Source organism: Mustela putorius, unplaced genomic scaffold (genome assembly GCF_011764305.1).
Source record: "Mustela putorius furo isolate JIRA1106 unplaced genomic scaffold, ASM1176430v1.1 tig00001075_pilon_pilon_pilon, whole genome shotgun sequence".
Classification (NCBI taxonomy): Eukaryota; Metazoa; Chordata; class Mammalia; order Carnivora; family Mustelidae; genus Mustela; species Mustela putorius.
In genome coordinates this window covers 1,603,393-1,891,750 of record NW_025421560.1, presented here as the reverse complement: position 1 = coordinate 1,891,750, position 288,358 = coordinate 1,603,393, and the positions used below count along the sequence as shown (strand labels likewise).

The 288,358-nt window shown below is 46.5% G+C and overlaps 1 protein-coding gene across 8 annotated transcripts; it reads left to right on the top strand.

Moving 5' to 3' along the window:
* Nucleotides 1–49,749: 49,749 nt before the first annotated feature.
* SIPA1L2 (signal induced proliferation associated 1 like 2) lies at nucleotides 49,750–265,675 on the top strand. Of its 8 annotated transcripts, none has more exons than XM_013047578.2 (24): nucleotides 49,750–49,845; nucleotides 99,264–99,313; nucleotides 121,985–122,058; nucleotides 159,566–161,308; nucleotides 178,122–178,255; nucleotides 179,948–180,136; nucleotides 186,397–186,571; nucleotides 190,985–191,088; nucleotides 200,200–200,357; nucleotides 205,350–205,926; nucleotides 209,462–209,736; nucleotides 221,774–222,031; nucleotides 223,949–224,044; nucleotides 225,563–225,663; nucleotides 226,030–226,133; nucleotides 228,036–228,424; nucleotides 234,811–235,035; nucleotides 237,898–238,048; nucleotides 239,722–239,941; nucleotides 249,609–249,740; nucleotides 260,299–260,352; nucleotides 260,918–261,041; nucleotides 262,184–262,265; nucleotides 264,339–265,675. In XM_013047578.2, exons 4-24 carry the CDS (start codon nucleotides 159,832–159,834, stop codon nucleotides 264,483–264,485), a joined length of 5,172 nt encoding a protein of 1,723 aa, XP_012903032.1. In that variant the 5' UTR covers nucleotides 49,750–49,845; nucleotides 99,264–99,313; nucleotides 121,985–122,058; nucleotides 159,566–159,831; the 3' UTR covers nucleotides 264,486–265,675. The 8 variants fall into 8 exon arrangements, with proteins under 8 accessions (XP_012903032.1, XP_012903031.1, XP_044943185.1 ...); XM_013047577.2 differs by lacking the exon at nucleotides 49,750–49,845 and adding an exon at nucleotides 50,604–50,925; XM_045087250.1 differs by lacking the exon at nucleotides 49,750–49,845 and adding an exon at nucleotides 51,239–51,481.
* Nucleotides 265,676–288,358: the final 22,683 nt, after the last annotated feature.

Sequence of the window (288,358 nt, the reverse complement as noted above, 5' to 3'; positions counted from 1 at the left end):
CACACGCACGCTAAAATAAATAAATAAATCTTTATTTTTATTTTTTTTTTTTAAGGGCATTATCCTCAAGATACTTCTAAGGTGCTGGGCTGTCAACACAGTCCAACGGCATAGTGGAGAGGCAGGGAGGTTTCCAGAAGAAGCAAGGTGTTCTCTGTGGTCTGTGGCTCCCGTCTTCATACTTCGTCTCAACCACAACAGCACAGTAAAGAGGGTCCTGGCATTTTCCGCCCGCCCGACTCCACTCCCACTTCCAGCTCATGAAACAAATATCACTGGAAGTCTCCAAAAGAAACTCTGGATCTTCAAAGAACTGAACAATTCGGTTTCCTGCAAGAGTGCTCCTAGCTGAGCCACAAATTTGATAAACAGGGAGCCTGGGCTCTAATGCCTTCTTCTCTGGTCTGCTTCTGGGAAGAATTCATTTATTTTCCATTTCCCCCAAACGTTAAAAGCACAAGTACAATAAAACTCTTTAAGTGACATGTGTGGGTTCAGCTCTGAGTAATGGAGTAGGGAGAACGGGAATCCCAGAAACTTAGAGAGAAGAAGAGGCAACTGACACAGACCTTGACTCGGAACTTCCTGGCAGCCAAGAGAAAGAGAGGAAAGAGGAGGCTTTTTAAATGGAATTTTTTAAGAGGAGTTTTTTTTTTTTTTAAATCAACTAATTTTTTAAATGTTTATTGTGATGAAAGCATTCAACATGAGTTCTACCCTCCAAGTAAAGTTTAAGTGCACCTTCGTATTGGCTGCAGGCACCATGTTTCACCACAGACCCCTGGAGCTCATTCATCTTTATGCCTTCATTTCCCCTTCCTTCCAGCTCCTGACCGCCACCATTCCCCTCTTGAATTCCATGAGGCTGACTACTTAAATACATCATGTAAGCGGAATCATGAGGTATTGGTTGTTCTGAGGCTGCTTTATTTCTCTTAGCATGGTGTCCCCAAGCTTCCTCCGTGTGTGGCAGCTTCTCTGTTATGGCCGAATGATAGTCCCTTGTAGATGTTTACCACATTTTCTCTATCTATTCATGTGTCGGAGAACAATGGGACGGTCTCCACATCTTGGCTCAAGGGGAGTAGTGCTGCAATGAACACGGGAATCTCTTGGAGATCCTGATTTTGATTCTTTCGGATAAACCTCCAGAGGTGACTTTGCTGGGCCATATGGTAGATCTGTTTCTACTATTTGTGAAATAATACTGAGAGTCCTCAAAATAGTAGAAGCACTACTTTGCTTTCCCACCAACTGTGCATGAGGGTTTCGATTTTCTCACATTTACCAGTATTATCTCACCAGTATTTAGTGTCTTTTCTTCTGTTCAGCCCCTTCTGACAAGTGTGAGGTAATAGCTCATTGTGGTTGATTTTGATTTGCAGTTCCCTAATGATTAGTAATGTTGAGCATTTTTTTTCCGTCTACCTGTTGGCCATTTGTATGTCTTCAATAAAGAAATGTCTATTCAAGTCCTTAGCTCATTTTTAAAAAATTTTTTAAAAGATTTTATTCATTTATTTGACAGACAGAGATCACAAGTAGGCAGAGAGGTAGGCAGTGAGAGAGGGGGAAGCAGGCTCCCCACTGAGCAGAGAGCCCGATATGGGGCTCGATCCCAGGACCCTGAGATCATGACATGAGCCGAAGGCAGAGGCTTAACCCACCCAGCCACCCAGGTGCCCCCTTAGCTCATTTTTAATCAGCTTATTAGATTTCTTTTTCCTATTGAGTTGTAGAACCTCTTTATACATTTTGTATATTAACTCTTTATCAAATATACAGTTCGCAAATATTTTTCCCCAGTCCTCAGGTTGTCTCTTCACTCCTTGATCATTTCCTTGGTTGTGCAGAAGCTCTTCAGTTTGATGGAGCCCCACTCGTTTATTTTTATTTTTGTTGCCTGTGTTTTTGGCATCTTACCGTGAAATCGTTGCCAGGACCAGTGTCATAAAGATTTTTCCTTGTTTTTCTCTGGAAGCCTTACACTTGCTGGTCTCACCCTGAAGTTTTTACTCCATATTGAGTTGATATCTGTGCCTGGCATAAGGTAAAGGTCCAATTTCTTTCTTTTGAGGTTGGTTTTCCAGTTTTCCTAGTTGGAAGTAAATCTTACAATCACTGGAGGCAAACTGTGTCCCAGCTCTGATTCTGAGAGCACCCCATCCCCTTCCCTGGGTTTCACACTGTCTGAAGGTGATTCCCATCACATACCATGAGCCTCTCGAAGATAAGGACTGTCTCTAGTCATCTCTTTCTCCAGATGCCAGCCCATAACAGACATTTGATGAATATTCCTTAAGGAATAGCTGAACCAACATATTTTCATGTGATTTTTTATCTCTTAATGGCAAATAAGAAGGAACTTAAGGTAAAAACTTTGAAAATTATGGATGTTATCATTTTGGCCACATCAGATGTTGATTCTCACTGGACATCTGGGCTATGACATTAACTCCTGGGTCTTTAGTTCCTTTCACTGAAGTCACTAAATGGGGTTTGCAGTCTAACGAGTTATGTAGGTCCCAGAAGAGCTACTTTTTCCAATTATTTTAAAGATCTGAGTGGTTTTCTCCACACCTAATTCAGTGCTTACCCTCATTTAAAAAAAAAAATGGAGATGCATAAAATGTAGTACCATATCTATAGCCCATCCTGAATAAATTGAATGAATGAATGAGGGGATAAATGAATAAATAAATATATTTCCTTCTGACTTCGCTGGGCCTTTAAAAAGAAACAATTATAGCTTCTGAAGTAAAGTTGTGTTGCCTTTGAGGCCTGGCCCACCAGATGTATGCCTGCAGAACATACTTTCTCTATGTCCATACAGTCTCCTTGCTACAGCCATTCAGTAATCCCTTTCACACAACCAGCCCTGCCCATATTTCATTCTATAATAAATATTTATTAAACATTGCCTATGTGCCCAGTCCTGTTTTAGATACGTGGACTCTGTTCAATGAGAAAAACATGGACCTTATCTTCTGGTCTTTCCAAATACTTCTACATGCATGAGACAAACACCCAGAAGTCACATCCTTCTTTGTAAAGCGGTTGTGGGTTCAGAATGTTAAATCTGAAAGTTAACACTGTATTTTAGCAATTTCCCAGAATGTGTAAGAGGGAGAAGGGACAGAAATGTCAGGTCATCTAGGGTGGGATAAATCGACAGGGGCTTCAAAACCATAGGTGACCTTTAGTGGACTCAAAGATTTCTAGGTGAGCAGTGACATGATCCAACTCTGTGAAAGATTGTTCTGGTAGCTGTGTGTATAATGGGTCGGGAAAACTGGAAAGCAGCAGACATGTTGGGGGTCATGCCAAGAGTCAACAGAGAGGCAACAAGGGCCTGAAACATGGGAACTGTAAGGAAGGAGCAGGTGCCAGAGCCTCCTGGGTGATTCTATTGGGACTTTTGGGGACTTTTCCTCTGCAAGTACTTTCAGGGTACAATGAGGACTCCACCAGAGAAAAGTTCAACTTAGTTCCTCTATGGACAGCACTCAGCACTTCCCGTATTCACCAAACTACATTCTATATAATACTTTAGACCATACACACAATTGTGCATGACCATATCACCCGGAGGGTTTTCAACCTGATCTTTGCCTGAAAGCTGAGCACAACTTGGTCTGGTCCATGGTTGGGTGGAGAACTCCAAGGCACCCCAGCCACCCAGGACTGCTGCAGAGCAATATGATGTGACCCCGGGTGCAGTGATCCAAAGCCCTGAGCTCCAGCCCAGTCTTTCAGCAACTTATAAATTTGGTCCAATCTAATGGAAGGACCTCTATGGCCCTTGGTTGGATTGAATAAGTCCTTTTTAACTGAGAGCTTCATGGTCTCTGTAAAATTCTATAGGATGCTTTTCCTGGGCATGTTTATCATAGACTAAGATTACTAAGTGAAGGGAGAACGGAAAGGAATTTAGGCTGGCTTGAGTGGGCTTACACTGAAAATGGCAAAGGGTTACAGTGGAAGAAAATGGAATAGAGCCAAAAGGGGTATGGGGGGAGGGTAAGAAGCAAAGTCAGTGCTCCTCAGATGGGTTGAGAGAGAGACTCTGGGGCCGGACTTTGAGAGAGGAAGGAGAGCTTTCAGTTGCCATGACCATCTATGGGAGATACAGAAGGAGAAATGGCAGAAGGAGATTATCAGGTGTTTTTCTAAGTAAAATGACCTCACCAATAATCCCACCTTCGAAAGTTGGGCAGCTCTGCTTCTGTATCCACTAACGAGATGGATCTACAGCTCACCCCTATTCTCAAGCCCAAATAAAGTCTCAGGCAAGTGGGTCTGATTTGCAAAGCCTGGGTCTCACACCTATACCTTAGTTTCAAAGAAGTAGCAAAAGATGAATGCTCTATGTTTTTCCTTGCAAATGCAGGATGTATAGGTACTTTATTTACCAAATAAAGCCCACAGATGCCCACAGATGCCAGGACCCACCAGGCTAGCTGATCACTGAAGTCTTCCATGGAAATAGTACACCAGGCAGAGGTCACCGATGCCTACATTAGACCCATAGTTGGTGAGGGGCCCTTATGGCCGTGTCTGGGCTGACAGGGCACTGACCAAAAACAGTGTGTGACTTGCCACAAGAGGAGAAAGGGTAACTCTTCTCAGCCCAGCCACTGACCCCCAAAGGTACACCTGAGATAAATTCTTCAAGGGTAGAGCTGGAAGGTCAAAAGAAAGCAGAAGGAAAGAAGGCTCTGGGGGAGGAGGGCTGGTCTCTATCAGGGTTGCAGATTGTTAGGTGTTTTCCTGAGTAAAACACATGGAATTTCCTCTACTATTTTATGATAAACTTTAGTAATGAATTAAATTGATTTATGAAATCTTGGTTGAACTTTCCTCCAGCATGACAGCAGCTTCCTACCCACACTGAGTCTTGATTCTCTAGGTGTCTTTGGCATTGATACATGTCCCTAGTACTGTAGAAATGATTTTCATCATGGTATCCACCTGCTATCCTTTGTTAGAGCTATTCCCACCACTTAAAATAAAGGGAAAAAAAGATTTACCTTCCTTGTTTTCTTTCCAACTATTTTCTTCCCATCCCCACGTGGCCAAGAATATCATTTGTGTTTTGCAAAACTCACTCCCTTGAAGAAAAAGAAAAAGAGGGACACCTGGGTGGCTCAGTTGGTTAAGTGGCTGCCTTTGCCTCGGGTCATGATCCCAGCGTCCTGGGATCGGGTCCCACATCAGGATCCTTGCTCGGCAGGGAGCCTGCTTCTCCCTCTGCCTCCATCTGCCTGTGCTTGCTCTCTCTCTCTCTCTCTGATAAATAAATAAATAAAATCTTTTAAAAAAAAAAGAAAGAAAAAGAAAAAGAAATTATTGTCAACATTCAAAGCATTTTTCAAAGGGAAACTCTTTCATAAAAAATACTCTGATGACTCCAGCCAGAAGGAATTGTCAACTTCCTGCTCTGCCATCTTTTTAAACTTTGATCACAGCACATTCCAGCCCTGACCGGTGTCTCAGCATCTCCTGCTGTAACTCAGGTGTCCCCATGCCATATGGCGACCGTGTGAACCCGGTGTGACCCACCTCTGCTACATGGCATGTCTTTAACCTATAGTCAGAGTCTAACTTATTTAGGAATGGTCAAAAGAAGGTGACATTCGTTTTACTGTCCATTCCATATGAGGAGTTTCCAATTATGTTTTTTAAAAGGCCAGCATTTTGAAATTAACTGGAGAATTCCTGATGGTAACCCTTTGGTAAGACCCACAATTTATCTGAATATAGACGTTTTGGATGTGTTTGTCTGAAAAGAAGTCCTCACACCTAAGGTCCTGTCTTTGGGCTCCATCCAACTGAAAGCAGGATGGAGCCCAAACATTGTCTTTCCTCCCCAGCCCGTCCCTTCCACACTCCCCATCAGACCCCAGGGGGCTCCAGCCTTCCCAACTTCCTGTGTCAAACCTGCTCCAAAGGGACAGTGTGAACTGGCCAGGTGGGTTGAAGATTTATCTACTTGGGGTGCTCCAAGTGCTAAACTGCCCTTGCTTGCGGTGAAGGGGCAGACAACATTCATATCTGTTTCTGCTTTCTTCAGAGATAAAAAGTGTCTCAGAGAGGATTTGCACTGGGCTGAGAATACCACTGAGATGCATTTAGACGGTGGTGCTTATTAACTCCATTTTCAGGAAATTGGGACAAGTCTTGCCAACTGTTTTGAGATTGTTGGTTCCGTTTTAGTCATTTGGAGTGTATGGCGAGTAAATGAACATGTCTCCAGCTAAAAATTTTTACTCAGGGAAAAGAAGGTTCTTCCTGTCTCCCATTAATGAATGCTGAACGTCAATGTTAAGAATATCCAGCTCCATGGGTTCCTGGATGTCTTAGTCTGTTAAGTGTCTGCCTTTGACTCAGGTCATGATCCCAAGTCTCACATCAGGCTCCCTGTTCATTGGGGAGCCTGCTTCTCCCTCTGCCGCTCTCTCATGAATAAGTAAATAAAATCTTAAAAAAAAAAAAAAAAAAAAGATCAGGCTCCGAAACTACATGTCCTGACAAGAGTCTCAGCACGCCCACATCCCGTCATCCACAGCCAGGGGCCAGGACAGCTCACGCATGCCCGTTGGAAACACCACCTCTGATGGGGTTGCAGAGCTCACCTCTATCCCACTGTGCTATTTTGTCACCTACTTAAAGCCTGTGGACCTGCATGTCTATGAACCTCTCCCCACCACCACCATGTCCCTGCTGTGACCTACTCATTCCTATCTCATCTGCTATCATGCTTGTGTATACATTTGCCTGCTTTTGCCTGTCTATAGCGCCCTTAAGGACAGAGACCATTTATTACTTTTCTTTGTACCCCCTGAGAGCTAGCACAAGGCTATAAACATAGTAGACACAAATATGGGTGTGCTGAGGAAAACTATCAGTGGATGGGCCAGTTATATGGACCAGACCCTTGGCCTGCCTATGCCTGTGGCTTCTGTCAAACCCAGCTGCATATTAGTATTTCTGGTTCTTGCTCCAAAGACTTGCTCCTACAACCGCCTTGTCTGATAGGTTGTAGATTGCTTGTTGATTGCTGGCTACACCCTGGAGAAACATACAGTCTTTAAACAAAGGAAGTGGTAGGATCTCAGTCATCCCTTCAAGGTGGGGAAGATTTAGATGGGAAGGGAAGGGGAGGAGGGAAGGAAAGCAGGGGAAACTCTCCAGGGTTCCCTGTTGGGCCTTCCACGGATCTACTCTTCCCTTTGCTTTGAATATACTTTATAACATTATCCCCCTCCCCACTCCTCTGTCCAAAGCAACATTACTGGATTTCAAAGCTTTTATCAAAGCACAAACCTTTCACTAAACCTTCCCTGATGTCCCAGCCAAACGTGTTACTAACCTTCTCACTTGGCAGTCTTGGTACCTTTTCCAAACATTTGATTCTAGCACGTTCTAGCACTTACCCCAGGGTCTCAGTTGTTTGTATTCATGTCTCACTCCACATCAGCGTCCCTGCAAACGAGTCATTTTTTTTTCATCTTTTTATTCCCATAAGTGCCTAGCCCAGTTGGTGTTCAATAAATACGTATTGCATTGAATTATAAGCACAAAGCCTTCCAGAGTGACTACTTTCAAGGACAACCCTTGACCGAACCTTAATTCGTGTGACGTTTGTTTAAAACCGTCCTCATCTGTGTACGGTGAGTGCTGACTCATTAGTCACTTCCAGCTTCTAGGGATCCCATGCCTATTTCCAAGACTCTGAAGTATTTCAATGATTTTTGCTTATGGAATTCAACTTACAAATGAAGTGACTTCTTTTGAAATATCAAAATGAGGGGTGGCTGGTGGAGCTGGGAACCCAGGAAGCCAGGAGCCCTGACAGAGCATCCCAAGTGCTCCCCAACCCTGACAGCCACAGCTATAATCAGACCGCCCTCCCCTTAGACGCTACCTTTCCCCATAGGCCTTTCCCCGAGTTTCTATAAACAGTAATTAATGCAGTTCAGATGTTAGACTCAACTGTTTACCCTGGCTCTCAATTAATTAGTTAATTGCCAAGCTAGGAAGACACGGTTTGCATATACTTTTCTCGCCCTCATCCCGGTGACTCAAATTTGCAGATCTGCTCTCTTGTGAAGCACAAGATACACACAGGCTGTGGCGACAGAAACAACACAGCAGCCAGCAAAGCCTCACTGGCCTCGAGAGACAGGCGCTGCTTATATCCTCCTACGTCGCGGTGGGTGGAATGACTCACCCGAAGGCCAAACAGCTTTTCCAAGGTGTGAGGAGACCTTGCTCTAACTTTGTTTAAAAACCATTCTGTTTGTCCAAATGTGTTTGACAGCGTTGGGAGGAAAGGGCTGGTCCTCTTAAACACAGCTGGTGTTAATAGAAACCTGAACCATCCTGTCCCTGCTCAGCTTTACGGGGAGGGGGGAGGACTGATAAAGGAGGGGGAGGGGGGGGCTTCCGGGCTTACCCCTTGTTACTGCATCCCCGCTGAGATGTACCAGTCTGGGGAGAGGGGGTGGGGTGCCACCCCCCACCCCCTCATCCCCCCCGACCCCGAGGATGTCAGGGAGGAAAGAGCGAGCTCCGAGGAGGCCCTTCTGCTCTACTCTGGATAGAAGCAAACCGAGAGTGCCTGATGGGTGGGGTGAGCTGGGTTCAAATCTTAGCAGGGCACCTGGCCACTTATAGCCATTTGTAACTTCACTCACTAGGTCTATAGAAACTGATTTTTTTTTTCAAAGATTTTATTTATTTACTTAGAGAGTGAGAGAGAGCGAGCGCAGAGGGAGAGGGAGGAGCAGACCCTCGCTGAGCAGGGAGCCCACCACAGAGCTCGATCCCAGGACCCGGAGATCATGACCTGGGCTGAAGGCACACGCTTAACCGACTGAGCCCTCCAGGGCCCCAGAAACTGAATTTTTATATATTTCATATTAAGTGTTTAATGCTAACCATGATGAGAAACAGACCATACATATATTATGTGTGTACATACATGTAGGATGTATATGAGATCTAAGTGATACCCATATAATGAGGGGAGATTATGAATGGTCTAATATTTGACTAAGTTCTCAATGATTGTCTCTAGCTCTCAATAGCATTCTGCCTGTGTTCTCACTCAATTTTATTCTATTTTATTTTTTGTAACCAGGCAGCGAGAGACCTTCCCAGCTCCTTATTCTTTTGGCTCTTACTTCCAAACTGGTGGGAGGACAGCGTTAGGATAAGAACACACTATTTGATAAATGTTGAACAAACCATCTGCTTAATAACCTGCTGTGTCATTCTCTGAGCTCTTTTCACAGCTTTGGGCAAGCTTGGCTGTGCTTCACGGTAACACCTCAACAGCCTTGGAGGGAGGAACACTGAGGAAGAAAGGACCAGGGTTCCACCACGATCGCAGGGTCGGGTCATCCGTGGAACTGGCCGCCCAGGTGGCCCGTCCGATCTGTAGGACCTAGAGGGACACGGGCATGGCGGCTGGAACTTCCGGCCGTTCACATTAGTGGATGCATCCAGGAGACACCAGCTAAAGAAGTTCAGTGCTCCATCCCGGGCAGGCAACAATTTTAAGTTTCTGAGCGAGGACCTCGGCCAGTGGCTGTGGGTTCAGGGAACAGAATTAAGCCTCTGGAGAAGGGAGACCAGCTAGAGTCCCACAGACTAGAAGAGTCTTAGCCAAACAGTTTACAAATTTCGGTGGGGTTCCATGGGCGTGGGGACAAGGAAAGAACCAACCAGGAACCAGAAAAGTGGGTAAAGATGCCGGTTAGATGACACCCAGGTGCCCCGGATTCAGGGACTCAACTCACTTGTGGGACCCTGGTTGGAACTGGTGAGGAACAGGGAGGGCTGAGGGGCAGGGACCTTGGGACCTGGGCACAGGGGCACGTGGGGCTGGGGCAGGTGCCGTGTTCACTGGGCATCGAAATGCTCCATCCTTTGGCCACCTTGGGAGTCAAAACAATACGCACCTGGCTCCAGACTGATTCTAAACTATCTATTTCTTTAAGGGTTGTTACTGAAACAAAGGCAGCAATTAGTGTTTCGTTAAAATTATGTTGTGATCTTAATGAGGGGTTATATTTTCAGAGAGAAAGTGCAGCCGTTGAAGCGGGAGGCCTATTGCCTGTCTCAGCGAAGCTCGCAGGAAGGGGACAGATGTGCCCGTGGCAGGATCCATTCGCAGCCCCCACTGGCTGCTCGCTGCGGGGAGATGCTGGGCTGCTTGGGTGCCGGACCTCAGAATCGAGCCTGTTCAGAGACTGAGGGTCTGAGTGCTCCACAAGCCCTTCCCCCTGTCTGCTCCCTTTGTTCACTCCTAACTTCCTGACATCCTTTCTTCCCCAGCTGCCTGCGCCCCCTTCCTCCTTCTTCTCTCTCCTTTCATTCCTTCAGTGCCCCCCACTGCCAGACTGTTGGGGCCCAGGGACAGTGACCTGCCTGGAAGAGCTGTCAGAGGCCGCCCCAGGGAAGTTGAATCCTCCCAGGGTGTAGGATTGGGTCAGGTGGAGAAGGGCATTCTAAGTAGAGGGCATCACAAACGTGGAGATGTCAAGGTCTGGGACAAACCACAGGGACAGGGAGCTGCACGGGGCCTGCGCTTGGGGTCCAGATGGTTTTAAAACCAGGGACTTCCTCTCCTCTTTACGGTCTCTGAGAATAAGCCTTGATGATAAGGAACACCTTTTCCATGTCACGTTTATTCACGAAAGATGTCATAAAAACCTTTCAGGGTGGAAAGTAACATTTCTCACATCCGAGTTTTTTTATTTGAATGGAGAGCTCTTTGATGGACTTGGCATTGACCTTGAAGGTGATTAGGGCCCAGTGAGATCGTGGCTCCTGTTCCACACGTGCTCTGTAGCATTCGGGTGACCCGACTCATTCTTTTTTACTTTGCTGTGTGGATGTCAGGCATCGGGGAGGGATAAGGATGACCCGGAGAACATACTCCGCTCCCAGGGGTCAGGAATTCCGCGCAGTCTCAGCACCTTTGGTCCCAGCATATGGTTCTGCATCTCTAGATGCCAATGGCTGGAGAAAAGAGAGAAGACAGTGAGAACACCAGAGGGGAGCCCCCAAAATGAATGTCTAAGTCCCCCTCCTTCAATTCTTGGTAGTGGCCCCCACTCTCTCACTGAGTATGAGACGTACCACGGAGGAAGAATGGGGGAGCATGGCAGGAACGATTCTCACGTGGGCGAGGATTCATCTATCACATCTGTGTCAAAGGTTCCATTCTTCACATGGGCTGAGCTGTCACCGTGCCTGCTCTTCCCTTAGTCCCTGGCTCAACAGGAAGATCAAACTTAAGGTTCTCTTAGTCTCCCCTGTGTTATCCGCAAGGCAATAGAGGTCAGGACCACTGATCAGGAGGGAGGTTGGTACCAGTACAGAAGGTTTTTGGAGCAAGGGTCGGTGTGGGAAAGCGACAGGAGGTACACGGGAGACACAGGCAAGGACCAGACTGCGAAGATGGGATCCAGAATTATTTATTTATTTATTTAGGTCTTTCTTTCATATCATCAAAATTTCAGAATCACAAAAATGGGCATTTGGGATCAAGGTGAAGAGGCTGTTTGCTGGGATAATTATCTTCCAGAGACAAGGAGGAAAGAACAGTTACTGGGATTCGTTAACACTAACAGCCCATCACTCTTCTTCCAATTATTATGCTAATGTGCTTCTCAAAAAACAACGGGAAACAAACAACAACAACAAAACCTGTAGGTTTGGGCTTATATTGTATTTAAGGAGCAAGAATGTCTTAAAAACAACTATTTTACCACCGGTCATCATTACATTTTCTATCCATTTTTAGAGAAAAGTGAAAAGAACGCTATGAGGTCATTCAATCTTTCAATCTTTTCCTCATCCATTGGCTCTGATACCAAGAAAGGGGTGGGTGTCAATTTTTTTTTTCATGCTAATACAGATCCTGAATTTTAATGCCATTGCAAAAGCCAGGATTGGCAAGAACAGACTTCTGATTCCAGGTAACAATCAGGAGTGGCGTAAAACAGGGCTACGTTCCACTGCCTTCTATTTTACTTCCTTTTATTTTTTTAAATTTTACTTATTTATTTGACACAGAGAGAGAGATCACAAGTAGGCAGAGGGCAGGCAGAGTGGGAGAGGGGGAAGCAGGCTCCCCGCTGAGCAGAGAGCCCAATGTGGGGCTGGATCCCAGGACCCTGGGATCATGACCTGAGCCGAAGGCAGAGGCTTAACCCACTGAGCCCCTGAGGGGCCCCTACATCCTTTTAAATCATGGGAAATCACCCTCAGGTGAGTGAGACACATCCTCAGGGCCATGGAGATGTAGGAGCGATATCCTCTTCTATGCTCAGATTAACCTAACCATATCTGAAAAGACATCTGATTCTGGTAAGCAACTTTGTCATCAAGATGACTTGAAACTAACTATCCTTTTAAAAGATGTTGATTCAGGAGATATTTTGAGAATGCTGTTAGTTTTAATCAGATAACTTCCTGCCATTGTTACTTGTGACATGCTAGGTATGAGATGTACGACCCATGCTGATGGAGTTACAAGGAAGCCATTTTGCTTGGCAGACAGCTCCCAGAAGCATTGGAAAGATTTTCCCCTGGTGCTGGTGGAGACAGATGATTAAAGCCTGCTTGAACATTTTCAAGCCGACGTGCCCTGAGCCTTGTTTTATGCTGTAGCACTTCAGGGACACAATCGAGTTCTTATTCGTTTGCTGAAACGGACCCACGGCCTCCTGGGGGAGAATTAGGGCTCTATCTGCAGGGAGAAAGAGTAAAGACGTTTGGGGCAGAAAACCAAAAGGTCGGAATAGATCATGCACACCATGGCTGATAAAAAGTTTAAAGAAATTAGAATTTGAGGATGCATTTCTCAAAGCAGGAGGTTACTAATCCGTGTGGATCTAACACCTAGGAAGTTCATCGGTCACGGGTGGTACTGACTGGCATTCTTGGGGTGGATGAGATCACCGGGAGCAGGGACAGGCTACTTCATTTGCGGGATCCAGTGCAAAATGAGAAGGCGGGGGTCTCTGTTTAAAAATGAGGCATTTCAAGATGATGACAGCATGGCATTGATTCAAAGGCAGGGTTACCAAGTTCCGAACATCTGACTTTTGCAACTGCCCAGGTCACGTGCCCACGAAGTGTCTATAGGAAAGGGAGATGGTGAAAACAAGTGTTAATTACTTAATTCCAGGGGAAAACCAACCTTTAAACAGAGGGTGAAAGAAAAGTCAGCAGGGGCACCTGGGTGGCTCAGTCTGCTAAGTATCCGACTCCTGATTTCTGCTCAGGTCATGATCTCAGAGTCCTGGGATGGAACCCCTTGTCCTGCTCCCCATTGAACGGGGGGTCTACTTATCTCCTTCTCCATGTGCCACCCCCATCCTGCACTGTCTCTTTCGCTCTCAAAAATTAAATCTCTTTTTTTTTTTTTTTAAAGAGAAGTCAGTAGACACGGAGATGGGGAGAGCAGAAAGGCAGAAAAAGAGGGGCAAGTCATATCTTAGAAGCCAAGAGAAGACATACTTTTAAATAGAAACCACATAAACCTTCTTTCTTTTCTTTTCTTTTCTTTTTTTTTTAAACTGGGCTCCACCCCCAGCGTGGATCCCCAAATGGGGCTTCAACTCAAGAGCTGAGATCAAGAGTTGGGTACTTAGCATGGAGGACAAGGGGAGATGGAGAGAAGAAGGGAGTTGAGGGAAATTGGAAGGGGAGGTGAACCACTAGAGACTATGGACTCTGAAAAACAATCTGAGGGTTTTGAAGGGGCGGGGGCTGGGAGGTTGGAGGAGCCAGATGGTGGGTATTGGAGAGGGCACGGATTGCATGGAGCACTGGGTGTGGTGCAAAAATAATGAATACTGTTACTCTGAAAAAATAAAAAATTAAAAAAAAAAAAAAGAGTTGGGTGCTTAACCAACTGAGCCACCCAGGCACCACTAAGTGAGCATTATATGTCCTTTTACTTCCAGTATGCTGGCAGAGAATCTGCATTCAGGAACTGCATGGTGTCGTCACCTGTCTCGTGTAATCAAAGGCAAGGGAAGGGAAGGACTTCAAAATATTCTTGGCATTTTATAGCCAAGAGACCATCCTTGACCTGATTAAAAAAAAAAAAAAAGTTTCATTAACAAAAGAGGAACAGCGAGATCGTGCTGAGAACGGACAGGGAGACAAGTGCAGACATGTCCAAAGCCCTCCATGCTGAGTGTGGGAAGAAGTGTCCATAAAAGGGCAGGCAGTTCCTGGAGGGAGAGGTGGAGCCGTGAGAGGTGATAGTGGGTGGGGGTGCATCTTGTGTTTATGGAAGGAGAGGCGTAAGTAGGTGCACAAGAAAAGGAGGCAGTAGCACAGAGTGAAAAGTTGGACAAGTAGAAGGGAAAAAGAAGAAGAGACAGAGGACAAGAGATTAGAGGAGGAAAAAGAAAAAAGAAAAGAGAGATTAGAGGAGAACATTCTTCTAATGTACGGGATGGAGAGCCTGGGGACGCTAGTCACTTGGGAAAAAAAGGCAAAGTGCATATCGAGGACAAAAAGTAAGAATGGGGGTGAATGGTGGTTGTGGATACGTTCTCCAGAACATGCTTCCATTTTGGAGGAAGGTACTTGAAGGTAGGAATCGAAGTATTTCGTGTCCTTATTCTTTATCTTCTGTATGAAGTGGGAGAGGGGGTCATTTGCTAAGGATTGATACTGAAATTTCTTGCCTCCTCATAAAAAGCTTACTTTGATTTATACAGTTCCTTCCCTACGGACACTTCAAAGTCCTTCGCCAACTGCTACTCTCAAGCAACCTATTCTGGTATTTTGATAGACCCTTTCATTGTGGTATTAATTTCTTTTCCAACTAATTATTTCTTTATATCAAAGAAAAACTTGGAAGCTTGAAGTATTTCTACAAAGATTTAACCTTTATCAGAAATAGGTTTTCTTTCTATAGCATTTTATAGGGCAATCATTTCAGAACACGTCAAATTCAAAATCAGAACATGATGTCTGGAAGGACCCGACTGTTAAGGCAAGCCCCTTGCAATGCTAGCTACACTGGGAAAGAATATTCTGTTTGGCATATAGCTGTCGGTGGGGAGACTTCTGTAAATTCTGCTTCCAGGTTGCGATGGTTTCTGTTTCTTTTCTGCAGAAGAAAAACATTTCACCCCCAATGGAAGCCCATCCACTACGGTTTAATGTGCCTGACTCAGTAAAAATCCCAACCTACCCTGGGCTGCACTGGCGAGATTTCACAGAGATGTTATTATTCTTATTACTATTATCCAAGGGATGTCTCACTCATTCATTCAGCCCTCCCAAACCCTAGTTTATGCTGTTTTATCGACCAATCACCTTTTAGCTTTTGCGGAGTTTCTCTATTTTGTTATTCTCTATTTTGTTCTCTATTGCTATGTTTCATCTATCTGTTTCCACTAGAATGTAATTGTTGTGAGAAGAGGAATTAAGGTCTGTGTCCTCGACATCTACAACCATTTCTGACTATAATAGGTACTCAGCGGAATATTTGTTCAAGGAATAAATAAAAATACATGTGGGATATTTTCTATTTCAGTGTATCACATTAACTTGTGTATGGAGATGCTGGATTATTTTCCACCCTGATCCCACTTCTCTTTGCAGAAATCTATGATAGCCAACCTTTTTTTTTTCCTTGTGAATAAATATTTTAATTATGTTTATTATCCAGTCTAAAATCATTCAATCCTAATACCCTTGTGGCATTTTATTTTCATTTCTGGAGGTCATTCATTCCAATTTTACAATCTGATTTTTTTTAACATCTTAATTTATTTAATTTTTTTCAGTGTTCCAAGTTTCATTGTTTATGCACCACACCCAATGCTCACTGCAATACGTGCCCTCCATGATACCCACCACCAGGCTCACCCCTCCCACCACTCCCCTCCCCTCCAAAACCCTCAGTTGGTTTCTCAGAGACCACAGTCTCTCATGGTTTGTCCCGCACCCCCCCCAATTTCCCCCAGCTCCCTTCTCCTCTCCATCTCCCAATGTCCTCCGTGTTCTTCCTTATGCTCCACAAATAAGTGAAACCATATGATAATCAGTTTCTCTGCTTGACTTATTTCAATCAGCATAATCTCCTCTAGTCCCTCCCATGTTGATACAAAAGTTGGATGTTCATCCTTTGACAGCCAGCTTTTTAAAAAATTTTGTGCTTAGGTGTGGGCTCAGAGGGAGTTACCTCAACTGACTTGCCCGCCTGCCAATCACAAATGGTGGAATGGATGTTCTTCTACTTGGAAATGTGCTGGGGTTTTACATTTAAACTATTTTGGGGGGTGCCTGGGTGGTTCAGTGGGTTAAGCCTCTGCTTTCAGCTTGGGTCATGATCCCAGGGTCCTGGTATCGAGCCCCGCAACAGCTCTCTGCTCAGCAGGGAGCCTGCTTCTCCCTCTCTGCCTGCCTCTCTGCCGACTTGTGATCTCTATGTCGAATAAATAAGTAAAATCTTAATAAATAAATAAATAAATATATTTTTTTTTGCCTGAAAATAACTTTATGGGGTCATAATTATTTCCATCCTCTAAAGGTAGAAACTGAGGCACCAAAAGGCCAAGTTGCCCAAAGTTAGCCAAAAAGCAAAAAGCAGGAATTTGAGCACAAACTCATTCCCCAACAAGAGCTCTTCCTGAAACCGCCTGAGAATTATACAGTGCATGTTGTGTTGAGAAAGAAATAAACAGAGCAAAACGAGATGTGTTTCACCTTTAAAAAGGAAAGAGGGGAGGGGGGAACTTATGCCTGCAGTTTTCATCAGTAATTCTGACATGGAAAACAAATCTATTTTCAATTTGGCAAAACATCTAACTCTCTTAGACGATTGATATCTTGGCTGGGGTCTGAGAAACCGTATAAATGTAATTCAAAAATTATGAGCAACGGAGAAATAATTTCTAGATCCAAAAGAGGCCAAGGCAACTTTCCATTTCTCCTCGCTACAACGAAGGTCACTCCTGTTTGTTCAGGGCTAAGTTTCAAAATCGATGATCCCTTTAATCCCACGTTCCCAGTGTGAATCATACGGTGTGATCACCACTGACTCTGAGGAGGTAGAGCACGGGAGTGGGTAGCTCCGTTCTAATCCCTCTCTGCTTTTTTATCCTTTTTTTTTTTTTTTCCTTTTTGGCTTTTATTTATAAACCACCAAAACATCTGGCCAGTTTACTAAATATCCAGATGTTTTGATCTAATTTGTATCGCTTTTTATTTTTAATATGGAATGTGTTGGCTTTATGGGTAAATATACGCCAGGTGAAGTGCATGGAGGTTGCCAGCTGATGGAAAATGGAACCAACCGGTAATCAACAATCCACATCTGCTCCTCGTTTCTCCATGGCTTCCTGGCTCAATCAAAAATAATGTGCCTAATATTTGAAGACATTCCTAAAGGAGTAAAAAATCACTTGACAATCTTTACCTTATCAGTCTCATAACCATAAAGAAGCTTGAAATGGCCGGAGGCAAATACCAGATCCGTATTGGGGATGTGGCCTGAATCCCACATTGCGCCATGGGGATCAAATTAAGATAAGAATTTAGATCCCAAATCTCCAAAACCATTTGTCAGACCCTGCCCACCATGTATGTTTTCTTCCCGACTTAGCTCAGCCTGCTCAGGATACACTTCCTGGATACCTTGGGGAAATGCCTTTTTGGGGGAACCACAGACAAAGGCTTCTCACTCCTCTTGAACTTCGAACCAAAGCATCAGTGTTTCAGAAGCCACATTGTAATGACAGTCTAGTCCTGTTCTGTGATGACATTGGTCTTCAACGGTACAGCCCAGCCCAATCAGATAGCATGCTAGCTGAACCAGAGGTATGGAGATCTAGACTAAATCATACTTCAGGCCCCTCCATACAATCTAAAGGTACAAACCAGAACAAAATACACGTGACCATTCCTATCAAGCTCAAGATAAGTCATTTCTGGTAGATGGGTCACAAGCCAAAACTTATTTCCTAGATGTGCAATGTTATCATCGTAGTTCTGTTTTTTAAGACACAGCACAAATACACCAAACTTGATTACGAAGGGTCAGGAAGAGAAAATACAAATATATATTTTTATAGCTATGTATTAATAATGTAGAACAGAGAACTTTTATTCATCTATGTACTTTTTCTAAATTTTGTAAATACAGCAAACAGGCAGGAAAGTGTAAAAAATTATACATTTATAGCTTGGATTATCATAATTTCGTATGCCTGGGTATCTACCAGCCAGGTCAAGAAACAGAACATCACCCCTCAGAAGGCCCTGTGCTGGGACACCTGGCGGGTTCAGTAGGTTGAGCATCTGCCTTTGACTCAAGTCACGGTCTTGGGGTCCTGGGATTGAGCCCCACATTGGGCTCCCTGCTCAGCGGGGAATCTGCTTCTCTCTCTTCCTCTTCCCCTCCCCTCCACTTGTGTTCTCTCCTCTCTCTCAAATAAATAAAATCTGAAGGAAAAAAAAAAAAAGAAAACCTCTATGTCCCTTATGCACATAGTATATTTCTGCATTTGTTCAGTTCTTATTTAATTTCTCTCAAAAAGTTTTACGGTTTTCATGGAAAGGGCTTACACATCTTTCTTCATATAAATTACTAAGTGTTTAGTGGTTTTATTTTTTTTTAAGATTTTATTTTTCTTGTTTGACAGAGAAAGCAAGAGAACACAAGCAGGCAGAGCAGCAGAGGGAGAGGGAGAAGCACGCTCCCCATCAAGCAGGGAGCCTGACGCAGGGCTCAACCCCAGGACCCGGGGCCCACAACCCAGCTGAAGGCAGTCGCCCAAGCAACTGAGCCACCCAGGCGCCTTGTATTTGGTGGGTTTTGATGCAAATATAGATGGTATCATTTTACAAATTTTATTTTCTGCTCATTGTTGATATATGAAAAACAATTTTTAGCAGTGAATTTAATTAAGACCTTTGATAAATTCATTATTGAGTCCAAGATTTTATCTGTAGGTCCTTTTGGATTTTCTATATAACAGTCTTGTTACCAGCGAACAGTTAAGTCTCATTTTTTCTTTTTCAGTTCCTATGTTTTTCTCTCCTCATCTTATTTCTCTGGCTAGAACTTTTGGGAACAAATTGAATAAAAGTGCTGATAGTGGACATCTTTGTCTCTTTCTTGATCTCTGGGGAAGAGCTTTTAATATTTTAATATTAAGGAAGATGTTTGCTCTTGGGCTTTTTATATACACTTGATATCATGGTTATATACCTTGGTATAGAATGGTCTCATTAAAATATATGGAAAAACTCCCTCTCTTTCTATTCTTGAGGGGGATTTCTATGCAGTAGGGATTACTTTTCTGTGGATATTTGAATATTTCACTAGTGAAGTCATTTGAGTAGGTAGTTTTTGTTTTGAGAAGGGTTTTTTTTTTGAGATTTTTTAACAATTTATTTTCTTTTTGCATCAGTTTCAATAGGCTGTATTTTTCTAAGAATATGTCCAATTTCACTAACTTGTTAAACACATTAACATATGTCTATTCATTTTATTCTTTTATGATGATTTTATTGTCTGTAGAATAGGTGGTTTTGTCTGTATTGGTTATTTGTGTCATCTTTATTCTCTTACCTGTATTTTGACTGGGATTTATTCCATTTTGCTGTTCTTTCCAAAGGACCAAACTTTAACTTGCTGATCCTATTTTGTGTTCTTTTCTTCTCTTTTGTAAAATTTCTCCTTATCTTTTAAATTTTCTTTCTTATACATTGTTTGAGTTTCTCTAACTTCTTGAGATCAATGACTAAATTGTTTTTAGTCTTTCTTTTTTTCTCATATTAGGCCATAGATTTCCTTTTAAGCATGGATTAGTTGCATGCTACATGGGTTGTCATGTAATAATCATTTTATCATTTGATTTAAAATATTTTCTAATTTCCATTGTAATTCCTTAGTTTGTCAATGTCAGTGCACTGCTTAGAGGCTGCTGCTTAAGTTTCAAGTATATAGAGATTTTCTAATTTGTTCTTGATATTTTACAGTGGTGAGAGGACATAATCTGTATGCTGTTACAGTATCATTTGTTGAGACTGCTTTTTGTCCAAACAAATAGTCACTTCTGGGAAGTGCACCACGTAAACTTGAAAAGGAAGTATATTTTTCAGTCATGGGGATCGGCACTCTACACATGCTGTGAGGTCAAGTCTGTTAATCACATTGTACAGATTTTCTATACCTTAGAGGCTTTTGTATGTGCATTCTATTGGTAACTGAGAAAGAAGTGTTAAAAGCTTTTTAAATCTTCCACTATTTCAAATTTGAAAAATTTCAAATTTTTCTGTTTCTACTTTTACTTCCATCAATTCTTGCTTTATGTATTTTTTATATATAGTTATATATATTGTTATTATATATAATTAGGTTACTATATATAAATACATATTTATATATGTTATTATGTCATAATATGTTATATATATGTTATGTGTTATATATATATATTTATATATTTTATTAGGTAGATACAAATGTAAACTTTTATATTTTCCACATCTGTCTTTATCCTTATCTTTAGCAATACTTCTTGCCCAAAGCCCATTACATATATTAATAAAATAGTTACTCCACTTTTCTCTTGCTTGGAGTTTGCAAGTTTTCTTCCTCTATCCTTTTACTTTCAACATTCTCAGGTCTTCAGATTTGAGATGTGTCTCTTGGAAGTAGATTATATATATATATATTTTTTTATCCCACCTGAATACTTCTGTCTTTTTTTTTAAGAACATGCGTATTCATTTGATACCAAAATTCCAAATGAGGGCTCCAAATTTTGGAGAATACTTCTGTCTTTTTTTTTTTTAATTTTATTTATTTATTTGACAGACAGAGATCACAGGCAGGCAGAGAGGAAGCCAGAGAGAGGAAGGGAAGCAGGCTCCCCGCTGAGCAGAGAGCCCGATGCGGGGCTCGATCCCAGGACCCTGGGATCATGACCTGAGCCGAAGGCAGAGGCTTTAACCCACTGAGCCACCCAGGCGCCCATTACTTCTGTCTTTTAATTGAGACAGGTAATCCATTAAAATTTAATGTAATTACTATTTGTTTTTTTTTATTTGTCCCACCTTTTTTCTTTTCTTATTTTCTTCTTCCTTATGTACTTTTGGATCAATTATTTTTATTAAATCTGTTCCGCATCACCTTGTTGTTCTGTCCTCACGCGGTGGTTATCTAAAGATTAGAACTTCCCTCCTTGACTTATTACATCAAAGTCAGTACATTTCCTAGTTCCTGGGCAATGCAAGGGTCTTAGCATTCTTTAGCATCTTTTACCCCATTTAATCTTATATACTATTGTTTTCAAATTCTCCATATACTTTATTTTATTTTTTTCAATTTTTATTTATTTATTTGACAGATCACAAGTAGGCAGAGAGGCAGGCAGAGAGAGAGAGGAGGAAGCAGGGTCCCTGCTGAGCCAAGAGCCCAATGTGGGGCTTGATCCCAGGACCCTGGGATCATGACCAGAGCTGAAGGCAGAGGCTTTAACCCACTGAGCCACCCAGGCGCCCCAAATTCTCCATATATTTTAAACCATAAAACATTATTATTGTTGATTTTTGCAGTCAAAAGTCCTTCTGATTTATCCATACATTTACCATTTCTATTGCTCTTAGTTATTCTCTAATATCCGAGCTGACACATGGAATCATTTCCCTCGTCCCAGAATTGCTTCCTTTCGTGTTTATTTTACTATGGATAAATTTGGATTTATTTTATTATGGTGATGAATTCCTTCACTTTTTTGTTTATCTGAAAATATACCCTTACCTTAATTTTTGAGGCCTTTTCACTGGATATTTTCTTTCAGCCCTTTGAAAATACAGTCATTTTCTTGAGTAAACAACTGATCAAAAGAAATGTTGAATGAATCAATCAATAAATAAAGTAGTGGAGAGATGGGTTATATAGGTGACAATGAGTAATCCCATTTGACTGGATTATAGGAATTCAGAAGATGGAAAGAGGCCAAAACATGTGGACACCCAGATGGGAGAGCGAGGTCACATATTCAATGCATTCATCAATAAGTGTTCATTCATTTATTAAATAATTCATATTTGTGATTAGAATCTTACTATACTAGATTGTCTATATAAAGGTGCAAAACATTCCTTTAATTGTTCTTGGGGAGAACAGGTAGATGTAATCTAGTAGAGAAGTATATATTTGCTTATATATATGTGCTTACTTAAATGTGCTTTACTTAAAAGGTAACTTCATGATTCTTGGAGAACCAATGCTTTAATGCCTTTTTGTTTATTTGTTTAAAGATCTTATTTATTTACTAGAGAGAGAGAGCACAAGCGGCAGGGAAGAGGCAGAGGGAGAGGGAGAAGCAGACACCCCAGGGGAGCCTGATGTGGGACTCGATCCCAAGACCCTGGGATCATGACCTGAACCAAAGGCAGATGCTTAACTGACTGAGCCACTGAGTGCCTCCCCTTTAATGACTTTTGAAGAAAAGTCATCATATATGTTCCTATAGACCCACACAACAGATCTATAGACTAAAGCAGAATAAATATTCACTTTACTGTGGGAGGAAAAAGGAAAGAAATTCAGTACAGAGCTTACCTGAAAAAGTCTGATGCTTGGAAAAACAATAATAATTTTTTTTTCAATAATAAGTTTTAAAAGCATGAGCCAAGTATAACCAGAGAATGAAATGAAACACTTTTCAGAAATAAAAAAGCAATGAGCTCCTGTTTAGTTTTCATTTTACTGTGCTTTTATTGAGAGTAACAGTTTTTACAAAAGCTTATCTCTGGGTCAAGGTAAGGCAATAAGGAAAAGCTAGAGTATGTGTGCTAAGAATATCAGTAGCTAATTCGGGCTTGCTCAGATAAACTTTGGGTTGGACTAAATGGAAGGGAGCTGGTGAGAAAAGCATTCCTAGAGAGAATGTCTGTCTGGGAGAGAAGCACTCTCCAAACTAGCAGAAGAAGGAGAGAATTCCAAATAGAGTGTTTCTTCCAGCTCGGTGTCTTTCCATGACTGCACCCCCTGGATGACTTGTTGCTAAGAGCAATAATGACCAATCTCAAGCATCGTTCAACTGTTTCCTCCATTCTCCTGTGTTTAACCCCCGGAACCTTGTCTTGGTTCTCCAAGCTCCAACCACTTGACCTTGTGTTCTCTCCTCCCCAAACCAAACCAGTTCTTGCTTCTCTGAGTCTCAGTTGTGGGCCGTGCTCCAGCTCAGGTCGCTGGCGTTCTGTCTTGGATATGAATTGGTATCTGTTTCCAGACTCCATGCCCCGTGGCTGCAACTGAAGATACATGCCTGCTTTCCCCCCTAAGCACACATGCTTCATGGGAAGATGGATTGGAAGGTGGCGATATGTGTATGCAGAAAATTTTCAATACCTCTCTAGCTTGGATATGGGAAAATTAACACTCGTCCATCTTTCACTTACGTTTTTCAAGTCTGTGAAATTAACATTCTATTTCTGGGCCCTGCTATCAAAAAGTACATATGTTAGGCTGTGATAATTTAATTATAAAATATATAAAAACATTGAGTACAAAAAGTTCACTCAAATAAAAAAGGCTTGGGTGAGAGAGGTGTATTTTTTTATAACTAAAAAATCATATGAAGGAGATATAACAATCTTTAAAATCAACCACCACTGTTCACTTGTACCCTCTGTTTAGGTTTCAGTGAGCTCCTTCAAAAATGAAGGATAAAAATCTGTAAGTCCTACCTCATGTTGTTAATAGCCTGGATTCATCTGTTTCCTCTTCTCCATGGTTTTATGGCTCTCCCCAGGCCCATAAATTACATGGTAGTAATAGACTCTTCCAGAAGAAAGGAACTAAATGAGATAATTGACATCTCCCCCAATCCTAAAGCACTTGGGTTCCATTATTCTTTTCTTTAATGGACCTTCCCCCTGAATCTCTTTCCCCCTAACATAAATCATATGCTATATGCATTTCCAATTAGCTGTAGGAGGTCAGCTTCTGGATTTAAATGAGAGCAAGCAGCAAGAGAGGGGATTCCTAGACTGCTACTCACAGCAGACCTCTGGCAGTCATCTAACAACTTGCTGTGTCCACCATCCTCACGTCAGATGTGCTTTTGTTCCGCGCACATGTCCCCCAGACAGACAGCTCAGCACCTTTGGTATGAGTCCTTGATTATCTCGCCAAGCACTGGGGACAATGGCACTCACAGGTATAAAAGATTTTCCTTCCTAAAAACTCCAGTCAATTGCATTTGGTGTTGCAGCCCAGGGATAACCATTCTCCAAGTGGCTTGCTAATTCCACGTCGACTATTTCAAAGCTCGGGTTTCTCTTCTGAGTGTTTTATACTCTAGGGGGAAAAGAAACCACTTGTCTATTGTTATTAATGTGATATGACTTGGCTTGTGCCTGAGTTTAGGAAAGTAAATATCTCTAACCTGAGGTCATTCATATATTAGATGGTTCTGTCCATTATAATGAATTATAGCTGTTGGCCAGGCAGCAGTTTGGTTATGTAGAATATTCTTAGACTCAATAGTTTCTGTACCACAGAAACCCCTTAGGATACTTGAGGGCAGGCCGAGTCAGGTAGACAATCCCTTTACGACCCACTTACTCTTAAGTTCATACCAGTGTAACGGGCCGGGGGATAATGGTTTACAGGCTGATTCATCACTCATTGCTGAACCACATATGTTAGCCTGAGATCTCAGGCTAACATATGTCACCATAAAAGAGTGGGACTACTCAAAGCAAAAGCTGCAAAATCACAGAATGGTAGTTCATGCTTAAAATCAAAAGATTTCACATGAAGTTTTTCTTATAGCTTCTCTTGAAGCATGGGAAATTCTGGTGGCATTAGGCAGAATGGTCTCCCTCAAGTCAAGGAGAGAAGACATCACCTCCTACAGACAGGCGCGGGCTCTTGGGTCACATGTCTTGCTTTCCTGACAGCTGAGGCTGTGACTCCCACAGCTCCCTTTGCAAAAGTCCGGTTAGTACGTATGATCTTGGCTGCATGGAATCAGGAGTCCCCAAAGCATTTAGGAATGGACAGAGAGGAAATTTCATCTAAGACCAGGAATAGTTGAACTTTGTATCAGGCTCTGGTATATTGCAATTTGTTCATTTCATTGGAATTACAGAAGCAAGGAGATCTATCCCTTGGTGGGCTGTAACAAGCAACTTCTCCTTATGTTTAACATCACTTTCATTCTCTGCTAGTGAATTAGGTTCTGTGACATTGTCTTCTTTTTCTTATTATTTCTGCATGCAGTCTTCCCACCTTCAACATAAATGCAAGCCCAGGACAGAAGGAGATGTATCATATAGCTTTTTGGTTTTTTTTTTAGATTTTATTTATTGATTTGACAGAGAGAGAACACAAGTAGTCAGAGAGAGAGGGGGATGCAGACTCCCTGCTGAGCAGACAGCGCGATGTGGGGCTCGATCCCAGGACCCTGAGATCATGACCCGAGCCGAAGGCAGAGACTTAACCCACTGAGCCACCCAGATGCCCGTCATATAGCTTTTTGTAGTTCCCATATTACATAGTACATATTAAGTGTTCACTAGTTATCGAATGGATTGAACTTAAGACAAGTTACTCTTCACAACTCAGTGTCTCGGATGTACTCGCTCACAGAAGAGAATGTTCCTTCTCAGCCTCCTGAATCACGTTTATCTCATTGAACCTGTGAGGGACACAGCAAGAGATCACTTTATAGAAATTGCTTCTTCACTGAGAGCTGCTTCATACATGTAATGCATTGTATTTAAAATGCAGTCCTGGTACATTTCAGCAGAAGCTCTGTTCTCCACACTATACAATGCTCTGTGGGTTCAAATGAACCTTGATTATGAAGGGAAGGGAAAATGTGATTTTTGTGTTCATTTTGAAAAAGAGTCAGTCAGCCTGGAGGAAGTAAATTGTAATAACGGGGGAAAGTGCCTCTCTAGATATGTGGATGGCTTTAAAGTAGGCTGCAAGAAGCTTTTTTGAGGGCAAGAATAAATGAAATAAAAGAGTCACCAAAATTTGGTGAAGCGAGGCTTTCAGGGACCTCCCTTTCCAAGCCTCAAATCTTTCTGCAACTTAGCTTGGATGGTGACTGTAAACTTCAGTGCGGGGGTTCTAATGTCTTTTCTGAATTTCAAAGCATGAGGTCGAGGCCTGAGTGGGAAATCTCAGGTCATGAGGTAGTTCTCTCCAAATAACCTTCAGCGTGACTCTGCTATGATGGTCAAGTCCATTTGGAGGTCTGCAAAAGGCATCAGTTACCACTGTGGAAAGCTGACTTACTGAGCCAGCAGCTGTTTCAAAATGTTTCCCCTGTGCTAACTAAAGTCATTTTTCTTCATTTCATTCAGAGCATGTGGTTTTCACTAAATTAATAAGTCAAAGTTGATTTCATCTGTTAACAAGACTGTAGCAGCTAGAGCTTGGGGAGGAAATGGAGAAAGGATGCTTTTCTCGGGCTCTCATCACAGGAGACAGCGGCTGCCAGCCCACCGCTGCAAGGCACCACTTCTCGGGGGATTCTAATTTCTGCCCAAGTCACTCTCTTTTCTCTCTGAAAGTGAGCAAAGGACCAGCTCAAAGCAAAACGTTCCAAGTCCTTAAGAGTCCATGTTGAATCTGTTCTGCTCAGGAAATATTAACTATTTGACTTCTATCCCAGAAGGGCTCACTTTCAAAGAGCCTTGAAGAAGACCAAAGTGCTGGCTGGCCACCCACACAGCTTTAGGAAGTCCGAACTCGGTTGGGCCCATCGAGTTTTCTTCTCTGACCAAAATCAGCCAGGGGTACCCAGGGAAGGCCACAGGCATCTTAGCTTCATTCAGACCGTTATTCCGGACTATGTGCTAGACTGCGCTCCTGGGACTCCATGAGCTAAGTTGCATAGCTAATACGTGACTACACAGACCGTGAGAAATCGATGCACAAAGGGGATATTTTCCAAATAGCATCACCAACTTAAAATTGCACAATGACTCTGGTTCCAGGGTGTCGGTTCCAGACCTGGCACTGCGTAACCCTCGGATGATGGAGCGAGAGCAATCTTCATTAATTTAACAGTTAACACTACGTTGGGTGGGACGGAGCCCTTGGCATATGGGTATTATAGGGACCTAATGTGTGTTTGGTGAATTGCCAGCTTGAACCAACAAAATTGCATCAAGCAGAGAGAACAACGCATGACTACCAGGCAAAACAATGGCATGGATGCATGGCAGGGGAAGATTGAGAGCTTGCAGCAGGTAAAGGACTGATGCTCCGTTGGTTGTGTAAGAAGGCTGAGTAGGTTGCCTGTGGGAACCAAGAGGTACTGCACCCGGGTGAGACCAGAATTCATCGCTGCAGAATGCTGGGCCCAGGAGAAAATGAGCCGGAGAGATCGGAGGTAGTGTAGATCTACAGGCACGATTTTTAAAAAATGGTTGATGTTTTGGTAGGATTCTGTCTTTAAAAGAAATAGTTAAGGAACGACTTCAGGCTTCATGAAATCAAAGGGCATTAATTAATTATGTGGTAACATTTCCATCTCTCCTGAGGCAAGAAGAAAGGAATAGAGGAAGAAGAAAGGAATAGAAATTAGGCTGCATGCAGGGTTTGGATCTCACATACTGGGAATGTCACCAAGGACTTACCGCTGTAGCTCCTGCTCTGAACTTGCTTAATTCAGTCCGTGTGAACTGAGGGGTGATTCTGCTGGGAACTGTATAGGACTGCCTACAGTGGTTTTCCATGGCCCCTTCCAGATCAATATTTGCATAGACTTTAGGACTTTTACCTCTAAGGGTGTCTCCATTATGTTGGGTTCATTGCTTCCTGTTTACCGATGGGGATACCAAGTCTCAAAGAGTTGAAGTTTGTTATCTGGCCTTGAACTCAAGTTTACTGGTTATGGTTCTCATGCATTTTCAGCCGTGTCATGTTGCCTACAATATGTGAAAATATACATGTCCTTTCCTTTTTTTGTAAGTGCCTGTAAAGCGTAAATAAACTGTGATGTATTTCAAGAGAGACATTGTTCCCTGGGGCGCCTCTCTCTAAGGTAGGGACTGAGACGGCAGAAGCAAGTAGCTAGCCCTCTGGTTTAGGGGAAGTGGCAGGTGGACTGTGGGCTTTGGGGAATATTCTAGTTCATTTCTATTTGTTGGCTTGTTCTATGGCACAATCTTTTCCTGGACCAATCACAGTCTCTATTTATGGAGACATAGTGCCTGCATCTTCCTGAGGGATGTCCTCACCTTCTCAATTTATGCTGCTTTTCTTTAGTTTCTTTCATGTCTAAAATTTCGTTAGCCAGGTTTTGCCTTCCTCTGTGACCTAGAGACGCTAAGTTTGGCCAGCATGTCACATTGGGCAAATGGCAACGTGTTCTAACCACGCACTTGAGAGTTGATGTCAAGATACTCTCACGGTTTTTTAATGGTCTCCACAATTATTTCATGTAGAATTCCAAGTTTCTATTATCCCTTTTGGAGAAATGTGAGTTTAAAAAGGAGGTTTTCAATTCTGGCAGAGGAAGAGGAACAACTGCGAATACAGTCCCATCACACTTCTGGAGAGAGTCTCTGGGGGTCATTTCCTGATCTGCAAAACGTAGGGGAGTTAATGTCCTTGTACAGCTTTCCTGTCTAATATACATACTGTGAATCTTCTACGTCAAAAATAGATTCTTCTCTTAAAACCATATCTTGTATCATTCCTACTCATACGGAATCTCTTTGGGATGTTTATGCTTTACTGCGAGCTGCCTTCTTATTTTATTTTTAGGATTTGGTTTCTCACTAATACGTATAGCCCTTGAGCAATGCCGTAGTTCCTTTGCTGGGAGGAAGCCGGTTCAGTAACACCATCATGTGTGGTTTTGTGGGGAAGTAGAGATTGATAAAGGCCTTTCCAGCCTTGTGACCAGAATGATGGTTTTCTTTCCTGCGCTATTGCTTATTAAATGCTTCTTTGTGAACAATGCTGCCCTCAGTTTGTTGTTGTTGTTTTTTTCAATCTTATTTATTTATTTGACAGACAGAGATCACAAGTAGGCAGAAAAGCAGGCAGAGAGAGAAAAAGGGAAGCAGGCTCCCCGCTGAGCAGAGAACCCTATGCTGGGCTCGATCCCAGGACCCTGAGATCATGACCTGAGCTGAAAGCAGAGGCTTAACCCACTGAGCCACCCAGGCGCCCCTGTCCTCAGTCTTGAATGTGTTTGAATAAGAGGACTGGGGGCACCTGGGTGGCTCACATAGTTAAGTGTCTGCCTTAAGCTCAGGGCATGACCTCAGCCCTGCATTGGGCTCCCCGCATTGGGCTCCCTGCCTCTCCGTCCCCCACTCCCCGCTGCATATGTTCCCTCTACCCCTGTGTCTCTTTCTGTCAAATAAATAAATAAAATCTTAAAAAAAAAAAAAAAAGGACTGTGCGTGGGCCCCCGTGTAGTAATATCACCATGAAACTTTGGGTTTTATTAAATGTGTTTAAAATTAAAGAAGATATGCCCATGTAAAACATTTGATCAGTTACTCTCATGTTTCAAGATCACCTTGAAGCACAAACACAATGTAATAGGGATCTTTATATCCTTTGGAAAGGTACCAAATGTAATTAGAAACATTCAAGCTTTTCTAAAGTCATCATGAAAAGGCAGAGAGATGCTAAATGGACAAGATTGAGCTGAAGTGTATCTCACTTCATTGGGCCAACCATCCTGTAGTCCATGTCCATTGGATTCACTTGGTAGAGCCATTTCTCCAACAAGCACAAGGGAGAGAACTGCATTTTCACCGAATGCTGGAGAAGGAATGGCATGGAGGTAGCAAGTCTTCAGTGCGAAGGTTAGACGGTCTAGAGATGATCCCAGACAGAGGAACCAGGACCTTGCATAAATCACCAGCCTGGGTCTGTCAGCCTTCGAGAACTAGACAGAGAAATTCCGGAACTGAAACGTTTCCTGAATGGGCTCTGGGTTCTTTCCCACGAATCAACTCGAGAGTTTGGCGTGGGAAAACCGACGTGTGTGAGGCTAGTTCTCATCAGGTGCTATTGATTTTTCCACCAACGTGTGGCTTCTCCCAGGCAGGTGTGCTCGGCCCGAAGACTTGTGTCCTCTGCTTCCTTTTGCGGGCTCTTGGGAGAAAGGAAGGAGCTTGTGACGTTGTCCTTGCTGGGACGGTAAGGATGGACGAACGTCTTGGAAACCGCCTGACGTCCTGAAGGGTTCACTTCCTCTCCTGCGGCGATGTGGTTTAGAAGTTCCATGAAGTCATTAACACGACGTGGCATACGGTCAGACCTCAAAGTCAGAAGTCAGGGGTTTGCGGTGTTTACGCACTGTCTGGGCGCCGGGGCGGAAGGGAAGGAAGGGAGGAGGTGAAAGTTCTACATGGATGATCTCGTTAGTCACTTCCATCCCACGTGGAGGCAGGTCCCCCTGGTTCTAAGGTTGTCCTTCTCTGGGGACAGCTTTCCTAGCGGCAGGGACGTGTCCAGCTTATCCTCGCTTCCCTGTGGAGGTGGAGCGGGGCTCCCTCCGGGGTTGTCCGCTTGTTTGCGTGAGCGTCTCCCGCAGGTTCTCCTAGGTACCTTTGTTGCTATGGCTCCTCCTGAGCTCACAGGAGATGCTAAAAATAAATTCCAAATGAAACTTTCCAGCTGCCTGGGCAAAGAGAGTTTTCTGTTCTCTTTGTACTTATATCCAATTGGCTCAGAGCTGATGTGCTCTGAGAAGCTGGATCTGATACAGATGCCATGCCCAGAATTAGCAGATGGGCTGCGGGTGGAGGGAAATTTTATAGGTTAACGACTGCCAGGGGAGGCAAGAACCTAGGGTCCATGACCTTGCCTGACGGTGCGCCTGTGAGCCAATTTGTAATTTCCCTGGGTCTCAGTTTCTTCAAATGGAAAATGCAAAGAGCGTCTAAGGGGCATTCTAATTTTAAGAGTGCACTCATGCTTTCTGATTTTGAGTTTAAAACATTTTTGTGTGCTAGATATAACTCCTGTGTCAGCGGTGTCAGCTTTGGCCGCTGATCGTCAATGCCTCAAATTATTAGCCAATGGAACTTAAAAATTATGCTTCATGGGACCTGATGTTAGAATTCGTGTGACAAAAATTACACATGGGTATTTTGGGTTTTACTTTTATTCTTTCACTCCTTCCTTCATTCAACAAATCATGACTCAGGTTTTTACCGGGCATTAGGCCTTTATGGAGCAGACACTGAATTGCATGCTGTTAAAAAGATAAGTGCTGCGGTGCCTGGGTGGCTCAGAGAGTTAAGCCTCTGCCTTCAGTTCAGGTCATGATCTCAGGGTCCTGGGATGGAGCCCTGCATCAGACTCTCTGCTCAGCAGGGAGCCTGCTTCTCTCTCTGTCTCTGCCTACTTGCGATCTGTGTCTGCCAAATAAATAAATAAAATCTTTTAAAAAAGAAAAGTAAGTGCTGGTGAGCCCTAGGTATCAAGGGATATAGACTTAGGAAGGAAAGGATATTAACAGAACAAGCAGAAAACAGAACCATAAAATATTTACATGTCTTCTAATAATAAAAGATGTCTCTGTTAACTCTTAAATTAATTGGGAAATCTCTAAAGTTAACATTATTTGATTTTCCACTAATGGTAGCTCTGACATTATATCACTTAGTTTCTGAGTTAGAGTAATTATTTTAACCTGCATTCTAAGAAGAAAGATGGGGTATGGATAACAGAAAATATGTTCATGAAGGAGACAGAAGGCTTACAGAGACTATGTTATATATGGCTGATTAGTACCATTCGTGTTTCATACACACTAAATGTGGAGGGTTCAATGGCTCACCTAAAATCCATTTTGGAATCTTCAGCCGTGCCTCTCAGGGCAGTAGCTACAGAATTCTCTAGCTACAGAAAAGGAACAGAGGCAGAAGAAGGTTAAGGAAGGGGCTATCATCAGAAATGTTGGTGCCGTCTTCCATTTTCACAGACTCTGTATCCTGATCTGGAGGGGTGAACGCCATCTTTATAGAAAGCAAGGGATGGTCTTTTGCTACTAGGTGTACTTAAGTCATTTTAACACAGTAAGCTTCTGGCCTTCATGTTCCAAAATTAACTCCCTTGGGCTTGGAAGCCCTTTCTAAATCATGAGACCCTGAGATAGTACAGGGATAAAGGCAGGGCAGGATTCGGGACATGGGGTAGTGTCATCACAGACTGGAGGAAGGATGGGGCTTGGGGACCTCACGGGTTTGCAAGCAAATTTAGAAATAGAGGATTCCTTAAGAACTTTGAAAAATATTCAAATGGAAGGTGCTTTGCCATAGGGAGAGACCAGAGTCTTCTGCTAGCTGCAGATATAAGGTAGAGAAACTGCAGAAAAGAATGAATGTTAGCATTCACTCTATCTCATAGCCACAAATCAGCCTATGCTTCCAGTTGGCGGAGCTGAAAACCAGACAGAAACAAGCTGGCTTAATTTTGCAGGTGCATCCCCCTGAGTAACTGGCTGGTGAATCTGCCTCAGGCACTGAACAGGTCAGGGACGGCCAAGACGTCTCTTCGCTGAGAGCCCCATGATTCAGGTCCTGCCTGTAGTAAACCTCCCCTTATGCTTGACTTCTGTTGTGGTGGTAGGTACCAGAAGAGGTGCTGGAGACCTCATCTGCCTACAGCTACATTTGTGGATGCACATGGGGGTGGGGAAAGGAACACAGGAATGGCCCGTGTGTGGTTGGTGGGTAGTTTAAGTCAGTACCATTGTTATAAACTCTAATGCAGGATAAACATGGGTATACAGAGTGGCTATACAGAGTGGCAGGTGACAGCATCACAAACTACAGGGGACAATTAATTAACCAGGCAATCACTGAAAATGTCTTCTAAATTAGAGCCTATCTATCTGGAAAATAACCAGTAGGCGAAGGACATCCAATTTATTTTTTTTCCTTTCAACAAACATTCATTGGGTACCAAATGTGTCCAAGACATTAGGATAAAATCCATACTATAAAGAGGAAGAAGTCCTTTATTCCCTTACGGATTAAATAAATGACATTGCACTTTTTCTTTTTTGATCGGGATTTCGTTAAGAGGGAAGAACATGGGTCAAGCAGAGTGAACAGCCAACGAAAGGCAGCTGGCTGGAAAGCTGGGGTACACCATGCTGGAGATGGGGGGACACCTGGAGAACAGGGAGAGGTGGGTGTGGATGGTCAGACCTTCACCCGTTGTGGAGGCGAAGCACAAAGCAGGTGTCGTTCCAGATATGCGAGCAAAGAAGTCCAAGACCAGGGCTGTGCTCGGACCTGATCTGGATCTGGATCTGGATCTGGTAAAGCCTCGTGTCACACTGAGCTGCTCCAGCTGCTCAGATGGATAAGTCTGGAAGGGAAAGCGGGTGCAGAGCCTTCCGTGTGCTCACAGTCAGGAGGAGACATAGAAGTTACTGGATGCTGCAACTGGCAAGTGCACTTCTGGACAAGATGCCCGCCCCCACGCCCTTCACTAATTTGATAGAAGAAGATTTAGAAGAAAGTCACACACAGGCCTTCAGTCTTTTGTGTGAACAATTGTGTTATCCGTACATGTTAGCTACAAGAGAATTTCCTTTCTTATGCGCCTGGAGGTTGCGGAGGTATTTCATTTGTAAGATTTACTCTGCCTCTCCGCATCCTATGTCTTGGAGGTATTAAAGCTGAGCCTCCTGTTCTTCCCTTAGGCCCTGGTCCAAGACCTGTTGATGAGTAAATGATGTGTTTATTTACAAAAGGGCAGGCAATACTGCCGGAGAAACTGCTCATGTAGCCTAGGAAATTACAAAACTATATCAAACCATATAAAAGTCATTCCTAATATCCCAACCGAGCATAGGATGGATGAGAAGGACAAGAAAGCGGAGATGAAAAAAAGCCAGGAAGAGTTTATTGCCCTGTTTCTGGAGAAAGTTAGTAGGACCCGAAACCAAGATGGCGACAGAGAGAAGGAAAAAGCAGAGGTGGCTTGTGATGGGAGAAGGACAAGAAATTGGGGGACAGGGAGAGAGGTGTAAAAGTTGACTGAATTCCAGTCATAGTAGAGGAGTTGACGGGGGACTGGCTAAGGGGGTGGGGACGGGACTGGTGGGGTGCAGTGGAGGCCGTCCGGCTCGAGACGGTGGCCAGCATGGGACTGGAATTCAGGGACAGGCTGGGCGGCACAGAGGACTTTGAGACATAACGACCCGAAGATGTCTCGAGAACTGGAGGAAACACCTGCGTTAGTCACACATGCGGGTATGGAGTTGTGTCACCCTTTGAAAATATTAAATAGTTGACATCAAAATCTAAGTTTTGGGGGCGCCTTCATGGCATCTGCCTTCAGCTCAGGTCATGAACCCAGGGTCTTGGGATCCAGTGTCTGCCTTTGGCTCAGGTCATGAACCCAGGGTCTTGGGATCAAGCCCTGCATCAGGCTCCCAGCTCAGCAGAGAGCCTGCTTCTCTCTCTCCCTCTGCCTGACGGTCTGTCTACTTGTGCTCTCTCTGTATCTCTCTGTAACAATCTTTTAAAAAAATGTTAAAAAAATCTATTTTATTTTTCTTGACTGGTAAAACTGTCCTGGCTTCTATTCATTTCTTTTAGTTGTTTCTGGAAACTTCCTGCAGCCCACTCAGAAGCTCTTCATCTCATGCAGGGACCGCTTGTAAAGTCCTGTGGCAAACACTGTGTCTGGCTGTCCCAGAGCCCCACCCGGTCCCCTTCCTTGTCACCCCTCACCGAAATGCGTGTAAAGACACTATTCCTGCCTCTCTTCCGGCCTGGTGAGCCTGGAATCCACAGGCTAGGAGAAGTTGAGGATCGGATTAAAGAAGCAAACAGGTCTGACTGGGCCTGGAGCCAGGAGAGCCATCCTGTTTCACTGAGGCAACAAGCATGAGGGAAAGAACAGGAGAACTTCAGAGGCCATTGCCAATGCCTTGTTTCCCTGCTCCATGAGCAAACCTCAAAGTCAGGTTTTCTGTTATTTCTAGCCAGACATACTCGGCCAAAACTTTTTAGGGATTCCCCAAAGAGAATGTTGCAGCCTTCTACTGCCATGTCAAAAACCACCTTAAAGCATTGCGGCTTAAAGAGCTACCATTTATTTTGCTCACAAACCCATAATTTGGACAGGACCCAGTGGGGATGGTTTGTCTGTGTTCCAAGTGGTGTCGGCCAGAGGAGCTGAAGAAGAGAAAACTCAAGAATGTGTTTCTAGATGGTTCACTCACACAGCTTGTTGATCGAGGCTGTGACTGGGCCAAAGTGGGGTTTGGGGCCAGAGGCCTCTATTTCCCTCCACGTGGGCCTCGGTAGCTGCCTGGGCTTCCTCACAGAATGGAGGCTGGATCGCCGGATGGAGGTTAGCAAGACAATGAGTTACAGTGTGTGGCACTGTTATGATCTAGGCTAAGGATGTCCCTGAGTACCATTTCCACCGTACTCCCTTGGTGGAGGCAGTCCACCAAGTCCCTGGCCCAGCTTCAAGGGGAGTGGACATAAACACCACTCTGTAATAGGAGAGTAGCGAGTCCTAGAGCTTGTGTGAGGAAGATGTTTCTACCACCGTCTTTGGAAAACACCATCTGCTAGAAGGTAGCCTGTGATACCAGCTGGCCACTGATTACTGTTACATTTATTGTTGCACTTTGGAGATTACTTGTGGTCGCTTAGAGAGAAGAGGAATAAATCAAAATCACAGCATTGATTTATTGCAAAAATCTTGCCGAAGTATCCAAGTAAGAGAGATCACGATGGACTCACAGGTTACCCGCCTCCTCTGTGAGGCCTCAGCCGGTCTCCCAAGACTTGTCCTGGTGATCAAACAGTTTCCGAAGTCACAGGCCTTATTTGAGTACACGTAGCCTCTCCAGGCCATCGCTGTAGAAGGGCCGAGGTATGTGTTGGGGGCACTTTGGGGAGCAGGAATGTTGGAATATAGCATAGAGCGACCTCACAAGGGAGCAAAACCAATACCCTTTGGTCCCAGAAAGAGGTCCCTTTACCATTAAATCGCTCTCTTTAGATAAAATCCCCTTGCATCGTTTCTCTGGCTAGAGTAGGAAATCTAAAAGGATACCACACCGACCAGTCGCCAGTCTGCTCTCAGACCCATCCTTACCTTTGTCCTGCTCTGCTGTAGCCCACAAAGCTGCGTGTCCAAGACTCTCCCGACAGTGGGGGCCCGAGTAGAAGATGAGAGTGTGAGGGAGAAGGAGAGGCCCGGGTCATTCTCCCCTCACCTTATCTGCTGCTTCCTTTGCGGATTTGCAATGCCCGTGTCTCCCTGGGTAGTGGACAGCTCCTACAGTGGCCACCAAGGATCCCACCTTCCTAACCTTCACGCTCCTGTGTGGCCCCTTCCCCTGGATGATGGCTGGGTGTTGTCTAATGCACAGAACATGGCAACAAAGACAGGACATCACTTCTGAGAATAGCTTTAAAAAGACTGTGGCTTCTGTCTTGTTCATATTCTTGCCCACTCCCCTGTTGGCTCTGATGATGTCCACTGCTCTGCTGCGAGCTTCTCTGTATGACAAGGGAGGAGGCGTCTGGCCACCAGCTCTGGGGATGGAGACCTGCCAGCAGTCAGCTCTCTCCAGCCAGCAGATGAATGCATCTCTGGCCAGCAGCTGGATGACAGCCTTGAGAGTGCCCAAACCAGGGCACCCCACTAGGTCATGCCGGGACTCCTCATGCCCAGAAACCATGAGATAACACAGATTGTCTGAAGCCATAATGTTTGCCGTGATTTATGACGAAAGCCGCAAGAAGCTAATCCGTGCAGATACAGTATCCCAGGCTGTTACCTGCAGGTCGGACTGGGCCTGGCTGTGGTGGTTTACCCGCTGTCACTCAGCCCTCCATGCAAGCAGATGTCGGCTCTCGCTGATTGTCACGTCGCCTGACCATCCTCTGTTCCAGTTTCCAGATCCCTTATCACCTGTGTAATACCCGCCTTAAAGAGTTCTTGTTTCGCAAGAGGAACCCTGACTGAAGAGGCCAGAGCTCACCCATTTGGCAAAACACCTCTTGCTTTCTGTGTCCATGAGGATTTTTTCTTCCTTTCCATAGAAGTCAGAGGCTTGAAGGTCCAGGCCAGGGTTGTGTCCCAGCAGGAGTGGGTCCGACAGCGTCCGGCTCAGACATCTTTAGGGAGTGGCAGAGAAGCAAGGTACACGTTCATACCTAATTTTTATTTGTGCTTTTGCAATCTTTCGCTCAAAGGGAACACTCATGTTTATTTAAGCTTCGTTTCCCATAAACCTGGGTCTGCCCCCTAATTCACACACACCGGTTACCAAAACCACTGAAGGCCGCCACACATCCCTTTAATCCAATTAAAACAGAATTTTAATTAGAAAAACAATCTGGAATAAATATTTCACTGACCTTTGCCAAAATCTTTTGATCATTTTTATTTTCCTCTTATCGCCAAGGTTTTCAATTTATATTCTCATTTGAGGTGGTCTGAAAGAGAAGGAGGTAACAACGTAACCATCTATTGGATTAGCCTGTGCTGCCATGAATGAATGAACTCTTGGAGCTGTTTTCCTTGGACAACCAAACCCATAGGCATGTGCTCCAAGGAACAAGCCCATGAATCTTTCTTCTTCTTTTTTTAACTTGTCATATAAGGAGTTTAATTCTTCATTAAAGTCTCTTTTCTTTAGGGAGCGGCTGGTAACGAATAAAAGGAGTGAGAGTTAGATCTACCCCTGGAGGAAAGTAGCAGTTGCTATAAAAGAGATTTGTATGGGACAATCTTTTTGTTTGTGAGGGGCAAGGCAAGGAGAAGCTAAGATCTTCAGAGTGTGGTCCCTTTAGAGAAGAGATTCCTTCTTGGGCGCAGGTCAGTGAGAGATTAACACAGATCAATACTAAGGCACAAATAGTGAAAATACACAAGACCGCCACACTATAATCCTTAAAGGAAAATAATAGTTTAAAGAACTAAAAAAGAAAACAAAAACAAAAAACCCTGATAAAAAATAACTGCAACAACAAAGTTTCGCGTCATTCTTGGCTTATAGCAGAAGAGACCAGGAAGCCCGTGTCGTTTCCGTTTCTACTTTCAGATTCTGCAGTCTATAACACCATTGCTCAGAAAGTTTCGACTCCACTCGACCAGCAGCCAGTCTCAAGGAGTCAAGCTTGACTCTTCTGAGTCATTGGTTTTTAAAAGAAATACTCCTCTTCCATAACCGAGCAGGATGCTCCTCGACTAGCAGGTGTCTGCTGACCTTGAACCATGGCATCCGTCCATCCCTTCATTACAGACTCCTACAAGGGAAGAGCCAGGAGAGACTTAGAGATTATTAATTCCCTCTCCATGCTTGGCCACCAAACCACCTGAGGTGCTTAGTGATTGAGTGGAGTCCCTAAATCCCATAACTGGTCTGGGGCACAGCCGGGCTAGACCTCAGACCACCTGGCTTCCCGGTCAACAGGTGAAGCAATTGCATTGCCTGGCAAATATGGCGGTTACTGGTAAGATTGACTTAATGGCTTTATCCTCCCAAATTCAGGACTCCACAGAGGAAAGTCTCAGTTGTCAGGTTTTTGGTAGTAAGACCTGTCTTACCTGAATGATGAACCCTCTGTCGTGCAGAGCAACAATCATGGGAATGGAAAATGGTCAGAGATGAATCACTAGATTGCAACAAAGATGAATAATATTACCCTATTCTCTGTGTTCAGACTATTCCCAAGCCGGAAGCCAATGTGTGGTTTCTTGCCTTCATGCTTTATTGTCCTCATAATTATCCTTAACTATTTTCCGACTTATAAATGGAATTAACTTTTTTTTTTCCACAGTAGCCATGAAGAGGAATATAGTATTATGTTTTGATTGTCTTACTTCCTTTGGAAAGAGCCAAACAGTTTTGCTTCGCCAAGATTTATGTTCTGAAGGAGGGTGGAAAAGCAGGTTAATATTCTGTAGGTAGACAGTAGTAGAACTCGCTCATGACGGTAGAAATAAAATCTCTGTTCTCTCAAGTTAAAATAGCATTTCCCCATAAAGTTCAATCACTTCCTTAGTACAAATGTTAACTGGAAATTTCAAGAACAAGAGGTTATGCTAAGGTTGTATTTTTTAAAATAAATACGTGACAACACTCCTTCAGACTGAAATCACTGAATGGATGAGATGGTATTTAAGAATTTAAGGGGGATTGAAAACCATACTCACGCTACATGGATAGGCTTATGTAGTATTCAGAGTCTTTAACTTTTATGTTTCCTCCTATCTGTCAGTTAAATTGGTTTTTCTCCCTTACCTTTGCAGTCACAATGTAAAAAAATACACACAGTGATAAAGATAAGACAAAGAAAAAGATGTCACCTTAGAAAAACAACAATTTTCATACAGAAAGGGTGGCCTAAAATCTTAAGTTAGTAAATGTTAATTTAGACTCAGGAGATTTCATCTTAAAGACTGAAAAAAATCCTTTTTACGTTACCTCTAAACTAATTCACTGTAAACTATTTCTTTATTTCTAAAACATTTCACAGGATTTGGCTCAAAAGTAACCTTGATATGCTGTGACCTTGAGGTGTGGTCAGTGGAAACATTAAAATCCAGGAAAACAGTATCTTTATCAGAGGTCAGCAGAGAACAGATGAGGGAAAGGTGAAAAATCAGAGAAAAACGGCAGCTAAAGGAGAAGTGGGAAAGATGTCTTACTCCAAAAAAGGATGCTTCCCCACTGGTTAATCTCTGGCATTCTTTGGGTTTGACTTAGTCCTTCCTGACTGCTGGAGCAGATTCAAGTCTTAGGGTCTATCGTCTTATTTTTTTTAAGATTTTATTTTTTCGTTTGAAAAAGAGAGCGAGCGGGGGGGAGGAGAGAGAGGAGCAGAAGCAGACTCTGCTCTGAGTGTGGAGCCCCACGTGGGGCTCGATCTCACAACCCTGAGATCACGACCTGAGCCAAAACCAAGAGTCGGATGCTTAACCGACTGAGCCACCCAGGTGCCCCAATTCTATTAATTATTTTTCTTAAGAATGCTTCATCTACTTATTGTTTTTTCTATTAATGATTGGGTTCTAGTCCTATGCCACAATTCTTGCCACACCATAGCATGCAAAGTATGTTTGATGGATAGAAGCATGGATGGGTAGATGAATGGAAAAATGGCATCTCTTCTAGAGTTGTTTTACATCCTTGTCTCACACCCTAGACTCTTTGAGGGTTTTGTAGTCCTGAACTAGATATAAACCAGTTTCATCTATGAGATGCCCCTATGGTGTTGCACCCCCCCCGCCAAGAGAGTTCCCAGCATACAGTAAGAGTTCAACGTGTTCACGTTTGTTAAGTGACAAGGCTAGAAAGTTCTCTGATCTCCAAAGAGCATGTACAAAACCAAGATTACTGATATTCATTTACGGAATGTTTGGAGTGAACAAGCTTAGTGCTTAAACTGTGTGTTATAATCGATACAGATCACTTTTCTCTCCCCCCCCTGTACAGTGACCACCCCTAAGACCCTACCAGATCCTCTCTTTATAGCCATGAATTTGGCCTAAAGTGCGAGCAAATTTGATTTTATTGTTCCACATGAATACCAGTCAATTTTCCAAGTGGGAATACTAAAGATGATAATTTACGTTGTCTAATCTTGTCTGGATAGGTCCCCTCCAGGGCGTTCTGCTGGTAAACCACTGAAAGCATGAACAGATCAGAGCAAGAGCAAATGAAATGTAATGCGGTATATTCTTTGAATTAATGGGAACCTCCTGGTTCAAGGGCATCACTAATTTGTATATGGATACACAGATAGGCCTAGACATAGTTATAATATTCTTCCTTTCAGGCAGGCTTTACTCTGGGAGTGTATTGAGTCACAGTCAATGGAAGGCATGGTAATACATGGTCAGACTGAGCATTTGGGGCACTTGACTAATTATCCTAGCCATTGGATGTTGTATGATGCCTGGGCCTCAGGTGTCACTTCTGTTCCCTTCCTGCTAAGCACCAGCTACCAGAGCTGGTCCTTGGTGGGTCATTACTAGTCAATCAGAAGCAGTCTTGAGTAGCACACTAATATAAAAACTCTTGCCCGAGACTCTGTTGCTCTGTGCGTAGTTCATACAACTTGTCTTTGGGGAGGAAACCAATCATACTCTATTACTGATGACTCGTGCTATTGCATGGAGTAGAGGTGTGGTTAATGACCATAATAGGTGACCCTAAAGCAATTGCTTTTCATTACTAGAACATAGTTGGAGAGATCACTTTATCATAGTTTCTTGCCCACATACACCGTCAATGCTCACCCCTCACACCCTTCTTCAATTTCCTGTGGGAAATAGTTGCATAGGTAATGGGGAGCATACACATAATAGAGAAACGACCCTGCTGAAAATACAGCAAGATCAGGAGGACACTGGAGTCCTGGCCCTAGACACTCAAGGGACAAAAAGCCCACTTGCATTTCCCAGGTTTTACACCCCCAGCAGGGCAAAAATTTATGAATATTGCCTCCACCTGAGCTTGACTCTCTAAACAATACCATACGCTCAGAGCATTCCTCAAACGTCCTTGAACAGTGGCCAAGTTGCTCAGACAGATTTATCTCCATCACTTATCAAATGTGGTTAGAGAGACAAGACATAGATTGTACCTATTACAATGATAATGGAGAGTTTGAGATAATATCTATAAAGCCCAGTGACACATACACTCAATTTGGATGTGGCCAAAAATTCCCTAGGCCGGCTTTCAAGTCCAGAAGGGGCCACGTTCAGAGTAACCACTGCTCTTTTTTGGCTCTCCCATCTGTCTGCTAATACAGAGTTGCTCCTCTCTACAAAATCATTGGCTGGCTCCCACACTTGTGGGCATCTTTGGAATGCCCTTGATGAACACACTTGGTGAGCCCCCAAGTACACATGGCTGCTTCTGCCGTAGCTCTGCGGCCTCCGCCATGTGCTCCTGGGCCACACGGCACCTGCTAGGAGCTTCCGGTTCCTTTGCTTGCTGGAGGAGAACTGCTCCTGCTGGACCCCACCACCTCTCGGATCCTCTTCCATCCTCTAGCTCCCTCCGGTCCCCTATTACTGTTCCCGCCGCCTCCTGCAGGGCACTCCTACCAGTGTCCCAATGCCACCTGACTCCTGAGACAATCTCGCTGCACGGAATCACTGTGTGAAAGAAGGAAGCAAATGCAACTTGCTTGTGTCCTCATGCTTTCCCTTGATAATTTTAAAGGCTAATCCTCTATCTCCCTAGAATAGAGCCACGGGTGCATGGAGGGAGGGTTCAAGGTGAATTGAGATGTGTGATAGACGTCATTTTGTCCTGAGAATCAGTCCTCCCCTCCAACTCCAAGGTTCTCTAAGTGGTCATATGTGTCCTTTTTCTTGGGGTGAATTGGTTCCGTGCAGGCACATTTGATCACCTGCAGAGACAATGAACCACCAGTGGACCCATCTCCCCCTTCACCAGATACACCAGCAGAGGCCTGTCTGGGGCTAAGGTTGGCATCTTTGCAAAGGCTGTTAGGAGTTCAGTTGCAGATCAGGCTTTAAGGAGGAGATAGTTAAGGCTGCGACACAATTCTGGCTTCACAGAGTGTCTGTTCTGGTAGGAAAGACAGAGGCTAAGGAAAGAAGACGGGGGTGGATGACGGGAAGCTTCTGGGGCCACAAGATGTATGTGTGCCCTAACCTAGTACAGGGATCGAAGATGATCTTCTGAGGAAGGGCTCCTTGAGCCGGAAGGATGAATAGGAGTTTGCTGGACTGAAGCGGGAAGAGAGCGGAGTTATTGGCAGAGAAAAGTCTGCGTTGGAGGCTCAGAGCTGAAGTGTGAGGACAGAACCGAATGAAAGGTGTCTGGGTTGTTGGGGGCTGGAGAGGGCGGTGGTGACCAGACTAAGGAGTTACCGTTTTACCTGGGGGACTCTGGGAAGCCTCTGAAGGTATTGAAGCAAGTGAGGAAGATTGTCCAATTGTGTGTACTAAAGGCTGAAGGGGGGCAGATGCATTAGAAAGAGCTGGGCAGGAAACAGAAGACAGGCTGTGTAGGAAGCTGTTCCTTTTGTCTTGGCCAAATGGATAGCGTAGGAAGGATGGGGAAAAGGAGCTACAGACAAGACATATGCATAGAGTCTAGGTCCATGTTTGGACGAGTGCATGAGACAGAAGGAGGAGTTCAGGAGGAGCCCTAGATTTCTGACACGACAAATCAGTGGGTGTAATACCATTACTGAAATGGGGATTCCAGGAAAGGGCATTTGGGAAGTCACATCATGGTCAAATTTGGGGATGTGCTGTGACTGAGGTTGACTGAGCGTGAGCTACCACTGGGGCATCAGGTAGAGATGTATATCAGTTCAGGGCTGACTATCACAAGAACAGTAATTGTAAACACTGGAAAGAATGAGATCTTCCAGGGAAAGAAGAGTAGAATGTAATCCTGGGGGGCATCAAAGATGAAGGTGGTGGAGAAGGAAAGGAGTGTCACAGGAAGTGCGGAGTGGGCAGGCCGGAAGTCAGAGGGAATCCAGGAGAAGGTCACAGATGGGACCTGGGAAAGTGAATGTTCCAAGAAGGAGAAGTAGTCTGTGGTGGCCCATATTCCTGAGGGATCCAGGAAGCTCATTTTGGAGCAAGACTGTGGAGACTAACCAAATGTTAGGAAGGTGAGGAGAACCCGGATGTTGTCCAGGAGCACCAGGAAGCTCAGGGAAGACTTTGAACTGGAAGTCAATGGCTCTGAAGTAGTGTAAATCCACTGGTTTGGAGGTTGAGGGGCAGGAAACAAACAGCTCATTTAAGAGAGCTGTCCACACTTGAGGAGAAAAGCACCGAAGGAGAATGGTGACCCAGGTGATCCAGGGGTGACCTAGGGGAAGGAGACTCGTGTGGGATACCCCTGGGGGAAACCTAAGTGGTTTCATGTTGGATCATGGAAGGCAGAGAAAGAGAGGAAACTAAGGAGGCCTTGCTGGGTCTAGTATTTACAGATGACAGCAGCATTCGACGTCAGGGTTAGCGAGAGGAGCCAGCTTTTGTGGAAAATTTGGCTTCCCATCTGTTGAGATGTAGATAACGTTGTGAAATAATGATGGAGGTTTTTTTTTGTTTGTTTTGGTTTTTTTTAAGATTTTATTTATTTACTTTAGAAAGAGTGACCATGTGTTTAAGAGGAGGGACAGAGGGGAAGGGGGAACTGAAACAGACTCCCCACTGAGCTCAGAGACCACACAGGGGCTCGGCGCTTCCTCTCATGACCCTGAGATCATGACCTGAGCAGAAACCAAGAGTGGGTTGCTTAACTCACTGAGCCACACAAGCGCCCCGATGGAGACCTCCTTTTGTAGGTGGATGAAAATGGTGCTTGTCACAGGCTCTCTGCTCAGCTACTCCTCCGTGTATCTAGAAATAAGGAAGTAAAATAGCACAGGGGTCAGAGTTCATCTTTGCAACCTCCACACCTGATTTTTCAGTTTCCAGAAACAATGGAATTAGGAGTCCGGAGGTGTTTTGATTTTGTTTTATGACAAAAGCATGAAACAATTTTCTCCTTGCTTATCCTTTCAACCTTAAAATATGGCGTTGGTCTGTCCACATCAAAGACTGAATATTCAGATTTTGTTGAAAGAATGTACATTGCTCCCCTATGGCCATTCTTTCTCCATTTCTGTCTGATTGCCGCCTCAACAAAATCTTCCCTCTCTTCCTCCCTTCCCTCTCCTTAGGTCTCTCCCCAAGAAGCTCAAATGCAACTTTTTTTTTTTTTTTTAAGATTTTATTTGTTTATTAGAGAAAGACAGAGAGAGCAGGAGCAGAGGAAAAGGGATAAGCAGACACCCCAGGTGCCCCTCAAGTTCAGCTTTTCTAGCCTAAATGCACAGACAACCAAATGTCGGTATGAAGAAATGTGGTCTTATGAATCCACCTGAAGACTGGAGAGCAGAAACGCTCTAGTCATGATGGCACTTTCTTGATCTCTATTTCTCCCTTATATGTCCTGATAATCTCTTAGAAGCGTCCATACCCTCTAACGATTGACATGTCGCCCTGTGAACATCTGTCTCTTACAGTCGGAACATTTTCCTTCCTGGGTTAGCAAGCACATCCTCGAAGTAAACCGTCTTCATCCTCGTGGCTTCAGGACCTTGCAAGGTGCTAGCGGTCCCTGGCGCCCCACCCCCATCGCCTACTTAATGAGTGACTAAGGCCTGCAGAAACTTCTGTCTGCCCCTTCCTTTTTTCCCAAATCTTTTCAACTTCTTTCTTCTCAGAGGGTGAGTTTTTCCATCAACTTTGCCTCAAGATGGAAGAGCAGTCACCAGGTGCCGTGAGACGTCTTGAACGTGGATGCTGCTTAGAGTTTAATTAACAACTAAAAATGTAGTTGCAGGAGACTGTTAAAATTAGGAAAGCAAGGGTTTGCCAAGCTGTAGACAGCTTTGGATTCATAACTGATATTAAAGAGAAATCATGTGTAAAATAACCACCGCGAATGTAACTAGGGGAGACTTCAAATTAGGAAAGCAAGGGTTTGCCAAACTGTAGACAGCTTTAGATTCATAGCCAATATTAAGAAGAAATAATATGCAAAAGGTAAATATATGTATGCGTGACTATGTACACACACACACGCACACACACGCGCGCCTTTTCTGTATTAGAATTATTACCTCGTCGACTCTGGTGCTGTTCAGGGTTTTTAAGGATAGACGCCATCTAGTGGCAGAGAACAGCAGCTGCTCGCAGATCCATTCAACATGCATGGTTACTGTGATTGCTTGGTTATTTCTAAAAAGTAGAACCCTAAACCCTGGTGAATGAATACTGCAAGTCCCAAGTAGGGATGCAATTTGGAGGATTAAGATACAAACTTTACATCTCCGATGGCAGAAAATAGGAAAACAAATCCAGGACTTTACCTTTCCGTGTGATGACCCTCCCAGTCCCCTATCCACCCACTAGCTACCCACCAGGCCTCTCCCCTTTGCCGGGTCCTGAGTGAGGGGCTGAAGTAAAAGGCCAGTCTCTATCTTGAGGGGCACCAGGAGGTGGTAAACACTGGTGATGCGGTGTGTTTTCGATAGTCCCTGCGTGCAACCACTGTGCCAAGCACTTTATACGCCAAATCATATGCAATCATCACCACCGCTCTCTGATGTATGGTTTCCCTCCTTTTCTTATGAGGAAAATGGGACTTTGAGACGTCCCTTATCTATGGTCTTATATCTAAGGAGCTTCCCAACCGGCTTCAGAGCCAGCGATGCCTAATGCCGAAGGGTGTGGGCTCCTAAAACATCTACGATCTGGGTTTCCACCAAAGCAAGAGCAAAGGTGGAAGATGTTTTTGGATTATATGCAGACGAGGCCTTTTTCTTTCTGGGTTTTTTGTTGTTGTTGTTTGTTTGTTTGTTTGTTGAAGTGAGAGGTGAGGTGGGGCGGCAGAAGACAGCTGTCACAGTGATAAAATTTGTACGACTTGCTTAGCTGTGTGTCCGTCCGGGCTGGGAAAGTAAAGGGAAGACGATGCGTGTAGCTGTGGACAAGAGCTTAGGTCTTCAGAAGAGAAATAATCCACGTGTCTTGGAGGATTCTTGCAGAAACATTGGATTGGGAACATCACAGCAAAGAACAATATAGAAGATTTCTTATTTGTGAAGCAGATGTTAAGAAAACAGGAAACCCTTCCCTTCTGAGAGGATTGGTCACTGATCTTGGACCTGTTTTTGCATACTGCCTCTCCACATCTTCATGCACACCTCTCTATAACATGCAATTCTTAATGTATTGACTGCACTGTTCTTAGAAATTTCCTGTGTAAACATCCCAGCTTAGCCGTGTCGTACGTTTTTGAGGATGAGCTGGTTACTTGTACTTAAGAATCTGCTGCATTCCCCAGAGCAGAAGTGAGTACACAGTAGGCCTCCAGATATCCTTGCAAGATTTTTATTTTTTATTAGAAAAGATTTTTCCTCTGGCTCCTATGGGTAATATGTGATATTTAGCACATCATTTAATAACTCGTACCTTATTCTTTTGAGCTCCACTTGAACAGGAATAGGTGTTTTCCTTTTATCAGAACTTCTGGAACACTCACAACCAGAGCCAGTAGCCCAGCTTCCTGAGGAAAAAACAACAACAACAACAACAAAACCCCCAAACCAAAAACAAATCCCCTTTTTTTTTTTTAAAAAATTGTACAAGAAGTTAGCAGTTAGCACTTCTCCTTCTTCCTTTTTCTTTTCTTTCTTTTTTTTTTTTTTTTTTTTTTTCCTTTTACTTTGTAAGACCACAGCCTAACAAGTTTCTGTTGGGAGAGCTTGCTGTTTTGAAAGGAAGGTGAAGCAATGCTTGTCTGCTTGGGATGATTTCCCTTCTAAGAAGAAAACTGAGTCTCCGGCGGACAAAGCACTAGGTAAGTATATGTTACATAAATGAGTAAGCCTGTGCACGGCCAAAGGGCACAGCTGTTTCCTAAGCAAGCCTCGCACTGTTCATTCCTGTGTCTTTGCCCATTGAGTTGCTTCTTGCTGGTAGTGTTCCCTTCTCTCCTTCTTGTCTGGCAGGTTTGGTATCTTTGATGAACCTTTCCCCCTGTGGCTCAAGCTTTGCCTGCAGGCGGTTGGCCGCCCCGCTTTCCCTATAGGCACCACTCATCAGTGGTCCCAAGCACCTGCTCCTTACTCTGAAATTCACAAACCCTGGTGTTCAGCCCTTTGGGTCCTTCTAGTCTATCAGAATGCCCTGAAGGTAGTATGAAATCAATACACAGTTGTTGCAATTTATGAATATTCATTTGGCTTAAAAGAGGGCTGATAGTAGAAAAGGGGAAGAGGAAGTGAGAGCGGGAATCAAAAACCTTATTAGCTCAGCCATTCGGGCTTATTACAGTGCATACATGTGGTTTGCAGGGAGAAACTTGGTGTAATGGGTTAAGAAAATAAGACTCCTGTTTTGCTAAATTCAAAGGTACATAGATACAAGTACTAGCCAAGGTCAGCCAACAAGCTTAGAATCTTGGAACGATGCAGACAGCTGGTATGTCTTTGAACTCTGCGCCTTTTTACACCATTTGCAGAAAAACAGGTAAGACTGATGTTGGAATTATTTCAGAATGAGTGGATGTGCTGATTCAGAATTGTAAAGATGATGAATCCCTTGAGTTTGTTTCTTTAGGAACCCTTTAGAGCAGGGTGAAATGCACAGGAGCAAAGAGACTTGAGAGGCAGAAAGTGAACGAGGCGGGAGGAAGCCTGGACCTGAGGGAAGGGGACAGTGACTAGATGAACACATGACCCTTTACTCTAGCTTTTGGGCAAATAGAGTGTCACACTTCATACTTGATATATTTATCTAGAACTTCAGCAAAATTTGTAGCCTTAATAGAAAAAGATTTTTTTTTTTTTTCCTGGTAAGATATCCTAAGGACAAAATACTGCATTGATATCTTAACAGGGAGGTAATGTCAGTTTCTGTCCTTCCCCAAAAAGGCATGAAACAAGAGGGTTGATGCGAACACTGGTGAGGAGACACATAAGCATTAAATCTAAAAGTATTTCTAGAGTATGTTTTCGGGGAAGAAGATGCAGACTCATTCCTGAGCTTTGTCCCTTGAAGATCTCACAGTGTGTGGCAACGTGGACACCTTGTGGGGCTGGCCCTGGACCTCACTGCCACTGTCGAGCATTGGCCAGACACGGCAAAGGAGCTCAGTATATGTCTGCTGAAGCCGCAGACATGGCGACAAGGAAGGGCTGCATGTGACCTGGAGCCCAGGGAAATCAGAAACTCCCGCGGGCTTTCATAAACGCAGACAGCGGATTACTCTGCGCTGTCCCTTACAAGCACTTATTAAAATGCCACCAACTTTGGTAGTGGCCCAAAGGGCCCAAGGTATTTCGGTTTTAGTTCATCAAACACAAGGAGAAAGATGGTAATGTGGGAGAGGAAGAGAATTATGACTGACATCATCGTGGGTCCGGGCAGACCTCCTTATAAGATCACTCCATACTAAACATTAAGGAACACACCTGGGTATGGGCCACCTCAGGGCCAACCCACTGACAGGCAGTCTGGGCCATCGGAGTCCAATCACAGGGGAACCACAGTTCTGTTCCTCAAGGCCCTTCCAGAATAGTGGGAAAGACAGTGAAACAAGCAACGATGTGAAACCTGAGAAGTACTGTGATAATGTGTTATGAAGGGAAATATGTCCTTCCTAGGCTCCCATAGGAAATGTCTGTCTGCCCATGCCTGCTCCTGTGGGATTTTGTTCATACCTCTAGTAGAGCATCTGTGGTGCTCAAGGATCGCCGCCTGTGAGATGGTGAGCTCCTAAGAGCAGGGCCCATGTCCTCTGTGTTCTTAGATGCCCCGTTCTTAGCATCTTCTGGAACATCACAGTGGCTCCATATAGTGTTTGTTAAATGAATAAATGACAGTCTTGTAAGTGCTGATAATGCAATGACAGTTGGGAAGCCAAGCAAACCTGGAGAGCTCAGAAGTTTTGTCGAGTCATCATAACACTCCCTGACCTGTTTTATTACACCCACTGCTATATATTATACCCCTATTTTACAAAGGGATGTAAAAGATTGTACGAGGTGTACACACTGTAGATAACAGAGAAATACAGCATGGGAGGAAGGGCCTCTAATTTTTCTCAGGGTTATATTCTAGGGAGTGTTTGTGATGGGGAAGTACAGACAGCTTTATCTCTCCAGGAAGAATTCTGCTTCTAGAAGGAGGAACTGAAAGCCTTGAATCCAGTCTCAGGAAACCGCGGGGCCAGCTCTAAGGCCACCAAAAAGCCAGCTCAGGAAATGCTACTGTGGCGCTGAGAGGTAAGTTAGAGATGACCTAAACCTGTCTCCCCCTACTTACACGTTGTGACTCCCACTGTCCTGGTTAGGCAGAGACAATTCTACCGAAGCTTAAAGAAAGCCTTCTCTTAAAAGACTTCCTTGAATTTTTCAGCAACCAATTCAAGCGTTGAACAATTTACATCAGTAGTTTCAGGTAATGCTCCCCCCTGGGTGATCAACGTTACCTAGGAGAGTAGAAAAAAATTGGGTGTAGAAAGTTCATTTCCTCCTCCTCCAGATAAAGATCCAAAAGCATTCCTGCTCTGGGCTGAGGATTGCCTGGGGGCAGGGTCGGGGGTCGGGGCTCCCGGCTGGGCCTAGGGAACCTGGACTTCTTGCCTCTCCCAGCAACCCCACCGCCGCCCCCTCCCCACCCTCCCCCGCCACCTGCCGCGAAGCTCCCAAGTTTTCATCCCCGCTGCGTTCCTGCGCGGGCACCCACTTGACCTCATCTTAACGTTCTATTTATTTACATGTTTCTCCGTGCCACCTCCTACCCCATTCCCGGGGGCAGGGACTCTCTGCCAGGGTCGTCCCGAGGCGCCCTCCCGGGGCCGAACACAGTAGGGGCACCGTCTGGGCGGTCCTGGGACGCCCCCATCCCAGGCCGGCACACAGTGGGGCACCGCCTGGGTGGACCCGGGCGACCTCCGGGGTCCGCACGCAGCTGGGGAGCGGCCTGGGCGGTCCGGGAGCGCCCTCCCAGGCCGCACGCAGCCGGATCTCGCCCCTCCCGCCGTCCCCTTCTGGACACGGCAAGGCGGCCGCTTGGGCTGACGCCGGCCTCGGCGGCGATTCTGCCGCGTCTTGGGGCAGGTGCCCGCGCAGCGCCCGCGGCTGGCTGTGTCCTCTCGGCTGGCGACACTCGGGCTCCGGCGGCGCGGGGACCCGTGCGCCAAGCGGCGCGTCTCTCTCTGCTCCGGAGGCTGGAGGGCCGGGCAGGGTCGCGACGGCGCGAGGGGGCGGCTCGGAGCCGGACTCCGGGTTTTAACTTGTCGCAGCCGGAGGGGACACGAGTCCGCGGAGGGTGGCGCCGGCCCTCCCGGGGCGCGGGACCAGGTAGGCGGCACCTCCGTCGAGGTCGCCGGGCCGCTGCCCCGCGCTCCGCAGCCCGGGCAAAGGCGCCCGAAGCCCTCCGGGACGCGACACTCTCGCGCGCCGCGGGGCCTGGGAACCGCGCACCGGCTGAGCCGGAGCCCCGCGGGGCGGCGGGACGGACGGCGCCCGCGCCCAATGGCGGGGCGGGGCTGAGGGGGCCTGCAGGCGGCGGCCAATGGGAGGCCGCGGAGCGGGCGGGGGGCGGTGCCGCCGGGCGGGCGGGCGGCGGCGTCGGGAGCCGGCGCGGCAGACCGGGAGCCCGGGAGGAGCCGGCGGAGCGGGAGGAGGACGACGGAGGAGGAGGAGCGGCGCCGCGCCCCCGCCCGCCCGCCCGAGCACAGGCCGACCGCTCTAGCCGCAGCCGGCGGGTGCGGGCCGCCTCCCGCCGGAGCCCGGCGCCGGCACAGTCCGGGCCGATGGGCAGCCCCGGGCAGCGGCGGGCGGCGAGGCGGCGGCCCCGGTAAGCGCCGCGGCGCGCTCGCGGGCTTAGCAGGTCCCGGCGGACTGCGTCTCCGAGGTGCGTGGCGGGCGGGCGGCCGGGGAGCCTGGGGGTCCGCTCGGGAGCCTGCGGGTGGTGTCCGGGCACGGCCTGCGCGAGGACGGTCCCGGGGTGAAGGGGCTGCCCCGGGGGACGCCTCGGGAGCTGACGGCCGGGCCGGGGGCAGCGCCGGCGCGCGGGGCGGGGGTCCGGCGGGCAGAGGCGCCCGCGCTCCGGGGCCCGGGGTGGGAGAGGAGCCGTCGCCGCTCTTCCCTCAAAGTTATCGATCCGCGGAAAGGTTATTGCCGTCTTGGTGACACGAGCACCCCGAGGACCTCCTCTGGGTGCGCAGCAACTGCTCCGTGACTAACCGAAGAGCGAGAGAAAGGCTGCCGGACGCGGCGCAGCGGCGCGCCGGGCGGGGCGACTTGCTGAACTTGCGGCGGGGTGCCGGGGACCCCCGGGAAGGCGTGCGCCCCCAGCGCGCGCCCTCGCCGGCGTCCCTCTTTGTAAGACCCCGAGCCCGGGCGAGCGCCCTTCCAACTCGGCGCGACCTCCCTTCGGGGTCCCGAGGGCTCCGCCGTCTCCCCGGGTTTCGTGCCGCTCTCCATCCTCCGGGCCGGGCCTTGCCGGGTCCCCCTGTGTTACTGAAGGTAGTTTGACCGCGTCCTGGGAGTATCCCCACGAGCACCTACAGATTAATTTTCAACCGTGCCGCAAACCCAGAGAATCAATTTCGGTTCATCATCTACAAGCGAGGAGCCGATGCTTCTGGGGAAGAGAAAACAACTTGGCATTACCCCTCTGGGACATATTTGTCATCATTAACCTGCTTCAGTTAAATTAATTCAGCCCAAGATGACTCCAGTGTGAGTATTGGAAAAATCAAGTGCATTGGTCACGGAAGTGCGGTCACCAAAACATGATTTTGTGTCAAAATAAAATTCTGTATGTTTTGGATTTTTGTCGGTTAGAGTTGGTTGTCATAAGGATGGCCTTTTTTTTTTTTTTTTTTTAAACAAAGAATCTTGACGATTCTCATACGTTTCTCTTAGTAAGTTCAAAATAGTCACTAAGATTTTTCTTTTCTTTGCCTCTTTTGTCTGCAGTTTTCATTTCTAAATGTTAACACTAGATGGCTTTCTTATGACAGGCATTTAGGAAACTAGGCTTTTTGAGTTGCCTGTCTGCAATCCGGGCCACAATTTTTCCAGTTTTGCAATTAGTAATGGGAGAAAAAAATCTCCAGAACTGTTGCTTTCTTTGAAATATAGGATTTCCACATAAAACAAACGTCTAGATTTCAAAGGTGCTAAATATTTTTTCTGGCATTCCTAGAGATGAATTTCAAGAGACAACTTGGTCACCACTATTGTCACAAATTTAAGGATGTCTGTTTAATGTTTTGATTTATTTGAGGAATACATTTGGGGAATGTATTTAGACAGCATTTTCACTTCCTATGTTTACTGCTTAATTTAGTAGTTCACTGCTTGATTCAGAGGTGGATAAAACAATATTACACACGGGAAAGTGCGGTCTTTCTGGAGTTTTGGGTGCAGAGACAGCATGGATCCTTCCTAAGATTCCGGTGATGGAGGTAGTTGGAATCCGTATGCACGATTCATCCCAAGGATTGTGTTAAGGCATATTTCTTTCTTTCTCTCTAGTTGGTACTTGGTTTTTCACTTCTAAGCACAACCCCTTATATGAGAAACACAGTAGCCTGTAGTTGGTCTTTGTAGCAGAAGCAGGTTCTCAGGTATACGTTTTTAGCCTTTTCTTTCTAAAGCAAGACCATGCCAGCCTGTCCAAATCTTGCCTAGGTAGGCAAACTTGTTCATGAGCTGGAGAGATATCTGGACTTATTTTCTGGCTGTCCTTTATTGTGTGTCTTGCCCAGCTTAAAATATGACATGTTAAATTTGTTTGTTCTAAATTAGAGAGTATTCATAAATAGCTGAAAGGGGGAAAAAAAAACCTCTAGCAAACATCTGGGAAGTAGGAAATGAAATCAGAAGCAGCTTTTATCAGTACCCACATGCTACCTATAGATGGGGTGAAATGAACTTGGGTGAGAAGCAGTGTAAGCATTTGGTCTGGAAAATAAGAGCTAAATTGCAGGTATGTAAGTACATTGGGGTACAGGCTGCAGATTTTCCCCAGCTGATTTAAGTGTATATTTTTCATCAGATGCTTATGTTTTTAAGTCTCAACCTTTCTTAAACAGCTTTAATTATGGAATGTGATAGGGGAATTATCAGAGGACCACGATTTGGCTTTTATGATTTTTACTGTAGTTAAAGCTGTGTACTGGGGGTTTATAAATTGTTTCCCCTCACCCCCTTGGGAGTGGAATGGTATTTTAAGGGCTTTCTTGATACCTGAGCTCAGTAAACACCTGTCTGCCTGGGGATCTTTTCACCTGAGGCAGAAGAAGTAATGGGTTATTCATTTTGATAATCTATCTATTGAAAGGGAGGAAATATTAGTGAGCTCCTTGAAAGGAGGAAAGCTCCTTGTCAGGTAATTGGAACTGGTCTGAAAGTGTTTGGTCCTCAAAGCTAATTTAAAAGAGGTTGTGTTCACTGCATACTTTGCAAAGAACTATGTGTTTAAATGAATACTGCCCCTCTCCAAATCCCAGCCATTATTGGTAAATTCAGGGTGTTTTGGTGGTTGGTTTTTTTTGTTTGTTTGTTTGTTTGTTTTTAGATCGAGGAATGCATGGAGTCTTTGCATTTATGATCTCCTTGTCCTAGCAGTTTAGGGTTACAGATCCTTTCAGAGACATGCTGAGTTTGAAGAAAATTTAGATTGCTGTTGTTACTGAAAAGCAGAGCAGTTTTTGCTCTGTTTTGAACTTGAATGAAATACGACGTACAGTTCTAAAGAATACAAGGAACTGTGTTCCAGATTTTTCTAGCCCTATGAATGTGCCTCATTCCCTTGCAGAGTGATAGGATGGGGAGAGTGTTAGGCGGGAGGGACAGGAACAGCTAGTTTCCTGCCTCTACGGCCTGGCACAGGAGAGTCTGGATGAAGAATTTCCACGATCCCTTTTAGCACCAACACTTTAGATTTCTTTCACATTTGAAATAAAGGTATTGGAGTGATGCACATGACTGATGGTGATAGTTGACATTTTTAATGATTTTGTCTTTTCTTTCATTGCCTTCTCGTGTGTTTACATATGAGCATTGGTTTGATGAACTTGGTTTACCTCAGCATCAGTGATTCAGAAATCGCTTTTCTGTTCCAGTCGCGTTTAGCTGTGACCCCTTCAAAGGAGAGAGAACAATACAACGGGACTTTCAATGGTTCATAACTTCGGAGCTAAATTATTTTGGTCCTTCCTGGACTTGATTCATAAACTTTGGTTCCCAGGAGTGGGAACTTAAGTGAGCCAGAGCTGACCCACGGTAGAGGTTCTCTGTCTTGAGAAATTTCATATGTAGTGTAACCCGATGCCGTGATGCTTTCTCTCCCCCTCGTATTGGCCAGTTGGGTGAAAGAAGGAAAGAGGCAATAAGTTGAGTCTAGTTGTTGTAGCATCTCTGTACTACAAAGGTCCTTAAGGCTACCCCTTCCTTGCTGTGTGGTTGCTGTATTTTTTTGTTTTCATCCATTTGCAAAATGAAAGAAACAGAAACAGAAGCAGATCCTAGGGATCGTCACATTTGTCAGTAGGTGATGCTGCCACACAGACGTTGAGAATGAAGGACAACAGTTACTCTCTGTGTTCAGTGCGTTTCATCAAGATGCACTGAAACATGTAGACCACCGGAAGCTGTTTGTTACCTGTAGCACTGAAATCTCTTTCTATCTGTTGATTTGCTTTCTAACCCCCTTGGTGGCCTGTAAAACAGATCTTTCTAGAGATGCACTGCAGTGACTCACGGAGCAACACCTGTCGCAGCTGGACCCAGAACTGAAGTCTTCCCGCTCCGCTTGACCTGCGTAGAGTAGGAATGCCCTTCCTTCCGCTTTGCATGTCCTGTCTGCAGTGATGGAGTCCAAGTGCGCATTCACTTTTTTGGTGGCCACGCCCCTCAGACTCTGTGAGTTTCCTGTTCGCTAAAACTCCTGAGTCCTTAATCACACGCTGCCATTAGCCACATCTTGCTTTCCTGGACAAGTGTCATTGCAAGACCTAACATGCATTGTGTTTTGTTTTGCTTTGTTTTAGCTGGTTCTACCCCTGGGGCTTCTTGGAATTTGACTCTGTTATTTAGCATCTTTGTCTGCTCTCTGAAAGAAAGGTCGTCTGCAGTGTCTCTGGAAGCTTCCAGGTTTACTGGAGTCACTCTTGGTTCTAGTTAGGTTACTCATGCACCTAATTTCTTACTAACGGGCCAGTGTCTCTGCCTTTTCCACACAGGTGGCCTGGGAGAGCATGTCAAACTTCCTTTGCTGCTTCTACAACCCAAGTTACCCTAAGACAGAAATGAGTTCCACTTTAGTGTGTCCCTAGTAATTGGAACCTCCTTTGCATGGTTGGTGATTACGAAATATTCATTTAATGAGTGACTGACTGAATGACTTAGAAAATAGGGCCCCATGTGACCTCTGACCCCTGGACGTCTTAAGCACTAAAAAGACTGTGGGAAAGAGCAGAATGTGTTGGGCTCTCTGCACTTATTTTGTTGCTGCGTGTTATTTTATTTTGCACAGCTTTCAGGTAGCAGAGAAGAGAACCATGATCTTTTCCCATTTTCCCTGTGTTTTGATTATCAATTAGTAGATACTCTTCCCTTCCAACTTCCCAAATATATTTAGTCCTGAGGGGCTTTTTGAGCTCTGCCCATTGGATTACTCCATATTTTTCACTTTTGCGTATTTGCTAAATCTGGAAGATGCTCCCGGTTAGTGGAGCTGTTGAGGCAATCAGAGTCGTCCAAAGTAGGCAGTTTAGTTGTGCGTTCAGTTACTCAGAAGTAAAAAAAAAATCTAGGTAGCGAGCCAATGTTAAAAATTGTTACTGTGGAAAGTCAGAACTCTTGGATAAATTAAAAAAAAAAAAATTATGTCTGCTGAGATGAACTATTTGTGTCGACTTAAAAAAGCATTTCTGATGGCAGAGCTTAGGGCGTAGGAGCCTGGGTAGTGAGCCTGGTGACTGCTGTCCCTGTCTTCTCTGGCGTTTGGTGGCACATTTGGCTCCTGGTTCAACAGTGCGTATTTGCACGGCTCAGGGATCACTCGGGGATATAGTCTCCTTTGTACTGAAGTTTCTAATAAGTAAATTTTTAGGAATTACAGTTTTCATTTTTCATAAAGGACAAAAGCTGTTGTTGAGTGTTGAATACCTCATTCCAGAGCAGCGATTTCTTTGTAGTAGTTTTTCTACATTTTTTTTCAACATGCATGCCCCTTCTGTACAAAATCACTTTTTTAAAAAAAGATTTTATTTATATATTTGACAGACAGAGATCACGAGTAGGCAGAGAGGCAGGCAGAGAGAGAGGGAGAAGCAGGCTCCCCGCCGAGCAGAGAGCCTGATGCGGGGCTCGATCCCAAGACCCTGAGATCAAGACCTGAGCTGAAGGCAGAGGCTTAACCCACTGAGCTACCCGGGTGCCCCCCAAATCACTTTTCTAAGTAGATGTCTGAATGTGTGTGCATCTGCATATATACAGGTTTGTGTATGTGTGTTTATGTGTACGTATGTGTACACATGTACGTGTGTAAGTGGACCATACTAAGATACAGAAGTTAAAAGACATAAAAATAGACATTTTAAGAAGGGTGGTATTAAAAATAAATAGAAGTGGAGTATTTCCTTTTGCATTTAAAGGGCTCTTCTGTTGCCCTTTGAAATGTGGGGCCCCAGTCTGGAGACCCTTACTCTCTGCCCTTGTGGATTAGAGTTTATAACCCTTTGGAAGCAGTTTCTGTGGGGCTTGTCAGCATCTAACGAGGGAAGTTTAAGACAGACCCTACCCTGGGCACCTGCGTGGCTCAGTCAGTTGAGTGTCTGCCTTCGGCTCAGGTCGTGATCCCAGGGTCCTGCTATCCAGTCCCACATTGGGCTCCTTGCTCAGCGGGGAGCCTGCTTCTCCCTCTGCCTCTGCTGCTTCCCCTGCTTGTGCTCTCTCTCTCACAAATAAATAAGTAAAAATCTTAAAAAATATATTGTTTAAAAGACAGACCTGATCCTTATGGGGCCCTCTGTTTACTATATTTCTATATTTGTTCTTTTTCAGAAGACTTTTTTTTCTTTTTTTAAACTTGGGGCTGTTCTCTTCTAGAATTGCTTATGGTTTACTTAGAAGTTTCATTGTGGGGGAGGGGGTGGGAGAATGTATTGGGGGATACCGTTCTCCTTGGACCCTTTCTGACTGAACTCAGCTGTTGAAGAAGCATCCTACTATGGCACAAAGCCCACACCAGCCCCCCGCTCAGGGGAGAGGGATGTAACTAGTCATTTGCTCATCTGGAAACTTCTGAAGAGTAAGAACAGTTTTTTTAAAGTGGTCTCCACACCCAGCATGGAGCCCTACACAGGTCTTGAACTCACGCCCCTGAGATCAAGACCTGAGCTGAGATCAAGAGTCGGTTGCTTAACCAACTGAGCCACCCAGGCACCCCTGCAGAGTAAGAACGTAATTAGAAGTACAGATTAACAGTACAGTCCTGCCTCTGTGTGTCATTGGCTAGAACTGTGGCACACACCAGCCCCTCCTGCAGGAGAGTTAGGGAGCCTAGCCCCCCAGCCTCTCTAGAGCCCCTGGCTGCCCTCTGAACTAGCACCTCCCACCTCACCCTCCCTGCTTTGTACTTTCTGCTCCCTTGTACTCTGCTTGACTTTAATCTGTAGCACTTAGGATTGCCTGACATTTAATTGCGTGTGTGTGTGTGTGTGTGTGTGTGTGTGTGTGTGTGTGTGTGTCAGTTAGGCTCCACACCCAATGTGGGGCTTGAACCCACGACCCTGAAATCAAGAGTCACATGTCCTACCGATTTTCATTGTTCTATGATTATCTTCTGTTTCACCTCAATAGGACATAGGAGCCACACGGGAGGGCCATTTCTGTTTCACTCCTGTCTTGCCTGTACTTCCAGGGATTTTGCCACATAATATGCTCCTAGCAAACAAATATTTGTTAAAGGAATGATGGAGAGCCATGGCTTTTAACATGAACCAAGTGTCTGTCTTGGCTTTTGTTGAGCTAAGTAGTGTTGCCACAAACATTCTGTTTATTTCTTCTATAAATGGCCTAACAACCTTTTATATTTCATTTTAAATCTTTTTTAAGGCATTTGAGATGACCTGTGATTGGACTTTGATACCAAACTAGTGAAAGTGGAGAAGTATTTCTTTTTTTTTTTTTTTTTTTAGATTTTATTAATTTATTCAACAGAGAGAGAGAGATCACAAGTAGGCAGTGAGGCAGGCAGAGAGAGAGGGAGAAGCAGGCTCCCTGCTGAGCAGAGAGCCTGGTGCAGGACTTGATCCCAGGACCCTAGGATCATGACCTGAGCCAAAGGCAGAGGCTTAAACCACTGAGCCACCCAGGTGCCCCAAAAAGTAGTTCTTGAAGGGAGTGATAGTGGAGATCCGTCTCTTCCTTGAGGACCTTGGTTATCCTGCTCAGAGGGCATGCTCCGGGATCTGGGGCACCCTAGGGATGGCCTTCTTTTCATGAGAGAGTGGTCTGCACCTTTCCCAGGTTTCAGAGTCTCAAGTGCACAGTCCTGTTCAAATCCAATGAGGCCGCAGTTCACTTAACCCTGGTTTGGGCGCATTAAGAAAGATGACTGGGAAGACATGATTTCCGAATTGCATGTGGTCACCTGTGGTCTTTCACCTGTCAGTCCGTTAGCCACGATCATCTCTAGAGAAGACAGTGATTCTGGAACCTTATCAGCAGGTTACTGTGTACCTCATGTTGACTTAGCACTTCTGAGGATTTCAAGTACATGAGAGTTACTTAGGCCTTAGATTAGTAGGTGTTCAGGAAGCATGAAAGTCTCTTATCTTGAGTATTCTGAAACGGTATTAATTCCGGCATTCGGGGGTTCAGGGCGCTGTCATTCTAGCTCCTGTTTGTGTCAATCTGTGTTACGATGTGCCATGAGGAAATTGGAGGCATGATTGAGCAGCTCAGCTGAGTAATAGTAAAACCACCACATTGACCAATCGGTTTTGCTTACTTCAGAGCTGTTGGAAGTCCTTTGTTGGAAACGATGCATCTATTTTCATGTGATCGTAAGAGTGAGTGATGGAGACCAGCGTTTTTGACTTAGGAATGGAATAAAGAACTGGGGAGGGGTATTCTTCAAAAGAAATGCAAAAACCATTGTTCTAGAACTTTCATTGGTGTTCTCTCACATACTTAAACCAAGAACCTTGTAAATCGATGGGATGACCCCCTTTCATGGACACAAAAATGAAGGCTTAAGGAGAGAACACGTGCTTTTCTTAGTCTTCGACTTTAAACCCTGTCTCTTTGCTCCAAGGACAGGTCCCTTTCCTCTCTTCCCAGCTGCCCGATAAGGTGTGGTTGGTTCCCACAGATCTCGGAAGGTGCGAACGCAGGGAGGGAGGAAGTAAGGAAGCTGTGTGTGCTCAGGAGAATGGCGGGATCCAACCGGCTGCCCCTGAAAAGGGGCGAAGGGGTTGCCCAGGGTTGGGCTGAGTAGTCTGACCTGTTCCTTCAGCCAGAGGATCATCTGTTATTAATTAGAAATGTTGTAATTTGTGGTGGGGTAGCCCATTGAGTGTGGTTATCTGTCCTTTGTTGGACAGCAAGTGGAACATTTCTTGAACTCCTGCGTCTTTGCCAAGATTAAAAGAAGTATAAGAGGAAAACAGTTTTTGTTTTGCATTTATACTTTGGCAGATTTGCATAATCTCTGTTTGAGTCAGTTGAATGTGAAGCCCTAAATAAATTTCAGGCATTTAAATATTTAAAAGGATTCATCCACAGCCCTTTACTCACCCAAAGAATGAGAGCTTTGCAACAAAGAGCAGAACCCCCTTGCAGATGTAGCCCATACAGACTTTGTTCACCTTGTCGTTGAATTATGAAACATTAATAGCAAAGCTAGAATTGGAACATCCGCTGAAATGCTCGGCTGGCTCTCTTCCAAAATATTGTTTCCCTGGTAGAGAAAGCAGGACGGTCTGTTGAAAGCTGGCAGTTAGCCAGGCCGAGGGGCTCTGACGCAATCACCGCAGTCCCTACTTTGCTAATTTTAGGGCAGTTAAATCTGGGTGATGTCTGATGACTGCTGTCGCCGCGCGTCTGGTGGCGTGGAGCTTTCCAAACCCATCCTCCGAGCCTGGCATCACCGTCCGCGCTCGGCTCCCTCCGAAGTGAGCCGAGGAGCAGGGGCGATGTTGGGCTGGCACAGGAGATGGAGTGCTGGGGAGCCGGGCCCTCACGAGGCTGCAGGAGACACCGCCTCAGATCTCACTATTTGCTTTGTCACCCCGTCAACAAATCCCTCTCTGAGTACACTTGGCCGTGGGAGGTGTCGGGGATGGAGGCAAGTGTAAATAGAGGCTCCCGGCTTCCCGCCTTCCCAGGGCAGCCCGAGGACAACATTCTCGTGTTTTTCTTGCTCTGCCTGCAAGCGCTGGCTGGTTTCACGCCGGGCTGCTGCTTCCTGCCTTCTCCTTTTTGGGAAAAGGGAAAACGGAGCAGGAAGATGGTAATTTTTGGAAAGCCATTCAGAGCCCTGTATGGAGGGTCCCCCGGGTAGAATTTTCTGGCTCTTGCAGGAGAAGGAGGTGGAGGCGAGGAGGGCTTTCTTGGCTGTGTCCACCCCACTGAGCTCCCTGGACGGTGAGTGGAATCCCGTCAGAAAATAAGGACGTGAGCCACACAACCTCCAGGTCTGATTAAACGCTGGCCTCCTGTGGCTTCCCAGTGGGGTGTGAGACCTGCAAGGCCAGGGGCCTGTGACTTCATCCCTCCCCCCCTTACATGCACCCCAGATGAGCAGCCGGCACAGCTAGCACAGTCACTGACTCACTGCCTTTCTGGCCTCAGAGGGGCCCTTGCACTTGTCCTCAAATCAGACTTCTTCCTGTGACTGATTCAGACACTGAAGAGACTGCTTGAACAGCAAGGCCCCATGTGCAAGGCCGCGGGCCACCTTGTAGGGCGGTAAGCTGCTCACCCCTTCCCCTGTCCGCGTTCTGGCCACGTGTCAGGAGGTGAGGATCGTGTCCGCGGAAGACACCCTGGGATGGATGGACAGACGCTGTAGCTTCTTTCAGCCCAAGGCTCCCCGGGCTGCGGAGAGTGTGGGGGGTTTTGCTTAGTCAGGAGAATGCTCGAGAAGACAGGACCCGAGCTACACTTTGGAACACGGATAGGATTTGAATTTTCCATGAGGGGCCCTTGTGTGCAGTGACACTCGAGGCTCTGCAGGGACGAGCAAATGCAAATAAAACCAACACTTAGTCGTTCATGGGACCCTGGTGTTGTCCACAACCCACTCTGCCTGAGATGAAACCCACCTCCTTGCCTGGTTTAGGTTTTGCAACTCCCAAAGTGGGTTTTTATCATGAAAGCAACATCACGGAGAAGTGACGGATGGTATTCTTGACGTGGTAGTTGACTTGTCTGTCGTGGAGATAGTCAGTCTGATGTCCCCCCATGGGAATTTGTTAAAGGCTCTGGAGTGTGTCATAAACCTGAAGGAAAAATATAGAAAGTAAATGATAAGCTTTTTAAAAAAAATATTGACATAATAGATAACATTGTATTAGTTTCAGGTATACATAAAAACTGACATTTCTGTGCATGGTAAAATGATCACCACAATAAGTCTAGTTACAAAATTGTTTTTTTTGGTGATGAGAACTTTGAAGATCTACTGTCTTTGCAACTTCAAACATACTATACAGTGTTATTTACCGTAACACAGTACATTACATCCCCAGGACTTACTTAGTTTTTAACTGGAAGTCTGTGCCATTTTGACCATGGTGTTTTGGTATAAAATTACTGACTCTGTTTCAATTGTTTGTCCAGAAAATATACACACAGTATTACAGTTGCAATTCAAGGTCACATGTTTTAAGACTTTAGGAATTTATAACTTTTGGTAATTGATTTACCAAAGTGATTTATTTGAAAATTATTCTGAGTAATCAAAATATTCAACCAAGACAGCAGGCTTGGGAAGCATGGCTGTGGACAGTGAGCCCTTACCCTGGGGAGCACTCATCCCCCACTGGGGTCTCTCCGGAATGTGTGTTAAGTTTCTCTCCAGGCTCTGTTGCGTGAGCTCACCTTCCCTTTTAAGTGCCAGGAAGATGTAGTAAGTGCTGGGTAAGATGTGCATTCTTCCTTAAACTCTAGAACAAGAGAGCTCAATGTAATCACTGGGTACTTGCTCTCAGGTTGTTATCATACAGATTTGCAAACATGCAGATAAGTTGTAAGGATTATGTAGTACACCGGACATCATATACCCACCTCCTAGGTTGTAGAAAGTGTTAACATTTTTCTCTATTTGCTGTATGCATATCTATCCATCATTCCACTTTTGGGGTGTGTATTTTAAAATAAGTGGCATACATCAGTGTACTTCTGCTAAACACATCAGTGTATGTATCATAAATAGTTTAAAACTTGATTTCTTTTTTGAGTTAAAATTTATAAAATGAAATGCGTACATTTTAAGTGTATCGCTATGAGTGTGGTATAAATGCATCCACCCCTTTAACTAATGCCTCTATTAGGATCTACCTACCACCCCAGATTTTTTTCCTGCCCCTTCCCCATCAGCTTATCTCCGCCTCCCTGCCAACCCCCATCCCGTTGTATTTTTTTCTTTGCCATAGATAAGTTTTGCCTGTGTTCAAACATCCCATAAATGGAATCGCGCAGTATATACTCTTTTGTGTAAAACTTCTTTCTCTCAGCATATTGTTTCCCTACTTTGTCGTATGCTTTTAAATATATTACAGTGGTCGGCTGGCCTTAGCTTCGCCTCGGTCACGGGTCCTTTTGAAAGGTCATATTGTCAAGTGATTTTAGGAGAAATTTCTTTAGGGCATTTCTATATTTTTCTTAAGTCCCATCCTCCCCATTGTGAACAAGGGTGTGTTTTACACTTAATTTGGCCATTTTCTACCTGGGTCTCTTCTTGCATACCACCTGTATGTTCGGGAAATCAGTCCGCAGACACTTGCCGCAGGGTGGGCTCAGGCTGGCGGGAAGCTTTCAGCGGAGCCCTCTTGCTTCTGAAGAGTGGATCGACGCATGGACCATTTACTTGTGTGTGCTACTTGGAAGATTTTAGGTAAAAGAAAATCCATATATTTATTCTTGCAAAGTCTGCTCTCTTACCTTTGTGATTAACTTCTAAGAGAGGTTTGACATAAACTAGATTTTGTAAGGCATCTCCGAGGGATAATTTCTAGTTCAAATGCAATAAATTATTAAAGCTAAAATTTCCCGAGTTCAGATTTATGCACTATATGGGGGAGACTGACCAATGAATCCTAGAAAAATTAGGAGATTTTTAAATTACCTATGGTGAGGAGGTACTCGGTAGTGAAATAAAATACTAGCTGACTTAGGAAAGTACACGCTAGATCTAACTGACCCTGCCCTTGGCTTTGCCCACTGTTACTGAAGCTCTGAGTTGCTGAACCTCTAGCTAGAAACAGACTATAAGTTTTCATCAATAGTACTCGCTTATTGCTTTTTTGTTTTTGTTTTTGTTTTGTTGTTTTGTTGGTATTTTTAAAAGTATGGGCTGTCTGGGTTAGGAGGTAGTATCTGCTATAGAAGAGACTCCATAACGTGGGTCTAGACAAGAGATAAACTGGCTTCTTTCCACCACCTGTGTAGATGGGCTGCACAACTCCACCTGACATGCATGGGCCCAGGTTCTTTCCATCTTGTTTCTCCACCTCAGGGCCTTGGCTGCATGGTGGGTGGGGGGTGGGGTGGGGTGTGTCTGTACTCAGCCTTGCCGAAAAGGGACGGAGGACCTAGACGACTGCACCTAACTTCAGGGGGTGCGGGGGAACGAAGACGGTATTGTGACCGTGCTCCCACTTCTGTTCCAGGTCCATGGCATTGGCCCTGCCCGTAGTGCTGAGGGGGCTCAGACATCTTGCTTCATTTGTCCCATACTTACACGTGTTCTTTTGTGCTGTTCTAGGGAGGGACTCGGGTTACAGCGGTGAGTAGGCAGACACGGGGGTTGCTCTTACAGCACTCGCATTCTGGAAATATAGTAGATCTTCTAATAATACTCCTCTTAGCAGATTTTTTTCCCCCTAATGGGAGGCAGTACTGCCTTAAAGTGCAGTTGAGTTCTGGGTGGAGGGAGGGAGGGTGAAATATCCTAATAATGGGATTGCAGCAGATTCTGCGACTCTGAAAGAAATGTTTCTGGGGACATGGATTAGGGGATGTAATAAAGGACCTCGTCCCCTGTTTAAAATGCAGACTCATAATAGAGGGTTTAAGAGACACTTGATGAATGGAATAATGGAGATCATTTATTCTGGAGCCAGGGGGTTCCTTGGGAGCAGAAACCTTTTGAATGACTGTAGGGTGCTTTGGGCTGCCTGCCATTCAGGAAGAAGTTCCACTGGCATCCAAGAAGGCCAAGGGCCATCTCCCACTTGGAGAGGCACTGTGATGGGGTCACGGAGCAATTTGTCAGGAAACGGTTGTGCATGTGATTTCCTCTCCTACCTGGTGAGCTCGTGTTATTATACTGCTTTGGCCCCCAAAGAACCTGGAACAGGCTATCTGCCAGCACCTTGAAAGGCTCTTGATGTGACAGCTGATGGGTCCAAGTGGCTGATTCAGAGACCATGTGGAGCAGATCGTGAGTCTGTCTGGGCTCGGGGGGCCAAGGTCATGGGTGCCGAGCATGCGGAGCTGGAGAGTGGTCGCCGCATCTGGGCTCTCTAGAATTATCTGGCAAGCTCCCAAGCCTGGGTAGACTAATTCTGGGGTTACCAAACAAAGTAAGTTCCTTCCAGAGGGCTGCCTCAGGACACCCAGAGTGTTCTCTGAGCATGAGTCTGTTTCCCTCACAATGTTGGACAGAAAAGATTTCTTTCCACTGCCCACTTTCTCCCTGTTGAGGGGACCACATCCAGCTTGGGATCCGAGCTTTTTCCCTGGAGGCCAGGAGTGCTCATGGTCTCGAGTGAAGGTCTGCAAAAGAGCGGAGATGTTGTGAGTCCCTTGGCATTTGTCATTTTTGCGCTAACAGATTAAAGGGGGGAGGTGGGAATCTCTCGGTTGGCATAAATGACACGTAACATTTTTTTAAGGATGGGAAGGCTGAATGGTTTTTCTTTTTCATAGGAGCATCCTGGCATTTTGGATAATTCATTTCCTCCCAATGGCTCTCTGCTCAGGATATGTTACAGATGGGTTATGCTGATTTTGCTAATTTTTGCCAATAACTTAAGCACGGAAGGAGTCGGGGAACCTCCCGAGCGATAAGAACACAGCTGCTAAGGATAACTTTGAGGGAAGAGGAGCATTTCTTGAGCCTTTCAGATGATTTGGGGGCAGGAGCCACGCTAAGCTGCTGCAGATGGTGTGTTTTCAACTTACACTGGCAGTTTGGAAGGTTTCTTTTCTTTTTTCTTTTTTTGTTCCTAGTGAACAAAAGAGCAGTGTGGAGCTTGATCAGCTGGATCAAGTGTGTATAAATTCTAAGGACGATGTCTCTATCTTAGCTGAAATATTAATCGTACATGGAAGGGAGGGAAACGGGGCCCGGTGATGTATTGGCATCTGATTAAACCCCGTATCCAGCAGCCTCTAGAATGTGTGTGCTTTGACTTTCCCTCAGTGGATAAACATTTACATTGGCCTTTGCCCTTATAAATTCACTGTTCCATCCACCAACCCAAACCAGAAGAACACTTCTGCTCTCGCTGTCCGGTGAAGTATTCCGCAGCCCACATAGGGAGCATGGGCCTGCCTTTCACGCGTGAAGTTCGTTTTTTAGTTGGAAGGAAAAAGGGAACTTTCCAAAGGAGGTTTCTCAGGGCTCATGCCTTCATGGGGACAGGGGAGGAGACACCAAAGAAATTGCAAATATTCTAATAATCCTCCTCTACGTAGTTTTCACGCAGCGCCCTCCCACTGTGCTCTGTTATCCTTGGACCCAGAGCAGAGATCTGCGGGCCCTGGCCTCTTCTCCCTCTAGGTGATTCTTAGACTGTGTGTTCCGAACTGTCTTGGCCTTCCTGTGGCTCAGATGCTGGGCGTGTTCTGGGGGTTAGAAAAAGCACGTAGCTCCTGCGAGATGGTATTCTGTGCTCCCTAAACCGAGACCAGCTAGTCTGACCTACCTCAAGACATTTTACTTTGTTTTTATTTTTTTTTGGCACTCTTATCTTTTTTGTTCTTGGATTGCAGAACTTAACTGGAGGTTGCCAGAAGTCTGAGCCTCCTGCTCTTGTCTTTAGAGTAGGGTCTCTATTGCCTCAGTTTACTGTTGTCGTTTTAGTTACTGAGGCACCAGAATGCGTTCTGGACCGTCACCAAGTGGAATCAGGGTCTTAGCGGGCCCTGAGATGCAGTTTGCTTTTGGTGTGTCCCTAATGCCTGTGGGCTCCTGCCTGGGACCCAAGGCCAGGTCCTCCTGAGAGCTCAGCCCTCCCTGTCGACAAGGGTTGAATCCTTGTTGCACTCTTCAGAACGTTTCAACTCTCAAGTAATTTGCAGCTCCTCCTTTCACACCTGGGGATACACCTCTTGACTTCATAACGAACGTGAGAGATTGCTAGAGAACATCTATAACTTTGCTTTTGACTTCTTGTCTGGGACTTCTGCAGCCTTTACCATTAGGATACCTTCTTTTTTTTTTTTTTTTTCTTTTTTTAACATAATATTAAAAGTCTTTTAGGCATAGTAACATGGTCAGTAATACCTTTGGAGTACCGGCATGGGGAAATGCACTTACAGGACGGCGTTCCTGCTTAGCAGCTCCTCTGATTAAGGAGCATAAGGTCCCAGAGCAACCATGGCCCTCTGTGTTTTGGGCCCATTGTTAGACCATATAGATTTTTAAAAAAATATTTTATTTATTTACCTGACAGAGAGAGAGATCACAAGTAGGCAGAGAGGCAGGCAGAGAGAGCGGGAAGCAGGCTTCCTGCCGAGCAGAGAGCCTGATGCAGGGCTTGATGGCAGGACTCCAGGATCATGACCTGAGCCGCAGGCAGAGGCTTTAACCCACGGGGCCACCCAGGTGCCCCTGGATTTTTTTTTTTTTTTAATTTTTTTAACTTGTAGAAATGTAGGTTAAAGTTACTGTCTGGATAGAGGGGATCCCCCCAACCCATCCACTCCTTGCCCTGTGGTATTGCCTTATTCTGTCTCACATTATGTATTCACTTAATTCTCCTTTTATCAGGCCCCTCCCCGGGCATTCTGATGAATTCAGAATGCATGAATTCAGAGATGGTTCATCCTCTCTGCCCTGAGGACTGATCTCTGAGCTAGTCCAGCGGCCTGGTGTTGGGTGTAGGTGCCAGCGTTTATGGTGACCTGTGTGGTATGTGCAGTTTCGTTCATTTGTTTCGACTTGGGGACAGGTAGCCGCGAGCTTACAAAGATTGTACTGTTTATCAAAATCTCTTAGTATAATTTCTTAAATATTTGATTAAACAAAAACTACACTAATAACCAAGGATGTGACCTCCCTGACATCTTTGATGACCCTGAGTGTACTCTCTCCCCTGACATAGGTACTACCAGAGTTAAAGATACACACAGTGGAAGAGCCTAAGCTTTTATTATGAGACTTCTCATGGAAAATTACATTCCTATACATGCGATCGCAATAAAACATAGGAAGGAAGAAAAGCATTTAAAGAATCGTGCCTTTTGCCCACTGGAATTATGACTACGGGACATGAATGAGTCACAGTTACATGCATGACTTTGTTCTATGATTGTAACTGACTAACATTTATGAGTAAAAAAGCAGTTCCTCATACTAAATGCTCATAATACATTTTGAACAAATACCATGGGTATCAGTACAGTTGACCCCTGAATAATATGGGGTTAGGGGTGCTGACCCCCTGCCCGGTTGAAAATCTGCATGTAACTTTTGACTCCCCCAAAACTGAACTGCTTATATCTCAGAAGCGTTACCGATACCAATGATCACTGACCTTGTATGTTATGTGTGTTAAATACTATATTCTTACAGTAAAGTGAGCTAGAGAAAAGAAAATGAAATCAAGAAAATCATAAGGAAGAGAAGGCACATTTACAGTACTGTACCATGTCAAGAAATAAGTGGGCCCACGCAGTTCAAACTTGTGCTGTTCAAGGGTCAACTATTTTTAGAGATTGTAATGTGATAAGTGTGCTTGCTTGCTTCTTGCTTATTAATTAATCAGGGTCAGATTAATGACATGCTATTTCCGGGGGATAATAGGTACTAAATAGTTTCTGTGTTCTGCTTTAATAATACTCATTGGAGGGAGACCCTCTGCCATGAGGCACTCGGATGGACATGGAAGAAGAGATTTTAAAGCACTTTTAGCCAGTTCAGTTTATGTAGCATTTTAAACTTTTATCTAAAAATAAACAGGTGATGTATTTCAGAATCAATCTTTGATCTGTCATTGGTGGCCAATCCAAAAACTGCTTCTGTCAAGTAATAGACTATTTGTGTTTTAAAGAACAAAAGGGATTTTGTGTGCTTTTGTGTTATATTTGACAACAGACTATGTGGTATCCCATTGTAATACCTTCCTAATGATCACGACCAGTCACGTGACTTACTTACTGTACCCATTCAACAGCTTCTAACCTGGTTTCCAGGTCGTTTGATGTGGGTGGCTATCCTGAGTTAGCTTTCAGAGAAGCAAGATTAAAATTGTGGAATACAAACCATTGGAAAAGAGGTTCCTTTTTTTTAACAGTTGCCTCTTCTAAAGTGGGGTGGGGTTGTGGATTAGTGTTAGATAATGTATTTGATGTCCTGAAGACTGATGCATAGTAAGGGGGTAGCTAGATAGGGAAGTTTTTACAAGATTTATTTTTGTGCTGGGAATTTAAGTCAGTGCAATAGAATGTTATACTCCCTTGGGCCAGGTTGGCCTGCCTAGAACAGGGGAGTATTATTTCTGGCTCCCAGGTCTTTCTACTTGTAGTGCTGGTCAGCTTTCCCCTGTACACAGACCACCTCGTGTGTGCAGAATTGCACGGTGTACAGCATATATGGGTGCACTGCATATAGAGGAAAAGCTGTGCTAATTTGAGTGGCCCAATAATCCCCCAAATACAAATATGTACATTCATATATACATATATTTACATACATACATAAACACACATATAGATACATGTATATATGTATAATTTTTTTAATAAGAGGAGGGCCATATAAATGGCTAAGGGATAGGTGAAGGGATGATATTAGAAACTAGACACAATCCTGTGGATTCCAGCCCACATTTTATTTCTGTTATTTGGAGTTATTGGTACCTGTGGCAGGTGATCTGTCTTCTGCAGTAGTCCCACACTGGCCATCTCTCCCCTGGTGAGAAGCTATATCTAAGGTTCTCTGTCGGTTTCCCTTAGAGGTGAAAGACGGATGGAGTATGGGTAGGAGAGGAACATTGCCGGGTAACCTTGCACCTGTGCCCGAAGACTTCCAGCGAATTAGCTCTTCCGTGGTACTGGGTGGAACATGAAAGGGGAAGAAGAAAAGAAGGCACAGGGAAGTTTTCCTTGATGCTCTGCATGGTGAGCCTGGCTTCCCACGACTTCTAGGTTAAGCTCTGTGCACCTTTTAATAATGTAGAGGCTAATAATTGCATGGGGATTTGGGGTGGGGAAATTAGCCCAATGACCTCATCACAATTGGCCCAAAGACACGTGTTTAAGGATGCTCAAAGCAGTATTAGTTATGATGTGAAGAACTGGAAAAATATTGGCGGTAAGGCATGAAATGATCGTTCTCCATATGATCAAGTAATTTAAACCAATTAAAAATCTTGTTTTATGGGGCCACTTAATGACATGGGAAAATGTGCACAGAATATTAAATGAAAAAATTTCTTGCTAAGCAGTATATATATAATAGATCCCAATTTTGCAGGAAAATTAAATATGCATATGCATTCTCAGAATAAGGATACATTAAAGAATTTACCGTGGTTATTACTTATGGTTATATGTAATTATCATCTTCTGTTTGCACTTGTTTTCCAGTTTTTCTAAAATGAACATATTAATTTTGTAAGAAGAAAAAACATGGTATTAAAGTATTTGAATTATATGACTCAGTTATGTGTCCCCTGTTAAGTGTACCCTTAAAAAAATAGCGTGTTTCAGTATGGTTTCCTGGTTGAAGAGAGTCTGGGTTTATTTTATTTTAATGTGTAGTCTTCCTGATTTTTTATTTTTTGAGTATATTTAACAGAAGTATTTAAGGTCAGTATTTAGCAAACATTCATTAGATACTTACTATGTCTATAAATATGTTTTTGGTATTTGTTCTTTACCATGAAGGCGTTTGTAATCTGAGTTTAGTATCATGTAGGTCGACTCTCTGAAAAGTCACTTGCTGTTACTGTATGTTTAGAGGTTAAGCATTATATTTGTTTCGCCTTTGACTATCTTCTGCCCTTTAAACTTGTTACACAGGAAGTAATATGTATTTGTATAACTTAAGGGCATTAAATTAATTTAGTTTCAGGAGATTCCTTCTTTCTAGTAATATCATTTATTGGTAAGGCATTGAATGCTTTTATATATCTGTTCTGTGTCATGCCCATAGCCACTATTCCTTGACAACCAGGACATCTTTCTTAGTTGTAGAAGAATGAAGTCAGAGACTTTGGCATTTACTTTCAAAATACTGTTGTTGCTCTTTACTTATTGTCGAGAGCAGAGGCACCTTGACTCCCGAGAACATCCGTGTGTTTTTGGCAGTCTAATTGCCAGCCCTTTGATACTGTGCTTTTTGACATTTACGTTAAAAATAAAAATTAGCTAATTTGTAAGTTATAAGGTCTCAAAAAGTAGTTCATTCTTCTTTCACGGCTGTTAATGCTTCTATTAAAATTCTGAAATGGCTTATTAAATTAAGTGCAGTGTCAAAGGCTAATTGTCTCTCTGTGAATTATCTACACGACTTACGAAAGCATGATTTAAGAATTATGTTTGAATAGCAACTCTGAAGCCAGGTTTCAGTATGTATCAACTTGTAATGATTGTGGATGAAGAGTATTAAGAGATGACTGAGTCCACGCGTGTGCTTCACAAGACATCCCTAAAATATACTCAGTGTTAATGGCCTTGAAGCCGCATGCCCTCCTTGGCAACACACGTTTGGGGGACATGCATGTAGTTTGACTGTCCCATGCGGCACAGCCTGACGGATCCAAAAGCAGTGGCCATCTTTGGCTGTAGTGGCAGCTAGTGGACTTACTGTGGCCCAGGTACAGTGATGAACTGCTTTGACCCTGACTGAGCTCCGTACTTAGGCAAGTCATACCTTGATTTGCACAACTCACCATGGGGATTTGATCCCTATTGTGGACAGCGGTCGTGTGCCCCCCAGTGGTGTTTATAAAAGTGCTTTGCAAAAAAAAAAAGAAAAGGAAAAGTGCTTCGCTTGCTATTGGCACACAGTAGGCCCTCAGTGACTGCTGATTTCTGTTCCTCCTCTGCGTTACTGAGCGCCTAGCCTGTGAGCTGGGTGTCCACTCCCTTATGGATGTGCAGGGAGGACAGGCGTCTGGAAAAGACATGAAGAGGCTGCCCCTGGGAGCTGAGTGAGTGTTTAGTGAATCCAGCTTTTTTGAAAGTCAGAACGTTAAGTCAGATGTAAAGTTTGAAGTCAAGGGTTAATATTCCTCTCATTAGTGATAATGAGAGTCAGAAGCAAAGTCGATTTGAAAATGTTGCCTTGGATTCCTGCAGGGGAGGTTCCCTCCTGCTTGATAACCTGGAGGAATCCTTTGGAGGGAAGAGTCGGGATGTGCTGGGTCCTTCTGCCTGCGCTGATTTACCCCTGTGGTGGGATCAGCGCTATTTGTTGGAGAAGTGCCCCCGACTGGTACAGAAGGGGATGGTTGTAGGTGACAGGTAGGTGTAGAATGAAAAAAAAGAGGCTTTTTAAAGTGGATTGTGGCTTCTTTTTGTCTACTGTCCATTCCTGTTAAACTTCCTGATCCTAAATTTAGATTTTGAAAGGCGTTTTTCCCAGGAAAGCCTTTATTTCATAGTCTCATGCAGGTAACTTGATGAACCTTTCTGATAGTTTCTGTAGGGGCCTCGGGAAAGAAATCATCTTGATAAGACTTGCAGTGGATGTAGTCTTGTAGTGTTGGAGCAGGGCCTAGAGTAGGATCCATATGCATCCTGTTGTCACTGTGACTGTCCATCGTGTCACTGAGTGAGAGGTGAGTGCCTGATTCTTGCTCCCATCCCAAATCACTCTCTGGTTCCTGGTCTTGTGAATCTTCCCACTGGCCCTGGGGCCCTGTCCTTTGGGACTAGCCTACTTTTGACCTTGTTGAGTACTAGTGCCCTGCTCCCTGGTGGGTACCCTGCCTTCTCTCCCATTTCCCATTCTCTGACTACCTTTGGTCATTTCTTCTCTGCCCTGGCTGGTCTTTCCTTGCAGAATACCTGTGAAGAGTTGGACTTCCTTCTCCTTTCTCTTCCTCTGGGTGATCCTGCCTTCCTAAGTGGCAGTTTTTTTTCACTAACTCTTAAGGGTGACCTCTAAGTCTTTACCTGTCTGACCTTTTCCCACCCACCTTCTAGCCATCTTCCGGGGAAAGTAAATGAGGCCATTTGGGATCTATTATCTGCCCCGCAGATGTCTTCTGCCTTCTGCCCTGCTCTGTACTGTGCTGTCCCACGGACCTCGTCTGCAGGTTGGACAAAGCGTGGTGATCCTGAGCACCACATCCGTCCAGTTGGTCATTCGGCGTCTACCAGCTGTGGTCCAGCAGTCCCTCTTGAATCGTTTCCCCACTGTTCTGCCGTGCACCTGGTCATACCAGCCTGTAAAACTCAGAAATCGCTCTCTAGCTTCTGTGCCCAGTGTGGCCGCCCCTAGCCACACATGGCGAAGCAAATTTAAATGAATTCAAATTAAATCCAAATAAAAGTTCTCGTGAGCTACATTTCAGGTGTCCGGTGGCCTCACTGATGGAATGGATGGGACATTATCATCACTCCAGAAGGTTCTGTTGGACATCCCTGTCTACCCAATCCCGCTGATACCAGCTCCTCGTTCTCTCCCTCTCATCCTTTGTGTGGCCGCCAGCGTTTTCTCCATGGAGGCAGTGTTTTGGTAAAAACCTTCCATTGGGTGTTTGGGTAAAAGCTGAGCCCTGCAGCAGGGCACGTGGTCCTCCAGTGCCCTAGTCCTCCCCACCCCCTCCCCTCCACACTCCTACCTGCCGGGCTAGAATCTTCTGCCTCTACCCCCTTGCACACATGTTGGGGCTCTGTTGCTCTGCATGGCTCCTTTCTGCTTGGCATGCCCTCCTTTTCCTCCTCCTCGTCCTCTTCAGACTTTCCCACACGTCTTCTGTCTCCAGGAGTGACATTCCTCATGACCTTGCGATGTGTGCTTTCTGGTCTGGCCTCCACTTGAAGGGGGTCTCGGGCGTGGTCCAAGTTTTCATCTTGGTGCCTTTTGAAAGAACTCTTTAGGAACTCGGTACTCTCTCACATGTTTTTAAGTTGGAGCCCAACATTTTTAGCACAAGCTCAAATCCTTTGTTTTTGCTGGTAGGAAGTAGAAAATACTAAGTATCAATTGTAATAGAGCAAACTTAACAGGAGGACTGACTCAGTTGAAGTCCATTTTTGACGGTCTAATTTTTGAGAGAATCGATTTTAACTTCCTGGGTGAAGAATACAGAATTCAAGTGAATTTGCTCTATCCTGAGGGCTTTCCCTCACTTGCACATTGTGGCATTTGGGGAAAAATTTCCAGGTTACATTGAAGAGAATCCATAGCACTAATCTACATTTTTTTCATTTTTTTTTTCTGGGCCCAAAGGGTCAGGTTTTCCCCTTAGCAGGAATATGTGTAAGATACTTAAAGACAAGAAGCCTTATCAATTCAGGGCGGTCACGATTAATGACGAAAGAGGTCTTCCCCGATAAGCGCATCTTGTTTGGTGCCCTAAGGGTTGGTTTTTGAACTTGGGGACCACGCACTGAGGTAAGATTTTAGGAGAGAGCAGCTGGTGAGAAAACTGATGTGTCACCCACCCTTCACCCGGTGACTCTTCCTGGGAGAGCCTTGGGGCCCTCGGCGCTGCGGGCGTCAGTTGGAAGACTGCAGCCAGGGGACAGGTGGCCTTTACTGTCTGTCCCGGCATCCAGCCTGGGCTGGCCACAGCCTGGTATTGCACATGGGCCCAGTGAGTAAACCTGTCTCCTGGGCTTGACTCCCTCCTTCCCTTCCCTTAACAGGTGCAGTGCGGGGCTGCCAGGAAAACCCTCTCTTTTCCTGCAGGTTGTTCTGGGCCACACCTGGTCCCAGGAAGCAGCTTACGTATGTTATGCCTTGGAGAGGGCTGGAAGTAGTTTTGTCTTGGAACTCAGAGCAGCGTTTCTGACGGCTGCATGATTTTATCAGGCCTTCTCTCACCAGCCTTCTCGGATGGCAGAGATGATTGTCTTCCCTTGCACTGCCTGATGGTAGTGCATGTCCCGAGGCTTCCATTCCTTCCCACGGTGACCACCGGCCTCCTGCCCCGGAACAGGAGTCCTGTGTCTGCAGGGCTCCCCCAGAGATAGACCTCTCATGTCATCCAAAAGGCATGCTCCTTCATCTAGGCTCCCTTTTTGGATGTTATATAAACAGACACCCTCTGGCAGAAAGAAAAAGCCAGTCTCAGACAGCAACACTCTGGCTCTCCGACCCCCAGAGCAGCCCACTGTCATCCCTCATCCCCTTGTGCTCCTGACTCCCACTCTGCAGGGGGGAGGGCGTTGGCCCAGATCGGGGATCTTGCCCTGAGGAGCTGAAAGCAACCCAAATAAGTGAGAAATGCTCGATTGCAAATAAAAGGGAGTGTTGATTTGGGCGGTAGGTTATAAGGGAGAGTAACTGGGAAAAAAAAATTGATGTCATTTTTTTTTTCAGACTGTGCTTCTGATTCGGCTTCATATAGCCCAGCAAAGATAAGCAAAGAAATTATTATTTCTTTCTCGTTAACTCAGTCGTCAGATTGCTCCTTCATCTGCAAACTTCAAGTGGCTATCATGTTTGCCACTCCTGCCAGAGCTGAGCTTAAACTTCTCCAGCCTCCCTGGCAAGCCCCCAGCGAAGCCCAGGTCTGGCTTTCAGAGCTGGTTTAGGGCCAAGGGCGCCCCTCGGAAGGTGGTAAACCCCGGCATGGACTCTTGCCTGTGATTCACCGGGAGCCCGGTGTGTGGGCAAGTGAAGCCCACGTGCTTGCTTTCTCATCATTAGTATATCGGTTGCTAGTTTTCCGTCTGACAAGTCTGAGAAGCACCCATTCAGGAAGGCGTTTCTTATTTCGGATGGGCGATGCCCAGGTAGGGAGGTCATTAATGGACGGTTTGTGGGGAACATTTGGGCCTTGCGTTTGTGTCGCCTGCTAGGGTTGCATCGTAGTCTTCCGCCTGCCTGGCGGTGTGTGCTTCTAGTCCTGCTTGGTGGGCGCTCCGGCCTCCCCAGATCTGCTGTACCCGGCTCTGCTCCTAGCCGCAGAGCTCCCAGGGACACCCGGGAGGAGGACCGTCTCCAACCTTGGAGGAAGGAGTTCTGCGGTGAGCGGCTCCCATCACTAAGCCCTGGGGGCCAATGCCGCTGTTTCCTGGTGCAGAGTCATGCCGGGTGGGCACACACATGTGGGCACACAACATGGACTTGTGGGTGTCCCCAGAGTGGGCAATAGTTTTGATCCGACAGCGGACAGAAGCTGATGCAACTTCCTGCAACAGGTAGGCATTGCCCTTGGCCAGAATTCTTCCTGGCAGACCTTTGCTGAAAAGCTGTCAGCTCTCTGTTATCCCGAGTCCACCTGCCAAACGGTGCAGTTAGTGGGGGATAGAAGGTGTCGGGAAGCAGCCATTGGACGAGGTCCACCGTAGGACTCGGTGAGCTACTCCTGGTTTCGCACAGTAGGTGCCCTGTTCCAGATGGGCCGCTGCAGCTTTGCTGTTAATTTTTTTAAAAAGCAGTATGTAAAATAAATCCGGGACCCTCGCGCCTGTCCTGGTTCTAAAGCACGCGGCTAGCTGCTCCCTACCCAGTGGCTGCTCCTTACTTGCTCAGGGAAGTCACGTTAACCGAGTCTGATGGAGCCCAGGCCCTCGAGGAAATGGCTTATGGGGCAGCTGTTGAATTGCACGTCCACAACGAGGCGAAAAATCCCCAGGTTCACCAAGTCTTTCATTTTGTGTGGCAAACACTGCCGGGGCCAGCTTGCAGAGTCAGAGTGAGCCAGTCCCAGGGAAGCTGCCTCCCTGATGGCCTTGGTCCCATGAGGCCGGGGCAGGTTTCGGAGTTGTGTGGCATCTGGGTCTCCTTTGTCTCGGTTTGTCTCTGCGTGGCTGTCCAGTCTCGACACCTTACGCCTGTACCGTATTTCTCATGCTTATGGATGAACCAAAGGATAGCAGGTGTCTCTGAGCTGGGCACACGCTGTCCTATAGAGGAGCATTGACCCAACAGCAAGCTGGGCTCCGGGAGCCAGAGAAGGAGAAGCAAGAGCTCAGAGCGGCCATAAGGGTGAAGGAGCCGCGGCGGACGAGCTCTGTTTGCCTTGGAGCTGCCTGGAGTTCATGTGCAGGTGTACCTTGCTTTTAAGAACATTGAGCCGTAAATGTCACGATGCAGGAACCAGAAATTTTTTTTAATGAGCTGTTTATTTGCATTTCTTTCTTTCTTTTTTTTAAGATTTTATTTATTTATTTGACAGACAGAGATCACAAGTAGGCAGAGAGGCAGGCAGAGAGAGAGTGAGGAGGAAGCAGGCTCTCCGCGGAGCAGACAGTCCGATGCGGGTCTCGATCCCAGGACCCCGGGATCATGACCTGAGCCGAAGGCAGAGGCTTTAACCCACTGAGCCACCCAGGTGCCCCTTTATTTGCATTTCTAAAGTGTTGTGTCACATACCTCAAGCTCAGCCTTGTCCAAAGGGATTCATGTTTGGGGTTCTGAGCCTACCTTTGAAATTTCTCGTCTCCACTGTCACTATAAGGAACCGTAGTCTGAGGGATTGGACTCTAGACACATCCCATCAGTTCTGTACATTGGAGTCCAGGCCCACAGCGCCACCAGCAAGGGAGCCCATGGCCTGGCTTCTGCTGCACCCACTGTCCCCACCTCGTGCCTCCTTCCCCAGACCTGGTCCTGCCGTGTTTCTTCCTGGGGGCGGCCACCCTGCCCCCTCTCCTCTGGGCCTTGCTTCAAGCTTGCCTGGCCAGCTCTGCTCACATTACCTTTCTCAACTCCAACACCAGTGCTGAGAACGCTTTCCTGACCCCCTGTCCCCAGCTGGGGACTCAGCCCTGTCCTCCCTGAGCATCTATGTCTTCTCCACCAGGCTCACTGTCCCCCCCTGGGGGGACCACATGCTTCCTGTCAGTCCACATGCTTTGAGGTGGGGAGGGGGAGACACCAATGACTGTCTTACCACCGGTGCCTCATTTTCCAGCACATTCCTGGACATGCTGGGCAGTCAGCACATTTCTGTGGACTGAATAAGGGTAAGAGTAGGTCTTCCTTTTTTTTTTTTTTTTTTACTTTATTTATTTATTTTTAAAGACAGAGAAAGATGGGACACCTGGGTAACTCAGTGGGTTAAGCCTCTGCTTTCAGTTCAGGTCATGATCTCAGGGTCCTGGGGTTGAGTCCAGCATTGGGCTCTGTCCTCAGCAGGGAGCCTGCTTCTCTTCCTCTCCCTCTGCCTGCCTCTCTGCCTACTTGTGATCTCTCTCTTGGTCAAATAAATAAAGTATTTTAAAAAAATAAAAGAGTGAGTGAGTGAGCGAGCACCAGCTGGGGAGGGGCAGAGGGAGAGGGAGAGAGAGGATGGGAAGCAGGTTCCATGCTCAGTGTGGAGACTGAGGCGGGCTCAACCTCACAACCCTGAGCTCACGACCTGGGCTGAAACCAAGGGTTGGATGCACAACCGACTGAGCCACCCACGTGCCCCGAGGGCATGTCTTTTAAGTTGCAAGTGTTTCTAATATATTTTAGGAGCTGACATTCAGATAAACCAACCATGCAGCAAACCCTGGTACCCTAGTTGCATGTGTGTTGGGGGAGGGGCGTCAGTATAGATGCCACCTTTTAATGTGAGCTGCATTCCCAAACTCAGCACTATCATGTTGCCGTATCCTTCTGGGAAGTGAAATTCTCACTAACAGCAGACTTCTTATATTCTTCCTACTTTTCTCTCTAGTGCTCATTTTAATATCAAAACCGTAAACTGTTGCCTCTCCAGAGAGAGAGACCATGCTTTTATAGGTGATTTATGGAAATCAAGTAATGGAGTACCCTACCCTTCCTCCATAGGAGCGTGGATATTTTAGAATATATTAGTTGACCAAAAAAAAGAAAAAAAAAAAGGATTAAGCCAGGAATGGTTTTTATTTTTCTGGAACAAACTAAATTTTTTTCATATTAGCATCAGCAATTTCAGTGACCAGAGAATCGTGTTAGGATCCTTCCTTGTCCGTCATTCGGGGCCCCGTTGTGCTATGCTTCGATTGAGCCTGCACTGTGAGGTTCTGGTGTCATTGTTAGTTTGGAGTTTGTGTCGCCTGTGGGACACGGGGGTGTGGGGAGGCTCTTCCGGGGCAGTGCTGTTCGCCTTGGGTGGCCTCCTGAGGGAAGGAGGGTGAAAGCGCTGTTAGGGACAGCGAGGGAAGCCGCTTGCTTCTGTGCTAGGCATGGAACTTTCCAGATGATTGTTAGCCGTCCTGGAAGACAGGATTAATATTTATTCTCACCTAGTTCACATTTGGTTTGCCACTATTAGTGGACCCTGTTTATCCTCTAAGCTAGCACTGAATGATGATTTCATAATGAAAGTGGGATTTTTTTTTTTTTGCCTTTGAAATTCTTAAAGAGATAAAACTCGAATTTCAAATGTCTCAAAAAATCAGTTTTTCCTTTTTCTTTTAAAGAGCATATGGATTGGAAGAAAATGGTCATTTCGCCACAGAGACTCTAATTCTAAGGCTACCTGGATGTTGACCCATAGTGTCCCCCCAAGGCTGACTTCATGAAAAGTTAATTTAGACAGTTTATATGAAAGTCAGGCCTCTGAAAACCCCTATTGTTGGAGGGAGCACAAAAGATGACTTGCGGACCTCAAGCCCAGTTTGAGCTGGATGGAATGCGATTAGTGCGCTGGGAGAAAGTGTCCAGGCCCCAGGCCTGCTGTCCTTTGTGAGGAAGGTGACAGCTGAAAAGAGATCAGATCCACCAGGTGACAGCAGTGGCTGTGTGGCACAGAGCGGTGGGCACTGACCTTGACCTCGGCCTGTCCTTGCTCCTCCTTCCCTTCCCAGGGGCTGGGAGGGAGAGGGGCTGGAGGGAGCTCACATAGGGTTGAAACTTTTTGCTAGACTTTAACTACAGTTAGGGGCTTATACATTTACATTTTCCTCCTTTAAAGGTTTTTGTGTTTGTGTTTGTGTGTTTTTAAAAAAATTTTTAAATTTATTTTCAGCGTAACAGTATTCATTGTTTTTGCACCACACCCAGTGCTCCGTGCAATCCGTCCCCTCCTTAATACCCAACACCTGGTACCCCAACCTATCCCCCCCACCCCGCCCCTTCTTGCTAGTTGAGTAGAGTGAGACCTAATGGCCTAGAAATTACATAAGATGAGAGTCAGTTTTAAGGAAAAGTTGACAAGACAGACCTGGAGGCCCAGCCCAGTCTCCCTCACTAGCAGGCCAATGAGTCTCACGGGCCCCATCAGGGCAGCTGAAGGTTGTAAATGAGGTGATGCCTGCAAAGGGTGGTGTAATTGCTTAGGAGGTACGAGCTCCGACCACATTAGCTCTCCCTCATCTCCACGATGAGAGCCTTCACTAGAGTTCCGTAAGTGTCTCTGATTTGTCTGCACCTTAGAATCCTGGAGGGGATATTTGAAAAATGATGCATGCCCTTCCCCACCCCGAGGTTCTGATCTAATCGGAGTGGAGGGAGCTGGGCACCTGGACTCCCCAAAGCTCTTCAGGTGATTCGAACTCGAAGCCTTGGCCAAGACCATCTGTACCTGTTCTGGGTTGGAGCCCTCACCTAGAATCAGGACAGCCCTGGGGAGCTCAGGGACGCTGCTCTTCCCCTTTGAGCTCTTAGGATTATTAGCACTCTTTCTGATTTCTGGGACTTAGAATTTTTAGACAAGTGAAATGGTTTTAGAATCAGGAGAGATTCTGACCAGATCTAGAAAAAAGCCTATTAGATTTGGGAGACTCAGGCCAGTTAGTGTGGTTGGCTGGGAGAAGTTTAGTGAACACTGGAGCTTACTGATGTTCCTAGACCTTAAAGGGAGTGCTTACAAGGAGACTGGAGAAAGAGCTGAACAGCTCCCTTTAGTACTGGGCCAAGGTGTTTCTCCCAGAGAATGAAGATGGAACTTTCCAGAACAAAATTATACAGGCGCAGTTGCTCCAGACGGAGCTATTGGAATGGATGATTAGGACCGTATGGTGAGGGTATGGGGACAATCCCTGCCTGGGGCTCCTCTGGGTGTTAGCCAGTGTCTCCCTTGATGTTTCCTCTTTGGCACCAGCCTCTCTGACTCAACTTCTCCTTGTGTTTTTACTCTCTTCCCAGGACCAGCTGCTCACTTTCATTCACTAGCCCCCTCCCGCCATCACGGGCCTTAACCACTTTGGAGCTCTACCTACATGTTCCTTTTCCCTCTCCTTCAGTTCGTGTTGTATATTCGTGTTTTCTGTTATCAGGTGGGATCGGAGTCATGCCCTTCAAGTCTCTTTTAGCCAGGAGGGGTGATGGAGAGAGATTGGAGGGGAGAGGGGCTTTTAAGAAGTATGGGGGTCTGCGACCAGTCTCCTGGGAGACAGGAGGCTAGAAGGTCAGAGCTCCGAGCCATGGGAACAGTGAGGTGGAGCTGTGTGAGGGGTCTGAGCTTGCCTTTGTGACCACCCAGAAGAGCTAGGCAGGGTCTCTGCCCTTGGTGTGTCCACAGAGAATCAGCATCCCTTAGGGCAGGCGTTCCGGCTGCTGGCCTGCCGCAAGTCGGCTTTCCTAAACATCATCATAGCTATGTGAATATTGCTTATTTCACACGAGGATTTTTTTTTTTTTAAATGGGTTATCTTTATTTTGTTCTCTGTGTTGCTGAGAATTTCTATCTTTTCATCTTATTTTGACAACTTGTTGGAAAATTCTTGCCCATTTTGCTAATTTTTAAGATGCCTAGCAACATTTTATGATATTTTGAAACGTCTCTCTCTAATCATTTTAGTGAAACCATAATAGATCATTTTATGAAAGGCACCCTAGAGATGGTAAATCTTTCCCGAGAGTTGTTTCAGAATGCCTTATTCTACAGAGCTACATATATATGTATATATATTTTTTAGAATTTTTATGTAATGTAGTCTTTATGTCGGGTCTTAAAAGGAACACCTCTAGTTAATAGCCCACTTACGTTCAGGAATGTCTGGAAAAGTGGGCTGGTGTTGGGGCACCAGGCTGATGACAGGCAGCCTGTGGGGCCGGTGGGGCTGACTTGGGGCTGGCTCCTGTCTTCAGCCCGTCTCAGGCCGCAGCAAGGGCAAGGACGCTGTCAACAGGGCCCACCAAGCAAATGACTGTTTCTTGACTGTTAGGCGGGAGTTTGGCCAGATAACATTTTAAAGTCATGTTGGTGGGGGAGAAGAGTATTTGACTTAGGATTCTCAGAGAAAATATCTTCTTGTTTTTCTCGCAAGTGTTGTTGTTGTTTGGTTTTTGTTTTTTTTCTGTTTGTTAAGTGATGTAATAATTCATGTAGCCCCTGAAAAGATGTTGGATTCATTTTGCAGCTGGTGTCTGTCTCTTAGAGAATTTGGATCCACCTGCCTGTGTCCAAGCCCTCAGTGGGGCTCCTGTCTGATGAGAATCTCTTATGGGAAAGGAGCTGCCCTTCTTCATTTACTTCATTTACTTCATTTACTGCCTCTTCTATTTTTTCAGTTACGCAACAGGAAAGAACGTGATATAGGATTTAAGGAGCGAAAGCCTTTTTCGCTCCAGACTTCTTTCTTGTGTGGTAAACATATAGAAGGACACCCTGAAGTTTGAAGTACTAAGGTTCCTTTCTATTTGACAGTAAGAAATCAGTCTTGTTGTTAGTTTCCTAAGGTCTTTATGGATAGGTTCTGAAAAATAACTTTTTTTTTTTTTTTTACTTCTAGAAAATGTACCTGTTTACCAAGTTTTTGGTTAACAGTAAACATGCCTTTCTTAGATGATTCAGGAAATCTTTCTCAGTCCTTCAAAAGCCTTTGGGCCAGCACCGGAAAGACAGCATAAGAAATCAGCTCTTGTTTAATGTTCATATATAAACCAGAAGCTATTTTGGTTCAGTACCAGCAGTCATAATTTATAATGGAACATGACTCTTTTTTTTTTCTTTTGCCCGACGTAAACATTTTAGGTGGCCACAAGCGTAGCTCGAAATGAAGAACATTTAAAAAAACAAGTGGCAGGTGGTCCCATTCAGCCTTCCCAGGTTAGATGTGTTTATCTCTCGAGATGGAGCGAGAGTAATTGTATCTGGCAGATAGCAGAGTAAAATTGTCGTCACTGCTAATTATTCAGTGACTCCTATCTCTGCTGCTTCCCATTTTAATTCAGACAGTAAGTGTCTGCAAATGTCTGTGCTAAATATTCCTCTTGCTATCAGACAGCCTGTAAGAGCGCGCGCGCGCGCGTGTGTGTGTGTGTGTGTGTGTGTCTAAGAATTGATAATTTTGCATTCTTCTTTTCTTTTCCTTTCTCTGGTGGTTTATTTTCGGTGGCAGATTTGTGGAAATAGGTAATGCAGCCATCTTTCCCCTGGTCTTGGCCGCCCCTGTCGCTGGCGGGAAGGAAGGGACGGGCTCGGTGCATGGAGTCACGAGGAACCCGGTCCCACAAGAGGCGCTGGTGGGTGTGGCTCTGGTGGCAAGTGGTGCCATTTCCACTGGATTTTTCACTTTCTTACAGTGAGAGGCTTAGCATATTCCAGGAAATTAAAGATTGAAACGAGAGAAGTGACTTTAGTTCCTCCTGTGCAAGGATCAGTGAGATGTGTGGCCCTCTCCCTCAGCTGTTCAAGGAGAAAGGAGGCCTGTCCCCCAGCCGCATGGTGAGGGTTGTTTGGCCCAAGGCCCCTCATGTCCAGAAGGTTCCCTGTCTTTATGACTCTCCTAGCCTCTGTTTCACTGTGGTCTCACAAGGGAGGCCAGAAAGCCATGTCAGTGGGTAAATGGCATCAGGGGGCCAACACAGAAAGCTTGAAGATGAAAACAAAACCAGAGGCAAAGGTGCTAGACAGTCAAGCAGTTACGGGTTAAAGGTTAAGCCAGGCTCTGCCTGAAGACACAACTGGCCACAGCCCAGCCCCATGCATCCCAGCATCCTGGCCAGGGGCAGCTGGCCTGGGAGGGTTTGCCTGGCAGGCTTCCTGCGCCCCCCATGCTGTCCTGTCTGGTCCACTCAGAGTGCTGGGCACCACCCCCCACTCGGCCCCCACCTGGCCCGGCTGCTTCCCTGCACCCTGGGCAGACGAGGGGGAACAGCATGTACAGCCCTGCTCATAGTCCACATGTTACAGGATTGATTCCAGTCCCCTGCTGACCCATGTGGAACATTTCCATACTCATTTTTTTTAACCCCCCTCCCTGAAATATAAACAGTTGACTTATTTTCCAGTCTGGTAAGGGAAGTGGAGAATCACAAGTGAAACATTTGTATAATAGACAGAGTTACTCACTTCTGTTTCAGTAAGTCTTTCCTTTCACATACACTTGACTGTGTTCTCACGATTCCCACTAGGGCTGATGCCTCCACACGGGGGGCCGGACACACCGGGAACAGATGCTGAGCACTCTGCCCTTCTCTCTGGAACCCCAGCCCACACCTCTAAACGGACTGCATTCCCACTTTTACAGCCTTTCCTCTAAACAGATCTTAACTTGCTCAAGGTTTAGTACCTTTTGTTCATTCCATACTGTGTGGATGAAAGTCTGACAAAGCACAGACCTTCCTGTTGGTGTTATCTGTGTTTTCAGTTGATAAATTTCAGTTCTCTCCTTAAAGGATTGCTTCTGTATCCAGTTCCCTCTGTCTTGTGCACATTAATGAATTTGTGGTTTGATGCGGTGGCTCTGGTCTGATGTTGGTTGGAAGCTCTCACTCTCTTTCAGCCCAGGACCAGTTTTTCCATTTTGTGCAGGTGCAGGTGTAGGAGGAAGACGTGGTTGATACCCCCTTCCTGGCAGGTCCTGTGAGTGGGGATCCCATGCTCTGTGCTCTAGGCTCTCTTTCAGGAAGGGGGTGAGGCTGGGGCCCAAAGTCACATCTGATACCAAGTCCACTGTGTTTTTTCTCTATACCTTCCCTCTTTCCAGAAAAGAATGTGTATAAATTCAAGATTTCTTTCTTCCTCCAGCAGCCTTGTTAATGTCAGTGTGATGGCTGAATTACATTTCTTTCTTCTTTCTCCTTCTTCAGTATTTACACTTGGGCTAATCTGTTTGCTTTCTCGAGACTTAAGTTGTGCCTGAAAGTAGAGCCTTCTTGAATCTCCCTGCTCAAATCAGTGACACCCGCATTTTAGAGCAACCCAGAAGACTCACAATGGATATTCTCAAGATGAATTCTGGAGGCTTTAAATAGTCTGGCTGGGGTAGCCTCCCCTTTCCTGCCTGACCCCTGAGACAGAGGGGAGAGTGTGTGGGAACAGGGACATGAGGATGAGGTCCTGTCCCATGCCTGGTCTCCTGAGGCATTTAGGTCTTGTTTCCTTGGTGGGTAAGGGGATGGAAGAGATGGAATCCAAGCCAGGGGATGGGGTTGCATGTGTGTTCAGGTAGGCTTTGGAGGGCCAACAGAGGACGCCTCTGCTTGAGACAGAGATGAGCTCCCTGTTTTGCTGTGGCATCTAAGTCCTAGAGTGGGTAAGGTAGGAGCTGCTGGGTTTCCTTTCAGCCGTGCACCTATTATTTTGTGAATTAGACCTTTTTTCCCCTTCTTTTAGATTCCCATGCTTTCCCATAGAAAATGAGAATTTTTTGTTTTTTTATTTCTCTTTGTACGGTCAAGCATGCCGCTTTTATGAATGAGAGTATAGACATGAATGTGTTTTTGAGGCTCCGGCTGGGTTCAGCACAACTGATCTATTCTAAGATTCATATAGTGAAGTTGTTGAATTGACAGAGAATTGAGGGAAGATCTAAGTGAAAAGCATCAGAGCCTGTTACCCAGTGAGGAATAGGTCTTTGTCCATTTAAGTGTCTGACAACTGGGGTGTTTGTAAGTTATGCCAGGAATATTTTTAGAATTCAGCATCTCATCTTAACACTTCCAATTACTTTGATTCCCCCATAGATTCTAAAGGGTGCAAGAACAGAGAGATGGGAAAAGGAGAGAAGTTCTGTGGAGATAAGCCCCACTGAGTCTCACTGTGGTAGTTAATTGGCAGAAAATCAATAATTCAGTGAGAAGTCTCTCAGCCAGTGGTGGCAGAAGACAATGCAGTGGATGTCAGTGAATTGGGGAGAATGTACAAGTGTCAGTGAGCTAATTGGGTGAATTTACATACAGTGTCACTGTAGTGTCACACAAGACTAGTCATTTGGGAAATTTATAGGAGATGAGTGGAGAGACCCACATGTTTAAATACTTTAACCATTTATCCTTAAAGAGAAGCCCCGATGAAGGTCTGCTTGGTTGAATGAATTAAGATGGACCTACTTTTTGCACTGTCATCTGACGATTAAGAAATGTTAGCTGAGGGGCACCGGGGTGGCTCAGTGGGTTAAAGCCTCTGCCTTCGGCTCAGGTCATCATCCCAGGGTCCTGGGATTGAGCCCTGCATCAGGCTCTCTGCTCAGCAGGAGCCTGCTTCCCCCTCTCTCTCTGCCTGCCTCTCCGCCTACTTGTGATCTCTCTGTCAAATAAATAAATAAAATCTTAAAAAAAAAAAAGAAATGTTAGCTTACTTGATTTATTTCTTAAATTTATTTCCCTGTGGGAGTTACCATCTAAATGTTCCTTTTTAAGGGAGTGATTCTCAAATGTTTTGGTCTCGGGACTTTTGTAACATTCTTAAACATTATGGAGGACTCCAGACAGTTTTGTTTATTTGGTTACATCTATCTATGTCTATCATACTAAAAACAAAAGCTAAGAGATTTTTTAAAAATTATTAAATTAAAGATGATGAGCTCATGTTAATGTAAATACCATTTTTTAATCAAAAGTTGCCATTTTCCAAACCCAGAGAAACCATATTAAGAAGTATTTTGGTGGGTGTTTTTGTTTTGTTTTTAAACCTATTATGTATTTATTTGAGAGAGAAAGAGAGGAAGAGAGAAAGAGAGTGCTCGTGCACCGGGGTAGGGTGTGGGGGGGGCGAGGGAGAGCGAGAAGCACATCCCCCACTGTGCACCAGCCCAAAGTGGCGAAGAGGGATCATGGCCTGAGCCAGAAGCTGACTTTTTACCAGTTGAGCCACCCAGGTGCCCCTAAGAAGTGTTTTGTAATTTTTTAGACCTTCATATAAAACTGCCTTTAATATCTGGCATAATGAAAGACAGCTAGGTTCTTATCTTTATATCTACATCCATTTCTGATGTGACATATTGTTCTGGTTGCCATGTATGATGAAAATTCAGCCTCCCACATACATGTGGTTAGGAAGAGGGTGGGGATGGGAGTGTTTTTATTCGTTGTTAGCTATTTACGGATCTTCTTTGATACCATACTAAATGAGCAGTGGTTTCTTAAAGGCTGGTTGAGATGAGGATTCTGAAATCATATATATGAACTTTTAAAACTTTGTTCTGTGTATGGTTTTGAACATGCTGTACTGGTCATTTGGAAAATCTCTCCACGGGTTGTTACATTTTATCTTGCCATTAAAAAAAAAATTATGTCATCATTTAGAAGAACCTTTAAATGTAGGGGATTTTTCACCTTCCCCATGCACATGGATATACCCGTTGTCAAAAAAAAAAAAAAAAAAAAAAAAAAATCTATGTTTTGGGCGCTTGGGTGGCTCAGCTGGTTAAGTGACAGCCCTTGGCTCCGGTCATGATCCTGGAGTCCCGGGATCAAATCCCACTTCGGGCTCCCCGCTCAGCTTGGCGTCTGCTTCTCCCTTTCTCCTTCCCCCTTCTCATGCTCTCTCTCTCAAATAAATACATTTTTTTTTTTTAAAGTCTACATTTTGCACAGAAGCTGGGCTCTCATCCTTGTGTCGGCTGTTTTCCTTGAAAGCAGGTCCGTGGAGTCCCTGTCCCGGAAAGTGTCTAGCACGTAGCCATGTCCTGAGAGCCAGAGTGTGGATGCCACTCTCTGAGGGACAAGGTCGTGTTGCGTGAATAAAGCGGCTCACGCACCCCCTGCTCTGTCTTAGGGATGCTTGCCCCTGCCACACATGCAGCAGCCCTGTGGGCTCCCCGTTCTGTCCCACAGACTCGGAGAGTACGTGTTTGAGGCCCCAGATTTAATACGATTCATTCCTTTTGCTTCTTCATCCAGGACATTACCTGAGATCATCCTATCTGTCCATCTAACTATCTATCTTTAGTTTTTATTATCTCATTTATCTACTTATGTAACTGCAGTGTGGCGTGATTCCTAGTACAGTCAGGGGCACTAAGGGGCACGTTGTTACACATTCATTGTTGCGCATTGTTACGTTTGTACCCCAGACTCGGTATAACAGGCAGATGGGATCTTGGAATTGTTAGGAAAGTAGTCAGACCTCCCAGATGCGGTTGAAGAGCCTCAGGGACTAGAGGGGCTCCACGGTTCACACATTTGAGAACCCCTGCTTTCAGACGGGTGGGGAAAGTGCTCAGGGGAGCAGGCGCTACACATGATTTATGTGGATGGCACGAAAACAGACCCCAGACATGGGACAGGCCCAGAGGTCAAGTGAGTTACCGGAGTGCAGAACTTTCCTTGGGGAGTGCCAGCTCATGTGTCCTGAATGTCTAAATTGGTACCTGGGATGAGATACAAGAAATACGTGTTGTAGTTTGAATACATAGACCAAGAGTCATGAGATTTTAAATTCAGTGGGTTCTTTAAAAGTCACGTTCGTCAAGTTTCCCTTGTGTTAAAAAGGTAATTAAAAAGTTGTGGAATGTGGCTGTACAGCCCCTCCCCTCCCATGCCGAGCTGCGGCCGCCGTGGCTGCTGTTCTCGTCCTTGCTTCCCTGGCCCTTGTAGGTCTGTGTCCTCCTCCGTGGAGGTCCCCGTGCCCTGCTCTGCAGAACACGCCAGCAATCAACACAGCAAGTCAGGGTTAGCTGAAGAAAACCCATGTTTTCCACGATAACATGTGCCCAGAGACAAGGGCAGTGCAGAGTCGGTTGTGAAATTGATTCAGCTGTTGATGAGAAAGTGTTATTCACTCCTGTTGTCCTTGTGCTTTGCGTCGTGACGGGGCTGTTTGGCAGTTGGTTTTGTTGGTGCGTGTGAAGCATCCCACTTAGTTCTTCGGGCGGCTCCAAAAGAGAAAGGTTTTTGTGCCTAGAGGGATACCTTGTCATTTCTGCCAGTGCTTTTCTTTCTTCTTGCTAAACAGAAATTTATCTGTGGGATAGTGAGGACAGATTTGTACTTTGTGGGTGAGAACGGCTGCCTTCGCTTTTGTTTTTGCTTTTAGAAATTAAGTCGTTCGGGTTAGTTGGTCACTTGTGCATGGATATTTTGCCCCATTTTGTTTCTCAATTGAGTTTTCTGCTTTTGTGGGATGGGACGAGGGGCTCTGCGGCGAGTGTGGACTACCCGGCTGGGGTGAGTCCCGTAGACGGACTACCCGGCTGGGGTGGGTGAGTCCCGTAGACGGACTACCCGGCTGGGGTGGGTGAGTCCCGTAGACGGACTACCCGGCTGGGGTGGGTGAGTCCCGTAGACGGACTACCCGGCTGGGGTGGGTGAGTCCCGTAGACGGACTACCCGGCTGGGGTGAGTCACGAAGACGGGCTCCCCGGCTGGGGTGAGTCCCGTAGATGGGCTCCCCGGCTGGGGTGAGTCCCGTAGACGGGCTACCCGGCTGGGGTGAGTCCCGTAGAGCCTGTTGAGAGCCCTTGAGGTTTCCTTCAACTGGTCTTTGCATTAGGAATCCCCAGTTGTAGAGGCCTTGTGGAGACGATGTGCTGGTCTGGGCAAAATGAAAACGTCTGATAAAATATTAATGAACACCTTATTGGATGTCTGCTCCTGAAGATGTAGATGAGAGGGGCCTGTTTTATGGCTGTGTTTTAATTGACTTCGCTATGATCAGAGAAACCGATGGGATCCTTGAGAAGATATCAAAGGGCAGTGTGGGCGGAGCTGTGGCAACCCCCAAAGTCCCAGTCCCAGCGCCGCCCCCGCGTGCCGCAAACACACGAGGTCTTCAGGAGGAGCCCAGCCTGGGTGTATGGCTTTCATGTGGGATTTTTCTGGAACAGCCTATGAAGCCAAGCTAAGTAAATATTATCTTCTTTGCACATTGGCCTTTTGTTTTGAAACAGCATTCCACCTCTGTTCTCTAGCTTTCTTTTTAGTGCCGGTCTCTGTTTTACCGATGAGGGCTAACACCTTTTCCGGTCCTGCTCGTCACACTTTCCTTACTCTGGAGCCCGTGAAACCTTTCATTCAGTTCAGCAGGCATTTGTGGAGTGCTTATGAGTCGGGAGCGGTATTACGACCAACCTGCGTCTTTGCTTTTCCTTGAATCTAGAAGCCCTGCGATCGGCATGTTCAGGACCAGCGTGCCTTTGCTGCCTCTTCACTCTGCTTTCCCGACCCCTGTTCAGTTGTTCAGATTAAGAGAACTTTGTGATGGAGAAAGACTTTACCAGGCTGCCTTTCTTCCTCCTGTGGCCTCTTGGTGTTGTTTCACTGCTGCCCTTCACTCTCCTGTGTGTGCCCATGGGTGCAGGTGTTAAACCGTGGGCCCCTGCTTGGGGGCGGGAAGACTTCTGGGGGGCAAGAGAGATCGAAGGAAGGGGGAGGAAGAGAGGACATTAGAGGGGATTCCTCTTCTTTGGTCAATTTCCATTTTTTCAAAGTTCCTAACCTTTGGCCTGTCTCATTCTCACCCCCCTGACCTAGAGACTGTACCTCTTCATCTGTGCTGTATAAAGAGGCCCATGTTTCTCTGCAGTGGCCGGGTGACCTCTTCCAGAGATGAGGTTGTAAAATATCTTCTTTCACTGGTAGGAAGAGGGGGACTCAGCTAGAAAATAAGTAGTAGCCTCTAGACTAGGATACTGACTTTATTTTTAGAACTGTCACCTCTAGGTCTGTTATACTGGTACTGAGAAAAGTGATGGAACCTGTGTTTTCTTGAACACAGCTGATAACCTAAACGGGTGGGTAAAGGTTGTTCTCCTATTATACTTCAGGTGGCCTCCTTGTATTTTTTCCCCACATCCTGTGTCAGCTATAGAAATTAGTTTTGCCATTCTACATTTTGATATACAAAACAAAGATCTACCTCTCAGTTGAGTTGACACATAATCGTTCAAAATCTGAAGGAAGTGAAATAATGGGCCATAAATGAAATGTGCCCTTACTTCTCAGTAAGAGGTTGGTGCGTATCATCTGGGAGAGTCCCCCCTCTCCCCACTCCAAAGGTGACAGCATAGTTACTATGTAACTTGGCATGGTCAGATTTCTTCCTTCTCTTCTGGATATGGTCAGGCCTACAGTAGACAAATCTATCTCAATCTATTTTCCCTTTCTCATTTTTCTTCTGTCTGGCTTACCCAGCCTGTCCTAGATTTTCATGTTGCAGTTTGTGTAAGTGATATTTAAGGATGACTCGAGAAATGCATCTGGTTATGGGCTCAGTCCCCTTCCATGTCAGAAAACAGAGGCAGCACTACCAGCAAGGTTCTTAGGGCATTTTACCTTTTATGGACACCAGTAGGCATTTTTGTGAATTTACACTTCTGAAGTTTATTATGGTTACTATTAGCAGCTACTCCTAAAATAGGGGATCTACTTACATTTCTGAAGCGTGTTTTAAACTTTCCTTTCTTGACTAACTTAATGAACACGATTTCAGGCAGATAGTAGAAGATCCCTCAGTCTTAAAATGGCCTCATGATGTCATTATGGTAGAACTTCGTTCAACCTGTAGAGAGTGTAGGACCCCATGGGTTTCTGAGTGCACGCCCATCAGATCATGGGTGCTCCTAAGGTTGGATCAGCCTTCAGCTCTTACGATAACAAACCACCACATTAAGGAATGATGCTTTCTTATTCGTTAAGATTTGCTTGTCTCCATGCAGATAATTAAAGCGAACTAATGAATGGAGGAACGTGGATCGACTGCATGGGCCAAGTTCCACCTCCTATTTTATTCCCCTGGGAGAGGTGTGCTTGTGGTCATGCTTGAGAATCCGCCATGCTCATCTTTCTGCTAATAAAAATGTTCCTGGTTCTCATGCTAAAATTCTATCATTATTCATCCTGTGTTACACAGTGGGTAGAGGAGGGATGTTCACCAAACAATATCATGAATTTTACTGCTTCACCTTCCACTGCAGCATCTGAAAGCCACTGTTGGGGTGTGGGAGCGAGCATGGCAGGGCAGGGCGCTGGAAGGAGGCGACCGGACAGACCGCCGATGCTTGGTTGTCTTGGTTGCGAGTTTGGATTCTGTGGTCATTGAGGAGTCGTTAAAGCTTTCTAGCTCAATTTAGCAAGTACTGGTTCCCAGGAGTCCTCCACATTTATCTTGTTTGTGGGAAAAACTGAAAGAGCCCAAGTGTTTCCTATGCCACATGGAGGCCATCTCAACAGTCATGGAAACTTAGTTACTCTTGGAAGTTCGAAGCAAAAATAACGTAATACATTGATGGAAAGGGACTGCAGACCTGGAATGAATTGTGACATCATCACCGGCCGTTGTTTTGGGGTACGGGAAGCTTCCCTGCTGAGGGTGATGCCTTTCACCAACTGTGTATTGATTGCCTATTAAGCCTCAGGCCTCCGCTCATGAAGAATTCCTGCTCGAAGGTGGCAGACATCTATAAATAAATCATCATCCTTGAGACTGACTGAAAAATGTCAGAACAAAAGGCGTGAGGATTGGTCTCTGGGGGTAGCAGAGAGCAGGAGACGCTGTCTGTCTAGGAAGTTTTACTTTAAAACATTTTTCGTCTGGAAATGTCTGAGAAAGTTCTGTTGGCTATGGATGACAGAAATCTGACTTTGAGCAAAAAAGGAAAGGTAATGCTCCATAACCGAGGCATCTTGAAGTAGCCTGCTTTGGACATTGCTGGGTCCAGGGGCTCTAACGTGGCCACAGAGACCCTTCCTCGGTCCCTTGACTCCGCTCTGCTGAGTCCTTCGCGTTCAGCCCTCCCTGTGTGACCGACAAGGTGGCAGCCAGGAGTCCGATCTCACCACCTCCGGGCTCGGCACTCATAGATGAAACAGAACTCCTTCCCTGGACCCCGGCGCCATCCAGGGACGATGTGGATGACTGTGCATTGCTTCTGGACACTGAACGAGGCTTCTGGACACTGAACGAGGCACCTGCGAGGGTGAGGGGATGCCGGGCCGAGGGGCCAGGGAAGATTCCTCAGAGGAGCCAGAAGGAGGGAGTGTGGGCAGACAGACGCTGCCGCTGTCCCGGGTCACGGCAGCAGAAGAGGACTCGTGCAGGGAGAACAGAACCGGCAGCTGAGGTACAGAGCAGGGGTCGAGGGGGAGGTCCGGCAGGAAGGATGGGAGCTCAGCTCCTTGTACATTGAGTGAGAGCTGCTGGTGGGACCCTATGGGGCAGCTAGCCGTTTGGGCCCGAGAGAATCAGTAAAGCCGGCATGGTACCGAAGTAAGGGGTGGGTAATGGAGATAGGCATGGGATGAGCGAGGAGAGGCCTGGAATGAGCATCGCCAAGCTCCGTGAGAGGAGCATATGTTAGGCTGAATCACATGACATTACTGCTTTCGTGGGTCAAAAATGGCAGCACAGTGTCAGTTTCATATGGCTCAGCCTCTTCCTGGGAATTCCCTTACAGATGCCTGGGTTCTTTCTTCCCACAGATGCATACTGTGTGCTCTGCCCTGTGCCAGCCTCTCCTGGTCTCATTCTCTGTGGCTCTCAAGTCTCTACACAGAACCATTCTTTTCTCCTTCCTCTTTCCTCGCTTCCTCCTTCTCCCCCTTTCCTTTTATCCCCCTCTTCCTCTTTCCTACTTTGGGAGATCTCGGTGGACCGATCTGAAGTGCTGAGTGCTGGATATTTAGTGTGGACTTTGTGCCCGCCCTCCTGGGTTCTAGAGTCTTGATATGAAAGTAGCATTGGAGGCCCGATGGGGTGCTCTGCGAGGTGTGGTGCTGGAGGCCAATGAACACTCTTCTTTTTCTTTTTCTTTTTTTTTTTTTTTTAAGATTTTATTTATTTATTTGTCAGAGAGAGAGAGGAGCGAGAGCGAGCACAGGCAGACAGAGTGGCAGGCAGAGGCAGAGGGAGAAGCAGGCCCCCTGCCGAGGAAGGACCCCGATATGGGACTGGATCCCATGGTGCTGGGATCATGACCTGAGCTGGAGGCAGCCACTTAACCAACTGAGCCACTCAGGTGTCCCGCCAATGAACACTCCTAAAAGGTACTGGTGTTGTAGGGCTCATGGGATGCTGGCTGTGGTATGGTGTTAGAGGGGCTGATGGAATGTTCTGGAAGCTACGAGGAGGCATCAGGTCCTAGATTCTTCTCGAATCACCCAGGGCCAGGGTGGGGGAGGGGAGGCCTGCCAAAAAGTTGAACAGGTGTGTGCCATGCTGTTAGGTGTGAGAGCATGGGGCTCTCCCTGCTACTCCTCAACCCTTCGCCATTGTTCAGCTATTCCAGTGTTACCTGCTGGAGAAAACCTTTTATTACCCGTCTCTCTCTTCCCAGGTAAAATTTCTCCTCCCCTTCCCTGGTGTCCCAACAATACCCTGTTAGAGGTTTCAACCGTTGCGTCCCATTGATGCTGTGTTCCACTTTCCTATATTAAGGCAGGCTCCCTCCATTCAGCAGGAAGTTTTAGGTGACAACTGTCTTACTACAGACAGTGCTTAATAAAGTGTTTGGGTGCTAGAGGTGCTAAGTAAATATTTGGTGAGTGTTGAAATAACTTTGAAGGGATTCTGTTGGCAGAGCCCTTCCAATTTCCACCTGACTTAAAAAGAATGCCGAGAGTATACATAAGGAATATTATTCAGCCTTAAACAAGAAGGAAATCCTACCCATATGTGATGAGGCTGAAGATGCAGGACATTTTACTAAGTGAAATAAACTAGCCACAGTAGGACAGATGCCACGTGATTCAACTTACATGAGGTATCTGAAAATAAGCAGACCCATGGGACCCACAGGAACAGAGAGTGGAGTGGCCATTGCCAGGGTCTGGGCAGGGGGCAAATGGGGAGTTGCTGTTCAGTAAGTAGGTTTAAAGTTGTTACTATGTGCAATGGATAAATTCTAGAGATCTGTGCAACGTTGTGTCTGTTAAGTTAATAATACTGTATCGTGAGGTTAGGTCTCCTTAAAATAAATTTAAAAAAATAAATATAGCAGCTATCAACCTCTATCCCCTGCCCCTCCAAAAAACCCACCTGAATGACATTGTGCGTCACGCCGTTCTGCAGTCACAAAGGAAATGTCTGCAGTGAAATTACGTGAGCACCCATGTTGGGAGTTCTACCTGACCTGACTCACGGTGCAGACAGACTCTTGAGAGTGGGTCCGTCATTTGCTTGAGGCTCGAGCTGACCTCTTGTCTGTGATTCAGATGCCTGTACAAAAATAGACCTTTAAATGGACGGAAAGCAGTTAACAGAGATCCCTCAGTGTCTGGGTGTCTGTGTGCATCTGGTGGAGATAGGAAAGTACGAGGACGAGGGCTGCTGAGGGGTCAGTGCTGTTGAACGCTGTGCGTGACAGGTGCACTTCCTGGAGCAGATGGCCTTCGTCTACGGAATCCTCCATGATCCCCAACTCTCTCGAGTTGACTGGCTGTTTGAATCTGGTACCGATTCCATATTCAGCCATACAGTTCTAGGGGAACGGTCTCCTGAAATGTAGTGTCCTTTTGGAGCGGGTGAGGTGTGGGTTAGGATTCTCGCTGTGCACCCTGGGGCTAATGATGACAGTTAGGATTGGCTGTGGTTCATAGACTGGGTACAGCAACGGTGGCTGGCCTGGTGGCCCACATTGGGGAGGGAGTAGGGGGTGGACAGGCAGGTATTTCTAGCACACCTTGCAGAAGTTCACAGGTGCTTAGCACTTTGCCTCTTGGAAACATGTCATCATGTAGAAAGGAATTTTCATTTAAAAAAAAAAAAATTAGCCTTTCTCTGGTGCTTTTCCTGAATACTGGTGAGCCTGTCCTAACATTGGAGGGATAATGACTTTGAGCTGGGTGGGATATTTTTATTCTACTCAGTGGAAAGTAAATATTTGCCTTCATTTTCTCAGAACCCTGTGTCACTGGGAAAGCAGCTGAAGAACCCGCTGCTAAGAACAAAGGGCCAGGCCTCTCTTTGCCTGCAAATCTGGTTTTCTGGCAGAGCTCCCTGTTGAAGTGTGCGTGGCCTCCTCTCAGCACTGGACCAGGGGACGAGAGAGCATTTTGCCGTTCCCTGGCCCTCCCTCTGTGAGACAGCCCGCAGCCCCAACTTCTGCTGTTTGAGAGGACGAGGCTCTGCTGAAAGGCTCATAATTTTCTTCTCCAAAGTGACAAGGAGGCAAAAGACAATAGCCAGTTGCCTCGTATAACCCACCTGCTTTGAAGGAAATGAAGCGAACACAGGAGCCCCCTGTGCCACTTGGAGGATTTGTCGTTTCCTTTCCTGTCGGTAAACAAAGGCAGTCCACTAAAAGAGTGGGGCAAGGATTGTTTACAGGATGTTTGCTGTATCAGAGGAAGGAAAAGTGCCTTTTACAGAGCTGTGTTCATTGTGTGGGGGATATTACAACATCGTTTAAAGGGTACTCTGCTGGCGAAAAGAAATTAACCACAAAATAGTCCATCATGAAACACCAACTGTTTAATCAATCAGTAGGACTTACTTCATAAATTGAAGTTGAGGGTCTTATAATGTATCAGCAGTAAAAAAAAAAAAAAATGCCAGAAAACCTCTTTAGAGACAAAATAATAGGTTCCTAAAACTTTGGAAAAATAACGATACTTTAGAGGACTCATTTTTTTTTTTTTTTAATTGTACGGGTTCATGCTTCGTGTGCAAGAAACAGTTATCATTTATAGTATGGCTTTGTCTCCCATGTAGACCTTTCTGGATGGCCCTTTAGGACATCCAGTGCTGTGTCTGGGTGCCTGGTGTCCTGGCTTTGTCCGGACACTCTTTTTCAAGCCTTCCTAGCACAGGAAGGAGCTGGTAACTGAGGGTGCTGTGAACGTGACCGAGGGAATCAATGCTTGGTTGGACTTAATAAACTGGTGACGGCTGAAACAATGACACAAGATGCCCAGTCACATAACTCTCCTTCTAATTGATGCTGGGAAATCTTTTGATATATACGTGGGTGTCATGTGTGTGTCTGCATGTAGGCGGCACACAATTTTGAAGTGTGCGTTTCAGTGGCATTAGGTGTAGGCTTCCTGTTGTCCGGTCATCTGTCTCTCGAGATTTTTCATCTTCCCAAACTGAGATTTTGTACTCATTAATCACTGACCCCCCACTCCCCTTGCCCCCGTCGCTGGCAACCGTCACTCTCCTTCCTGTCTCTACAAAGTGCATCATTGTGGGTGCTTCATGGAAGTGGGGTCCCGTAGTGTTTGTGCTTCAGTGACTGGTTTATTTCACTAAGCATCATGCTTCCAGGGTTCATCCATGCTGTAAGCTGTGTTATAATTCCCTAACTTTTAAAGCCGAGCAATATTCCGTTGTATAGATTCACAACATTGTATTTATCCATCCATTGGTTGATGGACACGGGTTTCTTCCACCTTCTACTATTGTGAATAAGGCTACTATGAAGGTGGGTGTACAGATATCTTTTCAAAACCCTGCTTTTGGGGTGCCTGGGTGGCTCAGAACATTAAGCGTCTGCCTTTGGCCCAGGTCATGATCCTGGGGTCTTGAGATAGAGCCCCGCATCAGGGTCCCCACTCAGTGGGGAGTCTGCTCTCCTTCTCCCTCTGCCTGCTGCTCCCCCTGCTTGGGTGCTCTCTCCCCCCCCCCAAATAAATAAATAAATAAATACATCTTCAAAACTCTGCTTTCAGTTCCTTTGGATATATATCCAGAAGTGGCATTATTAGAACCTATGGTAATTCTTTGTTTAAGTTTTTTAAGGGGTTCTCCATACTATTCTTAAATTTTTAAGCTTGAAATTGGCTATATGGATCCCTAAGTTAGGTCAGTGAGAATTTCCTTCCCCTCCATTGCCAGTGTACATGATCTTAAGTTCATTTACAGTTGAGGGACTCATATGAGTAGCGTTTCATCAACTCTTTCAATGCTTCATAAAAATGGAGACGGACTGGGAAAGGTGGGCTTTCTAAAGCCAAGGCCAGTTGTCGCCTTGCTGGTAGGTGGACCTGGAACTGATCAGTGCTCAGTGTGAGAGGGCACTGTTAACACGGTGCCGGGACCAGAGGCACAGACCCTGCTATCCCAGCACACCCCGCCTATGGGGGTCTGGGGAGCAGAGTGCAGGACCTGACAGGGTTCAGAGAAGCCGCGTTGATGCCATTTCATCTGGGCGTCTCACGTTCTTGATGTCAGGAGGGAGTGCGGGCCATAGTGCACCTGGCTCTGGTTCGGTTTGTGGAAATTCTCATATTGATGGTTTTTAGAAATGATGTAGCAAAAGATAGTACTTTGGGAGCCAAGCCGACTTGAGTTCACACCCCATCGTGTGTGATTCACTTTGGGCAAACGGTCAATGTCACAGAGTACCAGTCTCCTCATCCGGGAAGCAAAAAAGGCCAATTTTGTTTCTAAGTGATTGTGGGCTTGGAAATCACATGGAAAGGAGCTAGTGGAGCACCTGGTACTTAGTGCCGCATGCCCAGTATTGTACGCTCTGTTAGGAAAAGCAGAGGCCGCTTAACCGAAGTTAGTACCAGAAACAGACACCTAGATTAGCAGTTGTCACAACTGTGGTCTTAGACCCTCCCCCTTGACATCTGTAAAACTTATGGAGGATCCCAGAGAACTTTATATTATGTCGCTTATCTCTACTGATGTTTATGATACTAGCATTAAAACTGAAGAGTTTAGAAATAATTATTAATTAAAAATGACAGCAAACCCTTTGCCTTTTATTAGAAACAGCGTGTTTTATGAAAATCACTCTTTTCTGAAACAATGACAAGAAATTAATGAGCAGAATGGCGTTGTTTTACAATTTTGCAAATCTCTGCGGTGTTTGCCTTTAGAGAATGTGGCTAGGCTGTCAAGCCTTCTGCACTGTGATGTGTTATTTAACCTCTAGAAGGCTCCACCGGGTCCTGGTGAGAGGAGTGTGGAGAAGAGAAGTGAAGTGTGTTGCTCTGAGAGTGGTTTGACCCTGGAGACCCCTGGAGGGGCCTTGGGAACCCCTGGGTGCCCTCAGACCACACTTTAAAAATGGCTGACCTAGAGTTTTTCTGTGAGTCTGACTTCGGTCTCTTTCTTCTCTTGTAGGTTCTTGCTCCTGGTCGAGTGAGCTGGAGCCTCCCTTTCTCCCTGCTGAGGTGAGCGCACCCCCCATCTGTACCCCAAACCACTGCTTAGGGTTTTAAGTTTGGGCTTCTGTGCCTCATGAACGCTGTTCGTGTTTTGGTTTTCTTTTGTTTGTTTGTTTGTTTGTTTGTTTTGAAATTGTTTCTGTTCCCCTTGGCTTCGGGATCGAATGTTCTGATTTTTTCACCCCTCCAGCACATGCATAGGGGAGCATTGCCTTAAGAAGCCGTTTAAACTTGGGGATTGTCTAAATGGGTGGCTTCAGAAGGAGTGACTGGCAGGCTTCAACGGACATCTCGTAATGTGTTTGAAAGGCTGTGGATCTTAAAGTTAGTTTGTATCTCTCTGCATGGAGTGTCCCTTAGATTCTGGGACAAAGTGGGAGCACAGTGGGGGACGCAGGCCTACACTGAGGGACCTTTGGGAGGAAAGAGATGGAGATGGGGTAGAGGAGGGCCAGGGCTCCCCGAATGGGGCCCAAGCGTCTTCCTGGGGCCTTTGCGTCACGGGGGACACCTACCTCCCATGTAGAGTAAAGGCAGAGCTCGCTGCTCCCCTCCTTGTGTTGTATTTTCTGTAACAGCATGAAATCGACGGGTTTGTGAGGAGCTGTCAGGAGTAACGATCCCCGCGCACGTCTGGTTTCTGGTGCTTCGCCGTCCCCGTTCTTCAGTGTGTATTTCCTAAAAACAGAGCTGTTCACTTAGTTAACGATGTTAACCAACTAGTGAGGAGCCCAGGAGAACTTCGCGTGGATGCGTTACTTACACCCCATCTCTTCTTGGTCTTCCAGCATTGCCAGCTGGCCCACGGTGTCGTCTAGAGTGCCGTCCCCTCCCTCCGGGGTCCACGGTGGGGTCAAGTCCCGCACTTAGTGGTCAGGTCTGTGGATTGTCGTTGTTCCCACAGCCTCTGTCGCTCTGTGTGTTGGTGCATTTTGAAGTCTGTGGCCTGAGAGCCTGCGCTTCGAAATGTCGTTACGTGCATGAGCGTGTTAACGGTGGCAGGGCGCCGCCGGAGGAGGGAGTAGACACCACCACGGGTTTTCTCTGTGCCAGGTAGAAACTCTGCAAACACGCGTGGGTGGTGAGACGTCGAAACTACTTGCTGGAGAGCGGAGAGGGGGAAGGAAGGCGGCCGTAGCAGGGGATCAACATGAAAAGACCACGTTCCTACTTGTGCAGGACTCGGGGGCATGGCTGAAGGGCCAATGATCTTGCTGCAGCTTGAGTTTTTCTAACATGGAAATAAAGAGCGGTGTCGTTAACCTATCAACACAGGGAAAGGGAAGAATTACGTGAGTTGGTTTAAAGGAAAGACTCCCTCACCCTGCTCAGCTGTGTTTGTCCCTCCTTGGTCCCTGCTGCCGCCTGGTGAGGAGTTGCTCTGTAACTGGCCTTGGCCCCTGAGGGGCCCAGGCTGCCTGGACATGGCTCTGCCCTGCTTTTGTCCCTTACTGAGCTTGCCAGCACCGTGGGACCTGGCTCCGGCCAGGAATGAACACTCCCTGGGGGGTCGTGACCAGGTGTGTACAGCAGCTGGCCTAGAGGGTCCCGTCTCCGCGCTAGTGTCTTTGTGGCTAATTTGGATGAGTGACGTTATATTGGTTTTCTACACTATGTGACCCTTACAGACATTTGTGATGCAGGCTCGCCATTTCAAGCGTACTGCATTTTGACACAAGTTACATTCTTTAGTTTTAAAATGTGTAGGTGTGTTCAGTTTCCAAAAACACAGAAATAAATACACTAGAGCTTAAATCCCCCCCATAATCTCACTCCCCAAAGGCATCCACTGCTGGTAGACCTTCTTTTAAATCTGCATGCACATGCAAAACAAAACAGAGGTGGGATTATTCATTTCATACTGGTTTTCCAGTTGCTTTTTTTCTTACCAGTACATTGTAGCTATCTTTTTGCTGTCAATATTTAGGTAGCCCCTACTTACTCTTTTTAATGAAGAGTAGGCTTTCCTGTGTAGCTGTACTCTAATTTCCCTAATCCTTGTGGAAGGACATTTAGGTGCTTGTCAGTGCTTGGCTCTTATTAACAAAATGCTAGTGTGTATATAGCTATATTAAAGTTGTATAAGTATGTATATAAATGTAATATATGTAATATACTCCATATATTAGACATATAATACATATATAATAAAATAAAATAATAAAATAAAAAATAAATATAAGTATATATATAATAGTTGTATTTCTTTAGGGTAAGTTCCTAAGAGTGGAATTCCTGGATGAAAGAGCTCTCACGCTTAAACTTTTGGCGGATACTGTTCGGCTGACCTTCAGATGGGTTGTGCCTTTAGGATTCCGTCCCGGGCTCCGGAGTGAGATTCTAGCCAGCACCAGCTGTGAATAATCTCAGTACTTTTGTTTCTGATTCTGACAGAAAAACTCTCATTGTTTTAATATTTATGTTCTTTTTTAAGGAAAAAATTAATCCTGAAGTTAGGCACCTTTATTGGCTACTTGTCAATTTTTGGGGGAAACTTCTTCATTCTGGATATTCATCCTTGGTGACATGATACAAGTATTTTTGCAAATTCTTAGTTACTATCTTTTTTTTTTTTTTTAACCATTTGAGTTGCTTATGGTGTGAATGCGGATGAACTCTTTAAGAGTGTAGCATGGAATAAGGCTAGTCTTTTTTCCGAGTTGAAAACCCCTTTCAGATTCTGGCGTGACACGGGTTATGATTACAGGCCATCATGGATCTGTCTGTTGTTAGGACTGTCAGGTTATGATTATGGCCAGGTTATTGCCAGGCCATCAGGAATCTATCTGTTGTTTTAAGGTATGAGTGAAGTTCATTTGCTTTCGTTCTTCTCTTTTCTCTTGTGTAAGGACCATTGTTCTCGCACTCATTTATATGTAAGGAGCACACTGCTTGAAATCTATACATTTTGTCACAGCATCAGAACGGAAGAGATGTTCCACTGGTTTAATTGCTGACTTGTTGCATAATCTTAAAGGGATGGTTTCACCAGTTGGCCTCCCCATTTTCCCATTGATGAAATCAGGACTCACTTAGCCTTCATGGGGGCTTAGCAGCCTGTTTATCAGAGGATCAGGAGACGTGTTCAGTGGGAGAAATCAATTATTATCATTAGAGGATTAGTAAGAAAAATTGGGGCTGAGCTCCAAATTCTAGTCCTTAACAAAGATGAATAGGATTTTGCAGGATAGCTGGTACCCTTCTGGTCTCATGGTGTATATTTCAGCCTTCAGATTCCTGATAGGAATGAACTCCTCAGGCGTCTTCTTATTAGAAAGAAGTATCTTGTTCCTCCCTCCGCTCTTAGCTTTACCTTCATCCTTGCACCTTCTTGGGATCAAAATAAGTATTGGCCAGGGGTAGTGGGCTTCCTTTTGATCCTGTCCTTTTTTCTTTTTGGCCAACTTTTTAAGGCCAGGGAGGTTCTGAGGCTCTGGCGGACCCCAGGAGGGGCTTCAGTTTCTCTCCATTGACGCAGAGTGTACTTAGGTAAATTTCTCAGTGTCCTTCCTAGGTTTCTGCAGAAATATCATACTCACTTGGATGTCTGTACTTAGGGGAACAGCATCGGGTTGGAAGCCATCTGCTGGCTTCCGGTAAGCAGTGTGCCAGCTCTCCCCAGGATCTGGATGTCAAGATGATGTCTGAACTGTGATGGTGCGAGATCTTTTACTCAGGCGCTTGGACATTGGGAAATGCACTGGCTTATAAGCAGAATGTTTGGGTGATCTCACACCTTGTCCTGAATTTCATTTTTCACTGCTCATAATCATGGTGTAATACAGACCTGTTCTGGATTATCTTTTAAAACGTTCCATTTCATATCTCACTATCAGCCAGGTTAAAAAGGGTTAGCCACCTCAGGGAAAGGATTTTAAAATCTGAAGACCTCATGGGAGGGAGGCCATGGAGTCTCCCATTCCAAGCATCCTGGAGATGATTTAGTTCACTGAACATTTATTGGGTAATTTCTGTTGGTGGAGCACTCTGTTAGGAGCCAAGGGAAACAAGATGATTAAAATGGGGTCCTTCCCTTTGAGAGTTTGTAATCTAACAGGGAAGAAAGAAGCATGTACAAATAGCTCTCATAAGAGGTTTGATTGCTGTAATCATCAAATAGAAGGGAAATGCTGGTGAGCTGAGTCGACCATGGATCTCTGCGCCCACCAGGTAGGCTGGCCTGTCGTAGGCACTAAATACACGTCTGAATTCACGAGTGGATACATTTAGACACAGACATTTTGGTGTGCTTTATAGCAGAAAAGAGGTGTAGAAACAGATGATTGGATGGATTTGTGTTATGATCGCATAGGGTATGCGAATTTGGTAAGGTCATCAAGGGCATAGGGCAGGCGGAGCAAGACCCCTTGTGGACCCATCCTTCCTCCTACACTGGGGGCAGCTGGGGGCAGTCCTGCTGGTTGCTTCTCCTCCAAAGGCTGGGAGGACTCTCCTGAGCCCACCCCTTGAACAAAATAGGGTTTGGTCCTTCATGTGAAAGATCTGTTGCTCTGGTTTCTTGTGGACTGATTCCTGCCAGTCAGTTAAAACTGCTTTGTACTTGGATTCCCTGCCTCCCTCCTCTCCTTTCCTTCCTTCCTTCTTTTCCTTTTTTTGGGGGGGGGGGGTCATTAGTCATTTCATTTTTTTTAATAAACCTTTCATTTATTATGTTAGGGTTTTTTTTTTTCTTAATTCACAACGTAAAATGCACTTTTCTTGATAACCAGTGATTTCTTTGCCTTCTCTTCTAATTCCTTTTCTTACCGTTGGGTTCTCTCTAGTCAAGTAAATGACAATGTGCTTTGTAGCCATTATATAATAAACAGTTTTCCCCAAAATGTAACCCCAATCAATGGAATCACCTGGCAGGGACTTCCTGATGGAGGGAGGCAGACAGTCTCATCAGCAGTGTGTCTGCAGGCCATTCTGTCCTCTTCTCCGTAATTGCTCGAGCACACTCTTGCTGCTGTATTTGCTAGCTGTTACTACCGTATAGTAGATGATATTTTAGTACTTCAGCTATCCCATTTGATCTCCCAGCAGTTCTTTGAAGTAGGTGTTATTATCCACATTTTAAAGATGAGGAAGCTGAGGCCCAGGGAAGTCAAATGGTGTGCTTGAGGCTGCCCAGCGAATCAGTTAGGGAACCAGGAGGAGCCAGGCTCTCAGACTTCGTTCCTTGACAGTGCTCCCAGGGCAGGTCATCTTCTGGAGAAGCCCAAGTCTTCTCTTTCTTCTTATCCTACGGAGATTTCAAGACGTGGTCTTGTGTTCTGAGAAGAACCAGCCAGAAGAATTGGTGCAATTACACCGATCCCGTCCGTACATCCATATGTCGATCATTCACAAACACAAATGTGATGGGTGAGAGGATCCTAGCAAAACCTGAATGTGCACAAGAATGAGACGAGACAATCATGGTACCTTCTGATACTCCAATGAATATTGGGTGAATGGCCTGTCCATGACCCCAACACCCGCTTAGAATAGGAAGCCTCTTAAAACATTCTTGCCCCTGAGCATCATGAAAGCTGGACCTCTCTCTGGTTGGTTGACTCTTCACCTCAGGTGTCTTCTCGGTTGTGGATGACCTCTGAGAGGTGAATGGGACGGATAGTCAAGTCAGTATATTAGGAATTCCATTACAAAATGTTTACAGGGCAACATCCAACTTTGTGTAAGTCTTCTGGAGAGTTCTTGTTTGGAAAACATTGCAGTATGCTCTTAAAAGACATACTCTGACCATTCCCTTACTGAAAAGCTGCAGATACAGACCTTAGTTCATGCACCTGAATGCCAGCAGGGCGCTCCCACAGAACACATTGTAACTTTGTGAGTTACATCTCAGCATGGTGTGTTTTCTTTTCCTTTGTTTGTTATTAAACATTTCGCTGGAGGAAATATGGGTGGAAGATTTCATAAAGGAAGCATTCAGGGAGAACAATGGATAGTGTTAAGACTTTGATTCTGAAGTAAAATAACTGTTTTTCCTTGAGAGAAGCAATTCAGTGGTAATTAGCCATGTGTCTGATAGAGGTGGTGTCATCCCAAACTCAAGACAGCCCTCGTGCCTCCCGCTTCTGTAGTCTGGGACGTTGTAGCATCCGAGATCTTTTGGTCCCCTTCACACCTGAGGCACAACTGACATAAAGTCATGACAGTCATTGCTTCTATAAGATTGTTTATTTATAGAGTCTGCACGTGCAGCGAAACACACTAAGTTTTTACGTTTAATTACCTAACAACTGTGAACTCGTTTCTAAGATCGGATTCTTTGATTTTTCTGTTATACTCAGTATAGTGATAATAGTAGCCAGTATTTGTGTGCACTTTTCCGTTCTGAGGCTTCTTTTAAGCCCTTGGCAGATACACTTTCCTTAAATGCAAACGGCTCCTGTGACTGTCTTCCGTGCCCTGATGCAGGGACCCGGAGGACAGAGACACCCAGGGCTCTTGTACACAAGCACTTGGCCCTTAGCCAGAGTCCATGCCGGGTCCCATGGATTTGCACAAAAACATCTGGCAAACGGGCTTGGTGCAAATAGTGTAGGTTGGTGACAAGAATACAAAAGAATCTTATTTTAAATTTGGACAGCGACAGGGTCTGCCGCTTGAGTTGTCACATTATTAGCTTAATATAACCTGGGCAGTTTCCTTAATCTTTGATGGGCCCCAGTTTTGATATTGGCCAAAGAGGTATAATAATCTATTGTAAGATTTTCATCCAAATTCAGTGAGACAGTGCTTGTTACAACTGATCTGTCACTCTGTTTATCTCCCTTTGATTTTATCTGAAAAATCAACTGAAATCTATTTTTTTAATTAAAAAAATTTTTTTTAAAGATTTTATTTATTTGTCAGTGAGAGAGAGAACAAAGCAGGGCAACGGTAGAGAGACGGAGAAGCAGACTCCTGGTTGAGCAGGGAAGCCAGTGCGGGGCTCGATCCCAGGACCCTGGGATGAAGACATGACCTGAGCTGAAGGCAGACACTGGGCCACCCAGGCACCCCTGAAGTCTGTTTGTAAGACACTGTAATTTATTCTCCCATCTCGGCTTTGTCCTCTCTCCACCCTAAAAATCCATGGTGAAGTCTCTTGTTTGTAGATATATTGAGAGAAGGAAGAGCGAGCGCTAAGTTAGAAGGGAATGAAGGAGTACTAAACTGAGGTTACAAGTTTCTCTCTGTTGCGATCTTATCTATTTCATAGCTGCCTATTGTGAGTGGAGTTTTATCCTGTCCAGGAGTGGTGTCTTGAAATATAACGCTGGTGGCGTCTTGGTCACCTGTCCTTTGCAGGCTGAGTGCCTGACAGTCGCCCCTGCCCCCCCCATCCAACGGTCTGTTGCCCGCCTATCACCCGGGCGGTGGCCCTGACTCAGCCTAAAAGCCTTCATTGTTCTAAGCATGGTTTTTGCCTTTCACTGCCCATCCGAATCACCCAGGAAACTTTTAAAAAAACCAATGCCTGATTTCTAAAACTGATACTTAGAAAACTGAATTGTGACCGAATTTCCAACGCCTGTATTTTTTTTTTTAAACTTCCCCAGCTGATTCTGATAGGCAGGGGAGGTGGAAAACTCTGCATTAGTGTAGGGGAGACCCGGAAGGGCCATATTCCTTGTTACTGTCATGTCATTATCACTGTCCTGTCTGTTCCAGTGACAGATGGAGTCTCTCGGACGTGGCCATGAGTACTGCACAGTCCAGAATCGTGTAGAGTGTACAGTGCCCCCTTGCCCCTGTCCATTCCTCTCCCATCCAGGAGGGCACAGCTCAGTGGGTTCCGAGTGTTCAGACAAACTCAGGAGCCCAGAGGGATCCACGGAGGCACAACTGCAGGGGCTTAGAACCGCCTGCCAGTACATTTTGTGTTCTTTGCCGTTCCTTTGTTGTTCGGCAGTGAGTGTGTAGGAATTACTCCTCGGTGTGATCTGCTTGCGGAGCCACACTATTTTTAGGCACTAACCCACACAATAGGTTTATAAAGAGGCTATTGAACCTTTGGAGGCTCTGCTGGATTTGGTCTGACAAGGGCTGAGTTACAAGTAGGCTCTCCCGCCTCACGGTTCAGGCATGTAGGATTTTTTTGTTTTGTTTTGTTTTTTTTTTATAAAGAGTCTGAATAGCCTAAAAATACAGAGGTTTGGCGGTCTGTCAGGTGCGGTCTCCTCGGTGTCCCGGCTTTCCAGGCACATCGCTTTGCAGGTGTTTCTCACATGCTAGTTTTTATTTGCTCTTCCTTTCCTTTTAGCATGCGCTAAATGTGCCTAGTGCATAGTGCTGAGGGGGACATGAACACGGGAAGCATTTTCTTGTTCTTGGGAGTTGCGTTTTCCTCCATTGGGGAGCTGTGCTTGTCTGGGTCTGATTACCAAATGGAATTTAAACAAATAGAACTAGCACTAAATGTTGGTTTAAACTTCTTTTTAAAATGGCCATTGGAACTTGGGGGTTCTAATCCACTGTCAGACATAAGTAACACTCCGTTAGGATGCAGAAACATGAGTTTCCTAGTAGCTGTAATGGAAAAACGGTCTCTCATTGTTTAATAATGAGATGCCCTTAAAAGTGTCCTCATAATAGATTGGATATTATTTATGATTCTTTTCTTCCTTTAATGTATCTGCTGCCATTAAAATGCCATAACAAGCAGTGTACTGGAATCACCACTCTATAGCTTTGGCTTTCCAGAGTTACTCGTCTCCGTAAAGATCATACCCACACTAATTCGCAACGAGGCAATTAGCCAAGTAAAGATTTTCTTTGGCAGTGCTTAGCGAGGGGATAGACTCTGAGCTATCTTGGATGACTTTGAGGATTAATACTGATGATTTTTTAACTCCTTTATGTGGTTACAAATTTATGGTTCCTCTTGCTCTTGGGATCTGTGTTACTCTAAAGGACGGGCCTGGCCTGACTTGTCAAGGGAAACATTTTGGTTTTCCTAACTACATTTGAACTGTTTTCCCCACTTCTCCTCTTCATTAGTTCTGTTGAGTCCCACGCCCTCCAAACCCCATGGGCATTTGTTGCTGATCTGGGGAGCTCATCTGTGCTCATGGGGTCGTTACTCTCTTCCGGCATCAGCGGGGAGCTGGAGCAGTGGGGACACTCCAGGTGCCTGGCTCAGCCTTCCCTTCGCCTCCAGCCCTCACGGGGCTTGTCATTTCCAAACCTGCATATCAAGAGCCACCGGAGGCCTCTGTCAAGTTATCCGTTCCCAGGCCCACTCCTCATGCTGCCTTGTGCTCCCTTCTCTCCTGCCCCTGGACTCAGGTTCGGTAGGTTAAAGGTTGAGGCTAGTAAGTGGGATTTTCATTAAGATCATTCTGATGCTGCTGTCTCTGTGGCCTGTTGAATCTTTGGGGATCACCCATGTGCCTCCAAGCCTCCTTGTGCAGATGAGACCTTTAGAGCCCAGCAACAATGAGGAACCTCACCAAGGTCACACCGGAAGATATGCCATCAAACACAGAACACAGGGATCTTCTACTTTTGTAGGGTGAATGCAGACGGGGCAGAAATGACCAGAACGTTAATGGGGCTCTTTGCCCGGGATGCATGTTAGTTCTCCATTTCCTATTATTGGGGACTCTGTGTGTGGTGTCTCTGTGACCTAGGGGAGCGGAGGGTGACTAGGTGGTCTGTGTACTTACCTAATCTAGGACAACGGTAAATAAAAGATGAGTATAAGATCCAGTTTGAATTCTTGTATACTGAAGGAATTGTTAGTGTATTGTTTTGCCATTGTTTTGGGCCCCATGTTTGTTGAGTGGATGTTCCGGTTAGCTCTGCCTGCTGATAAGAAGAGAAGCGAGCTTCCCTGGACACAGCAGGTATGTAACCAGGGCTCTGCAGAGTCTGGCAAGGAAATGCCTAAAACATACAGTCCTTATTCCGATCACATGGTGACAGATACATATTTGCACAGCCACTTAAAATAAACAAAGCCAACTTCTTGAAATTTATCTGATTCTCTTTTACGCTGGTAGACAACTATTTGGAGCTGGGAAGATAGCCCGTGAGGATGGGAGGTCATCGATGGCATTTATCGCAAAGGCCCAGGAATTCATTTTATCTGGCTGACTTTATCTTATGGACCTGGGGATCGTGGTCTACCTCCCAGGGAGCTAACTGGGCCACGTAGGGAGTGACTTTTGTACGTGTGCACAAGTGTGTAATGATCAGGATGTGTCTGACAGGTGGTAGGTACTTAATAAATATTTGGTGATAAACCATAATGCTTCAAAAAAGACTTCTTTTATATCTCTCAACAGTCTAGCTTGGGATGCTGCCGTGTTCTGGTTTACTTTTTTTCCCTCCTCGTAAATATCTGGGCTCTACCAGGCAGCATCTTTAATGGAATAATTTACATTTCTTATAGCCCAACTTTTGATTTTGGTATTTTTCCAGTCGTGGTGCCTCTCATGATTCTGTTTCCTTCAAGGAAAGTATATCCACTTAGAAACTTCCGTTTCTGGCTGGTTTTAGAACTTAACACCAGCACAGCCTGGGTCCAAGGCCTGCTGGGGGGAAGAAGTGTTACATCAAGATCCGGGGCCTCATGTGATCTCCCTGATATGAGGAAGTGGTGATGCAACATGGGGGCTTAAGTGGGTAGGAGAAGAATAAATGAAACAAGATGGGATTGGGAGGGAGACAAACCATAAGTGACTCTTAATCTCACAAGACAAACTGAGGGTTGCTGGGGGGAGGAGGGTTGGGAGAAGGGGGGTGTGGTTATGGACATTTGGGAGGGTACGTGCTTTGGTGAGTGCTGTGAAGTGTGTAAACCTGGCGATTCACAGACCTATACCCCTGGGGATAAAAATACATTAAATGTTTATAAAAAAATAAAAAATTTTTTAAAAATGATGGAAAAAAAACAAAAGAAAAAAAAGATCCCGGGCTTTCATCCACGAGCCTCCTAAAGGCTGGAGGCCTCACCCTGCCCCTGGCTTGGGCCTTCGTCCCCCGCAGAGCCGCCCCTCCTCTGCCAGGTGGTAGAGAGCTGGAGCTTCTTCCTGCTGACCATGTTGACCAAGAAGCAGTGATGTCCTTTCTGTGAGGGCCAAGCTATCCCGGGGAAACCTTCCCATGTCTGGGGGATTATGCACTTTTACCGGGAGCTGTGAGGACTCCCTAGCCCGATAGGCAGAAGATCCGAAAAAGAAGACTCCAGACTAAATTTTGTGTTTCCAAGGGTTTGATTAAAGGCCACTGAGCTGCAGGATGGGCTACAAGATGGAAAGTTCTTCTGACGGAAGAACAGCTTCTTCCAAAGGTCGTCGTTTGGCCATAAAGTACGGATGACTGGGTTACGATGTCTTACTAAGAAGGATGTGACTTGGGCTCACGGCGGCCAAGTGACTGCGTCCGGACAATTGAGTGGGACAGCAAAATGGGATTGCTGGCTGCCCGCAGGCCCTGAGCATCCCTAGAACTCTTAGTTTTAAACTCAAACTAAGTTTCTTTGTTGGCAACACAGGAATCATTCTGTTCTGAGCTAATGCTTTTGTGGGCCCTGAAAGGCCAAGGATCAGATAAAGGGGTGGCCGGGGATTAAAAATCATGACCGAATTAGGGCGAGTCCACAGGAAGGAAATTTCTTTCCAGATGGACTTGCTGGCGTGTGGGTGTTACCCTCCATGGATCGCGAAACTCTGTTCCCCTGATGAACAGATGGGGTCAACTTCGATCCGATCCATTGCTGCTCACTCTGACAGTCCAGCAATTTCCTGATTTAAAGTAGTAGGCAGAGGTCTCACTTACTGATAAAGTGGGGATATTTATATTTGTATCTAAAGCCATCTTTGCTCCGTAGGGGTATCAAAAGTAATATGTATCCTGTGTGTCGTATCTGGATAGAAAGAAGGAAATAAAATCACCCCAAGTACCAAAACCATGAAAACTGATGATACCATCTTTTTTGTATGAATTAAGTATGTCTGGATCTGCTTGTGGTTGTACTATATGGTTGTGACCATCCTATATATATTCTTTCATATATATTTATATATATTATAATATACTTAATTATATATATATTTAAGTAGATATTAAAGCATTGTATATATATTAAAGCATTCTAACATTGCACATCTCAATACCTCATGGTCTTTATAAACAGTGTTTTTATGCCAGAACGTTTAATGTGTTTATTTGACTGAAGCTGACATAGTTCTTTTTAAGAACACAGACCCATGGGCGCCTGGGTGGCTCAGTCGGTTAAGCCTCTACCTTCAGCTCAGTTCCTGATTCCCAGGGTCCTGGGATCGAGCCCCACTTAGGGCTCCCTGCGCAGTAGGGAGACTGCTTATGTCTCTCTCCCTCTGCTTCTTTCCCAGCTTGTGCACACGCGCTCACTCTCTCTCTTGCTCACTCTCTCTCAAACAAATAAAATCGTAGAACGCAGATCTGGGCAAAAAGGGGCTTACTTTTCGCTCCCGTAGTTCCCGGGCTTGGTGCCCTTGGCTGTGGAACCAAAGGTACCTGGTACCAGGTAGATCTAACTGGAGATGATTGAATTTATGTTGTCATTTGCCCATATTGAAAGCAAACATTACCCATCCTGTAGGAGCATGTGAAAGGAAGAATAGATTAAATGAGATGCCAGTGCCCAGTGATAGAGCTCTGCATAATAAGAATAATGCACTTAGCCTGGCTGACTTTTGTCACAATCCCTGCTTTTCCATCGGCAGGCAGGAGGGTCGGAATGGGCCCTGGCTCCCCACGGGCATGCAGGGCTGGCGTCTGAGGTTGCTTGGACTCTCCCCTACTCCACATCCTCGAGATCACCCACCCTCCAGTGGGATGAGGACTCTAAAGTGTGAAATTAACACATTAAGTGAATTTATATCAGCGTAGCCTTGGGCTGGTGTTTGCAAATTAAATTTTGCAGAAATTAGCCCCATCCCTGCCAAGGCAGCATTAACTTAGTATGGGTAAAGCCAAACTATTTCTGGGGCGTTTCTATGCCTAGAGATAAGAGTTGAGTTTTACACTAGGACAGTGAGTCTTGCTGAGTAAACTGTGGTCTGTCTGGTAAGACAAAACAAGCTAACAAACAAAACAACCAAAACTGTTGATCGGAAGTAATGCCCCTCAGTAAAACATGATTCATGTAGTGTTGAGCTTTGAAGGAAAGAGGTATGACTACGTAAGATTGTACATCAGCCAGCAGAGATGTCAGCCAACTCTTCCAAGACTCTTAGGGGTGATACTTATTATTTGGCATTCAGAGAAAAAAATTTTTTTTCCATCACACCGAGGTGGGATCCGTCTCTCAGACCCGTAATCACATTAACCAAGCTCACTCTTGTTATGTAATGAGAGTGCACATGTAGGAACCAACAGAAATGAATACCGTCATGGGGACGTCTTCTGAGTCCCTGCCTTCTCTGCCACCAGGTAGGCAGAGATCTGGAGGTTGCTTGGAATATTTGTGATGAGAACGGGGCCGACGGATGAACGAACAGTCACTGAACTCAGGCAAGGATGTCATGAGAGAATATTCTTTGTCCGATGGCTAAAGTTCCTTGGCCCCTGGATGCCAACAGTTGCGCCGGGATTCTCCCTTTTCTACATTCCAAATGTCTGACCCAAATTCTGTTTTCAAATTATATTTGGCCATTGATTAGGATACATATAGTCAGATCTTACAGCCCTTGGGTCTTCTAACTCCTTACAGTTTAAATCTTGAAAGGAGATCATCCGTTCTTTCCCAGCTCTCCAGGGAAGTCTTACTGTCCGAGATGAAAGCCCACGGGTACTGACTTTCCAGGCTCCGTTCTGTTTGAACAATACCCTTAGGGCTTGCCACTTTGTCCAATAAAGGCTGTTTCTTTGCTGTAGCTTACTCTCTATCCCAACATTGCTTTGTTGATACGGATGTAATAATTTGTATAAAAGTATGCCACCTAAATGTTCTCATGACTTATCTATTGACAGGTCATGTAACAAGGTCATGCCGGTCCTGGGTGTTTGGTACAATTCAGTTCCGCACTGGCTGGCAATATTGCCATTAGCTGACTTTTTTTCTTTGTTTTGTTTTTGTTTTTGTATCTTCATGGAGCCTGGCACCTTGTTAGGCAGGGTGAGAGGATAGAAGATTGAGTAGAGTTCTCTGATTTCTAGGTTCTCGGTCTAATGGGAGAGACAAGCATGTAGATAAGTTATGGTAGGGGCACCTGGGTGGCTTAGTCGGTTAAGCATTTGCCTTAGGCTCAGGTCCTGATCTCAGGGTCCTGGGATCGAGTCCCCATCGGGCTCCCTGCGCAGCGGGGAGTCTGCTTCTCCTCCTCCTTCTGCCTGGCTCACCCGCTTGTGCTTCCCCCCACTATAAATAAATAAACAAACAAATAAAGAAAGATAAGTAATGGTAATATTGGGTCCAGTCTGCCATAACATGGGAGTGGGCAAGCATTATGGCTTCCCTGAGGCAATGAGAACACAGGCAGGACACAGTAGCCGGAGAAAAAATGTTGGCGGGGGACGCCTCGGTGGCTCAGTTGGTTAAGCAGCTGCCTTCGGCTCAGGTCATGATCCCAGTGTCCTGGGATCGAGTCCCACATCAGGCTCCTTGCTCAGCAGGGAGCCTGCTTCTCCCTCAGCCTCTGCCTACCATTCTGTCTGCCTGTGCTCGCTCTCTCTCCCTCTCTCTCTGAAGAATAAATAAAATCTTAAAAAAAAAAAAAATGTTGGAGGGAATGATCTAGACGTCCATAGTGCCTTGGAGTTTTGGTTAACAAAACCCTAGTGGCAGGAAATGGAGAGACGGGTTGAAGTCACCCTTTGGGAGGACCTGGTGTTCTGTGTGGCTGGGAGAAAAAACATGTGCATGAAGAATCGTGTAGCTCTTTGACCAGAATCCAGCACCCACTGCCTGTGGCTTCCAGGACTGAACAGCTCCCTCCTCTGTTGGGGCCCCCCTTGTGTACCCATCTAATGGGGGGATTGGCAACCGAATCCTCCAGTGCCACGTGTAAAATAGAATGCCTTCCTCGTGGGACGGGCGTTCGGCGTGATTATATACTCCCATTCATCCTGATTGTGGGAGATGGAAAGGAGACCAGGTACACAGACTTCTCCACCAGCATCTGCCATGGATTTGACAGGCACTGGGCTGTGCCAGCCTCCCAACCCCCACCCCCCACTATTTTATTGAGCTGCCCTCTTTAGCATCTGCTAATCTTCTTTGGCTGTTGGAGCACAGGTGAACATTGATGTTGGCTGGGTGTAGGATTTTCTCTCCATTCTTGACTGCTGTCCCAGGGCAGTGGTACGTGCTGGCTTGTGTCTCTTTTGGCCTCTCCAATTTCCTCCTTTGTCCCCTTCTATTGAGATTTTGGTGTCTGGGTCTAAAACATTAAGTGACATGAACCTCTCTCTCTCTCTCTCTCTTTTTAAGAGTGTAGTTTAACTTTTTCTGGGTAAACCATCTTCTCCATTTTTTGTGCAGACCTAGTCTGACCCTGATATTCATTAACTTGGAGGCCTTCAGTTTGTTTTTTCAAGCGTCTGTGGCAGAAAGGGTAGATAAGATGCCCCGTTTGACAAAGCAAAAGTTCAAACTTTCTCAAGTGCCATTTAAAACGGCCCCTGACGACCCAGGATTCTTCAGATGTTATCTTGTTTCTGTCTCTGTTGCTTTATCCTGGTCTGTAGACTTACCTGTCTGGTTTCCCATGCCCCTGAGAGCTGCCCGACTGCAGCATTCCAACCCCTCCAGGTCTGCAGCATCAGACCTTGCTAACAGAATCAATTTTCATCTTGGTTTGTCCAACCTCACGCGACGCTGCCTTGTCCCTGAAGGGGAGGATGAAGAGAAGTTTGGGAGTTCGATCTTTAAAAAAAAAAAAAAAAACATAATGTGATGAATTATTTGGGTCTCTTGGCTTAAGCGACAGCAGGACCACCACCAGAAAGCCTGGGGCCCCAAGAGGTAATGTAGATGTTTGGGGGTCTTGGTGATAAGAGAGGCTTGTGGAGTTCACTTCCTTCCTCTGTTAGTTTTCAGAACAGGCCGGGATAGCGGCTCTAATGACAGTGCACACACTGCGCTCTTGATCCGCAGGGTCCTCAGTTCTCGCGACCAACAGTGCAGACTGGACACTCTTGCTGTCTTTGGCTGGAATGTCATCTCAGGGGAATCCCATGTTAGCTGTTCAGGGCTCTCACCAAACTGAGGTGATCTTTGAGCCTTTGACTGTCTTCTGGGTTAACTCCTGGGTCCTTCCAGGACATTCTAGCAGGATCTGGATTGCTGGGGAAGCGACTTCTCAGTTAATACTCTGGTGCATTACCACCCTTGTGCTGAATGGCTTTCCCCACACCCTACTCTGTACTTTTTCTCTAACAGAGAATTCCCAGAACGGTTTGGTTTAGAAATTTTTTTTTGCATGCTCTCTCCCACCGCTGTGTCCTTTTCATCTCTTCATTTATCTGGGCTTTCCAAAGACCGAGTGGACTCCTTGGGTGTTTGAATCTGCTGATTTTTCCGTGAACCTGATGTCATAGTCTAGACCTTTATCCTTACATATGCAAATTATTAGATTACATTTAGCAGCTGGGAGCTGTGGCACTGTCTGCCTCCTCTTGGACTTGGCAAGAGCCTATGTAGGGCAGAGCAATTTTAGGTCCTGAGGTGTGTGGCATTGGGGTGGGGCCTGTCTTCGGGAGTCCTGAGGAGCAGGAAACTTGTCCTTTGCTCGCCCACCTGGAGGTGTCCCAGGTCCCACTGGGGTTCTGCTGTTCCAGGGTGGTACTGGCTAGACAAAGAATGTCATTGCAGGTCAAATTACCTGCCTTTCCTCCACAAGCACCTGCTTTCCCACTCTGGCCTGAATTACCTTGGAGATAGATTGTTGAGTCCGAAAGACTTCTCTGTTTAATTTTGGGTGCGGGGCTTATACCGCTGCAAGATAAACATGTCTCGCTGGGTGATCTCGGTGGTTTGATACGAGTGTGGCTGGTTTCCTCAGTACTGCTGAGATGAGTGAGCGGATGTAAAAAGCCTAGAAGCTTTTTAGATGTTTGTGTTGCATCTGATTTTAAAGTCAAAGCCTCTGCCAGCGTGGGCTAATTAAGGTACATAAATGTGTAAACTCCAATTTCTAGTTTAACTTACTTGCTTTTATTATGAGGTGAGCCACACGCTTTGTGCAGAGAAAGAGGGGACTTTGGAGTTTGCTCACCACAGGCAGGAAGCTGTGGGGGTGCGGACTCTCGCACTCAGATGCTCCTTGTTAGGAATTATTTCCTTGTTGTTATTTTAATATCTAATAAAAATAATTGAACGTTCTTTTAGCCTGTTTGATAAAATCAAACGGACGGGGCGCCTGGGTGGCTCAGTGGGTTAAAGCCTCTGCCTTCAGCTCCGGTCATGATTGGTCATGATTGAGCCCCATGTGCATCTGGCTCTTTGATCAGCAGGGAGCCTGCTCCACTCCCCACCCCCACCCCACCCCCCCCCGCCTGCCTCTCTGCCTATTTGTGATCTCTGTCAAATAAATAAATAAAATCTTAAAAAAAAAAAAAAATCAAACGGACAAGCCCTATGGAATGCCTGGGAACACTGTCCGATCGCCAACGATGGCTGTAGGACCGGGGTGCCCACAGCAAACACGGGCGAGATGCAGGTCACATTTCTGGAGAGAAAACGTCCCCCACATGTGTCATAGCATTGAGATGTGTGCATACAACACACACTCTGCTCTCGTTAACACGAGGAATGGTATTCCTTGTCCACTAGACTGGCGTTTTTGCAAAAGCAACCCTAAGGGAAATCCACACATAATTTTGAGAAAGAAAAAAGGGGCTATTTTGAGGGAAGCATTGCAGGAAAGAGATTTCCTAATGAAGGCCTGGGTATTTGAGAGGTTGGAGTAGAGGGAGTTTGTTTAGAAATAGAACTTTAAGCGTAAATATTTTTATTTCTCTGATATGATATTGTTATTTTAGTGCAGCTGTGTCCCCGTCTCTGGGGGACGTCCCCTTTCCTCTGTGTCATGGACATCTTGTCCTCGTGCTCAAGTCCCCCCAGACAGTGTTGTTGCTGATGTGCCCTGTCACATATCTGACTCCTAGGTCTTTCCTACTTCTTTTCTCATTGTCTCTCAGGCTGCATGTAAAGCACCATGGCCCTTGTTAACGTAGGTTTCTCAGGGGCACAGACTAGAGATCAAGACAGAACTTTAGGTTGTATCCATTTTGGTCTTTAATAGTGATTATGTTGGAAAAATAAATACTGTCTTAGAGGTGAGATTGAAATGTTGCATTGCAATGTTGTGAGAAGGTTTGTATGTCTGTGTTGCCTTCTGGGGGAGATGAGAACCTTCCCAAAGGCAGGGCCCATGCTTTGTGTACCTTTCCTCATGCACCGGGAGCCTCGCGGAGAAGTAAATGCTTAGTGGGTACTTAAATGAAAGAATGAAGACGGTACCAGAAGGTGGATTTTGTCGATGCTTTATTTGTGGTTAATTGGAAAGTTTTGATTGATCACTCCCTGATGGCTTCAGCTCTGTACTGAGTATACACGTGGATTTATAGTCTAGGAACTAATAGTCTGACGGTGAAGACAGGAAATACAAACTCCAGAGAATGTCTGTTTTTTTTTAAGATATTTTATTTATTTATTTGACAGAGAGAGATCACAAGTAGGCAGAGAGGCAGGCAGAGAGAGAGAGGAGGAAGCAGGCTCCCTGCCGAGCAGAGAGCCCGATGCGGGACTCGATCCCATCAAAATAAATTTGATCGTAGAAGAAGGCTGAGACATATATTTTCTTTTTTTTTAATTTTTTTAAAATTTCTTTTCAGTGTTCCGGAATTCATTGTTATGCACACACCCAGTGCTCCATGAAATTCGTGCCCTCCATAATACCCACCACCAGGCTCTCCGAGGCCCTCACCACTCTCCCCTTGAAAATCCTCAGTCTGCCCCTTAGAGTCCACAGTATCTCTTGGTTCATCTCCCCTTCCAGTTTCCCCCGACTCACTTCTCTCCGTCTCCCAGTGTTCTCCATGTTATTCCTTATGTTCCACAATTAAGTGAAACCATAGGATAATTGACTCTCTCTGCTTGACTTATTTCACTCAGCATAATCTCCTCCAGTCCTGTCCATGTTGCTACAAAAGTTGGGTATTCATTTTTTCTGATGGAGGCATAATACTCCATTGTATATATGAACCATATCTTCTTTATCCATTTGTCAGTTGAAGGGCGTCTTGCCTCTTTCCACAGTTTGGCGACTGTGGCCATAGCTTTTGTGAATGTTAGGGTACAGATGTCCCTTCTTTTCACTACATCTGTATCTTTGGGATAAATACTCAGTAGTGCAATTTCAGGGTCATAGGGTAGCTCTTTATTTAATTTCTTAAGGAATCTCCTCACTGTTTTCCAAAGTGGCTGCACCAACTTGCATTCCCACCAACAGTGTAATAGGATTCCCCTTTCTCCACATCCCCTCCAACACACGTTGTTTACTATCTTGTTGATTTTGGCCATTCTAACTGGTGTAAGGTGGTATCTCAATATGGTTTTGATTTGAATCTCCCTGATGGCTAGGGATGATGAGCGTTTTTTCATGTGTCTGTTAGCCATTTGTATGTCTTCTTTGGAGAATCCATTCATATCCATTTTTTGACGTGATTATCTGTTTTGTATGTGTAGAGTTTGAGGAGTTCTTTATAGATGTTGGGATCAGCCTTTTGTCTGGAGTGGCATTTGCGAATATATTCTCCCATTCCGTGGGTTGTCTCTTTGTTTTTTTGACTGTTTCCTTTGCTGCGCAGAAGCTTTTGATCTTGATGAAGTCCCAAAAGTTCATTGTCGGTTTTATTTCCTTTGCCTTTGGAGACAGATCTTAAAAGAAGTTGGTGTGGCCGATGTCGAAGAGGTTACTGCCTATGTTCTCCTCTAGGATTCTGAGAGATTCCTGCCTCATGTTGAGGTCTTTTATCCATTTCGAGTTTATCTTTGTGTATGGTGTATGAGAATGGTTATATTTCATTTTTCTACATATAGCTGTCCAGTGTTCCCAGCACCAATTCTTGAAGAGCCTGTCTTTTTCCCACTGTATATTTTTTCCTGCTTTGTCGAAGATTATTTGAACATAGAGTTGAGGTTTGTAGAGGGCTGAGACATACATTTTCTAAGGGGATGAAAATGTTCATTAGAGGCCAAGAGGGGGAAGAGGAAGCAGACCCTCAAACAACGCAGGTTTGAACTGTACGTAGAATTATTTTATATGTACAGTTCTGTAAATGTATTTTCTCTTTCTTAGGATTTTCTTGATAATATTTTCTTTTGTCTAGCTTACTTCATTGTAAAATGACTTAGAGAATACATATAATGTACAAAACACGTGTTAATCAGCCGTGCGTGTTATCAGTAAGACCTCTGGTCAACAGTCGGCTGTTGGCAGTTAAGTTTTGGAGGAGTCAGAGGGGACATGGAGATTTTTGACTGTGCGGGGGTCAGCCCCTGTAACCCCCAGTGTTGTTCAGGGGCTAACTGCATAAATACAGGAGGTGGCGGGGCTGCTCCTCTGTCGAAATCCCAGGGGGGCTGCTTCTCCTTGGTGTCTGGACGCCTCCCGCGAGTGGCTGGACCTGAGACGGGGTCCCGCAGGGTCTTGTCCGTGTGAGTGTGTGGCGCACAGTCCTCTGCTCTCATCTCCCAGGCCCGCCCTCTTCCCTTCTCGTTCTCCTCTTTTCTTCCCTAACGCTGGGTCTGCCGTGATAATCTACTCCCTTAAGCATTCTTTTATTCAGCCAGTCCCCATTGCTCACCTGTTCTGAGTCAGAATCCAATTTTGTTCATTAACGAGAGTCACCATCGCCTGGCTCCAGCTCTGGTCCTAAAGAGGCCAAGAAGAACACGATGCTTTCTCAGTGCCCCATAGACATGTGTCATCCTCAGCACTAATAAAGCTCACATTTACTCACTGCTCACCCCTTGTTGGGCACTGGCTAAATACAGTTTTTACCCAAGTACTCTAAATTGATTTTTTAAAAAAAGATATAAATTTACTTCATCTAAATGAAGCCTCTCTCTCTGACTTCAAAACCTGTCATTTCCCAGACAAAGTTAAAATGTCCCTGCCTGGCTTTTTAAGGCTCCACACTTAAGCTAAATAACTAGTCTTTCTGGCTTTTGCTCTCAATGTTCTCCATGAATCATTTGCTCCCACCACACCCACTTATTCATCAGCCTCCGTGGGCTCTGCACAGCCCGGAGCGTGCTGCCCTTTCTTTGAAGATGGAGCGGAACTGTCCCCTAGGCCCTGCCCACATCTCTCCCCTCCCACTGGGACCTCTTCCCTCCTGGTGAATCCCTAAGGCTCAGGCTGTGAGTCCTCCTTGTTTGTGGGTTTCCGTTTGCAGTTACTTTCCACAGGCTCCCGGCGCATCCTCAAGTAGTTGGCTTCCTGCCCCCAGCACAGCAGGGAGCGGTAAACCCGCTGGGGCCCACGCACACCCTGGGCTCCTTCCAGTCCTTGGCTGTGAAAGTCGTCGGGGGCCTTCAGTTATGTGGTGGTGCAGATCGAACCTTTTCATCTTTGAGATGGAGCGAGAACTGGATCTGGGTCATAGATTAAAAACAGAACTTCTCCCAGGGAAAAATGAGAAAAGGCAGTGGTTTTGTGTTTTTGCTTTTGGAATACCCAAATCCCAGACACGAGCCCCGTATTATCTCACTTAACCTTCCTGCCGATCCGAATGGTTGCTGTAGAATCCCGCCTCTTTTATCATCCCTGTGCAGATGAGAAAGCCGCCCAGGGATGCGTGCAGGTCTGTCCAGGGCCGCCAGCTGGGAAGTCCAGGGGTTCACGGTCACGGTTGCTGTTCCCACTCATCTTTGCCTGTCTCCCAGTGTACGAGTTTGTTTCGTTCTACTACTGCACTCAGCACTTTATTTCACTCAGTACTTTATTTTTTAAAAGACTTTATTCATTTGAGGAAGAGAGAGAGCGAGAGCGAGAGCACAAGCCCGGGGAGCAGCAGAGGGAGAGGAGAAGCAGGCTCTCCACCAAGCAGGGAGCCAGATGTGGGGCTCGATCCCGGGACCCTGGGATCATGACCTGAACTGCTTAATGGACTGAGCCACCCAGGCACCCCGGCACTTAGTACCTTGAAACTGGTACCTAGTACACAGATTTGGCAGTACCTCTCTCCCATCTCGCCTTTTTTTATCCCCATATTTAAACTAGAATCAATGTATTTGTATTTGTGTTTAATTTGCAACCCTTTGAAAGCAGTTTTTTCTTTAGTGTTTGTCTGCATCAACCCATGCACTAGTCCTGATTGCCGGTGGTGTCTCCTTCCCTGGTGACGAGGAGTTCGCCCGCCCGGGGCTTGGCCCTCAGCATAGTGAAGCCGGTTGAGAGGTTTTCTGCCCCGACGCGGGGTCGGGGGAGCCGCTGTTGCTCTGATCGGATTGTGATTGTAATAGCAGCCACATCAGCCGCAATTATTAATGCTCAGAAAGGCAGAATCAGCTGTTTTCCCCCAAATGTCTTTCTGATTCGTGTTTAACTGCTTTTCTGCTTGAAAATGCTGCTGCCGTCAGGACTTTTTCCTCGCCTAAATGAAGGTGCTGCACAGACGGTTGTGATCGGCAGTGCTGTCTGCATAAGTTAAACCCCTCCTCGTGTTGTCTTTTCTGTGCAGGTTTGGAAATTGAGAAGGTACAGATACCGAAAGCACGGCGTCATGATGAAGCCCGACTTGTGGCGGATGGCTGGGTAAGACCGTTCCTATTTCAAATCTGAGAGATGTAAATATTTGACTTGCTATAATGTGACCATACATTCTTTACTACTGATTATTTAAACCTTCTGTTGAGCTCTTAGACAGATGGTCTTTTGAGTAATGAACTCCTTTGAATACAGCAAGATGCCATGTGGTAAACTGATGAAGTCGCATTATTAATAAATATTTTAAGCAACAACAAAAAAAATCCAAAGTGAGAGTGGGTAGCTGCAGATTAGAAAAATCTAAACTCCATCTTCTAGAAGGCTAGGGGCATAATGCCTTTCTGGGCATTTTCAGAGGCTCTTCTCCAGTGCTGCAGAGCAGTGAGAAAAAAAGGGGATCCCTGTCATGGTTTCCGTCCTCAAACCGAATTTACTAAGACTCTTTCTGCCTGTGTGTGTGGCCGGCCTTCAGGATGTCTGAGAGCGCTCCTGCCTCCTTGCCTGGTCACTGTCATGTGAGGCAGCACTGCTGCAGGGAGTTAGCAGGATGTAGAGGAACAAGATAAAAGTGGTCAGAAATGACCTGGGTGGCTCAGTCGGTTAAGCGTCCAACACTTTTTTTTTTTTTTAAGATTTTATTTATTTATTTGACAGAGATCACAAGCAGGAAGAGAGGCAGGCAGAGAGAGAGAGAGGAAGCAGGCTCCCCACTGAGCAGAGAACCTGACGTGGGGCTGGATCCCAGGACCCTGAGATCATGACCCGAGCCGAAGGCAGAGGCTTTAACCCACTGAGCCACCCAGGTGCCCCAAGCGTCCAACTCTTGACTCTGGCTCAGATCATGATCTTGGGGTCATGAGATCGAGCCCCGTGTAGGCTCTATGCTAGATGGGAAGTCTGCTTGGGATTCCCTCCACCACCTCCCCTCTTGCTCTCTTGTCCTCTCTCTCCAAAATAAATAAGTAAAATGTTAAAAAAAAAATAAGAGAAATAATATTAACCATTATTTTTGTGTGTTTCACCTTGAAATGTAAATTGGATATAATTTTCAGTTTAAAAAAAAAAAAAGGCTGAGTTTTTCCTGCTGTATTTTTGCCTCAAGCCCCCTGGAATTCTAGGCCCATTGACAGTACTGTGCTGACTTGTAATCAGGAGGAAAAAAGTGGTCCCACTTAAATGAACTTTCCCGATCATGGACGTTCTCGTCAAAGACTCTGCCCACCTGGTCACCTAGCGTAGATGTTTGGCGACGTCTGAGGCCTCTCACATCCCCCCTGGCTTCCTCGGTCGTTCTCAGTAACCCTTCTCGTGAACCGCTTACACTCAAACGTAGTCCGCTTTAATTCTGGATACTTTTCCAGAGACGTGAGGAGTTTGCTTTCAAATCTCTCCGTTCGGGAAGAATTAGAAAAAGGCCGTGGCAAGAGTGGAACAGCGGTTATAGAGGATGGGGCTGTGAGACTGGAAGTCTTTGCAGTGGAGCCTTCAGAGAAAGAGGGGGCATCAGGGCAGTGCCCCGGGTCAGGTGGGAGCGAGCGAGACGTGAGACGTGTGAGGCAGGCTGGACGTGGGAGGACAGCAGGGAGGGGATTTTACTGGCTACTCTTGACATGTGTGCCTGCGTGACCGGGGGTAGCATCACAGCCGTGTCTCGGGGAACAATCACGTGCCGTGGGGAGGGAAGGGTGCTGGTCGCACAGGCCCAGCGCCATCCACCTCAGAAGAACCAACCCATTTCCGTTTGGCCCACAAATCCTGGCCCATGTTCAAAAATGTCTTCTGTGTCCCATACTCTTTCTTGAAACCCTTTGGTTTTTTTCAAGCATCTTCTACTTCTACTCTTTGTTGCTCTGGCCATATATATAGGCCACTTGGTGTTTGCAGACGATCGTGTTCCGTGATAAGGCAGACGTGTCTTTGCACTCCACACGTGTTCTTCCCAGCTCCTTTGCAGACCTAGACCTTCCTGCTTTTGTGCCTTTGCATACACTGCTTACAGTCACGCCTTTCCCATCAGCCTGGGGGTCGTGGCTCGCCTGCCAGGAGTTGGCTGGAATTCCATCCCATCGTGATGGGTTCTGTCCAAACACTGAGCCTTTGCTGTCCCTGTTTGGGGGAGCTGGAGTCCTGTGGGATTTTGTGTTACATTATGACCACACTGTCTGTCGGGACGCCTGGGTCCCTCTCCTTGGGGTTCTCCTGAGGCTACGTACCTGTTACCTGCCTTTCAGTAGGTTCGTGGTCAATGTTTGTTGAAATAATAAATGAATGAAGTATATTTATGGGGCTCGTCATTGTTTGGGGTTAGAAAACCAATGTTTTGCCTGTCAGTCTTAATGATGTGGAAAGGTAAACAGCAAACAATATGGATATTCTGCATTTCATGCTAATTATGGGCTGAAGAAAGGGTATGCAGGGGTAGGAAGCAGATTGAGGTGATGAATGAATGAGCTGCGTTGTGGTCTCTGAGATGTTTCCCTTGGGAGGAGGATGGCTGAAGAGATATTTGCTTATCATCCCGGACCTTAATCTTGTGAGCCTGCTAATAAGGCAATCACCAAGCTGCGGAAGGAATCCGTCCAATTCTCAACTCTGTGGTTTGAAGAATTCATGAGACCCCTTGTGATTTGGGCTCTGCCTTCCGCACTTGTCCGATTACTATAGTCACATTCATACTAATATTTATTTTCCTTTTGCTTGAGCGATTACTCTGTTGAAAAGCTTGTCTGTAAAAAGTGGATTATGTAATTACTTCTCTAGAAAATTGGCTTTCTGCTTACTCTTAGGATTAGCGTTTGGGCAGAATGGGAATCGCGTTTTGGGACCACCAGGAGCACGTCAGGCCCTGCGGGGCTGTTCTGTATGGCCTTAGCCCGGCTCAGGTGGTCAGACAGTTGCCAGGAGCATAGTTGCTTGTGACCCTGCCACGGGATCCACGGTCGGCCGTGGTTCTGCAGGGGAGGGTGTCTCTTCCAGATCTTTGTATTTCAGGGAAAACTGCGTGAAGACTGAAGAATTTGGAAACAAAATATGTATCTGGGTCAGATAACTTTGGCTCATCACTGATGCACAAGAATTGCTTCAGTGAACACTGGAGAGGGCCTCTGTGAGTGGCGTGGGTTCTGGAGGACGGTGACGCTGGTGCTCCTTTCCCAGAGCGGCTGTCTTCCCAGTTTGCATTTTTGATCGCCCGGGCTCTGCCCGCTTCCTGCCAAAGTGATCCTCAGGACATGTTTTGAACACCAGCAAAATGATGGTTCCAGAAACACGCATGACTACAGTGAGACCCGTGGTTCTGCCCCGAGGGACTGCCTGGTTGTCTCATAGTGACCGCCTCGCATCACGCATCCCGCAATCACCTACACATGAATTGCTTGCTCTGGCTGTGATCCCCTGTCTGCTGTTTATTCTAGCTGTGTGTCCTCTTAGAAAAATCTGCTTTTCTGGTGTGTGTGTGTTGGGGGCGGGAGGTGGGGCAAAAGTTTGCTTTATTTATTATTTATTTATAATTTTATTTATTTGGAGGAATGTATTCATGTGGCCCAGCAGTGTATTTGGTGGAATGTTTACCCCCGACCCTCTGCCTGCTGGCCACGTCCCCTCCTCACAGCCTCTTGTGCTGTGGACGCCTTGGGAATCATGCCAGAGACGTGTTCCGCATTTTCAAGCAGATACTGATCGTCTCCGCTTCTGGTCCTAAACAAGTAGCATACATAGGATACTTTGCATCTCTAAGTATACTGTGAATGTTTCTTAACTTCTTGAGCTTTCCATGAAAAAGAAGCTGATTTGGAAAAAGGTATTTGTTGACCTTCTACTTACAGAATTGACGAGACCAGGACGGATTTTTTTTTTTTTTTAAAGATTTTATTTATTTGTCAGAGAGAGCGAGCGAGAGCAAGCACAGGCAGACAGAGTGGAAGGCAGAGTCAGACGGTGAAGCAGGCTCCCTGCGGAGCAAGGAGCCCAATATGGGACTCGATCCCAGGACGCTGGGATCATGACCTGAGCCGAAGGCAGCTGCTTAACCAACTGAGCCACCCAGGCGTCCCCAGGACGGATTTTTTTGTTAGGCAGGACACCCCGCTCTCCTCAGAAGGGTAAGCTGGTCTTGATGTCTGGACCCTCCATCTGTGGCTCCTTCCGTGAGCAAACTGATGGCCTGTGGCTCCCGGTCACCACCCCACCCCCACCAAAACCAACCATCCAAATGATAACAAAAAATAAGCAAAAGAACAAAACCCCCTCAAGTCCAGAAAACCTTTCTTGACTAACCAGAATTCTAACTCTCTTTTTCTCCATTTCCTCAGAAAGTATATGATTCTCTGACAAACTTCCAGAAAGTTTTTTTTTTTTTTCCCCCTCATTGCCCCTGATTCCAGGGGCATTGGAGAATGGCTCCCACTTTGCAGGTACTTATCTCTGTGCTGGCTGCTCTCTTCCCCAACTATGCCAGTCTGTTGGCTAAAACATAACCGTTTAATTTTGTATGGTCTTGTATTGTTCTATAACTCGCTGCAACCAGATGGTGAGCTTGAGGACAGGGACCTCCTTTTATACACTTGTACACCCCATATTTTAAGGTAGGGTGATTTTAGTGAGAGGTAGTTCTCACTAAGCTTTGCTGAATGAGAGTTATGCGAATCTAGTCTCCCATCTATAACTTCCTAGACATGACTCTTCCTCGGGTTCCTTGTTTAATATCTCCAGACCCAACTTCATAATCCCTTCTAGGCACGGCTCTCATTCCTTCTGCTGAGGGGCTCGGGTTGCTCGCTCTTCCTGTTTCCTCATGTCGGGCATCACATTTGCTTACTTTTCAGCGAACAGTACAGAAACCTGTGATGGTTAGTAACAACTCAGCTGGGCTGTAAGCACTCAATTACCTAGTCAAACATACTGATCTAAGTGGGAAAGTATTTTGCAGCTATGATTTCCACAATCAGTTGATTTTAAATAAAGGAGACACCTGAGTGGGCCTCATCTAATCAGTTGACTCAAAGGAGACTGTCTGGGTGGGCCTCACCCAATCAGTTGAAAGGCTTTAAGAGCGAACCTGAGGGGGAATAAAATGTGTGGACTGCAGCCTCAGCTCTTGTCTGAGAGTTTCTAGGCTATTCTAGGCCCCACAGTTGAGTAAACCAGTTCCTTACCTCTCTCCCTCCTCCTCTTCCCCACTGCTCCCCACTACTCCCTGTACACATGTATATAAACACACACAACTGGATCTGTTTCTTTGGTAGAATCCTGACTTATCTGATGACACCACTAGTGACAATATTTTAGGAAATAGCCACTCTCGGTATTTTTGTGACTGGCAGTTGACATTGACTCCCCATTGCCTGCAAAAGCTCACAGCATGAAGATGAAACACAGAGTCCTACACCTCTGGCTTGAAGCTCCCTTTCCATCCTCAATCACGTCTGTCTCTTGAGAACCCTGGTCCTCTATGTTACAGCAGTCCTAAACCCTGCCACTTCCCTGTGCTCTCTTGTGCCTTCATTTGACCACTGCTTCTTCTACCTGGGGTCTCCTTCCCTTTCCCCTTTGCCTGGCAAGCCTCCTGCTCCTTCTTCAGGGTCTGACTTAGGTACCATTCCTTTTGAGAAGCACCCCCACCAGCCGCACCTCAGACAGTGAGCTGTTTTCTCGGCGATTCCATAGCATTATGCAGTTCTGTCTTTCATCCTGTCAGCGTCAATGTATTTTAATTATTTGCACGTCTCCTTCCCCCAGAGCTGAGTTTTTGTCCTCCACAATGCCCAGTGCCTCACACAATGTGAGTGCCTCAGTGGGTGAGTGGAATGAACTGTGCTGGTTGGTGCACTAGTTGGTGTAATTTGGGCGGGCTGCATTCGTTTTCCCACACCAAGTGGGTTAAAAGCATGTCTGTGATCACACCGACACCTCCTCGGGTAGTCAGGTGCTGTGTGGTCTGGTATCTGGTGGCTCCACTTGGTGTCCTTGGTGGCCGGCCTCGCCTGTTAAATCTCATACCAGGAGTGGGAAGCTCGTCCGGTGTATTGACTCTTACGAAGGAGGCGTGGGCCATAAAAGGCCTTCCTAAAATGTAGACGAGAAATGGTAAGTCCACAAAAGTGGGCATTTCTCAATTTATGGTGGCCTTTCCGTGTTTTCCTTCCCCTCTCAGGGTCGTAGAGAAGTCTTTTACGAAGAGCGTAGGTATTTTTTCAGGTGAGAGGGACATCCTTATTTGCAAAAGTAAGGTTATCCAGGCACCGGCTGGCTGCCAATCCCCCGGGGGGTACAGAATGCATGTTTTCTATCTAGCCTTTCCATCAGTCCACTGCGTCATTTTGTATCTAAGTCTCTCCAGCTTCTTTTAGCCTCGAGATGGAGGCAGGGCTCTGGGTCGGCTGGGAGATAAAAATGGCATTTTGATTTTTGTGATCTAAGTATTCCTTCCAGAGTTTGAGGTATAATGGCAACATGGTTGCTGATGGTGCTCTTATCAGTACTGCCAGAAGGAGGAGGAGAAGCAGAACTTCTGCTCGGTTTGTAAAAAGTTTACGGGACTGAAATGTTGCCTGGTGATTTTGTGTTGTAACTTTGGCTCTTAAAGGAAGTCAGCAATGACTTACTAAAGCAGCAATATAGATCTGTCCTGACACAGAAAGAAGTAATTGATATTGTAATTGGAAAAAAGAAAAAAAAAAGAAGCTATAGAATAATACTATAGCTAGAATATGGTGTAAATTCCACTAAATGCTTAGATAATCATACGAGGATTAGAAAACTGGAAGGCACCTGCAGCTCTCTCTTTATATGTATATATAAGTGTGGTAAATATAGCTAATTATTAAGTTGTTATTATTAAACTCTTAATAATAAGAAAGTTTTTTTTTTCCTCGACAGTTCAAATTTTTTAAAAACAATTATCCTTTCAGTTTTTTGGCAAAAAAAAAAACAAAAAAACAAACTATCCAAGGACAAGTTCAGAACAAGTAGGTGTAAATCACAGCTTCCATTAAGGGTGGTGATATTATGTACGAATGACTTATTTTTCTGCCTTTCCCCATCTTTGTGCAGGTAAGTAGATTGCTTTTCTAGGTAAATACAGACGAAGCCAGCTATGGTTCTCCCAGGGCCCTGGGATTCCCACACAGAGCCATTTAGATATGTGAGTCAGGGGCTTTGACGTTTCTAAATCACATACGAAAATAAGAAATGTAGAAAAAAAATAAGAAATGTGTACGATAAAAAGTTAGAAATCCCTCACCACATGTATGCTGTTTGTGGAACAAATTTATGTTCCTGGGCAAGTTGCCTTTCAGCGTTCAGTGTTACAGGGCAAGGAGCATTGTCATGATTTATGCCTGACGAAATGCCTGCCCGGTAGGCGGGTCCAAATCATTAGGTTTCAAAGTGTCTTGTCAGGTCCCTTGTAATTTTCAGGCATTCTTGAAAATGGAAATACCTCATTTTAACCTGGGCTTGGCTGCTCTGGTGGCTTCTGCAGCCCTCCGCTGGGCTGATTTTTTATTTTTTTCTTGGGAAGCAAAGGTATAAAAAGGAGCAGACAGCCTTGGGTCTGTCCTGTTCACAGAAGGGGAAACCCTGAGAACACCTTTCAGAAGAATTCACGTGTTAACGTCACAGTGTAGGGGGCTTTACCCCAGAATGCAGGGAGTTCCTGCCTCAGCAGAAATGGGGCAGGGAGGAAGAGGGGTAGATGGTCTGTGTTGGGAGCTGTTCTGATTGAGAGAGAAACATAAGGGAAACACTTAGACACTTGGGAGCTCAATTTTTTCTTTTTCCTGTGAGAAGACTTGGTCCTGTCACTCAGGCGTGTTAGGTGCCTTTTATTTGATAGTGAAATAGGGGACCCAGGGACCGAGAGTGCAGACTGACTTACTGTTTTCTTTCTTTCTACCATTACATTCCTACACTACTTTGACCAAACTTGTCTTGATTACAGCAGATACTCTTTCTGAGAGATAAGGATTGTTACTGTCATTTAAGCACGTTTATATTTGAAAGTCTTTATAACCATTCGGTCATGTCACACATTCCCTATGCCCCAGGGTGTCCCAGAGCATGGAAATATTTCAGTGCCTAGTCCCTGTATAGGAGCATAAAACCTTCATTTTTGTATCAGGGGAAAAAAAAAAAAAGATTTGTGTTGGGAGGGAGAGGTTTACCTAAGTACATGCATACGCTTTTCTGTATACTTACATGCATAAGCCCGTATCTAAAGCATTTGTTCTGATAATATTAATGGTGACGCCATAAACTCCAATCTTAGTTCTTTTAGATCACGACCAGAAAAATCTTTTAATAAATCACTCAGTTTATGTTTGTGTGCAATACACTCTTCTACCACTAATTAGACCATGGGTAAAAATACAGGTGATTATGGCTTTGCTCTGTGTTGCTCTGCCCCACAGCCTCTGGACCACAGGCTTCCCTTTGGTTGACTCGTGCTGGACAGATCCCATGCAGGGACAGACAGTGCAGAGTAGGCCTTCTGGAGGAGCACAAATTTACAAAATTCGCTTAAAATAACATCTTGAAGATTCTTAGACAGCTTAGCTGTTTCACTGTGGCTGAAGGAATTAGTAGGTGGCAGTGCCTGATTTTTGTCATGTGCAAATACCAGTGTACAAACAAGGCCTGCTCCAAAGAAGGCAGCCCCAGGCTATTTGCATACACTAGGGTGGCAGATCCATGCACACATGCAATGGACAGTTCCTCTTGGGGCTCTGAGGGCTTCCTGGCTTCCCAGAGGTGGGCAGACCCAGCCTGCCCAGCGCTTGCATGGTCATTCACTAGTTATGCGATCTTGGCTACTTGGTATTGACTCTGAGCACAGTGAAGTGTTGTAAGAATTAAATGAGATAATGTAAATGCAAACACCTAGCCGGTGCCTAGTCCACAAATGACCTGAGGTCATTGTATTTTCCTTTTTCTGTCTCTCTGTGGGGTTTAGCCCAAGGTCTTTGAGTTTCGTCTCTGGCTTCCTGGACGGTGAGAAATGAGGTGGGTTGGGGTCACGTTGTGAAGGGGTCCTAAGGAGAAATCTGCGTCTTATTCTTCATCTGAGGGAAATGGCTCAAGGTTTTTTTTTTTTTTTTTTTTTGGCATGATTTTATTTTATTTATTTATTTTTTAAAGAGCACAAGTAGGCAGAGAGGCAGGCAGAGAGAAAGAGGAGGAAGCAGGCTCCCTGCTGAGCAGAGAGCCCGATGCGGGGCTCGATCCCAGGACCCTAGGATCATGACCTGGGCTGAAGGCAGCGGCTTAACCCACTGAGCCATCCAGGCGCCCCTGGCTCAAGGTTTTTGAAGGTCCGACCAGATATGCTTTAGGAAGGTCATTGCGGTAGCGTGTTTGAGGTTCGAGTCGGATGCATATTAGAAACTTTGTGACAAAATAACTTCACACACTGTGTAAGGGAGCACTTGGCATACATTGAATCATCATATGATCGGCCCAGAGGGAAACAAATAATCCCTTATAGATGAAATGCCCGCATTTCCACATATGCCGTAGATGCACCTCGGCCTGTAGGCAGGAGACTGAATTACATTACTGCAGTATCTCTGTTTATGTTGGGTGTCTCTGAAATGATTTTATTGCAGATTAACTATGAAATGAAATTTGCCTTTTTCAGGCAGTAGAGAAATTACTCAAGAGCCCGGAGAGACTTTTCCCAAGGTTACGCAAGTAGGTGGGAGCAGGCCGGTGCTATTTATACCGCTCATGATAAGTTTAGATTATTACATCCTTAACTACAAATGCCAACTATGCCGAGGACATTTTTGTCTATCAGATGCGTTGTAATAAGAAAGGAATGAAACTGTTTTGTCTCTTCCTGTCGGGGTCTGGGTAGGTATTTTTATTTTTATATATTTATTTATTTAAAAGATTTTATTTCTTTATTTGACAGACAGAGATCACAAGTAGGCAGAGAGGAAGGCAGAGAGAGAGAGAGAGAGAGGAGGACGCAGCCTCCCAAATAAGCAGAGAGTCCTGATCCCAGGACTCTGGGATCACGACCTGAGCTGAGGGCAGAGGCTTAACCCACTGAGCCACCCAGGCGCCCCCTGGGTAGGTATTTTTAAATAAAGGACAGAGAAAGGAATTGGAGACTCAGCTGAAGGCACCACATTCCTTCCTGCCTCGTTCGTTTTCTGTGTATCTGTAGGATCAAGGCTACCCCTGCCTCTGGGTCACGCACCAGGGCTCTGCTTTCAAAGAGAACCTTGTTCCCTGAGAAAGCCTGTTTGTGCAACTATGCCAAAAACTACCATCTGGTTAGTGCTGGTGTGATTTTCTTTCACAGGTTCTTTCTTTTTATTAAAATAAGTCAGTAAAAAGCATCAGACCAGCAGATGAAGTCGATGGGAGCTCAGGTCCAAGTTTAACTGAACACTTTCATTATGTAAGCATCATTACATTGTGTTGACTTACTGTCTTAACTCACAGGTGCAAATATGGCAAGAAAGTAATTTAGGATTTGTTCAGTGTCGATAAACCTGAGGTTTTAGGAGAAAAAAAAATCACTGTTCGGTCTCATTTGTTAAAGACAACCTGGGTGGCACGTGGACCTTGGAATGCAGGACGCACATAGATCACAGGGTTACAGGTTTTGTGTTTTCTTCCTCCATCCCTCTCTCCCTTCCTTCCTTTTTGAAGATTTATTTATTTGAGAGAAGGAGAGCACACGTGCATGTATGCAACCGTGAGCAAGGGCAGGGGACAGAGGGAGCGCGAGTCTTAAGCAGACTCCATGCTGAGCATGGGGCCTGACTCGGGGCATGATGCCACAACCCTGAGATCATGACCTGAGCCTAAACCAGGAGTCAGACATTCAACCAACAGAGCCATCCAGGAGTCCTCGGGTTTTGTGTCTTCATATCATCAAAGGTATTTCTGTTCAGTATGTCCCTGGGGCTCTTGTGGAAATTAATAAACTGTTAGCAAGTGGCAAGCCTGGAGATGAACTTTCAAGAACTCGGTGTCATGTCGAGCGCACCGTGGGTGCTTGGGGGCGTGAAGGTGCCCTAGGAAAGCAACAGATGTTGCTGATAATATTTAGGTCAGGTTTTAAATTTTATTGGCCTGCTACACCAAATACACCCCATCCCTCTTCCCCTGCCCTCCACACCGCCCCGCCTTTGTAATTCCTTCCCCTGTTTCTCTGCACAGTTTCCCTCCTGCGTTTCCCCCCCCCCCAGTTGCTCGTTTGCTTCCTTTCCTTTGTTCCTTCCTCCCCTTTCTCTGCCCTCTCCACTCTGAAGTGTCTGTAGACTGCCAGAGACCCCCGCTGGCCTTCACCCTCCTCCTCCTCTCCTGCCTGACCTTTCCTTCCTGAAAGATGCAGGAGTGGGCATCTCCCCGCAGGCCTTCCCCATCCATGTAAACGTGTCTTTCAGGGCTCAGCTGCACTCCCAAGTTAGCAATCCTTGGCCTCTTGCTTCTTCTGTAAAATGGAGAAGTTTTTGCATATTCTGGCCTGACCTTTGACTGGGTCCTAAACCTTGAGACTTCTCCCGCTTGGAAAGACTTCTTCACTTGAACTCCTCGGCGCCTTGCCTAAGGACCCAGCGAGTCACCAGGGTCAGAGAAGACTCCCAGGCAGGACCCTAGCCCACGGAGCTTCCTGTGCCAGATTACCCTCAGGGACTGAGCTGCTTTACTAATAGAGAACTTGGTGGAGGGCTGGAGACCGCAGATCAATGAAATTCCCGTTGCTTGACAGAGGACACCTCAAGGAGAGGCCTTCTCATTCTAGGGTACCATAAACAGATCCCATGTGACCAGTAGGCCTCTGGCATCAGCCATCAAAACAGTTTTAGGATGCACTGAAAACAAGGTAGACAGAACTTGTGTCTCTGGAATTTTCGTCAGCTGGACAGAGGAGCTAACAAAAATAGGAAAAAGAACATGGTATTATATATCCTTGTAGATTGAGATGCCAAGGTCACATTTTGCTTTTCCTCCTGACTGGTGAGTCAGCTGGCCCTCTGTGGCTTTCTTGGATGAGTAAACTGTAATTCAGGAGAGCATCTGAGATCTCTACTAGAAATTCAGGTAACAGCCGTGTACCTTCTTATGGCCACGGAGAGCAAGACATAGTTTTTCTTACCTCCTCAGTTATGTGTGTGAGAGGGTGTGTGCATGTGTGTGTCAGTGTGCACGTGTGTGTGCATTTTTTTCTTTTTAGCATGTGTAGATAAAACACTAACCATAGTTTCAAGATCACACGAAGTAGGAATGAGCAAAATAAAAGCTCTTAAAGATGACACCATTCTCTGTAGGGATTCTCTTCGTCTGGATAACTTGCAAACAGCAAGATTAGGAACTAAATTTTAGGTGATGCTATTTGATGCCAGTGGTGAAAAGGTTTTCATGGAAAACGGTTGTGGCCTTTCTGGAAAGGGAGTCACATGGCATCACATAGGACACGGCTTTGAAAGAAACAGATCTTGCTAGGACACCAGTCATTCTTTTACTCAGGGTTATTCTTGGGGTATAAGCCCTTACTGAGGGCCCCTCACTGCCTTCTGCCATGTCGGAGAAGGGAAGGGGGTGGTCGCAAGGATTGGAGTCCTTGTAGGATGCTCTCGCCTCTCGCCTGGGCTGTGTTAGAAATATCCCAGTCTGATGGAGTCCTTCGTGTTCTTGCCCTCCACAGAGCTGAATGCTGAGCGCAGTGTCCGCAGAAGCCCTCATCTGCTTGACCAGTGATTGGCCAGTGGGAGAACAGAAATCCTTGAGCTTTGTGCTCCTGCCCTTGATGTTACTGAGCCTTTTGTTGTTGTTGTTTATACAGTTGAACCTTGAACAATGGGGGACTGAGGGGGCCAACCTCCTATGCAGTGGAAAATCCCCGTGTAACTTTTGACTCCTTCCAGAACTTAATACTAATAGCCTGTTGTTGAGTAGAAGCCTTACCGATAAACAGTTGATAGATACATTTTGTATGTTATATGCATTACAGCCTGTTTCTGAAAAGAAAACATTAAGCACATAGCAAATCGTAAGAGAAAATACATTTACTGGACTGTATTTATTGAAATCTGCCTGTATGTGGACCCACACAGTTCTAACCTGTGTGGTTCAAGAGTCAGTTGTATTTAGCAAATGTTAACGAGGGCTGACACCCAGCCTTCGGCCCCTGACAGCTATAGACTTTCTGTAGAAGACCGTCACAGATAACGTCAATGACATTTATTGCCAAAAGCGTTCTACCCAGAATATTTTTGTCCTTCGGGATGACTTTAGCAAATGAGTAATGGATGAACCTTAAATATCTTCATGAGAGGTAGAAACGTTGCGTGCAGTGCAGGGATCACGAGGAACACGGTCACAGTCACTGTGAACTCACGGCGCGGTGGGAGCACTGTTGAAGCTTTCCCTGTGCTACCGCGGTTAGTCCTGTGAGTCCAGTCCTGTTGTTCTTTCCATTCTACAGATGGGAAAACCAAGGCTCCCAAAGCTCGAGTCTCTTGGCCAAGTCACAGGGTGAGTGTGCATGGAGCCATGATTCTGAGCCCCGTGTCCGAGTCTGCAGTGCCCTGTGATTCCCCGAGGGTCAGAGGAGGGCTGAAGTTACAGTTCGGAATTTTTTTAAGTTCCTAAAGTTGAAATAATCCTGGTTGCTTCCTGTTGTGGATCTGGGAATTTTAATATGCATTTACTACAGGATCTGTAAAATCAAGACGAGTTGCTCCTTTTGGTCTTTTTAAGCAACTCTTGTGTTTTGCTGTTACACTTCCGGTTCAGTTACAGACTTGTACACATAGGAACGTTTCTTAATTCTGTTGATCCCAATAGGATCTATTCCAGGACCTATAGGACATACTATAATTACAGATTGTTTGATACCTGAAATTAATACAAAGTTAATTAAAGCACATTCTCTGGAACATAAACATCTTAAGCCATTACACTTTGCAAGTATTTGGACACAAGAGAACTTGGTTTGTAACATTTCAATCTGTGTCACCTGAACCGTTCTCCTGTCGGCCAGTCATCTTAAATTTCTGTAGGCAGATGATCTTTTTATTTATTTCCTTTAAAGTGAAGTCACTCATAGAGGTATTGCAGTTAGGAGAGAAGAAGACACATAGAGACTTAAAACCTCTAGGGTTTTTTTAAATTTGTTTTTTGAGAAATCCTTCTCAGTAGCCTGCTTGCAGCTACTCATTGGTGCTGTGGACTAACTTTTATTTCAAACAGCTCAATTATTTTGTAGCCTGATTCTTAAGTTTGACTTCTTCGAGTGCCTGGGCTCTCATGCCTGGAGTCAGATACCACTGAAGCAGAATGAGAGGAGACTGGTTCTCCCCAGGCAGGGACAGAAAAGGCAAGGAGATTCGTTTGGGTCACTTAGAACTAGAAGATGGCCTTGAATGTCTGTGAGTTGCTGAGTATTGAATTCCCTCCAATTTTCCTTAAAGAGCCTTGTGTATGTGAAAGCCAGCTCCGTACTTGAGACACTGATAAGAATGTTCTACTCCAGGATTGCCACGACAAAGTCGTGTTGTCAGTGGAAGAAGGGTTGGGGGGGTGATTGCTAACGTGGGGTAAATGATTCTTAGGGAACACTGCATTGGTTTTATCCTTTTCTTCCTAGCATCTCTCAGATCTCAGACCTGTCCTTTTCTTCTGACAGAACTCCTTTCACCAGGTTCCTCCAAAGGTTCTCCGCAGCTCTGCCCAGGCAGCCCATGCATGGCCTTGGCCTTGGCTGCTGTCAGACACTCACATGTAAGTGTCAAGGAATTCTATCCTACTTTAGCTACAGAATGCGTCCCTAAGGACAAAGTCACTTGAGACGCCAACATTTATAACCTTGATTGGACATTAAACCTTTTTTATGTGGAGTGCACCTCGCTTGTTTTCTGTTCTGTGTGTAAACTTTGAGGAGCCCCGATAAAAGTGATGAATAGAATTTTTGTTGTTGCTTTTTGACATTTAGAGGTATACATCACAGAGCAACTCGTGGAAAGGAACATCATGATGACATGGCCCAGAATTCCTTACTACCAGGTGTATGCTTCATGCAAACGTAATGATTGGCATTCGACAGCATTCGGACAGAATTTTATGGTGCATATCCACATTCAGGAGGTAGTTAAATGTGGTACTTTGGGTGGGCAAAAATTAACATTAGTGAAAAAAAAAACAACCTAGCAAACATGTTTTTGTTTGTTTGTTTCTTCTTAAGAACCTGTGAGGAAATTTATGACTAAAGAATTTTTTTTCTACAAAACTGTATTTCTTGTCTCGCTGAAATAATCTCTCGACATTTGGCTTGCAGAAAACCGCGAGTTGGGTTTTGCAGTAAAACCATGTTGCTGATGAAAAGCATTAACATTTAGGCTTCTGCTTGTGTCATATTTCAGACGAAAGACATTCTACAATCAAACCAGGAAAATGTGAAAATAGAGATTTATAATGGAAATGTTGATTCAATTTGAGCTGCAGCCAAACATTCATGAGGGAAAATTAGATTAAACAGTAAGATGTTTAGAAAGACTTTAAATTATGACAGCTTTAAAAAAACATATGTTGTGGATGTTTCCCAGGCTTTGAGCGTACTCTCTCTGGCAGACTTGTAACCCAGCTCCTTGATGTTTCAGCCATTTATTAAATTCCCTTTTATCTTACTTTGGACCAGTGGACTCAGAACGTACAGCCTGGAGTCTGGAGATTGGGAACTGTATCTTCCACATTACTCTAGGATCAAAACCTGATGTTGTCAGTGGAAGTAATTCTGCCCTGTCATACCCTATTATATTTATGAGCGTAAATTGCCATTTTAAATTGGGAATAGAAAGCTACCAGTTATAACTGATTTATTCCATTTGTCAAAGTTCAACAGATACTCTGTGCAGCTAATTTATTTTCGTATACTACTCAAGGAGCAGGGGGTGTGCTTCAGGGTGTAAGGAACCGGAATCTTGAGCTGGGGGACATGGTAACAGGAGGATTCACGGAGTACTGGGTGTAAATGCTAGCGCAGTGATTCTTCTGAACAGCCCAGTGGCACAGCACTCTGGCTGCGTCTAGCAGGACTTACCTAGGGTGGTGACGTTGGAACGTAAGACAGTTCAAGGTCAGGGCTCAGTGGGGCTGCCCTGTGCTGTTGGAGCTCCCCCTTCTCAGATAGGTGATTTGTAAATACTCTCTCCCATGCCGCCGGTTGCCTTTTCACGTCACTGTTGACAGTGTCCTGTGATACACAAAAGGTTTTGATTTTGATGAAGTCCAACTTAATCTAGTTTTGCTTTGGTTGTCTATCCTTTTGATGTCCTATCCAAGAAATCACTGGCGAGTCTAGTGCTGAGAAACCTCTGCCCCGTGTTTTTGTTCAACGGATTTTATAGTTTCAGCTCTTTCGTGGAGGTCTTTGATCTGTTTTGAGCTTATTCTGTATCTGGTGTACAATAAGGGACCAGCTTCGTTCCTTTTGCATGGTCCAGTCGCCCCAGAACCATTCGTTGAGAAGATTGGCCTTACCCTCTTGAATAGTCTTGGCAACCCTGTCGAAGATCATTTAACCCCATCCACAGGGATTTTTGTCCAGGCTCTCTTCCTTTTGGTCTATATATCTGTCTTTATACCTTACCACACTATTTTTGAGCCCTGTCGCTCTGTAGGAAGTTTTGAAATTGGAATATATCGGAGACCTCCAGCTTTGTTCTTCTTTTTCAGGATCCTTTGGTCTATTCAAGTTCCCTTGAGGTTCCATATAAATTTTAGGGTGTTTTTTTTTTTTCTATTTTCGCAACTCATGTCTCTGGGGGTCTGGTAGGATTGCATTCTATCTGTAGATCGCTTCAGGTAGGGAATTGACATCTTAACGATACTGAGTCTTCTGATCTGTGCACTTGGGATTTCTTTCCATGTGTTGGGTCCAATGCTTTTTAATAAATATTTTTTGACGGCAAAGGTTTGGAGTCTGGACAGACTCGCCGTTGGATCTTGCTCTGCCACAGAGCGCGTTGTGCACCTTTAGTTCGATGAGTCCGCTAAGTGTCTCTGAGCTGTGCTTGTCTTTAAATGCAACTTGCGTGAATGTTAAATATTGTGTATCTAGCAGCGTGTGTGTGTGTGTGTGAGACACACATCTTTCCCTTCCCTCGTGCCTTCCTGCTTACCTTGGACGTCTGGATGTGCGCCGGTTTTGTCCTCTGTGAGTCCACCTATGCTTGGCTGGTTGCCGCTCACCTTTTTAGACTGAACGCTTACCCCTCGATGCCCACTGCGACTTAAATCCCTTTCTCTGCTTTCTCCCTCAGTTTCCCCATTGCGGTGTCCACCTCCAGCTTCGGGCCAGCGGTAATACCACCCCACTCCTGTAGGGATCAGATTTGCCTGGCCAAGCTCTTCGGTCTGTGTGTCTGGACCACCTGAGACCCAGAACATGGAGAAGTATGGACGTAGATCAGTCGAGTCTACAGGGCCAAAGGGAAGGGGTTGTGGGGGATGGCAGTGACTTTGAAGGGTGACCACTAGCTCTGCTTTTGAATTAATGGCTTAATTACACCGTGTGCGTGTATAATGTTCTCTACTTTCCAAAGTACTTTCCTACCCCATGGATCCCAAAGATGAGTCAATAGCAGAAACGCTTGAGGAACTTGGTAAAAACAGTCTGGGTGGGGGAACCCCCCAGCTCATGAATCAGAATTCCTAGGAGGATGGCTAAGGAAGTAGTGTTTTTTAACACACTCTTCTCAACCGATTTCTGGCATCTGGCACCGCTCCACTCTCAGACCTTGGGGAAGCCCTGGCCCCGTCCCCTTTGCTGGTTCTGGAATCTCCTCCCAGGCCATGCCTGGGCAAGGCTGACGGTGAATCTGCGCGCCGCACCCCAGCAGGCACGATTTCTTGACCCCAGCCTTGTGTCCTGTTGTCCTGTTTTCTCCTTCACGGACATCCCCAAGTCCTCTTTACGTTTCTCCTAAAGCCAAAAGAGCCAGTGCCGTTGCCCCCTTCTGCCTCTGAGGTTTTCACGCAGATTCAAAGTCTGGGTTTGGTTCTGCTCTGTTCCTCTTCCTGCAGGGGCTCTGGGTCTTTGTTTGGCCTGGGTCACAGAGCAGCTAAGCCTCCGTACATCTCCCGTAGCTAGAAACTCCAGCTCCCCAGACACGGTGGCTCATTCTAGCAGGGATGATACGGCGGAGGCTCTGCTGCCCACCAGAACCAGGTCCACAGTACTGGGAGCTCAGTTTACTTCTCACCATCCCCCCACCCCCATGAAAACTGTGCAGAACTGCCAGGCAGGTCCGTATTTCTCATGTGCCCAGGTGAGCACAGGATGGGTTTCCAGCAAGGGGTGATGAGCGTGCGCTGCGAGGGTCATGGTTGCACCTGGAGTGATGCTGATTCCAGACGTCACTGTTGGTGTTGACGAGTCCTTGCAGTGTTTCAGACGTGCACTGAGCATTTTTCATGCATCCTCGCATTTGGCCACATAACACCCCCCCTCCGTAGTCTTCCTCAGCTTGGTGGGGATGACGTCATCGTTCCCATGAATTAGGCCGCGGGTCCTGGAGTCATCCTTGACTCCACCCGTGCTCTCATCCTGCCCAGCCTGTCACCAGAGGCTGTCCGTTCTGCCCTTCTCACCCAGATCCAGGTTCTAACAGCCGTTACCTGCCTCCTCTCACCACCCGGCTCACGCGCCCCTCACACCCTCACCTGCCTCCACTGCCGCAGGGACCTTGCCATTCGGCCTCTTTCACCTTTGCCCTCCAGAGCCTGTTCCTGTTGCGCAGACAAGGTGACCGGAAACCTGAGTCAGGTGTCCTCACTGCTCCTCTGGCCCAGAACCTTCCAGAATAAAAACCCTCCTTGTGCTGGCCCCTGCTACCTTTCCAGCCCGTTTCCCGGTATCCTCGCTGGTCTCTGAGTGCTCCAGGCTGGCTCCCAAATCCAGGCCTTTGTTTTCCCTCACAGGAGCTCCTCGCCCACCCCTCCTCCTGGCCACCTGTGTGACTCGTGCTCTCATCCCCCCTCCCCGTTGTCCGGTTACCCACCTTACCCTTCTGCCATAACCACACCCACGCCCAGACGTCCCCAATCTTTTTCATCTTGTCCCTTTATGACACTCGTCTTTGTAGGTTAACTATTAACTTGGGCCTCTGTATTCTGACTTCCATCGCAATTTAAACTCAGGGCTTTTCCTAGTTTGCGCATCACCATATCCCCCATCCTGGAATGATTCTTGGAACTGTAGGAGGCACCGGCAAGCACCATTGAATGTGCACGTTGAAACCTCTCGTATAGTTAATGAAACTGAGATCCTAGGGGCAGAAGAAATTTGCCCGGGGAAGCACAATGAGTCCATGATGAAGCCAGGCTTTACAGTTCAGTCTAACACCAATGTCTGTGTTCTTACTGTCCCAGAGGGGTTGGAGTTGTGGAGTGGAAGGGACAGTTCTGGGGAAGGAGCTCGAAGTAGAGTCAGAGGTGGGAATGGATCTGGTGACTGGGGAGATAGCAAGAATTTAAGGGTGTTCTTGTAGAATGAAACTAAATTTGGGAAGGACCTTAAGTGCTGTATGGTAGGGCTTGAGAGGTTTTGCTTAAGTTGAAGATACTAGGGTCACCTGGGTGGCCCAGTTGGGTCAGCAGCTGACATTTTGTTTCAGCTCAGGTCACGATCTCAGGGTCAGAGTCATGCGGGCTCTGTGCTCCGTGCGGGGTCTGCTGGCGATTCTGTCCCACCTCTCCCACCTTCTGCTTGTGCTTTCTCTCTCTCTCTCTCTCAAACAAATTAGTTAACTTTAAAACATAAAAATGAATAAATTAAAGGTAATAATAACTCCTACTCCACAGAGTTATTGGAATTAATATTTGGGAAGTCATTAGAAAATGCTTAACACATAGACAGCGCTCAGAAGTGTTGCAGTGGAAGGTGCTTCTTGCTGACAGAGCAAACCCAGGCTACCGTCACCAGAGTAGAAACTTCTTGCATTTTGGACTCATGTAAATAGTTTCCAGAGGAGTCCCCATTTCAGATTTCATTTGTTTTCCTCAAAACTAACTAACAAATGTGACTAAGTAAATTGCTTGGCATTCAGCTGTGAAATCTGGGTGGAAGCTATTTCGGTAGTTGAGAAGGGAAAATAGGGAGATTTTGGAATCCTGCACTGAACTGCAGTTTATATCCTCGAGAATCGCGTGGAATGCTCATGGTGTGTGAAAACCACCTCTTGAAAGCCGTGGATTCCAGGGCTCCTGCCAGACCCTGAACCGGAATCCTGGGACTAGAGCCCAGGAATCCAGCTAGAAATAACTCAGGTAGTCTTGAAAATTGGGAACCACTGGGCAGAACAACCCCCAGCTGTTAACTTTTTTCTTGGAGAGAAGGGATCCTTGCCTTTTTGCTCAGAGATCGGTTCCTAAGTTTCGAGAAACCCTTCTAGTCGCCGTGTGTTTCCGGAGGGACTCAGCCCCATGTTAGGATGAGATCTGTGGCTAAAATATGAAGGGACCTGTCCTGCAAGTAGAGGAAAGGGCAAGGCTTTCTTCCTCTAGACTGGAAGAGCGTTCTGGTTACACCGGAGAGAATTCGGGAAAAACAGGTCGGTTCACCTGCGGTGAGCGAAGGGTCAGTGGGCGTTGTGCTTTAATCACCAGACGACTCAAGACTCACGCTCAAGTCTGGGAACCAGCCCTTCTCTCCCCATTCCCCGGGGCTGGTGGTGAGACGAGGCTTTGTGTGGCTCACAACATGCTGCGATGACCGGCAGGGAGGTTAGCACAGACCTCCTGTGGCTCGCCCGTGCCTGCTGTTGGCCAAAGACGGCAGCACCTGTTTATCTCCCCACGGGAAAGAAAAGTCAGACTTGCGGTCTTCTTCCTCTCGTGGCTGAGCAGAGAGAGAAGGCGTGTGTGAGGTCTCATTCCCCATTCTGTAGTCATGTCCCTTGCTGCTCTCTGTTTACAGGTGTGTAGGTTTTTAGTGTTGGCAGCTAGTGTGGAGGGGAAGACGCACAACTCTCAACATGACTGTAGCTAATGGGAGTGACGGTCAACAGCGGGAAATCCTCCACGGGACATCCTCTTGGCTGAGCTGCATTCAGGCACCCTGAGCCCACACTCGTGCCCCGTGCTTTACCTGGAAAGGAAGCTCTTACTGGTCTCCTCCAAGCCGAGAACCATCCATGTCTTGCCCATCCTTCTGTGCCCAGCTTGGCACTTAGCAGGTAGAGGGGTTGGTGTTGGCTGCGCGGGCAAGTACAATGTAGACAATCCTATAACAAAGGAACCGAACAGTCCTTTCAGGGTAAATGAGTGAGCTGGAGAGGGGAAGAGTCGTAGAAGGTGGCTTTGACTGCATTCGATTTTGTCACTTCTGATGGAGGTGGAGACACTTTCCAAGCCAGGGGCATTGGCTTAGCAGAAGCTGGCAGGTGGGAGGGCTCTTTCCAGTCATAGTGAGATACTTGTGAACCCAAATGGCACATTTTCCTAATACTGTATTCAAATAATAAAGGAGGAAGGGCAGTGACTAACTGGGGATTTGGGGACCCCGGGAGGACATCTGTTTTGCTCCCTGAGTAAATCACTTAACATCTGGGTTTATGACAAGAGCTTGCATTGGAATTATGAGTCTAGAGCAGAGATGGAGGCTCAAAGCCCTAGACAGGGCTCTCTGCACAAGGGGGCAAAATGCCATCGTTAGTAGCATTGTGCAAATTTTTATGTAATTATTCGGTTGTGTTGTGTTTGGGATTATGTCCAGCCTATTGCTCTGCCGGGCAAGGGCTTGAGAGTCCCTTGAGACGTTCAGGTAACTAGTAGAAGCCACCAGGGACCAGAATATACCAGCCAGGGAGCGCAGCCTGTGACTAAGAGATGCTGGGATGTGGGTCTGCCGCCTTCCTCAAGGCCCAGAACCTGCCCTTCAGACGGGTTCTAACACCGGCAAACGGGAGGACTGAGGGAGGTGGGAGCCTGCTGAGATGTGCCACCCCTGGGGGTCCCAGTTCCTTCATGCTCAGTGACCCCCCCCCCCCACGTCCAGTGCTGACCCTTCCGGCTGACCTCCGCCTGCAGGGCACAGCCAGCCTTAAAGCACCCCTTTCCTGAAGCCCTCCTTCCTCCCACCATGTGCCCACCTTCTGCGCCCCTCCACCCTGTTCCCCCCATCAAGCCTCAAAGCAGTGCACATCGTACTTCCCTTTTCGCTTCAAGTTCGCACGTTTGGGTACGTTTGGCTTCTTCTGGACAAAGTCAGTTATTCTGTTCTGTTTTTCTTCCTCAGTTTTCTGGGCCATATGTAGATTGGTTAAGCTGCTAGTTACCGTAGAAAGGATGAAGCAGCCTAGATTCGGCTCTGAGTCTCTTGACTCATGGTCATTTGATTGTAGGCAAATTGCTTATTTAATTGCCCCAAGGTTTCCTTCCTCATCTGTTAATTGGGGAGAGAAGTCGCTCTCTCTTGTGTCTCCAGAGGCTTCCCTGGGATCGGATGGACGTAAAAGAGTTTGGAAATGGCAAATCCCTAAATAAGTGGAATACACGTACATGAACATTTTATGAGAAAGGACAGATTATTAGTCCAACAGATTCCTTAGGTCGGCCTGTCATTTTCATGGTGATAAAGAGGAAGTATTTACTTGCTTAGTGACATGAGATCACTTTTCCCTGTTTGATACTCTGTATCTCAGGACTGATACTCATCATAATCACAGTCTCTGGGTATGTCTCTTATTCATTCACCTAGGAATTCAAAGAAGGTAGTGACCTCCAAATCAAATTCAGGGTATTTTGTGTTACTTTTATCTTAATAAGATCTTATATATCCCCTTAGGTGGTCATTCTCTTACTTTTTTCTTCATGGCAAGATCTTGGAGTTAGGGACTTTAAAAAAAATGCCAACCCAAATTAATGAGCGTGCATCTGTAATTCAAGATGGTTTAACTCTCCCTTCTTACACAGCATTGGGTTCAGACTTTCAGAATTCCAAGTCAAGCCTGTTGAAGACGAGTTTCCACCTCAGAGCCCTGGAATTCATTCTCTGTGCATAGTGAGTTGAAAATGTGTCCTTCTTGAAGCAAATGGCCTTATTAACAAAGGACATGATGGGACGAACGTTCCTTCAGGATTCATTCCACCATAACCCCTGGACCCGAGTTTCCAAGGAACTTTGTGTTCAGGAGTCCTGAGTGAGCTTGCCCTGCCGCTGTTCAGCCGCACTAGGACACTTAGGGGTAAAATCAGCCTCTGGAAGCAGAAATGCATCCCCCCGGTCTCTCTGCTCTTTTGCTGACCTCTGTATCTGTGCTGCACATTTCCTGTTTTCTGTGAGGATGCGTTTATTGCTGGATAGGGATGCAGACTTTGGGCTGCACACGGTGGGAGCTGTGAAATCACGTCTTTCTAATGTCATCTTCTCCCATCAGATCAGTGCTTCATTGGTGGCCCAGCCTTCTGGGAAGCGAGATGGCTTTCTGCAGTGACTGTCCCCGCCTCCCTGAGCCTCCCTCTGTGTCTGTCCACCCTGAGAAGCAGGCCCTGCAGGGGACTGGAGCAGGCGGCCAGCGTGGGGCTCCCTGGAGGGGACGTCACTGTCCTCATGGCCGGGTCTGTAGCAAGTTCCTGGCGGCGGGCTTGCGGCCACAGGCTCAGCTGGAGGGTGTAAAGCCCACTCGTGGCTTCTGTTCCTCGAAGGCGGCGCGAGGGCAGGTGGAGCCTGCCATGTCCTCCTCTTAGAGATCCAGTGTTTGGATTGTCAGCTCAGGGCAAGGTGTGCTGCCAGTGCCGGTCCACAGATTCTGGCCCTGGAAGAAGTCCCGAGCTGGGGCTCATGGCAGCCCATCAGGAACACCAGCTCCCGTGCAGCACGCTGGTGAGGTCTCACACTCGGGAATCCTGGGTCCTGGGTCCCTGGTGAGGATGGAGAGCGCAGGAACGAGGCTGGGGAGGCCAGGTCTGTGCTCTTTTGCAGCAGAGTCCCCTTGGGCTGGCTCTCAGGAGGGGATGCCCGAGGGGGCAGAGGTGCAGTGGACCTTCTTCAAGGGTGACAAGTGGGTGATTAGAGTCTGGAGCTCGGTGGAAATGTCTTCCATAGGCATGTTCAGTAATACTTTCTCAGAGTTTCGCCAGCAGCTGGGTCTTTCACTTCCGGCTTCCCCTTGCTCTCTTGGCTCCTAGGCCTCGTCTTTTTTTTTTTTTTTTTAAGATTTTACTTATTTCTTGACAGATAGCCAGAGAGAAAACACAAGCAGGGGGGGCGGGGGAGGGAGAAGCAGGCTTCCCGCTGAGCAGGGAGCCCGATGTGGGATCATGACCTTGAGCAGACATCAAGGACTGAGCTTGCCAGGCGCCGGTCCCTATCCTCAGACTTAAGTGGGAACAAGTTTCGTTCCTCAGTGAAGGGGAAAGAACATCAACGGGGTACTGTAGAGACAGACAGGAACAAATCACTTAACCCATACTTACACATGCTTTCTTGTTTGGTCCCACAAGACCTGGCAGAGCTGTGCCCGGCAGACACAGAGGCCATGGTGCAGAGGGAACTGAGTCAGGGAGCACATGCGTGGCTCAAGGGCCCACAGGGAATCATGTCCTTAGGGGAAGATACAACCTTCCCCATTGCAGACTTTTCCAGGCCCTGCTGCCCTGCAGATTCATCGCGGGTATAGGACGTATGAAAACACATGGCAGTGCAAGGTATTACCGTTCTAGCCATGGTGTCACTCCAGCATGTGGGAATAAGAGGCAGTACTTTTGTGAGTACCCACTATAAAAAAACCACGCACTCTAGTGAATGAATCAGCAGTTCCCTGTCAGCTGACAAAGCCGCTTCCATGCTTACGTGTCTGACTGTGGGACTTCGAGCAAGGGAGGACACTAATGGTCACCTTGTCGTTCGTGAGTAACGGGAGCTGAGTAATGTGACATCCCTTGGTTTTATAGATGACTTAAAAAGTCTCCTATTTATTGAATTTAAAGTTCATATGTACGCAGATCTACATGTTCCTCATATATAATTTGGACACTGTAGAAAAATACAAAGAAGAGCGAGAAGCATGCGTGTGCCCATCCGTAATAAGTAATCACTCTCGTTAGGTAAGGGGGCTTCTTTGCAGTACTTTTATGTATATATTTTTTGAAGATTTTATTTATTTATTTGACAGAGAGTACAGGCGGGGGGAACAGCAGAGGGAGAGGGAAAGGGAGAGGGAGAAGCCAGCCCCACGCGGAGCAGGGATCCGAGCCAAAGGCTGGTGCTTAACCGACTGAGCCACCCAGGGGCCCTTGTGTATATAGTTTTAACATCAGGCTTTGTATTTGGCTCTTTTCACACTATTCTGTGTTGTAAATTCCAACATCATGCATATTTGAAGAACCTTTTCTGGACTGTGTGTCATATTCCATCGTATCCTATTTGCTATATGAGGCATAGCACCCCTGGCCCCTGGCTTTTGTGACTGCCCCAGACTTCTTGTTCCTGTAGTTCTGGGGCAAATATCCGTCCTTCCGAGTTTTCCCCCACATCTTTTAGTTCTTGGGTAGATTTTTGAGATGTAGAAGTATGGAGTCAAACGACTGACTTTATTGGGGTTCAGAGGGAGGTGCTGTCTGCGGCCCAGGGAGATCTCCATAGCACCCCAGTCCTCACCAGCACGGAGTGCAAGGCGTGTGCGCACGCATGTGGCTAACTTTTATAACACACCGGTCCAAAGTGCTGTCCTATCCTTTTAGCTCTTTTCTGCTATTACTCATTATGCATGTGAGAATCTTACTCTGCTCTGCTTCTTGAGGATTAGCAAGCTCTGTCATTCATCCTGCAGCTCCCCAGGAGCCCCCCAGCAGCCCCCCAGCATGCAGTACAGTGCCTGGGAGAACTGAATGTGTTTATTTACTGGAGCAACAAAGGCTTTTTTGTATTAGATAATAAACCTCCTAACGCTGTTCAGTGAAGCTCAGTGTCCTATAATTCAAATAAACATGAGAACGATGGGAAGGTGGCGCCCAGTGTGTGATTAGTGAATGGCGTTTGTTGTGTATTTCCTGCTAAAACTGCTATTCTTTAACAGTCAAATTCTAGACTCTTGTATGGATCCATGGGGTTTTCTTTTTATGCCCTTCATGCTCCGTCGAAAGGAAGCATCTTCAGGGTTTGATGGCTCTTTGGTTTACTTGTTGCATTTTTACAAAGAACCCTTTGAAGGTAGCCTCCTTGTGTGTTTCAATTCCGTTTTCTATAGTATTGATCGGAGTTTTCGGGAGCAAGGTGAGACAGACCTTCACTCTGGAAGAGTTTTCCCTGAGATTCGGTGGAAAATAACAGAAGAGAGTGAGAGGATTGGTTCTCTCTGAGGAACGCCACAGGAAGGATCGCGAATAGTATTTTCTCCAGGCTCTCGCCTACCAGGTTTTTCTTATAAAATGCTCTGGTTCCCTTCTTGGCCACCCAGCATCACTAAACCTTTATTTAAAGAATAGCACAGATAGATTATTTTCTGTGATTTTTATATGAAAATAGCAGAAGGACAGTCTAAATCAGTGGGCACCAGATTGGAATTCTTTATTTCTTTCCTTGTGTTCTCCTAAGACACAAATGACTCAGCTTAAATTATTAATTGGAATGCCTGATTTCCTACTGTGTCATCTGTAATTCGGGGGCCACATCACTGAAAAAATGTATTAACTAATAACCTCCTGAGGGAAGGAGGTGCAGGGCTATCTCTTTTGATCTCTTTCTGATTTAAAAGATTTAATGGAAAACAGTCAATACACACAGCTGTTCTTCTGTCTCCTTGAAAAAATAAACCCCATGATCACAATATTCCACTTAACGAAATGGCTCTTCATGTATTCTCTTTTGGACATTAGCTGGCTGGCTGGGTAGGGACAGCAGCTTACTACCCAGACTTGATTCCTGTTTTTTACTGACATACCGAAAGTCAGAAAGTTCCAATAATCTCATTATCATTTAATAGAGCCCCTAAAATAATTTTAAATTCAAGTTATAGCCAGAAAGAGGGTCCTGTCTGACTGGAGATTGTTTTGGGAGAACTTTCCTTCACCTTCAGAAGGCTTCTGTTCACTTTTTGGAGAAGCAGCTGTTACAGATCCCCTAATGCTTTGTGGTCCTGTTCTTCTGTGTATAGAAAGCAGCAGTAACCCCTTGTTTTGTAAACAAGGCTGTACTCCTTGGGGAAAGCTATGTATCTTACTCACGTTAATTGCTTGATTTTACGCCAGTTCATTAACATAGATATTTATTCATATATAAACCAATTTTGTCAGCTAATATTTTTAGAACTTACCATATAAGAAACGCATCTACATTTCATTGAATCTTCCTTTGAAATAAATACAGCCATCCCCATTTTACAGATAGGAAATTGTGGCTCAGAGAAACAACTGTAAATCTGCCATAAGCTTAGCTACCACGTGGTAGATCCTGGATATTTGCCGAGTTCCTGGGTACAGAGACATGTCCGTGCCTTCACAGTGCCTAGAGTTTAGAGGAGGTTTGTGACAAGCACAGAGGCTAGGATACATAGATTTGGTACAGTGGATGGTAAGGAAGAAGGTGAGGGATGCTATTGGAGCCCAAATGAAGATAAGGTAGAACCAATATAAAGATTCGAGAAGGCTTCCAACGAACCCAGCATAGGAGCTAAGGTCTGACTACTAACACTTACTAGCGAGGTAGAAGGGAAGAGTCTTAAAGAGTCTTTGGGTAGGAAGAGAAGCCTGTGCAGAGGCCTTTGCTAAGAAAATTCAGGACAGGGGCACCTGGGTGGCTGCTGCATCTGACTCTTGAATTTGGCTCAGGTCATGACCTTAGGGTTGTGAGGCTGAGCCCTGTGTCAGGCTCCATGCCAGAGCCTGCTTAAGATTCTCTCTCCCTCTCAAAAAGAAAAGAAAAAGAAAAAATGCACTGGGGGACATGGTGTGTGGAGTTTTAGCAGCTGAAGAAAGGGCCAGGCAGCTACGTGTAGACCGGATCACAAGCAACCTGTGTGTCCTCCCCTAAGGCATTCAGGCTTTATTGTGGCAGAAATGGGGTTGAAGGGATTTACAATAATCTAGGAAAAATAAGGAAGTCGTTGCAGCTGCATTGGGGACAGTTGAAATAGCAATTTGTGCATGGAATTGGAAACGTTCAGTAGGTAGAACTGACTGGCCTCGGTTTAGATGTGGACTGTCAGGGAAGGCAGGATGAGCACACTGGGCTGCGGTGGCAGGTGCATGGTGGGGCCACTCCTGAGCTGGGCGGAGGAGGGGCAGAAGGACAAAAGCTGTCCTGACTCAACCTGGCGGTGCTGTGTAGGAGATGTCTTTGGCTTGTGGAGAGGTTTCATAGTCATCCGCATAGAGATGGCGTAGGAAACTCCTTGAACTGCACAAGGAAATGTATGGAATTAAGAAAAGGCAGCCTAGAATAAACTGTGTATCGTCGGCATTTAAAGAAGACCAGAGGAGGACCAGGCACGGAAACCAAATGGAGAGAATCAAGAATCACTGTGTTCCATGAATGTGCCGTGATGACACATCGACTCAGTCCTTTGGTTTGCAACCATTTCAGTTCAGACGTCTGGATGCAAGTCAATCGTGAATGCCAGCTGGTGCCAAGCATGACTCTAGAGGCTGGAAGTATAACCGTGAATAGGGTAGATGGGACCCTTACAATGAATGGAGCTTACAACTGCTTCACTTAGAAAGTCTCGCGAGAGCACATGAAATCTTGGATTTGGCCCTTTTATCCACCTTGGATTACAGTTCAGTATAGACACCTAATACAGGGTTGTAGTGGAGACTGAATCCTTTAGTTTTTTTACCGGGGTCCCTGCTTTTCTCTGATGAAAAAAAAAATCCTTAACTATAACCAAGGGGATCTGCTTTTCTGGGCACATCCCTTGAGAGATTCTCCAAGTGGCAACATGCTGTACTTCAAAAAATTAATTGTCAACACCAGTGTGAACATTCCACTAAGAAAAGATTTTATACTCCTCCCAAGTCTTGGGTTACGCCTTATGCTACAAAATCCCAAAGAGGAGATTTTGCTCTTTTTCATATTCTCATGTCCCAGAATATTTATCTTCAGAACCGTCCCATTTTTTAGTTCTCGATGAATACTGAAGAGCTAATGTTTAAGTCCAGATCTTCCAGAAACTTAGCGGTCAAAATGGGACTATTGAACTTGTGTACTTACGACCATTAATCCTTAATAATAGCCCACTTACAAGATTGTCTCATTTCCTTGATTTTACTGGTCTCCTATGATAAGAATTTGAGTTAATGGGTTGTTTTATAGCCCTTTAGCCTTAACTTCACTTAATAGCAGGCCAAATGTACCTGAACGTGGTGATTTTATGGTGAATGCATTTCGGGTGATCAGACGTCAGTGCGAGCACACATCGGCCCCTTCCCTGCCTTCCTGGTCACAGAGAGGGTAAAAGTGGGGATGGTTGGTTCCTCCTTTTATCCCCTGCCCAATTATACATGTTAATATTAGAGCCGATGGAATACGAGTACGAGAAAGAGGCATTTTTACAGTAGTTAGCTTTTATTATAAGTCTGCCATATAATTTTAACCATTTTTTGCCTTGAAAGAGGCTCATAATTTGTGTATTTTGTGTTTTTTCAATCCATTTGCTACAGCTGCAATCCTGATAAGTGGCTCAATTATAACTGTAATATTGGTCTTAAAGACGCACTGATGTCTCATGGAAAACTTGGAAAAACATTCTATCGAAAGACAATTACGCTTAAATACCACATTTTCTCCATTTCTCTGTTCTCTCCTTTACAAATTATTGCCAGGACCATTAGCATGAGAACAGACTATTCACTCAAGCTCTAAATTCTTGAATTTCTCAGGGTGCAGGTTGCCATCTTCCCCAAGCTAGCCCTGGCCTTCCCAGAGATCACCCCAGCACCCAGGGGGACACATGGGTTCACACGGAGAGTTTTTTCAAGTGCCTACAGAGTGCAGGTGACAAACTTCCCATTTTTACTAGGGAGCAAGAGTCAGAGGATTGGATGAAAGGTAAGAATCATTGGACTCTGTGGGGGGAGGGGCAATGCCTTTGACATCCAAAATGAGCTCAGAGAAAGGAAGAGAGCAGTAGAAACATGTTAGAGGCCCATTTTAATTAATGATCATTTTATTTATTTTTTTTAAAGATTTTATATATTTATTTATTTGTCAGAGAGAGAAAGCACAAGCAGGCAGAGGCAGAGAGAGAAGCAGGCTCCCCGCTGAGCAAGGAACCCCATATGGGACTCCATCCTAGGATTCTGGGATCATGACCTGAGCTGAAGGCAGCTGCTTAACCAACTGAGCCACCCAGGTGTCCCTTAATGATCATTTTAAAGTGAGCTCTGTATCTCTTCCTTTCTTGGCAAATGATCTATATCTAGGTTTGGGGAATTACCTCAGGAAGGGGTTATTTGTGCTGCTGATTAGGCCTGCCTACAAATTATTAGTCTTTATTAAGTCTCTTTATTAAGGCCCAAAGAAGGAATTAAATGACTTCCTTTTTATTTTTTCGATGTTTAATTTTTTTTAACCATACCAAGTTGGCAGTGTGACTTCAGTTAGCCATGAAGTTAGGAGAGTAGGATGTTTTAAGGTACCGTGAAGTGGTATCTTCATTAATTAAGGCAGGAGGGGGCAAGTGGTCAGGGAGGTGCCCATAATATGAACATACTGGGGTCTGTTTTATTTTACTCCGTAATATTTGATGAAATAACACTTCTGTCAGAGAAACACCATGGGCTTTTTGTTGGAGAACACTGTGAAACTCTCCTAACCCATGCTTTGCCATCGGTTAGAAGGATGAAATAAGGGAGAACCCCAGAGAGGATACAGCTTCGTCTCTGACCCGGACACGAGGCCCCAAGGCCCATCGGACCAGGCCGTCCTATCGGACGGTTTCCCTTTGCCATCCTTTGTGGAGCGGTACAGCTCGTGGGCATATATCCAGGGCCCCAGGATGCTGGCACCACGCCACCTTCAGAAAAATGAAACCCTGCAAACAATCCGCCGCTTTGCCGAGCTCCGAGCAGGACAGAGACGGATGGTGGGATTGGCTGTTTGCATCTCCTCATTTCTCATTGTGTCTGGGCTGCGCCGTCAGCCCAACAGATGCCGCTGCTAAGATGGTTCTAAGATGAAGTAGGGCACGCTTTCCTTCCGTACCATTAGAAGGCATGTCTGGAACCACCTCCTTTGGCTGGGACAGCAGTGGGGGTGGAGAGGCTCCTTCCAGAGTGGCCTTGCTCTTGACTTTTACGGGCAAGGTAACTTGTTCTTGTGAGGATCTGGGCATGCCTTGGCACAAACACCATCCGGCAAACAGCAACCAGCCATCCATGTTTATCTGAGTTTCCGTAATGAACATGTTTCTGCAGAATTGTGCCATTTTGATGGTGGCAGTGGGTTCTGTAACTATAAGAACTTTCCATTGAAATATCAAATATTGTTCTTCTAATGACTACTGCCTAACATGTGTGATTAACTGTTTGTTCACTGATTGAATCGTATTTACTGAACATCTACCACACAAGAAACCATGCCCAGTGTGGCAGGTAAGGGGTGAACAGGACAGACACAGCCCTGGGCCTTGGGACATGAAGGCGTAGCAGGGGGGTGTTTGGAAAAGAGAGGGCCCCAGAGGAGCGTGCTGCAGGGACACCCAGTTGGCGATGACAGTGATGAGGGCGAAGGCTTGTCAGCTCAGCCCAGGCAGCGTCAGCTCTGTTTCTAGGGACAGCTCAGACGCAGGCGCAGAGAGTAGGCTGCTTGAAGACTGGAAAGGCACTCAGCAGGTCTGGGCTGCAGTACAGAGGAGAGGGAAGGGGGACCCCAAGACATGAGGCTGCAGACTGAGCAGAACAGAATGCAAGAGATTTGTAAGACGGTTTGAATTTTTATCTTAACAAAGATGGCAAGTCTTGGGGTGCCTGGGTGGCTTAGCCAGTTAAACAGCTGACTTTTCATTTTGGCTCAGGTTACAATCTGAGGGTGGTGGGATCGAGCCCCGAGTCAGGCTCCGTGCTGGGCATAGAACCGGCTTAAGATGCTCCCTCTCCTCTCCCTCTGCCCTGTCCTCCCAGTGGATTGTCAGCCGAGAATGAACATGGGGGGCGGGTTCAGAAGTGGGAAGTTTTTTAAGTGATGACAAAAGACCACTGAAATGTTACTGACTTTATTTTCCCCCTGAGAAGTAAGAAGCTGCTGCAATGTTTGCTGAGATGTTGGGGCAGGAAGTGTGACGAGATCAAGTTCTTTCAAACTTGGCTGCCGTGGAGGTGGGTGGGGAGACAGAGGGATGGGGCCTGAGCTGGATAGTTGGCCCAGGCTCTTTCATACTAGCCTCACACACTCACCAGAAACCCTAAAAGACTTCATTTAAACACAGTTCTGTGCTATGGAGGATTGCATTTTCTCCTGTTCTGGAGTGATGCACACATGTAATTATTGTGAGCTCTCTGCTTTGTCTGGGGGCCGGTCACAGTCTCCTGATTCCTCTGGGCTCTTCTCCAAGATGCCACCCCTTTTCTGTCTTCTGTGAGTCTGGTATCCAGCAACACCAGCCGGCCTGCGAGGTGTGCACCCTGCACTTGAGATCCATAGGAGACTTGAGCCCAGAGCATGTATAAATACCTGGTCAGTAGAAAGAAGAAATTTGGAGACAGATATCTGCAAAATGCTTCCTAGATTATACCTTCATTACAATCAGGTACATGCAACTGAGAGTGCAAATTACAGTCTTTCAGAAACTTTGCAGGTGGCGGGGGTGCCCCGGTGGCTCAGTTAGTTAAGCTTCCGACTTTTGACTTCAACTCAGGTCATGATCTCAGGATCGTGAGATCGAGCCCCACATCGGGCTCTGCACACAGCATGGAGACTGCTTGAGAGTCTCTCTCCCTCTCCTTCTGCACTGCCTGACAAGCCCCCCCCCCAGCTCCCTCTCTCTCTCTCTCTCTAAGAAAATAAAACGAAACAAGAACAACAAACTTTCTCTTCTGAGTGTTGCATAGTAACAGACAAAGGTAGAAAGTTAGGATTTGTGAGAAAAGTAAATATATGAGAGATGCACATGTGCCAGGTGCCTGTAATGTGGGCATGTTGCCCCAGATCCGCAGCTCTCCATCAGCACCTCTGCAGGACAGATGTGGTTCAATTCAGTGAGGTAGCGGTGTGTGTGCATATGCACGTCTCTGTCTCCCTCTTGTCCAGAGCCCCACCCCCAGGTTCTGGATTATTTCACAGGTCGTTCCAGCTCATGCTTTAGTTTTCATTCCTCCAAGGCTTTGCTTTCTGCATTCCTCTGTGTTTACCTGTGCCATTCCTTCATACTATCTGCCTTCAAAGATGCTGATTTCAATTCTTCCGTGTGAGCTCTATTATTTTTTTAAATTGCATGATCTTAATATTTCTAATTTATCTTATTTGAAAACAATGGCTATAATTGTTTTGAGGTTTTTTTTTTTTTTTCCTACTGTCCTATCTAATGTATTTAGGAATATTTTTAAAAGGAAGGTGCTCTCTATAATACTTTGTATTTAGAAATATTTAGTAGTACTTTTAAAAGGAAGGTGCCATATATTCTGTCAAGAGGGAGATTGACTTTGGGAAGGTATGGCAGCTGGAAAATACTGATTAGAGGATAACTGGCAGGAGGGGGTCTGTTTGCAACTTTATTAATCTAGCTACTGTTACCAGAAATTTTTTAGCTTTGAGTACTTTGAATCGTTAGCCTTTGAATCGTTAGCAGCACACATGAAATATGTTAAGAGTGTGTATTACAGTATTTGAGCAGGGACCTTGCCCAAGAAGCTCTGGTTTTGATATTGGATTCAAGTGCCAGAACTATAATTTCAGTTCATTTATTCATGGACCAGGTAGTCTGCAACATAGTACAAAGTAGTTTGGTCATTGAATTTACACTCTTTGGTCTTTAACCAAAGTACATGTGGTCTCTTAGAACATTTAAAATTGGGGGCACCTGGGTGGCTCAATGGGTTCAACCTCTGCCTTCAGCTCAGGTCATAATCTCAGGGTCCTGGGTGAGCCCCACATCGGGCTCTCTGCTCGGCGGGTAGCCTGCTCCCCCCACCCCCCCCACTCCGCCTCTCTGCCTGCTTGTGGTGTCTGTCTGTTTAATAAATAAATCTTTAAAAAATATTAAAATTGATCTACACTATACAGAAGTCCACTGAATAAACCAAAAAGGGTAATTAATTGGCTCAAGCAATTGAAAAATCCCAGGGGTAGTGTGGGTTTCAGGTCCAGCTGGAGTCATGAGCTCTGACTGGGATTCCTTCTTTCCCTCCTGAGGCTCAGCATCCATGCTTCTGTTCCGACTCTTAACCACGTGGGCAAGGGGAGCTCTCAAGCTCCAGGTCTCTGTTCTACTGCCTGAGCACTGGGGAGAATCAGAGCACAGGGCTGGGGGTGGGCGTGGTGGGGCAGGGGCTCCCTGGCAAGGTTGTCATTGGCCTGGCTGGTTCTTGCGTTCATTCCTGGACCAATCACTGTAGCTGGGAGATGCTGCACTTTCATTGGTCAAACCTGGGTCACATGTTAGGGGGTGGAGTTAGTCCCACATGAATTAAAATCTTTTAGAGGTAAGATTTCCTCAAAGGGATTCAGGAGAAGAAAGGGGTCAGATCCTAGACAGGAGTAATCAGTCGCTGCCTGCTACATCTAATGTTACCACACACCACAAACTTAAAAATCATAATTGAAGAAATACTCTGATTTCTTTGGGGAAGGGTTTTGTATGCTGTGAGTTTGCCCTTGTTTCTGTGCTTTTTGTCAACCGTGATAATAAAATTCAGCGCAGATTCATCTGTTTTTGATTGTTTCTATTACTTATGTTTAAAAATAATAACTTTTTTTGGACAAGTCTTCCATTTCTATGGGTGATCTGTGGAGTAAAGATTTTGTATTTTTAATACTGTCTGTTATAAACAATTATCATGTTGGAGATGTAAGGGATGTGAATGCTCCGAATATTGATTCTCAAATAGAGTGCTGGTAATATTCTGGTTGGTTTTTCCGGAAGAAATTACTCAGTGCATGTGTTGTCCTCGGTAATCTGGCTCGAAGGTTTCCCATCATACACATCTCCTGACAGGTGGCTTAACCTCAGAGCTGCCCCCAGAGTGTGGTGTGGTGAGTGCCTTACCCAGTGGGGAGGTACTGGTTTGCTGCTCAGCTTGAAGAGGGGTGGGGTTGGGCCAGGTGTGGCCGTGGAGGAAAAAGGACTTTCAAAGTCACGGTTAAGATGGCTCATTGCATTTCATCTATACATTGGCCATATTTTTACATAGGGATTCATTCTGTTTCTGCTGTCTTCAGTGATCATCAGTCTAAATTTTCCATTCTTAAAAAAAAAAATTTTTTTTTCCATTCTTGGATCAGTTTTGGGAATTTGTGACTTGGTAGGAAATCATTCGTTTCCTTTGTGTTTTCAAATTTGTTGCTGTACAGTTGCTTGTGGTATAAATTCTTTTATACTTAATGTTTACTTTAATCTCCTATATTTATAGTCATGTCTCCTTTCTCATTTCCAAACTTGTATAATACTATTCTTTCTCTCTTTTCCTTTTTCATGAGTGGGAATGAGTAGATCTTTCCCCTTGCTTTAAAAAAAAATAAAAACTAAATTTTGGATTTGTCCATCCTTTTTCTACCCTGCTTTTCCCTTATTCCATTAGTTTCAACTTTTATCTTTATTCATTCCTTCTTTCTTAATTTCTTTGGGGCATTTTGTTCTAATATCTTAAGGTGGTAAGTACTTAGTTGCTGATTATATTTTTTGAAAATACACAGTTTGATGGTATCAGTGGGCGTGGTTCTTCCTTCTGTAACAGGATACTTACAAATTAGTAGTATCTATCTGAGAACGAATGTTCTCTTAATGCTTGCTGAGAACTCACAGCCATCAGAATTCATTTGTAAGCTTTCAAATTTTGTTGTGTTCTATAAGCAGCAGAATTATCAATAGAATTTATAAATTAAAATTGTTTTCTTTCATATATCAGTTGTTAGCTTTGGTTCCCTGGAAAGGATTCGATAATAGCCTACACTGTAGAGGAAATAACTATAATTCAGAATCATCTGTGGTCCTTTTAAACACAACGATTCCAAGTGACATAGATAAGATCCAGTCATCTCTCTAAGAACCATGCACAGACACTGGTCTGGTGCGTTGAAGCATCTGACTGTGCTTCCCTTCTTTGTTTACCACATCCTAGAATATCATTCTATTTCCTCAGTTATAAAGTTGCCCTGGTAACAGACAGCATCTTATCATGCCCAGACTGAACTTTTCCCAGGAAGGGAGAACCAAGCTGCCATGATAAGAAAATATCAGTTATTCTGAGAAATGACTACGTGTTCATCTAAAAGACATTAAGAACCCATTGGAGGGGCGCCTGGCTGGCTCAGTCCATGGAGCCGGCAATTCTCGATCCTGGGGTCATGAGTTTGAGCCCCATGTTGGCTGCAGAGATTACTCAAAAAAAAAAAAAACCCAGCTTGTCAGAATGTTAATATTTCCTAACCAAATTGCAGTTGTTTTTATGCTTTGTTAAGGGCAGAGGGAAATCAGCTATGTTATACCTTTATTACCATCATTATTTTCAGAAGAATTAGAGTCATTCATTCATTCTTATGCCAACAAGGGGTCAGTTTCCCATAAGTTGTGAAGATACGACATACTTGGAAAATATTTTTGTCTAATTAAAGATAGAATAAATTGAAAAGGTTATTTGTAATTAAAGAAAAAATTTAAACGTCAAGTTTCTACAGACCACAAAGGTAAATTGTGCTTTTATTTTGCCCTGCACATCTGTCAAATTGCTAGTGCCTTGATGAACTAGAAAGTTACACTGTTCAGATTCCAGATTCTTCAAGGCTCCTTCCCACGTTAACGGGGATCTCTGCAAGTTCTTACTTGATTAAGAGACCACATTCTAGAAACTCATTTGCTAGTGCCTGTTATTGACCCTTTTGTTGCTCAAGATTTTGAATTTAAATATTTTGAAAGAAAGTATAATAATCCTCAAAAAAAATAATATGACTATTGTGTTACTCTGTAACTCATTGAAATGTTGCTTATTTCTTGTAAGCCAGGCCATATTAATAGATAATGTTAGTACAAAGATGAAAGGCATGTTATGTTCCTGGCTTAGAGGAACTTGAAGTTAGTAGTGGAGGAGACTGTTCAATAAAGCAGCCAGTAAGAGTATAAGGAGATCTGCCAGCATAAGTGTAGATGTGGGTGCCGTAGGAACACAAAAGAGGCATTCTGCTTAGATGTGGGCTAAGGAAAGGTTTCTTGGAGAGGGTAATGCTTGACTTGGGTATAAATTCTAGCCAGCCAAGTAGAGCGAGAAGGCAGAATGTTCCAGAGAGAAGGAGCAGTATGAACAAGAGACATGAAACATCATGACAATTTGTTGGGGGGGGGGGCAGGTTGGAGGTGGGCAGAAGTTGGAGAAGACAGGTGAGAAACCATAGGTAAGATGTATTGAACTTGAGGTACAAAATTGTTAATGGTTTATTTTGTGTGTTTTAATTCAGGTGAAGGAACTACTCAAGGCCAGATGTTTTAAGAAATGCTCTTGAAAAGGACGGAGGTGTACAGAGTTATTTCAGCAACTGAGAAGCAAGCTGGTTTTGGAGAAACCATACGCTGAGGATGTTGTTTGCTTTTGGTTGAAAAGAGAACGTACAACTATAGAGGAAGCCTTTGTGCGTCTGGATTTAGGATCGCACTGTAAATAGCAATGTAATTAGATTCACCTCAGTCCTGCCGGTGGGCCTTGGAGCTTCTTGGCTCAGCAGACATGAGTGACCCCAGGCAGTCGCAAGAAGAGAAGCACAAGCTTGGCAGAGCCTCTTCGAAGTTCAAGGATCCTCCCAGAATCATGCAGTCTGATGAGTATTTTGCTCGAAAATTTAAAGCCATTAATGGCAACATGGGCCCCCCCACTTCTTTAAATGCCTCAAATTCCGCAGAGAGTGGAGGTCCTGCTAACGGTACCCCAGCTGTGCCCAAGATGGGTGTGAGAGCAAGAGTGTGTGAGTGGCCTCCCAAGAAGGACTGCTCCAAGGAGCTAGCCTGCAAGGCGCTGTGGGAAAGCCGGTCTCAGGCCAGTTACGAAAGCGTCCCGTCCATCACGCACAATGGGCAGAATGACCAGAGCGATGGTCAGCGAGAGGAGCAGCTCGATCTAGACTTTGTGGAGGCGAAGTACACCATTGGAGACATCTTTGTTCACTCTCCTCAAAGAGGACTGCACCCCATAAGACAGAGAAGCAATAGCGATGTCACCATTAGTGACATCGACGCTGAAGACGTCTTAGACCAAAACGCAGTGAACCCCAACACCGGGGCCGCCCTCCACCGAGAGTATGGAAGCACGTCTTCCATTGACCGGCAGGGCTTATCTGGTGAGAACTTCTTCGCAATGCTCAGAGGGTACCGTGTAGATAATTACGACCACAAAGCAATGGCCCCCTTTGGGTTCCCTGAGTTTTTCCCCTGCGATCCTGCAATCTCTCCCAGCCTCCATGCGGCAGCGCAGATTTCTAGAGGAGAATTTGTCCGCATCTCAGGATTAGACTACATGGACAGTGCCCTTCTCATGGGCAGAGACAGGGACAAACCTTTCAAACGGAGGTTGAAGTCAGAATCGGTAGAGACATCCCTCTTCCGGAAGCTGCGGACTGTTAAAAGCGAACACGAAACTTTCAAGTTCACGTGCGATCCAGAAGATGGCCGTCTGGAGCGGGGCGTCCGCCCTTGGAATTGCCAGCGGTGTTTTGCACATTACGATGTCCAGAGCATTTTGTTCAATATCAACGAAGCCATGGCGACGAGAGCCAACATGGGGAAGCGGAAAAACATCACCACCGGAGCCTCAGCGGCATCCCAGACCCAGATGCCAGCAGGCCAGACGGGCAACTGTGAGTCCCCTTTGGGGAGCAAGGAGGACCTCAACTCCAAGGAGAACCTGGATGCTGATGAGGGTGACGGGAAAAGCAACGAGCTCGTCCTGAGCTGCCCGTACTTCCGGAACGAGACCGGCGGGGAAGGCGACAGGAGGATCGCCCTCTCCCGGGCCAGCTCATCGTCATCCAGCTCTGGGGAAGGCTGCTCCTTCGAGTCCTCTCTGAGCTCCCACTGCACCAACGCAGGCGTCTCTGTCCTGGAAGTGCCCAGAGAAAGCCAGCCCGTTCACAGGGAGAAGGTGAAGCGCTACATCATAGAGCACATTGACCTCGGGGCCTACTATTACCGCAAGTTCTTCTACGGGAAAGGTAAGGCAGAGCCTCCGACGTGTGCTGCGTCTCGGGCTGCTTGTGCTGTGCTTCTCTGGGCTGGGCACCTTCACTGGGCGGTCAGGGCCGTTGTCCCCTGGGCTTTCGTGGACCCTCCGTTGCTGCCAGACTAACCCCTTCTTCAGAAATCCTGTTTTTCTGCCCCTGCTGACGTCTCATCCCCGGCGTGGAATCCCTACGTCTCTCTCTTCGCCACTGTAAGAGCAGCGCGGATGTCCGGATTGCCTCTCGATTTACCTCTTCTCCCTGGTTAAATTTCATTCCTCTTTCTCCCTCTGATTAATCTCTCCTGCTGTTACAGTGGATCATTCTGCCAGGAGTCCCACCCCGCCAGGCTTTTCTGTACTTTTTTCCTGCATCTTTGCCTCACCTTTTCACTTCTGTCTTCACAGCTCTTAGTGCCGTGTTGTGTTAGGTCAATCTTTGCCATGAATGTGTGAATTAGCGTGATCGACAAATCGTTTTCCTACCGTTCTTTAGATGGCCTTAAAGTCCGAGGTCCAGATAACCCTTTGGCATTGCGGTCTGAGAAATCCTCTAGTCCTATGCGCGGTACTGGCTACTTTATTTAGATTTTTCAGGCTTAAAGGATGCCTTTCTCAGAAGTCATGCAGTTGAATCCTCAGCCCTTTTAAAGAGTGTCCCTAGTCATTCCAGGGACACGAATCTGCTCTCTTGGGGACTCCTGCAGAGAAGTGGGTCCCACACGCCTGTCAGCCACACAGACTTCGTAAAGACACTCAGAGCAGCCTGTTGCCTTCTTACCAGGTGCAGCTTGTAGCTTAGCCCCTTCCTTGTAGGACTGCATACTTTCCAAGGCTGTCTTTTTTCTGTTTTCCGTGTCACTGGCCACCCTCCTCGCATTCCCAGGTGTCACCTCTCAGAGCACCTTAGGAGGTAGAGGTGGGCCCAGCCAGTCTGGTGAATAAACGGTTCTTTTTTTCTTTTTTTTTTTTTTTAAGATTTTATTTCTTCATTTGCCAGAGAGAGCACAAGCTGGGGGAGATGCAGGGGAGAGGGAGAAGCAGGCTCTCCACCAAGCAGAGAGCCTGACATGGGCTCCATCCCAGGACCTGGGATCATGACCTGAGCCAAAGGCAGATGCTTAACTGACCAAGCCCCCCAGGCGTCCTGAATAAACCTTTCTGCCATGGGTGTGGATTGCTGTGAGCCGTACTTGAATTTAATGCAGTATTGGTTTCTGTCTTCAGAATGTTTGCATGTCACTTTGACTCCATGGTTCTTTTGGGTGATGGCTTGGGTATAACTCAGACCTCAGGAGATTACTCCATCCACTTCTGTCTCTGGAGCCCCAGTAAAACTTCTCTCTATGGACGTCAGGCTCAAAAGAATTTGCTTGCCAGAGAGATTGCAGTTGTCGTTGTTATACTGCAAGTTTTTTCCTCATTTTCTGCATGAATTCAGATTTAACCCATCACCCATAATCCTAATATTATGAAACCATAGAAATGGGTAGAACATTTATAATGCTGGATGCGCAGTTTAGCTAAATCAGCACTCTCATCACAACCGGTCATATATTTGAGTTATGTTTCCCTTTCCATACCAACAGCATGAGGGGACTGAAACAATTCTGCTGGTGGGTCTTGGTCCCCCCGGTGTGTCCCTGTGCTCTCCTCTCAATGCGGCGCCCCCCCCCCCCGCCTCCCCGTGGAGCTCAGAGAAACTTGGATGTCCCTGTGAGTCTGTGCTGGGAAACCACGAGCAGCCCTCGTGATTGTGTTCACGTTGCACGATACTGTTCCGAGATTGTGTCTCGGTGGAGGTCAGTTATGTTTGGAAACAGGCTTCCCGATTAAGATTCCTTTAACTGCTGTGGCTGTCCACACCAACAATAAAATAGTGTCTTGGAATTACTATGCCCTGAAATCCTCTGGCATTTAGTCATTTGGCTGGCTGAGTTTTGCCAGTAGTTTGTGGATTGCCCTGTAAAATACCAGGACATGAAAGTTACATATGTGTGTGTGAATGCGTGCGTGTGTGTTCACGCTGACGCTTCCCACATCTCGACCCTCCTCTGGTGTGCGTGAAGCACGCGTACACAGATGCTCCTGCAGCCAAGGTCACCGCCACTAACGTTCTCAGGGTTTGTTGCTAGAGATGGTTTTGGGTGCTGGATTCTGTTAGTTCTCTTGACTGACTTCTGTAGGTTTTTTTCTGGAACTGTCAACTGTCACTTCCTGGTAGTTGTAAAGAGTGCCTGTGAGTGGTGTATTTCTTCCACTCTGCCTAATTTGCTGCTAAGGATTTTCCAGGGCATGGGCAGTTCCATCCGCAAACTCGTTAACTTTGAATGAGAAATTCAAAATAAAGCCTAGAGAAGAAGTCGAGGGCAAACACCTTGCGGGGGAGTTGTGTGTGGATGCAGACATAAGGGTTGGGAGCACCCTGGGTTGGGCTCACTCTGGTTCTGGGCTTTGTTGTTTTTGGTTTTTTTGGAAAACATTTTTTATTTATGTATTTGATGGAGGTGGGGAGAGAGAAGGAGAGAGAGAGCAGAAGCAGGGGGAGCATCAGGCAGAGGGAGAAGCAGGTTCCCCGCTGAGCAAGGAGCCCTACGTGGGGCTTGGTCCCCAGACCCTGAGATCATGACCTGAGCCGAAGGCAGACGCTTAACCCACGGAGCCCCCCAGGTGCCCCTGGTTCTGGGCTGTGCCGTGGATCTGTGAAGGCGCCAAGCAGGTGAATTCTAGGATCCTCTGCCAAGCCTGAGGAATGAGGGCTTGAGGTGGTGATCCCTGAGCTCACTTTGGCCTCAGGGCTCTGTAGTGCCAGGCTGTGCTGCCACGGCTGCTGGTGGGTCCACGGAGAGGAGAGGACCTGAGCCTGTCCCTCTGCATTCACCCTGCAGCCATGAACTCTGCCTTCTTCCTCCTATTTTTAGCTCTTCCCCGGTAGACCTGTGTGTCTCAGAATGAAACTGGCAGCATCCGCCACTGCCACCACAGCTTGTCCCTCTGCAGAGCCATGAAGGGCTGGAGGCAGGGGCAGCAGCCAGATCCCCAGCAGTCAGTACCCCCTCCCCACCCCCACTGCCGCCACCACCTCTGCCATGGTATGGGAACAGAGACAGGCAGCCGGCTCGTACCCGGCCATCAGCCTCCCGACCCTTATCTGCAAACACACCCCCAGTTACAGGAACATCATGGCACAACCTAAAAACAGAAGCCCTTGGGCCGCCTGACCCAGATCGGGTGTGTTTGTGGGGAGCTTTGTTCTTTTCCCTTTTTCTCTCTTCCCTTCACTCATTTTTTTTTTTTTTCTCTCTGGAAGCAGGCGGTTCAGGGATCTTTTGATATTGCCCAGAATGACTTTTCTTTTTCTCCATGCTCCACCATCCTGTGTGAAATTTCATTTTCAAAAGAAGTAAGTGGCTCCCTATCGCTGGGAGGGCTTGAGCGCTTGGAGCCTGTCTGATGCGGCTGACTACGCACTGGGTGGTTTGCGAGGGATGGCTGTGGATTTCCCCGAGGTGCGCTCCCGTGACACAGGGTGCTGAGTGGTTGGGGAGAACTCCGCAGAGGGATGTGTGCCAGGGGGGTGGTGAGCTGATGGATGTGTGCAGGGCAGTGGTGAGCAGACAGATGTGTGCAGGGGAGTGGCGAGCGGCAGTCAACCCTGTAGCTTCGTCACTTGTGCACACAAATCCATCTGTAGCCTTCCATGAGAGCAGCTTTTGAAGGGAGAGCGGCGGGGGATGGGAGCAAGCATGGGGAATGCCGGAGAAGGTTGTTGTTGCCGGCGATGCTCGTGAAGAACATGGGATGCTGCCTGCCCTGCACCTGTCTCTCTCGTGGAAATCCCAGTGAAGTTGCCGTTTCCAAACTCTTCTGTGAGTTTCCCATTTGTGAAACACAAAGAAGAGATTCTGGTTCTGAGAGTCTGTGGGAGACCCTTGAGCTCCCTTCATGGCACAGTGGCCGACTTCGCCTCCTTCTGGACTCCCGGCTCTGGCCAGCCATGACTTGTCCCCAGGAGGGCCAGAGTGAAGCTGCAGGGCAGCAGCATGCTGTTCCCTGCATGCCCATCAGGGCTTCCTCTATTTAGGAAATTGTGCACCTGCCGTTACTCGGGACTTCTGAAACTGTCCTCTGCCTGCCTTCTGGTCGCATGGACCAGAACAGCCGTAGACAAGAATAGCTCGAGATGGCAGACTGTACCCTTTTAGGGTAAAGAAAGGTCAGAGTAGGGAAGAGGATAAGGTGGGTCTCTTGGATGACGTTGGAGTGGAGCATGGCTAAATCTTGGAACCACTGGAACATTGTTTTATGTGGTTACAGGAACATTTGGGGAAAATCCAAAGATTGGCAACACACATAATCTAGACATTCTTTCAGTCTAGAATTATTACACGGTGTCGAAGTATTATATGATCATTATAGGAAAAGGAAGTAAAGAAGCAAAAGAAATAAAATCACCCCAGTCCCTGAGAGATAATCCCCCTGAACAGTTTCCTCTTTATCCTTGTAGGCTTTTTCTGATGCAAATAAATGCATGTAAATGAGTCCTTCTACTGCTGTGTCTGTGGGACTTGGTTGGAGGATCATTCTTCTGTGTTATTATGTGTAGAGCTGTGTCAGCATTTTACAAGCCATTATCAATTATCATTATATGCCTTGGGTGCATGGGGAGATGCCAGGTATCTGCCAATCGTGATCTGGGCAGAAGCAGTATTCGCTCTATTTCAGAGAAAAACCCATCAGCTTGATAGAAGCGCAGTGATAAAGGGACGCGTCTTTCTTACTCTCTTGGATGTAGTGTACCCACAAAACAACTCCTGTCAAATACTGTGATGCTCATTTTAACCAACAAATCTTTACTTAAAAAAGTAAATGATTATAAAAGATGTTTTAATTTCATAAAGTTTTGAAAGATGATGACAGTTGTCCTTCTCCACTGGAATGTGGATTATGTGTAGAGACTCCCTTCCAAGGGCTAGGGCATGGAGAACAGAAGGTTGCAGGGGAGAAGTCTGGAAAGCACCGCCCCAGCTGGGTCATCAAGGTCAGCATCAGGATGGATAGGTCCTGTGGCTCATTTCTATCCCTGACATGCTGGGAATGGCATTTCTGGGGTCTTTCTCCAAACCCATACCCTCAGTCTGGTGAGGGAACTACATTTCACAGATCCCTGCCCACTGCTCCTCAAAACTCTCAAGGTCATCCAGAACGAGGAAAGTCTGAGAAACTCACAGTCTACAAGAGCCTGTAAGAGCCATGACAAGGAACTGTACTGGGGTGTCCTGGATGGCTTCCGGAAGAGAAAGGACATTGATAAAGCAGAAACCTGAATAAAGGATGGACTTGATCATATCAGTGTCAGTATTGGCTCCTAACGGAATGAACGTACCGAAGAAATGTAAGACCTTAACAACAAAGAAAGTGAGCCAGGAGCCTGAGGGAACTCCACTGTCTTTGCAGCTTTTCTGCAAATCAAAACCAGCTTAAAAAGACTTTGTTTCAAATTTTAAAAAAAATATAAGTCATAATTCTGATGATAGATTTAACAAGAGCATCCTTGATATTACAACAAAAAGAGCTTCCAGGCAGTTCTTTCTGTTTTTTTTTTTTAAAGATTTTATTTATTTATTTGACAGAGAAAAATCACAAGTAGTCAGAGAGGCAGGCAGAGAGAGAGAGGGAAGCAGGCTCCCTGCTGAGCAGAGAGCCCAATGCGGGACTCCATCCCAGGACCCTTTGATCATGACCTGAGCCGAAGGCAGCGGCTTAACCCACTGAGCCACCCAGGCGCCCCTAGGCAGTTCTTAAAAGTAACAAACCTACAGGTTTGTGTTACTTTCTTAAAGTCTGTAGGATTCCTGTGAGCAACAGAGGCCACTGTGTGTTTCCAGGAAAGTGAAATTGACAAAATGTCAGTTTCCCACAGCCCTCTCTATACACATCTGGGGAAGGTCAGGAATAATTTTCTCAAGTTTACCTAGAAGAGCAGGGGAATTGTTAGGCTTTAGAATTTACACTTTTTTTGGTCTTTATTGAAATGCACAGACTTTCCCCTTGAGTTTCCCCTGAAATCTGCATGCTGAGTTCCAGGGGGCTGTTTGGGATGCACTGGGTTCTCTGGGTCCCCAAACTCAGCTGAACTAACCCTGAAGAAAGCTTTATGCTCAACTCATTTTTCCCCCCTTGGGATTTTCTATCACGAATCCAAGCAAAGAAATAAGTATCTTTTAGAAATCCTCTGTAAAGGAGCTGAATTGGTTTGACAGGCAGGTTTTGTAGCATAGATGAAAAGCTTATCTTGGTTTGACCGATTAGTCTCTCTTCTGTCTGGTGCTTTCAGGGTTTCTGGTTCCATCATTCGCCTGTGATTTCCTTTCTTCTGTGTTTCTTATAAAAGGAATATGCCAGAGAGAACTTTGATTTCTCCTTCCCATCCTAGCTTTACGAGACTAGTGGGGTATGCGCAGATTAGAATTCTTTTGGGAAAGATTGGAACTTTCCAGAGAAGAGTTTTTAGCTGCTTCCAGGTGGACTGGGACTCCAGCAAAAGCCATATCCTCCCCACAGTGCAGGGTCCATTTCTTCCCCAAGATGCCAGCCTTAAGCTTTGAAGGCCCCTTGCTTTGTCTGTGCCCATGGGTACCACCTGGGAATGAACTCCTCTATCGGATCTGCAGCACTTCCGAGACTTCTTTCTAGAGACTCTTTTCCCTAAAAATCTTCACGTTCACATTTTTATTAACTACCTTTGGCCAGCTATATGTAAGCTCACCTCTTTCTCCAGTGGTCATTTTTGTCATTAGTATTTTAACAAATGGATGATATTTGTACATACACCAGCTAAATGAACAAGTAGAGAGTAAGGATTGTTCTAGAATGTGTGTAGTAATCTTCCCACCTGTCTCGATACCAAATTACTGTTTGGGGATTGGAGGTTTACCTTTTTGCCAGAGGGGGAAAGTGCCCCTGCGTTCTAATTATGGTTGGAGGCCTGGGAGGGAAGAAGGGGCAGGACCGCGCAAACTAAGGAGAAGAGCCCTGATTGTGTGAAGCCAGCCTCTGGGGTCACGTCCCATCTCAGTTTTAGCAAGTCCCTCAACTCCTTTGTGCCTCAGTTAATCATCTCTAAAGTGGGCTCATAATAAAAACATCTCCTTGGAAGGGATTCGAACCAGAACGTGTCACAAAGCATGCTTCCTCCTCCCCCACGTGCTTCTTAAATAGATGTGTAGTCTTTTCCCTCTAGAAAGAAACCATTGTCCACACCATGGGTACAGACTTTAAAGGGGCAGTACTTTATTTTAATGGTTAAAAGATAAAAAGGGGAAAACTAGAGAGAACCATGTGGCAGGGGTGGGGGGGGGGGCATGGCGTCTGGTGAAGTCTGCCCCCCCATTCCAAACCCATTCACTTAAATTTCACAAATGCGACTGTTGTGGGCAGGCGTGTACCTTTACATATCAAATGGACCCCATTGCTGTGTAATGCATGGCTGCATTTGCTCTGAATTTCATGCCTGGTGGCTTCTTTTCCCTCCCACTTCTGGTGGTATACAGTCACTGAAGAAAATTAATAGGGAGCTGGACACTGTTAAATTCATATGGGTGAACTGCGGACCGCCTAACAACAGGGCTATTCTGGGACCCACAGTCCTCCTGGAGCGGACATAATCGACTCCGCTCTTCACCTCTCTGCCCGGCTAGCATGGCCTCTGCGAACAGAGCTCCCATTGAGGTCCAGCCAGCTCAGGGAGGGGAGGAGCTGCCCAGCTGCACGGGACACTCAGCCCTGTGGATTATCGTGGTATACTTTCCATGAGGCCGGCGGCAGTGGGAAACTCTGCAGCAGCAGGGAGGTCACGGCTCCCGCCCTTTGCTGAGTTTTAGGAACTTGGAGAGGACCTCGTGCCCTTTCCTCCTGTGGTCACATTGGCCTCAGAGTCTTTTTCAGTTATCCAGGAAGAAGAACTTACTTTCTGCTCATTTCCCTAGGAGTAGAGGGATTGATACTGTTACAGTTCTGTGCCTAGCTGGGGGAAATTCCTTGCATCTTGCTTTCGGTCCAGAAAATTGCAAGTTCAAAGGCTTTGCAACATAAGGTCTCAGAGCACCTGGAAACTTAGTAAAATCTACCTACCTTGTATTTGTTCCAAGATTTCTTTCACTCTTTGCTCCACTTAAATAAAATGAAAAAAGTGAGCTACCTGCCCCTTTCCCACCTTTTATGCAGTGAATTGTTTCTTGCTTCTCCTGTGTTCTCCTCCTTCCCTCTCCTGTAGCAAATAACACTCAAAATCAAAGGAAGCCTTTGACAGCTGCCTTTTTTCTCCAGTGTTTCCCTTTTTCTTCAAGGTTTTCCTAAAACGAGATTCTACTTATGTTCAGGACAGATTTGTTGGCTCATCTGTAAACTGTGTTCATTTCACCCCACACGCATAATTGATTTCCGGTATTCAGACTTTCCATGACTCTCACCCTTTGCACGAGTGAGTCCGAGAAATAGTCTACCTAGCATGTGTTTCCTCCCTTGTCACCCCTGACTGTGACCTCAAGCAAGTCATCTAGCCCCTCAGCTTCAGGAATATTATTTGGAAGATGGGGATACCTCCTCGAAAGTAGAGAGGAGAAAATGAGTTCATTTATGTCAGGTGTATTAAATCTTGTTATTTTCACTATAATGCCTCAGGTTTTCAAGCTTACCTAATACTTTGGTTACATTTTGATCAAAGGAGCCTTCATGTAGCAAAATGCATTCTTTTCTGCATCATGGTAAATTCAGTCATTTAATCCCTGATACATGAGCAGGGAGTTTGAGATTTCTTGAAGTTATCTAATCAGTCTTCATACTATTATCTGAGCAAGCAGACCCCATTGTTCTGTTCACACTTCCCTCCCTCCCTCCCTCCATCCATCGCCCCTTGTTGACTTTTTCTCTGGAAGTCTCGGAGAGCTCGGAACAGGGGAGCTAATCTAAGATGCAGACACACAGTTGTTTGCAGGGAAAGGTAAGAGAAGATACATCATAGGTGGGCATATAGACAGCAGGCCCCTCTAGCCATGGATGTAACCCAGGTAGGCTGTGAGCCAGCAGTTAAGGGATCAGCTTGCTGTTGAAAAAACGAAGAAATGTTAAACTCCATTTTGTGGGAAAAGAGCAAGGAAGCTTTTGCTGTGCACGGGTAACGGAATGAAGGGCGGCAGGGCCCAGATGCACGGCCTCTCGTGGCTTTGGAGGACTTGTTAATGGTGCCGCGGGCCATGCAGGCCTAATCCCCATGAAATTGTAAGACTGAGTTGTGGGTGCTGCTTTTATGTACCTGACCTTAGGAGGCCCCACAGAGTTGGGATCCTCACCTGGTCAATGCATTAGTGACCCAGCTGATCAGTGCCCCTTCCAAGACACTGCAGTACCTGGAAGCAGTCTTTGGGCCGGGGTCACAGGGGGCCCCTGCCACTCCCCCCTTTTTTTTAGCTCTCCTGAGTTAGAGTTCTTTTCCCTTTACTGACTAGCCAAAGCACCCTACAAGAGATAAATGCCCTGAATCTTGTTTCCTACACTGCAGTCTTGTTAACCAAATTTTTTTGATCTTGCCCTGTTATATTTGCATAATAGATGGATTTTCATTCAGCTTTTCCAGTCTTTCCCCAGCTTCCAAGGAAGGATTTTATTCGACGCACTCTTAAAGCAATTTTATGGAAATCATGTGCTTGGGATAAGGACAGGCTCCTGTGGGTGAGGGGGACTCATTCCTTGTCCTCTGCACACAGCTGGGAAGGCTCCCGTGGGGCAGATGAGGGCGCTGAGCGATCCCAGAGGGGCGGGGCACAGGGTGTCACTTGAGAGGGTTGACTTGGCTTCCTCCGGGAGACTCTGAGGTCTACCCTGTTCTTCCTGGTACATGGAAGCTGTGCTGTGAAGCAGAAGACTGTGATTTCTTTCAAGACACGTCCAGGTCGCCGGCTCTATTCCCCGGCTAACGGGAAGCATGAAAAGACCCCTTAGATAAGAACAGCTTGGGGGCCTGGAGCTGGCATATCCAATGCACATGGTGATTGTAAGTGGCAGGGACGTCCTCTCTCGGCTTGCATTCAGAGAGTTTGTCTGAGTAAAATGGGGAGGGAAAAATGGAAAACGAGTTTGGGGAGGCAGAAAAGAGATAAAAGGTCCTTTGGCTAATGTGCCTGCCATCTTCATGAAAAAGGGAATATGCAAATTTTGGATTCTCCAATTCAAAAGCAAAAAGCAAAAACAAAACAAAAAATAGGATAGTTCATGATAGAAATCATTCAGTAAAATCTGTGCCACCGCATTCTTTAAATGACTACCTTGAATGGGATATAGCCCCTCCAGGTGAGTAGAGATCGGCATTTTGAGATTCGAAGTGTGAATCATCTTCACGCTGACCCTGGAACTTTGTAGGACTGTCGGGCTCCAAGTCAAAACACACCATGGTGCTGTTTGTTTTATGTGCAGTCCTTTTTTGTCTGTGGTGTATGTCTTTGTTGATAATATTCATGTGTTCAGTTATAAGGCCTCTCTGAGGTTAAGGATGATAAGTGTGATGCACATATGGGGGTCGGGGGGACAGGGAACTGGCCCTGAGCTTAAGAAGGGTTATGTAATTCACCCAAGGTTCAACAGCTGCTAAGTTAGCACAGCCCAGATTCAGAGACCAGCAACCAGGCTTATTAGAATTGTAGGTATTTAAGAGTACATGAGTTTGGGACTCCTACTTCAGCGTGACAAATTGGAGACACATGTTATCGCTCCCTCTTCCAAAACACCACTAAAAATGATAGTGAAGGAATAACAAAGGGAATAAAGCCACAAAGGAAAAAAAGAAATAGAGAGAAGCAGCAGTAGACAAGATACGCCAAAGCCGACGGAAGAGCCAGACCAGTTTTGCAGATGGGAAAATGGCACCCCTCCAGCCCTGGGTGTGTGTGCGTGCACGCACGTGTGTGTGTGTTGGCAGGGACAGACCATCAGGAAGCCATTCCACACCCTGCAGAACCAGGTACCTCAGGAAAAGAGCTGGTAGTGGGGGCGAGTGCAGGAGACCAGTTCAATATGTTTAAAAAGCTGGGTTTTCTGTTCTCTCCCTTGTAGTCCATTTACTACTCAGCCCTACCCAGGGGGGAAACTGAAGATTCATTCTGGAGAAATTGAACGTCTGCACGGCTAAGGGCAGGACTAAGGCACTTCACTGGAGAGTAGGGATTAAGTGAAAGTCAAGCCAGTGAGAAGTCCACCCCACGCCCGTCTCTGGGCTAAATGCATCCAGGCAGGAGAATGGGAAACCCTTCCCCGGAGCCGTGGACAGGTTCAAGAGCCAGAGACCTCTCTCCTGATAGCTGGGGCTCCCTGACACGACAGTCGCCACCTGATTAGTGTAATACGAAATGGATGGTAAAGCAAGATCGGTCCCTATAGATGAACAGAGGCATTTCATAATGATAAAAGGGTCAGTTCTGAGCACCAAAATCAGAGCTTCAGAATATGTAGGCGGGGAAACACACACACACACAAAACCTGGTCAAACAAAATGGAAAATAATCCAATCTCCGATCCGAATTATCCGTATGCTAGAAACATACAAACAGAAATAGGATATTTTTGAAAAATACTATTTCCATTATCCTAAAATATCAGGGACCTTGGACTAAATTCAAAGAAAGCCATGAATGAATGACAGAGAACTACAAAACATCACCAAAACCAAGGACAGCCCTTAGTAAGTAGAGGGGACACATTGTGATTGTGGGTTAGAGTACTCTGTATGTAAAAGAATTCGAGGAGTTGTTTTGTGGGAACAGAATTAAGAGTGAGGAAAGGTGGAGCAGAGCGAGGAGAACGGCTTTGAAGAACTATGTCCTATGGATATGTTAAAGTAGGGTAGACGGGCTCTGTGCCTTGTGCTTTGACTGCGTCCGTGGATTCCAGATTGTTGGTTCTCAAGTGGATATTAGTGGGGTTTCTTTGGTACTTCGTGCTTCGTCCTACCACAGAACTTGGAATGCACAACTCTCATCTGTTTCCAATAGCATTAGCCCCACAGGACTAAAATTTTGTGAGGCAGGCACCGTGTCCGGCTCGACGTGGTATCCCTCTTATGTATCAGTGTATGGCACATGGCTGAGATCTAGCCCCTGCTGGACATTTGAATGAATGAATTCAGATGCACGCAGTGTGTGTGGTGGGCTGAGTGTAGGCCCCCAGAGATATCCAGGCTCCAATCGCTGGAAGCTGTGTATATTACCTTATCAGGCAAATACAGCCTTCCAGATGTGATAAAGTGGAGGATCTTGGGACGAGCAGACCATGCTGGGTTCTCCGGGTGCAACCTGAGTGCCATCCCAAGTGTCTGTGTGGGACGTAGACAGGGAGGGTCCTGACAGGGAATGCCTTACGGGCACTGAAGCAGGTGTGGGTCTGAAGAGAGGAGAAGGGAACCCAAGATCCAGGGAAGTCAAGAAATACAGCCCTAGAAGCTGGAAGAGGCAAGGGAACGGATTGCTCTCTAGGGCTTCCTGAGGAAATGCAGTCCAGATGCCATTTTGATTGTGGCCCATTGGCACAGACTGTGGACTTCTGACCTCCAGAGCTGTGAGACCGTAAATGAGTGTTTCGAATCCCCAAACTTGTGGCAGTTTGTTACAGCAGCACTAGGACTGTTCTAATAGGTGTTTCGGTGCTCAGTTTTATAAATATTTCAAGAAACCATATCACCCCTTTCATGGAGGCAGCACCTGCTACATTTCTGGTCCCAGGACATTGCACACTGCCTTTTCCACTCGCGAGTGTGCAAGGAGCTGCCTCCTTGTTTTTATTTTGATGCTCTTGGTTGAGGTTCAGGAAAACCATTCCTTTTGTGCAGTACCCGGGGAGCCTACTTGAGTTCCTTAATTCAAGTACAATTTGTTAAGCCCTTATAATTTATTAGGTCCTATCAAATCAGGCCCTGAGGATATAAAAGTTAAAGGATTCCACCTCATCTGGAGGTGAGGCAGATAGTGTCAGTGGAAGCAATGTCTGTGTGGAGCCTAGAAGGATGTGTTAGAACGTCAAGCTCAGAAGAGCAAGGGACATGCCAGGTGGGGGCCAATGTGTGAGTTAGGGGAGTTTGGGGAGAGGAGTGTGCAGAGATTTTGGGGTGATGTCACTGAGGAACTTCCAGGAGAAGATGGGTGGGTGGATGGAAGGACAGACAGACAAACGTTCAGATAGATTGGAAGACAAGAGTCTGAATAGACAGCCATGGGCTGATGGCGGAGCCTTGGGACACATCCAGGTTATGAGGGGAGGCCAGAGGGGCAGCCCCAAAGCAGATGCCAAAGGAGAACCCTGAGGTGGCTCACTGGGAAAAGACACTCCCGGAAGTCGACAGTGCCCTGCATGGCAGACAGGCCTGCCAAACCAGAGTCAGAGTGTGGGGTGGAGGTCGGATAAGGAAATGGGGGAACCAGTAGTGGAGGGGCAGCTGTTCTCCTCACCGAGGGGCAGCGGGGGTGGAGGGATGGTCCACGGGGCTGGGGGCAGTGCTCATGGCTCCTGTCTTGCCAGAGACCCATCTACTTGCCAGGCCCACTGGGTCTTTCTCTCGTTGACCTTTTCTTCCTCAATTTTTTTTTAAAAATGAAGGTACACTTCACCTATAGTGAGATTCCCCCTTTTTAAAGTGTCAAGTTCTAAGAGTTCTGACAGATGAACACGGTGTGTAACCACTAGCACCGTCAAGATGCGGGGTAGCTCCCTCAGCATGGAAAATTCCCATGTGTTCCCCTGTGACCAGCCCCAGCTGCCCCCGGTCCGCTGTGCGTGCAGCACGTGCTGATGCGGGGAGAGCACACACTTGTTTGAGCACGTCACGTGTTCAGATTAGCAATTCGAGGGGCACCTGGGTGGCTCAGTGGGTTAAGCCTCTGCCTTCGGCTCAGGTCATGATCTCAGGGTCCTGGGATCAAGACCCGAGTCAGGCTCTCTGCTCAGCGGGGAGCCTGCTTCCCCCTCTCTCTGCCTGCCTCTCTGCCTACTTGTGATCTCTCTGTCAAATAAATAAATAAAATCTTAAAAACAATAAATTAGGGATGCCTGGGTGACTCAGTTAGTTGGACGACTGCCTTCGACTCAGGTCATGATCCCGGAATCCCGGGATCGAGTCCCGCATCAGGCTCCCAGCTCCATGGGGAGTCTGCTTCTCCCTCTGCCCTTCTCCTCGCTCATGCTCTCTCTCACTGTCTCTCTCTCAAATAAATAAATAAAATCTAAAAAAAAAAAAAAAAAATTAGCAATTCAATGCCCTGAATCTGGACTCTCTGTTTCACCACAAGAAAGCGTTTTGTTGACTTGGTCACTGTTTTCCTCCCTAAAATAATTTGAGGCTCATTGCATTCATGTCAGTAGAAGTCATCAGACGCCTACCAGAGAATTGATTTAGCATTATTGCAGGTAACTTGTCCAGATGGGGTCTGAGGAGGAAGCTTTTGCCTGTGGAAGACTGGTTGTGCTTTTGTGAACTTGCTGAATGTTTTTCTTAATGCATCGGCCTTAGGAGAAAAGAGATAAAGAGGAAAGTTCTTGTCAGGACAGATTGTAACTAAGGAAATTCTGAACTGATTTAAGTTTTAAGATGTATTTTCCACAGGATCTGGTATAATGCTGTGGGTCTAATAGTCACTAACACCAACTTTAATAAAATGATAATCTGCCTAGTAGTCTAAAGTAGACAACTTATAGTCTCTGTTTTCATTGAATTTTTAAAAAAATTTTATTTATTTATTTGACAGAGAGAGCTCACAAGTAGGCCGGGAGGCAGGCAGAGAGAGAGGAAGACAGAGAGAGAGGGAGGAAGCAGGCTCCCTGCTGAGCAGAGAGCCTGATGCGGGACTCGATCCCAAGACCCCGGGACCATGACCTGAGCCGAAGGCAGAGGCTCAACCCACTGAGCCACCCAGGTGCCCTTCATTGATTATTTTTAAGCTGTTGATTAAAATCCAAATAACAGCTTCTGGGCCAGCTTTCCTCAACCTGCAACATTTTCTACGATGTGTGCTTGGTTTCACTAGAGTTGTTCTTGTCTGTATCAGTTAACCTGGCTGTTAATTAGCATGTAATTTACCCAGGGGACGAGTTACCCATCCAAAACCAAGACTTGTTTCCTACCCTGTAAGCTCAGGACTATAGTAAGTCAGTCATTCACCCATCAGCCCCTAAAATAGTGCACCTGCTACTTGTAGTCTCAACTGTAAAGAGAAGCAATGACAGTATTAATCTCATTTGGTCACAAGAGTTAAGAAGTAAATTATTGGAAAGTAAAGAAGAGAAGGAGTAAATGGCTTTTTGAGATCTAGCGAATAGTTACCATTGGCTTTGGGTAATGTTTGTCCTGGCTGATGGCAGATCCTGTTTTCACCCTGATTTCTTCTTTCTAAATAACATTTGTTATTCCTTCCAGAATAATGTGGCCAGAATTAATATGGTGGAAAATATTAGCATAACCAAAGCATTTCAGAGTGCCTGCAGTTTTCTTCAAGCTTATAAATATCTGATTCATTTTATTTCTTTTTAACTAAAAATGAAGAGTTGGGAAAGATGGACCCAGACCTTTTAAGGTGACAGTCAAAGGGGATGAGTCTGGTTCTGCATAGAAGGTGAAAAAAGCTCATTTTTATGAGTATATACCTTCAGGACCTGACCTGGTAGGAGTTCATTAAGAAATAAACGAATGCCCCTTGGGAGGTTGGATTTCCCACCTGCTCCGCGTGGATCGTTGATACGAAGGGGCTGCTAAAAATAGGTAAGCTGCGTGAATAAGCACTGGGGCCATTGACCCCTCTATTTTGTGTGTGTTCACAGCACATCTGAGTGTTAAGTTTGGGTCCTTTCAGAAGACGACACTTAAAGTTTGGTTGGAGGAGAGCGTTTTGACTTCTTTCAGCAGACGGAGGAGCTTTGGGTCCCACAGTCCAGAAGGGATTGCTCCCAAAGCAGTAAGCTTCCTGTCATTGGCAGAGTTCAGGCTCGCCTATTAGCTTCATGAACGGGAATTTGTCCTGGGTTGTGACCCTGCTGCAAAACGGTGTTGTTGAATGTGTAATGAGACTCCTGACCGTCCCTCAGAGCCGTGTGCTCAGGGATTCCTGTGCTAGATGGACGAGAGGGCCCCCAAAACCTCTTCCTGCAGTGAGACCGCGTGGGTTGGAGCCTTGCAGGGCCAGCGATTTAATGTGAAATTCATGATTAGCTGAGAACAGAGTAAACCAAGTTACAGAATCAGTAGATACAGTTCGACCTCAGCAACTAATGACCTTTTCTGTCTGTTGTAAAATTTTGTGTTAGATGGCTAGGTACATTAGTGACGTCATGATGAAGGAGTGAGCTTTACCTGGCTAGTCCGAGTGCCCACATTCGGTCAGAGAAGGTGACCTTCCCAGCTGGAGGGAAGCCATTCAGTAACGGTCTTTAAGGAGCTAGGTTTTTCTCTTGACAGTTTTTGGGAATGGCAGCACATTCTTTCCGGGGATGCTCTTTAGTGATGCGGGGACAGCAAGGGCAGGTAGGGATGGGGTGGGGGGCAGGGGCAAAAGAGCTCTTCCAGCTCATAAGCTGTGGATGAGCAGAATGAGAGTAACGGAAGATGAGATGTGTAAGTACATCCGATTTGGAAACAAAACACTTTGACCAAACACAGTTGGGGAATTGTGTACCCAGACCCACGTGGTATTTTTTTCAGAGATGGGACAAGACGCCAAAAGACACCCATCCGGTCCTTTGTTCCTTTCTTTTGATGCCACCACTGTCTCCTGTTACAGAGCACCAGAACTACTTTGGAATAGATGAAAACCTTGGCCCGGTGGCTGTCAGCATCCGGAGGGAGAAGGTAGAAGACGCCAAGGAGAAAGAGGGGTCCCAGTTCAACTACCGGGTGGCCTTCAGGACAAGTGAGGTAATGGCTGCCTTGTGTCCTTGCTGTCCTGGGCTGAAGCCTCTGACTTTACTGCACTAGCTTGTTTCAGAGAAGGTATAATATTAATGACTACAGCATTTAAGATCGTTGAAAGAACCTACAGTATTTTATTCCCAATAAAAATTTGAAACCCTGTCACAGATGTTAAGAGGCAATGGCTTTACTTCCCCCTCACATGACAGAAAGGATACAATGGTAAGACCAGAAGGTTTGGGGGCTCAGAGAGAACATGTATGAACTGGCCTGTTCACGCCGGAGCTGACAAACAGCTTCGAGATCTAAAGCAGGAAATCAGCTGATCCGCAGTGGGGGAGCGTGGCCGGCTGTCTGTGCACGCCGCATTATTTCGAGGTCCCAGCTTAGTGCCGCTCTTGCCTTGGTTAGAGTAAAAACTGGGAGTGTTGTACAAACGGAACAATATAGGTAGAGACGCTGATTACAAAGAAGGCCCGTGTTTCGGGTTTTATTCTCTTGACCTGTTGTAATGTCGGGGCGGGGCGTATTTGGCAAGCATTCCAGCACGCATGTGTTGGTTGGCTCCTTCCAGATCAGCGAGAGGAAAGGGAGCTCTTCGCTCACCCCTTGTGTGTGCGTGAGCCTGTGTCCCGCGGCGTGGCTGGCCAGGTGCTCCTGTGATGGGGCTCTATGCTGGGTACATGGGAGATAAAGCCCCTGACTTGTCGCAAGTTACAGGCCTGGGCTGTCCAATTTAGTGGCCGCTAGCCACTTGTGACTATTTGAAGTAATTAAATGAAATTCAAAATACAGTTCCTCAGGCCTGCTGGTCATGTGTCAAGTGCCCAGTAACCACACAGAGCCTGTGGCTCCCGTGTCAGCCAGTGCGGCTGCTGAGAGAATGTTCTCCTCATTGCACAGGCCTCTGCGGGGTGGTGGTGTTCTCGAACGTGGTGCACACAGCACACGTCGTTGCCACATGCCTTACCCCGACTCTCTTGTCCGCTAACAGTTCTCTTCCCAGAGTCGGGGTGGGGGGTCAGAGCTGGGTCCCCTGATTTGCAGTGCTGCAATGGTTTCCTCTCCGGAGCGAGTATCAGAATGGCGCTCCTATGCCGTCCTCACGCGTTTGAGGACATATCACTTTTTTTTAGGGTATGTGCTGCCGAAGTGAGCACGAGGACTTATCACACTTACGAGGCAACATTCGGTAGTAAATGATCTTCTGAGGCCTGAATCCCCGTGCCTGTGGGGGTTACTGGATATCCCCATCCAGCTGCAGGACCCGTCAGCAGTGGAAAGTGAAGTAGGAGAAGAGAAAGGAAAGGACAGAAGTTGGTGCAGAACACAGGGCAACAGGAACAGAGTTGGGAGCGGTGGGAGGAAGATACAGGGAGGGCAGTGCGGGGATCCAGCCCAGCCCGGGGATCTCCAGCCTCTCCGCAGCATCACAGGCACACTCCCTGACTCTCTCAACCCCTCCCAGCTTATCCCTGAGCCCCGGGCCCTTTTGTTGTTTAAAGGCTCTGGGAGTATTGATTTTGCTTCTACCCATGGAAAGCTGTAGTCACTTTTGCCCACTCAGAAAAGAGACTGACCTTTCCCCCTCTTGGAAGACAACTAAAAAATCTAGCTTTCAGGAAGTAACCAGGAGTAAACAAGAACTCTTCTGTGATGTTCTGGAATCTTCTGTTTTTCCCCCCTCACCCCCCATAGCTAACAACCCTGCGAGGAGCAATTCTAGAAGACGCCATACCTTCTACCGCCAGGCATGGGACCGCGCGGGGACTACCTCTCAAAGAGGTTCTGGAGTACGTCATCCCGGAGCTGAGCATCCAGTGCCTGAGACAGGCTCCGAATTCACCCAAGGTCTCGGAGCAGCTGCTCAAGCTGGATGAACAAGGGGTGTGTACAATGCGAGCGTCTCCGTTTGGGTCCGAGTATGTGTCTGTGTTTCAAAACATTTTGGACTTTTCCCATCCATCTTTCTTTGGGGATCATTTATTTTTAATGCATTCTCTGACTGCTCCTAGGAAACACGATGGCTGTCTAGTGTAGTACCCCTCCTGCTGAGTTGTGACCTATGTTGTTTTTACCAAGGTTTTGGTAAAGAGCCCAGCTGATTCATGACTATTCAAGATCAGTGGTATTTTTTTCCAGGGTTTAAAAAACTCACGTTGGGTCTTTCCTGAACTAACATTTGTCCTTGCCTCACTGTATACAAGGCACTGATGCTAACAGGTGAGAAATGGACAGCGTGCATTGGGGAGACTGAGGCTAAGAAGTCACTCCTCGCCCCAAGAGGAATAGTAAGACCAAGAGCACAAAGACCTCTGCAGGGCAGAGGGTGGCAGCGGATCGTGAGGAGGTTTAAGTGCAGTGAGTGCTTTGGGAAAAGAAGTAACATCTGATGGCACAGCTCCTGAAGAAGGTGGCCTTGTAACTGCGACTTGGGTCGAATTCCAGGAGGGGGATGGGAGCAGTTGACTGCTTTGGGAACTATGATAAGTTTCTTTATAAGACAAGGGCACATCTAGGGAAGTTGTAGTTGGGGAAAAAAAAAAAAAAAGTATGTTGAGCTACAGCCTATAATATAAGACCTTAAAAGCTAGGCTGAGTTTCCACGTGATTCAGGAGGCAAGTAGAAAGCCATTGAAGCTTTATGGTAGGACCAGACACAATCAGAGCTGTATTCTAGAAAGATTATCCTGCTGGAAGAGAATGAGACAGGCTGGTGAGGATAAAGGCTGATGATAGCCTGGAGTACAGTCATGGACTGTTGACATTGTCTGGGAGAGAAGTAATGTTGGACAGTGGCCCAGATGGTGGAAAGAGGTCTTTTAAGCGTCAAATACGAGATAACTCGTAGCAGGAACCTAAGAGGTAGGCACCCCAGTGTATGTAACTTACTTCAGATGAGCAAATTTGCTGTTAAAAGTCTGCTTTTAAAAAACCCAAAAAGACAATCTTCATGTATCTTTCCAGAATTTTCTAAGGAAATTTCCTTTGCCTGTTTTAGGGAAAATAGGAGGTATTTCTTGGTTGACCTAGTAACACCAATGTGGTAGATTGATGGTTTTTGATACTTAGATGGCAGAGTTCTCAAAGTGATGAAATAGTAATTTGTCTAAGACATTAATGCTGCGTGATTAGCCAAAGGAAGAGGGCACCCTAACACTCAGAGTGAATAGTCCTGCGATCTGTCTGTCTCAAGAAGGAAGGCTGGCATTCTAACCAAACCAGAGCTCTCCCCTAGAGCAGTTGACCTGTAAGACTGTGTGATACCCTGGACAGCTGGACCATGGTCGTGACTGGTAAGGTAAATGTGCGAGACGTCCGTGAAGTGGGTGAGGAGAAACCCGCTATCAGGGAGGGTAGGAAGGACGTGTTGGTGTTGGTCCAGTTACTCTAGGAGCAAACGGTCTTGATGAAAAGAACCACACTTATTTTCATATCTTATGGTCATGCTTATTTTTCTATTTCTAGCCATGGGAGAATGTGGTAGTTCTGTGTCCCTTTATGTTGCTAGAGTATATCATTCCCCTTTAAAATCTATGGCTGGACTTGCTGTTCAGCATGGTGGCTAAGGTAGCTGGTCCCCTCAGACTGCTGTGGAAAATCCCACAGACAGCCCCTGGTCCACAGGCCTACACCCCAACGCCCTCAGGGCCCCAGAGACATCATAGCAGCAACCACTGACTATCTCCTCCCGAAACAAAGCAAGGATTTGGGATGTCCAGTGAGCAGAATAGGCCCAGAAGCTATGCCAGGACATTTTTTTTTTTTTAGTGGAGTGTTTAAATGCTTTTAAGTGAACACCTTTTTTTACAGTTTGATGTCAAAGTTAATGCTTTGAAAATTGGGTTCTGCTTTTAAGCGAACCAGTGCATCGTTTAGCTCTAGTTGAATTTCGTGTGGTTTATCTTTGGCAAGTGTGTTTGTTTGACTCTGGTCTGCTTTCCTGGTGGTGTGCCCTATGGCCTTGTCACTTCCCCATACCTCCTGATGGTGTCTGACTCCCATATTACATGAGGAAGAGATACCATTTATCTTCATTCTGAAGAGAGATTGGATGGCTTTTTTTTTTTTCCTTTTTTAAACATGCTCATTTTTAAAGGATCCTTAAAAGTTGCCACTAAGCTTTAAGAGTGTTTGAGACTGTGTTCCAGATAGTACTCTTTTGATTCAGCTTTTAACCAGCGAATCTGCACAGGAATGGGCTGGGCCAGTTTTCGGGCACTGTTCTTAGTGGGTTTTAATCTTAGAAAAAAAAAATACTGCAAGCATATATTTTCATGTGCTGCTTCCATGGGGTCTGTAGCTGCCCGAGTCCAACCCAGTCACTGAGTACATCTGCTGTCCGGGACGTAGGTTCATAGCAAGGGCTACATTAGATACTCAGATCACGCATCTCATTCTTTGAAGTTCATTCTCTAAGTCCACGCGCCCCATCCTTTAAGTTTTGAGCAGAAAGACTCTCCTCCGTGGAGAATGACAAGGGAAGTAATTAAGTGAGACTCTGAAATTTTGTTACTTTATCTACAAAAATTCATCTCTCAACCTCTCAAAAATCCCCTTTTTCCTGTTTTAAAACACTCTCCTAATTTATATCATAGATGACTTTATACCATTATTTAGGTTGACATTTTAAAAAATCAGATAAATTGTGGCCACTTGCTCTGAGAATATCATGGCGTCTTTGGTGGAATGATTAATTTGTTCTCAGGCCGGCTTTCCTCTTGTCCCCCTCACCCTGGGTAAATACGTCTGCTTGCATACCAGGCTTGCTTTGGGCAAAGTCACGCAGGTCTGAAGAGATGATCTAAATAAATAAGACTGAGTGCTTGCCAGGGACAGACCGAGTCCAGAGAAAACACTAGAAGGAAGGGCCTCCCTACACATTCCAGTTTATTTGCAAGGCATTTCTATGACTTTGTTAATTTTGTCACCCTCACTTAAATTTAAATCCTTGTTGATGAGCACAGGGCTTCTGCCCTTGGGAATGGATCAGTCGGTTGTCGTCCTATCCCAGGAAGCCAAAGAGACCTGGTGTGCTGGGTTTTCTGTCTGTGCGGCCTGTCTGTATGTCCAGCTCTCCGCACTGTTGCAGTTTGCAATTTCAACAAGTGGGTATTTCTGGTTTCTGACAGTACTGATGCCCAAAAACCTGGCCAGCTCCCCCAGGACTGTGGGACTGGCTATGGTTCAGAGCAGTTAAACCAAGGTCAGGGGGAAGGGTAAGAGATCAGGGGGCCGCCCGAGTTCTGGAGGGCTTGGAGACAAACCCTCTTCTGAAAGAATTGGGAGTTTTAGTACTTGGGAGCTGGGGTCTCCCCTTTGTTTTGTGCTGCTAGCTTTGTGATACAGTGCAGGAGGAGTGACAGTTGATACTAGGTTCTAGTTGTTTTCATGAGGTTTGTAAGAGAATCAAGCCAGAGAATTCTCTTCCCCGTGTTTCATTCTGTCAGTTTGAGCAGAACGGCAGCCGTCGTAGCAAGCCCGCCCCAGCTGCTAGTTCTGAGACCCTAGAGATCGTCCGTTCTGTGGTCTCCTCCCAGTAAACGTGTGTGATGCTCAGACATGCCGTGTACCTGCCACAGGACCTTGTCACTGCAGCAGTGCTCTGATGGCTGTCATGAACATGTGGGGGCTTTGAAATCTGTTGGAGTCACATTCCCTAATTTTCATGGGCCTGGGGCTTTTTGGAGGGAACACAGATCCTGTCCGCACTCAGGGTCTAGACCCTGGCTGCTTTGTCCGATGGCTGGGAAGAAGGGTGTGGAGCGGACGGCACCTCAGCCAGCAAAGTAGGCCTGGGGGAGCCCAGTTCTCTGGGTGTTTGGCCTTTGCCTGAATAGGAGTCCACTAGGAATATCAAGTCCAGAAAACTCAGGAGTCACAGAAAGAAATTGTGCCCATCTGGTGAGCGCTCTGCTTAATGGGCAGGACGCCATACTGGCCCAAACCGTGCAGCCCCATACAGCTTTGCTCCAGGCCTCTTCCCATAGGCGTGGCTGTGGGAAGAGAAAGGGTTCTCCCGCTGGAGATGCCAGGGCAGACCAGGGCAGGCTGCAGGAGCAGCCGGGGGGCATTAGTGCAGACTTGGTGGCCAGATGGCATTGACGCATTGGGCACTGACAGGAGCCCTGGCGTGAGCAGCAGGTGCAGGAGGAGCAGACAGGCGGACCAGATGGAGCTCCAGGGATGTGGATGGCAGCGTGGCAGTCTGTGGGTGCAGGCAAGGTGGTGGGTGCCAGGCTGCACAGGCATGCGGGCCCGTGGGACACTGAGCTTACATGCGCTACCGCCAACCAGTCCGCGGCCTCTCCGAGGGCCCTCGTTTAGGCTCGGGCTGAATAGCGGGAGACCGTTGAAATCCTCTTCCTACGGCTGAGGAGTCACCGAGCTAACCTGATATCCAGGATGGGAAGGCCTCGTTAGAGGATCAGTATGGATCCCGACAGTCGCTGAGATCACCCACATCTGTGGGGATAATTGCTAGTCCTCTGTTTCCCAAGTGGCTTTAACATCCTGAAATGTCTTCTGAGTCACTCCGGAACAATGAGTGTTTCTAATGAAGTAATACTGGGCACTTTTAGTACACTCCATATTTTTTCTAGATGATGGTCTCATTGCAGTAAATTGGGTTTCTCATTTATTTGGAGAGTCGAGTTCATCAGAAACGTTTTTCCCTTCAGTCTCTAGAAGAAGGGAAGAGTTTCTCTACTTAACCCTCCCAAAGAACTAGTTCAATAGAATTCATCATACTAGCTATCGGTTAGTTCACGACACAGCTGTGCCCCACCCTTGGGGCACAAATCATTGTATTCACCATGCAGCTGAAGATTGTAGGGTCTGACAGGAGTCCAGGCCGTGCACTGTCCACCATGCTGTGGGGTCCGTCACCATAAGAGCTCTTTTAGTCAGGTTGCAAACAGATGATGCTTCCCCATATCCTCCCCCCAACCCCCAATAATACCCGGTCCAGGTTGATGACATTCAGAATGCCGGGGTGGCTGGCTTTCTGTTTGACTCTAAATGTATCCTAACGTTTACCAAGATGCTTCCTACAGTGTGCAGGATGGCCTGGGCAGGTGGCTTCCTCCCTTTCTCGGATCATATGTTGTCATTAGGTAACACAAGTAAGACAGCTCCTACCACTCTGCCACTCAAGGGACATGAACATCGTTCTGCCTTATTTTACTGGTAGTCAGCTATGAATTCTGATTAAAGGCTCGGTTTTATGGCTTGATAATGAAAGCGAGCAGTGTTATGGATTGATGCCTTTAGGAAATCGGTGATGTCTGATAATCTGTCAGTTTGGGGAGGCTCAGATTGCTGGTAGTGAGATTAAGTGCCCTGATTTCAGGAGGGAGGAGTAGTTTCTCTTTGGAAACAGGAGGAAAGCTGTACAGCTGGATCCAGTGTCTCCCCGGCATTGGGAGAAAGCAGCCCCATCGCTTCCAGTGCGATAAGAGATTGATTGTGAGTTAGAATTACGGCAGGAACTCTTCAGCAGCTTTTAAAATTCTTTATGGTCTGTTGTGTATTTAGCAGATGGTTTCTTTGCTGGACTGTCAGAAATACAGAAACGACTGTAATTTTATAGCCAAAGTTACTTTCATGGACACGAAACATCACTCTGTGTTGTACATAGATCCCAGTTCCCCCGGGGGTTCCTCCCCTACCGGACCTTTGTTTGATTTGTTTGTTCATTACCGTCTTTCATATTTTCGTGAATGTCAAAGAACAACAACAAAAGCGTCAGGAACCGGAGAGGGAAGAACTTAAAAGTTTATGGCTTTGTTTTTCCTTCTGACTTGGAAGAGGACTGTCTATACTGTGCAGAAGGTGTAAGATTACGAACTTCCACAGTTGTATTTTTAAGTAGATAGCCAAGGCTGTCTGTCTGTCCTGCAAACCTGATGGATCCTATGCAGCGTGGCTATCCATTCTGTTTCTTATGGTTTCTGCCATGTCCCCCACCATATATGGGGGTTTCTGGGTTTGTTAGATATCTGCAGCACTTTGCACAATGACAGTTGTTTCCTCTTTTGCTCATTTGCTTATGGGAATTGTCCAGGCACGCGTACTGTTTTAATTTTACTGGAAGCTAGCTTGTCTGATGCTCTTTGCCAAGTAATTCTATTTCTCCCCCATTTCAGCTGAGCTTTCAGCACAAGATCGGGATCCTTTATTGCAAAGCAGGCCAGAGCACAGAGGAGGAGATGTATAACAATGAGACGGCGGGACTAGCTTTTGAAGAATTCCTTGATCTTCTGGGCCAGCGAGTCCGGCTGAAAGGATTTTCCAAATACCGAGCTCAGCTGGACAATAAAAGTAAGCTTCCTATTTGTGCACGCATGCAAGTTTAATTCTCCAAAGGTAGGCACACCACATAAATCTGAGTGAGCAAGCACTCCCCACCCCGTTCTTGACCCCAGCAGCAGCCTCGCCAGGCTCACTTGGGATAGAGTTGAAATTTCCTCAGGTGAGAAAAGGCAGCACATTTCTCAAGAGGTATGTGTTTCGTAGAAGCTCAAAAGGTCAGTTCCTTTTCTGTAACACCAGCAGAGAGATTCCCCAGTGTTTGTGAAGAAACTTTTAATATCCCCTTCTTCCTCTTGGCCTCACCTCTGCTCTCACACCCGTGTTCTGATGTACCAAGGACGAGACCGCATTCGTTTCTAAAAGACAATATGAGCGCCTTCGCTAGTGCCACGGTCTCCGCCTCGTTCTATTCATTTCTGGTTTCGCGGTGTTAACTGGGGAGTGGAGACAGTGGCTCGTTGTTTGCCCGTGACCTTACTCAGGCCCCCTTGAGTCTGGATTTAAAACACAGGCTCAGTGCACCAACCCCCCACCCCCCCTTGATGTGCAGATTTCCATCATATCTTTATTTGGAGAATCCTATTCCTTCTGGTCCTCGTTAAGTCTAAATATTTTATCTTTGTCTTTATGCTATTGGATCTCTTAGCTGTCAGTATCTGAAACATTCCGGGCAGAGTAACTCTGTGTATTTTGGGAAATACTCTTTATTATCAAGCAGTCCTCTGTGTCCTCTTGTAATCAAAGGGGAGCGGATAGATCCCACAGTTGGAGGAAGTGGGAAGGCAGGTGGCCCACTCCCAGCGGGGGTGTGAAGTGTGAACTTCTTCCCCATGGGAGCGTCGTGTGAGGCCATCTGAGGTCCCGTGGCTCCATGTCCCTGGCGTCCTTCAACTTGGGACCCTCATCCACACTTGCATACATCGGGGTGGGGCCTGGTCTTTCTGTGCCTGTCAATCAGATCTGGTTTTTTTTTTTTTTTTTTTTAAATCTCTTTGTGAAGGTTACATTTCGAACACAGCTCATCAGATCTGGAGACAGTGTTGCCTCATAGATGGGCCCCTGCATGTCCTACACACACGCCAGGGTTGGAATCTTGACTCTTATATTGGGTGTATGTTCCTCTTGCCTCGGATCTGTAAAGACTAGGGAATAGCTTGTGACGCCCACTCTAGGTATCCCCATATGAGACCTTCTCTGATGTTCCTTCCTTTTTCCTTGCAAACTCCCTCGGTGTGGGCATGCCGCCCTTAGGGACAGCCGTCCCGAACACCACTGCTGGCATGGAGTCATTATTATGCCTGCCTGTCGTCTGTCTTCGGTGGGGTGGATTGAGGAAACGTAAGAACTTCCGATCTGTACGTTCCATAACACTGCAACACAGATAATATAAATACTGCCCTACGTGGCAGCATTGCCGTCAGCTTTGAATTTTTATGACCCAGGAGATACATGTCTCTGATCCATTACAAATGTCAAACTTAGCCCCTTTGCTCAAGGAAATGATAACCTGAGAACGAGATTTCGACACCTTGATTCTCATCATCAACAAATCTGAGTTATTTTTATGAGCAAGGCAAGGTGTTCTGCGAGATGTCTGAGACGTCGCTGTAGTAGATAGGAAGGTTCCGAGAATTCTGTTTCATGAAATGCTCAAATGAAATTATGTCTTTGCTAGAACACACACACACACAACCATCCCTCTTAAATTCAGGAGGGTGGTATGGTAGTCTTTACTCTGTCCTCCCACTGGACCTTGGTCGAATCTGAGCCCCAGGGAAAATGTACAGGGTTGTCCCTCTGGCTTGAAAATTGGTTCTTTCTGTTTTAAGTACAGAGTGAAATGAAGCCAGAACAGAGGGGACAGGAACCACTAAGATCACTGGATGGCTCACCAAAGAGGGCTTACAGACCCCAGGCCAAACACAGCCCCTCTTGGGTCTGCGTGCAGAGGTGACAACTGGGGACTTCCATGATGGCCTACGCCTCTTTGCCCATAGGGATATTTGCAGCAGACCCTTGAGCAAGTCTGTCAGTTCACCTTCTCCGTTACCATACTGACGTTTGAGATGAAAACTTTCAGAATATTTAATTTCAGAAACCCATCTTGTAGTACTGTTTGGGATAGACAAATTATGATCGTATTTTTTTAAGTGTTTTCTCCCTGCAGCAGCGCCTGGGTGGCTCAGTCGGTTAAGTGTCTGCCTTCGGCTCCGGTCATGATTTCAGGGTCCTGGGATTGAGCCTTGCATCGAGCTCTGCTCAGCAGAGAGTCTGCTTCTCCCTCTCACTCTCCCTTTCTCTCTCTCTCTTTCTCAAATAAATGAATTTTTAGGAAAAAAAAGAAGTGTTTCTCCCCAAAATGCATCTTTGTTCTTTCACTGCAATTTCCCAAAGCTTAAACCTATTGACTACACTATTAGCTATCTATAAGGATTTCTCTCACTGAATTCTAACCAGCCAAATAGCAGGGTGTTGGGACGAGAACTATTGAATGTGCTGGGCCATTTCAGCCCCTGACCTTCATGTTGTTATTAACAACTCAGCTCTTTGTGAAAGAAGATGATCATTATTCCCTTCCAAAGCCACATTCTCTGTCTTCAACCAAGACACTTGAAATAGACCATTACTTTCCAAGAAGCCCTTCAAAAAAAATAAGAAATATGTACTTAATATATAGTTAACAGAGATAATTGCTTTGTTTGGGGACTGGTTAATAAACAGCTTATCGGATGAATATCCTCTCTTACCATCTACAGGTTGATTTGTTAATATCTGCATGTAAACATTTTAAGTGCTTCCCTTTTTTTATTAAATTGTATGCTCTGAATACCTTTTCAGAATCTGCAAAACTGGATGTTGTATTTTTTTTTTTTTTAGAAAATTTTCAGGACCATTACTGATTTAGAATGAATATTCAAAAGAAAAACTGTAGGATTCAGAAGGAAGATCATAAAGGCCCATGAAGGCTGAATGTTGTAATGTTTTTAAAGTAAAATTAAAATATTTAGATTTAAAAATGAGAGGCACGGGGGTGGCTCAGTCAGTGAAGCATCTAACTCTTGAGCTCAGCTCAGATCTTAATCTCAGGGTCGTGAGTTCAAGCCCCACATTGGGCTCCATGCTGGGCATAGAACTTACTTTAAAAAAAAAAAAAAAGTACTTAAAAAAAAAAAAAGTAGGGCACCTGGGTGGCTCAGTGGATTAAGCCTGTGCCTTCAGCTCAGGTCATGATCTCAGGGTCTTGGGATCGAGCCCCACATCGGACTCTCTGCTCAGCAGGGAGCCTGCTTCCCCCCCTGCCTACCTCTCTACCTACTTGTGATCTCTCTCTATGTCAAATAGATAAAATCTTAAAAAAAGAAAAAAAAAGTAAACCCAAGATGATTACTTAGAGTTTCCCCAATAAACACAATGGAATGAATTTGGTTTTAAATGACCTTGAATAACATTGTTTCTTGTTAAAAAGTAGACAAACTTCTATGTTGGTCAAAGCCGGAGAAAGGCGGTCCTGAATTCTGCTCACATCCTACTGTCTATGCATCTTTTTGTCTCTATTTATCCATATGCAAAGTGGTTCAAAATTCCACCCTAAGATTATCATGTAAGTGTTTTATAATCACCGTGTTGGTTCAGGTGCCTAAAACTCTCAGTCTCGGGTAATCTGTTGATAATACAGATGGATTTTGAATTTGCAAAGAATCATTCTGCTTTTCAGAAGGTGAATAGCTGTGTGATTGAGGGGGTTCAGATGTCATCGTTTTACACATGTGTCAGCACATAATGTACAGTAAGAGATCACCTTCATTCTTAATCATCTGACTGCATCATTGCATTGCCTGCTGCAAAGAGAAGAAAATTAATTACATCGTTCAGGGAAAGAAGTCTTGAACATTTTTGGTTCTCATTTCCATATTAAGTCAGTCCCGTTCCGTGTTTTTGAATTCTGGATGATCGGGTGCCCAAGAACCTCTTCGGAGTTAACTGTAAACACACACTCAAGGGCGAGGCAAGGAGAGCTGCTGGTTAGCTCGTGCCCTTCAAATAAGGGCACCCACACCCGCCTCCAGCTGTACCTCCGGCATCTGGCCTCCTCTGCTCACCCGTGCTCCGTCCCATCCATGGCAAGTCCTCGAAGTCAGTATGACAAAAGCGTCCCCCATGTTGAGGGACGGGCGTGGGAGGCACAGGGAGAGAGAGCAGGTGAGGAGACGCCTGAGCATTCAGGCCACGGATGTGGGTTGGAAAGTGGCTGGAAGGCTGCACTGCGAGAGAGCAGAGTAGCCAGCAAGACACACGGTGGCCGATAGTTGGGTGGTCTGTCGTTGGCTAACAAATTGCCTTCGGAAGGACAACCTTGCGAGTATCATGTTGCTAACTTTTGCAGTTGCCTGACGTGTGTTTGTCCTCCACCTCTGTTTCCAGCTGATTCTACAGGAACTCACTCCCTCTATACCACATACAAAGACTACGAAGTCATGTTCCACGTGTCCACCATGCTACCCTACATGCCCAACAACAGACAGCAGGTGAGTCCACCACCCTGCCCTCCAGATCGGAGCTCAGCCCGCCGATGGGCTTCGTGCACTTAGAATTGGCAAAGCATCGTTGGAATTTTCTTTTTTTTCCTTCAGTGGCATGAATGATTTTGGACGCTTTTTCATCATTTGGAAGTAGTTGGCCTTGGAAAGGGAATATTTCTGCATAGTTATATTGCAGTTTTTTCTTATAAAACTTGGAAACTCTTCCACACACCTTTATTGCTTGCTAGGCAAAATCTTAATGGAAACTGGTGTCCACTGTGTTCATTATAAATAAGCCAGCGAGGTAAGCTGAGCTCAGGTTTCTGAGTGCAGGTGGGTGACTTATTTATAGAAAATACTGTAAGAACGGATCTTATAACTTATTCGTGGCATGATTCAGTTTCGGTGGGTCGATTGTATTTGGGTTAAATCAGGAATTGAAACAAAGTTTGTTTTCATGTCTAGGAAGTTTAGCTCTGATGTCATTTAACTGCACTCTTTGGCTCTAAAATACATTAGCACACCAGGGACTGCCTAGAAGTTGCTTGGTAAGAATTTGTTGAATGAAGGGCATATGGGTGGCTCACTCAGTTGGGCACCTGCCTTCAGCTCAGGTCGTGATCTCAGGATCCTGGAATCGAGTCCTGTGTCAGGCTCCACGCTCAGCGAGGAGTCTGTTTCTCCCTCTGCCTACTTGTGTCCTCTCTCTCTCTGTCTCAAGTAGACAAATTCTTTTAAAAAAGAAGAACTTGTTGAACAAATGAAACTTAATCACAACGGAGTGTTTTCCTTCTCTCTTTTTTTGAATGCTCATGAAATTTATGAAGGTGGTCATAATACACCTCTGGCAAAGAAACCGCTTACCCTCTGCGGTCACAAATTACAAGAACCGCCTTTGACCCTCCAGCTGGGATGAGCCAGGCTCTTCACAGTAGTGACAACACCTCTTTCCTTTTCCCTTCTCCTTGCCATCTGGATTTTCTGACCATTTATCTGATGCTTAAACTCAGTCCCTTGTCCTGCCTGAATGGTCTGCAGTGTTTTCTAATAATCAGATTTCTTGCCCCAACTGTCAGCAGAGAGTCTGCTTCTCCCTCTCACTCTCCCTTTCTCTCTCTCTCTTTCTCAAATAAATGAATTTTGATCATATATCTCTTTGGGTTTCTTTTCTTTTCTTTTTTTTTTTTTTTTTTTTTAAGATTTTTATTTATTTATTTGAGAGAGAGAGAGAGAGTGTGTGTGTGTACATAAGCGGTGGGGGAGGGGCAGAGGGACGAGCAGGCTCCACAGAGCCCAATGCAGGACTATCCCTGGACACTGAGATCATGACTGAGCCGAAGGCAGACGGCTTATACGAACCAGCCAGGCACCCATACATCTGTATGCTTTTTAAGACTTAAGAGTTATAGTCACTAGATCCCATGCATGTATTTAAATGTTTTAACCTAAAGGATTTCTAGCTCTTAAAAACAAATTTACTTCGAAGAATGTCAAACAGATTCACTCGCTTTTAAGAAGCTTAATTTAGACCAGTGCCGTTGTCTCGCAGATACTCGAGAATCATTCTGTAGTTAAACTCTGTGTGAGTCGTTGCTCAGAAAACTGATAGGGCTTACTCCGGCCAAGAAATCTGTCTGTACTTTAGCAGAAGTAAGAGCCAGTGCCTTTTGACCCCAGTCATTGAGTGTTCAAACCACAAAGCCCTTTCAACTCCCTAATTACTTGAGCCATTGGACTCCACGCTGGATGGACCCCCATCACTTCCTGTATGGCAGCCTCTGGGATTCTGACGTCTGTTCGGCTTTCCCTGCCTCCTTTGGGTTGCATGGTAATTAAAAACTGTGGGCTTATGAGTTCTCTGTACCTGACTTCCCCCCCCTCCCCACTGAAACTCTCAAAGTCCTACACACAAAAAAGTAGATGAACAGATGGTGGTTGGGGAGTAGGGTATGGATGGGTGTTTTAAGCTTCCCAAATTGGAAATATATACCTTGTAAATTGATTCTACACATTACAGACTCTGTAGCTTAAAGACTTACTTTGCTACCTCTCGGTTGTTGTTTTTGAAAACTTGAGTGAGAATCCATGACATTGAGTAAGTTTTGCTGATGGATTAGAGGTAGAAAACTATAAAATCGTTTGTTTTGCTTTTCTAATGAGTGCTCTTATTGTGCCTGGAATATATATGATCCTGCATATGGTCCATTGGGAAACCTGCATGCAAAACACTGTGTGGCCAAGTATTCATGATATAAAGGGGGGGAGGGGTAAGGAGTGGAAATAGGAGTCAGTGGACATATTCTGAACTTGCCACAGCCAGTCACTTGCCTTGTACCTTTGGGTAAGATCTTAGCCTCTCAAGAAACTGGATTAATTATATAATGCAGACCTGGTTCAGACGGCCAGCAGTGGCTACTTGGAAAACTGTGTTAAGGATTCTGGAGCTGCACCTGGGGTCAGAGTAAAAAAAAATGCTGGATTATAGAGAACTTTCTACAGGTTTGGCAGTGGGCAGACTTGATACTTGAACTAGGCAATTCATAGCATGTCCCTCTTTGTGTCTGATTTCTGTAATTCTAGGGTACTTCCTGCTTCTAGGTGGAAAATTGGCTTCCATAGAAAAATGTAGTTGTTAACAGAGCAAGAATTCTGGAGCCACACGATCTGGATTTGAATCCCAACTACCAGTTTTGTGACCTTGGGCACAATTTTCTGTGCCTTAGTTTATTCCTGAATGCAGGGACTTTGATCTCGTTTCTTCATCAAGGTGTCCCTGTGCACCCTGAATGCTACCCTGAGCACGGTAGGCAGGCGATAAACATTTGTCCAAGGAATAAATGAACCTTTCATAGATGGTGGCTAGAATTAGATGAGCTAATACGTATAAGGCATTTAATGGTGCCTGACACAGAGCATGCTCAGTAAGTTTCAGCCACGGTTACTATTTCATCATTTATTAGATATAAAGTGCAAGCTTTTTAAATGACTTAATTTGCATTTCATTTTCCTGTTCCCAATCCTAGAGCTCTGGTATGAGAAACTAAGGCCTAGATAGGTAAGAAATTAAGGGGCTAATTTATCAATAAATTCACAAAATTATCTTTACTTTGGCATTTAATATTTTGCTACTCCTGGGTTGTTACCAGAATATTCTGTTTGTAGATAAATGTTGCTACTGTGCAGTCTTCAAACGTGTACTCCAAATTTGTTACAGGTTGTACTGGCCCTTTCAACCTCTCCCACCCGCCCCACCATGCCCACAGATTATCTCAGTACCGGGGTAGAAAATGTCTGAAATGACCAGCTGGGCTCCTGAGTGCAGTTTGAGGCCAGTGAACTTAGCAATGTTCTCTGGCCTGTACATGAGCGGTGCCTGTTACTTTGGCCTCATTAGCACCATGGTATCTGTGACTATTTAACTGGTCCAGACTCGTCAACATCAGATATTATTTCTTGTGTTTGTTCTTGTAATAAATCAAGCTGAAAGCCGATTCCAAGATGTATTAAAAGTCTTGAGAGAGTTTACCACTGTTGCAAAAGAGTTCAGTTTTTGGAATGTATGACTCCTGCAAAGAAAACCTAGCCAGCCCCAGGGAGTGATAAGAGAGCCCACTCTTGGAGCGGTTTTCCCTCTTCCTTGAAGACCCATCAGTCTCTCTGGGCCAGTCTGGTGGTCGGATTCTGTCTCCCAGGGCTGTCTCCACCATGTGCTTCCCCTCTGCTAGTCCCGTAGACAGATCATAGAGCAGCCATCATGGGGCGTTATCGGTGGAGAGAATGCCACAAATTGGCTTCAGACTTCGCTGGGACAGAGACCTTTTCTTCAGTCTCGGTATATAAAATGAATACAGGTAGCATGGAGCCTGGCACACAGTAAATTATGATTTTTTTTTTTAAATGCATGCATACAGTTAGAGCTGCTCTCATTGAAAGGGATGTCCAAGCCCCCAAGAGGTCCCTAAGGAAGAAGGCCAAGCTCCGAGGTCTCTGAGCTTCCATTTGAAGAATACTGGTGTTAGCCTAGGGACAGCCTTGACCTCTGCAGAGGTAACAGAGACATAGCTTGTTAGGTCTGAGCCAGGCTGGAACCCTTTCTCTATCTAATTTGGATAGATGGCTGGCTTGTCTTAGGGGGTTTGTGCACTTCTGTGGGTCCCTAATTGGGACTGCTAAGAAACCATTCATATACAGGAGGAGTCTGCCTCGTTAAATTACAGTACGAACAGTCCTGACTGTACTTGTGTTCACCTATAAATAATCATTTGGAATATTTTGGAAGAATAAAATGATTATTCAGCTTTCCATGATTTGATTTATCCCCAGGCCCTAAATAGGAATGTGTACTTGTGCAGGACCATAAGCATGATTGTTTCAATAGGGTTGGGCTGCCGGCTGTCAGAAATACTCGTATCTCCAAATTCCTCTTATCTTCACTTTATTATTAAATCATTAAAAACCTACTTTCTTGGTTTATTTCTGTTTATTTATGAAATGCTCAGCCTGGCTCACTTAACTGGTTTGTACATATATGCTTCCAATTGGTAAAATATATGTTTTATATTAAATATTTTATACAATATTTTATATTGGTTATATATAGTACTCCACGATGAATCCTTGAAATGGCAATTAAATTTAATATGATCTTGATGATCTGAGATAAGAGTGGTCAACCTAGCTTTCACCTTTTTTGTGGTGAGGAGGTAGGGAAGGCTTGCCCTGAGTATAGATTTTGTGAATTTATGTGGTCACGTATGTTGGTTTCCCTCTCTTTCTTATTAGAATCTACGTTCATGTTTCTACTTTCCACAGGAAACTCTAGATATCTCTTAAAAATCAAAACTCTTAACGACTGGTGTTGAGTCTTGAGTAATGAGTACGTGAGGGTGTGTGTGTGTGTGTTGTGTGTGTTGTGTGTACATGTGCAGAATTAGGAAGGTCTCTGAAGGGGGAGAAGCTCGCCCTCTGTGTTTGGGGGAGAAACTTCCAAGCAGAGGGTTAGCAAGTGCAAAGTGCCTGTGACAGGAAAAACTAGCCTGTCAGAGGGACAAGGTGGTTGTCTGGGAGAGGTAGGGTGGGTGACAAGGTCAGAGGGGTGGGAAGGCACGGGTCAAAGGAGGCTTGCTCAGCCCGGCTCCTACCCACAGGACTTCAGATTCCAACCCAAGGGCTGAGATCCAGGACTTGTGATCGGTTTTCATGGGGATACATTTAATTTTTTGCTCAGTTCGGGGCTCATCTCTTTGAATTTCAGAACATATAAGATTATTAAATGATACATTTTTCCCTTTGAAATCACGCAAATTTTTACCTATTTGCTTCTTAAGACAGGAGACTCTCTCCGGAGATCGCAGCCATTTCTAGTTTCAAATTACACTTTCTCTTCACTAATTCTGATTCCTAGAAACTTGTGAACCACATCCAACTGCATTTCTTCCATAGTGTGCAGACTGCTTCCCCCACCCCTCCAGAATGAGGTGCAAAATGCTTTTTCTACCTTTACTAAGCCAAGAAAAAAGTAACAAACAAGCTTGTCTGCACAGAGGCTGATAGGTCTGACCTAGCTCGACTTGATGCCTCCTCTGATCCAAGCGGGGCTACCGGACAGCTTTCACTCAGTTTGGATGGGTGCATCGAGTTAAAACTGGTCCTGGGGAGCCCTGGAGTTTGGTTAGGGAGTGGAGAATAAACCTGAAGCTTGCATTTTCTGTCGCATCTGGATGCTTTTTGCTGTAGAATTGGGTGAGGAATCACATTTCACTTCTCTTGTCATAACAAGAGCTTATGCCCATTTCGCTGCTGGACTCAAGCACTGGAAATTTTGCAGGACGGACTATGTAAATCTGTCTCACGCAGTATTTATTTGTAACTCATTCTTACAGTCAGAGATGAGAAAGTGGTTCTTTTGGCGCTGAAACGTGTTGGGACCTTCATGTCTGGAAAGGAGGAGTTAGCCCTACAAGTCACCGTTCCTTCATCCCCCAAATAGTGCAGAGGGGGCTCGGGGACCCAGGGGCTCCCCTTCACCACCTGCTGGGCTGCCGTTCCCCTTTCCCCTTCTAGTCCTGAACTCCGGACACAGAACCTCACTGGCTAGTTGGAAAAAACACATCACTAACAACGAAAAAAAATATTTACCTTTAGATAAGAAGCTTGCGAAGTTACTTAGGTTATTTGATGTTTGGCAAAATCCTGGAAAGCACTTGAAAGTGTTTCGGTGAACTTTCCAGATGTTCTTTTTCTTCAGCCTCTCAACAAAGCCAAGCATCTCGTTAATGGGCAAGGTGTTAAGTTTTCTTATTGTATTCTCCTACAAAGAGTTTCAGATTTTGCCCTTCTTAATGAATCACCTTACTCCCCGCCCCTCCCGCCCCACGCACTTTACTGTTTTGCCAACTACATTTTGTGACCCTGGTTCCATTAACCAGACCATTAAACACCCGTTTTACAAAGCCCGTTTTACAAAGCCAAAGAATATGCTTAGAAAGGGACACGTTGTTGAGGGAACCAGCCTTTTAAGTGGTGCTTTCAGTAATCCTGTGCTGGGAAGTAGAGACCCGGACCCGGTGTCTTCCTTCCAGACGAAGAGCCAATGGATGGGAACGGTTGTCCTGTTCGCTGTGGTTCCTTCAAGAGTGAGGACACGCAGACTCACGCGTTCACGCCTGCCCCACGCACGTAACTGAGAGGGCCGGCCAAGGGTGGGGGGTTACACCGCACCCACGTAGGAGGAAGGGCTGCAGAATTCACAGCGTGGCTTTGGCCGTGGTGCGCACTGTCTTCTGCCCTTTGATCTGAGAACTCTTGTGTTTCAAGGACGGTAAGTCTACCACAGAGTCAGCTTTTGTGTGCCGTGTTCAACAGATACATTGAACCGTGGTGTTAGGTATTTAAAAGACATTTATTTTTTAACTTTTCATTCGTTCCTGATTTTCCCTTGTCCTATTTTAATACCTGGGAACCCTGTACTTCAGTTATTGTGGCAACGAGGGAAGAACATCATCATCTAGTACGATTTCCAGCGTGTCCGTTGATGTTTGTTTTAGATATATACGTACCCTTGCTTCCGTTCTCTTTACATGACACTTTTATCGTGATTATCATCTGTGTCCGCTGTAGTAAGGGGAAATAATCACACCGTGTAGAGGACCTCGTTGGCTACTGATTTTTTTTTTTTTAACATGCGTCCAAAATGGCACATTTTGACTTATTTAGCAAACATTCTTAAATTTAGAGATGGTTCATTGAGTCTGTGTTAACGTAGGTTTCAAATCTTCACCCAGACAGGAAAGCGACTTGTGTGTGTGTGTGTGTGTGAACTTGAACCCTGATGATTTAAATGGGAGTTTCTCGGCATATGAATCAGTGATTTAACTGGCATATCAGAGAACCCTGGAAGAAGGAACATTTCATCCCCAAGTTCCCAGACCTTTTATCATGTGAAATCAAAAGTCTGGGGCCCGACAATGAAATCTTCTTTGTATCTGGGTTGAAAAGGCTTTAAGAGTTGAACTTAATGCTCTTTAGGGTGAGGCTGAGTTGTATAGGTGCCAAATAAATTTAAGAGCAAGCTCGTTGTCTTTGTTACTGCTAGTCAAGAGAGATTTACTACCTGAGATTATCACATTCCTGCCGTTACATCACCAGCTCCTATAAAGATTATTGTATCTATTAAAACTGAAGATCACAAACTTGGTGAGCACGGACACTGTGGTTTTGCTTGCGTCAACTTAGAGAGTGCCCAGTATACGGGTTTATCGACCTGCGTTCATGGTTTTATTGCACAGCGTGGTGTGGCTGGGATCCCGTGTCTGCACCAGTCAGGTATGCCTTCGGCAACTGCGCTGGGTGCCAGCTGTGTCCCAGACAGACCATCAGAAACCAGGAACTCACAGTCCGTTAAGCATCTGCCTTTGGCTCAGGTCATGATCGCAGGGTCCTGGGATCTAGCAGTCACCAAGACATGTCTCCTGCCCTCCCGATGGTGATGACCTGATGCGGGAGAAGTAAATCAACTATCAGCCTGGTTCTGTTACAACTAATGCCCTCAAAGTAGACCGGGTGTGTGGCTGGAGTTGCCTATGCAGGCTTCCCAGGGAAGTTCCTTTCAGGGGACGAGATACCTGACTTAGAGCCCTGAGTTGTCCAGGATCACCTTGCGGCGAAGGGAACATTCTGGGCGAAAGGAGAATGAAAAACGGAGTGTTACACGGAAGTGTCATTACTCAAAAATAAAAATAAAAAATAAATAAAAATAATCACCATAATAATAAAGTGTTGCTGCTCTGGGGTTCCTTGTCTCCTGCCACATTTGGAATGTGTAAGATTATACACCATGGAGTTTTCCAGCCATTAACCTGGTAGAATTCTGTGTTTCCGAATCCCATTTGAAAGGCCGGATTTCAGTGAAGTAGTTTGAATCGTCAATTCGCCTGTGCAGTAGCAGTCTCTCTGTGTTGTCGTAGACAGGGCTGCGGGGGAGCACAAGACACCAGGGAAGGCCCTCACAGGCTGGTGTAGGACTTTCAGCAAATCTGTACCCTCTCTTTCACTCTGTCTCCTTGCTTTAAGCTGAAGAGAGCTTAAACCATAAAATTCTTGAAAGCGGGTGTGCCTGGCTGGCTCAGTCATTGAAGCCTCTGCCTTTGGCTCAGGTCATGATCTCAGTTCCCAGGGAATCAGGGATCTAGCCCCCTGCCCCTCCAGTCCTACTCCCTGTTGAGCAGGGAGCCTGCTTCTCCCTCTTCCTCTGCCCCTCCCCCCTGCTTGTGCTCTCCTTCAAAAATAAATAAATAAAACCTTTAAAACAAATTCCTGAAAGCCTTTTTAGTGCTAAGGACTTAGTAGATCAGTGGGAAAGCTCAAGGCGAGAAGGAGTTGAATTTTAAAGCTCCAAGAGATGAACTGCGTTCAGCTTGTCTTTCCATAGATGTTTCGGATGCAGCCCATTTTGCTATTCTGGTGTCCCCTTGAGGAGCGCTGACTTTCAGAGAGAGGCTTTTGCTTTCCGAATCAGTCCTTTAACATGGACAGAGGAGCGAGTTAAATATCTGGCCGTGTTTTGTCTTTATGGAAAACTGTGTCTGGAACTGTATATGTTCTCTTTCCTGACTGCAGCTTCTGAGGAAAAGGCATATCGGAAATGACATTGTGACCATTGTCTTCCAAGAGCCCGGAGCACTTCCTTTTACTCCGAGAAGCATCCGATCCCATTTCCAGCACGTCTTTGTCATCGTCAAAGTGCACAACCCGTGCACCGAGAACGTGTGTTACAGGTGAGCAAGCAGACCCCGGTCTTCCATTCCGTTGGCTGGATTTCAGCAGCACCCTGTCTCCTGAAATATCTTTGTTTTCCAATTATTCTCTCTAGCCCCATAATTATCCTTTTTTTGGTTCTTTTCCTAATTATATGTCCACTGTCTTCACTCAGGTGCCTTCTGTATGAAATAATTGCCTCCTTCCCATTTTGAGCAGCAAAATGCCTGGGCATTCAAAATTGTAGATTACAGGTTTCCTCAGTTTTCCCCTTAAAAACTGCATACAACCACTGCTGGAACCAGAGCTTTGTTGATCCCAGCCTCCGAGGTGGCTGATGTGGCCATTTCAGCTCTTCCCAAGCGGAAGTAATGGTGGTAGTGGGAAAGCACTGCTTCTCATCCAAGATCTTGGAAACACTCCCTCCCTCGGGGCTCCCGGGACCAGAGTTGCCGCTCGCGTTGGTGATTTCCAAAGGCCGTGCTTGTGCCTCCGAATCCCGAGCCGCATGTTTCTGTTTCCTCTGCCCTCCCCTTTCGGGGGAGGTAGTTGCCCCTGGAAGATCTCGCCTTGTGGGGTAGAAGGGCGGGTGTCCGACCTGGGTTTAGAATCCCGCTGTGCTGTCCGCTGTGCTTTGTACAAGTTACTTTAATTTTGGAAACTTTCATTCATTCACTTAAAGTTGAGGATAAGAGTACCTACCTGAGCGTGTAGAATAAATAGCAGAAATTCTGTAGAACACCTATTAGTGTTCCTGGCACTCCCCAAAAGTCATTTCCCTTTATCATCCTAAAACTGTAAGTGCTGTTTCAGCCGCCTTCTGGGCCAAGTGGGGCGCATGCATGTGCGCTGGGAGGGGACGGGGAGGACTGTAGGGCGTGCTCTCCTAAACACAGAGAAACTGGTCTGTGTGTTAGATGTTGCTGGTTTTATATCCCTGCCCCACGCCCAGGCCATCTCAAAGGAACACAGAGTCTATAAACTGGTCATTCTTAGCCCGAATGTCGCCTCACAGCTTGTTAAATGGGCTCATTCTCCGACCCTGCTGTGTGGTACGGTGATGTCACAGAAGTGAAATTGACCTGAGCATCTGTGTGATCCCTGAGTCACATCTTGGTGGAAGACCACTGGCCTGAATGCCCAGCACTTCCTTAAAAAATGCCGTTTATAACAAGCATGACGTCTCCTATCTCAAGCATAGGTTTAAAACAGATAATGTTGGTACAAACATGGTAAGTGGGATGATTCTTCTGAGATCTCACCCGATGAATGGTAATTATGGAGACTAATCTTAAATGAACCTTCATAATAGATGAGAAACGTAAGCCTAAGGCTTTATAGAATTTGGTGTTATTTTATTGGCTGCTGTTTTTAGGTCAAATCAAGTATTTTTAATTACTTTCCATTTTAGTTTATACTTCTGTCACGAGGCGGTTCGTGAGCACCAAAAATCTTTTAAGTTAGCAGTAATGTCTGTTTTCATTTGTTTCAGGTTTTCGGATTTTAATAAAATGACTAGGGAGGGATGTTGAAACCAGTACTGGGCTAGATGTAGATCTTACTGATAATTAAAGCAGACTGTGGCCGGTTTCCTATGATAGAGGTTAGCATTGTGCAAGTCACCCAACTGTGGAATCGTTGGTTTTTAAGAAACCATGTGGGTATCACTTAATTACCATTTGCTAATGAGATTCAAGCATAAAGTGAGTAGAATGCCTCAAATTTTGAGAAGTGCCTCATACACATTCATACCGATCATGCTTAAAAACTTCATGAGTGTTCCTCCACGAGTCAGTACTAATCTTCTTGAATACTGTCGTCAAATCAATCCCCTAACATTTCACGAGGCCACATGAACTCTGTCCCATGGAATAACCTTACGGTGCTCACATTTTCCAAAATCCCCTTATAGGATTCTTTCATATGCTGTTCCTCAAAACTCACCAGTGACAAAGTAAATTCATTAAAATAGTTTCCAAGGGAAGGGTAAAAAAACGGTCCAGGTCTCCTGACCCACAAATAACGTTGGGTGAAGATGGTCTCTACTGATAAAAACCGTCATGTCTGGCAACGCCAGAAACACAGAAAGGCATGCGCTTACCTTCCAGAGGTCATCTGAGGCACCTCCCATGGATGTAGCAGGGTTCCTAGGAAGTAAGGCTGGGTCTCTTGGAGCCTAGAGAGAGACGACGGGGCAGCATCCCAAGAGCTCCATGTACCATCATCGTAGTCTAAAGTCTTCAAAAAGCAAACTTAACTTTAATTTTATCAGCAAGAGCCGATGCAGAGCTAACCTTGAGGGACTGACGTGTTTGTATACTTTCCAAGACAAACTCTTCGCCACATGAATCCCGTGGTAAACGAATGCGTACACTGCTCGCTGTGTAGCTTGGTAGCTCGTCGAGTAAGAGTGAAACGGTATCTGTCCAAAGCAACGGGTTCCCTTTTCAAAAATTTAAGGCATAGTCCCTCCTGTCAAAAATTAGATGGTAGTGTTAAATCAATGACCAAAGCGGTGATTGTGATACTAATAATAATAGAGCAGTCTGCATCATAATAGCTTTGCCTGCAATATTTGGTTTCATGCTCACCGTGGCCTTTTGAGAATGGCACGGTCTAACCTCCATGCTGTGGATGAGGAAACTGAGGCATGGAGGGATGAAGTCACCAGCTCAGAGCCTCTAGGCAGGCTGTGGGGCATCTGCCCACCACCACCATTCTGCTTTCCCAGAACCCTTTCACTTGCGTATCCAGGAATGCTCACTTTCGTGTTGTTCCTTTCCGGGGTGTGGGGTGGGGGGTCTTACATTTAGCTATGCCATCAAGTTACTTGGCTAAAATAAGAAATTCTGAGAGGCACCTAGGTGGCCCAGTTTGGTTAAGTGTCCAGTTGTTGATTTCAGCTCAGGTCATGGTCTCAGGGTTGTGAGATCAAGCCCCCGCATCAGGCTCTGTGCTCTGCAGGAAGTCTGCATGAGATTCTCTCTCTTCACCTCTCCTCCCACCTCCCCTTGCCCCCGCATGCACGCACTCTGTCTCTCTCTCTCATATAAATAAATAAAATCTTAAAAAAAGAAAGAAAGAAAGAAAATTCTGAAACACTTTCTTGTTTCAGCCCATTGGAAATCATCTAAATCTGGCCAAGGACATTCCTCTGACCTCAGTTCTGTTTGAAAGAATTCTATAAACTTCGGTACCAGCAATCTCTAATTGATCTCCATTCCATAATACCATTAGTAATTCTTGAGTAGTGAGACCTCAATTCTGGCTGCTTTTCTTGTACAGCTTGGATCTGAGATACACAGGATTCCAGCTGATCGAGTTGTTAATATGCTGTGCATGGAGGAAGGAACTTCCCGTTAGATATTAGGGTCAATAATATGGGACAAAATCAATTGCCCTTTTATAAGATACTGCCCTCTAACCCCTGCAGAGCTCCTCAGTAAGCGCTTTTGGGGAACATATTTAGATACAAAGTTTTCCCTGCGGCTTTGGCTTAAGTGTGTGCACCCTGCAGCCAGAGTAGCTTGAGATCCACAGAGCTAAGTACAAAAAAGTCATCCTACAAGGTGTCACGTGAGAGTGGACCTCCCGGGCCTTCTGTGGGTAAAATTCTTCCAGAAATCTGTAATCATTACTGGAAGGAGAAAAAAAAAAATTAGGGGATGTGATCACGTGAGTTTCCTGGGATGGCCGGTCCCAGTGCGGAGATCGGCCACGTGATTCCACTGACTGGTTTAGAGGAGAAGCAACAAGGTGTGGTCAGCCTCATCGCAGGGCCAGCTAGCTTTGTGACGGCTCTCTGAGAGTTAAAACCTGAGGACCAGTTAATTCCTATGCAGTCTGGAATGTCCGCTCTAAGGCTAGTCGTGGAGGGTGGCGGGGGAGATGAGTCCGCTATGAGGTTGGTCCCGAAGACATGTCAGCCTCTGTAGCACTTCCACCACCTTCCTTTGAGGACACGAGTTGAGTCTGCCCCATCACTGTCTGGTTTCATGCACGCACGGCCGTCCCTGGATGGATTAGGTTCCTCTGTCCCAAAGGGAATCCTACAAGGTGTCACGTGAGAGTGGGGAATCCCCTGCCGCCAGTCTTCCATCCACAGCCCGGCTCCCCGGAAGTGACTCGCTCTTCTGCGGAGTGTGCGGATGAAAGCAAAGGTGAGAGAGAGCCGGAGACTGTGATCTTTTTAAAAGTCTAACCAGCCACTTTCCAGACACCCAGCAGCACAGATCTGGACAGAATTCTTTCTTCCCTCAGTTCGCCGCGTTCCAGGATTTCGGCGATGGCGACGACGAATCCCGGATTGCTTCCTTTGTTTACTGCAACACAGGGAGCATCCGCCCGGGCAGACGTGGTATTAGTACTGCTTCTCGGTTTCTCCATAGCTGCCCTGTCATTGGGCAGTAGATGCTGTCGTTGCTCTGGGATTCGTTGTTCCCTCAGTCCAGTCCTTCGTCGATGACCATTAATTCAGTCTTTGTAGTTGGTCTCATCCCAAGACGGGTTTGACACATTCTGCCTGATGTCGGGGAGCATCACTGTCGGTTTGGACACATTAAGGTGGTTGTTACTGTCACTCCACACTTGATCTTCTCGGTCCTTGCAATCTCTTAAAATTTTACCCCTATAAAACTTTCACGGACATTTTCCAAATGTGACCAAGTGAGCATTTCCTACAAAAATGGGACACCTAAAACTTTTGACCCTGTGAAGTGTGATCATGGTGTCCACTACCCGTGAGATCCCAAGCAGCCATGTGGGGCTCATGACCTCATTTCTGTTGGAAGCATCAGTGTCTTTCCCAGTGATGACCAGCTGCAGAGTTAGAGCACCAGCCCATCTGAGTTAGAAAAACAAACACACAAACCCTGGGCATCCAGAAGTTAGTATATAACAGAAAGCTACAAAACAGATAGCCTAAGTTGAGAGTATTGTCATGTTTACTGAAGGTAAATATTACAGTATTAACACTCATCTTGTTTCCTTTTTCTTTTTCTTCCCTTTCTCAGTGTTGGAGTTTCTAGATCAAAAGATGTGCCACCGTTTGGTCCACCAATTCCCAAAGGAGTAACTTTTCCAAAGTCAGCAGTTTTTCGGGACTTCCTTTTAGCCAAAGTGATCAATGCAGAAAATGCAGCCCATAAGTCAGAAAAGTTCCGAGCGATGGCCACTCGAACAAGGCAAGAGTACTTGAAGGATCTGGCGGAGAACTTTGTGACGACCGCTACTGTGGACACGTCTGTGAAATTCAGCTTCATTACACTGGGCGCAAAGAAAAAGGAGAAAGTGAAGCCAAGGAAGGATGCCCATTTGTTCAGCGTTGGAGCAATCATGTGGCACATCATAGCTCGGGACTTCGGCCAGTCTGCTGACATCGAATGTCTTCTTGGGATTTCTAATGAGTTCATAATGTTGATTGAAAAGGACTCCAAGAACGTTGTATTTAACTGTTCCTGCAGGGACGTCATCGGGTGGACATCGGGATTAATGAGCATCAAAGTGTTCTACGAGCGGGGGGAATGTATTCTTCTGTCCTCCGTGGACAACTGTGCTGAAGATGTCAGGGAAATCATCCAGCGATTAGGAGTGAGTACAGGTTCTGTGTTCCTACCATCTTTAGGTCTTCGATCCCAGATTTATGATGGCTTCCACTCTGGAAAATCCGCCATGATTGTGGCAGCTAGGGAATGCATTCCTGTTTTGTATGGTTCTAGGGCTTAACTCTAAATGCTGTGTCCTTTTGAGCAGTTGCTAAATATGTGAGTGGTGGAGACGCACCCATTACAGCGTGTTTGGAAAGGAAATGTTACGCCAACTTCCGAAAGGGAACATCAGGATATATTTTTATGGTATCTGAAAGAAAAAAAATAGAGAATCGTCTAGATATTGTGTGTTTGTATAGAGACAGGCATGACCAGATCCTCTCAGTGGGAGACCAGCAGGCACACAGTTACTGTTGACCCTACGAATGACCGTGCCTTCTTTGCAACTTTCATTCTGTGTGTTTTTCTTCAGTGTTTTAGTGTTTTTCTTTAGTGTTTTTAGCAGGTGTTTTTCTTTAGTCTGCCAGATTAAATATGTGATTATTCTCCAGCCACAGTTTCTTAAGGAGGTTTTATAGAATTACCCGTTAAGTTAGACTTTAAAAAAATTGGTCCTGAAAGAGATTTTTTCAATGTTATTTTTAGTACATAACCCCTAAATGATGTCCACGGAGTATAACAGTTAATATTTCTTCTCCTGATTTTCACACAGAAAGATCCAGATTTCAGTTCGAGTCTGTCAAACCCATAATAGGAATAAATCAGATATAGTATAAGAACCCAAACATGCTGAGACAAAAGAATTTCTCATGTTTAAATCTTATCCCCAGGGGATGTATATTTCAGTGTTTAGAAAAGATTTAGTCAATTACAGATCATGAAAAAAGGAGGATTTTTACCCATTTCCTGTCCCCTTTCCTCCCACCAAATATAAATCTCCCCTTTGTTATTCAAGACCATGTATTAGAGACAATACAATCAAGTCAGTGTCTGCTAGCCTTGGAGAAATAATTTAATTATTTGTAGAAGCTATTTACAGGAACAGACCTCAGTGCATTCAACAGTATTATCGGGTATACGGGCACAAACAGAGATGTGATTTGGGGATGATTCAGTACATGATTAGTTTATGTGTCTGGAGAACCGAGTTATCCTTGTGGGTCTTGAGATGTACTGTGCTTTCAATGATACCAGAAATAGTTCTTTTTAGGAGATCCACTGAGTCATCAAAGTCTGTGCTCCTGAAAATATAACACAAACAAACACCATTTCCCCAACCACCAAAATGCACATTTCGTAGGTCCTTCCCCATTCGCTATTTTGTGGACCCCATTCTGCCGTGTTTCTAGAAGAGCAGTCGTGTGGCTAATGTGACAGCAGTGCCTGCTGTCCAGAACGTGTTTGAGGAAATACATTGTGTGTCTAGGATGACTTGCAGCAGGAGATTTTGGAAACAAACCATCCCACAGACAGTGGAGGGATTGGAACATGAGGTTAGTATAGATATGGAGGCAAGAGGATCCCGTCTTCGTAGTGCAGATATGGGGAACGAGTGCTGGCTGGCGGGTGGTAGATTCGGTGTGCGTTTTATCGTGGTGGAAACTAAAATTAAAGGTGCCCATTATGCAGGTGCAGACCCAGGAAGGAATGAGAGCCAACACCTAAGTGGGGATAGGCAGGGCCAGCTGCAGTCGTGTGCAACCCATGACCCGCCCTCAGGGGGGCCCGCTCTTGGAAGAGCCGGTTCTTGCTTGAGTGCTCTGCTGTTACCAGTTTTAAATAGTGTTGGACCCTGAACTGGGCCCCACCGATTATGTGGGCAGTCTTGGGTAGGTACATGGATAGGAAGCCACCATTTTCCTGTGGTGATTGGGTCCATGTAAGTATGTAAGGAACTCCAGTTCTCTTACCCTTTAGAAAGGTGAAGAAGCAAGGAACAGAAGGGAGGAAGAAATGGCAAATGGTGAAAGTGTGGCCGGTAGCAGGCTGTTGGAAGAAATAAGAAAAAAACACAAAGGTCCCTGGAAGGGCTTAACTGTTCACTCCTCAGTCTGATGTGTGGATGCTCAATTTCACCTGAAAATTGCACTGTCGCACATACGTAGACTTTTGGTAGGAAAGCGTCATTGAAACAAAGTTGAAAAAGAAGTGAAGGAAAATTTTATTCAGGGTGTGTCCTTCTCTGATAATTTCCAGTTAGTTCAGTTCATAACTTTGCAAGCTTCAGTCTTTCAAAACCTGACCGCGAAGACCAGCAATGCCTTGCCCCGTTTTCCTGAGCCCCCAGCTGTCCTGTGGATCTGTGGGAAGCCGATGGGTGTGTCCCCGTGCGGGTAACCATGGAAACAGACACATGCACCGAACCAGCCCAGTCCCACAGCTGTGCTTGCACTCATAGGTCTCACTGAACAGGAATCTGGGTATTCAGAGTGTGTTTCCTGGAAATAGAGCATTTATTAAACTGCAACTTTATGCATGAGCTCTGGGATTTGGGGGGTATGGGTATGATACATCCCGACTTTAGATTTCCCACAAATAAGCAATGCCGTCATCATCGAGTAACATTTAATGAGCCTGTGTTTTCCTGTCCGTGCGTGTACGTTACTCTCCGTGGGCACTTTTGAGGGTGGCATTAAGTAACGATCGGGGTCTCAGAGCATGGCGTGGGAAGCCAACCACCTGGCTTCCACATTCCTTTTCACGGCACTGCTGCACACTCACACTCTCCGGGAAGGTCAGAGCACTGAAGCCATCACTGCTTGGGGTTGCCCTTGGCCCCCAGAAGGTGGACCCCATGAAGGAGAGGTGGCCCGCAGGTGTGGTGGCTGGGTGAGAGGGTCTCTGCTCCCTACCAGAGCTCCATCCTGCACAGTGCCCTTGTCAGGGGATGCCAGGGAGTCTGGTGGGCCTGCCCACCTTGGAACTTAATGGTCCTCACCACACAGGCAAGCAGGGGCAACTCGCCCCCACAAGGGGGCTTCCCGGAGGACAGAGCGGGCCATCTGGTGTAGGGAGCACTTGAACACATTCCCTAACATCCTGACTTCTGAGGCTGCCCTCCTGGGAGCAGCCCTCTGTGTGTTCGCTGGGAAGGGACTGGGGCCGTTGTAGAAGTTGGATGGAATTGTCTGAGTAGCTTTTAATGTTTAGTGGGTGAAACTGTCATCGTTTCAAAGGCCTACATTTTGCTGTCACCACGGTCCATCTGGAGCAGTGGGTTTATGTGCTTCGGAGCCAAGCCCGCTGACATGGTGGAGGGGAGGAGGGAGTTACCAGAGCCCGTCTGATGCTCACGAGCTCCGGGGTCAGTGTCTTCTAAGAAAAAGCAGGATGCCTGTATCAGGAGTATTTGTGCCTTTGAAGAGTAAAGCCGCTGTTTTGTGTCCACTGTTCTCTCTGCATCCGATGCCACGGCTGCTTATGGTGAACTCAGCATTGCGATGTCCTTAGCGTGTCACCTGGGCCATTGGAGGGCAGGGCTGGGAGGCCCGTGCATGCACCCTGACCTGGTGGGGGCAGCGGGGAGGGGGGTGCCCCACAGCAACGTCTCACAGTCTCCCCCTCCGTCCCCCGCTCAGATAGTGACCCGAGGCTGCGAGACCGTGGAAATGACCCTGAGGAGGAACGGGCTGGGCCAGCTTGGCTTCCACGTGAATTTCGAAGGAATCGTTGCAGACGTGGAACCTTTCGGCTTCGCCTGGAAGGCCGGCCTTCGCCAAGGGAGCCGCCTCGTGGAGATCTGCAAGGTGGCCGTGGCCACTCTGACCCACGAGCAGATGATTGACCTGCTCCGGACCTCCGTGACCGTGAAGGTGGTCATCATCCAGCCCCATGACGATGGCTCGCCCCGGAGGTAAGGCCTGCGAGGCCCGAGGCAGGGCTGACCCCTCATTGGCTTTTGTAGTGGGCGCTGTCCCTGCCGCCCTGCAGGATCCGCAGAAGGGGTAGTTGGGTGCATCTCGGGCCAAAGGCATGGACCCATCAAGCATTAGAACAATTGAAAAAGAGCTTTAAAAAAGTTAGTAGCATGTAACAAAAGAGCAACTCTAATTTTCTAAGCCATTTCCAGGGACATTGCCCACATGCAGGCTGAGATATTAACAGAGGAGCAGAGCACCTGCTCAATGCCCTGGGGCCCCTGAGAGCCCACATCTGAGAAGAAATGGTTTATCATTGCTCAGCCCTTAGCAGGTGTCACTAGAATTCCCTTCTGTGACGTGAAGTCATCGATGCTCAACCAGGTATGTAAGCGATCAGGCCTGCAGGTCTGGAGGAGGGATGGACACGAGGCCGACTCTGTGAAGGGACAGCGGCTCCATTCTAGGTGAACTGGCTCGGGACCTTGTCTGGAAGCTCAGAGCTGGGTGGTGGAGAGTGGGAAGAGAATGGGATTGGTAGGTGAGAGTGTTCCGTTGTTAGTAGAAAATAATCAAGCTCAACATCCCAAAGATACTAGGTGCAGAGGGGAAAGAAGGCTAATTCGGAACAAGCCATCTGTGTGGGCAGAGGCCACCGTTGTGGCTGGAGCAACTGCTAGTGTAGCTGTGAGACTTTCTCTCCAGCTCCAAGGGCCTTTCTGCCGGCCACTCTACAGGCTCTGGCCTTTGAGAGATAAGGCAGGCTCGGAGTCCAGGCCTTGGCTGTGTGATCTCGGGTCCTGTGCATGCTCTCTCTAACCCTTGTTGGCTGTCCCTAAGATGGGGATTATAATGTCTACTCTCACGAAGATTAAATAAGAAGGATACACTTAAAACATGTAGCACCTTCTGGCATAATCAGTACCCCACGCATTTTAGTTAATTTAAAAACTTGAGGATGTTCATGTGAGTTTTTCCATGCTCTAAAAGAAATTCTTACCATTCCAAGATCGCAAGATGACCGTGCCCACTTTCTAGACGTACTTCTGTGGTCACTGAGGTCATTCCTTGTACTTTTTCTCCTGACTTCATCCTCTGAACCAGCAATGTCCAGCCACAGTTCCCACAGTGACCACGGTCCACAACTGTGGCATCTGAAACAGCAGCCGCTGGCCACACACAATGGCCACACGCTTGAGCCGTGGCTTGTGTTACCGAGAAAGCGCATTTTTCATTTCAATTAATTAATTAAGATTTCCATAGCCACACGTGGCTGGTGGCTACCGTTGATTGGCCAGAACAGCTCTAAACCATGACATTTTTTTAGAAAACAGAACAGAGGGATACCACCTTGCTCCCTAGCTAACGCAGAATATCACCAAAGTCCGTCTCTGTTCGATTTCTTACCACTCGCCGCCTGAGGGACTTTCTGTGGCCTTGTTTCCTGTATCTGCCCAGTAGGTTTACAAAATACAGGTTGAATGTATACAGGTTAAACTTCTTGAGAGTAGCAGCCCCGTGTTGTGGGAAATATCTGGGACATTTCTCATTGCCTTACCAGGTTCTGTCCCGTCCAGTCTGTTTGCTTTCCAAAAATCCCACCAATCACACACAGAGGTACAAGGGCAAAGAAATCGAAGACAGAAACTATTTTCTTAAAAACAAGACTTTGAAATAACCAAAGGCAAGTCCTTTAGACCTTTGAAGCCACAATATTGTGTAAGTAAGTGTTTTAAAATAAATTTTAAGTCAGTTCCGAGAAGTTTTCCCATGTAGTAAGAGTTTTTCTACCTTTGGTGGAAATAGAGTTTATAAATCTAGTGAGTATCTGTCTTAGAGCTTGATTACTGCTGTGGAGTTAAACAAAAAAGGTTACTGCGTTCTCCTTTTGAGTTAAAGAATGACATTTCTCACCCATTTATAATTCTGGCCTACTGTTGTTCAGTAGAAATTTCTTTTTTTAGGCTTCTTAAGAGATCTGGTTAAAAAAGATGTTAAAATTATTATGGTTAGTATTTAAAACATATGATTTAGAAGAATACAATTTCCTGAGAAATACTGGATTGTTTTTTAGCTCAAACACACACACACTACCATTTAAAAGTTCGGTCTGTTACTTTTCTATCCAGGGAGGCGTTATCTGCCTTGGTCTGCGCATAACAGATTCTTTCTTTGTTTTAAATGCAAATGTTCTTATCGAAGCTGTTCAAGATATTTACAGATTTTATCTTTGTTTCCTCAGAATCTCATTAATGTCACTCCCTGAAGATACAGATTTCTCTCCTGATTAATCTGGATTAACAGTCCTCTGTACTTTGACCTTAGCCGGGATCAGAATTCGTGGTTTGCCTGGTAGTGACACTCCCCTTTTCTGCATGTCACAAAGGTTTCAGGCCTCGCCTATATCATTTAAAATCCCTCCCACTCACTCAGTCTTCCCGTTTGGTGGGAATTTGCATCTGTAAATTTTTAAATCCATATTTCTGTGAGCTTGGGGTTCGGGCTCTGCCTGCAACTCTCTGTCTGGGCTCCTGATAAAAGTACTTTCTGTTGTCAAGCAGCTTCACACAACGAGTCCTGACCCTTGCAGTAACACCCCTTTGCTTTAGACTGCGACTCAAGGACCAACATCGTTTTAAATTCCATCTGTGCTCCAGCAAGTTTAGCCTCTGTGCTCTTCCCTTTCTCTAAGGAACAATGGCGGGGCGGGGCTTAACAGGGGACATGGGTAGTGCTTGATTCATTGAAAAAATTAAAATACAGAACTTTTGAAAGAAACATCGCTAGTGCCATTTCTCCTTGGCACATGGATCTGTCTCAAGCTACAGCCACACGTGTGATTGTAATGACGGCCTCCGTTTTCACACAGGGTTCTGAGTGCTAGCCCGGGAGGGGGCAAGAAAAAGAAAGTTCATTTAAATGGATGTGTGTGTGTGTGTGTGTGTGTGTGTGTGTTGTGTATCTTGCTGCAGGACCATAGGACTACAAAATTAGCCAAATCAGTGATTACAAGATACTTCAGTCTTTGTAAGCATCGCATACAAGACAGTGAAAAATGCCTAGTTTCATTTTTGCTGTGTTATCAGCTGGATTTTTTTCCTGCAGGATCTCAGTAGGGAATAACTCGCCTCCAATCTGTCTGTCCCCATCAGCAGTAGGACAGGCCTGTCCCCTAATAGACTCACTTCTGGTTGTTCACACGTCAGACATTGTTTGCCTATGACTCAGAAGTTGCTGGATTAAACGAAGTCTTTAGTTGGGAAAGTATTTATCAAAAGCCACTCCTGGGTTTGAAGTCCCGTTCTCCAGCCTCCGGGTAATGGTAATTCGGCAGTCCTTCTGCTTGAAAGGGAGGTAGAGCTATGTTTCCCTTCTCCTTGTGGAGTTGGGAGGGTCCCTTCGGGAATGCTTATTAGCTGATATCTTGCTGGGGTTGGACCTGGAGGCAGGATTCGCAGGGACAGGGAATGAGTGGCAAGAGGCAGTTGGGGAATAGTGCTCTTCAAATGGAAATGAGGTTTTAAAGGGAGGAGGGCATTTCCCAAGCAGACATCTCTGTGGCAAAGATAAAGAGGACTTGGCGGAAGAGGCTTCATTAAGCTCTTCCTCCCCTCTACAAGGGATCCCACTGCCCCAGCTCCCAGTCTCCAAAGGTGATTGACACTCTATCAATGTCATCTGAAGGCAAGCACATCCATTTAAAAAGGCTGATATAAAGGCAATAACAACTCATCAGAATTACACATGAGTTGTTATACAATGTGAGTAGTAACAGTAAATAGGTCCAAGAAACGAGATGAAATTCCTTGCTGTGGCACCTGTATTTCATGTAATGTTTCATACTTTGTTGACATACCGTCCCAGACATATTTTTCTATATAATGCAAAACAGTGGAAATCGTCTCCTGTCGTCTAGAGCTTTAATTGTTCTTTCGTCATTCCACGGAAGATTTATGCTCATTTTATAAATTTACTTTAAGCTCATTCTGTAGAGCAAAGCTTCAGGTTGTTCTCCTTTGCTGCTGGTTGCTAGATCGTTCCACACCCTGAAGTACACACACCTAGTTCCAGAAACTGAACAAGGAAGGGAAACTCAATTTCATCAAATTAGCAGGTTGGAGAAAGAGAGAGATCTAAAGTAGATGGTGAGTTGAGATCTTGACCTAAGTGAGATTTTTATTTTAGAGTTCCAACTGCTTTGTGGATTTTCAAAGTCACTTACATTTTTTTAAAGATTTTACTTATTTGAGAGAGAAAGAGAGATAGTGAGAAAGAGCATGTGCACAGGGCAGAGGCAGAGGCAGAAGGAGAAACGAGCTTCCCGCGGAGTGGGGAACCTGGCACGGGGCTAGATCCCAGGACCCTCCGGATCACGACCTGAACCAAAGGTAGATGCTTAACTGACTGAGCCCTCCAGGCACCCCACATGTGGTTTTTGTCTTAGGGGTACCCTCCAGGAATGACTGTCAGTGTGAATTGTGAAATGTTCTGCATCTCTGCCCTGTCCCTCCAATGTCAAGTTCTGATTTTTCCCTTCCTCTTTGAAGTAAGAACGTTGCATTATAGAGGGAACAAAAGGTGGTGGCCTTGTGTTTACTCATTTAGTCTTTTCATTAACCCTTAACTGGTTTGTGCCCTGTGTGGGGCCCTGAGGCTATGCACATGCGGGGGACAGACATGATCTTTACTTCCCTGGACTCTTTCGTGGTCTACTTGGCATTCCAAAGGACAGGTCTTCGCATTCAAAAAATGGATTTCTCAAACTGTGGCCACAGTTTCTTACTTGATACTGAGAATCTCAGCACAGGAAATCCTCCACCCTCTCCAGTCAGTCATCGACACTACGGTGCTCCTGCCTTTTTTGGCAGTCTGAAATGTGGTAATGCCCCTGACGTTGACACAGGAGCGCAGAGGGGGACGGTGAACGTGAGCGTTCTGTTAGGCAGCTGACAGGTGCGTGCATGACCAGTGTTCCCCATGCGGGTAATGGGCAGTCGTGGGTGTTCTCTTTCACGAAATCCATTCATGAAAAACCAGGCATCAAACAGCTACTGAGAACCTTCTGCATTTAACTGTGAAGGATGTAATGCAGGAAAATGTTATTCCTGGTCTCCAGCTTTCTAAGGAAAAAAAAAAAAAAAGGTGAGGTTGGCTTCCTGAAGAACTTCCTGAGCCCGTGGTTTAAGTTGGATGCTGTGCTGTGTGTGGAGTAGGTCAAGACTCATTGCCGCTGTGCCTGGCAAGGAAGGGGAGGGGGGCAGGCAGATGGATTATTTAGCGATTATTTAGCACCGGATGGCCTTTCCTCCTATTCTGTATGACACACACCTTTTCGATTCAAGACCTTTATTCAAAGGGCTTGGCCATGTGGGCTATGGTCTAGATGTGTCTTTTTCTAGGTACCATCTCAGTGTCTCTCTATCTGGATATAAATTAAGGAAATAGAAATAGAAAATTGCATTAATATTTCATGTAGTACCTATTTCCTATATGACACTGTCCTAACCCTTACAGTAAGTTATGCTATGTGGTTATCTCCCTGTTGGAAGCTTTTGATTTTTTTATGCAACAGAAAGAAAGAGTTTTTGATGTAAGTGAATGAGCATCAATTGCCCCTGTCACCTTGTTGGATGATTTGGAAAGAGTCTCTTAGCTATTAGCAGGCTATTAGCATAACAGACATTAAAATGATTAAAATATCAGTGATTACTTCAATCCCTAGGGCTATAAAAAGGTTTTTTTACAAAGCGCATAACAGAAAAGAAGCAGGTAGTTCATTTGAGGGGATCTATCTGCCTTTGTTCCCAAAGAGCCTCTTAGCTCCTCATGGAAACAATGACATGATGTGGGCCACATTACTGATTCATTGATAGTTTTCTAAGGAGACAGCAGATGTCTTAGAAAGACCACTGAGCTAGGAGTGTGGGTTCCAGCTGTGAACCTGTCCCCGATGGGTTGTATTGACTTTCCAACCTGTCTGAGCCTTCTTTGGAAGGTGGGGGATTTCCTTTTGACCCTCTCCGACATTTTTGTGACATTGAAATGCTGTGGTGTGTATGGAAAACGGAGCCATGCCATACAAGGTCAGTGGCAGACTGGAAGTCAAGGATAGCACGACAATATGTTGTAAGACTTTTTGATTGATTACGGGGTTCAGTTAAAGGTTCTCTTGATGCAGTTTCAGAGTGCAGCAAATGCAAGTTACAATCATGTGATTGAGCCCTGGTTGCTTGGTCTCTGGTCTGCCCACTGGAGATCCAGCTAACTTACCCAACTGCCTTTTTCTTTCCCTTCCCCCCCCCCCTTTTTTTTTGGTAGAATATAACTTGTTTCTTTCAATCTTCTTGGTTTTCTAGGTTTTTGATTTCATGTTGCATCTCTTCAAAAGTATTCTCCCTGGCTATCCTCCCATAGAACTCTTCCCCCCTCTTAGTTTTAAAGTGGCATGTGTCCTGCTTTAGTAGAAGAAGCAAAGAATAAAGTAACAGGCTAACGATGAGCTGTTTTGTAAGAGAAGATACACAAAGGGAATTTTACAGCTGTACAATTTTCTACAACTCTGATTATCTTATAAATGTTGCCATTCTGTAGTTCTACACATCTACATATTTTCTGGGAAGAACTTTGATGAACATTGATGCACATTTTGCTATTTAATACTAGCTCCTTCTGTTTTATAAAAGGAAAAAAAAGAGTAGCATCTATTTGACTGACTTCTTTCCTGTGAAGCCAGCACTTCTGAAAGCTTGCACGCTGCCTGTGATTTAACATGGGTCCAAAGGACGGTGCTATTTCTCACACCTTGACAGCTCTGGGTTTTGTTGTGTTTTGTTTTGTTTTTTAAGATTTTATTATTTGAGAGAGAGAAACACAGCGGGAGCAGGAACACAAGCAGGGGGAGAGGGAGTGGGAGAAGCAGGCTCCCCATTGAGCAGGGAACCCGATATAGGTCTCGATCCCAGGACCATGGGATTGTGACCTCAGCCAAAGGCAACTGCTTAACTAACTGCCCTTATAGCTCTGGGTTTTAAGCCAAGAGCCCCAACTGTGTCTTTAATGGAGAGCAGCGTGATTCCTGGGGGAGGATCCTGCTAGGAATGAGTAGAGGAGAGTGTGCCGTGGCCCATCTAGGTGAGCCATCCAGGATGGCCCCGATGGCCAAGCTCAAAGGTGGTAGTGGGCCTTCAGAACTGGGGCCACAGCCCAGCAGTGATTCTGCCTTCAGATGCCCAAATGACTGATGGCTAAGAGGGTTCTTCCAGGAAAGTAGAAGGGTCAGTTGAAAGAAGTTGGTCTACGGGGCGGATGCCGGTTGGGGACTTGGCAGGGTGTCTCTCTGTAAGGGATGTGTAAGTGCAGTGCTTTACTGTGTAGGCAAGTACCTGTAACTGTGACCCTCAAGTGGGCCCCCCTCCCCCCAACCGGCCATGCCCAGAGCCCAGGAAGCAGTAGCAGCTGCCGCCCTAGGACCCTGCCAGGGAGAAGCCCCTTCAGACTGCAGGACACGGGGAGAGCGCTGGTCAGTGTGCTTACAAGGACCCTCATGAGCGTCCTTGGTCCAGGAAATAAGCCATCGCGGAAAGCCCGTTGTGCTAAGTTCAGAAGGACAAGGAGCTGTGTTTTGCAGAGTAAAGCAGTAAAACACAAGATGCTCCGAGGGCTCCAACGATGCCAACTGATCGTCAGTTTCACAGTTTTGTGTACCGCTGGCTCAGTAAGCTTGCATTTTATGACCACTTCGGTCCAGAGAATGTTTTTGCCTTCCTTCTAATACTAGAGTAATAGTAATAATACTATTACTAATAGTAATAGTACTAATAGTAATAATACTATTACTAATAGTAATAATACTGTTAGACCCAGAGAAGTTCCTGGCTAGACAAACAGCGTTAACAAGTGTGTGTATATTTAACCCTGAAGTGGAGTGCACATGGATGTCTACCTGGCATGTTAATTAGAAGCATAAGTAGGTGACGTGCACATTTGTTACTGACCAAAGAGGAAATCAATATGCTCACATGTAAGTGACCCCCACGGCCCTCTCTAACGTCTTCTAATGTCTTTGTTTGGCAAACAACCTGGGAAAAGTGTGCCAGAAGCTAAAAATGCAGTTCACGTTTGTGGGCTTGATTTGGTGTATGTCCACAGGAAGCCGAGGGCATTTCTCTTTGAGGTCTGAATTTGTATTATAATGAAAGAAGCTAAAGGCTTGTTGTTTTTTAGAAATAAAAAAATAAAAAAATAAAATAAAACCTGTTTCAGTTACATACAAGATTAGCAGCTCACTTTGGGGTGGTGGGGGGTCATCTTTTTGTGCTAGGTCTTTTTGCATTTGGTCCATTTGGGTTTCCGTTGGTCTTGACCTAGTGGTCAGGAATCCTTGCTGGGTGCCCTTTCAGGACGTGATGCCCCAGAGGAGCAGGGAGATCTCACCTGGCATCCTTCACTAGAACTAGCCACAGAGACAAGAGGAGTGTATGCGGGGACAGGGACAGGTGTAAAGGGTGAGGAGTTTCTTTCACACTCCCTGTAACAGGGAGCTGTAGGCTAAGTGACAACTCTTATTTTAGACCTCTTTCCAGTTCCCTAAAAATTGGCTGAATTTTCTACCTGTGTCCTTCCAGACATTTCTTAGAACAGAACTGTGTTTGATTGGGTTTGATGGTATGTTGCCACATAAAATTAGTGGCATTTATTTGATGGTTTAGACCTAGAAATAAAGCAGAAACCTAGCTTGTAAGAGTAGTTGCTATAAAAGTGTCCCATACTCACAAAATTTATTTTGATTTTCCAAATAAAACCATTCTTTCGAAAAGAGCTATTCTTTATTCAGGCATAAGAGCCCCAGTTTTTAGTATTAAGAAGATCATTTACATATGACTTTGTCCAAAAGGTTGGAAATGAAATAATTCCACCCGGAATCTCCCGTCAAGCGCGTGTTCGCACACGTTTGTGTCAGCACTCTTCTAAAATATTAGTCATGATTATGCATTTATATAATGTTTTTCCTCAAAGATTCGAGCTAAATTACAATGTCTTAGGAAAGGCTACAATCGAGGAGCATGAATGAAATATTTCACATGCCTCAGCCGTCTGTCTTCCCTTTGCTTTTTCTTCCGTTTAAGCCTAGCCCAAACCCAAACAGGCTCTGGAGATACACGTTGGTCCACAGGATCCAAGGTTCCTGTTCCTTTCATTCAAATATAACTCAAAAACCCCTCACTTCGACTCCCTGACGGGTACTCTCCGGTCCCCTACAGGCTCTGAGACCAAAGCCCGGGGTTCACCTCACTACCCATTGACTTGCTTAGAGCACCCTATACGCTGGAAGACAAGAGTAGGTTTTCTTGATATTTTGATATGACTGCCATATCCCACCTCATGATTTCTAATTAGGTTGTTGGTCTCTGGATGAATCAGTAGTCCCAGGGGATGTGTCACCTACTTAAAGAGAAAAACACTGGGAAATAGTACAAGTCCATGAGTAAACGTTGTAGAGTCTCGGAGTTTCATGAAATTATTATGATAATAATAATAATAGCCATGCAATCCAGTGTAAATCTGGGCTTATCAAATTGACCAGTCGTTTAACTAGTGTGTTGAGGAGATCCAGGGTAATTTAAACTTGCCTAGGTTAGAGATAATTTTGGTTTGAAGGAAGGAAAGTTAAAATAAAAGATGAAGTAAAGTTTAATAAAACAGGCAGGAGTTTCTCCTTCAGATGGTTTATTCAGTCCCCTCTAAACTCAGAGGGTAGCACCAACCATCCATTTGGTTTCCCGAGCCAAAAATAAGGTCATTGTTGTATTCCTACCTGTTCTTCCAAGGACTGTTGATTTGATGGGTGAGAAGTAACTTTCATCCAATACTGCTGTACGTTCCGTACCTCCTGTCCCCCCAGAAACTCAGGATATCCTCTGTAACTCAAGAGTTCAAGTTCCACATGATGTTTGAAAAAGACCTTATTGAGGTATGACTGATGTCATGAGGCTGTATACATCTAATGCACACAGATTAGTGAGTTTGGAGATAAGTATACAGCCTTGGAATCATCACCCTAATCAGTGCCATAAGTGTATCCATGGCCTCCAGAAGTTGCATTCCATCCTACATATGTATGTATGTCTCCCTTGACATAGACCTTCCTTTACTCATCACCCTGGGCACTCTGTGAACCTTTTAATCTGGTTTTACGTATCTTTTAGTTCTGGAGATTGTCCTGTATTGTTTCTTTATCATTTCCCCCCCCTTTCCCCCCCCCTTCTCTTTCTGGTACCTCTGTCTAGACATCAGGCTTCTTGGATCCAACTTTAATTTTCACATGCTTGCGTGCTTGTAACAGTTTTAGAGAGGTCTTCGGTTTACCTTGGTCTTAGTAAACTTTTTTTTTTTAATTTTTGAATTTTAGCTATCATGTTTTTAAATTTCAAAAGTTCTTTCTTATTCTGTAAGGATATGGTTGGTCAGTGAGCCTCACTGCGGGGTGATCGGGTGGTTTACATCTAATTACAACTCATTGTCTTTTTGCTAGAAGATCCTCCTTGGCCTTTGTAGGCTGATCAGCATTCTGAATCTGGGTTTGGAGGAAGGGGAGATGACTGTGGGTCTCATTTTCCAGTGAGACTTTCACTTAACCTTTTGTTTTCAGCCATGCTCTCCTCTGTTGGAGTCCGGATCCTTCAGGCGGAGTTCCCCACACCGTTGCTCCTGCCCCCTAGAGGTAGGGGTGGTTATTGCCTGACTAACTCCTGCCATGTAATGCTCAAACTTTCCTTTGTTCTCTCTTTTCTAAATCACCCCCTCCTAGGAAACCTTCTCTCTCACTTCCGCCTCCTGCAGTGCCTGGCACTTCCTGTCCCTTTGCCCCTTTCAGGGGTTGTGTAAGGGGAATAGTCACATCTCTCCTTGTCTCCCTCTACGTCACTCTTGGGTTTGGCCTTCCTCTGCTCTGCTGAACCATCCGCACTGTTCCATTTCCCTTCTCCCTGTGATTGCCGTGGTTTAGAATTCCAGCTGTCTCGAGTTTGGTAGATGGTCAGCTTTGTTTCTGTTTCTTGTTCTCCTCATCTTACATGATTTGGAAAAGAGGCTGAAATGTCCCTTTACCATCTTGAGAATGGAAGTCTCCTTTTTAAAGAACCACACCTTCTTCTAGTGGATTTCTCGGGGGGAGAGTATGAGCAAGCTTCTGTGTTGACTCTGGAACATCCGGGGAGAGACACCCCTCAATCAACATGGTAACCAGGGTGATGTGCCCTGGTGCTCAGACTTGAAACTTACCCAGGCATCCGTGCGCTTGCTGTACTGTGCCAGCTGGTGTCCCAGGCTCTTTTTGGTCAAGCTAATAGTGCTATTTGCACTGTGTAACTAATGAGAAACTTGAGAGAGGTCTGGCTTAAATCACAGTGTGAGGCTAACTGGTCTCCCGTTCCTGACTACTCTCCGAAGCACATGAGAGTGTGCTCCAGCACGTCCCGTTTGGGGGACTGGAACTCTAGTTCAATAGAGCGACCACGGCAGCTAAGAACCCCACTTTGACCAGATGGGCGCTCTGCTTTCCCCTTCATTGTGATGGCGTTTACTGCTTTTGTTTCTCACTTTTCTCAGACTCTGTAGAAAAGGTGACCTGTGACGTAATTCCTAGTTCTATAACTGTCCTTCTTTTGAATCTGTTCAGATCGTATGGGAGGCATTTTTAATCTGTTGAAATTTGTTCATTGCCCTCTGTTCAGTGTGTGTGATTTCCATGTATGCAACTTGGTTGAAAGGTTTTTGGGTGTAAGAAGTTTGCAGACGACCCAGAGAGACAGGATATATGCACGCGATGCCTAAAGCAATAGCTTGTCATTTACCAGAGCCATAAGCCTGATCCTGGATGCTGCTGGTTCCTGCTGGGTCATAGACAGAGTCTCCACAAGCCAGGGACACTCCTGGGGGTGCCTGGCTCTCCTCCGTGGTCTGGAAGCCCTGAGCAGCTGCGCTGATGGCTCAGCACCGAGCCCCCCTACCCACCCGCTCTTCTCCGCCCAACAGAGGGTGTTCCGAGCTCTGCCGGATCCCCATGGTGGAGTACAAATTGGACAGCGAGGGTACCCCGTGCGAGTACAAGACGCCCTTCCGGAGGAACACCACGTGGCACCGCGTGCCCACCCCGGCCCTGCAGCCCCTGGCCCGGGCCTCCCCCGTGCCCGGCACTCCCGACCGACTGCCGTGCCAGCAGCTGCTCCAGCAGGCCCAGGCTGCCATCCCTCGGAGCACCTCCTTCGACCGGAAGCTGCCGGATGGCACCAGGTAAGGCCTTTCCTCCGGGACCGCCCTTGCGAAACTCTGGGGCTTAAACTTGACATTACAGGGAGGACCTCCTTTCTTGGCTTGTTTCCGAGTTCACTTGGTCTGCACCAGCTGGCAGGAGGGGCGTCAGGGCAGGCCCCGGATGTGCTCGTGCTTGGGATCCGTCTCATACCTCACCCAACGGGGCTGCCCCAGGCCGGCCCACCGGGGCCGCGCCTTCCCCTCTCCTGGTCCTCCCGGTCACCCTGCTCCTTACACCGGGACAAGACATCCGAGAAGGGATTCTTCTTAGATATGTGCAGGTGGTTTTGAGTATAAATAAAACTGCAGAATCAGTGACCAAATCCCATCATCCTGATGTGTATAGTATTTTAAGAGGTCCCAAGATCATTAGCATTTCCATGCTTTTTTTTTTCTTATTTTAAGCAAACCGAGTGAAGTTTAAAATTAATTTTTCTTTTTTTTTTTTAAAGGTTTATCTATTTATTTTAGAGAGAAAGAGTAGGGAGAGGGGCAGAGGGAGAGAATCTTCAAGCAGACTCCCCACTGAGCAGGGAGCCCACGTGGGGCTCAACCTCACAACCCTGAGACCATGACCTGAGCCGAAACCGAGAGTTGGACACTCAAATGACCGAGCCACCCAGATGCCCCTAAAATTAATTTTTCAATGAGAAGATGCTCTTGTTTAAAAGTGCATGTGTGGCATTAGAAGCTGGTGAGAATTTGGGGGGCGTAATTCATAGTAGGTAGTTTTAAGTGAATGAAATGGTAAATACATCTTGTTAATTGCAGCTGCTTTTTATTTTCGCTTTTTTGTAACTTATGGGCCATGGAGACGCAGTGAGTTTCCGCAAACTGGTTTGCCAGGCTCTGGTCTCCTAAAGCGTTGGCAGCACGGGCGCTGGGCCAGGCTGCTGACCCGGTGGCTGCTCACCGCGGCTATTACTCACGCTCTCTCCCCCTCCGATTTCCTCATCTGATAAATAAGCTTAGTAATAGTAGAGACCTCTGCAGAGCATTACGAAGGTGGACTCAGTATTTGCAAACTGCTTCCGGAACCATTCACGGCACGTAGTAAGGCTGTATAGGATTACCAACAGTAAGATTAAAACGTGAGGTCTTTCTCTGCTTTCTCCAGTCTGTTCTTGACAGGTCAAATGCAGAAACGGCATTCCTTTAACTTGACATTAAATCATCTTGGCTCTGGGTCTCCTTTCCCAGAGGTCCGCTGAGTTTATAAACTCCCCATATTCAAAGAAGCACACATAGGTAGCTCACAGGAGGGGTCTGCGGAGTCCGCAGAGCCTCCCTTAGTAAAGTAAAATTTAGTGAATTATAGGGGGGATTTAAAAAAAAAAAGACCTAGAGGGTTCTAGCAGCAAAATGGAAACTTGGCAAGCCCGTCTTTATCAAATGGGTTCTCATGAGTATTACTTATTTCTGTGTCTGAAATAAATAGGATTGCATCCAATGGATGTGTGAAAATAAATGGTTTTGACAAATTTAGAGTTCTGTCTCTGCATGGGTTTTAAATACAAGACGAAAACATGCCTTGCGTTAAGTTTTCATTGAGCAAGTAATAGTAACGTTTTCGTAATTCTGGATTCTGGTGGGTTCTATCGTGGTTCTTCCATATTTCACGGAGTCATCACGGAGCTTTAAATCTCCAGAGAGTGACGGCTTATTCCTGCCCCATCCCTTTCCTGTAATAAGCTGCCAACCGTGAGCCACCCGCTGTCTCTGGCATCTCCCGTTCTTGGTCTGTCGGTCCAAAGTGCATTCCGTTTCATTCTGCGATGTGTATTTATTTCTTCCTTTCCTTTGTTGCTGTCAAATGAGTTTATTAGTAAAGAGGGACGGGCCGGGTCCCCACGTGGACACCCCGCAGATACGTTGCTACCCTGTTAATGATTCTAGTCACCATTTCAGAAGTTCGCCCAGCAACCAGTCATCCTCCAGCGACCCCGGGCCTGGCAGCAGCGGACCCTGGAGACCACAAGCGGCGTATGACGGGTACTGTTCAGTCCTCCCTCATTACTGGCCCCTGGGAGGGACCTGGTCAGGGGCTCGCACAGAAGCATTTACCGTGTGCTTGCTGTATACGAAGCCATTTGGGGGATGAAAAAATGGCAGACAGGCTTTTAATAAGTCCCTGTCCAGGCCAGAAAGCTCATCGTTCCTATGCACATAGAGCTTGTTTGTCTGTTTTCGGAGCCTGCCTGTTTTTTTCATGTGAATAAGGAAAGTCGTTCTGAAAAATGAAGGATTTGGGGACTCTACAGTCAGTACCCCTTGGGAGTTGTCCCCTCGCTTAAACTGCTGACGAGGGATAAATTCACAGCCTCTCTGGGAAGTGCATCTTCTCCGAAACACGGACCCAGATCGGAAAAGGCAGGTTTAGCATTTGGCCGTCTTTTCATGCCTCCTGTTTGAGAACAGCAGAAGGTGCCTCATACATCCGGCTGAGGACCGTCCCTTGGAGTGTGTGCCTGAGTGTCATGTCCAAGAGCCAGCAGCTCAGGTACAGCCTGAGGACACTTGGGGACACAGAGATGCTGAACTGACAGATGTAGCAACTCACGAGAAACCTTCACAACTTCTGGGAGGAGAAGGTGCTCCCGGCCACATTATTGCCCTATATTGCTTTTAATTGGGTCTGGAGACGAGAGAATGGCCAGGTCAGACGAGAAGGGTCTCCCACGGGAACAGCAGCTTTCTGTTACCACTCTCCCAGGTGCAGAGGGAGACGTCTCTTCCTGGATCCCACTTCCCTCTGGTCTGGGCTTAGAAGTGGATATTTGCAGTCAGTTACATGTGTGTCCCTTCCTTAGGTAGTCGATGGAGTTCTTAAAAAGAACTTGACGTTTTTCTCAGTCGAGTTGCATTTGGAAAGTGGAAGGGATTTTTTTTTTTTTTTTCTATCAGTGGAAAAACCATCCCTGTCTTTCTTTTGCAAACAAGGATCTGTCATGGAATCCTGTAGGAGTCACTTGGTGATAGGAAGAACTTTCCTGGGATTTCTTTCCTTTTTAAGATTGTATTGACCTATGTGGGGTTTTCATAAAACGGAGTCCACCTAGATGTCATCTCAAGCCAATCAATGGACTTTCTTTTCCTTAAAAAATTGGACATAAGGAAGTATCAGGGCCCAAGAGAAAATAAAACGAAACGAAACCGTAGCAGTGAGCTCCTCCTTGGCTTCCTGGGGACAGGACAGCTCCTCTGACCCTGGACAGCTCTCCAGCCTCCTGGGATCAGCAGCCCTTTTGTGTCTACACGTGGCTGTCACCCAGATGCCTCTGTTGAGCCAGGGGGGAAACGAGAGTCCCCGGTTCCAGGTGCTGAAGCTTCCCTGGCAGGGTTGGGCCGGCAGACAGTGGCCCTTCCGTTTGCCAAAAGCAGCCTCTGCTGCGGGGCTTCCCTGGGACAGGCCCGGCGGGAGCAGCACAGGGGGCGGGGGACGCACGGGGTTGGGGGGTGCACCCAGGGGACACCCGGCGAGCAGGCCACTCAGCTCTGTGCTCTTTGCAGATGCCACTCTCCTCTGCTGCTCGAGCACCAGGGCGCGGGCCCTTTGGAGTGTGAAGGAGCCAGGGAGCGAGAGGACAGCCTAGACGGAAGCAGGCACCTGGGTAATGAGACTCGCGGCTCTGCAGCTGCCCAGCCCTTCTGTCCTGCTCCCTCTTTCCTCCCATTTGTCCTTCATTCCTGCCTTCATCCCGTTGGTCAGCACTGTCCTGCCACAATGCCCGTGCGGTTCGTGGGGGATGTGGTCTTGGGTCACGGTACTGGTGGTACCGACGGAAATGGAACATGAGCTTTATGTGAGTTGTTTTGTGGACGCTCAGGGGATATCCACTGGTGAGACCAGAATGTTCCAGAACCACAGTCCTGTTCATTTCCCCCAGACCATTTCGTCGTCCGGCGTCTGTGATTGCTTTGCTCTTTTGTCAACACAACAAATTAGATATTCAGCTCTTCTCTTCTTCATGTGACAGAAACCAAATGGCATGGCCCGCCCTCCAAAGTCCTGAGTTCCTATAAAGAAAGAGCCCTGCAGAAGGACGGCAGTTGCAAGGACTCTCCCAATAAGCTCTCCCACGTAAGTCCCCCCTTCGCGGGCTACCCTCTCGCGTGGCCGTACTGAGCCATCTCTGCACACAGCGGGAGCCGTTCTGGCAGGGACTTTCAGTAGAGGCGAGATAAAAATAAAGAAAGACGTTAAGTTCCTTTTTTTTCCTCCTTGATTTATAAAGAACCTCCAAGAAAGGCCACACCATAAATTATTGGCAAAACCAAGATTATATCCTCAGCCTTTTGATCCTTGGTACCCAGTGTAATAGTTACTAAATCAGACTCCTGTTTTTAATCTGTGAACGGTTCACTCCCTTGTGGGCATTACCTGGTGGGCTTGGCCAGAAACCGGGAGGCAGTGTGTTTGTGTGGCCGGAGTGGCTCTGCCCGCAGCTGGCCCCTCACTGTCCAGTTCCTGATGGTCCGCGGTAACGCTGGCAGCTGCTGACTAAGGCGCAGGCTGCGCTCCAGCCATGCCCGGCGCGTGGCTCTCGGTCATTGGCACACGGGGTATCAGTTACTCATTTACTCCTCACCCGCTGGGGCAGCCTCCCAGGCCACCGTCGCTCCACGAGGCACAACTTTCTATCGAACGTGAAAACACGAATTGTGGGTCATTGCCAATAAAGCCAACAGTTTTGAAAACTTGCAGGTGAAGAAATTTTATCATTTGCTAACTTTGTTGCTTCTTCCCCTCTTCTTCAAGAGGTCTTAGCAAGCTCCACAGCCGGGGACTCGGGAACACATGTGACGTTCCTCCCGTTTGTGCTGTGGGGCCCTTGTCTTGAGTCAGCCTTTACAGCAGCCCTAGAATTCCACCTTGACAAGTCTCAGCGCTGGTTTAAGCAAAGGCAGGCAGGGGTGGGAGTAGGCCCGGAGAGTATAGTGTGTGCTGTGAAGGTCAAGGGCAGGGGCATGTGTAGACCTGACAGGGCGACGACGTGAAGAAACTCCAAGGCGCTCGACGGCAGGTCAGGGCACAACTTGTCCTCACGATCCCACCCTTTGCTGGGGCTTCCAAGGTTCCCAGGCTGTGCAGAGCCACCGTGTCTGTAGGGGACCCGTCAGAGGGGACCTCTTTTGTCTTCCGAGGACCGCAGAGAGAGCCCTGCTCATTAGCAACTGGGGCACCCGGTGACTTGGGCTCTCTCAGAGAAGTCACTTGTACTTACAATGCACTTTGTGGCTGCAGGACGTTAGAGGGTATTCTCTTGCTGGGCCTACAGCTTCATCCCCCGAGCTCAGCGCTGGGAGAAGAGAGAAGTGCTAAGTGACAAGACGATATTGTGCTGCTGGGAGTCAAACCCAAGTCCTGTCCACACCCAGGGCTGGCACTGTGATTAGTCACAGGAGAATTTTTTTAAAGATTTTATTTGTTTATCTGACAAACAGAGGTCACAAGTAGGCAGAGAGGCGGTGGGAGGCAGCAGGCTCCCTGCTGAGCAGAGAGCCCAATGTGGGGCTTGATCCCAGGACCCTGAGACCATGACCTGAGCCAAAGGCAGAGGCTCAACCACTGAACCACCAGGCGGCCCAGGAGAATTTTCTTGATAAAAAGCTGCTCTCCCCCCTTTATTTAATTTTCCATGTGCTTTCTCAGTTTGTACAACATGTGCTGGTTATTTTCTGGCTATGACACTGTGGTAATATTTCCGTGCTCCAGGCACAAATAATTGAACAGAGATTTGAGAAGATTCCTATTTAACTTTAAATGAATTATGAGAGGAGTTAGGAATCTGGGACTTCTACATCAAATCAGAATTTTTTTTTTTTTTTTAAAGTGAGTTATCTCCTTGCCTTTCTCCTAGTAGAAAGGGCTCAGGTGCGATCCTCTGGTCTGTAGCTTTGGGGGTCTGGGTGAGACTAACCGTCTTCATAAAGAAGCAAGGAAGGGGCTCTTGTCTGAAGCCTTTCCATTCTTCTTCCCAAGATTGGAGACAAAAGTTGCTCCAGTCACTCCAGCAGCAACACACTCTCCAGTAACACGTCCAGCAACAGCGATGACAAGCACTTTGGGTCTGGGGACCTTATGGACCCGGAGCTGCTGGGGCTGACCTACATCAAGGGGGCCTCCACGGACAGCGGCATCGACACGGCCCCCTGCATGCCCGCCGCCGTCCTGGGCCCCGTGCACCTGGCGGGCAGCAGGTCAGTGATCCACAGCCGGGCCGAGCAGTGGGCTGACTCCGCCGACATCCCGGGGCCCGACGACGAGCCGGCGAAGATGTTCGCGGTGCACAGCTACGCGCCGGCCATCTCGGCGGGCAGCGCGGCCGACGGCAGCATGGGGGACCTCAGCGAGATCTCGTCGCATTCCAGGTCAGTGCCCCGGGGGTGCCCCCGGGTCCCACGGGGGTCGGGGAGGGGCCCGAAATGGGAACAGCGAGGTAGCCTGTCACCGGGCCGCCCAGCCACCGGACTTCTAGTGAAGTGCTGGTATCAGAAGTGTGATCGGGAGATTTGCACAGCAGGCGGCTGTGACTTGACTTCTTCATTCAGCCGCAGAGAGAGCTACACACAGGTAGGAAGTGCTCCAGTCAGGCCACTGACCTCTCTCTCCCAGTTTAATCGGTTCCTACAAGGAACCAATTGTAGGAGAAGTGGACAGAAGCTGGATAGTATTCTGGTTGCAGCGCTGGTAACCTGGGGAAGGGGGTCCGCGTTGTCTGCACGTAGCTCCCTCCGATGAGGGCGGTGCCCGTAGCTTCTGTGTTCCAAAGGCCCCCTTACCAAACGGGGGTACCCGAGGTCTGAGAGTATGTTCAGATCATCAGTTCAGTATTTTTTTTTAATAAAGACTAACTAAATTTACAGGAAGTGTTTTCCAAGTAGATGTTTAACATGAAGTTCGAAGTAGTTTTATACTCTTCCGTGATGTATGTCTGTACAGTGGTTTTAAAACCCCTTGATCATTTGTGATTTCTGCTGTCAGAGACGAGACAGAAATCCGTATTTGTTCAGGGTTGGTGGTGGACAGAAGTTAACCCCTACACACCGACCACCCTAGAATTTCCCTTCTTGTCTGCGAGGCTTCCTAACTCAGCTCCCGGGTACTGTCGGGCTTTTCCCCACAGCCCTTCTCAAGGCCACTCCTGCCCGCCGGAACTTCTCCCTTCCTCCCACAGTCCCTGTGGGGACTTCGTGGGATCTCGGCTTGAAGCCACGAGGGGCAACCCCCTATGCAGCCAGCGGGCAGGGACAGGAGGGATCCGCAGGCCTGTTCTCAAAGCCAACGTGCAGAACGTTTCAGCTCTCTGCCCTGGATGTCAGAGGAGGTCACTTCTGTGAGCCTTGCACATGCGCGTGTATATTCACTGCCGCTGTTGCTCTTTTCTTGTCCTGTGGCTCCCCCTTCATCATTGTCTTACTGACCATCTGTGTCACTTGAGGGCATTCATGTCACAAGTCAAACTCCCCACTAAGCGTTTCACACGACATAGGCAGTACTTGAGCTCCTATGATGGAAAGGTCTAGAACCGTCAAGGTTCTTCTGCTTGCAGCTATGTGATAACCCCCCAAGACTGTCAGCTCCCATCTTAAAGCTCCACATGATAGCCCCTGAAGTCTCAGGGGGTGCCTCCTGGTCCAAGATGGCCATGTCACCTGCAGGCCCCCTGAGCCCACACCCCAGTGTCCACAGGAAGAAAGTGTGGCCCTTCTCCAGTTTCAGCCAAAACTCCACCACCGCCATCTCCACATTCCCTCCTCACGTCCTCTTGGCCTTACCACTGTGATAGGGGGTTCCACTGTCTGAGGAAAGCAGTACCCCCCACCTCACTGGGCCCATACCATGAGGTACCGTACCTCATGCAGCTGAGGCGTGGTGAAGACAGCTGCTTTCCCAGAAGAAAATCAGGGTGGTGTTCCACCAGGAGAAGGGGGAGCAGGTGCCAGACAGGGGAATTGTAAGGATCCCCCCACACTCGGTCTCTTGTTGGGGCACGGGCAGCTTAGAATGTGGAGATTATTTTCTAAAATAGATGTTCTTACTACTGTTTACCGGTTCTCTTGAATAGTTTCCCTGGAAATATGTTTAGTGATGAATAACATATAATACAGACGTACTGGCAAGGACTTTGGTTACCTGCATGATTCCTGTCCAACTTCCGGAACACTTGGAAACCGGACATACTATAGAAATCCCCTTAGGATGTTATACCCTCCTAATGTCTTGTTCAGAGTCTATGGTTTGATAAAACAGCTGACTTCAGGATCCCTGGTTAGACAAATGTAATGGGCATCGCAAATAGAATTTTGTAGCACTGTTATGGGAAATTTCTGCGGAAGCCGCTTGGAGGGCACATTCGTTTATAAATAGAGGCAGGGATATTTATAGGCCTTTGAAGGAGATTTTCTTGAATACCTTACCCATTCATTAAATTAATGGGTGATGCTATTAGAAACTATATAAAAGTGGGAGATTGAATTTCTGATTGATTGTGCTTTTTTCTACCACTTGAAACTGAATGTGTGCACAGCTGTTGGGGAGATGATAGATGCTGAGGGGCTGGAATCCTTTACCTCAGGGCTGGGGTTTCCTTGTGGTTCTTAGCGGACAGGGGCTCTGAAGCCGCATTTCAGCTTACACTGTAGGCTTTTGCTCAGTATGAAATTCAGTCATTAAATTGAGTCTTTGAATCCTTCCTCCTGTCTGTCCCCTGACCTGTGTAGGAGGACTAGAGAGAATAAAACTTAAAGTATCTTGAAGTTTTTTAAAATATTTAAAAACTTTAAAGATTGCTATGTGTATGTATGTATAAAATACTTTATCTTGAAGTACTTGAAGCATTAAATATATCATACTTTACATGCAAAATGTTTGCAGTAAGATTTGAAATCTCTGCAGGTTGAGGTAAAAGGAATTTTGCTCTTGAAAATGTCTGTCAGATTCTCCAGACCCTGAAGGGCCAGCGTCCAACTGGTCTCTGCATGTCTGTGACGACAAACCACCAGCCCCCTGCGCTCCTCTCCTGTCTGTGTTCGAGCTGGGGCGTGGTCACCGGGGAGCCGAGGCCTGGTGCCCATGGGCCACACTTGTGACTGGGAGTAGCCCAGGTGGCAGAAGGAGCGAATGAACTCGTTGTAGGGGCTGACCCCAGGGCCGACCTCCCTGGATGAGGTCCCACCCTGGCTGAAATGGTTTGTGCCTTCTGTACATCTCCCGGCACAAGGCTGTAGCTTCCCGGTGCCTTCCTGGGGCATCTCGGAGTCTGGGAGGCACTTGGCCTGTCTTGTGCACTGCGTGCACTTCTCTCCACATGGTGGCCTTGGACTCCTTGGGATATGATGGAGGGCGTACAGGGCAGCGCGCTTGGTAAATGCTTACTGACTGAGCTCACAAACCCGCTGGGGGGTTTCTCTGGAGAAGTGGGAGGCACGTGGGATCCACAGGTCCCGGGTCTAATTTTCAGGAGTGCAGATCACTGCATGGCCTGCTGTGGTACCACCAGCCCTACCAGTCCCAGAGCCCACGCCGTGCTCCCCAGCGGCCATCTGAGAGGAAAGCATGCACAGAGCTGTGTATGTGGTAGGATTCCAGGACTGGGCTGAGGGACACGGGGGACGTCAAACTCTTTAAGACTAGCTTCTGTGGTGGGTGGAGGGGTGCGCGGGAGTCATCCAGAAAGCCGGACAAGCACCGGATGCAGCTTGCTGTCTCTGCTGCTCAGACCTTTAGTTCAGGAACCCCTCCCCTCTTTTTTTTTCCTTGCTGTGAAGGCAGGACACTTAGTAAGCGCCCAGAACCCAAAGCAGGACCATATCAGCCTAACCAAGGTTTTGCAAAGTGCAATGAAGCAAGTGCAGAAAATAATAATAATTTCATGTTCTGGCCTCTCCTACAGAAGGGCTCATGTTAACTCTTGCTTACTATCATTCATGCCCTTTCCTTAGTGGCAGTGACCGGAAGTTGGGGGTGAAACTGGAAAGTAAGAACTTTAGTCTAGAAGGGAAGGATTCATGCAAAGCTTCCTGCCAACATTCTGGAATATCTACCCGTTTCAGGGGAAACCTTTATCATGACGTTTCTGCTCTTAAGCCTAGAGTCCTGCCCTATTGTTCATCAAATCGATCCAGCAAATTTGTTCTTGGAGTTTAAGTTTATTTATTTTCTTTAGTAACCTTTATACCCAGTGTGGGGCTCAAACCCACGACCCCAAGATCTTTTTAGAGTTTCAGGTTAGATTTTTTACTCTTGGGGTACAAGACAATTTTAATCAAGTCTGAATTAGCAAAACAACTTTTGTAAAATGAATGGGAAAGCACATAACCGTTTCTGACTGCTGTCCTTATTCACGGTACATCCTCCAGAGACATCATCTTGATCATTGCAGCAGAGAGTGTGAGCGGCTTACGCAGCATGTTAACCTTCCCAGACCTGGGGAACTCTAAGACTTTAACGGTAAAACATCTCAGGGATAATCAAAGGCTTCAAGGTACATGATACTTCTGAGTAGCTAAAGTCAACGCACAATCCTTCACTGGGCTCCAAATGGAGAAGCTAGTGCCATAAATATTTCTGGGATTAATGTGTGATTCCCTGAGTGTGATCATCATGTTATTACCATGTGAATAACATGTGAATAACAGTACCCTGTGAATAAAAGAAGGAGAATATCCTTCTTTTTTATGGACTTACTCTGAAATGCGGGAGTATGATGTCATGAAGCATGCAACTGATTCTCAAATGGTTCAGAGAAGAATATATAGACAGAGGAATAATGCAGATATAGCAAGGTATTAACAGTTAGTGGCTGTAGATGAACGATAGATAGGCATTTTGCTACTGTTTTTATACCTTATCCCCAGATCTGAAGTTTTTCAAAAATAAGCAGCTTACGGGGACAACATGTGGGCCTTTAGACTTAATGGCCTGGATGTAGAGCTTTCATTTTGGAAGGTGACTCCCGGGTGTGTACCCAGTAAATGGAAAGAGTTCACTAGCTCCCTTAGTCCTTGCTGCTTCCCTGGGTGGCCCTGGGCCTGGGAAGGCAGGAAGACGTCTCCCCCCAGGGTCTGCAGTCTAGAGCCCAGAACTGAAGTTGCTTTGAGTCCCACGCAGGAATGCCAGACCTTCATAGTTGTAAATGAGTTGTTTTATTTGTTTTGTTCGTGTGTTTAATTTTTCCATTTACCGCAGCGTCTCCAGCTATGTAAACCCTCAAAAATGAGTTGGTTTATTTTGTTACCCTATTTCCTTTTAAACGTTTCTAACAAGTCCATTTTAATAGCCATTCTTAATTTTGGACTTTTTTTTTTTTTCCCCTACTGCCTGCGTCGAAGGATACTTGCTTGATTATGTAGGTTTTCAGGAAGGTAGGTGCTTCTCAGGGGCTCCGGAATAAGGCTATAGCTCATCCTACCAGGAGGCCTACCCCAATTTAAACATTTACATTTTTTCGTGTTTGTAAAGTAATCCCCTGATCTCTGTTCTTGCTCATTTTTTATAAGACATTCTATTGTCAGTCTTCCTGAAGTAAAAAGGGTCTTTAGGCTTTTATATTTCTGCATGTGGTTCTGCAGTCAGTGGGGAGTCCTTCTGGCCTTAGTTTAATCACTGACTTTAAAAATTTTGTGTTGTTTTGTTTTGGGGTTTGCATCACTTAAATTTTATTTTGTGGCCGTTATAGTGTGCGGTCATATGGCAAACACGCCCACAGCCACCAGATGCAGAATTGGCATTTCTCTGTCAGAAGATCCCTGTGTCCTGCACACCCACAGCCCCTTCCCTTCTTCCTCAGTAGCCACAAACTCGCTTTCCTGATCCTTTCTCCCCTCACATCACCTCGTTGTTTTACTAACTGAATATGTTGTGTTTCTGACCAACGCCATTTTGCCTGTTTATAAACTTCCTTTAAAAATGGAATCACACTTGACGCATTCTTCATGACTTGCTTCTTTCGCTACACGGTGTCTCTGAGGCTAGCCCGAGTTGTTTGTGGGCTTGGTTCATTATTCATGGTGCATCCCCTTTATCCGTTCTTGTTTAATGATTGACCATCTAGTTGGCTACTGATGATCGAGGTGGCGCCATTGGGGACCTACTACGATCAGTCCTCCTGTCCGCACTGCTGCCTGTTTCCAGTCGCACCCATGCAGGGGTCTCTCTGTGGTGTCCACTGAGGAGCGGAATTGCTGGGTCACACACTGTGCCCCGCACGCCTTCGCAGGTCACGCCCCGCCTGCCTTCCAGACTGTCTGACATGCTTTTGGCTCTCCAGCCCGGCCAACACTGGACACTCACTGTCAGATGGTCCTGTGTTTGCCCATGTGGCCAGTGTGCCGTGGTACTCTGTTGCACTTTGTGTTGGCATTTTCCTGGCAGCCACTGAGATTAAGGACCTTCTTTGGGGTTTCCCACCTTTTGAAGCATCAGTATAAATATGTTACTTGTGTTTCTCTCTGATTTTCTTCCAATTGTTTTTTTTTTTTTAAGATTTTATTTATTTATTCAACAGAGAGATCACAAGTAGGCAGAGAGGCAGGCAGAGAGAGAGGGGGAAGCAGGCTCCCTCCTCCAATTGTTTTTAACATGCTTCCAGCCACAGGCATACAGCTTACACATGGGCATCCTTGGCCCCTGGAGGAAGGATGGCTGGGTCTGCCACACTCCCCCAGGGGTAACGCACCATGCCCCCGAATCCGGAGGCATGTCTGCACTGCCGGAATCTGGTTCTATGACAGCTTTTATCTGTTTTTCTCCTCAGTGGTTCACACCATTCAGGAAGCCCCTCAGCTCACTGCTCTAAGAACAGTGGGTCTCTGGATACATCCAAAGTCTACATCGTGTCTCACAGCAGCGCCCAGCAGGTCCCCGGGTCCGTGTCCAAGCCCTACCACAGGCAAGGGTCAGTGAGCAAGTACGTCATCGGCTGGAAGAAGTCGGAGGGCAGCCCGCCGCCTGAGGAACCCGAAGTGGCTGAGTGTCAGGGGTAAGGCGGATGGCAGCTCGGCCCTAGGCAACCTCACACGTTGCGGGAATTGACTAAGCACGTGTGTTTGTACCCCCTCCACAGAAGTATATTTTCTAAAAGGAGTAATCCGGAAACATCTCTGTAAAACTTCTTAAATGTTCACATTTATGTTTCTCTGAGAGTTTTCTCTTTCCTTGACATTTGCATATAAACGCAAAAGAAATCCCTGTTCTTTATTCTTATTTCCAAAAAGCTGCCTGCAGTAGAAGACTCACGGTAATGTGCTATTGATGGTGTGACCCTAGAGCCCGTCTCTAAATAAACAAGTTCAAGGACAATTTGAATTCCCGCAGAGTCCATGAGTGTGTTTCTTTTTTTTTTTTTTAAAGATTTTATTTATGTATTTGACAGACAGAGATCTACAAGTAGGCAGAGAGGCAGGGAGAGAGAGAGGGGAGGAAGCAGGCTCCCTGCTGGGCAGAGAGCCCAATGTGGGGCTCAATCCCAGGACCCTGGGATGGTGACCCAAGCCGAAGGCAGAGGCTTAACCCACTGAGCCACCCAGGTGCCCCTCCATGAGTGTGTTTCTTAAATTTGTTGTGTAAGTGACATCATCAAAGGAAATGTAGTTTACCTAATTTTAACATGACTTTGGCTTCCCTTTCAGTTGTTAGGTTTTATGGGGACAGGCAGGGAGGGATGTTATGTACCTGTTTGAAAAAAGAAAAATAAAACAACAACAACAACAAAAAAAAACCACTGATAATCCGCTTGACAGGACATATGGAAATTATGCTGCTGTCTCTTTGAAGAGACAGATAAAGAAATCACACTTCAAGGATGCAAAGCAAGGCCGGTCAGAGCTATTTCTCTATTCGCTGGCTTATTTTTAAAAGGACAGCCTTAAGAAAAAAAAAAAAAAAAAAAAAAACCTCCCATGCACCAGATTATGAGGTCCCCGTGTTCAGCTGTGTCCCCATGTCCCATCAGCACCAGGACACCTGGAGGGTGCCCTGGGGGCTGCGGTGACTTTCAGAGAGCTCCTCTAGATTTTAAGCTAGGTTGGTAAATTAGTATCACTTTTTCCATTGAAGAATGATCCCACTTCTTAAATAGGGAGAACCTGACACTGCTTTCTCAATTAAAAATCATTTTAGTGCTGAAACAGAACAATCTTTTTGTTAAAACACACACACACACACAAACCATCATGTCAGTAGTTGCAGATGAGTTATTTAGAAAGGAATTTTGTGGTGATAACCACATTTTTTTTTACCATAAATGCAAATCCCTAATGATAACATGGGTATTTCTGCCTCTTTAATACATCCCAAGCCTTTTAAGTTCTGTGCAGAAGCTCTGTCGGAGGGGAGTGCTCTTGAAGAGTTGGGAAAGGGTGACAGGTGCCTGTGTGGACGTTCTCTCCAGAACCCCCCAGAGTTTGTGCGTTTTAACACACGGGATTGATGGCACTTTCAGTCAGAGAAGGGCAACCTCAAAGGCATTGTGAGGAAGGGGTCTGCAGATGTGGGTATCAGGGCATCACACGAGGGCACTGTCCCAGCCAGGTCTCAGTGTGGCGGGCTGTACCCATCCTGTTGGGGGCGGGGGTTAGGCACCTTTCGACCCCAACCAGCTAAGTCAAGGGCTCCTAAAACAAGGAAACACTCTATTTAATGTGGAAGTGATGAATCTCTCACCCCTGCAGACTGAAAACGCAGTGTCCCACCAGATTACGGGATGATGCTCGGAAAGGGATCAGCCACGTTTAGTGTGTTTGTACCCCAGGATTACAGAATATCACTGTCTCATACACAAAATAGAAAACAGGTTATGCTCTCCGGAAGTTCCATGGAATTTGGAAGTTCCCAGTTATCCCTTTAAAACCATACTGTGGAACCCTCACTGATTGAACCTGGCCCACCCCAGAAACAAAGCAGCAGCTGCAGGGACTTCCAGATGACCGTTGTTCATTTTGAGTGTGTCCATGTCAGTTTCTTACCACGGTCATTTCCCAGTGAGCTCTCGCCCTGTGACACGACAGCCCTGCTTCTGCAGTAGAGCCGTCTCAGCCCTGAACCTCAGACTCCTGGAGCCTGACCTCGCAGGTCGTGCGGCAAGGACAGCTCTCACCTCTGCCCACGGTCCAGCCACCAGCAATTCCCGGTGTCCCCAGGAATGTCTGCTTGCTCAGACTGCACGTCCAGAGCAAACCTGTTAAAGATGACTCCCTGGTTTTCTCCCTGGAAAAGAGCTGAAAACAGAAATTCTCTGAGACAGTCTTTTGTTGTCCGTAAATACATCTTTATATCCTGATAATTAAAGGAGACAGCTGCTTGCTTTACCCAAACGGCTTTGCGGAATCGCTGATAATAAAACATGCTTGGCACACGCCCGCATCGATTACTCTTAAACTTCAGGCTCCCTCGGGTGCCTCTCTCCGTGTTGCCAGGGTGAGATGTGGGGGTGTGGCTGTCCACAAGAGAGAGCCTCTCTCCAGTTTCTAAGAAACACAGGAAGTGTGCCTGCAAAGGACATATGATCATCTCTGATGAATTATTGAAAATGTGTTTTCTGACATGGCCTTTAAAAAAAAAAAAAAAAAAATGAGCTCTATTTTTCTCCCCATCCAGAGCTTCGGGGATCTGATCTCGTTCTGAATTATTCAGAACTCTGACTTTGCAGTTGAGCTCCTTTCACAGATGGAAAATGACGTGGGGGTCTGGCGCAGAGGAGGCGACCATGAACCGACTTAATAATTAAGCTCCGCGCGCGGGAGTCCACGGTTGTCGGGACGGTGGATTTCAATCCTTCAGGCTTCAGGCACTCGACAGGGAGGCTGACCCTGCTCTTAATTTCCCCTCTGGTTTGTTTCCACAGGCTGTATGGCGAGATGGATCTCTTGTCCACAGCGGCTCAGCAGACCGTGGTGGGGGAGGCTGCTTCAGAAACGCAGCACGTGCTGTCCAAGGAAGACTTCCTGAAACTGATGCTTCCTGACAGTCCCCTCGCGGAGGAGGGACGAAGAAAGGTTAGCGAACTTCCGGGAGGCTTTGAAATGACCAGACGCAATGACGTAGGGTCTGAAGAGACTCAGAAGTTTCAGGAACACCCCCCCACCCGCATTCTTTCTCCCTTGTGATTCTGCCTGTTGGTCTGGGCACCACTGACCCTCTTCAGGATTTGTTGTATCGTTTAGCAGAGTGAGCCCGGGAGAGGTCGGAAGGGCAGCTTACTAGCGTGGGTAGAGCGGACAGGGAATCTGGATCGTTTCCCGTCTAATCCCAAGCTTGATCTTGTCCAAATGAAAAAAAAAAAAATCAGGCATTGCCATGTTGATTGTGATCAGGGTAAACAGCAAGTCTGTGAGCTTCTCTCTTCCCTATAATAAAACAATACTGCAATTAACCTAATTGTGTTCTTAGAATAACACTCTAATTAGATACTACCTCAAAGCCGCTTTAATCTAATGCTCCTATAATCATGTTCTGAAGGACCTGCTGGTGTGTGTGAAGAGGGAATCCCAGAAGAAGTCAATCATAATGATTCCCTTTTTTTTTTTTCCCTAAACTTGTATCCAGCCGTGTTTATGGTACTGTTTAAGCTTGGGTGTAGATTGTTGTACGAGAAGTGCAAATAGCTTTTCTTTTTATAGGAATGAACTTCTCCTTGGTATGTGGGTCTTCCCCTCCCCCCTTCTGAGACAAATCACCTTTTCATGGTGTAAATTTAACTCTGTAGTCTCCACGCATCCAGTTACCATTCATCAGTTGGACAGGCCTGACAGAATGGAAGGAACACATACAATAGAAATATTTTTAGCCTCCTTGCTGCACTCACAAATGTAAATGTTTAAAAAAAAAAAAAAAACTTCTGCATTTGTTTGATGCAAACACTCTGGCTTTTACTGTTGTTTGTATAAAAGGAATGTGGTTCTGTATGCAGAAGCAGAAGTTGGAAAGTCAGATTCTATTTCATTTTTCTTAAGTATTGGACCACTTGCTTCTTGCATAAGAATTTTCCTCACCCTCTGTGGGACGATCATTTCACTGGTTCCTTTAAATCTGGTTATGTAGCTCCATTTTTCAACAATTGTAATGGACTTCTGTGGGTGGTGGCTGTTGAGTAGACAAGATTTTCCTGGACTGATAGCATTTTTCTCAAACCTGTTTGCACGGCCTAGAAAGCGACCATGTTCAAAAGTAGTTTTATTACTATTTAGATGGCCTTGAACCTTCCATGCAGTTGATGGTTACAGAAATTGCCTCCTATGAAAATGTAGTCATTTCGAATTAAAGTCAAGCCAGCGCTCTGTGTGCTTTTGAATAACTATGCCAGAAACTGCAACCTTCTCCAGCTGTGGGAGCTGGCACTGCTCTCAGGTGACAGAGGTTCCATTGAACATTTCAGAACTAATAACACCGTGCATGTCTAATTCATGATAATATTTCTCAGAATGTCAAAGGAGGAAAACATTCAAATCCAATAACTGCACCAGAGCCCTGGTACGTGTGCCTTGATGACGCCCACGCCTGGTTTAGCGTTGCCGAGCTCATGCTGCCCGCGTGTCCACCTAGGGAGAACCCAGAGAGCCGAGTGAGCGAGGGGTGTGTGCCCCCCCCACCGGATTGAGTCCGATCCATTCAGTGCTTTCAACTCTTTCATGTCTGTCTTACCCTTCTCCCGCTACGTTTAAACCCCTAGTTTTCCTTCTACGGGAACCTGTCTCCGCGACGATCGCTCCACCGCACGCTCTCAGACGAGAGCGTGTGCAGCAATCGGAGGGGATCTCCCTTCGGCAGTTCGCGGAGTTCAGTACTGGACCAGGCCCTGCCCAACGACATTCTGTTCAGCACCACCCCGCCCTACCACAGCACGCTGCCTCCCCGGACCCACCCCGCGCCCAGCATGGGGAGCCTGAGAAGTAAGTGCAGGACAGGGGGTGGCGGGGGGTGGGGGTCTTCTGTGGGTGTCGGCTTGTCGTGTCGTCTCCTACAGAGGTTTTGGGGGTTTGGTTTATTTTTAAAAATAAATGTATTATTTGGTGTGTCTTCTTTTTATTATTATTATTTTTTTTAATGTGATAAAAAGCACCAGAAAGGACATTTCCTAAAAGTTAAGCAATCCTGGGGCACATAGGTGGCTCGGTCAGTGAAACACTTGCCTTCAGCTCAGGTCACCATCTCAGTGTCCCGGGGTCAGTCCATGCATCGGGCTCCCTACTCAGCAGTGAGCCCATTTCTCCCTCTGCCGCTGCCTCTCCCCTTCCCCATGTGTTCTCTCCAATAAATAAAATCTTTTTTAAAAAAGTTACACAATACTACCTGTTTTGAAGAATATAGAAAACCTTGTGTTAAACATTCTTCTCAAGTAGTGATCGTATGGATATATACATAGATTTATCTGTTAGCAATTACACTCATAAAAAGTATCTCAAGACCTGATTTTATAAAGAAAAACCTATGGTACAGGAGGTGGATATCCTGGTGGACAGCAAGCAAGCTTGGGAACTTTCTATTTTTGTTTCTTCTTGATATTACATTTTCCGGTGGCGGTCAAGGTGGTAGACGGCGTCAGGAGACCCTGGTCTCCTCTCGAGCATGTCCTGGTGCTCGTCCCTCGGCTCCCCGCATCCAGTTGACTCCGGGTTACTGCTCTCGGACTGACTAGGCAATTTCTGCGTGATTTTCCTTTACACCTGGAAATCTTTGATATTTACATAGTGTCCGTTTCTTATTAATGTGTCAGAGTTTAAGAGTGATAATTTTTTTTTAACACTGGCTTTATAAATTCCTTCTTTTTCAGAGTTTAATTTATAGTGTACAGGAAGAATGAGGATTTAATCACAAATATATTCATTATCGGGGGGGTTTTTGGTTTCATCATCATAAAGCATTATCTTTAGAACCAATTTAAACTTCATCACACACTTAGAAGTCTCAGGCTAAATGAAAGAAAAGTCCTAATAATGTTTCTTCTGATGTTTCACCTAATTGGAAATGAACCTTGTCTCATAAAATCTTAATCTATTTCTTTAAGTAACATAATATCCTACCTATTATAACGAGTCCATTTGCCTAAATTGAAGAAACCTTTAAACCCCTTCTTGACAACCGTGTGGAAGGTCAGACCCATCCTAATGCTCTAATAATCCTCTAAATGTTTTTCCTTTTTTGTAAATAGGTTAACTTTAATGTCCTCTTGAAGGCCTTCATAAAATCAGTGAAACTATTTTCTTGCAAATGTGGGTTTTTTTCATTTAAGATGCTTGATATGCTGCGTGGTCATGAACTCATCGGTAGCCTTTGTGTTGCTGTAATTCTCCCGTTGTCCTCCTACCCTTTGCTTGCTTCCATAGGAAAGCTATGTATCCTTTGTTTATTTTTAGCTCTCCTTTTTTTTTTTTTTAAGATTTTATTTATTTATTTGACAGAGAGAGATCACAAGTAGGCAGAGAGGCAGGCAGAGAGAGAGGGGACGAAGCAGGCTCCCCGCGGAGCAGAAAGCCAATTTGGGACTCAATCCCAGGACCCTTAGATCATGACCTGAGCCAAAGGCAGAGGCTTAACCCACTGAGCTACCCAGGCGCCCTTCTTTTTCTTTTTTTAGCTTTTTTTTTTTTTAATGATTTTTTTTTTTAAAAGCAGTTTAAGGTTCACAGCAAGATTTAGCGGGAGGCTCAGGGAGTTCCCATACACCCCTGTCCCCACACGGGCACGACCTCCCTCCCAATCAACATCCGTCAGCAAGATACATTTGCTGGAGTCCGCAAACCCACAGTGATACATTATTATCTTGGAGCTCGTAGTTTACATTAGGATTCCCTCTTGGTGCTGTACATCCTGAGGGTAAAATGACATGTATCCGCAATTACAGTATCATCCAGAATAATTTCACTTCACCTAAAAATCCTCTGTGCTTTGTCTATTCGTCTCTCCCTCCCCCATACCCCTGGCAACCGCTGATCCTTTTACAGTACCCATTTGCTTGCCTTTTCCAGAATGTCATAGAGTTCTATGGAATCCTACAGTATGTCTTCTTTCCAGACTGGCTCTTTCCTTTGTGTGTTTTCATGGCTTGAGAGCTTGCTTCTCTTTAGTGCTGAGTAATATCCCATCGTCTGGATGGACCGCAGCTTATCTGTCCCTCCGCCAACTTAAGGACTGCGTCCTTTCTTGGTATTTTCGAAGTGTGAACACGAGTAGGATGTGTTACTTATTCACTGTCTGAGTTCAGAACCACTGTACTAGTCCTTGTGGTCCATTTCTCTGGGAAAAGCAGTGAGCAGTGAGTGAAACCTCTGGCCAGGAGGCTTCTCCAGCTTACTTTAGCAGCTCCTCGGGAAAAGCCCTCTTGGTTCAATGAGTAAAATGACAAAATGTCAACAAGGAAGCGGGCAGTAATTTGTGTTGATGTGTCTGACTCCCACATTCACCTGCGTGAATTCACCTTTCTTTTCATCTCCTGGACAGATGGTAGCCATCCTTCCCTGTCTTTGGTTTCGGGCCACTCAGCAGAGCTGTGGTGAGAAGATCTCACTCTTGGAGAATAGTTTAAAACTGAAACAACAGAAGTCTAGTAAGCAAGAAACAAGGACTCCTAGAGGTTGTCCGGGTGCTTCTCTTAGTTTCTCAGAGACTTAGCTTCATGGGAATGCTTGGAGGAGAGGTCAGTTCTGTCCAGCTTTGGGCACTGGATGGCCAAGGAGCCGGGTGCAAACAGCTAGACAGAAACTCAGGAGGCATCAGTGTTCTTCTGTGAAGCTTGAAACCTTGAGCCCTCCTGCATGGTATCCTCAGAGAGGCAGTCTGTCCCCGGTAGAGACTCCGTCCTAATTTGGGGGAAGAATAGTGCAGGGAAAGGGTCAGCAGCTTCATCTCCTGACAGCGAACATTCTGCAGCCTTTCTGAGGGTATCAGTGACAATAATCACAGGCTTCTCATTCAGATATTTTTAGCTGGTGAATGTCCCAAATTTGAACCTGTCTCAGAGCCTTTCTTCTCTAGAGACTGAGGTCTTGATTCAACCTGGTGAGACTGGTACATCACAAACACATTTTGGATGTGATTCATGCCATGATTCATGTATATGTCCTGTGAAGTCGCTGAAATGTGCTGTGTCATTGTGTCTTCTACTTGGAGTTGTGAAACCATGACCTGATCAAGCAATTGAAAATAATTCTGAAGTGTTTGTGCATTGCATGTGGGGCCTTTGTTTTCCTTATTAATAGACTTCAGAACAAAATTTAGTCAGTGGCCCAGATTTTTAAAAAATGGGAAGTGGCCCTTCGGACACACAGTTCACAGGCCAGAGAACCGGTGATCTTGAAAAGCATTCCCCGTATCCTTTTCCTCCTTGACCATTTGGGCACCTGGCTTGATTCAGTACAGTTCCGAGCACGGCAGGTTCCCATCATGTTTAAAGAGAATTCCTGATTTTCTTCTCATTTATTTTTCATTTTTCTCTTGGTAAATGTTTATTATAAAAACTCTGCCATTTTAAGTACTTTTTTACAAAGAAGGCTGTGAATGTAATTTTAAGACCATAACAAGACCTACCAATAATCTCAGATCTGCAAAATGTCAGAAGAGACTATAACTTAAAGAGTACTACCAAAGGTTGATTAAAAACATCCGTCTTCAGTATTAAACGATATTTGAAATGGGACGAGAACCTTCCGAAGGGTAATATGAAGGCCTTGTTTATGTAAATATTATTGCCTACTAAGAAGGCTCACATCCTTCGTGTTCCCCTCCCAAAACTGTTGCTGTTCCCCTGATTTTTTTTTTCCTTTTTTTAATTCTTTCTCTTTCTCTTTTATTTCAATTCCGGTATCGTCAACATACAATACTGTATTAGTTTCAGGTGTACAATGTAATGATTAAACAATTCTGTACTTTACTCAGTGCTCATCAGTATAAGTATGCCCGCAATCCCGTCACCTGTTTCACTCATCCCCCAGCCACCTCCCCTCTGGACCATCCGTTTGTTCTCTATAATTAAGAGTCTATTTTTCAGTGTGTCTTTTTATTGTTTCTTTTGTTATCTATCTTAGATTCCATGTATGAGTGAAATCATATTGTGTTTTCCTGTGACTTGTTTCGCTTAGCATTATACTCTCTAGATCATCCACATTGTTGCTTATGGCAAGATTTCATCCTTCTTTATGACCAGATAATATTTCCTGTGTGTATGTATAAACACACACACACACACACACACCCCCACATTGTCTATCCGTTCATCACTTGGGCTGCTTCCATAGTTTGGCTGTTGTAAATAGTGCTGCTTTAAACATACAGGTGCATGTATCCCTTCAAATTAGTGTTTTCATACTCTTTGGGTAATTATCCAATAGTGTAATTACTGGGTGATATGGAGGTTCTATTTCTAGTTTTTGAGGACCTTCCATACTGTGTTCTACAGTGGCTGCACCAGTTTGCATTCCCACCAATAATGCATGAGGGTTTCTTTTTCTGCACACCCTTATCAACACTTGTTGTTTCTTGTGTTTTTTATATTAACCACTCTGATAGGTATGAGGTGATCTCTCATTGTGGTTTTAATTTGCATTTCCCTGATGATGAGTGGCGTTGAGCATCTTTCCATGTGTCTCTTGGCCATCTGGATGCCATTTTAGGAGAAATGTCTGTTCATGTCTTGGTTTTTCGATACTGAGTTGTATACATTCTTTATATATTTGGGGTACTAATCCTTTATCAGGTAATGTTGTTTGCAAGTATCTTCTCCCATTCAGTAGGTTGTCTTTTAGTTTTGTTGATTCTTCCCCTGCTTTGCAGAAGCTTTTTACTTTGGTGTAGTCCTAATAGTTCATTTGTTTTGCTTTGCTTTTGTTTCCCTTGCCTCAGAAGACATATCTAGAAAGAAGTTGCTGTGATGAATGTCAGAGAAATTACTGCCTGTGCTTTCTTCTTGGATTTTAATGGTCTTAAGTCCTTAAGTCCTTAAACTATTTTGAACTTATTTTTGTGTTTAGTAAAAGACAGTGGTTTAGTTTCATTCTTTTGCATGTGACTGTTCAGTTTTCCTAGTGTCATTTATTAAAGAAACTATCTTTTTCCCATTGCATATTCTTGCCTTATTTGTCAAAGATTAATTGACTATAGAGTTTGGGGCTTATTTCTTGGCTTTCTATTCTGTTCCATGGATCTGTTTGTCTGTTTTTTGCCATACTCTTTTGATTAGTACAGCTTTGTAATAGGATTTGAAATCTGGAATTGTGAAACCTCCAGCTTTACTTTGCTTTTTTCAAGGTTGCTTTGGCTATTTGGGGTCTTTTGCGAGAATTCCTGTTTTTTTATGGAGATCAAAGCTCTCCAGACAATGGTAGAAATCTTCCTATGAGCACAGACTCAAAAGTTATTCAATTTCAAAAGATAAAAACAGAGCATCAACTTATGTGTGTTTCCAAATCCTGTAGTTCTGACCTAGGCACCTCCTAAAGGATGCTCCCTTGAAGACAGAGAGTTTAGAATAAATAAAATGAGTATTTTCTTTATAATTCAGTGCCCTCACAAGATGCTGCCAGGCCCAGCTCTAGGCTCAGCGTGTGGGACATAGGTTGTAAGAGCTGCTAATAGGCAGATGACCTTTGCTACAGTTGGCCTTACAGAAGGCAGCTGTGGACTGTCCCGGCAGGGCTTGATGGATTCCACAGGGCACTTGTTTCTCTTCTTCAAATGTTCACAGTCTTTCCTGGTTTGGGGAGAAGAACTGAGAAACCCTAGCCACCTGACCATCAGGAAGGTTCCACAGCATTTATAAAACAACAAAGTCAGACTCAGTAGGCTGGGCAGTGCCTTCCGGTCACAGATAAACAAACAGGAAGCCACAAGGTCAGTGTCTGGGCTGGAGAGCAATGCCTGGGCGTCAGGGTCTGGACATGAGCCGTCCTTCGGAATCCGCAAGCCACTTTCTTCTTTGAATTGGCCAAAAGAGCAGTGTGTGCTCCTGACAGAACGCTAGCTTTTGGAGAGGTGGATTTGAAGGAACGGGCTTTGATATGTAAGACAAGTGGTACCTTTTCTCCCTCCTCTCCAAAGCTCAGGAAGCTAGCCAGTGACAGCTGCCACCGTGGGCATGGGGGTGGGAGTGGCTCACTTGCAGGCGCCTTACCAGACCCCCCACCACCACCACCACCCCAGCCCCAGAGCACCAGCAAGCAGATCTCCTTGCTGACTGGGCTCCTCAGGGGCCGAACCTGGCTCTTCCTGGACCTTGTATCCCTGGGGGCTAGTAAGCGTCTTCTAGGTGATGATACCTAACATACTTTAAAAGTATTACAAAGGATTTGGGGTGGTTTGGTGGCTCAGACCAATTATATAATTTTCCAAACAACTGAAAAGAAATTGAGATGATTTCCATCATGATAATTCAGAGGAGAATTTAAGTGCTCTTGTGTCATTTAAGGGGAGGATCTCCCTGCTCAGTGACAAATGATGGGTTTTGATTTAAACCCTTAGAGCTTTTCTAGCAGGATTGTGTTCTTCATCAAGCAGCCCCTTATCATTGGGGTCTCAGGGAGGCCCCCACCTGAGATAAACCTGCCCCAACATGCCCTCAGGCTCCTCCGTCCCATCGCTGCCCCCCACCCCTGGCCCCGTTTTGTTTTCTTTGAAAGACTTGTCCCTCCTTGTGTTACCTGGTTTATTTGATTATTGTCTTTTTCCCCATCTCTTGTAAGCTTCCGGAGGGGATGGCTCTTGTCTGCCTTTTCCACCCCTGTCCCCAGCACAGGGTGAGGCCTGCCGGAGTCACTTTGTAATACATCACAGATAGGTCAGCAGAACGCTCCCAGGAAACCCTGGGAGGAGGAGATTTCTTCTAATCTACTGGTCATGTCAGTCATGCCAGTTGCATGTCTCCAGTAAACAAAACAGTTCCATTCGCAAACCGGGGAAGAGGGGATATTAGTTTGTAATAAAGAAGAAAGACAGGGGCGCCTGGGTGGCTCAGTCCATTAAACCTCCACCTTTGGCTCAGGTCATGATCCAGGGTCCTGGGATTGAGTCCTGCGCTTTGGGCTCCCTGCTCAGTGGGGAGCCTGCTTCTCCCTCTGTCTGCCTCTCTCTCTGACAACTGAATAAAACCTTTAAAAAGAAAGAAAGACCACAAACTATTTCCCTCCTTTTGCTCCTTGCTTCTCCATACAAGCTGGGGGAAGGTAGCATGCCCTGGTCATGCCTCTGGTTGTGAAACTTTGGCCCAGACACCTTTCCAGATCCCGGAGTCATCATGTGCTTTGCAAGCGGCCTCCAGGGGACTGGTGCACAGGGCAGCAGTGAGCAGAACTGTCTGGCCTCCCCGCTGGGTGAAGAGATGGGCACGCTCTCTCCCTCCCCACCCCCTCACTTGGGGCTTTGGCTCCCTGGCCACCAGGATCAGATGTGTGCCTTGGCTCAATGACAGATGGCCACAGATCGTGGCATTTCATGCTGTTCAGGAATCTTCAAAGCATCCCAAGACTGCCAGTGCTCCAGCGGTGCTAGGGAAGGGGGCCCTTTGAGTGCACAGCTGCTGGGGGCACAGGGATGTTAGCTCAGTGCTCCTCCAGTTTGCATCCCGCCCCACTTTTCATGTGGCTCCGTGAGAGCCAGGAAGGATGTTGTTGCCTGGCGGGGTGCAGGGAGAATGTAGAGTTCACATTGCAAGCATGCATTAGGTTTGATTTTAGGCTTTATGAAGCCAGAACTTCAAGTAAAGGATTATGTATCTATAAAGGCATTTCTTAGTGAAGTGTGACTCTCAGAGTGTACTGCTACAGAAGTGTTCATTTTCCTGAATAATCACCAGTCCCTGCTGTTTTCCTCCCCGAGGAGGGAAGGGGTGGGGGAATTGCCCCAGGAACAAAGAGGTTCTAGCCTGCCTGGTGCACCCTTCACAGGGCTGCCACACTCTTAACAGAATTCCTGAAGAGCTCTGGTCACATGGAAATTATCACACAGGTCAGGGCTACCTAGTCAGATAATCCCTGTACTCTTAGTGAAAAACCTTCTTTAAGCAAAGCAGCCAAAGCATTTGGAGACAAAGGAAGTGATTTGCAAGTGATTGAAGATCCCAGGGCTCCCAGACCTTTCTGCCTTGGGGGTTGAACCTTAAACTTCTGGTCCAGGCCTGGGAGGGGCTTCAGCCCAGCTCTGCTCAGCTCCTGCTTCCCTGGGTTCCAGAGAACCCGCCAGGAGAGTAGGCAGCCTTGAGTGCGGATTTCCTGCTCTCTGGGCTCGCACTCCAGCTTCCTGCTTCTGTGGCTCCCTGTTCCTCCCTGGCCTGGACGAAGACTGTGCAGGTAGACAATACAAATGGTTCTTATTTCTAAGAAGATGTGCCCGTGAAAAGGGAGAGTGGCAGGAGCTGTGTGGACAGAACCCCCGTAACTGGATTCCCTTGACCATGGACTGTCCGCGCAGCTAAACATGGTAATGCTGAAAACAGAGTGGTTGCAGGGGTGTAGCAGCATCGAGTGGAGGTCGGCTGAGAGCGGCCTGTGAAGGTGTCCAGCAGGTGGAAGACCGTTAGAGCCCGTCAAAGTCAAGGTCAAACACCACCGCTCATTCTCCATCCAGATGCCAGCTTTCACAGCTACCCCAAAGGGTGTGGGAACAAAAATTACAGGTGCACTGGGTTAATTATGCCCCTTCCTTAATTGCAGGCTCAGACAGCCAGGTGGTCATTATTTTGATTGGTCTCATTAGGCAGATGTGTTCACAGGCAGTTGCATGCCGCGTTTGGGGCATGTTCAGAAGAGACATGTCAGAGACAGTCCGGGCTGAAGTCTTTGAAAAATTGGTCCTGAGATGTGTAGTGAGTTCTAACAACTAATTTTATCAATAACATAAAATTCCAAGTCACTTGATGGCAGGTGAAAAAGAAAAACCTAGAAAGTCCATTTGTACAGACAGAGGACAGGGAGAACTCCATGCTGGACGGTGAGGGTTTCTGGCTTACCCGGTGATGAACCAGCTCCGTGAGTCAGCCAAGCAGTCCAACCCCCGTGTCCATGCCAAGCATGAGGAAAGACCGTCACTAATGAAGGCAAAGTTAGTCTTCCTGCATCTTTGTAATTAGAAATATATAAATATGTTCAGGGCATCTTGACTGTCTGATGTCCAGCGTACATACTGTGTTCTTCTGGAAGCTTTTAAACCATCAGTCTAGAGGGAGACGGTACCACACTGTGTGTATGGTGGAAGTTTGCAGCACTGGAAGGGAAGTAATGCCTGCAGAAAGCAGGAATCAGTGCTGCAGCTAGTCAGACGGGAATGGATGTCCTCCAGAGAAGCCCAGTCTGGAAGGAAGCTGCCAGATTTCAGCACTGTCCCGTCAGAACCGCTCCCTTCTAAAATCCCTTCCATCCTGGGGTGTCGCTGGCCGACTTCTGAGTGAGTGTGTAGGTCCTGGCTTCCCTGCACACCTCCATCTTCCCAGCCGTGTGCTCTTGGATGACTGCAGCGTACTGTCCCCTTTTCATGGGTGGCAGGCGACCCGCTGTAAGAAGTTCCCCAGCTCCTTGGAGGGGCCGCCCATGCCCCACACTGCCATCCGACTGATGCTCTGGCTTTGTCTCTGTTCAGATGAGTTCTGGTTCTCCGATGGGTCCTTATCGGATAAGTCCAAGTGTGCGGATCCTGGCCTGATGCCCCTCCCAGACACGGCCACGGGCTTAGATTGGTCCCACCTCGTGGACGCGGCACGGGCATTCGAAGGTAAAGACTCGAAGCCTCCAGGGCCTGGGGTGGCAACATGGGGAACGTGGCTGTATTGATTATCTTGAGTTGTGATTTTGGATACTTGGTGCATCTTTGTGGGTGAAAACACAGGCTTGAGCTGTGACCAAGGACATTTCCTTAGGGAGACGGTGCCGTGTCATGGCATGAGTACTGGGCAGAGGACTCCAAAGCTGAATTCCACAGCTATGACCTAGGCCAAGTCACTTCTCCCCTTTGATCTCTGTTTTCTTCCCTGCCATGTGGAGGTGAATATGAAGGACACAGAGCGCCTCTTTCCTGAGTGTGATGAGCGGAGCTGGAGGGGAAGGTGCCGTCAGGGGGCCTGGTTTGGCAGGGCCGGCGCACACGGGGGGTCCTAAAGGCAGATAAAGCATGATCTGTGCAACCCAAGCCCTTGGCTCTCCCACCTCGGCTTTCTGTGCGGTCGCTGCTGGTCGCTGGAAGGACACCCGTCTCAGGGCCCCACCAGCTGCCACACCAACGTGAATTTTAGAAGGTCAAAGCTGCTCCATAGGAAATACGTTTTTCCAGTGCACAGGTAAAGGCAGACCCAAACGAGGAAGGTGCTTGTCCCGCATCGTCAGGACCCTACCTGTGGGCCCGGGGGCAACCCACGGCCTAGGATTATGACCGGCCATTTGCTGATGTTCTCCTAGGATTACAGCCGCTCCTGGGTGACTGGCAGTACTGACAAGAGAGGCAGGACTGTTTTAGTGGGGCCGTGTTTGAGAATCTCTATGCACTGGGCTGTCGAGTTCCATGTTCAAGGCCGTCCTCAGGGGAGGGGCTGCGGCCACTGGAGCAGACCATCTCTTCTCTCCTCTCAGGAATTGGGATCATTGTCTCTGGTCCTAAGCTTTGGGGGTGCGGGGATGGTGAAAGCTACTCACAGGCTAATTTAGACACCAGGGACGTTTGCTTCAGTAGATAAGGAAAGGGAGACTCTGTTAGGAAATTTCTGCAAAGTAAACAGGCTTGTACTTCTCCCTTAATCAGAGTAAGGGGTCCTTGGTTCTCCTCCTTAAAGGTACTTATTCCATGTGGAAGCCTCAGTATGCCCTGTCTGCTCTGTGACGCAGCCTTTGTTCCCTTGACATGACCTGAAGATGGTTCTAGAACTGCAGGCCCATTACTTCCTGGACTTTCAAACTGACCTAGATGCAACCTAGCCCAAGGGGTAGGAGTGCTATCTTTACCTCTGTCCGGAGCAACCCAAGCAACAGGGAACAGCATTTTCTCTGGCATGTTCTGTACACAGTGTGCTGTCTTACTGCCCCCAGGAGATTGATAAGAGCATCTCTTCTGTCCTCTGCAGTGTTCTCCACTGCTTAAATATTTGCATTGTACTTACCAAGCTGAATTCTGCTTTATTCACTTGAGTGTGTCTACTTATTAGGTGATGAGTATCTCGAGAGTAGGCTGGTTGTTTTATTTATCTTGTCTTTATTTATCAAGCACATAGTGAGATAACTCAATAAGAAGAGCTAGTCCCAAAGAGTGCATAGGTATCAAATGCACAGGATCCCTGAGCTGTACCAACTCAGGGCATAGTTTCTGACCTCTGGAGGTCCATTTGCATTTTATCCTCATTTTTCAGATTTAAAACAATATTTATCAGCTTATCTCTAGATCCACACCCCCCACACACACACTCATTTATCTCTTTGTTTAGCTCCTGTCTACCTCTCCAGAATGAAATCACTGCTTCGAAATGGATCTTTTCAGGAGCAGGAAGTGGAGAAAGCAAAATGGTGCCCCCAGTCAAGACTGAGGTCCCAACCCGGGGACTCTGGTCACAGTCACTACAGCTTGGCTGTGGGCCTTTGGACAAGTCCCTTAACTACCATAATGGCCACACTTTGGGCCAACAATGAATGTTTGACAGTAATCCCCGGAGGTCCTTGACTGCTCGCATCAGGCTTCATTCAGTCTTCTTGTCCATTAAATGAAGACCCTTACCAAAGAACGTAAGGCTTCTGATGGTATTAAACTTCCACTTCTGTGGTCCTGTTCATCAGAGTGTTCTGAGCTGAAGTTAGAGTCTAGGAGGGGCTTGGCACCCCATAAAGGAGAAAAAGCATGGCGTGGAAATACCAGATAGCTGGTGCCTCAGGGGCATGGCACCCGAGCCAAACAGAGAGGTCATGGGATTCTGCTTGCCAGGGGAGAGGACTTTGGTTACCTGACCTTTGTGAAGTTTCCAAATGTTTACAAATTGTATTTCAAAATTACAGTAATGTTCAGTGCTCTTCTGCAGGGCAGCACACCGCGCAGCAAGACAATAGCCCGCTTAGGAAAACACAGTTGGGCATTTGCAGCTCCAGACTTCTGCTCCCCAGATTCCCTTGTGTCAGTGTCAGGCCCGCCCTGACACAAGCTGGCGTGGTGGTGAGGGGACATCATCAGTCACCTCAGCACTTTACAGAGAAATGTCTTCACTGAGATAACCCAGTTGCCCCGACAATGACTTGATCTTTTTGTACCAGTTCCCAGAACTATTTCTGAGCTATAGACTAAACATGATAAAGATAGTCCATAAAAGTCCCCTGTGTGTCTGCTTAATTGTTACAAGCTAATAAAGGCAGTTCAGAATGCCCGACAGAGCTCACAGAGCTCTGGAACAATGCTGTGCCCAGACACCGATGTGAGGGGTCAACACACCTGAAAATGCCCTTCCAGAATGGAGTGTGTCTGCCTATTGATACCATGACCCTCGTAGAACCCATCAGTGGGATTCACCCAAGCAGGTATGCCTCCTCCCCATTGATCTGTTTATGTCCCTCACCTTGGCATGTGATGTATTTACCTTTGTTTAAGAGCCAGAATTGACACTGGATATGGGAGTGTAAGAATTTAGATATTTTGTTCCTACCATTCAAGAATAGAGCAGTGCCAGGGAGCCTGGGGGGGGTGCTCAGTCAGTCAAGCGTCTACCTTCAAGCTCAGGTCATGATCCCAGGGTCCCAGGATGGAACCCCATGTTGGCCTCCCTGCTCTGCTTCTCCCTCTCCCTCTACAACTCCCCCTACTTGTACTTTTTTGCTCACTCTCTTGCTCTCTCAGATAAATAAATAAAATCTTAAAAAAAAAAAAAAAAAACAGAACAAGATCACCACACTAATCTGCCCAGTCAGGGTTGTTTAAATATATCCAAACCCTGTTGGTCCGCAGAACGTAGCAGATACTCTGTTACTGTGAATGAAACTTCTCCAAAGACAGGAGCATTTCCATACATTTCTGACCACAAGGCAATGAAAATAGAATTAAATAAGAAAAGTAGAAGAAAAACAAAAAATTCTCAGCATTTGGAACTCTTAATGTAACTCATAATCACTATTCTAGACCACGTTTGGGAATACGAGGGCATTTTTTTTCTTTTTTTGTAAGTGATGATAAAAAGATGTTACCTATTAAAATCTTTGGACTGCAGCCAGAGAGTAGTTCTTAAACAAAAATGTACTGTTTTCAGAAACATTTATTTAGATGGAAAAAAAAACATAAAAATTAAGCAACTTAACTATACTTTAAAAGGTTCTATAAAAGCTATGAAAGCAAACAAAAAGGGAGGAAATCAAATAGACTTTTGTGAACTGGGAAGTGAATTTTCAGTGCAATTTATAAATAAAACCAATGATTACTTTTTCTTAGAACGTTGTTAAAGCAATATAAATTTGATTAAAATTGGAAAATACAAATGAACAAGTTTTGAAATGAGAAAAGAGATTAGCAATTGCCAACACATAAGAGAAACAAAAAAATTAAGGAATGAAATAAGAAATAAGATGGATACAATATTTGGCTATTTCTTCCAGGAAAATGGGATGGAGCATAAGAATCTCTCAATGGCCCAAATATGCAGGGTATTGAAAAGTTATTTAAAAGTATCCCCAAATCCCAAATGTCACCTGAAACTTAATATACTTAGAATTCATTGCTTTCAAAGCTTCAGAGAATAACGATGTCCCTGTATACATTTTTCTTGAAATTCAGAAGCAGCCAATAAATGCTTGAGTGGATTCTTTCCTTTTTTTTTTTTTTTTTTAAGTTTTAAGTTTTTTTTAAGTTTTTTTCTTTTATTTATTTGACACAGATCTATGAGAGAACACAAGCAGGAGCCATAGGAGAGGGAGAAGCAGGCTCCCCACTGAGCAGGGAGGCCAATGTGGAGCTCGATCCCAGGACCCTGAGATCATGACCTGAGCTGAAAGCAGACACTTAACCGACTGAGCTACCCGTCCATCCTCAGAGGATTCTTTCCTGATAGACACAAGATAAGAAAAATCCTAAGACAATCTCAGTCATTAATCATGATGTTAAGCTTAGATGAAATTCAGGAGGAAATTGAAAAGATTATCCATTGTTATTGGTGAGAGTTTAGCCAGTTTAATAAAAGAAAAACTTCTAATTATAAAAAGTTATAGTAGATGAAATAATTAAAAGTTATCATATCAATTTCCTAAAAAGGGTATATCTAATAGAATTAGGACCTATTTCTAATAAAAATTAAGATTTGAGAGATTCCTTTAAAACATAACAAAAAAGATATACTTCATTCCAAGTAGTTATATAATCTTAATGGAAAATGGTTTATCAGAAAATACCTGCTGTGAAAAAGCTAAAGAGGGTCTTCTTTGAGATCATGTCCTTTCATTCTGTAGTGAAGTACTGGACATTTATACCAACAATGCAAAGAAGAAAGGAATAAATTTTGAAATTAAAAAAAATATTTGTACATATGCCTCTGTATCTAGAAAATATGAAAGGTAAAATATTATTCAGATCAAGAGGACACTTGTGTTCATGAGCCCTGAAAAATGTATAGAAATGTTGAACTATTATATTATATACCTGAAACTAACATAACACTGTATGTTCATCACAATTGAACTAAAAAAATAAAATAGAACTTGAAGAAAGGAATTATCCAAGATTATAAAACAAAGTAACTAGGTGAGATACTTTAAAATCTACTTCATATTTTTTAAGCCTTGTTTCAAAACATTGTTGGTTTTTTTTCAGTTATCTATTTCAGTATAAAAACAACAACCCCAACATTTATTACTGGAAACAAGAATGTCTTGGGATCATTTATGTCTCATGATTCTGTGGGTTGGTTAGGTTCGGTTGGGTGGTTCTTCTGTTCCCTGTGGTTTCAGCTGGAGTCGCTCCAGCAGCTGTATTCAGCTGGTGCTCACCTGGAACTGGGGACTTCACTCATATGTCCCACTGGGCTCTGGCTGAACCTCTCTCCTGCAGGGTGATTTTACTTCTTCACGTGTGAATCAGGGCAATCAGGAGAGCAAAAGCAGAAGCTGCATGATGTCTTAGGGCCTCCTCATCTTGGAAGACTCAGAACATGATGATACCCCCACATGCTGAAGTCTAGCCCACATACCAGAGGTGGGAGTTAGGCTCCGCATCTTGGTGTAACGGCTGCCATGGACATGTAACCATGTTTGTGGACAGTCTCCCACCAGAACAGTAGCAAAGGGCATTTAGCTGTATCTGCAAGATCAGATTATCCATTCTTTGGAAATTAAGCCATCCTTACAGTTACAATCCAAAAAACCAAAAGACATTTCAGTAAGTGAAAAGCCCTAATATCTGTAAAGATAAGAATGGGTAGGAAACCTGTAATAAAGATGCCAAATCAATGAATTTCCTGAATGAGTTTGTAGATTTCATACAGTTTCAATTCAGATATCTAAAGGATATATTAGAGAGCTTAACTGCATCCTGTGGGAAAGAGATGAAAGGTAGCCCACCAAAAAAAAGTCTACTGTACATCAATAATAATTAAACAGCATAGTAGTGATTCAAAAAATAGAAATTAATCCTTTTAGAGAAAGAGGAAGAGCCCAGACCAAAAATCTGAATAAAATTTAGAATTAAATGGGAAAGGAATTTATATATGCCACTTGGATTTAGGATTTAGAAAAGTCAATTGTAGAAACAGCAAAATAGGATTACCATCTTGGAAGCAAGGTAATGCTTTCATTATTGGGTAATGAGTAAACATACGAAATATAATGTGGACAGATAAAAGTATTTAAACACTTACATTTTTATGAACTTGAAAGAGAACATTTAGATAAACAGGGGAATGTGGGGGAGGATTTGTAGTAAACGTGATGGGTAAAACCAGGCCATCCCAAGTGCGTGGAAGGGCTTACCCAGTAAAAAACACCAAATCCCTGATTAAAAAAAAGAAAACCCGTGAAGGCATATGGACGCACAATCCACAAAAGCAGAATCACAAAATAAGTATTTGAAAAATGTTCCATCACACATGTAAATTCAAAATGATAATGAGCTAGCAGCTCACACCTCGGGAAGATGAGAAATGGCCCCACGCTCTGGGAAGCATTGAGGAGTTGTTACAGCTGGCATCATCGTAGAGATAAAACGATCTCTCTCCTTGTACAGTACGACCGTATGCAGGTAGAGCCAAGAGGGGGACCCACCCTTGACCAGAAATCTGTTCACTGGAGATGGGCAGATAACCAAACTCTGCGCATCCGACCAAGTGTCAGAACACAGGCGTCTCCTCCATAGGCCTGTGAGGGAGAAGATTAAGTCGAGGAGAGGGACGGGTCTGTGACCCAGATTCTGCTCTCCTGTAACAGTTAAGTTCAAAAAATGGGCAGAGTCACAGTTCAAGTGTGTCTTGTTGTGTGCAGCCCTTTTGTTTCTTGGGGGTGAGCTGTGACCCTTCGCGCGTGAGAACTCTTTAGTGATCTATGTGAGATAGTAATCATCGCTTATCGGCCTGGCCAGCCCCATTCCCTTTATTAGGTGGAATACTGAAAGGTGTGTGCGCGCCAAGGGATGCATAGGATAGAGCCCATCCCCCTCCAGGGTGGGCAGGGAACAAACCCAATTGGAAAAGCTGGCTGTGGGTCCAGCGGTGAAGCAGGGGAAAGCAAGTGGAGTTTCCTCAAAAGGGCTCATGTATCAAAACATCTCAGGTAGGCAGTGGGTCCTTGAACATAAAGTTTTAAATGCAAACGGGCTTTAAAAGGTTAAATTACAAATGAATGAGGGGAGAGTCTGGGTTGCCGCATCCCACAGCCAACAACAGGCCACCTTCTCTCCTCTGGATTCCAGCCCCAGGTTGGTGGTGACAGCTGCCGTCTTCCCACGGGCACACGGAGGTGTGCGTGTCCCAAGTGTCTGTGCACAGGATAAGTGCAGAGTCAAAGCTCGATTATCAGGTCCCACTGTGGGAGTGAAATAGTCCGTGGAAACGTATTTCGCAAGAAAGTACAAGTTTATATTTTCAATCTATTATGCTCCATATGCCCTTGGTTTTTAAACAGAGACTAATAAGCCACATTTTTTACAAAGAGCCCTGTTTACAGTTGTGAAGCAGGAGCTCAACCTTGATAAAATGGTTGAAGTTACTGGTCCTTGAACACGGACAGAGCTTGTGTGTGCGTGCACGTGTGTGTGTACAGGCATAAACAAAGTGACATAATTGGTTTTAAAATAAAACAGAAAAGTGCTATTAAGATGAAAAATGCTAAGTTAATTTAATATAGTAAATTGACTTAAATGATCTCAAAAGTACGGAAATTTTGTCTCGGGCCTGCAACAGTAGCTGTATCTCAAATGAGGCATGATCCCGGCACTTCTCTTTGCTCGTTACTGAGAGGCAGACTCAAGACTGTTATCTTGCAGCATTGATGTACAGGCTGCAAAATGTTTAAGCCAAATCATTTATGTCTAAAGTGCAGTATAGCCTTTTTTTTTCTTTTTCCCCTTTCCTGGTTGCCAGAAGTCAGCTTGCCGAGATCTGATAAGCATGGCACTCGGTATCAGCACCTTGAATTTGCTCCATGTAGCTACAAAGCCCTAGTGTCTCTGTCATTTGTAGTGATAGCAGAGCCACATTGGAAGAGCTCTGTTTATGGGCACGGGCTCAGTTGGACAGGGCCTCGTGCTTGGATGGCGTGCGTGGCCTGTATCCAGCACACATACCCTTCTCCTAGTCCATGCCCTCGGCAGACATGACTAATCCATCAGAGCCCTCCTCCCCGCTGATGCCAGCTTGGCCCTGCAGCTGGCCTGTATCCAGCGCACATACCATTCACCTAATCCACGCCCTTGGCAGACATGACTAATCCATCAGTGCCCTCTTCCCCCGATGCAGGCTCGGCCTTCCTGCTCGCCAAGTCAGCTCTAGATTGGTGTGGAATATCTTGTTGGCCTTTCATCCTCTGGCGTGGTGCCAAACGCACCAACCAGAAATTGCATTGAAATAAGGTTTTTCCAAGGTGGCCTAAAGGGGTGGAGGGTTCTGTGTGTACCCCATGCCAGATGTCCCCCTCCCCCCGAGTCCAATGTTCCTGCACAGAAGAATGGGAAGAAGGACTAACGGCTATCTGTGTAGATTGTGGGGGATCATCTCTGCCGCAGCCACCATTTTCATGAAGGTCACACCCCTCTGCCTGTCTTACGGTTTCGTCTGTGCCGCTGGGTTCAATGTCTGTAACTACCAGCTTACTGAATATTCATCCTCACAGAAATAAGCCCAGGAAGAAGAAAGTGTCCACTGCAAACTAAGGTTCTGGCACTGAGGTTCTCTGTTTTATAGAGCACTTAAGAGTCTGGACTCAACCAAGCAGCGTTCTGTTGGGATTTCAGCTTCCCAGCTTTTTAGATCCGAAGTGAAGTCCTCTTTGTGGAATGACATTGCTGGCAAAACACCCCTTCTGGCTTCTTGCCTCCTGACCAGCAGGACCTTGTTCCTCCCAGAGGAATGCTCGAGGGACTGCCAGCAGCAAATTCTTTTTCTATCAAATATGTGGATATTTCAATCAATTAAGGTAAAAATGGATGGAGCAAGCGAAGACATTTTTATCCGGATAGTCTAGCTGGACCGTCAGACTCAAGTGTATTAAGAAAGATGGAAACTCACCAAATTATCACTGAATTGCATAAAATCTGGACGAGTCCATGGAACTCTTTAAAAGAGTGAGGAAACTAAATCCTTTATCTTTTTTGACATTCCCTTTTTGTCAGTAAATTTACTGTAGAAAAAAAATCTATCTGCCGCTGATTTTTTTTTTTTTTAAGTGTGAAGTGTTATTCAGGATCCTCACAAAACAGAGGGTTATCTTGGATGTCATGGAAACCCCAGACCCTCCCTGCCCCACCCCTGCAGCTGCTTGGCCCCGGCCACTGTGCCCCATCACGCCTGCCCCCACGTCTGCCATTCCCATCCTGTCATGTGTAGAAGTAGGCAGTTCCCAGATTGTGCTGTTAGTCTTAATTTACAAATTCTTTCCTCATATGCACAAATCCTACAAGTCAGAACCAAACTGGGAACGTGATCCTCTCTCAGGAACGCATGGTTCCAGAATGTCCCGTCATCTTGTAGGTTTGCGGTATGGAAGACATCCTTAAAGCCTTATAGACATATTCGTTGAAGGGCATCTTTGTCCCTGTCACAGGGGAAATCTGATCTAGGAAAGCGGGCTGTGAGGCTGGAGAATGCCCTGTGGTCCCACAAGGCACTCAGCGCCACTGCCAGGAGGGTCCGGGCCCCTGGTGGGAGCTCCCAGCGCCGTGCCCGTGGCATTGTAGCTCACTTTCCTCCATGCGCCCTGGAAGCCTCCACCATTCCTTCTGATTAACAGGAAGTGCGAGACCCTCCGTCAACCAGACAAGCAGGTAGCCTCATTAGGAGACCAGTTCAGCAGCCAGAGGGAGACGGAGTGGGATAAATTAAGAACAGAGCACCCCTGACTGGGACCCGAGTGCAATTTCTCAGCCATTAATCAAATCATATGAAAAAGACACCGCAGCACTAATCCACCTGCTCTCGCCCTCGCATTCTGACTATAGATGCACATGTGTGCTCGGGCACCCAGGAAAGCAACACCAGGGTTCAGGAGAGGTGGATAATTAGGTATAGATTCCCGGTTCTCACCTCCACGTTGTTCAAACGCGGGACTGATTTTCTGCATACCACTGGGCGTTTCTGGACCAATGCTCTTGGGTCCATGTTCAGCCCGCAGAGCTGGGCCAGGCTGGTGCCTGTTTCAAAGAATATCCCATTCCCTTTCCTGCCTAGCTCGGGAAACGCTGAATGTGAAGGTGCGGGTGCCAAGACTAGAAATGGTCCGGTGCTGGGAGAAGGGTGGGTAGTCGTGCCGTCCACTGCTACCACTGCCGTTTCTAGTAAGAGTCTGTGGCCCAGCTCGCTCACCACCAGGTTCACGTTCACGGCGCGGGTCATTTAAGCGAGCCCCAAATGGTCAGGGGTTCTGACAGTTGACCTCGCCTGTGTTCCTCTTCATCGTTTACAAGCATGTGCATCCATCAGGGACCACGACACGTGCACCGTGGAACCACATTGCTCAGCATCACGTGTTGCTGGCTGTCGAGGGTCACACCGCATGCAGCAGGACACGTATGCGTGCACGTAGGCTCTTCCAGGACCCCACTATCTGAGTCTTGTCTGGGCCGCTGAGGCTTCCAGGTGCATCGAGGTACCACTGTTCATAGGAAATTCTAAATCTTATTTCAGGTCTTGACTCAGATGAAGAACTTGGGCTGCTCTGTCACCACTCGTCCTATCTAGGTGATTGTCCGGGGCTGACCACGGGCTCTGGATGTGCTGTAACCTTTTCTTTTGATGTCCCGTGTCTGCACGTTTGCATGGTTCCCTGAGCTCGGAGGGTTGGCACGCACAGGGGACGTGGGTCCTGGCTGCTGTGTCTCCGGGATGCTCCCCACCACCCACCCAGGTTTGGGGCCCGCTGGAGGAGGAGGGGGCCGTCCCCTCGGTCCTGTTAAGCAGCCCTGTCATCCTGCGACGCCATGATTTCGCACCCGGCCGGCAGCTTTGGCATTTCTTGGGATGTGGAAGGAAGAAAGCAAATTAGCTAGCAAATCCAGGATCTGCTAATCGTCCCCGGGGCTGTGATGTGCGCATGTCATATAGCCCCCGAGGACAGCCAATCCTGATGCTTTCTGATTGCCAGAAGCTTGCCTGAGTTCGTTTTTCTTTGTTTTGTTTAAAACAGGGCAGTCACTGATGGGGGGGTGGGCGGGGTGTCTGAGGTCAGCAACTAGATTCGCTTCCACAAACATGTCCTTGTGGCTAATACTAAACTTTCTTCATGTGTGTGTCCACCCCACCCCAGACCAGAGAGTGGCATCCTTCTGCACCCTGACCGATATGCAGCACGGGGAGGACCTGGAAGGCGCGCAGGAGCCTCCTCTATGTGTAGACCCAGGCAGCGGCAAAGAGTTCATGGACACGACTGGGTATGTGAGTCCCTGGGGAGCCCCCCACACCCCTTCCCTACTCCTCTCCCCAGGCCCCCTGAGTAGCAGGTTCAGCAAAGCCACAGGCCACCAGGAGATCATTTCCAGCTGCACTCCCCAGGGCCTTCAGGATCCAGATACGGGACTGCATGGGGCTGCCCCTGCTTCCCACCCTGCTGGGGTGGGCGGCACTTGGCAGCAGAAGTGCTCTGCTGTGGGCGGTCCCTGCCTGCCAAGACATGTCACCCCGTGCCCATGGCAACAAGGCTGTCTGACAGAGGGAGGGAAGGAGGGGGCCTGGCTCTGCGTCTGCCGGTAATTGCTGCCACAGCCCCCAACAGACAGGGACTTTGCTGATAGGTCTCCTGCTGCCAGGCGGCATGTGCAGGCCTGCCAAGGGCACAGCTCCCCCCAGCAGCCTGGTCCTTGACCCTGGCCTCACCCGGAAGAACCATCTCGTTGCCCTATATTCTTGGCATGTTTATCGCCCACGGGGTCTATATTCTTTACCTAATTCCAACTTTTATATGAACTCGTGTGACCCTTAACTGGCCCACTCATCTTGGTAATGACATTTATGATATTTTCTTGACAGAGAAAAACAAATTGGGGAAATCGAATCTCTATTTGATTCCCAGGACCTCAGTGGTCTACCTAATCTCAGTTGACTAAACTGATTTAGATAATCTATCTTCTGTGTTTGTTACCAACATACATGCCTGCAGGTTCTGAATCCCTTTTTTAAAAATATTTTGTTTATTTATTAGAGAGAGAGAGAGACAGCAAGAGAGGGAACACAAGCAGGGGGAGTAGGAGAGGAGAAGCAGGCTTTCCGCCGAGGAGGGAGCCTGATTCGGGGCTCCATCCCAGGACCCTGGGATCATGACCCGAACCGAAGGCAGACGCCTAACAACAGAGCCACCCAGGCACCCCCTGAATCTCTTTTTAAATCAACAGAGACGCAGAAGGGATTTTCTACCAAAACAGCAATAAGTTCCGTTTCCAAATCTGACATAATATTATTTATTTCTTCACTGGGCTCTAAGCAAATTCTTTGAGTGAAAACTTTACCAACAAAATATGGAGTGTGCTTCTGTACTTGGATGACCTTGAGTCCTTCTGACCCCACCCCTCTTCGCTAGGGAGCGGTCTCCATCCACACTGACGGGGAAGGTCAATCAGCTGGAGCTGATTCTCCGACAGCTGCAGACGGACCTTCGGAAGGTGAGGGACCTGTCGCGAGCCACCATCGGAAGTCTGTCCTGCACAATCACCCCTTCCAACCAGTAGAAATAAAAATGAAGATGCTCAGGAAAGATTACCACCCTAGTCAAAGCCAAACAGAGACCCCTAAGGTCTAATTCTCGTTTCTAGCCTGTAGCTTATATTTTTTCACTCTAAGGGGACCCAAGAATTGCAGGAAATAGGACTGCACAAGGGTGACCCCTCTGGGCCGCCAGTCTTCAGAGCAAGGTAGAAACACACAGGCAAGTGTTTTTTGGTTCAGTGAGTGATCAGTTGTACCAACAATTCAGGAGCTGACCTGAGAGGAGTTAGTTGCTACCGGAAAGCCTGTTTTCCCTGAGCTGTTGTATTCCCATGGAGTCAGCTACCTGACCCTCACAACTTCTGCCCTGCATGTCCAGGTGTGTGTGGCCGGTCCCCACAGAAGTTAATTTGCTGAGCCCTTGTTGTATCATCAGCCCCGCACTGTATAGCCTTGTGCTGTCCATGGGAATGGAACAGAGTGTGACAGTGGAAGGGCAGCGGGGAGATGTCTGAGGAAGTGTTTTGTCACTGCTGTGTTTGTTGAAGAAAGGAGAAATTACAGCCGGTGTCAACGCTGGTGGAATGATCCAGTTGCGAAGGAGAAAATGGCAGGGGGAAGAGCCGGGGGGTGATGCCCTGACCTAGTGCACAAGGCGGGGGCTGGCCTTGATTCGGAGTGGGGGAGGTTTGTAGGTAAAGCACTGTGGGTGTGTGTGTGCAAACACATTCCCATGCATACATAGGTCACACACATATAGTCAGAGATAGGTTGACAGGGCTCCCCTCTGATGGTTTCTTTTTCCCAGTCATGAGCTGAGAGTGAGTGGTGGGGGGAAGGAGAAGGAGGGACTTGCGGTCAGAGGGTAAGGTATGGAGTAGTGTAAGTGCACGGGGTAATGCTTGATAGGATTTGCCAAGCAAGGCTGAAGGTACACCTGAATTTGCAGCCTCGGTTAAAGCGACCATCTGTTGGCGGAGTTAGGTGTCTCTCACCCACTTGGATGGCCACCTGTCATAGTTTGCCTGCAGTGGGGCGGCTCCAGGATACAGAATCTACAAAGCTAGAACCGGAAATGTCCTAAGCAAACCAGGACATCCCCTTGCCTCCAACTGTAGGTGTAGGGTAGTTAAAGAGTTGAATATATAAGAGTTGAGACAGGAAATCAAGACAAGGAGAGAGATAAAGAGACAAAACCCCTGGGGTGTCTGTAGGATGGGATTAAACTGAGGGACCTAGAGTGGGTGAGGAGACATGCTGTCATGGCAGCGGACAGCAAAAATAAGGTAAGACTGGTGCATTACATAATTACTGGAGGAGTAGATACTGGAGAGATGATTCTAAAAGGGTAAGAGGTGGTGGTCAGGACGTGGGAGGCTGAAGCAGGAGCAAGGTATGTGGTTTATGGGTAATGGCAAGGTACAGGGTGTGGCCAGGGGAAAGGGCTTGAGGAGGGGTGGGTTTCCGGATCACAGGGAGGAAGTGGTGGAGAGACTGGATTGGATTTGGAATCATCAACAAACATGACATGTGGTAGGGGAGAGAAGAAAAGCAAACCATATTCTAGAACCTTCCATTAGTGATGGGAGGGAATGGAGACAAGAGTAGATAATTGCGGTGAGCAGGGGCGGCAGGCCCTGTAACCTGATGCCCCACTTGTCAGAGAAGCTGAAGTTTTCGGGAAGACCCCCTCCCCCACCCCAGGCACGGAGGGATAAGCTGTTTGCTGTATGCCAGGCCCCACGTCTTCCCGCAACAGGTGGACCTCTCTCTCCCCTTAGCGAGCAGCCGGGAAAACAGTGTCCTCCGGGGAGAGCGGGGTTTCATCTGGAGGTGTGAGGATGAAGGGAGTTTCAGGCACGAGGTTGACCGTTTCAAAGGCTTTCATGGCGGAGTCCCAGTTCCGCGGGTCACAGCAAAAGGGGCAGAGGGGTCTTGCAGAGGCCGCGGGCGCAGGGGGTGCTCCGAGCCCCGCCGGGGGAGGGGACGGCCGGCTCGCGCGTGACACCATCTGTGTGTACTCCCCCCAGGAGAAGCAGGACAAGGCTGTGCTCCAGGCCGAAGTGCAGCACCTGCGCCAGGACAACCGGCGGCTGCAGGAGGAGTCGCAGACGGCCACCGCGCAGCTGCGCAAGTTCACCGAGTGGTTCTTCAACACCATCGACAAAAAATCGTAACCCGGCCCTGGCCCGCCGGGGGTGGCGATGGGGATGGGCCTCGGGGGGACGCCCCGCGCCCCCCTGCCCCTCGCTCCCGGGAACTCTTCTACGCGTGGTTTCTCCGTGTGCTTGCCGCCAGTCGTACCTGTCTTTGCAGTCCCACCCCGTCCAGCACCATCCACCCCCGCAGGGTAGGGAGGCCCTTCGTTCCTGGAAGCCATGTGGTGACCGCAGCGGGGACAGCGAGGCCGTGTGCACGTGAATGTAACTCCCGGTGTCGAGATGAATGTAAGCCCCGGCGTGGGTTGGGGCCTCTGAGTGGGACTCCAGGGCCCCGGTGCTCTGGCGCGGGCGTCCCTCGAGACGGGAGAGAGCGGGGCTCCGCGTCCCGCGCATCAGGTGACCCGGTAGCCATGGTGAAAGCAACTGACCCACAGTCGGGGCTTTAGTATTGTAAGATAAACCCGGAGACGGATAGTCAGACATATACTTTAATGTTAAAGGTGCTCTATTTTTTTGGATGTACAGTAGTTTTATTTCTCAGCCACATTATCATAGCAATAAGAAAGAGACATAGGAACTAGCTGGAGAAGCCGTGTGGGGAAAATTAAAACGAAACACTGATGTCTTTAACACTAGTTTGAATGCAGTTCGTTTAGAGACTTATTTATTTGCAGGAGCAAATGGTGCCTGAATATTAAAAGTGTTCTGAGTTTTAAGAAAAAAAAAAAGATACATATGCCTTGTATATGGCTCAGTAAGCAGTCCTTCGACTCTTAGTTCACCGTGTATAGTTAACGCTCTGCTGAGAGTAGCGCACGCCTGCTTACGTCCTAGAACCTCCTAGAACCTCCCGTTGGCGGGGAGCCAGCAGAATCCCATGTATACAATGCCAAATTTGTTTATCTTTGTACAGAAGCTCTGAGGAAGCGTCTTGTATTTAACGCCCTTATTTAAGCTTATTTAACCTTAAGTTGTTAATTTTATAAACTTTGGTTTGACCCGCGCTACGACGAGGGAGGTGTAGGCAGCAGCAAGCTTTGGACAGCCGAGGTTGCCCCTAACAGAGCAGAAGCAGGGCGGGAAATTCTAACAACTGGATGCTGCTAGTAACAAGTCCTTTGTATTGCTTTACCATTTTTAACTGTTCTATTTGAGATGAACATACATTTTGCTTTTTTAATAAATGTTCAAAAGAGGCCACATCAGTCACGGTGTTGTCAGGTGAATGTAGATCTGTAGCATCTCTGTGTCAGTAACCAGAGTGTATGAGAGCGCGTTTGGGGTCATTTAGTGTCTTAATCCTGACTCCTGCTTTGCCACCTTCTTACCGAATCGCAGACTCGTTCGAAGGAAAGAGTAAGTCATGTCCATAGCGGCTGTGTCCACACACTCCTCTCTGTGAGTTTCACCAGCAGGATTCCTGTGCTTACAACTCAGGAAACTGAGGCTCAAGTTAAATGATTTACCCCAGCCAGGAATTTGGGTGTTGCTTACAAGAAAATACAGAAGGCAGAAAGAGTAAGAATTAGAAAAATAATCAGGAAGAGATAAACTATACATTTGAATCAAACGTAGAATGAAGAAGACGCGGACGGTGGGCCCAAGTGGGAAGGGAGCCTGGTAAGGTACAAAGTTCTCAACCTTCTGAGAACAGAAGTTTTACCAAGGATTTGGAGGAAGGAAAGTGATTTCTAGAACTTACCCTACAAGGGATGTCCTTTTTGGGCTGCACCTAGCAGGCGTAGTAAAAATATTCTTAACATTCCTCTGATGTACAAATAGGCTTCCTAAGGCTGTTTCTTGAAGTATGCTTCCAAAATGCCTCTAGTGAAGGCAGTTTTTCAGGGAGTCAGGACATTGTGAACCAGAGAGTCTCCACCCCCTCCCTTTCCTGTCAGTGTGTGCCAGGCACTGTGCCAGGAGCCCAAGAGCCAAGCAACAGGAGTCAAGACCCAGCAGGGTCCGTCTGCCAGGGGTATGCAGTCTGTATGGGGGGAAGGACATAAGATTATTTCAAAATGTGAGAGACAGAGATACAGAGTGCCTGGGATGGATTCCTTCAATAATCATTATAACAGCTGACATTGTTGGGTGGGTCCTGTGTGCCAGGCACCCTTCTGGTCCTTTTGATGTCTGCACAGCAGCCTGTGGGATAATTATTAGATGCACTCCCTCTATACAGATAGGGGATTGAGACATAGTGAGCTCAGGGGAGATGCCTATGGGTGGGAGATTTTGAAGATGGAAAGAAAGCCAGCCAGGAGAAGCTGGAGGAAGAATATTCTGGGTGGAGGGGCCACAGAGTCCAAGGGCCCTGAGGCTGTAGAAAATCAGGATGCACGGAACATAAGTAGTAACGGGGAAGTGATAGGGACATGTTAGATAGGTAAAGCCAGATCAGCAAAGAATTACAAGCTATGGTAGAGTCTGGATTTTGTTCTAAGTCAAAAGGAGACTGTTAAAGCAGGAAAGTGCAAAATAAGATCTGTATTTTTTAAAAAACTATTAGGAAAATGAATGAATGAATGAATGAATGGAGTGGGTGACTATTTGGACCTCTGAAGGAGAAAGGACCACCTAGGACAGGTATCTGCAAACTTCTGTGTGGGGACACATAGTAAATAATTAGTCTCTTTATATTTTAGTATTTTTAATATTTTTAAATTCTGATTACCCTGGAAAGCTGGAAGATCATTCACTCTTAGCTTTCAGGCTACCATAGCTGACTGACCCTTGGGATAAGAGAAAGAGTAGAAAAGAGAGACCAGGGGCCTCGGTGGTTTAGTTGGTTGAATGACCGATTGTTGGTTTCACCTCGGGTCATGATCTCGGGGTTGCAAGATCGACCCCCATGGCGGGCTCCCCCGCCATGGCCAGTCTCCTGGAGATTCTCTCCCTGTGCCCATACCCCTGTGCTCACTCACTCTCTCCCTTTCTCTCCAAACTAATAAACAGATTTTTTTTAAATGTGAGATCGGTTCCAGGGAGAGGTAGGCAATCACAGCTAGTGAGGTGGGACAGGTGGAGGAAATAAGTGGGTCACACTCGAAAGATAGACCCCACGGAGCTGCTGATGGGCTGGAGACAGAAGGGAGAGTTTTGATTCAGGGATAAGCCCTAAACATCAGAAGAAAGGTTGGGCACCATGTTCATCAGAGAGCTTGCCGTAGATCCGGCCAGCCTTCAATAAAAGCTTACCAACAGGTGGTCCTTGGCTAAGGCCTGAGAGCGTCACTGACCAGCCGTGGATGCATGCGCTATAGAGGGCATGAAGCAGACAGAAATGTTGACGTTGTTTAGAGAAAAGAGGAACCTGACCAAAACCTAGCTGAATGGAGAGCCATCCCACCTTCCTAACGTGTACCTGCAGACAAAACCAGAAGGTTTTTTTTGAAGACATACTTCTCCGTCTACACTGGCCAAAGAGTAAATCATCGCTCAAGTCCACCCCTAAAGGGTCGTGCCAAAAAATGGCCAGGATGATGTTGGCCTGTTCAAGTTTTTCCAAAGGCGCGCTTCCAGGCAACAGCCAAGCCATAGAAAAATCTCCTCACACACCTCTGTTACATGTGGCTTTGTGCAACTTGGCATCCTAGTGAACACTGTTGGTTACAAAATGTACCCTTCACTGACGAAACACTTTGACTTTCTGGAACATTCACCGAGTACAAACTAATTAAACATTGGAATATAGCCACTAGAATTATTTTTTACTTTGGAATAATTAATATTCAGCAGGTTTTTTTTTCCAACCATATGGAGTAATCTATTGTGTATTAAGGCCAGTCAACTATGTGACAGAGTTAATTTGTATTTTAGAGGCTTCCATCCTGCTATTTGTATCAAGGAGCAGGTGGTTCATTAAAAATACAAGTTAAATTTGGGAGGGGGATAATCCCAGGCCTGCTTTTGCTGACCTCACAATTCTCCTTTGAAATGCCAGGACACTTGTTGTTCTGCTAGCCCATTAAAATGCAAAAATTGATTATCTATCAATAGCCAAAGCCTTCATCAAACTCAGAGCCATAAAACTATGGCTTCCTATCTATAGATTCAAAGAGATATCTATAAAAAGACAGTGAGAATAATACTCTTGATGACTTCTTCATGAAGCGCTATAACTGGTTAATATTGGAATATGGGGATATTAAAATGACTTGCTCCTAGTATAAAAATATGAGCCTGAGAAACCTGGAATTGTGGTTTAGAGCGAGTGCTGACATCAAATTTAGACTGACCAGCCATGGAGAAACTGTGGCATAGACCTTTGTAGAGTCAACCCAACTTTTGTTCCCAACCAGCTGGGGGGCATGTCACTACAAAGAAGCCGCCATCTTTACATCTGCCATCCTCACCACTGGAGTCATCATGCAATATTTTTCGGCAAAACTTGTAAGAGGCAAGTCCCAGCTTCTGGAGATTATAAAATAATCTCAGATCTACTGAGGTCAAGCCAATGTATGTCCTTGAGAATTTCCAAGTTGGGGATGGGGGAGGAACCAAAGGAAGTGATACAGATTTTTACATTTGCACCTTGGAATTACTGTCAAGGGTAAGTTGCAGGTCGCTTGAGTGCTTGTGGATTTGGGGCTTAAAAATTTAAAACCACTCCCCTAGATCTAGTGTTCAGGCGTGCTACTTAGTAGCGGAAAAGAAAGTAAATAGAGTTGACTGGGTTTCATTCAACACCTGCTTCGAGGCAGGTGGGAGGTAAATGTGTTTGTTTATGCTCCACAGGATGGAAAATAGCAAGAAACCTGCCCAATCCAAGGCATGGGTTGGGTTTCTGACCTGTGACCTCCAAATTAACCCAAAGACCAAGCTTCCTGGCTTCTCAACAATGCGAATTAGGCAGAAGCTTAAGCACAAAGAAAAAGTCTTTTTATGAATTTTAAAAAAGGCTTAAATCATCACCCCCAAAGGTGACATTCTTGAATTTTTAACATGGAAGATTTGGGGTTTGTAAGTTACCTTAAAAATAAAAAAATCCTTTAAGCCCTTCCAGTTTATCTTAATATCCAAAAAGGCACTGCCCTCTTAAATCCTTACACTCAAGATTTTGGTACAGCTGTTTGCAGACCCAGAAGCACACCAGCCTCTGGTTCTCCTCCATAATATCAGAGACCTGCCTACAATGTGCAGAGCAGCTCGGGTTTTCAGAAGAGCAAATTTTAAAAAATCATCAGCTCCCTTGACATGCAAATGTCCTTTTGCTGATAAACTAGAGCCGAGTTATTAAAGAACAAAATTAAGGGTTAGATTACCTATATCCTGGGCATCGATACCCATCGATCGGATGGTTAGGCACTGGTGATTTTGTTGTCTGAATATTCTGCTGCTCTCTTGGCCTCCTCACATGCAGCGAAATCATGATGACGCCTGTGCTCAAGGGGCATTCCCAGTTGTAGCCTTTCAGTTCATTATCTGTCTCAGCTGCCTCAGAGAGAGTATGGCTACAAATACACACCTGCAGATGGAGATTTCAGACCCCGGCGGTCTCCTCTATCACTGCACATCACAGAATTAGGGTTTAGGCCGCTGGGTGCTGGTCCCTCTTCTCCGCAGCCGTGATCAGTGATAGGAAACCAAGAGGGACCTTGCTGAATGCTCCATTAAATTGGGATTAATTAAACATGGCAGTCATGTGCTCTTCTAGGATCTGATTAGACACCTTGTAGCAGTCATTACAGAACCCCATCTGGGCTGAGGGCTTGCCAAACAGCAGGCAGAGACTCAGAGTCCCCACTTCCATGACTCCAGAATTCTGAGGCTGGGCATTCTTTATCCATTTAAATTAAGTACTTGAGAACTCAAATAGCACTATTCCAGAGAGGAAGAGGCACTTGCCTACAGCAGGGCACTGAAGCCAGTTGGGTTTAGCCCCCTTCCAACTCCCACTTGATTCTATTTTTTTTGCTACTATTGAACTATCTGAAGGCCATTGCTCAGCCAACATTGTCCTCAAACCATTTCATTTCTGAGTGGCTGGGCTAAGTGGAGTCTTGGTGGGGACCCAGGTAAAGAGACTGGAGTATATGGGGCCACACTGTTTATACTGATCCCATTGAGATGATCTCTGAAATCAAGTTTTTCTCCCTAATTTAACAGATCTTGTTCTGTTCTTTCAAAGCAAGAGCCTCTTCACTGATTTGTCCTGAAATGTACAACCGACCTAAACTTGGCTGCCCTAATTGTCTACGGTCTCATCATTTGTATGAGGATCATTCCTGCCCTTGACTGATTTCCAAATGCAAGATTATATTGCTTTAAATACTATCCACTAACATAGCCACGTGTGGAAAGATGTCTATAGAACCCTCCCTTCTTTTGTCCAAAGAACCAATTTGGGTACATGAACTTCATTCTACCACATAAATACATTCTATTAATGGATGTGAACATCACACTTATAGATGTACACTCTAGTTATAAAGGATTTTTTCCAGTATAAATGACCATTTTCAATATTCTTGCTTGGAAATCTTGACTCCTCAGCCCTCTTGCAGTAACCCTTCGCTCTTAGAGAAACCCATTGCCTTTATTCTTCTCCGAGACTTCATCGTACATGGCCTTGTTCCTCCAGAGTTCTGCCTTGTATTCCTCGTATTATAAAGGAATGGACACTTGGAATGAGTGTTGGCGACAATGGGAAGAAAAGGGAACTCTTGGCGTTGTTGACGAGAATGAGGAATGCTGCAGCCACTGTGGAAAACAGTTTGGTGCTTCTTAAAAAATTCAACCTAGAATGAGCATTTGACCCAGCAACTCCACTTCTGGTCATTACGCCCCAAAAAACTGAAAGCAGGAACTTGAACAGATATTTGCACACCCATGTTTGCAGCCACAGTACGGACAGTAGCCAAAAGATGGAAACAGCGCAAGTGTCCATGGATGGATGAGTGGATAAGAAAACGTGATCTATCCACACAATGGAATTTCATTCTACCTTAAAACAGAAGGAAATTCCGACACTTGTCACAACACAGACAAAGCTTGAGGACATCATGCAGGGTAAAATCAACCAGCTACAAAGGGACAAATCCTCTATGATCCCCAGTACACGGGGTCCTTATAATAGTCAGCTTCACAGAGATGGAAAGTAGAAAGGTGGTTGCCAGGGCTGAGGGAGGGGAAATAGGAAGATGTTACTGAATACGGACAGAGTTAGGGGAGTTTGGGAAGATAAATAGAGCTCTGCGGATGGACGGTGTGGTGGTGGCGTACAGCGTGAATGCGTTTGGTGCTGCTGCACTGTACCTTTAAAAATGGTTAAGATGGTACATGTAGTGTCATGTGCATTTCATCACAATTAAAAATGAAGGATAGGAATAGGGACCTGAAGGAGTCAGTCTGCAGGGCCTTGAGGTGTAGATAAGCACCGAGAAACCTAAAAAGCTTAAATTCCCCCAAAATAGAGGTGGTTGGAACAAGGCAGGAAAGTCTAAGAACACCAGTGACGTGGTCTTTGGATGCTCGAGGGAAGCCGGACTTTGATCAATTGCCGTATATTCAGAGAGAAGACGCGTCATCCCAGAAACTTGGCTCTGGAGCCCGCAGGAGAAGCAACAGAGGAAAAAGGAGCCCTTCTCCCTGAAGAGTGATTAATTTGGTAATTAATGTGTAGAAGAGGAAGAACGATTCTGAAATGTTTGCTCCAGGGCCTAAATTTTCACAGTTAGTTCTGCAGTTGGAGCATCTGGCAGGACAGTGAGGTGGGGTGAACTGAAGAGTGAGATCAGACACCAGGGCAGCAGGGGAGGGGATTAAAGGCGGACAGCTTTAGGGGTGCTGGAGGACTCAGAGCCTGAAAACCATGGACAAGAAAATTCTTCGAAATAAACAGACCATTTGGAGAAGCCTCTGGTACTGATTGGGAAAAAGAACCACCAAGGGACAAAAACCTTCAAATTCTCACTCTATGAAAAAGACGACTGCATCCTGGATAGATGGGCCAAGGGCTGGGGGACTCAGGCGACACCCAAACTATAACGTGGCCTGCCCTGGCTTGTTCGTCAGCCATGTCGAAGGAAGGGTCGTGTTTGTGAATTTCGGGCCCTGATTGTATTTGGGGTCAGGATATCCGTCTTCCAAATCTGATTAATCTCCATCAACTTAGGACCATCAGGACTGAAAGGTAAGAAGAAGGAAGCATCATGGGACACCTCTGAGGTGAAGAATTACTGGGGAAACCCTCACTTTTCAATACTGCTTTAATTGTAAACTGAACCCTATTGGACCTGAGCAGTCAGGGCCCAGCCCCCACACCCAATTTTCACCCCGGCCATGGAACACTTGAGTGTAATCAAGTCACAGATGCAGAACAGGTCAGATTCAAGACTCTCCGTCGCCCCATGCCACTATTTCAGAGGGGCGAGGAGCACTGCTCAGTTCCTCCTTCTTCAGAAGGATGAGTGCCCAGCTCAGCCTCGCACGCAGGCGGAAAGAGCCCGGAGAGAAGGGCAGATGGACTCTGTGCTCCTGAACTACGTTGGGTCACCTCCATTCAGAGCCCCTGGGGACTTCACATTGGCTCACTCGTGAGCACCTTCCCCTGGAAAAGTCATGGCAGTTCTGAAACCTGGAAAGGTTCATTGGTAGTTCTGAAAAGGCTAATTTGGTCCTCCCTCTTACCCCTAGAAAACCGAGGTCATCAGCAGAGACTGGGCTTGGGGCTTCCTGCTAACTGCCCCAGGGCAGATCCAGCTAGAGCATCCTCAGAGCCAAGGATGGAGCGGGACCCAATGACACGTCTCCCAGGCCAGGGACCAGCTCACTCTCCCAGCCCATCTCCCTCGCCAAACTGAACACCTGGCAGTGAAAACAGTTCCCCTTCGCTCCAAGTTTTCCATTTTTAAAACTGGCAAGACAGAAGCCATCTAGAGGCCTGTGCCTGGCCCCTGCGAGTATCCAGAACCCGTTTTCCAGCCCCTGCATCTCTCCCAAGCCCAGGAAACAACAAGCAGGCTGTTTCCTGTTTGTGCTGCTCCGGGCCAGCATGATCGCGCACGCTGTAGCTCCAGCTAGAAGCTTCTGAGCTTCTATCGTGGACTCACTTCTGCTGGAAGGAGCTGAGACTGCCTGCCCGTAACCAGAGTCCACGGTCAGGGCAATGGCGGGAGGATATCTGGATATCTGGGTGTGGAGGACTGGAGACAGAGTTCCCTTCCTGGGGAGGGGCTCCTGGTTCTATCCACCCCTGCAGGTGGAAGCTAGCACATCTGTGTGGTTGGGTGCTAACCGCCATTGGCTTTGAGGCTGATTCTCTGGACTTTGGAAGGGGAGAGCAGAGCATGGTCAGGAGCGGGTTTGGCCTCGCTGCCTTTATGGCAAACGGTGACCCCGTCCCAAAGAATGTGCTGGGTGGCTGGGTGAAAACCGTCTGCGGTTGAGCGGCCAGCGTGAGCTCCAGACTGCTCAGAAGGGAGCCCGTCAGGCCTCTCCTCAGGGTGCATCTCCTGTGTCTGCGCTCTGTGCCTGCATCTGCACATGGAGATCCTAAATACAGAGTACTGTCAGGCATACGGGACCCCGAGCCTCAGCTCGGCAATGGTCCCTCAGAGCATGTTCTCTAACATGGAACCACGACTCAAAGCAATATGTGATTTTCTCCTTGGCCCTTCTGTCCCCTTGCGCATTTTTTAACTAAATGGAACTTGCGTGTAATTTTGCTCTTTGTGTGAGCATCGGAAGGAGGTAAGAGGCGAGACGGGCGAACAGGTGCACGCTGGGAGGCTGGAAGGAAGGTGCGTGGGCATTTGCATATTGGGGTGGGCACGTGGAGGATGGGTCTTTGCCTCTGTCTCCCAGGACATGCACGCCCCACCCCGTGCGCCGCCTGGCTGCAACCACCCACCGCCAAGGCCACACTCCCCGTCTTATCTTCCCTCTCCCCCTCTGCCTTTGAAACCCTAAGCTCGGATGCCCCTTCTCCATCTTTGCTTCCTTCCCTCTGCCTGTCAGCCTCTGCTGCGCACCTTGCTCTTTTGACTCTCTCTTGTCCCTTTTCCAAGATGAGTGGGTCCTCGACCCCAAAAAGGCCAGCACCGCCCCCAGGCTATTGCCTTCTACCTGAAACCCCCACCTCTCATCCCTTCATCTTCAAGGCCGCCTGGACCTGTTGCTTGGCTTCTTGCATCTTGAGAAACTTCTTGCTAACTACTGTCTTTCCTTTTTAAATCTGCATGTATCTTTAATTTCATGGGAGGCTGCCCCCACTGTCTACACGTGGTCTGTATGCCCCTGGGATGCCAAGTACTCATTTCCATAGCCACCACGGTCCCCTGACCCTGACGGCCTCAGTGGCCACCAGTGGCCTACCAGATCCCAAAACGAATAGACATTTTTTTAAAGTTTTTATTTATTTAAGTAATCTCTACACCCTACATGGGGCTTGAACTCACGACCCCAGAATCAAAAGTCGCTTGCTCTACTGACTCAGCCCTTAAGGTGCCCTGGGACATTTATTTTTAATAACGATGGTCACTTTTTATTACAGTTTTCCTACATGCCAGCCCCTGGCACAGGGTAGTTTGGAAACTTTTCATATTTCCAGACCTTCTCCAGGACCCTGGGTCATGCTGCTTCTCTGACCACTGCTTCCCACCTTTCCCTGCCCCTCTCCTGTGGCCAGTCCTCCTGGGGTCACTGCCTCGAGCCAGCTATCCCAGCCTGCCATGCTTTGGGAATCACTTAGACAAACCACCTTCAGCTTTTGGGAGAGAGCGCGGCTTCTCTTAGCTGTAGCAGAACCTTGGCTTAGATCACCCCAGCTCTGTTTCAATTTCCTCTCGAGCCCGAGAGTCCCAAACCAGAAGTCTGTTCTTCTGTGTCAATTAGTAAGCTTTCAGGTGTAATTAACAGAAACCTAATTCAAACAGATTTGAACCCTAGGAGAATCTGGGGCTTGCAGAACAGAGAATCAAGGTCAAACAGGCTTCCGAGTGGGTTTCATCTGGTGGCACAGAGGAGTGCAAGACCCCGGATCTTCCATGTCCCTGCTCCCGCGGTGGCTGCTCCAGCCTCCCTGGGTGGCCTGCTTGCTTCTTCACTTCCAGAGAGAGAAATCTCTGCCCCAAGAATACCCAGGGAGACCCTAAGGGTCACTCTCATTGGGCAGCTTGGGCCACACCCTCACCTCTGAGCCAATCACAGCAGGCAGTTTCAGCACCCCTGAAACTTCGGCCTGGGGTCAGCTTTCCCCCTCGGGTCACCCCGAGAGCAGGTGGAGCACAGGAAAGCAGGGAGGGGAGGGGCACTACCCAAGCTACTTCAGAGCCCCGTGGTGAAGGGTCGGAGTCAGGGCTAAGTAGCAGACCCAACACCGTCCTCTCCCGCCTTCCCAAACAGCTGGCGCCCTGTGTCCTGGTCTCCATCTCTGTGGGTAATGGCCATCCACCCCGGACCCGGGCCAGGGGTCAGGGGTCAGCCTGGGTCACAGCTCCTCCTCCCTGGCTACATGGAATCCATTGCCAAGATACTCTGTGTTGGTGGTGGTGGTTCTCACATCCTAAATACCTCCAGCTTCCACCCTTTCTCCCAGGCCCTCACCACCCTTCATCTGAGTGGTCTCCTGCGCCCTTGACCTCACAACATGCTGCAGGGATCCGGGCATTGTGAAACATTCTTCTTCCCCTGCCGAGCCCCTGACTGAAATGCTACCCTGTGTCCCAGAAGCCTCGCCCCCTTCACCTGACCCCTCGGGCAGCACAGACCCCACTCTGCCCACTCCCTCCTCACAGGACCACCGGCTTCCCACCCCCACCCCACCAAACACCTAGTGCATCACCAGATGCCCAGTCGTCTTCCCCACCGGATGCCCTCACATCCTTCGAAATCGTGCTTGGTAATGACTTTGCATGTGAACTCTCCTGCCCCATCCCTCTCCAGACATCACAGCCACAGTATCTGGGCATGACCTCAGTGCCTTTCCCCTGGCAGGTGCCCTGCAATGGCATCACTCACCTGTCCAACCTACCTGCAAGAGATATTTGTTTTCCATGTATTCAGTTACTCTCTCAACCATTCATTCTTCAACAAACACTTCACGAGTGCCTGCTGCCCCCTCGGACACATTTCCTATCCCTTACAATTAGCCCATTACCTGACACAGAGGAGGAGTCTAGTTCACGTTTGTGAATGTGGTACACCCATTCACGGGTAACAGATGCCCAAATTAATCCTGAGAGTCCCCTTATTCTGATACTGCTGCCAGCGACACACTTGAGTTCTAGAAAGTTGTATACATTCCCCTCTGGGCTCCTTTCCACACAGGGCTTGTCCAAGAGGCCCCTCCATAGGGCATCCAGCGGCAGACAGCCTGGGGTCCAATTCTGGATTCCAGCTCTCATGAGCTGTGTGACCAGCGACTAGCTACTTAGTCTCAAGGTGTCTCAGTGTCTTTAAAGGAGGGAGGGTGTAAGGCAGTGAGTGTCCAGTTCAGAAAGGCCGCGGGAAGTACACGGCCCCCCATCTGGGACACTCAGAGGTTGCCTTAGTTTGGTTGTCTTTGCTGACAGCTTTCGTGCTTGCCTACTCAAAGGGGACAAGCGCAACGCCGGGAGGAGGAGAACTCTGTTGTCACTGTCACCATCAATAATGCAGTAATTCCCGGCTGGGCCTCCTTGGTGCTGAAATGAGCGTGACTGAAATTCATGGCTTTGTCATTGTAGATCCGCCGGTCCCAGTGGCTGCTGTCCTCAAAAGTCAGAAGGATGAAGAACAGGCAGCGACATTCCAGCCTCTGCCAGGGACTGAGCAGCCCTTAAGGGATCATAACTAGTGGGCGGCCTTTTGTGTGTAGGCTCGTGTGTGTGTGTGTGTGTGTGTGTGTGAAGAGGGGGTGGACAGGCCCAGGATTTCCCTTGGCCTCACATCCAGTGCCAAATCCATCAAAGAATGGCAGCATAGAAGCCAAAGGGTCAAAGAACTGGTTACAAATGTGGTTGAAGATGAAGAGTCATCTCTACCCAGGAATTCATACCGTGTAGAGGAATGGCATGCAGGACGGTCTGATTGCCACATTCCAGGCTCCTGGAATCAGCTCGTAGACGTTCAGGCTGGTGGATTTTCCAGGTCCCAGACTCTCTCTCAATTGGTTCCTTGATGCTCGCTCCCACTTGTTCTATCCATATGGTAGGAGATTATGTTTGTAAACTTGATTGGAAAAGGCTTTAGTAAGCAGAGTCCAGAAAGGATATACCAAAAGAGAAAAATCTGATTGACTTCACTAATTCAAAAGTCAAGATTTCCATTCAAAAACTAGCATCCGAAGCCAAGTTAACAAATGGGTGAAAATACTTCTGGGGATAAATTGTATCCATTTTCTATAACCAATAAATGTTAGTATTTAGAATATGTGACGAGCTCTTGCAAATTATCCAGGGAAGGAGGATAGATAAAATAGAAAAGCAGTCAGTGTATGTGAGTGGGTAGGCATGTCACGGAAGGAGGGGATTCCAGATCTGATGAATATATGGAGAGAGACTCAGCCTCGCCAGCAATCAGAAAAATACAAATGACACAGAGAAATAAAATGACCCACTCTGATTGGCCAGAAATCAAAAGTTGCGTGATAGCCATTGGTGCTGAGGTTGTGGGAGGGGCCAGATTGCCCGAGCGTGGCTATTTGGAAGGCAGCCAGGCAGTGTTTAGTGACATTTGGGAAAGAAATACCATACTATCCTTTTTTTTTTTTTTCCTCATGTGTATATATTACACGTATACCAAGAAAAATTTCTTGTTTATGCAGAAGGAAACGTGTCTGGGGATATTCGTCATGGTGTGGCTTTGACAGTCAAGTGTGGGCTAAGACCTAGGCATCCATCCCTAGCAGGGAATAAGACATGATTTTGTGTCCATGGGGAGACTCCCTGCAGCACAAACTAGGCGTAAACTAGGTCTGCAGAGAGCCAGCCATTAGGCCTCCACAGCATCATGGTGAGCGCAAAAGTAAGGAAAAGGAGAATTTAGATACAACTTGATGCCATTTAGATATAATTTGAAACACACATACCACAAAGCAACAAAGTATATTTTTATCAACATAAATATGCATAAATTAAGGTCTGGAGTTTGGAAGGGAAAGACCTCTATGAACCTCATGAGAGTAAATGTAATGTACAAGTGAGAGGGACTGAGGACAGGGGCTAAAGGGAGAAAATTAAACCAAAAAAGCAAAAGAGGAACCTTCTATGGATCTAAGTTTGCCTTGAACTTAGAAGTGTTGTCAGCCCAATTCTGTGCACCAAGAGAAAGGAATGGAAAAAATTTCGACCTAGTGACTTCTTTCCTTGTTGGTCCAGGTCCCAAGGCAGGTGCTCGCCGGGGCCAGGTCTATAACTGGCAAGCCCGGGGCAAGGTGAAGATGCAAGTCTCCTGGTTCAGCAGCAGGGAGGCAGTGCTGGTAAAGACACTAGAACGTAACACTGCTCTGCTTCCTCCTTCTCTCTCTCTCACTGCCTGCCTGCATGGCATTTACAACGGGCTATTTAACATCACTTCCTTGGACACAGTGTATCTGTTGGGTGAGTGCAGACCCTCACGGGTTCCTGGGGACCTCACCCTAGGGTTCAGCAGGGTCCCCCTGACTTCTGCCAGCCCATAGCAACCCCCAAGCAATTGCAACCTCCCGGCTAGCACAGGCTCAATATTTGGATCCGGGAAGAGCAGGAGGCTTGCCCACACTGGGTCCCCGGCTCTTACCTTACTGAAGGCCAACCTTGACCCTCTCAGTACCCAAGCTCAGGTCTGCACTGGGCAGGAAGATGATTGTGGCCATCGGTCGGAGGGGGAGCCCCAAGGGAAGGAGAGCCGGCATCTGGGGACACATTCAGGGAGGCATCGGGGGAAGATGGCACAGAGTCAAACAAGCCGCAGCATATGCTGCACTGTCCCATCAGACCGCATTTGTGACACGCAAACTCAAACCTTAAATTATTAAGAATTTAAGATGACCACAGAGTATTAACCCCTGTGATCCCACATCCATGCAGCTGACCCTGATGCTTACAGACAGAGCTGATTCCTTCTCTGGGATGGAACTCTGGACCTCACCACATGCTCTGGGTGCCTGCCTTCCTTCTTACAAGCCAAGTGACAATTATTGGAGCACTTTATCAGTTGGTGGCTGTGCCATTAGTGCTTCAGCATGAGCCGTAGTGGGAGTCTCTCCATCATGCTCGCTTTCCAGCATACCCATGAGAGTTCCCCATAATTTTCTTCACCCTATAAAGCCATCCCCAACAAACATAGAGTCATGTGCTTGGAGGAACTGCAGCCAGAGACAAAGCTCCTGTCTCATTCTTTGTGCCTGGAGAAGAGGCATTCTAGAGCCAGTGGGACGGTGGGAGGGTTCTGGGGCTCTAGGGTTCTAGGGGGAATGGGTGCAGCCCGGTGTCTTCTTGGACCACCCCTTTCAATCTGCAAGCAGGGAGCTGGTGCGGATAAGAGAGGGAGCTGTTGAGGGGCGAGAGCCAGCAGGCATCAGAACTCAGCTCTCCTGGCTTCTACCCCACGTCGCTTGCTGATGCCCCCTGTCCCTGGCCTCACCTCCCAGCAGGTGCTGTCCCAGGCACACCTGAAAGCTGGTCCTCAGTGAATCATAGCATTTTAGTTATAACTCTCTCCCCCGTGGGCCTAGTCCACATACCTACAACTTCACCAGCCGTAGAGGAGAAACTGAGGAAATGTCAGAGAAGCCGCCCACCATACTGTAGCCAGACTTGCTTTCTCCCCACCCACAGCGCCTGCTATTCTGTTGGCTCTCAAAAGGTGGCTGGGACTACCTTTTGCTCTGTCATGTCCTTTAATGCTTCTGGAGTGTTCTCGAATGTTTTAGATAAAGTCTGTTTCTCTTGGTGGGTGTGGGTGTGTGTGGGGGTGTGCTTCAACCCACTACTTCCCGGGGGACTCACCAGCTCTGATCATTTCATGGTCATCTTCTCCAGAGTCCAGAGTCCAGGAAGCTTGCCCCACACTGCCCCTCAACACAACACACACACACACACACACACACACACACATACACACACATACACACACACTTAACAGGATCTCCATCTGAGGGGCTCACGGCCTGTCAGGAAGACCACCAGTGACCCTATGGGGGCAGTGGGAGATGTTGTGGGACCACAGGGACTGTCTGGTATATTCATCCTGGGGTGACTTGCCCAAGGTCACACAGCTACTGAGTGCCAGAGGACAGCCAGCTTTCTTGCCTCGATTGCTGAGGTTTTTTTCTCCCACAGAGCCTACTTTTGCAGAAGGCAGGCAATCTGTGCTGCAGTCTGCAGCTGGGACCAGAATGGCCACAAGCCACAATGACTCTGGAGCACTAGAAAAGAGACGAGCTCAAATTGCAGTGCCCTGTGGAAAATACACACGAGATTTCCAGCATTTACCACAGGAAAGACATGTGAGATCACTCACTGATCATTTTTTATTTTGATTACCTATTGAAATGATAATACTATACATGTATTTAGACACTGAAGTATCATCAAATGAATTTTACCTGTTCCTTTTATTTTTTTACCAGATCTTCTAGAAAATTCAAAAGTACACAGGTGGCTCTGTATGCTCTCACTCTAGGAAAGCACTGGTGCATAGATGCCATTGTAAGCTGAGTGCGTACTTACTTGCCGGGCTGTGTTCTCCTGCAAGCTAGAGGAGAGCTCAAAGAGTAAGAGCTAGGCGGGCAGTTCCCAGGCACCCTCCTGAGTGAGGCCAGCACCATGAGTCCCCCAAGGTCAAGGAAGAACTGATTGTCAGTTGCATGCCTTGTGAGTTTCCCCGCCCAACCCACGAAGTTGGTGGTATGGTAATTAAGGCTCCCAGGGCTGTGCCATGGGTCCTCCCCCCTTCACCGCTGCACCTCCCCCTACACACACTTTCTCTTCCGAGCTTCTCCCCTAAGCCCCACCGCCATTCTGTTCTGCGTTGCCTAGGGCACTCGACTGCACAGCCTAGACACCTGTCTGCTGGTCAGGGGAGAGCTTGCCCCAGCTTCGCCCGTGGCTGCATCCAAGCATTCCTTCCCTTCAAGGTCACTCCCTTTCAAGTTGTTGTTCATTCACCCGAAGGCCAGAAGGCACATGGCCAACTTCCGGTGGCAGATGAATGAGACCACGTCCGAGAAAGGGAGCGAAGTTTCAAAAACAGAGCTTCTGGGGAGGCTTAGCAGAGTCTCCAAACTCCCTGGCCCCACAGAAGAACCGTGAAGCTGTCCTGATGAGCCTCTTGAGGCGCAGAGCCCGCCCGGGCCTCCCAAAGAGGGGACGCACTGGGTTCATCCCAGTGCACACCCTCCCGGACAGACATGTTCTAACACCGGGCCCCCTTCCAGAGCGCCCCTCCCAGGGGGTGGGCTAAGTCCCAGTTGTCAAGGTCTCTGCAGAGCTCTGAGGGGTCGTGAGAACGGCCCACAGGGAGCGGGCCAAGCTCGGTGGGGTCGACCACTTAGCAACCAGTGTCGCAGGCCCCCTAAAACACTTGACAACAGGCTGACCCCTCCTCCCAGGGCCTCTGCCCGAGTTAAAATCCTGGCTCGGATTTCTTCCTCCACTGTCTGCCTCACCTTGCAAAAAGAGCAGTTGCTGTTTGTTCTGTGAGGCGACTCCCTGGGTGACGTTTGGAATGATGGGAAATGTCTCAAGGAGCCACTCTATAAACACTGCCCCCTGTCACCCCAATGAGAACTCGCCTGGCCCCCCACCCCGATGAGAACCCCGCCCCTGGGAACACAGTCTCTTCTGCCCTCTCCTCTGGTGTCCAACGCAGGAGCCAAAGGCAGCCGCGCGGTGCTTTGAGAAGCAAGAAGGAATCTTCTCTACCTGAGTTCCTTCATTGTTACAACTCCCAGGCCTCAGAGGCCGTGCGGCCGAGCTGTCCTTGATTCCAGTTCATGGAAGCAGCAGGCCCTTGGTGAGGCCTCAGACTCAGTGAGGGGACCCTCACTCCCCGCTCCTTGCAGGTGGCCTGTGTGCTGATGCATGACAGGGCCAAGGGGTCGGGTCCTGGGGCCCGGAGGATGGGGCTTCGGCACTGCCTTCCCTCCCCCAGGCTGCTCTCAGCACAGCAGCCACCCCTGGCGGCGGCTTTCCCAGGCAACGGTGCAAACCCCCCTTGCTCGTTTCAGACTGCGCTTCTGTCTGCGGAACCCACCTGTGAGCACTGACTGTGCCCTTCGAGCAGCATGGGGACCTCTGTCCCTGACCCTGGCAGGGCTCTGGCAAGTCCGCTTGTTTGAATCAGGGGTCGTGAACAGTTAGTGCAAGGGAAACGTCCAGACTCTCCTATGCTTAACCTGTGCATTTGCCGACACTCGCACGAATATGGCATCTCCACTCACGTAATCCTTTTTGGCTTGAATCCATATGCAAACAAATTTTTTAAAGATTTTATTTATTTATTTGACAGACAGAGAAAGAGATCCAGAGAGCACAAGAGGGGAAAACAGCAGAGGGAGAGGGAGAGGCGGGCTCCCCGCTGAGCAAGGAACCTGACCTGGGGCTCAATCCCAGGACCCTGGAATCGTGACCTGCGCTAAAGGCAGATGCCTGATCAACTGAGCCACCCAGGTGCCCCTGTAGGCAAAATTATTTTAAGGGTAGGGATCATATCTTATTTGTCATTGAACCCACAGTGCCTAGCACTTGCTAGATGTTCAGTGAAAGACTTCTTGTGAACTGACATAATAATGCTTTATGAGAAAGACAACGAAAGGACACGTACGTGGGTTTTGGTGTAAACTATTGGATGTAAACTATTTGAGTTCCAATTCTGCTGTTTGCCTTTAGACCAATCCCTGAACCTCTCTGAGCTGTCGGCTCCTCATCAGTATAGTGAGCACGGTAATGCAAAATTCATGGCCTGTGGTAAAGATTAAACGACAGGGTATCTTTAACTCTCTGGCCAGGAATAATAGCTCACGGAGTCAAATCTGCCAGCAGGCTCAGGAGGGCTCTTAGAATCTCTTATTGATCATCCTATTGTCATCGCAGGGAGGGAGGAAATGGACTTCGTCCTTTTCCATTTGTCGATGGAGATCTGTGAAGTTCCAGAAGATCCACAGGTCTCAGAGAAAAGGCAGTGGGAAAACCCCATACTCATTATATACACTGACTGAGAGCCTGGGGCTGGGCTGAATATTCTGGAAGACAGCAGAGGTCAACCAGATTGGCGACCTGTTAGGAAGGTGAGGCTTACACACAAGTAACCAGAGCGATTTAGCACAAGAAGGGCAGACAAAGGTTGGGAGCTCAGCAAAGGGGCATAACTTGGGGTCTGAGTCCTAAGAGAGGGTCCCATTCAAGAAGGGACATTTGGGCTGCTGCTGGCCTGGGAAGCATCGTTGCATGAATTTGGAAATGTCCCCCTCCAAGTCTAGAAAAGGCCTCCTTCTTGGGGCCACACCCACAACCAGAGGAAGAGCGTCCCGAGCGGACTTCAGACCCACTCCGTGCTGATCCCAGCACACAGTGGGTGGGTCTGTCTGCTTCCCAGACATCAGTCTATTGAACGGCTCCGCCTAAACGGCAGGTGGCCGGAGGGCCCAGGGTCAGGCTTCCCACGTGGTCCCAGCATTGGTCCTCACACCCTGGGGACCATGCCTGACTCCTCCTCTGTCCTCCGGTTTTGAACTCTGACCTTGGCTTTTGGTTCCAGCTTTACTGTTTGCTTTTCTGTGATCCCCCAGCCTGGCTCTTGTTCTCACTCCTGAACTTGCCTCCCTGTCTTGGATTCTCAGGGCATGATTGAAAGAATTCAGCTCTTCTGTGTTTTAACTTGAGTGGCTTTGAGTCCCTGCCTGCATCCCGGGGATCCAAAGTGCCTGTCTGTAAAGTGGGGACAATCATGGCCCCTGCTGCTCAGGTCGGTGTCCGATGGGATCAGCTATGACACCACCTTGGGGTCTCCAAGTGCGTGGCCCCAGCTGCACTCTCCCCTCCTGGCCTCCACCGCAGCCCCATTTCCTATCCGTGTTCAGCTCGGATCCCTGACGTGCGCTGCAACATGGCACGTTCCTGATCCGGCAGGTGCTGCTGCTGCTGGTGGCCTTTTCTATGCCCAGGACGACGTCCCTGAAACAACCAATGGCTGACCCTAGAGAAAGCGGGATTGACAAGGTGGCACTTGTCAGCTATTGAGACAAAGCTGCAGCCCGGAGACCCGAAGAAAGTCAAGTTCTTGGCTCAGCCCCTCCCGGCAGGAGGGCAGGCGGCCAATCCCCCAACCACAGTATCAACAAGGAGACTCCAAGCTCAGGCACGTTGGCTGCCACGGGCCAGGACAGCTCCAAGTCCTGCCCAGATTGGCCCCACTATCTTCTTAGACATTTGCCCGTGTCTGGGGAAAAGAGCTGACACAGGCAGGGGTCAAAGCCCAACTCTGCCACGGGCTTGTGCGTTCCCCGAGCCCCAGTTCCTGCGTCTCTGCATGGGGATAATAATCACCTAATTCAGAGCATTGCCAGGAGAATGAGGAGCGAATGCATTTTAAATGCTTAGCCTGGGACTCGGCGCAAGAGTAAGTCCTCCCACACAGTGGACCACTCCATGGCCAGTGACAGTCATGTGGGAGTGGAATCCCGTGTCCGCTGTGGAGCGATCGCTACGTGTGCAGCCTCTCCCCGGGGTTCCCTTCTGAGCACGGCCCAGCAGTTGGCCAGAGCGGCAGTGGTCGTCTTGGGGAAGCAGTGGGGACCAGGAAAGAATAACACGGATACCGGTAGGTGGAATGGTGAAGGGGACTTACCTACTTGTGCTAGGGCAAGCCGCACCATCTGTACATCCTCACACCCAGATTTTGGGCACGGCGGCCAATTTGAACCTCTCCTTCCTTCGTGAATGGAGCCTTCCCTGATGTGGTTCCGGATGTTTCTGTGCCGATGGCCTCGTTGCCCTGGCTGCTTTCCTGCACACTGGTGTCCTCATCTCTCAGATAATTTCCAAACCCTCGTACAAGCTGCTCATCTCCAGAGCTGGATCTTCTTAAGAAAGTGAAATGGATTTGGGGGAAATTGACCTGGAGTGTGACCTTTGTAACAGTGTTCCTACTGAAAATTGGGTTTCACGTTGCAAGATCCTGACCTGAAAACCACAGGGTAGAACTGGACCTACCTGAGAGATGGAAATTGCCCAAATCAGGCCCATGTTTCATCATGCATCATGCTGACCATCGTGCTTCAGGATTTGGGGACTGGGTCTGCCACAGACCGTCTGCCCGAGGTCCTTGAAGACACCACCTTGAGAGCCACACTTGGGGAGCATGATAAGGGATGTTTCCCAGGACAGTGGGAATTGATAAGATTCGGGGACATCTTTACCTACAAAATCACATATAAAACATATATAAAAAAATCACCCCTCCCCAATTTTTTCTTTCTTGGAATGTATGAAATCCGCCTGAAGATGACAGTTCTTGGGAAAATGCCCTTCAAATCATGACGTCGGCGCAGAACTGGTGGGAACTGAGCGATGTGAAGTCCACTCGCAAGAAGGTGAAAGACCACTGAGCCGGAGACAATGGTCTGTGACCGAACTGGACGCATCCTCGTGCTGTGGGTGTCCTTTAGAGCCTCGGTGGGATGGGCCTAGAAAGTCAGGAAAAGGGATAGTCAGAGAATCAAACGTTGGCAGTGCCTGTCTAGCCAACAGGAAGTCTCAGATCATCCAAATCAGGTGTATCCTTATTTGGGGTGTAGACTTACTGGGCTTTCAGAGACTGATGCTAAACTCTGAGCTGCAGTGGGACAGGGGTAATATGCCCCACATCGTAGCCATTTAACGCATGCCTGGTTGACTCCTTTAACCATTCTAACGATCTGCACGTACACATACATAATTACAGATTGTGTTAATGGTGTCTTTTTGCTGAATATTCTTACGCTTTGACATCCTGGGGCCTCGGTAACCATGGAAGGACTGGCTATCCCTCCTGGAGTTAGTCAGTTCCTAAGGAAGGCAAACCACTCGTCTTGGAGAGCGCCTTTCATAGACAACCCAAAGCTCTCACACTCGGGCCACTAGCCCCAGCGCTCATCACCTGGGACCAGGTATCAGATGACTAGGGGCAGTCTCTATGCCCCAGACCCCTGAATTTATTCAAACTAGCCAATCTCAACCTGCCTTGCCTGCTCCCACGTTCCTTCCTAGAACTCACAGTGAGCTCCCTTGCCTGCGCTTTTCCCTGCTCCCTCTACCTCCTGACGCACCCTGGTGTGTCCCTGTGTACCCTACATGGTGGGCCGTGCCTCCTATTCCTAGGGATCAGATATAAAAATTTCTTCTGCACGGCAGTCTCTTCCATATCTGTGTTTTCCTGTCAGAGCTGCTTAAAGCAAATCTGAAGTACCTTAAATTCTCTCAACGTCATATAGAGTTGTCTGTTCTCGAGCTCTCGCTCTGTTCTCAGCAAACAGCGTTTTCGTATTCAGCTCCCCCAAAACTTGTCCACAGGGAGAGAAAGTGTTGGTAGTCAGGCTGATGTGAACATCTGGTCCCCCTAAAAGCTACATTTCTCATTCTAAACTTTCAAACCGGCATGCTGACTGTATACCTCATTTTCCAAGGACTTTTGTTAGGCCAAGGCACCACCCCTAGTCCAAGTGGTTCCTGGACCCTGAGACAGCAAGACGGGGCCAGATAGGGGAGAGTGATGAACTCACCAATCCTGATGCCGTTTTGAGGCAACAGATCTGCATGGCCACCTGCCTTCCCCAGGTGACTCCCCTCTGCCTGGATGTGGCCTTTCCTCAACACCCAGAGTTCTGAGCTGATGGAGAAGCCGGCATTATCGCACAAACCCAGAAATGTGGGCCTGAACAGAGGCCCGCCTGTGAACCGGCCCTGGGACCTCTACGTTGCTCTGGGTGATATTTCCAAGGGAAAGGAAGTGAAGACAGCTTCAACCAAGCAGATGCGATCTCAGTGATGGTTTCAGAGAAGATCTGGAAATCCTGAGCCAGAACAGGAGATGACCACTCTTATTCTCTGTCCCTGCCTTAGCAGGAGACTCTGTGCCTTCTGGAAATGGCATCAAGGTCAGTCCCAGAGCCAGAGGCAAAATGCTATTCCCAGTTGACTGGAAACCTCCCCTCCCCCTTGGTGGTTTAGCACGTTTATCCACGCTGAAGCCTCGGACCAGACATTGCTCTGTCTCTGAGCCAAGTCGGTGCTGTTGTCCGTGGGCTGCAGAGATGAAACCACTGAATGGAGTCACGGAACTTCACAGGACAAGGCAGTCCCTGGAGGGAATCTTGGGGGAGGCAGCCACCAGGCTCACACACATACTCTGGCCCCCTAGCCCCTCCCCCACCTGTGGCTAAGCTTCCAACCCCTTCCTTCCTTTGTTGGCCAATGGCCTTGGGAGGACCTCCTGAGTCACACATGGGGCCCACAGAGCTCCAGGTCCATTAGCTGTGGCCTGTGTGTACATGGATAGACTCCGCCATCCAAGAAGCTGCTGGACCCACCCGGAGGCCTGCCAGAGCTTGGGTAAGGATGAGTCAGAGGTTTCTCTGGACCAGGGACCTTTGCACCAAATCAATTAACAGTGTGGGGGGAGTGGGGGCGGGGAGCAGTGGGACAGGACGGAGTCTGTCTGCTCAGTAGTCACAAGGGAAAACAGATTGATGACCACAAGTCTGAGAATTCCCCGCATTGACATTACCTTTAGTCATGACAAATGCAGGTTCCTGGGCTCGCCCTGGCTCAAAATCTGCATGTCAGACCGCTCCTGGGGGTAGCAGGGTGGGGGGCGGGGGGGGGTCTAGAATCCTTTCCTCCGGTGGGCTTGGAGGAAATAGAAGGAGGCACAGAGGGGCTGAGGGTGAATGGTCTGAAATGCAGAAAGCCTGAACTCTGCCCCGCTCTGCCCCTTCCTGTGCGTGT

Bases quoted from the DNA above. Each gene is read 5' to 3' on its own strand.
- SIPA1L2 (XM_013047578.2), top strand. From the start codon at position 159,832: ATGAGTGACCCCAGGCAGTCGCAAGAAGAGAAGCACAAGCTTGGCAGA. The intron at 200,358-205,349 runs GTGAGCAAGCAG...TCCCTTTCTCAG, and splicing joins ACCGAGAACGTGTGTTACAG to TGTTGGAGTTTCTAGATCAA. The intron at 225,664-226,029 runs GTAATGAGACTC...TTCATGTGACAG, and splicing joins AGACGGAAGCAGGCACCTGG to AAACCAAATGGCATGGCCCG.